This window comes from Simochromis diagramma, unplaced genomic scaffold (assembly GCF_900408965.1).
Source record: "Simochromis diagramma unplaced genomic scaffold, fSimDia1.1 OVJJ01000705.1, whole genome shotgun sequence".
Classification (NCBI taxonomy): Eukaryota; Metazoa; Chordata; class Actinopteri; order Cichliformes; family Cichlidae; genus Simochromis; species Simochromis diagramma.
Window position 1 is genome coordinate 2603493 of NW_024387448.1, and position 230544 is coordinate 2834036.

The 230544-nt window shown below is 40.0% G+C and overlaps 3 protein-coding genes and 1 pseudogene across 5 annotated transcripts; 2 read left to right on the forward strand and 2 right to left on the reverse strand.

Moving 5' to 3' along the window:
• Positions 1-15991: 15991 nt before the first annotated feature.
• LOC120722654 (Krueppel-like factor 15) lies at positions 15992-29686 on the reverse strand. 2 transcript variants are annotated; one of them, XM_040013712.1, is made up of 4 exons: positions 29511-29686; positions 28726-28832; positions 26148-27720; positions 15992-19270 (listed from the first exon to the last, which is right to left on the reverse strand). In XM_040013712.1, exons 3-4 carry the CDS (start codon positions 27632-27634, stop codon positions 19093-19095), a joined length of 1665 nt encoding a protein of 554 aa, XP_039869646.1. In that variant the 5' UTR covers positions 27635-27720; positions 28726-28832; positions 29511-29686; the 3' UTR covers positions 15992-19092. The 2 variants fall into 2 exon arrangements, with proteins under 2 accessions (XP_039869646.1, XP_039869645.1); XM_040013711.1 differs by lacking the exon at positions 28726-28832 and having other exon boundaries at positions 29511-29685.
• A 12694-nt stretch (positions 29687-42380) lies between these two features.
• Positions 42381-152085, reverse strand: cpne9 (copine family member IX). 2 transcript variants are annotated; one of them, XM_040013709.1, is made up of 20 exons: positions 151420-152083; positions 148388-148428; positions 118703-118749; positions 111486-111589; positions 109705-109744; positions 107410-107489; positions 81115-81178; positions 79230-79333; positions 74518-74622; positions 71982-72023; positions 71585-71660; positions 69340-69393; positions 69050-69111; positions 68572-68618; positions 64851-65032; positions 62736-62863; positions 59609-59711; positions 58976-59033; positions 52555-52628; positions 42381-44922 (listed from the first exon to the last, which is right to left on the reverse strand). In XM_040013709.1, the coding sequence occupies exons 1-20, from the start codon at positions 151497-151499 to the stop codon at positions 44740-44742; spliced, it is 1674 nt and encodes a 557-aa protein (XP_039869643.1). In that variant the 5' UTR covers positions 151500-152083; the 3' UTR covers positions 42381-44739. The 2 variants fall into 2 exon arrangements, with proteins under 2 accessions (XP_039869643.1, XP_039869642.1); XM_040013708.1 differs by lacking the exon at positions 42381-44922 and having other exon boundaries at positions 51780-52628; positions 151420-152085.
• A 3810-nt stretch (positions 152086-155895) lies between these two features.
• LOC120722641 lies at positions 155896-160134 on the forward strand (annotated as a pseudogene).
• Positions 160135-177310: 17176 nt separating this feature from the next.
• Positions 177311-217573, forward strand: LOC120722742 (LHFPL tetraspan subfamily member 4 protein-like). Its single transcript, XM_040013866.1, has 4 exons — positions 177311-178718; positions 205889-206125; positions 211067-211083; positions 212937-217573. Exons 1-4 carry the CDS (start codon positions 178310-178312, stop codon positions 212988-212990), a joined length of 717 nt encoding a protein of 238 aa, XP_039869800.1. The 5' UTR covers positions 177311-178309; the 3' UTR covers positions 212991-217573.
• Positions 217574-230544: the final 12971 nt, after the last annotated feature.

Here is a 230544-nt window from a genome sequence, read left to right on the forward strand (position 1 = left end):
TTGGCTCAGTAGTCTTGGGTCTTGTGTTTTATTTTTTTTTGTTTCATGGTCTGCCAAATGTTTGCAGTTGGTGAAAAGTCTGGACTGGAGGCAGATCAGTTCAGCACCTGGATTCGTCTACTGGGGGAGCCATGCTGTTGTAATAAATGCAGTAAGTTGTTTAGCATTTTCATGCAGAAATATGTGAGGCCTTCCCTGAAAAAGACTTTATCTGGAACTGAACAAATATAAAAGCTGGATATACTTTTCAGCATTAATGGTGCCTTTCCAGATGTGGGAGTCTACCCCATAGCATTTTGATTGAGCTTTGGCCCGGTGAAGAGTGAGGTTTCGGGTTCATGTTCACATGACTTGGCTTCGCCTTCTCAGGACAGAGCCTTATTAACCTGCATTTGTGTTTAGCAGGATAAACTGTGTTCACAGACAGTGTTTTCTGGAAGTGTTATGCCTGTTCTTAGAGCATTGCCTGCGGAGGCATCCATTATTGATATTCATCCTTGTCCCTTACACAGAGATTTTTTGTGTTTGAGATATAAAGTCTTCACAATTTTGCATTTTACAAAAAATGTCTGAAAATTGTTCCACAATTTGTAGACCGAGTTTTTTGGGGGAGATTTGTGAACTGCTTCCCAGCTTTAATTCTGAGAAATGCTAATTCTTTTAATACCCAGTCATGTTACTGATCTGTTATCAGTTAACCTGAGTAGTTGTTCCTCCAGCTAGTTCTTTTTAGTACTACCTACTTTTTCATCCTTTTGTTACTCCCGTCTAAACCTTTTGGGGAAGTATTGCTGAGAATAAGCTGAAATAAGCTATTTCTTAAAATAGTACATTTTTTCAGTTTAAATATTTGATATATTTACTATCATTTACTGTGAACAAAAAGTTATGGGATTTTTAAATGATTGCCTTCTGTTTGTATATACATTTAACACAGCGTCCCTTCTTTTTTGGAATTGGGGTTGTAATATGGCGATATTTCCAGGGGTTACAGCAATGGAACAGTCTTATTGGTAGAAATATTGGATGGTTTTACAAATCCACACATTATAAAATTCATTATAGACAATTTAAAGTGAGCCATCTTACATACATTCCCATCCATTCTCTTCGGCTTATCCTTTTCAGGGTTATGGGGAGGACTGGAGCCTATCCCAGCTGTCTTAGGCCGAGAGGCAGGGTGCACCCTGGACAGGTTGCCAGTCTGTCGCAAGGCTAACACATAGACACAGACAACCACTCGCCCTCACATTCACACCTATGGGAAATTAACCTAACCCATACATTCCACTTTGTAAAATTATGTTACTTATAAAGTTTGATGAAGAACTTTCAGTAAGCAACCTCTGGAATTGAGAATTAGTCAAAAATGCCCATCCAACATCTTAACACCTTCCCCACGGTTTTGTTTTTTTTCTTCTGTAAATAAAAACAGGATACACTACACTCGCACTGAACCAGGTTGCCAGACTGAGCATTAGTGCTTTCGATTTTTAACCCACAATTACTTTTTTGTCACGTATCCCACACTGGCACGTCAAAACATTTGAAACACGTCAAAACTTTTGGAACTTCTGTTTTTTGAAACCCCAGGGGTGCCTCTGTGAACTGCTCTGTAATACTTGGCTGTTTGTTCCAAAGAGGCAGTGTATGAATAAATGGAATAAATGGAAACGCAGCAGAGAGACATTGTAAATAACACACTGGATTAAAAACACATTAAAAAGTGTCAGTGCTAAAGTGCCAATTGCAGCTTAATTACTGCAAACACATGCGTAATGTTTGTAATGGGGTTCAGACTGGAGGTGATTTTTGCTCCGACGGTGACAGTAATGCTTTGTGTAATGTTACACAAGAGCTGATAGTACTATACAGGCGTGCTGGCACACTAGCAAATCTGTGCATGTACATATACACATTGTACAGCACATACCCCACCCACGCTAGTGCACAAACACAGACCCACATTGCTTTGAGACAGAGTGAGTGTCTTTGCAGATGCTGTCAAGGATAGATTGTGGTCATCACGGCCTTCCCTCAGGGGATATGACTCATTAGACAAACACATGAAGAAACCAGACCTCACATTGGCACTGTTATGCATTTTTTCCCACAGTGGATAGTACAGTGCTCACAGATAATGATTCTGTGACCAGCACACCAGTCTCCTTAAAAGTCCCTTTAACTACTCCTTTACTAGGAGTAATACTTTTGATCGCATAAAATAACCTGAAATCAAAGGTTTCAACCTCCCAGACAGCCAGAAATAAAGAGAAAATCTGATGGTTTGAAAACATTAATAAACTAATAAACAAATGTGTATTCTCTAAATAAGTAGAAGCACAGTCTTTGTTTAGCCACTAAAAAATGATCTATTAATCATTTTTGACAGAACACATTTGTTCAGTCTCAAATCAACAGCCGGGTTTATGTAAATCAACATTACACCAGCTGTGTACAAAACGACTGACAGTGAAGGATGATCACGGCTAATTAAATCCGTTCACAATAATTTTCTGTAGTCAGCCCATTCTCCTTATGTATATGATCCAAAGTGTTCCTCAACAATGTATAAATCCTTAACCATTGTTCTCTGTCACTCTGCCGTTCATCCCAATCATTGGAGAAAAACCTTAAAGTGTATTATCCTCACAACTGCTTGTTGAAGATATTCTGTGTCTTAAATATCCAGCGTTCACCCCCTGTGGGCTTAAAAAGGTGGCTTTTTAAAGTTTATAGATGTCTCTTTCACAGAAAACAGCAGCTGGTACTGGCTTTATTCACAGCAGGTACAGTGGATTCCAACTGCGGCCAGCATTAATGGCAGGAAAAAAAAAAAGTGTCAAAACGTCAACAGTACCCACTCAACCCACTCTGGCTGCATAATAAGGCTTTTTCACTGCAGACATTTTGACATGTCGCAGTAGGAAAAGCACACATGTAAATTAGTATATATAGATTGATGGCTTTCTGATGCATTTAGTTGCTTTGGTATCAGGGTCATGGTATGCACATGGCTCACTGCCATACTGGCGTGTCCAACAGTGACACTGAAATAGAGACATTAGCTAAACTGAACTCAAATTCCAGACAACTGTTCAATTAAAATTAGCAATTAATGCATGTCTCAGTCCTACTGTACTCACCTACTATAAGGCTCAACAATTAATTTTAGTGTTTATTTGTTTAAAATCGATACACAGTCAAAGCTCATTCCTTGAATGTGGGTGCAAGTTGAGACAACGAGGCAGTGGGGTATCAAAGAAGGCCATTACTTATTTAAATGACTGCCCCCACCCCCACCCTTACCATAGAAAATATTTATATGTATCCAAAATTATTTAAACATTATTTCAATTATTTTTACAGTAGACATTTTTCTTAGTGCAAGAAAAGTGTCATATTTCCATTCTTTCTTCAAGTTCAGTTACCAATATAATTTATAAAAATCCAAATTATTTTAACTTTGTCACTACTGTTTGCGTTTATTTTAGCACTTTAATAATGTCACACATAATTCATCATTTATAGTTCCCTATCATATCATATTAACTCTGGTGGCTTAGAAATCAGAGGATTAAACTCCTCATATTCTGCCTTAAAGACCTGAGGTCTGACTGCTGAAACAGCTTTAACCATGCCTAAATGTTTCTAGGCTATGCCATACAAAATTACATTAGACTCACCTCTTTAATTTCAGTTATAAAGTAATAAACTAACCAACTTTTCTATGAATACAGGCAGAAGCACTTACAGTCATTGTTTGGCATGCACCACCAGTGACGGTGCAAAGACGTTGGTAGGATGAGCAGATAAATGTGGAGGCAACAGATTATTTGTGAATCTTGTTATCTTGAACAAATATTTGTAGAAAACCTATTTTCCATCTTATATTTGTTTGAAAAGTAAAGTAACAAAAATCAAATGAGTCTCCGAATTATGATATTTCTGTATCTGAGACATTAAGGTATAGCTAGCCAGCTAACTGCTGGCTGATGTAACTGTAAGTGTGTTTATCATCCAGCTGGAGAACCACTGAGGCTAAAGACATTGTTAGAGGAAGGGTCTAAGTGGTGCTAGGTATGGCTCCAGTGAGTCGTCAGACCATGACTTCTTGCCCTCCCAAATAATCCTAAACACAGAAATGAGGAAAAATTGCTCGCTGGCCCTACATCATTTCCAGTCGTTTACATGTTTTCACTAATTATTTTCTGACATGTGCAATATTTATTTAGAAATTCATAAATTTCCTTTCCAAAGATTTTCATATTTTCTTTTCCCAGTTGCCAAGCGGATAAATAGCTTTGTGTTAGCTTTCGAAACTACAATTTATGCTCAGCAGTGATGCCACCATAATATGCAACACCAGTTAAAAATGCTTTGAAAGTCTTTTGCCTGGGTCTGGCGGTCACGCTCCAATCCCAACCTCATGAGCCCCTGGCCTTTTTGGCCCTTTGCCCAACTCTTTGACAGCAAGAGGTGATTTTAATGGAGCAGAACAAACTGGCAAAGAGAGACATAGGAAAGGAAGGGCAGAGGGAAAAATGGCTGGTTTCTCCCCTCTACTCTGCCTTCACTCTGAGTCACTACAAATGCCCACAATATAAAACATATGCTGATGTTGACAGATAGGAAAAAGAAGGAGAATAAAATATAAAGAGATTGTGACAGGTGTTGTCTCTAAAAATTAGCATCATATTGTGTAGAGACAGTGGTACACTGTGTCTACACAATATGATGCTAATTTTTATGCTTTGATTTGATGCTACTAGTTTACCATCTAGTAGATCGGGGTCGATCTTTGCCGATGACTCTTCCTGAAAGGTTTACAACATATATTATATACATCCAAACACATATAATCCTAAAAAGAAAAAAAAGGCCAAACGGATGTGTGCGAGCTCCTTGGTTTGCCAACCATGTTGAATGCCAGTGACAGCCCACTCCTTTTGCACTTCTGTTCTACTACTTTTCAATGAAATTTCATTGACTTCACTTCTCTTCCAGTCTGTGGGTGTCAGTCAACTCTGAGAAAAAAGTGGCGTCAATGTTCAGCTACTTCTGTGTTGGATCAGCAGGACAAAACAAGCGTTTGCACAGACTTCTTTTTCATTTTTTTTAACTTCTTTGTCAAGCCCAGAGAATTACAGCATGATGAGAAGAAAGAAAAAATGAAAATGAGATCTGAGGAAAAAGATAACATCCTCTCCTCCCTTTCTATGTAATTTAGGCACAGACACTCAGAGCTGGATGGAAATAATAATTCATGCTGGGAACTTCACTCCATGCCATGTCACTCACTGCAGGCTAACATTAACAGAGTTTCTCAATATTAGTATTATGAGCAATAATATCACTTTGATAATATCATTTAGTATGGACTTTTTGGACACTATTTTAAATGAGAATATTTTATCACTCATACTCAAATGTCATATGTGTGTTTCCCCTCTGTATCCATAACTCTACAAAACCTGTACAAAAAGGTTTATTTCACAGCAAACATTTTTCTGGCACAACTTCACGTGCTTCCAAGGTGTGTGGAGAGGATGAAAAAAATCACAATGCAGGGACTCCAGCAACACTTAAGAGGAAGAGGAACAATTTTATTGACTGAGCAACATGTTTGGGCTTGTGGCCTTCATCAGGGTCAAAAAGGTTTATTTAACATTCTACACATGTTATTATCATGATGTCACATGATGTCTTCATTCTCTCGCCCCAACCAGTTGTGACAGATGGCCGCCCCTCCCGGAGCTTGGTTCTGCCCGAGGTTTCTTCCTGTTAAAAGGGAGTTTTTCCTTCCTAATGTCGCCAAAGTGCTTGCTCATAGGGGGTCATATGATTGTTAGGTTTTTCTCTGTATATATTATTGTAGGCTGTCAAATTGTATTGTGTGACTGCAGTTGTGAATTGGCGCTGTATAAAAAAATGGAATTAAATTGAATTGATCCCAGTATGTCACTTGTATGTGGTGGCACTTGTACAGCTGAAATGTATCCACTACGTCCACCAGGGAAGAAAGTAATCAGAATACAGATGCAAATAATGTGGGACTAATGGGACCTAACAGATCCTTGGGTTTAGCCAAAGCTATGGATGCACCTCACATCTAGGAGTATGAATCAAAGCATAGCATAAGCGCAAACCTGGATGCTGTCATACACTTATCATTATTATTATTACCTTTTATTATTATTACTCAATAAAAGGCACGTAAAATGTTGTAGAGGAGAGGCAGGCCATCTTGACTCCAACACCAGAGACCCAGGTTCATATCATACATGTCACTGCTTTTGTCATACATCATTTGCATGATTTTAAAATATGTTCTTAACAACTACAAAATTTTACTGTGATTAGGTTTAAACATTAAAAACTACCAGGTTAGGTTAAGACACTTCGCATGGCTTGGGTTAAAATCCAGTGGTTGTCATATCTTTTAAAACTTGGTTTTCTTGGTTGCTATGTTGACAACTCCCTGCTTTTTGTAAAGAAAACAGGTAGTTGGACATGAGATATATTTGTTATTGCAATCAATTACTAACAAATTCCTGTTCACTCACATTTAAAAGAAGAATTTGGTGTTTCATAAACTGTTGTGAGACCGAACTGTCCATGAACAGTGCAGCATGAGCGTAGCATCTACAGCTGTGAGAGAGACCTGCACCCTGCCTGATGTGTGGTTTCTGACAGGACTGCCAACTCACGCTTGTTTGCTGCAATATCACTGCTCAACTTGAGTGCTGAGCAGTCATATTATAGCAGCACAGGGCATGAGGACCCTCAGGTCACAAAAAAATGTCCTGGTTCTCCTGATGGAAGTCAAGTAGGACAGTACCTCAGTGGTTAGTGCTCACAGCCTTATCTTACAGAAAGAGATTCATGGATTCAGCCAAGGTCCTTATTAGTGCAGTTTTATGTTTTCTCCAGGAACAATAAAGCTAAATTATGATTTAAATAAAGGTTAAACAACAAAAGAATGCTTTAACTAGAATGCTTTGATGCTAAAGTGTAGTAATGATTCTCAAAAGCATTATTTCATCTCTAGCACCATCGAGCCATAAAGACACGTGTTGTTGATTTATAGGTAGCAGTGTGACCGAGATATTGCTGCACAAAGGGCACAATGGCGTTGATGCTACTGCTGGACATGAAATGTTGTTTTCTTTGAAACATTCCTGGATTCCTTATGTTTGTGTGGCTCCTGAAAATAATTGGAACACTCTACCCTCAGGAAATTTCCATGTCTTTACTGCATGAAGTGCAGTGCTTTAACACAGTGGTATGTTTTTGATGTTTTTGATCATTATGTACACAAACAAACCCATAATTCTTGATAAGCCATGTCAGGCTCCATGCTGAAATGACTTACCTCAAATTAGAGTCAAAAATATGTGAATAAAAAGCGTGTGTATTACCACCGGAGTCAAACCCGTGTGCAGTAAATCTTTCCTTTGGTGTAAAAGATAGTGACGAGGTGTATAAATGCCAGCAATACCTGGGCACATATAGTCACACATAGTCATCTTCTTCATGAAAAGGGAATGGCAGACCTGAAGTCAGTTGTGATTTAAAAAAGCACTCAGATTCCTGACTGCTGCTTGCTTCAATACTTAGGATGGTATTTTGCGTCCACCCACCGCATAGTGTCCTGTGGGGGTTTTCTTTGTACCCTATAAATAACCAAATTACTATTAACATGTAAAAGATTCTCCACTCCTGCATATGTGTGCATCTGTCACACACTTAGTGACCTAAGTGTGTGACACCTGTGTGTGTTTTCACCAATTAAACAGAACTAAGATCACATTAACTACTTACTTTCAGAGTCCAGCCAGAACCTCATGCATTTAGCAGTTTGACTGCAAAATGTTATGTCAAGTCCTGTAATGCAAAGAGACTCATGACTGATGCAGATGAGTTTCCCTCATCAGTGCCATTCCAACTGCGAGCAGTCTGAGTTAAACCCCAACTGTTTGGAGAGAGGATGCCTTCCACCAGGCAACCTGTGCAACCGCCTTGTGATTGAAAGAGGCTGTCAGGTGACACAGCTATTTGCGGTCTCCAACAGCAAAACAATTCAGCACAATCAATGAGCAACCACTGATTGCTATCCTATTTTTTTCTCTACTGTGACTGAACCATTAGATAATTATTGGATTTACATCAAAAATGAGTTGGCTGGACCATGACTTTCCATTAAACCATTCAAAAGTTATTGATATGCTTCAGTTTGGATCAAAGTGTTGGACTGACTGATATAGCACCATACTAGCACTTCAGCATGACTAAATATGTGTAACATCGCATGCAAAGCTACAGTTTTGAGCATACTACTGTCAAGGAAATGAGGAGTAAGGGCGTGGAGAAATAATTTGTTCCAAACTGGACAGCTGCATCACAAAGAATGTTCTACATGATCAAAAAGATCCAACACAAAAACAATAATTCACCATGATCAGGAAATCAAGAGAAAGTTAGCACAACTTCTAAAGGCTCTTAAATAAATCCACTAGGACACTAAGAAACGCAACCTGCATGTGAGTCTCCACTGTTGCCATGAATGAAGACACGTACAGTTTGATGAGAATCAGATTTCACTGATATTGCAACATGCATGTGACACGTGCTGCTCTGTTTTATTAGTGTTTTATTTAGTCCATACACTGGGCCTGAACTTGGCAGAGTCGTACACAGTTGCATAACAGTTATCATCTGATCCCACATGTCAAATCAGCACATGGGCTGTAGTTTGCTGTGGGGTAACTTGCCTCTGACCTTCAGATGTGTGTACAGTATCTATTTCACAAGCTCCCTCAACATGATGAGACAGTGTGACACAAACACACAATCGCTGGCAACTTTTTTTTGATGAATGCATTTATACTGTAAAATATTCTTTATTTTAATCAACTGATGCTTACCAAAAAATTAAACACAATGCTAAGTTATTATTACATTTTCATCCTTACTTCAATTATTAAAAATATAAATGTAAAAAATTTATTAGACATTAATGCAGCATCAATTTCCGTCCACGAGGGGGCAGAATACAAAGCCATGATTCCATCCCAAGATACTGTTACAGCTAACGAAGGATTTATGATCAGGCAAACGTGTCTGTCTGCAGACACAATTACGGTCGGACAGAGATCTGGGAGAGGAGTTTTCACTGACCACAGACGTGCTCCCATTGAGTCCTCCAAGATCCTGACTTCCCATTGCTGCATGTGGATGATGTAAGCATCTGCTGATTGGTTGGCAAGTGGGCCACAATAGAACAGTGAGTGACAGCAGAGTTCACAATTTAAACACATTTAGATGACCACTACTGTATTGTGATCACATTCCACAATAATTATCTAACACACCAAAACACACCTTTCAGCTTTCCATGTATTTTGGGTTTTTGCTTTTGGAGTGCCTGGATCTCTAAAGCACTTTGGGTCAATAAAATAGAGGTAATATTCAACATAAAGACTAAAAACCATTTCCAGAAGCATTCTTTAACACAATTCAGTGAGCTACATACCGAACTTAAGGGAACTATAGTGCTAGTGCTGATCTGATGCCAGTACCACCATCTGTATTGATACTATCAGTATTTAGATCCAACTGGCTAACTGACCAAAAACACTTGCGAGAGTGGCTTAAAAACTGGTTGTACTACATACTTGGAACACTGAACCTATCTGACAACAGAACTCACTGCAGGACTACCTCTGCTGGACCATAAATCTGGCTTAGCATGTACAATTTAACTCAACTCAACTGAAATGTATTTATAAAGTGCATTTAAAAACAACTCACTATGACAAAGGTGCTGTTCACAAGACAGAATCGATAACAGTAAACAAAAGAATAGATCAGATAAAAGCTAATTTTAAGTCTAGTTTAAAAAAAAGAAAACTCAAGTTAGACTGTGAGGGCAGTGACAGAGAATTCACATCTCATCTGAGTATAAATCTAGAGTGGGGCACAGTCACAAGAGTCCGATCAGCTGACTTGGAAGCCAAGTAGGGGTGTAAGACATTAGAGATGTAAGAAGGAGCAACACCAAACAGGAGGATCCACTTTAATTCTAAGCCTCACTGGCAACCAATGAGGAGAAGCTAAAAGATGTAATATGATCTCCTTTTCAGGTGCCTGTGAGAAACCTAGCAGCAGCATTTGCCAGACGGTTGGTTATTACAGTTGTGCGTCTCAGGCCATGATGGATGCTAGTGAAATATTGGCTGTTGTGTCAGCTCTCCTGGTGGGGTTTTTACACTGTCTAAACAGAGATAGCTGAGTATTCAGCAACCAGATGCACCAGCCACATATTCAGTTTTAGGATGAGTGTAAACCATTGTTCAGTCAGCTGATCACTTAAACCAGTGGTCCCCAACCCCCGGGCCAAAGACCCATTTGGTACCGGGCCGTGAGAGTTGAAGCTCGGGTGTGAAATTTATGGTTTTCAAGGTTTTTATCATTATTTTTTTAATCGTTTTTATCGTTAACTCGGTTTCCCTGGGTCTTTCCCTGTGTGTTATGAATAAATCTTCTTTTTTTTTGGTACTGGTTTTATTTTTTTGTACTTATCCGCGACACCTTAAAGGCCGGTCAGACATAAACCGGCCCGTGGCACAAAAAAGGTTGTGGACTGCAGACTTAAACCATCCAGAGGCACTATTTAATCTTTACCTGTGGTTTAGTTTGAATCTCTTTCTATTTGGGACGTGCCCGATAATGCACTGCCGCATGGCCCATGCCAAAAGGTGTCCCAGTAACAAAGATGTCACCAAAACAAATGATCGCCAAACCAGTTCCAACACCAGTGATAAATGTTTCACTGTAAACTAAGCTGTAATAATTTGCAAAAGGTCAACAATGTAGATTTGACTGACATATTTAAGACAATATTATTTTATTTGCTACCACATAAATATTGTTCCAATGGTTTATGCATGTCCAATTCATTAAACATGGCCAAAGGTTAAAATAATCAGGTCAACTATGTACAAGCAACCCTTATGAGTCAAACAGTTTTTCTACTGTTGGCTCTGTGTGATGACAATAAGAGCACACAGCTCTTGTTGTCATGTTATTTTTCCATAATCTGGATCGAGGAATGTGCCCTTGCAGGAAATTTACTGTAAACACATGTAATTTATTAAAAGTGACATATAATGAAACATAGGGGACAAGTCGGTCAGCATGACTGGCACTGGATGCAGTGCATGACTGAGTGGATGATGGGGGTGCTGAATGTGCAAACTAACAGATAGCAAAGTGGAAATAATTTAATGGACTGAGTACATGGACTAGCTTGCCCATAGACTAGACCAGACCACTAGATGAGCTGACAACCCTCTACTACCAATTGTCTGCTGTACTGGACCAGAACAGCCCAATAAACAAACCACACCAGCCATAAAGAGGACACTCATTCAGATCATGCAACATCAAATGTAGTTTTTCTTCACTTTGTTGGTACTTCCATGACTACAACACAAACAGGAGTGGAAGTAGCTAATGTGTGCCCCTCAGCTAACTCAGAGACTACACATGTTGTGTATATGGTGCTAACTGTACACATGAATCACAAATGAAAGTACCATAATGGAAAATGCAGTGAGCCAATCTGTGAATAATTTATTTGTACGTTTGTTGACTTTACTCAGAGCATCTCATGCATATTGATAGCAGCTGGAAGACTAAAATATGAATTTCCAAGTAGTCCAGCTTGTGTGGATAATAACAATATATGACATGCATAAGCCTGTAATTGAAGGAAATGGAAACCTAAAGGCGGTCTGAGGTTCAAAGGGTTAATCTGGGCTATAAGGTTTTATGAAAGGGACTCAACCACAAGGCCGCATTCCTGTTGCTCTTTAGAAATTGTGCTTAAATTTGATTTTCAGCCCTGAAATTTTCATGTGGCTAAGTCCTGTGGGAAAAAAAGAATGACAAAGCACAAAATTTCAACTCACACATGTGGACTCATATAATTTAGAATATTTGAGGGTCTTTAACTAGGCAAATGTTCTTTTATTAATGGATTTTCATTAGTATTCTTTCAAATTCGACATGGCTTAATTAGCTGTAGTAAATTTATTTCGCCTAAAAGCTTATGCTGAGAGGAATCATGTGGAAATATTTTCCAGATTTGATTGATTTCATATGGGATGAGCCTTGGTCATCTTCACTGACTGCCTGGTCCGCTTTCTTTGTAAACTTACTCGTTTATGTTCCTTCCTTTGCTCATCTGAGCTCTGAAGTGATTTGTGTCTAAAATGAGTTAATAATGGGGAACCCTTGAAGAAAGCTACATTCAGTAAATGTAAGAAATCCAAATTCTCAGAGTCCACGATCGAGTGCAGCTGTGTGTTTTTATTCTGCTTGTATGTGCTGTTTTAATACCATACACTGTATTCATCTTTTTCTTTAGTTACATGCTCAGAGTAACATTTTAAAGCAATCAGCCTTAGCTGTATGTTCAGTATACCTGACATGCAGTAACTTAACTAACCTTCAATTTTTTTCTCTTCTTTCAGAAAAATGTTGGAGCCATCAACAGAAAAAGGAGCCCCAGTGCTAAATCTCAGACGAGCAGCCAGGGTCTAGTTCAGCTCCAGATGTGTTGAATTAAATCCTCCTGCTGCATCCCAGAATGCCTCGGAGACTGCGCTAGCTCATAAATCAACGCGATCTATATCTAGAACAGACACGACACAGACACAGCTTGTTTTGCTACCTTTTTTTTAGCACCTATATCTCCGCTTTTACACAGTGACTCAGCAAACATGCCAGAAAACATCTATTCTATAAAGTGTTGTGAAAAACAGGGGGGGTTATGTGGTAGGGAGTAAAGGAAAGGCTCTGGCTATAACAGCAGTGGATGGGGGTATAATTTCCATGTAAATTTGCCATGTGGTACAAATCTTAAACTGACATACCTCACGTCTCCCAGCTTTAGGTTTTTTACGCAACTTTCCGGGAAGCTTCTCTTTTTTTTCTTTCTTGGATCTCTCTTTCTGAGCTACATGTGGTTAAAAAACATGTCTATAAACTATATATGTGAATAAGTTACCCTTATATAGCACTTGAAACGATGTTAAGGCATGTCATTAAACATTTGTGAATTTTATCCTGGCTATGTGGGATTCTATTTTGACTTTTGAAAACAAAAAAGACTTGTAGCAGTCTCGCACTTTCCAGACAGTAAGGGAGAGACGTGTACAGAGGTAAAAAAAAAAAGGAAATAGAGTATAATATTTGAGCTTCACAGCAGCTCAACAATGTTTCAGGTGCAAACAGAACACATTTTATTATGACATTAGCCTGCTAATTTGATATAGATAACCATAACCATAACTGCTCTTGCTCTTGACGAAGGCGGTCGCACTTTTCTCCTCTCCTCCTCTCCCTTAGCTTCCCTGCTTAGCCTCTTATGTCCTTGTCTAGTCTCGTGTTTTTTGTATTACTTTTCCCTGGAACACTCTTTCACAGTCTGTTCTCTAAAACCTAAAAGAGGAATTATGGATTTGATCAACTGGTCCCTAAATGCAATTGACACCCTTTTCTCAACGAGAAGTTTGGGCTTGGGTGAGCCTGAGTGCTGAAGATATCTACCTATTCGGAACCATGGTAACACGGTTCTTGCTGATCGGAGCTGGCTTGGCCCCGGCTTATCGAAGAATTAAGAAAGCGGAACCGGCTGCTCAAACCCCCACAAGGCTGCCCGCTGGGATTGAAACGATGGGAAGAGGCGTGAGTTTCTCAAAATGGGCTCATTGAGTACAGCACAGATAAGATCTTGGAGAGGCTTACGGCTGCCGTGAATACTCAGAATAAGGCCTCTGAGCGCAATGTGGATTACATCTCGGAAGGGCTAGCTCGGAATAACATCTCTGAGCGCAAATTGGATGACATCTTGGGGAGGCTCACTGTGGTCGTGAGTTCTCAGAATCGGCTCTTTGAGCACAAGAATGACAATATCACAGAGCGCAAGTTTGATAACATCATGGAGAAGCTCACGGCTCTCCAACGGGAGATTGAGAGACTAGTGTTGGACTGTTAGAACTGCTTTGAAATTCATATGAGCTGTTCGTACTAAAGTAAAAAGCACCATCACTTCATGCAGATACCCTTTCGGCGCCAGCTGCGGTCGCAAAGGCTGGAGCTGAACAAAAACACCCTGATAACGACTGTGTTTAGTCTGTTACTTCCCATTCCATGCAAGGCCACCTGAGTTGGCTGGAAGACTGTTTACTTAGCCTAACAGGGCGAAGGACACTGTCTCAGCTGAACTCTGGACACGCACACACATACATATACACTGATGCACACACTCATCCCCCTTCCCTTTCCAAACGCCTTTGATGCTTGTTCCCTCCTGGGAACACGGCGGGTCTGAGCCCGCGCTGGAATGGTAGCGCTGGGCAGGATGGCTGCTGTGTTTGCTTCGGATTACTCCTCACCCCTCACCCGACCCTGTGGCTTGTCACGTGTTCCATAATGTTGTGCTGTGGACATTTGTGTGCTTTTTTGTGCAGAGGAGTTTTTTTGTTTCCTGTTCTCCCAGGAGCCCAGCATTAGTAGAGGTCTCTTTTTTTCCTCTTGTACTTTCCCATTGTAATGTACATTTCAGTGTTTGTTTTCTGTAACACTACCGATCTCCGACCTGTATCCCCATGTGATGTCTGTGTTGATTGATTGATTGATTGATTAACCAGTGAGGCCGGCGGGACAAAATCTCATTTCACACACATAATAACTCCAGTCAAAAGCAGTCAAATTTTACATTGCTGAAATGGTGATTAACGGCCAGAAACTGTCAGTCAAATGTATTTGTGTCAAAACATTAGTGATGCAAAAATGCATCTTAAGCACCTTAATCAATTAAAGAATGTAAAGATCACATCTGCATAAAAAATAAAATGCATACATCTGTTACATACGATCTGTTGCTTATTTATATGGACTTTGGCAAACATAATGCTGTAAATTATTAGCTTTGTAGTTGCTAGATACTTCACACTTATTTAACACTTAGCTCACTGTCTGTACCTATCATTTGGTTTTGGGCACATTAGCACAGGTTTTTATATGTGAATCACCTGTTGTCAGTAAAACCAAAAATTGAAGAGCGCAATGATTCGGAACCAAAACAGTTGATCTCAAGTTCTATAAATCAGTACTGTATTGTAACCATTGTACAGAAATGTGCACAAGAAAGTATGAGACAAATATAGGGCACTGGCTATTTTTGGATGTATGTGGTTTTGTGCGTTTGTTCAGAGCCAGACATGTTTGACTGAGTTTTCAAGCTCTGTCCAATATATACAGAATATTTCTGTTAATATGCACCACTTTGTCCTTTTTAAGTATGAGATATTTTTAACAGGGTTAACTGTAGCTTAGGAGGAAGACCAGATTATATATTAATTGGTAGTTTGATTCCTGGGGCGCTTCAGTATTCTTGGGCACACTGTCCATTTAAAGATGATTACTTATACACTCTTGTAAATCTAACTCATGCTTAATTGCTCTATTATGCTCTATCTATTAGAAGTAGTTATCTTGCTGTATTCTGACATTGTAGTAGTAATTTACTACAGTAACATTTAATTAATTAATTAATTTACTCAAGTCAGCAAGCCTAGGTTTGGTAAATCACTTACAGCTAATATTAGATGGCATAAGCAAACCTTAGCTAGAGACTATATCAATCTTATAACTAAATAACAACTATAGATATTGATAGTGTCAACACTTTTTACTCTTTACTCTTAAAAGCACTTAAAAATAAATGCACACATGCAGTCAGAAATAAATTCATTTTGTCATTCCCAAATAATGTGGCCCAAATCTGACATTTTTACTGTATCATGTGACTGAAAGTCTCTCAGCGAAAACATCAGGAAAGCAATATATAAAAAAATCTAATGAAACACTTATTGGCTGTTTAAACAGTAAAAACAAGTCGTGTTTGTTTGTTTTTTTATTTATTGTAAATGTTTTACATTGTAGAACAAAAGCAAAAAATAACATTTTTAGCTTTTTTGTTGTAGGTATGTACAGAACACATCTGAAAATGACTTCAGTGTTTCATAACACACGGACAATTTTATTTCCAACTCAGGTGTAATTTCAATTTGTTTTATTTTCAATGTTAAACCAAGTGCATGTAAATAAACTGTTGCTGACATCCATTTTTTTGACTTCTTACAAAGAATGCATCATGAAACATGTAATAAGTCTATTGTATGTGTTGTGTACAGACCTCACAAACACTAAGTTAACTAATTTTAAAACAATATATTTGAATTATCATGTTATGTACACTTTCTTTACAGTTTTAAAAATCTTTCACAATCACAGAAATCACTAGAAGAATATTTCAATTCTCTTTTAGATGAATATAAAGTATTTACATACATTCACGGGATCACGTACGACACCCTTTCAGAAAAGTGTTTCTTCTAATTGCATGGAAGGAATGGCTGACTGAGTTAACATACTTCCTTTATATAGCGTCACTGGTGGCAAACCAAAGACTAAAAAGGGTTTGACAATCACTGCAGGTTTCAGCAAATCATCAATTTCTAAAACCACAAAAGTCTTTCTTAAAACCATATTTTAAATCTGTTTCAAATCTGTGAATTTTGTCAAATAATTCTCAACTTTATGGCACAGAAATTTCCTCTGAGCTCGTCCTATGCTATTTGGTTTAATTCAAAGGAAATTCAGAATAAGAGATTAAAGCAATCTACTCAGTTAAGTGAGATATGAAAAAAAAAAAGCTTAACAGTCACTGCTTCCTTACAGTACAATACCTCTTTTAGAAGAATTGATATGTTCAAGACCAGCAATAGTGTTTCTTGAATGCTTTTAAAAATGGTATATATTTTGAAAAATGTGCTGTAAATTCATGTTTGGGCACAACCAAAGTAAGAAAACTTACTCATGAAGATTTCCCTTTAGATGTGGCATTTGATGTTGCAATGACACTAATTTTCCACTCTCAATGGAAAGTTAACTGAGCTCTTTTAAGTTTTAATCTGTGGAGAAAAGTGGGACAATATCTATTTGATGCCTCTTTAAGAAAGATCCAAAATATTTCATACATTAATTAATTAACAATTTATTCTCTTACAAATTAAGTCTTCAGTGATAAAGCACTGATTTTAAAAATGCAATACGTACTTGGGTATTTTGCCTCCGTTGCAGTTGGTCACTATTAGCTAATACAAGTTAGCTAACACTAGCTGATGTTAGCTAACATTTTATAATGCTAGTTACTGTTTTGTAATTGTACATCATTTACGCTATGCACTATGATAAACGATTGAAGGTACTTATAATTTTCATATGTACTGTGATCCTGTCATTGCAACATGTGACAGCATTGGCCAGTTCTTTAGCAAAAACAACATAGCTTATCTTTAATCTTTTTACTTTGGTGTCCTTGGTGCTAGCCTTAATAACTGGCTACCAAATAGACAAACTCAATTTGACAGGTAACGATTTCATTTAATTTCAGATGTTCAAAAAATCTGGGGCAAGACAAAAGATTCACATTGATGCCAGCAGATTTACCATCTTGTATCATATGACAGCAGTGACATAAAGTAAAGAAAGTCACATTAAGTAATAACTGATATGGTATAACAAAATCATTAAACAGAAGTTGTGACATTTCATGAGATGAACAAAGACAGAGTTTTAAAGCTTGGCTTTAGGGTCATCAGCTTTGATCCAATAAAGGCCATTAAATTTACAATTATTACGATAAGTAATTTTTTGACAAGATGAATCAAAAAGAGTCAGACCGCAGTAAGATAACACAAAATTCTCAGAATTCTCACTATGGGCAGACAACCAAAAATGTCATGAGTATCAGTGCAAATTACATGATATTTGTTGGTGAGCAGTAATTCAACATCAACTTGAGCTTTGTTCTTGTGTTTGAGGTCGTAACAGACTCTAAGGCAACAAAGAGACTTATTCAAAGCTAATGGAATGTTGGTGTATCTTTTTATCTACTGAGAAAGAATTAAACCAAGACCTTAATAGTCCCCATTACTTCCTAATAGTATGCCCAGTAAGCTCTTGTTGCCGTGCAACAAACAAAATTCAAGCCATTAAGCAGTAAGTTTTTGCTAGTATTACTTTTCAAAACATTTGGCTCCAGGAAGAGTATAAAAAGTGGAGGTTTTAAACAGGGATGCATGTGACTAGTCAACTAGATGTTTAAATCCTACTGCTATTGCTAGTCAGCACCAGAAATACTAGTCAGTTACACAGACTGGTACACCTGGTAGCAAGATGGAAAATAAGCAGATTACCACTAACCAGCTTGGTTCAGCAGTATTTTGACGCAGAAAATGAATGGTTGTATGTCACCTGTGCTAGCATGCAAGCTAATGGCAAACTAATCATTGTATCTGTGTGCAACATTACATACAGCTCAGAGTTCCACACATGTCAGAGACATTTAAAATGCAATCTGATCACGGAGGAACGCGATTGAAAGTTTCACATAGCTCTTAGATACAGCCAATGTTTAACCTCGTCCATTAAGTTTTCATTGTTTTCTACCTTTTAGACAAGTCAGCTAACCTGATTCCTTTTTTTTTTGTTTAAACAACTAGCAAATTAGTCGCTATAGCATCCCTAGTTTTAAATAGTAGCCAACCCACCAGTGTTATACCTTTTATTGATATAAGGCTTTTGATTGAACATAGCAATAACACACACCCCAACATGTAAAAAATAGCAGATCTTTCTCCAAATTAGGTTAGCTAAAATATCTGAGAATAAAGTTGTAATATACAAGAAGCTTATTCCACCTGTGAGGGTGCTTTGTCAAGTAACAGTTTTCTGTTTTAGTTCGTTACAGTCTTTTCCTCGTCACCCAATAAATTATCACAGTACCATGAGTGTACGTCACGCACACGTATTTGAACATAAACACACTTGGGCAAAAAGGAGTCCGGCGCAAACTCCTTTAAAGGGCATCTGGACTATCACCCCACCACCCTCCTCTGTCTTTCGTCACATTCCCTCCCCTTCCCTCATATCTGTCAGGCTGCCAGAGCAGGGTCAGAGGGGTCCATTTGCAGAGCGTCCTGTCCTGCTGCTTCGTGGAAAGCGGTGGACTTTGAGGTGTTTCGACAGGTGATCACTGCGAGCAAACTTCTTCTCACAGACTATACACTGGTATGGTTTCACTCCTGAGTGGGAGCGGCGGTGTCGGGATAGCTCGTCTGATCGAGAAAACCTGTTGGAAGGAACCCCAGCATGTGGTTAACAAATTAATCAAATTTTACTGTACATTAAAAACATTTGGCTATAATAATTCCCCATTATTGCTTCCAAATGTTCTATTTTATTATTACTATCAGTAATGTGATCTGTTTGTACACAGCTATTGTTATATATATATATATATTAAAAACAAACTAAAAACAAAATGATGTAGTCACGCTTTAAGCTGCCAAATGATATAAAAGCCATGCCAGCCTTTTTTATTTCAGGGTAATCTGATAGGTGTGAGTATTGCCCTGCGACTTGAAGTTAAAGAGCCATCCCATATTTAGCTTAACACATGAGCACTGTAAATCCAAACCCAGTCTATTCCTGGCCTGCTCCGCTGTGGTTTCTATGGGCTTCGGCCAGCTTGGGTATCAAGCCAGTGAAGGGTTAAGTGGATGACAGAGCAGTGCCTTTATACCTTGATTTGGTTCCGTATATATTAGTAAAGCTGTTAAGATCTGAACAATCTGCAACACAGATTGATTTTCTAGCACATTTCCAGGAGCAGAGGCAGGCTGTAGACATGAAAGCGATAATTCAGAGATGTAAAGATGTCACTCACAGTTATTTCAAACCATTTCCACTGTAGACATGTATTACACAACTGGCCTATTCATCATTTTAATAGGCCAGTCATAAAAAGAAGGTAAATGACAGAGCTTACAAAGCTAAGCAGTGGCATCTGAGACAGCAAGAATCTTAAAACAAATCAAGACGACTCATGTTGTTGATATGGAGCTCTTTCTCTATTGCAAGTCCCACATAATCTCATATAATACTCCAAAAAGTACAGATAATCAGTCCCCAGTGTAACAAAAGAGTCTGCAGCCATAATAGCTATTATGTGAGACACAATGAGCCAATATGCTCAAAGGTGGCAATGCTAACATGTTTGTCCTGAGCAGGTAGAATATTTGCCAAGTACACCCTTACAGCTTTCAGAGACTTTAAGATGGTAAGTAGGAGGCAGGTGCCAAGGTGACACAATAGCGAGAAATGTTTTAGCTAACCTGTCTGCAATGATCTTTAAAAAAGCAACTGTTGCTGCCAGTGAATCTAGAAAGTGTTGGCCATTTGTGGCCATTTTCCAAACAATCTGAATCCTACCACTCTAAAAAGAGAAAGACTGGTCACAAGTGAAAACATTCAGGACAGGTGCCAATCTTCCCAGGAATGGACTTCCCAGCAAATTCACTGCAAGGTCAGATCATCCAGTGCTCAGAGTACCTGCAAAAAGCCTAAAAGCTACAGCTCAGACTTTACAGGCCTTGGTTAGCATGTTTAATGTTAAACTTCATGACACTACAATTGGAAAGGTTGCCAGGAGAAAGCCTTTTCTCTATAAAGCTGCATTTGAGTAAACCACAAGACTTTTGAAACAATATCCTTTGCACAGATGAAACCACAGTGGAGATGTCAGGCCATAATGCACATCACTGTGTCTGGGAAAAAATGCAAAAAATGCAACCAAACAACTAGAAAAACAACATTTCAGCAAACACAGCTTATACCAACTGCCGAGCTGGAGGTTTGGACTTCTAGTATTCCAGAGTCAAATGTAAGGCCATCAGTCTGACAGCTAAAGCTTGGCCTAAACTGGATCATGGATCAGGACAATGATCCTTTTGTTGTAAAGGAAAAGAATCAAGGTGCTACAATGGCCCAGTCATGTGTGGATCTCAACATGACTGACATGCTGACCTTAAGAGAGCTGTGCATGAACGAACGCCTGCAAACCTCAATGAACTGAAGCAACGAAGAGTCAGACCAGATTCCCCCACAGTAACAATAATAATGATGAAGTCACACATTATCATACATTGCTGTTAAAGGTGTTTGTGCACGCTAGTGAATACTGGGGTGTACTTTCTTTTTTGTGACTGTATTCAGTAAAACTGCACCATATAACTATTTGCTTTATGGTCTGTTGGGGGCAGCACATCGGGCTGACACTAAAAGTTATGACATTCACCAGTTATTGTCTAACCATGTTACAAAGGACCTTTAGGTAAAACAAAACGCAGTTACTGATATCAAGTTGCAAAGCTCTCCAAATGTGTGAAAAACACTTTTTGTTGCAGGCTGTTTGAAAAGTTAACTGAGCGACAGAAAAGAGGCAAATGAAAGGTGTCTTTCTAGCTCTCTTACACAAACACAATGTTTACTACAGTATATACTACAGCTAGGGATGATTTGCTCATCTCCCTGTAGCCCTGAATGCAGTTATAAAATGCCATTTTATAAAGCTAACAAGCTCATCTGTTTGTTGCACAACTACAGTAGAAGACACAGCAGAGCAAAATAAGGAAAGAGTTGTAGTTTGGATAACGAGCCAATGGAAACTTCTATGACAGGTTTCTTTTCATTTGACACCCTCATGTACCTCTTTACATTTCACACAGTCATTCAGTTTTGTTAACAGACAGTTATGGCTTATTGGAGCCTTGAATAACATTAATTTTGTGATAGACTGTCTACTGAAGTCTTTTACCTTTGTGTTGAAGGGATTAGTGGGATTTTTTTTAACCTAGTTCTCCCTACCTCAAGAACATGTCAAGTAAACAGAAATAAATACTGATCCATGTCTTTACGTTCTCTTCTTTATGCGACTACACTCTTGGTAATTGCTGGATGATGTGAATGCAAGCATTAAACCCTAAAGCATTACTATATCAGCTACAAGCTTGGGCACGGTAGAACCCATACATGTGTACTCTACGACTAAATTTGGGCTGAGCCTATAAGAACTATAACATAATGTACTGTAGCCAGAAAGATCTTTCAAGAGAACATTCATGCAGGAGTTATGCAATTACATAACCTCACTCTCTTCACATGTATGTTCTTTGGCGTAACACCTGTTCTCTTTTGTCACCCCACCTTCTCTCTCTCACCACCTCATGCCCATTCTTGCTTTAGTTCTTTGTCTACAATTTTAGCGATGTCACTTTTTCTCAGCTTACATGTCACAGATTGTGGACAGAGAGAGAGAGTGTCCTCAAGCTCAGTGAGTTCAGCGAGTTCATAAGTGCTACAGGTTGGGATTAGGGGCAATTTTCTTGTACGTGAGTTTGTGCTTTTCACTGAGGATTGTGGCTTTTGCGCCTCAAGTCCTTGGGGCAGCTTGGCGTGGAGCTGCACAACACATAGTATACATAACAGCGTGGGCCCTGTGGGAAACACACGCAGGTCTTGTTCTAACTTGTCCCTGAACTTAGATCTTCCGCCAAAGCAGCATTCAAAGAAAACAGCCTAAAAGGTGTGGCGGTAACAAACAGTAACACAGATGCTGGCATATATATAGGTATAGGTATGCCTACTACATGTTAACCAACACAAAGGCCATGAAACTCTTCTGAAGGATTTTTGCAAAATAGATATTATCTTTTTATCTAGCTGAATAGCAGCAACTTTCCATCCACGGTGGTCCCCGCCAGATCAACAACCCTTCGTGAGTGATGGATCATAAACTAAGCACCCTCTCTTCCTTTCCCTTTGTCTCTCTTTTGAGCTCTAAGTGTCCAAATCTGAGGCTAAGTTTGACTGTGACAGCCCCGTCACCACCCAACATTGTTTTGTTGTAATGATGAATGCATCAGCTGACAAAGACAACAAGCCACAGCCCTGATGACAGATGCCGAGCACGCACACGCTGGAGTGTTTTTACAGCAAACTTTGGGTTCCAGCCCAGATTCTCAACACAATCCTCACATGAGAGCCTCAGTGCAGGCCGGAGATGAAAATGCTCCATGTTTGTGTGCATGTATGGGTGTGTGTGCGTGTATGGGTGTGTGTGCGTGTGTTGCTTGTATGTATGTGCTAATTTAAGTGTTTACATGTGACCAGATGGTCACAAGAGGGGAAAAAAATTCCAAAAAGCTTTAAAAAGGAAAACCGTTTGGCAAAGGAAGGAATATAATGTTGACTGAGTTATATGTGGGAATCCAGCCAATGAAATCCTGTCTACTTCAGAGGAGCCAACACATGGATCTGCTCTAAGGTTACAGAGGGTACAGGGAGCCTGACTTCTTACTTCACGTCCATTTCCTGACTCAGAGGGAGAGGAGTGTGGAAGAGGTAACTTTATAATATAGTAAATTACTGCTGCTGTCACGTAAAGACAATGGAGATGAAGTTTTGAAAGAACATTTAGGATCACTTAAAGAAACATGTAGTTCTCAGTGTTTGCATTTCCTGACAACACAGATTAAATCCAGTCATAAATGAAAGCGAGTGCACCATTAAACCTGACCAATCGAAAAACATGGGTAATCTTGCCACACTCTGTCAAAACACACTCGTAATCCAAACAAAAAGATCTAAAGTTTAAATAAGCATCAGCAGAGTTTTCTCCACCACATAACAAGCTCATTAATTTCCCTGAAATGAGAACTCCATCTGACACCTAGCTGGTTTCTGAGCTGTAGCACCTGCATCTTTCTCCTCTTCGGTGGACCTCACTGCCACTAGCATAGTCGTGGTGAGTGCTTAGCTTGCATGTCCTACTTTAACATGCACTCAGCTGCCTTAGCACCTGATCACGCTCACTGAATCAACAGTATGATTGGAAACATTCCTGAGATTTTCTTTTTAGTCACAAGGAGCAAAAATGTGAAGAAATTTTAACAGCATCACATTGATTATTGTAAAGAGTAACTAAATAACCGATTACTTGAACTACAAAACTAACACGTTGGTATCCCCAGTTTCAAGTGATCTGCAAACTGATTACATGCATTACGTCCATATGTCTGCCACTGATAACAATAACACAGCAATGCAGCAAAACAAAGCTCCGATACAAATTCATTTTGGGCTTCAGATCAGAAGTTAGCTTAGCTTAGCATTAAAATTTGAAAAGGAGGGCAGAGCTAGCCAAGAGCACCTTTTCAAGCTCACTAATAAAAGTGTTTTTGATCTCATCTGTTTGGTCTGAGGAAAAAGCAGAAAACTAACATCCACAAGCTGTAACGGTTGCTTTCCAGTGAGTGCTCGGGTCCAGTGACCTCATCAAGTTTCCCCTGGATGCCTTAAAACCTCCCTATAAAGCCAAGACATGAGAGTCGTATCACTCATCTCATCTGTCCTTCATCAGCAAGCTTGATGGAATGATACAGGTTACCAAAGGACAAGTGCCTATAGCACTTTATTTCTCATGAAAAACATGGAAAAAGTATGTCTTAGACTCCAAAAAAAGAGATCATTACATGCATAACAAGTGACAGATCACAATAACTTGATATAGAAATACCTGGATGTTTGTCCATCCATAATGTTGTTAAAAAATGTCTGACATGTTTTTTTAATGGTTATAGTTGTAGCACAGCCTCCTCACAGTGTGTGCTGATTGCAGGTGTAACTCTGCACCGGACAACTGCTGAGCTGGACCACCATACGTATTGATATCCAACATATCACTCCATGACAAAAACACATTAACTTTTTCACTCTAACTTTAACCTAAATTTAAATTTACCCTTTACTTCAAATCCTTAGCAGAGTTATTTTAATGTTACCAATGCTTGCCCTAATGTAGGCTGGCCTATGTCCATATGTACAAAAACACACACACAAACACACAGGGACATGTCTATAAGGCTCTATATGCACACTCTTGGGCAACAACTGAAATAAATGACCACTGCACCAATGATCAAAGAGTTCAAGTAAGGATTTCTTATTCAAATCTAGTCCATGATTTAAACATGGAAAAGCTACTCAATTTGCAGCAAATTAGACTTTTACCTTGTATCCTACACTGATAACTTTAAACTTGATTCTGTACTAATGCTCTGCTGCGAGGAAAGGAGTAAAGTGGTTGCAGACAGTGAGCAAACAAATGGAATAACTAACGGGGGACAAAGTCTGCATGCAGACAGCTTCAAAAGGCACTCTATCTAATCTGCAATTTTACCACGGTAGAAAAACACACAGATAGCCGGGATACAACCAACATGTAGAAAAGAACAAATTGTAACCTTCTAAAAAAGCCTTGAGTGCAGCTTCCCTGACGATGACCCATTCCTCCGTTCACTCCCATCCATAAACTAATCAAACAGAGGTTCCTGAATCCTCTCTCTGTGCATTTAACATACATTTATACCCTTGTTAAAGTTTTCACTCTCTTGTAAAATGATATCTTTGGTTCTTTCAGATGACGTGGGGACATCAAAGATGCCTCAAAGACAGATAAAGGATGTGGAACAATTTGCTCTTCCTCCAAGAAGCAAAAAAACCCTTCTAGCATATTTCAGAAGTCAAAAAGGACAATAAGACAGCTTAATGCTGCTGCACTCGATGGATTACATTTCCTAGAGTATCACTTCTTATCAGTATTAACCTGACAATAGAGTATTCTTCATTACATGACACATTAATGTGTAGCACTGTGGTACCTCATTAAAGTCTGTACACAGTATTCAAGTATCCTATAGAGTGGAAGTCGATAATCCTGGTTATTGTAATCTCTGTAGTGTAGATACGGATTTATATGCAACATTAAACCTCTTAGTATCCACCATGTAACTGGTTAACCACATGCTAAATAGGAAATTTTACAAATGAACTTTAATACATTCATTTTGACATTACATGATTTCTTTTCCATTTGGGTGATCCAAATAGCACCCCCCCCCCCCCCTAAAATTTTTTAAGGGGGGGGGGGGGGGGGGGGGGCATGACCTAACTCACTCCCTACTCTTAACCCTAGGTGGGTTGCTGGTTACCTGGTGGATGTTATAAGAGGCTAAAGCAATTGAATGTGTGTCATGTGAAGCTGGCTTGCTCTTGACTTCATTTGAAGTCATACCAGCTTTACTATAAAAACATTTGGTCCCGCTCACCTCCATCCACAGCCAGGCCATGTGCAGGCGAATGGCTTCTCCCCCGTGTGCCTCCTCAGATGGGCTTTAAGGTGGCTGCTCTTGGAGTACATCTTATTACAGCCAGGAAAAGAGCACTTGTGCATCTTAATAAGGTCTGCGACTGCATTCTTCTGGTACCTCTGACCTCCAGAAAGCACCCCTGTAGCCGAACTGCCACCTAACCCACCTTCCACAAGCCCTGTGGGTTTAGCTGCGATGGGCACCGGCGCGATCCGGACAAATTTGGACGAAGTGGTGATCCCAGCTTTGCTTGAGCTCGCGACGTTAGCTGAAGAAAGCAGCTGAGGCACTAAGGCAAAAGTCTGCCCCTGAATGTTAACCAGGAGCTGAGCTATTTTGATGTCAGTTGGGGCCAGGGTTTGTTGGGACTGGGATTTCTCAGGATTCTGTGTGTCAGATTCTGAAATGGCGCTGGAGTTTGGTTCCTGTTTGATCTGTATAGGCTGGATTTGTAGGATGACAGGCACAGGAGAAGCAGAGCTGGAACTTTCGGATGAGGAAGGCAGTGATCCAGAGTCCTCCTGTTTGATCCCTTCTGCATGGCTGGTGGCAGAGCTAGTTACACAGCTAGCATCTACCGATGATGATGAGCTGTCCATGTCTGATGCACATGGTGCATGTTTGGTCTCTGTGTGGGAGGAGAGTGGAGAATGAGCCACAGGCACAGTTTGATCCGAGTTCTGCGACACTAGTTCTCCTGCTAATGTCCTTGAATTTTCTGCATCTACATCCTCTGATGTTGGGGACATCACCTCATCGCACCTTTCCTCTTCTTTTTCCACTGCCACAACCATGTTTTCCTCTAGGAACTCCTCAATCTCCTCTAGAGTGGGCTGGAACAGGAATGCCGCAGGATCCTGCAACTCATCGAGGAAGACTGGGAACTCATAAGAATCCTCTTTGGCCTGCTGCTGCAGAACACTCAGCTGTTGCTCCCAAGCCAGCCCCGTAGGTAAAATGGGAACAGTAGGAGAAGAAGATGTGGAGGAAGGTGGAGAGGACAGGCACAGAGAGGATGAAAGAGTGTTGCTGCTGTTGCTGGTGTTAGAACTTAATGAGGTGGTGTGGGAGGCCTGAGACAGCAGGAGGTCTAGCAGGCTGTCTTGACTCTCTCCTCCCGAGGAGCTGCAGCTCCCACTGCTCCTGCTGCTCCTGCTTTTGTAGCTGGAGCTGAGGACATGTCGTGACACCGGGGACGAGGACTCGGGACTGGAGCAGAGGGACGAACGAGGGCTGGAGGAGTCACTGAGGTCGTCCTCAGAGAGCCGAGGAGAGGAGGAGAGAGTCACTCCTTGGTACAGGTGGTGGTGGTGGTGGTGGTAGGTACACGCGTCAGTCACCATGATGCCACCATTAGTGTGGCAATAGAGGCAGCTATAGTCAGACTTTGGGGAGCCGGTGTAATACAGGAAGGTCTCCTCACCAAATGGTAAGTGATCAACCATTCCTGTGCGGATGAATGGCAACTGGCTTTGCTTCTCTCTGCTCTGAAGATCGGGCTGTTGTGAACGTTCAAGCGTGTTTCTTGTTCCTACAAAACACAAATGATTAAGGTTATTAGGTATGAAATTGAAAGAGATTCTCCACAATCCTCATTTAGTGGCAGCTGCTCAGACTGTGTTCAATTTTAATGAAATGGAACTTTTAACAGGCTTATGTTCCTGGGTGATGGTTATTCCTAAAAAGTTCCAGCGTGACACAAACACAGCAATGTTGTCTATGAGGTTAATTTTTTAACAAGAAAAAATAACAAATAAGTAAACCAGCACTAACAGACTGAGAATGATCTCCTATTCTTTGTGGTTTCTACCTGCTGCCTGTTCAAGAGGTTTGCAGCTGATGGCACTTCAAAAGGAAAGTCAATCATGTGTGAAGGAAGTGGAATTTAAAGACTGTGCATGTGTGCGGGAGCGTGGATGGTGCAGCTGCTGGTTCAGACTTCAAGTTGACCATGTGGAGTTTGGGTTTCCGGTTTCTTCTAACATTAAAGCCATATGGTCATTAAACGTGTTTTTCTACCTGTGGTCCTTTGCAGAGCTTTTGTCTCAAAGAGGACACCAATTGAAATTTTGTATCAATAAGATTTTCAATACGGCAGATATTCGACATTAAATCAGAATCAGAATACTTTATTGATCCCTAGGGGAAATTATTTTGGTTACAGTGCTCCAGTATAAACATTAACAAGACAGACAATGCACTAAGTAAGAAATAGACACAATATATATAATATATACATGACTTATATATATATATAAGTCACTTATTGATAAATAGCTGAATAAGAGGAAGAGCGTGTGCTAAAGGGTGTAGCTATTGCAGTATACAGTGTGTTAAGTGGATGAGTTAACACACTGTGTAATGTAAAGCTAGAGCCCAAAAGCTTTCTGCAGTTTTGGAGTCAATCGGTGCCACTGCAGGAAGAGTGAGGGATTTAGTGTCTATTTTTATGCCAGAAAAACAATGCACCACATCTACATTTACATGGATAAAAAAAAAACAAAAAAACACACACACTAGACACAAATCCACTTACATGCAGTGAGTGGCTTATGATGATTAAACGCAACTCTGAAATCCCCCTTTAAAACCTCAAAAGGCTGCATGAAAACGGGAAGAGACAAAATGATAGTGCGCCCTCTTCTGTAAAAGAATAAAAAAAAATTTTAAAAAAGTTTTCAAGTGCAGAGATCCTAAGAAAAAAAATAAAACAAAAAAATGTTTTTGTTGTGCACACACACACACACACACACACACACACACACACACACACACACACACACACACACACACGAACTTTTATCTAATGTATGATCTCAGGCCAGAATAAGGTAACATCATATGACATTGAGGGTCTGGTGTTCTGCAGCTGCTGCTTCTACGTGATACCTTATGGGAGGGGGGAGAAAAAGGGGTTTGGAAGAGAGTTCGGGATAGGTTTGGCCACGTCTAAGCGATCTGCCCTGGAGTAACCCTGCAGCCATTAAACATCAAACAAGAATTTTGACAGCATGGTGCTCTCCTGCTCTTAACCACGCTGCGTGCTTAGTTAGGTGTGGAGGTTACTTCGGAATTCACGGCATGTTTAACGCTGCAGGCTGACAGCTCCTCCGATCACAGGCACGGGATTACTTTTTTTTTTTTCTTTTTTTGTAATACTGCGCCAATTCGCTAAATATTTCTACGTATCATCCGGTAACAGCTTTGCGTGCATGCATGTCTTTCATCAGAGCCACGCTTCACTGCACACCACACGGATCAACAGAAGACACACAGTCACATATAAACAAGTATCTTTTAACAAATCGCCTACACACTCACCTGTATATGCAAGCAATCCAAACCCCGCTCCTTTAAAGCTGAGCGCTTCTCTCCTGGAAGTCCGTGCGTAATAGTGCGTAATGGCAATAGAACTCCACCGCACTGTCTTCGCACACTCTCTCTCTCATACAGCTCTCACAAGATCTCTCTCCCCCTCTCTCTCTCTCTAGAGTAGTCGTTGGTTCGTTTAACCGTCACGTGATCGAAGTTCGGCATGTTATACCAGTGAAATCAGGGCTCACGAAGGCTCGTCTGCTCGTCGCACGGTAATTGGCCTTCGATGACGGGAGGCCGGCCTTAGGGCTTGGCGTCAGTGGAAAGAAAGTGCGAGTAAAGGAAAGAGAGAACATGTGTGCCAATGAGGCTCGATCATAAAATCACTTTCATATCTTAGCAACTGCTCTTGAGGCTATTGAAGGCGCAAGTCATTTTCAACATTGTGTTGATGTGCTTCATTTGCATTTGGCAACTGGTAATATTTCCATTGCCCTTCCAGGGAGTGTGCCATGTGTGTTCACTGAAACCCTGCAACAAGAAGTGTCTATAATATTCTCAGTCAGAGCTGCATGTATTTTCTTTCCTGTATCACTTATTGTGTAGAAATAAATAGCTTTTACACGACATTACCATAGAGACTGTGTTTGAGGCTGACACATGATAAATCATAAATTAGGGTATTAAAGCTGCTAAAAAGTAACAGCCCAATTTTCCTGAAGGGAAAAGCATCAGCAGCTGCTGCCTAGAAAGCAAGCTGAGATTTTCGCTTTTTACAGATGACCATGTCTGGATAAGTGGCCAAGTGACTGAGTGAATGAGGGAGCTATTGAGCAGGCAAGTGAGCATGTTTACATGCTGCCTAATGACATCAGTAAGAGACGTTTTGCTTTCACTCCAGCTGAGCAGACCTCATATAAACACCTCCGCAGGGCTGAAGGAACTTTACTGGCTACAGCCTAATTTGATTTGCCTGCGTAGGTTAGATTACCGTTCAGTGTTTGGATAAATGATCCACTTTCAGCCTGCTTGTAAACATTAGAAGTGTTTCAGTGTGTACTTGCATGCAGCACAGTCACTGGCTATTATGATGTATAAAAACACACACAATGCCACACTGAGGAGGTTCGTTGTGTGCATGACTCCCGTTGAGCACTTCCAGTGCCACTGCTGCTGCTGAAACTGCTACTGACACTCGTGGCACTGTTATTTTGTTCTAGTACAAAATTGTTATTGTTTAGTTAAATGTTCTAGTTTGTTTCCCAGGCACCAGGTGCAACACAACTGTTGAATTAGAGTTTGCCATGGAGCTAATTTGCATCTACAGTCTCAGTGCAGGAAATCATTAGAAACAATACAGTGCAGTACAATTATTAAAGTTAGGCTGACATCATATAAATATCATATGTTTGTCATATTTATTATTATTATTATTGTTGTTGTTGTTGTAGAGTTTTTACTGTTGTGATTTGGTGCGACATAAATACAACTGAATAGAACTGATCTGAACCATTATTACTGCTGCTGTTACTAGTGTGACAACTAGCACTGCTTTTAAGCTACTATGACTACTAATATTGGAACTAGTATAATTATGATTGCTACTACCTGAACTATGCCTCGTACCATCGCTAGACTGCTATTCTCATTACTAATATTATGACTACAGAGGGTTGGTGAGATAGAAGAGGATGCTAGGAACAGGATGAGATGGAAGCAGATAGCCCGTATAAGAAGAAGGCTTTCATTGCTAATGTCATTACTAATGTTACAGCCTCCAGTAATGGTAGCCAATGGTAAAGATGAGGTTGGAGTGATCAATTTAGATCATAAAGCCATAAAAAAAAAGTTGACTGAGATGATAGTGAGCGGTCAGCTTGTTTGGTGATAGACTTCTGTATAAATGCAGATTTATCAGAGAAGTTTTCCTCACTGGCCATAGAGAGGATACAGGTTCAATACTCCTTGGCGATGCTAATGCTACACCTTTGTCTTTGCTGTATTTCTACTGCTAACGCTGCTATTATTGCCTTTGTTACTTCAAATGGTACAGCAGCACAGGGACCAATCAATGAATCAATCAACCAATCAATCTATTTATTCATAAGCAAACAACACAGGTTGACCAAAGTGCTGTACAAAGAGAAAAAGTAAATAATAAATAAACAAACACACAAATAGAAGATAAGACAAGAAGCTAAACAACTCCGTCACAATTAAAAGCTAGCAAGTAAAGATGCATCTTCAGGCGGGTTTTAAAAATGCTGAGTGTTGGAGAGGTCCTCATTTGAAGAGGCAAACTGTTCTGAGGTTTAGGCGCAACAATTGCAAAGGCCCAGTCTCCTATGTGTTTTAGTCTGCTTCTAGGAACGATCAGAAGAAAGTTATCAGCTGACCTTAGAGTTCTGTTTGGAGTATGTTTAGCTAAAAGATCAGAGAGGTAAGAGAGAGCTAATCCATTTAGAGACTTAAAAGCAAGCAATAAAATCTTAAAATCAATTCTAGAATGTACTGGAAGCCAATGTAAACGAGCCAACACCGGGGTAATATGGTCATGTTTGCGTGTGCCTGTCAAGAGTTGGGCTGCAGCATTCTGAACAAGGTGATGACGAGAGAGCAGAGCCTGGCTGATACCTAATTACAGACTAATCCAGTAGTCAAGCCTGGTGTAATAAATGCATGAATTACTTTCCTGCAGCAGGCGACAAAACATTCTTAAGCTGTGCAAGTGCCCTGAGCTGGAAGAAGCTGCCATCAAAGAACACCCCCAGATTGGGACAACTGGGATTACTGTTCTTATGGCTGTTTTCACAAATACAACTACCGGTGCTGCTATTACTGCTTTTGCTTATACTTACTAATTCTACTACCAGGCTACATCTATCAGCATGAAAGTTGTTGTAGTGTTTTTACTGCTGCAACTACTGATGCTGCTGTTACTACAATTATTGCCACAACAGCACCAAAGCATTGAAGTGTAATTATAAATGATGTCATGAATGATTATTCAATTCCATTTAGCTGCTTCACTTTCACATTATTGACTTAATGGGACACTTGAGTGGAATCGGGCCTGTTATTAGTAGTTTTTTGCTCTGAAACACGAGAATCTGTTCATTGAAAGGTATTCTGTTTCCTACCACTGCTGCTGGATACAGTAAATACCTAACGTGAGGTTGACCGGGATCACAGTTTGAGTTTAAACATTCTTTCCCTGCTAATTGAATGGATCATGGCTCATTTACCAGAGTTTCAGCCTCTCTCAGTTGACACATACCTGAGTCAGAGAGAATTCCTGTAATGAAAGGAGAAAAAACAAGGAGATGAAGGACAAAGTCTGTACACTGCACCCTGTAAAGACTGTTTCCTCATGTAGATTACATCTTTGCTCATATCAATAGACAGCTTGTTAAAAATGTCAGGAAGCCCTGGTATCTTCATGAGCTAGAAGTTACTGGAGTTTGTGACTAACTGCAGGTCCCAAGATATTTTTCAAGCAAAATTTTGCTGGAAATTGTACTGCAAGAACTGTAGTGCTGCTAGTATTTGAAGAAATGCAGAGCTCAGAGCAGTCACTGCAACAGTCACATGAAGCCTACAGAGGTTCTTTTCTTTGCCCCACATACTAATTGGTTTCGGCTGCTCCATTCAAACTCACAAACACCTACACATATGCATATTATGTAAGCCCCAGATGGACTTAATTAATCAAATTGATTTATTTCCTCTGGTAACGCTAGCAATCTGCCAAAACTGAAATGGGTAAAATGTGTGCTTCTTTGATCACAGGCAATACCCTCAAAAGAGCTGGCATTCTCGCCGAAGAACCACTGGCTGGGAGATAGATAAATACTTCCTTTGTATGACAAGTTTCTTGCATATGGAAGAACACAAAATAAAAATCATAAGTACTCACATGTAAATGTAAACAGTTTGAGACTTTGGTCTTAGGTGGGTATCAGTTGGATCTTTGGTATGCTAAATGCATATGTTAGATGCAGTGTTTGTACCCTTTCTAAAGTGTTATCACGGGTTGGGTGCTCATGCTGTAACTGGATTTAGCACCACCAGCTGACCAGCAGACCCCTGGAGAGTTTAATCCTGCCATGTAAACAGTCCACTGTGTGATCTGAACAGGTTTATTTCCCTTCACACACACACACACACACACACACACACACACACACACACACACACACACACACACACACACACACACACACACACACAATTAATTCAACTGCGACCTGTTTTGTTTTTGGAAATGTTGGGAATGCACTTCCAAGAACAGTTTTCACGAGCAGCTGACCCTTCACAAACACACACACACTGAAAAACTACTACTCTTGTAAACTTAGCCTTTACTCTAAACTTTGTCTAGCCTGAACCTTACATAAACCTTAACCAGATTTACATACATTGAGTTGAACGTGCGTGGGTCCCTCAATATAAGCATATAATCATGTCCCCGCAATGTGAGTAATACAAGTATAGACGCACTCACTTCTATTATTAGACGCTCTCTTGAGATACTAACAATACTAACAGTAACTCATATTTGTTTTTTAAAAAGTGTATTTGGGAACAAAGATGCCTTCTGAGAATTGTGCAATGGGGCTTTAATAAAACTGCAAAGAACCTCAGCTCTTCCAACTCCCATCCAGTCATGCTGCTACCACCAACACAAACAGTCACACTGGTACAAACACCCTTCTCGACTCTAATGCACTTCTTAGACAGCTTAGTTGGCTTTTAGTTAACCTGGCAAGTCTCATCCTATTTGATGGATTAACTGCTTTGCCTTATGCCTCGTACTGACTCTCACTCAAAGCCATACAGATACTTGGCAAACAAACTGCTTTGTATGCTGATTTTTTTTTTAACACACTGTGGTTGGAATTGACCCTAACCCTACTTTCAAACATTAACCTTAACCTTATTTTTTTGTGAAAGTCAAGCAGAATCTTTTTGTTTTTAAATTAGACAATTTTTAATCCATGTCAGCTACAGGTAGAATGATTATTTCTTAGCTTCCAGAATCCTGCTAAGATCTGGCATTTAAAAATTTAATATTCTGATAGCAAAGGATTAGGGTTAAAGTCATCACCATGGATGACTTAGTCCTCACAAGGTTAAAGATAGTTAATTGTATGCATAGCTGTCAGTTAGGGCCTATTCACTAGACCATTTAGTTTATTGCAAACATACAACACATGTTGGCTGACAAGTGTCAAGACTGGAGGTCAGGAATGTCAGAGTTAGCCAACCATTTATTTCTTGCTACTTACCACAGACACATCCTGTCTCTTCCTGGAGGATTTGTAGTCCAGATGGAATATAAAATCCCACCAGAGCACTGTGCCCAAAACAAATGTGAGTGGCAATACTAATTTAGTTTTGACTGATGTCAGAGCCTTCTTTGAAAGCCATGTCCAGTTCTTCTTAATGTGTCTGCTTACAATGTATCCATAGAGGAAGGTGCCCTAGGGACATTAAAATGAGACTTTTTAAACATTAAGTGACCTTGTTAATGTTTCCATTTTCAAACAGCAGGATACATATACAGTATGTGTAATCCTATGCACAGTGTAGTAGGAGTCTTAGCATGTGACATGATGACATCGAAAAATTTACTTTGTATAGATTATTAAAGAAGACTGTGACATTATAGCTTTGTCATATAATTTACATTTTTTAAAACATTTATGTCATCATTTTAGCTTCTGTACTTTCATTCTAAGATCACGAAAAAAGAAAGACAGTCTGACCTAAATCCCCCAGGGTCCATACATCCTGCTGATGTTTGCTCTTCTTCCTTTGTTATTTGTTTAACCAATCAAAACATGATCGGGACAGAGTGCATAACCCGCCTTTCAAGGTCGTCAACCAATTCTGTTGTCAACAGACGTCACGGGTCAATCTTTTATCTGCCTACGTTTGCCTACACACATTTGTTTACAGGAGGGAATTATGTGAAACATTGGCCGTATATACGTATACCCTCAGTTAGCTCTTATTTTTTCACTCATTAGAGCTCATTTTACTAACAGTTTGTTTCCTGAAGCCTCTAACAGGCTGTTGCACAAACAGTTTAGTCATATTATAGTCTTATAGTCATATAAGCCTTATTTTTGAAATCAAGTATCCCATTTCAGGAGCTAATGGAAAGCCGTTATCTTGCTATGTGAGTGGGTGTTTAATAAATACATGCTGTTAATGTGGAAGAAAGACGGTATATCAGACCCAAGCACATTCATGGCATCGCGTTATGCAAAATGCCTGCTGTGAGATTTATGTCTCCATTCTGTTGAATTTCCTGATGTTTTATACAGTATAGTGACAGAGTAGATCAAGTGCTTATAATATTGCTTTCATTTTTTATTTGATTAAATAAACAAGTATGATTTAGGCTTTTCCATTAATGGTACTGCATTCTAACTTTAAAACAGCAGTTTACTTTCCTGTTTTATGAGCAGTAGTTTGATTATTCCCCTTTTGAAGAAGACCAGAAAAAAAGACACAAGAACATTTTGTGGCGGTGTAAAGGATAGGAATAAATGGGATTGCACAAACCTGTAGATAACAGAGAGTCACCATCGTCATCATCAGGAGTGGAAGAAGGAAAAACAATATTTAGTCAACGACAGCAACACTGCTGTCATAGTTTCTGGTAGCAGCTGAGATATTTTAATGTTTTAATGCACACATAGACACACAAGAATTTACCTTTGTGCTTTTTTTGTACACAAATTAATTTTTTTTAACTCTTTAACTTCTGAAGCCTAAAGACACATACACCGAATAAAAAAACAAGTGATTGGGGCCGATGGGACAAATAATGTAAAGCATCTTACAGATCAGGAAAAAAACACAAAAACTTTAATATCAATATTTTATAACTTTAAAAACACAAATATTTACACTGTGTAGATACTTGTGGGTCACCTGAGTCTCATATGCTCTTAAAGCAGCATATGAGAACCTCTCTGTGTTCAAATAGAGTACTCTTCAAGACATGTATGTGTATGACACCAAACTGTCCAATTAAATTCTTAAACAAGGCAGGTAGCCCAATGTGACTGAAAAACTCACAAATGGAATTTGGTCAGTGCCTGCAGGCAACAACACATGTTATATGAGGAAACTGTACGTATGTATTTAATGTATGTTGTTTTAGATTTTGTTCCTGGTAATATTTTTACGGCCCTAGCACCCTCTGTTGACGAACCGCCACTGCTGACAGTTGTTGAATCTGTTATTTTAAGAAAATAAGTACAAGTCCATAGTTCAATTCCACCATCAGGCCGGGATCTTTCTGTGTGAAGTTTGCATGTTCTCCCCGTGTTTGCGTTGGTTCTCTCCGGGTACTCCGGCTTTCTCCTACAGTCCAAAGACATGCACTTAGTGGGGATAAGTTAATTGGAAACTCTAAATTGCCCAAAGCTGTGAATGTGAGTGTTGAATGCGAGTGCAAATGGTTGTCTACGTGTTAGCCCTGCGGCAGACTGATGACTTGTCCAGAGTGTACCCTGCCTCTCGCCCTAAGACAGCTGGGATAAGCCCCAGCCCCCCGCGACCCTGAAAAGGATAAGCGGTAAAGAATGGATGGATGGATGGAAGCACAAGCAAATATTAGATTCATTGTTGTCATAGTAGAACTTTACGGCCTCTTCAGTGAAATGTGCAATGATCATCAATCTTTAAGAAATGGTACAGGTCGTATTTTCATAAAAGACAGAGCTTGGACTTGATACCATGGAGGAAGACGTCAACGGGTTATTTTTCAGATGCATTTAAAATGGATCTGAAAGGTTAACACTGAGCATAAATGGTGTCACAAATCTGGCCGACACAATGAAAATCTTTGGGGCTTTACCTTAAAGGTCTGACATTTTGCTTGTGGGATGTGCTATACTCTAAAAGGTACTAAATAAAGTCATCTGCAACATTGTTTTCCAAGACTCCTCAGCTCCCAGATACTGTTTTTCCAGGACAGAGGCTGCAGTGTTTAACGCTGCTCTCATGGCTATTGCCATGCTCCGCTGAGAATATTATGCCTCCAAGTCTTGCATCTGTAGTCCTAATCCAAACCGTTTACAGACACAGAGAACAAAGCATTGCCTTTATTCAAAGTCCAAAACAGGGGTATTATGTATCCCTCTTCTTCCTCAGTCTCTTCTGATCTAAAAAATGGTTAGCTTCAGTATGTAGTGGCCAAATCATGATTTAATAGCTTTAAATTATGTCTCAGCCTATTCACAGAATCCAGTGATGGGAAAAGATGCAAAGATTATATGATGAGGAAGAGAAGTATTGTCAGGTACTTTTGGACATCTTGCACTGAGATCATCAATTTTGATTGGATTTAACAGAACTGACTGTAATGAGAATAAATGCAATAAGTAGCAAGCAGTGTCTTCCAAGTATGCTGTTAACATAATTGTCATGGCAAAATATACCAGGGATTTAGTGGATAATTTGATCCAAAATAGCAGTTCACATTATAGCGGGTTGCCTCAGAAGCCCCAGGCTAAGCTGGATCCTTTTTCCTTAGTGTGAAAAAGTTCATGCAGATCATTAAAATTACAGATGAGTTTACATTTTATATATACAACTGGTTAGCTTAGATTAGCGTAAACAACAAACAGCTAGTCTGGCTAAGTAACAAAATCCACATTCAAAGATTGTTTCTTCACAAAGTAGAAACTGTAGTGAAGCATTGACATATCTCTTTGACTCATCAGAAATAAAGCACAACCAAAAGGTCAACGTAAAAGTTGGGTGGAAAACTATATCTGACTGGAGATCTCTCAGTTAGATATAGTTATGTCCTAAAGATTTTCCCAATTTTTGTATGGATTAAATAACAAAAGTCTTTTAGTTATCACTATTTATCTATTTAATAAATTTTGAAGTGCTTATAGGAGGAGAGCTAGCTCTTCTTGCCAATACGGTTCAACCCAGTTAGCATAAACACTGGTCCAGCATAGCCGGTTAGCATAGGTTTACAAACTATGCTAACTGGCTTCGTATGAGAGTAGTGTTCAAATTATCATCTGATTAAATTTCAAAGTGTTTCTTTAAAGGTATTTGAGTCATCCCCTCAAGAGAGACATTACGTGCATTTACGCAGCATGAGATTTTGCCAGCTTGCTCTTTATTTCTCTTTGGTTTTTACCTTCATCTGCAGCACCTCTCGGCTATGACAGCATGGCAACAACAAAAAAGCTGTTTTATAAAGCAGCTTGGTGGTGAGGTAAGTGGAAAAACAGAAAGGCTGCATTGTTGTTATAGGTAATACTACTGGTGCTTTTATGGAGTCTTTTAAAATCTGACACGATTTATTTCTCCTTGATTATTTATTCTGCTTTAATTTGCAGCTTATATGATGGATTCTGACACTTTGAATTAGGCACAGACATCGTAGAATCTCATAAGTATTCTTAAAGTCTTGCTGAGCTGTACCCTACCTTGGTCCTAGTTAACATTTAAGCAAACCACTCTGGATCAAACTCAAAAACTCTACTGCTTTTGTCTTTAACCAGTAATTAAAGCAATTTTCTTGAAAAGTGTTACGCACATTCTGACCGTAGTCTGCCCAACCCCGCTAGCCCTAAAGCAGCTTCCTGAAAATTTCACGTGTGCCTCCAGTTTCTTGCTTTTTTTTTCTCTCAGGGCTTGAAAGCTTCATTTATATTTACCCAAAGTTTCCCTGAGCTAAGCCTCTCTGACCTATTACCCAAAGTCCCACAAAACCAGGTTTGTTCAAGTCCCTTTAAAAACACACGTTTTTGCCAGATGTTGTTCCTTGTTTCTTTCCACATACTCATAAAATATTATGTTTAGAAAGGAGGGGGGGAAAAGAAGAGCGTTGTAATGACATCAGGATCTGCTTGTTGTCCAGAAGTGTAGCACACTGAGGTGCTTTGGATTACTGAAAATGAAAAGATGTTTGGGTGACTGCTACATGAAAAGCAGTTTATCTGCAGTAACATTACACTTTGCTCAGAGGTAATTTCCTGACCTGTTTTCAGTCTGTCTGAATGAACTCTTACTTTCCTTGACTCTGGCCTGCTTCAAAACACCTCTTTTAGAAACACCTTTACATCCAGTCAGAGTTACTCCTCTGTCTCTTTGGGTGACTGTGTTCAATTGGCCGTCACAGCATATCTGGCACCAACGGGTCCACTGTTGTCATAGTTCAAAGAATGGTGCATCTGGGTGACCTGGGATCAAACACTGTATGATTCTTTCAAACTGGAACTAAAATATGTACCTAAACTGCAGGTACTCAAATACATTATATTGCTGGATTGTATTAACTGATTTATTAATATGTATACATTGTTAATGTTGCATCTTGAGATTATTTTAATTACTTATATATGCTGCTGGGTAGCTTTATCTATAATAATATAATATAATAATAGGTTTAAATTTCAAAGTCTGTAAACTAAAAATTGTATAGAGTACAAAGCATCATAGTCGATTTCCAGAGGGGGACATACAATACAAAGTTTTTTTTAAAGTTATTTCAAGTAGCCATTTTCAGTTTGAAAATGTAGAATAGTTATACCAAAAAGTCTGTTTTGTTTTAAATGTGTATTACCTACCTAAACTTTAAATCAGTCATAAAGGGTAACTAAAGAGTTAAGATGAAAAGTATCTTTATTTCAGTATTGATGCACACACTGTTTGTGAGAGCTTCCAGGGTTGATATGGAGAGGGCAAACAGGGTGATTGCAATGGCAAGAGTTTCAGAGATGATTTGATAGAAAGCTGAACTAAAGTCCATAAATGGTGTCTTTGCGTAGCTTTCAGGAGGTCTAGGTTTGGCAAATATGATGTAATCTGATTTTGATTGCATCTTCCACAGACCTGTTTGTCTGGTAAATTAAACTGAAAGGATCCAACAGATTTGCCAGACCAAGTCTTTTATGAAACAAACACAGTAACTGTTTCAAAATCAGGATATCAGAGGAAAATATTTATCTACCTTTTTTAAATGTTTTTTAATGAAGACGTGAAGAACTATGATGGAAATAATGTTGTCAGTCCTGCTGTGGAGAGACTCCTCGAAGTTTCAATACTGAAAGTTCAATTACTCAGAATAAACACTTAAAGACTTTTAGGTTTACATCAAAATTACAACTGAATAGTGTTGGCACTGTGGATACTTGAGAGTAATTTGAACAGTAAGGTTTTTTTTTTCTTCTGTTATTCTCTTATTTCCACTTTAGACAAATTTACCATAATCTCTCAAAACAGATATTTGTATATTCACAAAGGAAAGGGGCTTTGGCACCAGACGCTTTCTGCTTTGTAGACCCAGTTCTACTGACAAATCAGTTTAACTGTGTCTGCAAGAATGCTGTTTGTCTGACAATAATTTATCTTTTTAAAAATCATCTGTTTTTTCAAAGAAACTGTTCGATAAAACTGGAAGCCTTGAATTGGATATCTGTTATCTGTATCTTAAAACCACTGGATTCCTAAGTCATCCACTGGGTTTCTAAATTATTCTTACCACAAATGAGTGGTAATAGTCAGTACTTGCTCTGGGCACCCAAAACTAAACCTAAATTTGTAATATTAATTAAATTACTTATGTAACACATAGATACATGTTAGCAAAGCTGGTCAAATACACAGTGAACGTATTAGAATTTTAATTAAAAAAAATGTTTTCTGATTTTTGGTGGTGGGCGGGTCAAAACGATTCAGTTCTGTCTACACTGACAATTTGTCACTAATAGTAGAAAAGACATAATGGCAGGATGTGCTAGAAAAAGTTCAGAGACTTCAAAGAACATTTTTGAATGCACAGCAGGTAAGAATTTGTAGTTCACAAAAATGTTCCTGAAACTGAGATTCAGTTGCAGGTTTTCGAGACGGTTTGTATCAGGCAGGCCATTTCTTCCAGCCAGACCCCTCAAGGTATCACTGGTTTTGGCCAAGTGAGCGTTAAAGTCTCCCACTAGGAAAATGGAGTGACCAGTTAGGGCACCCTCTAGCACCACACCAAGTGAATTTAGTGCAAATGACAGTCAGGACCTATTTCCTGACCTGAAGGCGCAGGGATGCAGCCCTCTGATCCACTTAGGCAAACCCCAACATATAGACAGTGAACCAGTGAGGATACAAGGATACACGCCAAGGCCCAACCACTAGGTGCTTCTTCCCTGGGCCTGGTTGCAGGGTGGGGCCCCAGTAGCCCTATCCTGGGCAAGCTAAACTGGTCCCTGGGTTTTCTTCTTTTTCTTTTTTGTGGCCCCTTACCCAGGGAAATTTGCCCTGTGAAACAACATAGCCAAACATGGGATCACTGAGCCGCCCAAACCCTCCACTGTGATAAGGTGGAGATTCACTGAGGAGCTCTGTTAAGTACTGTATTTATTTTCACGACAAGATGAAAACAGATATAGGGCAATGAATCCAAATCGGTAATGAAGCAAATGCACCCCCATTATGTATTAAAGCTCTTTAATCTTTTTAATGAACCAACAATTTAAAGCTGGAACTCATTCTTAGTGATCTCTATAGTGCTGCTGAATGAATTACTACATACAACATACAACCAGCAAGAGTGTGTTGCTTTATGTTTGGATATATTGTACTGCAGATCATCACCTTCAGGTGATATGCGTAAACACAGACATAGTCAAACCTCATATTGAAACACGACAAGATATTTGTCAGAACAGTTAAGGTTTTCTAGGTCAAACATCTACATTCCCCTTATATGGACATTCTAAAAAATGTCAACATACAATTTAGCTGTTTGAAATACAGATGTAAAAGTTTCTTGAAGCTTTACTGTAAGCAAAAAGAACATTTATATACAATAAAACTTTAACCATCTTGTTTTGTTTTTTTAAAGGGCACCTATTATGCTTTTCCTTATACTCACATGACCAAAGGTTCAGCTAATGAGCTCAGGGTAGGTGTCAGTTATCCCTGCAAGCTAAAACTCAGGGTTCAAGCTGCTTTGAAAACTCTCTTTTCAGTTTGTTTTTTCTAACCATGGCTCTGTATGATGTCTCACAGAGCAGATATCACTGATACGGTCAACCGAGAGCCACAGCGCAGTCAGCAAGCACAAAGCTCCACCAATCTGCTGTTTAAGTCAGATTTTTATGTTGGGTAGCCAATCAATGGAAATGCATAAAACAGCTTGGTTTAGACAGGTTACAAACTGATGCGCTGCACCAAGCCCCAGTATAAGATAAATAAGGATTATGTTTGAGCTGTGACTCATGCAAAGCAACTTTAGTAGAGTACCTGAATAAAAATATGAAGTTAGAAATAAGCATAATAGGTTGCCTTTAAGTTCATACAGCCATAGGACAACAGTAGGGGATAGACAAAAATCACAGCAGGGCTTTAAATAAGTTCAGAAAACGTTCTAATACCACTGGCATCTTGCAGAGTCTTTGCATTTCTGTTTTTCATGACCCTGCCAAAATATCAAAAATACATGTAATTTCACATGTTTCTGCAGGACACAAGGCATACAAGTTAGTTCCAAAATCTGCAAATGAAAATGTACAGTACAGATTATTTTGGACAATCACTTTGTGTGATGACAATTATCTAAACACTGCAACACTTCTGCTTCCCCGACATGCAATAAACATGACGTTGAAACGGATTATTTTAGAAAAAGTCTATATGGTCACACAGTAAATAAAACATCCCATATAAACCACGATTGTCACACTTGACATTAACTCTGAAGAGTGACACGTTTCACATAGATGCTTGTAGTTCTTTACACGGGCCTCTGTTGTTTGTTGGAATGCCTGTCTTGAATTAAGATAGTAAGATGAGCTGCATCTGTTCATGCGTGGGTACTGTTTGAGTTAATATAGAAATGTACAGTAGGCATGCATAATAAAGATACCCTGCTATACAAGGGGTGAACACTAGGTGGCAGGCTTTGCCAACTTTGCACACAGCTCCAGTCTTCTGGGGAATAAAATGTCAAGTCATGGCAGGGGAGAGGAAGGGACATGCATAGGGCAAACATTACACTGGAAGTCAGGTATATTGCTTTTCATAGAATGTGCGTTTATCCCTCATTGAGATTGTTCCACACCTTGTAAATATGCATACAAAGGCTTCTCCAACTAAAGATGGCACTGAGCTACAGCCTTCTCTGCTGCTGTCTCCAACCCAGCTCACATCTGCCTCATTGTTCTTTCCCTTCAAACAAAACAGATCTCCCGATGCTTTGTTCTTCCTCGCTTCTTTGTGCATCTCTTTTCTCCTCACTTTTTTTTCTTTCTCTGCTCATTCTCTTGCCCATTCCTCCCCTCTGTTCCCTTTACTCCCACCTACAATTTCTCCTTCCTTCCTTCCTTCCTCCCTCTTCCTCCTCTCTGCAGGGCAGCCGGAGAGTCTGGCATTTCTCTAACAGCAGGAGGGGAATCTGCACCCAGCCTCGGCCCATGCTGGGCAAAGAGAGTGTGGGTGTGGCATGTCTGACAGAGGCGAGTGTGTGTCTAAGTCTGTGACAGGCCACATGTGACTGGATTCCCCATATTAGCTCTAACAACACTTATTTCCTACCTTAAAAAGGAGAAACCCAAGGACTCTATTTTCTCTGAATGGATTATACTAAAGTAGTTTGCATTCTCGATTACAGTTTCAGATTTGGCTCAGCAACAATAAGAGATCATAAAACAGCTGGGTGAAAATAGAATTTATTGTTGTGATCGGTCACTGCAAAGAATCAGTCGAAGTAACCCCACAGCACCTGATACGAGCTGGAGTCTATTCCTCATCAAGAGATTTGAATGTATTTAGCTTCAGCACTCCTGCCAAATGTGATGAGTGGCAACACTGGCCGAAGACCAACAGCAAAACCTTTTGTTCCAAATGTGTCTGGAGAGGGGAATCAGACAATTAAGAACAAACAAACAAAAAAAGCCAGGCTCTGAACGGTCTGGTATCAGAGGGGAGGAATGGTCACGGTTCAGTTGCAAACAGTAAGTGAAAGCAATAAGAGGGCGATTTAGAGCTACAGCAGTGGGCGGGTCAGGGATGACACCCGCTGTGTAGCTACGATGTGCCTGTTTATCCCCACGGGTGATGAGAGAGGAAGAAGGGTGAGTGGCGGGTCGATTTTTCTCTCACTATTGTTTTTAAAGTGAAAAACAAGAGTGAGGGACGTGAGCCGAGGTAAGCAAGGAGGGAGAAGCAGAAACAAGAAAGGCAGAGACTGTGTCGGGGGTCAGATGTGTCTGTGTAGCTGCGGTAGTGGGGAGGAGGACAGGGCTGGTCGCGGTTCGATTCCTCGGCTCTTCATGAAAGACAGCAGCTGGTCGGGGATCTCGGCAAGGACGTCCTTCGCTAGTCGAGCCATGCTGAGGACCTGGTTGCCAGATCTGTCAATGTAGTCTCTGAATGGAACGAACTAAAAGCAGAAATCATTATATACATCCTGTTTATTTAGTACAGATAAAAAAGTAGCATACCAGTATAGACAACTTAAAAATCTTTTTTTTTCTGAAGATCTCCCAAAAGATTAAAAAGCCTGGAATAGTGCAATGTTTTGCGAGAGTGATGAAAACTGCCAATATCTCACATAAACTGAAGAAATCATCAAACCGTGAAAAGATTAGCGAGTGACTCAGAGTACGGATGAATTCAGTCAGATAAAGGCTCATTAAGGAAAGTTTCCCTTAGACAAATAACACTGAAAGGCAGCTATAAAAAGCCACTGATATTCAAAGCTGACGGTGTCTCCGGAGTACCAAAATCCTCAAGTGGATGCTGGATGCTCCCAAGCCTGGCAGTTGTGCAAAAGGTTCCATCTGACCAACTCTCACAAGGAGAAACAGTGGGCTCAAGACCGCGGATGCCATGTTTGCATCACCGCCACACTAGCAATGATGCAGGGAGGCCAGTGATGATGGGTATAGGGTCCCTGGGGGTACAAAGTAATATGTGGATCTTCTAACTGGCCATTTCATGCCATGTAAAAGGTAGAATCAAACCTTCTTGGACAGAATTATTCCCACGCAGGACAATACGTGGTATTACAGCATTACAATCATGCTGGGCAAAACATCACTGGCTGGTAATAAAAAGACATGGACCATCAGCCCTGGACCTCGGTGTCATTAGGATAATATATAGCAGCATATGTGGAAACAGCAGCTCTGAGATACAGTACTTATAACTCTCTAAGTTTACTGCATGAGACAGCAGCTAAGGTGTCAAAGAATACCTCTTAGCATATCTAGGAAGCTACATTTGTAGGCTTTTCATGGCTGGCTGCAGAGTTTTCAAGATTCATTGTCCATTCTGATTTCAAACAATGTGGATCATGTCCTTTTTTAACAAAAAACTGATAAACCAGCTTCTAATTTCACATTTGACAAACAGGTGACGCCACATTTGTTAAATAATGAGAAAGAGTGCTTGATTTGGGTATTATGTTTTTTGCCCAATTCCACATCAGGAGGTTAATGTAGCCATTCACTGGAGGTCTTGTCCAAAAGACAAAACTTCCAGAAGTTCTCTGTCATCTTAATGTTTGCAGAGATCTTTTCAGACATGAAAAATGGAAACACAGCTGGCTTCATCTGTCTCCTGAAGACATACCACTTGCATTTTGTACATTTGTCATGTGATATTTGGCACCAGGTGCTGCGAGACAAGGGAGGGGAAAATAATGATACGAAGTAAGACAGCGCTTTGGTTGCATCAGTGATGGATTTTAAAGCTGTTCATGCCTCCGAAGCCTTACTTAAGGACCACTGTGAGCATGAGGGAAACCTTTGCCCCCCTCACAGTGAATGCTCTCAGACGCTGTCTCATCGATTACAGCTTTTATTAGATAATGTTTTCAGCAGCATACTTTAAAGTACTTTAAAAGTAGAAAATACATGCAGAGGATGTTGCAATGGTCATAGAAATTTCTGTGTTTACCCCAACTGCCATATGGCTCACTTGCTGTTTTTCTACATTCATTATCTTAAATTTGTGCCATTTTTTGTGCTTTCATGGCTTCAACCACCATTTATTTGACTTTTTTTTCACACATTAAAAGTTCTGAAAAAGAAACAGGACTCCCCAAGATACTTCGCATTAGCTCAACCTACTGACTTCTTTCAAATCAGGGTGTGGTTGTGGTGCTGACATGGAGAACTGTTATAGACTGTATGTGAAAGCTGGACATAATCAACATGCTAACATTACACTCTGCCTCAGCCACTTTAACTCAGCTGGAAAAGTGGCTGAGGGCAGCAGCAGCTCAGGTCAGCTGATTACAGTCCGAACAGAAGGAAAATCTGCTGGAGCTCTCAATAGAAATTTTAGTTAGTTTTGTACAATAGCTGGTAACAAAAAAAAAAAAAGAAAAAAAAAGAAGAAAAAAGAAGAAGAAAAAAGATATCTTTCAAAGAGCTACTTTTTTACTTTCTTTCTTTTAACTTTTAGCATTATTAACACAAATAGCTGTATTTAGCATCATGTACATCATGTACGCGAGCATCTCAGGTGCACAGCCATAGCTGTGAGCACCAAAGCTCCACAAACTTGTGTTGAAACATTTTGTTTACGAGGACCACCCAATCAGAATAAAGCTAAATGGAGGGAAGGTAAAATGATTGTTTCAAACAGAGTATGGAATTGAAAGAAACATATTCGAGTTGCAGAATGAAACTATAACGCTGGAGATTCGACAAAAGGTACCCTAATATTCTTTTTTTTTTTTAATTTATGCTCTTTTATGTGTTTTTTTGTCTGAGATTTTCCCTGGTTATGTTGCCAATGTGACTTTTAAGTGGACATAAAACACTACATGTGTGAAGGCTAGTTTGCGCCATGGAGCCCTACTCTACTCAGGGGCTTAATTTCCAGGGGGGTTATGACCCCCACCCAATAATCATACCCAACCAATATAAACCCCCCCCCCAATAAAATTATGAATTATCTTGCATAAATAGGCTGCTCATTTTCTTTACTCATTTCAGTTATTACCAGCAAAATAGTAGCATGTTTAATCATCTAGGAATTTACCCAGATTTATTTATTTATTTAGACAGAGATCTTGACCCCCCCAATGTTCAGCACAAAGTTACGCCGATGACTCTACTACCCTATTCAGTCTGTGAAGCTAGAGAAATAACTGTCTCCTCCATACCTGCTTCATGCCCAGGAGGACGGGGCTTTGGCTGTCCACACCCACTAGTAGATCATTACATGAAAGAACCTTTTAAATACAAGCGCACTCATGCTCACAGGTATACACACGGGTGCTCAGTGATGGCAGTACACATATTGAATCAATAACAACAAAAAAGCGTGAAATGTAGAGTGAGTGAATATTTTTCCTGCTAAGTGTAACAATCCTGATTGAATTATTGTGGTAATAAGGTTAAAGGCAATCAAAGGATTACTGTGTGCATGCAAATGTGATTACTGCTGCAAGTAAAACAGACTCAAAGACAATATAAGCTATACAAAAACAGCTTTAGAACAAGCGCATAAATTATATGGCTATTAACCTTGTGAGGGGTCAATTTTGTTTTTCATTAGTGCAATGCTTTACGGTGAGAAGTTAAAAATAGCTGCAGTAAAGTGTGTGAAGATTTGTGGATGTGCTCAACAGAAAAGACATAAAATGAAGCTCTTGGCTTGACTGCAGCACTTTCACCTATGTTCTACGAAGAGCAAAAAAGGAGATTTAAGACGGATTATGAAAAAAAAAAATTGAAAGTATCCTGTGGCGGTCCATTGCAATCAAGTGGGACACAGAGCCCTGCTTCCATAAAAGCAGCTGCCCTTGAAGCGGTGCCTAACGAGAAACATTTTTTACTGTCACGATTCAGACCACGAAAAATCCAGAATTGAAAAATGAGATGGACTCCCTGCTATTTCTATAATAGCCTGTGATTAATTTGTTTACTTGGTTTCCGAGCAGTTGGAAGCTACTGTGACATTTTACATTTGTAAAATATAACTTTGAAGAGGCAGAATCAGACACGCTGGGCCACTTCTTGAACATCTTAATTAAGACTCACGATAAACTTAAGTGCTGTTTCTATAGGTTCATAGTGTTTCTTTTCCTCAAGTATTACGATCTTCCCGATTTGTTAGTTTATATGAGTTTTATAATCCACCACAGGTGTTGGCTACCTATGGCTGGTATTAATTTCAGGGTGATGATGTGTTTGTCAGACCCTAATGGAGATTTTCAGGAGAGTCAACTTACATTTATTTTGTTTTCTCACAATATACTTGAAGGAGAAACTTCAATTATCACTTGCCTTTATGACACAGTTCATTGATTTTAACTTGTGATACATATGCACATATCTATAGCGCCTGCACTGCTGAGGAGCATCAGCTGAATGAGCCATTAGAGTCATACAGCTCTTCCTTCCTTCTTTATAAACTTACAAAATAGCTATTGTCTCTGTGCTGGCTCAAACAAGATTAGGATGTGTGTTTTATTGCCATAAAATGTGACAATGTTGAAATTAATGCTAAATCACATGGAACAATAAAAAGCAAGACCAACTTTGATGAAGTGAAGTAATATTTAGTTTTTCTAAACATGAATGCATTTTTTTCCTCTCGGCTTTTAGACGCCATACATATATCTCTTCAAGTGCTCATTTATCATCTTACCCTTTGCTGACTCTTCTTCACTGTTATCCGGAACTTCAATAGTACATTGTTATCAGAGGCCCTTGTATTTACCCATTTATGTTCTCATATCTCTAAAAGGCTGTCTAAAATAACTGTTTAGTGTTGCCAGACCATTCTCCAGTGGGATCACTGCTTATTCTTCACCATACTCTCTCTTGTTGAGTTTGGAATTGGGAATGTTATAAGTGTGTCTTTTGAAAGATGAGGATCTTTTCATCAACCTTTTGCATAAATAAATATAAATGTTCTTGCATTTATAAAGTAAAAAATCTTGGTGTCCGAAAAATCTTATTAATATTAGTATTTGGTATGATCACCTTTATTCTACAATACAGTCTGAACTCTCTTAGGTAAGCCGTGTTTTACAGATGGCTGTAGAAACTAATTGGATTACCTGTCTCTTAACCTCATATTGAAGATGATTTAAGCCAAACCTGTTGCTTCTGATTTTCAGTCCAGCTCTTGTGTAATCTGGCATACCTCAGCCTTTTCTCACTGTTTCCATTCCTTAAGAATGGCTTCTTGACAGCCACCCTTCCCCTGTGCCCATTTCTGATGAGGCTTCAGTGAACAACAGATGGATCAGCTGAAAGGCCAGATGCATCTCTCACGTCCTGTGTCAGGTCTCTGCTGTTTCTCAAGCACATGACTTTAAGATACCGTTCATCTACTGTTGACAATTTTTAGACCTATCACATCTTTTTTGTCCTCCACGTGTCTAGTTTTCTGTGGTATCGCAAGAAATTAGTGGTTATATAAATATATGAGTATGCATAATAGTTATTATTCATAGATACCTACATCCTAAGTTCATGTTATTCTTCTGAAAGAAACAGAATGAATGTGTTGTTATAATGGTAATGCCAGGAGAGGCAGTATTAGTTCTGTGTTACATTAATGTGTAAGGAAGTGGAAGAAGAGCGTGTCCTGTAGGAGGCAGTAGTAGAAAATGGACGCTCATGTTCTGTACATGCCCTGAAAGAAAGGTTCAGTAAACCAGTTGCAACGATACTTCATTGTAAGTTTCAGTTATTGTATTTTTATTTTTTGAAGATGCAACATTTTCAAAAAGATTTTTACAGGACACATTGCACACCATGCTGAGATATGCCAATTTTCTGGCTAATAGCTCTTCAGGAAATGACCTTGTCTCTCAAACTGTTATCTTTGGCATCTCTCAGAGATTCAACTACAGAAATGGGAACTAATAATATTTTTCTTTGCATAGACAGTAAAAATATAGATGCAGCTTCCTGTTCAGAAAACTAAGCCATTGTGCCCTACACCTGCATTCTATCAAAAGGCCACCAGGTGGCGAGAGCTGTGGTTGCAAAAAGACTTCTGGTCCTATAAAAAAAGGAAAAAAAGTATTTCTCCCCTGACCCCTATAAACACTTTGCTTTTGAATTCATTTCTTAGTAATTCATTTTGTCATTTGTTTTGTAAAGTCTTAGCGGTGTTAACCCTACCTTAACACCGCTAAGACTTATCAATTAAGAAAAAAACAGCTGTTGTTCAGTGAGCAAGCGGTTCCAAAGTCAGACGTGTATCTTGTTAGTTCTTGGAACTAAGACCAGAAAAATTCTTTACAGGGTTTCAAAGGAGTTCAGAAAATAACGGGAGGCATCACTGTAGCTACGTCCATCTGTTATACTGTCTATGCTATTCTTCCAACAGCCTGCCAGTAACAAAGTGTCTAAAGATATAGTTTAACACGGGTTCTATGATATTTTTCTGTTATGTGCAGACATAACAGAAAAAAATAAAACAGTTAAAAAGTTAAAAATCACTGAGACAAGGCAAACTACAGAGGGAGAGGTCAAAGAGACCAGACAGCAGACACGAGAACACGACCAGGATCACAAAATGGAGCTATTTAAACTATAGTCAACAAAATCTGGGCAAAGGACTAAAGCACAGAATAACAAAATCACAAGTAGAAAGAAACAATTGATCAGATCGCTAACAGCAGACTATAAAGCAAGAATATAAAACCTTTCTTAAAATGAACACAAACTATGAACTCACAAACAACTGAAAAACCCTGGGTCACACACCCGGGTGCATCCTTTTGCTTTACATAAGTAAATATCCAAACAGATTTAATACTGAGGCACATGCCTTTTATAAGTTACGACTATTTAACACATCAACACATATATTAATATCACCACTTCATAAACGTCATTTTAACATCATTTTCATACATAACATTGATTAAAATGTTCATTTATTTCTTTATTTCTTCCTTCTTTTTGCTGCACCCTTTAGGTTTACCCCATGTGTCAGTCTTACTGCACGCCTCACCACTGGCTCACTGTAACACACTTCTCTGCCACTCCTGACTTCCACCATTCTTTTGTCAGCACCCTATCATACGTTTTCTTTAGATCCACAAAGACTTACTCGATGTCCTCCATCCATCCTCCTCGCTCTCATTTTCTTCAGTCATGGTTCTTAAAACACTCCTTCCATCTTTTCAACACACTTTCTTCACTTGTTAGCAAATTTCCTTCCGTATCCTTAATCACTCTAGCTTCCTGCACATCCTTTCAATGTCTCTGCCGAGCCAATCAATAGAACCCAGTTTAAGCCTTTTCCTTTGCCACTTCTCTCTTTGCTGTACATCTACCCTCTACCCTTTCTTCATCTCACTAACTATCCCAATTTTTATTTGCTATTTTCCTGTGCTTCTTCATTTGAACACTGAGCCTCCCTGTCCTCTATTTTTTGTCTCATTGTAGCATCTTTACCTTACAATATAAAGTGTCCTGAGGTATCAGTTGTTGCTATGAAAATTTGATTGACAGGAAAGAAAGGACGAGCCATTCAAACCTTTTATGGCTTTAAGTCACTTTTTAATGTTTAAATTGAGAGTTTAGAATAACCACTGTTAATAAATGGTGAATTACAAGATAATTTAAATGTTGCTAATTTTTTTACAGTGAAAAAGAATGATTGATATATATATATTAATATAAACCAGTCATTAGCAAAATTACATTTATAATTTATCCTTATGACATTAGTCTGTGTGATGAAATGTACCATAGCTGATGAGAAACAGTAACAATTACAGTAATGCCTTTGAGCTTTGTAATCTATCTGTTAAAGGTTACCAAATGTTGTTTTTAGTCGAGGTTTTGCACTGACTGATCAGTGATAAGCAAAAGGCATGGATGAGAAACGTTGGCATTGTTATACAGTAAACTTGTGTAATACATATGGATACTGCATACTGTATGAGGCAGTCCCCAGTGAGTGTCTGAGTGTGTGCTATAAATGCAAGCCGTCCTCCACCGGGGGACATAAACCCCACGCTGATGTTGTTGACAGAAACATGCTCAAGTCTAACCCGAGGACTTAACCGAATTTCGAGGCGTACCTGAACAATGTCTCTCTCAGCAAGACGTCCTCTTGAGGATACTCTCACCTCATCTCCATCCAGCTCCTCCATAGCTAAAAGGAGAGAAAGAGGCAGAGCGTACATGACTCAACCAAAGGGGGAGAATATAAAGAAGGCACAAGACGTTCTTTTGTATTTCACTGTATAATTGCTGAAGCAGAACAAAGCACAGAGGCTAAGAACGGGTACTCAGCGCAGAACTGTTAGAATATTTTATACAGCAAAAACCTCGAGCCAAATATGGAAATGAAAATAATAACTGAAACTAATTCCAGCCACTCAAGAGCGGGACTGAGTAGCTTAAGAATACAGAGCAGTGTTTAGAAGGCAAGTTCAATTACAACCAAACACAGAAGGAAATTTGGAAAAACTTTACAGTACAGCCCATGACTAAGGGCGTAATTCCCCAGTAATTAAATGGAATTGTAATGTGTTTTATATGAAATTACAACATTATCATATGTATGCATGTAATTTACAAGCATGCCTAAAGTCACTAGAATAAGGGGTGACAAGTCATGTTTTACACGAAAGATGAGTACTTACAAATACAGTAAACACATTTAAGTAGTACATAAGTCATATTAAATATTGCATAGGTTCTTTTTGTTGGCACCCTATCATACGTTTTCTTTAGATCCACAAAGGCTCGCTGTCCTCCATCCATCCTCCTCGCTCTCATTTTCTTCAGTCATGCTCCTTAAAACACTCCTTCCATCTTTTCAACACACTTTCTTCACTTGTTAGCAAATTTCCTTCTGCATCCTTAATCACTCTAGCTTCCTGCACATGCTTTCAATGTCTCTGCTGAGCCAATCAATAGAACCCAGTTTAAGCCTTTTCCTTTGCCACCTCTCTCTTTGCTGTACATCTACTAAACTATGCTGTAACTGTAAGTACAGCATCATTTCCTGGTCATTTAATGGGAAACAAAATGTGTCAGGACACAGGTTGTATTATGGAGTGACTTAACTTAGCCCAACGTCTGGATATTTTTACAGGAAATGAGACTGTAAGTATTTTTAAGTATAGCATAAATAAAAAAAGGCACAACTGAATAATAGAAAATCAATCATGAATATCAACATAAAGAATATGGGGGCTTATACTCTTAGTCATGAGCCTTATTATAAAGTGCTACCTACTTTGCGCCAGGCTGGAGGTGCGACTCTTAAAGGTAATGAAAAATAGCACCTGCATAAAACTCCATATCTTCTATCTGACCAAGACAAAAAGGTAAGGTCGCTACGCACAACTTGAGGGTGCAAATACATTTATACAGAATCTTAGGTAATAGGGGGCAAAACCTCCTGGCAAACAATGAAAGATCCTTGGCTGACCATTTTTTAAAAATACATAATTCTGATTTTAAAAATTGTTTCCAAATGGACGCTGTGCCAGTATCGGAGACATAACCTCACCGCCTGCTGGATGCCCTTTTTAAACATCCCCTCGATGTCACTGTTAGACTTTGAAGCAAAATGAAGCCTGTGCTTGAGAATTGCTTTACGATATCCTTTCATTCAATTCAATTTCAGTTGAGTTTTATTTCTATACTGACAGTTCACAACAACAATTGTGTAAAGGTGCCAATAACAGAGAATGCTAGTGATTAGACAGTCCCTTTTGAACGGCTCTTGTTGGGAGCATAGAAATCCCTCTGAACAGGAAAAGACTTCCACCACAATCAAACCATCTGCTGCAACCACTTAGCAGGCAAAAAATATTGACATGCAATGAAAACACATGTAAGTGAAAGGAGGGCATTGAAGGAGAAAAGTTCAATGTATTACGTGTCTACCAGGAGCCTGAAGAAACTATTGGAGCCACAATTACCCCGCACTCTAAGAGCCAAATGCTCCATTGGGCTAAGATGATGATATGAGGACTTCGACACATGACGAATCAGGAATTTGTACGTGAGGAGAAGCATTTTAAAATACTCATTGAACATTATCAACAAATGAAACCTTCTCACCTGTGAGATTTAAAAAAACTAAAACGCACCACTCATTTTGGAGAATAATTATTAACCTATTGGGATAACTGCAGAAGGGACTTGACAGCCAAAATAACAAAGTTCAGGTCAATCCATTAATGACGTAACTAAAAATAATGGAAACATCAAAACTGGTTGTGCTACAATGATATAAAACGCACATTAGACAGAGAGTCGCTGTTGTTGTTGCATTTCCAGATAGGTTTGGGTGTAATATTACTAGAAAGAATTAGTTAATTTCAGGGATAGTCAAAGCAACACAGCAAACACTAACTTAAAATAAAACCTTGATTAATTGATTGACTTAGGCATCAGAAACCTCCCTATAAACCAATGAAAAACAGGAGAATATCAACAGAAAATGGCAGCTCTCCTTTAAAAGCGTTTTCTGTTCACTGTAATCGAAGGCACAGTAACAAAAGATGAATCGGGTTCAATCAGGATGAACAAAACAGAAAGAGAAACTTAAGAAACTTAACAAAAACTGGCAAGCAAAGCAAAGGCTAAAGGCACACACTCATTAACACACCGTGCTCTGACAACCAAAATGGCCAAAGGCCTTGAAGTGCAACTTCAGTCAACTTATACAGGCTACCATCCACTGCAGGACTAAGATCTCAGCCAATGACATGAAAATCAGGACCTGGAAGTAGCATGATAAATGGTAAAAGGGCTGGGTCTTATATAATAATAATGGACTGGATTTATATAGCACTTTTCAAGGCACCCAAAGCGCTTTACAATGCCACTATTCATTCACTCTCACATTCACACACTGGTGGAGGCAAGCTACAGTTGTAGCCACAGCTGCCCTGGGGCAGACTGACAGAAGCGAGGCTGCCATATCACGCCATCGGCCCCTCTGGCTAACACCAGTAGGGTAAAGTGTCTTGCCCAAGGACACAACGACCAGGACAGAGAGCCCGGGGATCGAACCGGCGACCTTCCGGTTACAGATACGCTTCCCAACCCCCTGAGCCACGGTCGCCCATATAGTGCTTTTCTACTTTACCTGAGCAATCAAAGAACTTTACACAACGTGTCTCATTCACACATTCACTTTTTTCTATGTTTAAGTTTCTTCTATCTAACATTCACACACATTCACTGCAATGGATGGATCAGAGAACAACCTGGGGTTAGTGTCTCACTCAAGGATATTTAGCATGCAGACTGGAGCAGCCAGGAGTCAAATTAGCAGCCTTACAATTAGTAGATAACCTGCTCTACCTCTGGAGCTACAGCTACCAAAGCATTGTAAACATTAACCATCTATGTGCTCCTTACTTTCTTTTAAGGGAATATAACAGGAACTATAGTGATGTTGTCTCTATATAAATAAGAACAAACCAAGAAAATATTCACTGTATTACAATTAAGAACTTGATATCAACATTTCTAGTTGCTAAGTGGTTGTCATCGTGCAGCCAAATAACACCGTGTTCATAGCGTGTGCAGCAGCTAGCACATCCACACTCTGAGGTTCTATTAAACCAGTTTGACCTCGCGACCTCCCAGCACGCCTGAGTACTTTCACCACCAATCCCAGCATTTGATTCCTTAAACAAGTAGAAAATGATGGGCCGTCCAACATAATGAGGAGACTTTATGTTGTCACACCCTGTCGAGCAGTAACACACTCACACACGCAAACAGTTCCCACTGAAAAGTCATTCATTGATTTGTGGGCTGTAAGCTGCTTGCACACTTGAGTCCATTGACTTTCCTCAGCTATTTTCTCAGGAGGGGGCAGAAAGAGCTGGTGTACATAAAGAACCAATTATGACACAGCTGCTTTTCCTGTTCGAGTTCCATCAAGACAAGCAAAATTCAAGTGCTGTTTGTCCGATAAAACACCACATCTTGTGGGAAGATCTTGCTCAGCTATATATACATATGCATACACATTTACACACTGCATACACATGCGCACATATGTACACATACAAAAACGTGCTCAAACAAAATAAACAAAATCTCAGTGACTCAATCAACTTTTCCTACTCTGTTTTTTATGTGCATTTTGGTGATAAATATTAACGTTTAACTCAATAAATGCCTTCTTTGGAGTAAAGCCAAAGGTAAATATTATTTTCTCACTATTGGATACTTTGTTTTTGACATTACATATAAACAGAAAAACTGAAAAAATGGAGGCTGACATTACAAAGTCTGACTGTTTTGTTGTTTTGTTTCAAGAAAACCTAATCTAGTGTTATTAGTGGGGTTTTTTTTGGTTTTTTTTAATTTTGCTTGTTTTGTGGAGACGCTCATAGGGCACGCACACAAAACACTGTTAAATATAATTAAATATAATTAGAGATTTGATCCTTACCTAGTGTTCTGGACAAATTTGACCTGTTTTGACATTTGACACCAGCAAAAATACAGAGCATTTTATTTCCCAACGCCTAACATACCTACGATTTGTCACGGCCCAAGGTGTCTCATAGTAATGCTATGTAATGATTGTCCAATAGAATGCTGCTTGCAGTGGTAACACGCTTAAAAGAAATCTGTATCTGAGTGACTTCTAACCCCTAAGTGTTTGATTCAGATGTATTTCAATGTCTATTTATACACCCACATACAATTTACAAGCATACGTCATTCAAGCTGCAGCTCTACTGAACACAAGCTGCTATGGGTGCATCATAAAAAAGAGAGAGGAAGAAAAACACTGTGCATTGTCTTTTGTAGCTGAGGGTAAAAAGTTATTTTTCCAAGAGAGAGAAGGTAGAGAAAGAGTTATTTCCTGTTGCTGTAGCAGCAAATGTGTCAGAAAATGAGGGCTGCCAGTACCTTATCTTCAAGCTCAGGTCTGTGAAGGTAAGGGCTCTTTAGCTCATTATAAATGAGACCAAAGCTTGATTTGTAGTTCTCTTTTGAATCCTGCATTGAAATGCAGAATTGCTCTAGTATCACTAGTAAAACTGAGCTTATCATGTTGGACTTGGAGCTAACTAATATTGGACAATCGTTACTTTTACTAATGCAAGAGTTAGAGAGAGACGACTTGAGAACTGCCTAAATCTATACACAGACTAAGACTGAGAATAATAGGTTAAATCTTTGTATATGCTTTTTCTTTTTCAAAGTTACACTACAGCAGAGAGGAGACCAGAAATAGAGACACAGACACATGACACACAGTAATAGCTACTGGAGAGATGTAGAAGAGGAACTGTTGAGGTCTAACTCCCCAGTGTTTCAACAGCCATGATCCCATACATTATGTATGTGTTAGTGAGTGTGCTGGTGCTTTCGGGATGTGTGCATATGAGGCTGAGAAGAAACAGCACCACCACTAGAATTAGCAGGACAACAAAAAAGACTGGGTGAAAGACTTTTAAAAGACAATGTGATTTCATAGGTGCAGGTCTTGCATCACGAACAGCTCTTCTAATCTCTTCAGATACCTACAGAATGGAGTCTTGTGTGTACTACCAGGCATCGTATCATTCAGCAGACCAAAACAATGACTGTTATGCCTTTATCTGTAAGAAATGCTCAAAACAATAGCAGCACATAGAGTGCATGGAGTAAAGACAGCTCTATCAAACATGTTAAATAAAGCTGCTGTGGCTATCGCGAGTGCTATTTCTTTCACATGAGGCTTATATTATGTAACGTTCCACACAGTGGCGAGGCCACTGATGATGTAGCTGATTACCAGTTGATGCAGATGATGGCATTATTAACAGTAAGGTCTTAAAAACATGACAATGCAAAATTTGCAAATTAGTGTATGAGCGTAATGACGTTAGCACTGAGATTTGGGACGCACAGGAGGCTAAACAGCTTTCTCAAGAAAATGCTGTCCAAAAGAAATGATAGAGTAACTGAAGTCCTTTGTCACATTATCTAACAAGTAACCCTCCCAAAAAACAACAAAAAAAAACCTATGAAATATTGGTCGGTAGGTAGAGCTTGCTGGCTGCCTCTCATTTTTTCACAATCTCTCAAATGTCATGGGGCTTTTATGGTGAGTCTGAAGCAATCGCACAAAAAGATAGGTGAGGAGCAAAGAGACAGGTTGATACAGATTTCAGTCACAGGCTTATAACTGGTTGGGTTTTGCTTCTTTTTTCAGGCATCTTATAGTAAAGACAGACAGGAACTGTTGAGGAAGAGGAGAGGGGGAACGACATGAAGCAAATTGCCAGGGCTCAGCTGCTGAGGGGCTGGTCATCTGTCACATAATGAGTCAGCATTCATCCACCTCTATGAGGCAAAAAAACTTCTTTGCAATTTTTATGGGCAAATTGAAAATGTGCATAAAAACATGGATGGAAAATCATCTACTGTGACATGGAAACAGGCAGGACAGGCCTTTTTTTCCACCTTCACATTTAGCCATAAAATAAATAACAGACCCTGTTAGTATACCCAAACACTTACCATCAAACTCAGCCGGCCCAACACCTACGATGATAATGGAAAGAGGGAGTGATGCCGCCTGTTCAGACAAAAGGAAAGATGATCCACATTAACTCATTCGATTTTTAAAGCCACGGGTGAGAAGCAGGAAATTAAATGTTGATTCACACTTGTTAAACGTTTTATCTTGTTTTGGGCGAGGCTATTAACCTGATGCAGCAGCCTACATTTTGTGATTTAAAGTAATGACCTGAGAAATTTACTTTGCACTGCGTGATGGGTAATTAGGATGAAGACAATAACAGAGAGCTTGCTTTTAATGCTCTACACTGTGTGCTTTGAGAAAGCTCAGAACCCAACCAAACACTGCTTAAAAATTAATTTGATGGGTTACTGAAATTACTGACCTCTTCAAACACTAAGTCAATAAAGATGAAAAAAACTCCCCTCTGTTCAAGAAAAGCTTCACTTAGAGGCTCTTACCAAAGAATGCTAATCGTTTTTATCCAAACAATGTAAAAACATTATCCTCACCCCACACGCAGGAGAGTCAGTGGGGTCACAGAGGGCTGTTATTCATCAGTACGCCTGCAGCTTTAATTTTTAACACATGCATGCAAGGGAGTTGTATACATGTGGTGTTTGTTTACTCACATTGACCACAGCCTCTTTGGTCTGGACCATGTCAGATATCACTCCATCTGTGATCATCAACAGGACAAAGTACTGAGAGCCATCTGTAATCTCTGCTGCACAGCTGGGGAATGTGCATAGACAGACACACGGACACCCACGCACACACATAGACACACACATAGAAATACACAGGTTAAAGCTAATAATCTGTGCAAAGAAAACATAGGAAGGCCTGTCTGTTTTCGGGGCAATGAGCTGCAGATGAAACTGATTCAAGCTTTGTCAAAAAACACAAAACGAAATTTATTGAGAGCTTATATAGAATTGTTAATGCTCCTGTAGAACATTAATAAATAATAATCAAATAGTCAAATGCAAAAACAGACAATTATAAAGTATCAGAGTGAAAGTGATCGTTCTGTCATAAAACGTGTCATCCATTCTTTAAATTACTGCCATGTTGACTATTGCTGTTGGATACATGCTTGCCTTAGTCCCATAGGAAACTGCAGTTTCAAAATATAAATGCAAAATATAAATTATTTTGAATTGAAATCATGAATTACACTAAACTTGAAAATGTCAGCTTCAGAAATTTCTTTTTACACATTTTGAACTGATAATAGATTTGAAAATTTCAAACAGCTTGCCTGGACACAAAGACCACTTAAATGGCCCGTTTTCTACTTTCTGTTGTAGATGGTAAATGAACTGGTTTGGACTGATTTAGCACTTTTCTATCTGAGCACTCAAAGCGCTTTACACAACTTGTATATTCACCCATTCTAAGCTGTTTCTAACTGCTTCCTATCTAACATCCTCTTTCCTCACACATTCATACTCCGATGGATGCAATGGAGAGAAACATGGGGGTCCTTTCCCAGGGATACTTTCCATAAAGACTGGAGCACACTGTGATCGAACCATCAACCTTCCAGTTAGTAGCTGACCTGCTCTACCAGCTGAGAAACAGAAAAAAGATTAATTTATATTATCCTGAGCCTCAATTCATCCTCTGTGTGAAATAAGGCATTTTAGCTCCTATTTTAATCTCTACTTTATTTATGTTAAAGTAGATGCTAATGTGGGACTAGGCTCTGTAGCGCTTACAAAGGGATACACTAATAAATGACTTTTTTTAATAACAAAAAAATAAATAAATGCTAAAGTTTTGCCTAATATGACCGATGTTTATGGTGGATAATGTTAGCAAAATATGCTTGACAATGACTACTATTTCTCTTACACAATCCTGCCTTGCTATAACGCAATACAGACTTAAACTATATATAGTTACTGCAACAAAAAGTGGACTTCATATCTTTCACCCAGCATAGCGACCCATCCACTCACACCCTGAGCCAGAAACCTTTTAATAATAACAAACACCCCAAAGATAAAATCCTGCAACCGCGCTTCTCATTTTTCCACTGCTCTTCATTCCCTGTCCATCATGGGGAATGATAAGAAAACAAGAGTATGTACTCACATCGCTAAAGATCAACTTTAACTCGATATGAAGCCAAATGAGTTTCAAACTGGATGTGTCTGCGTGTGTTTTTTACCTGCTGCTTGTGAATTTACTGTCAGAGGGAAGAATCTGTCACCACTGACTTCCCTGTTTTGTGTTGATGAAAACAGTATAAATCTGTGTCAGTCGGTGTTTCTGTGCTTTTGTGTGTAATTGTGTGTGGGTGTGGTGTTAATAAATGGGATTGTAGCATACTGCTAGGATGATTTTGTGAGTATGTGAGTTTTTTATTTATATTCTCTTAGCACCACTTTAATGCCTTCTGCTGCTTGGCAGGTGGCGTTCCAACACAGGGTGGGATATATAAATGACAACTGATCATTCAGTGCACGTAAGTTTTAACGTCCAACATTCTGTTCTGCTCGAACAACCAGAGCAAAAACATGCAATTTACTGTGGCAGCAAAATCTTTTTCTTTCCCGTTTTTTTGTAACACATCTAGGAACCACTTCAGAAATAACGATGCAGGATATATATAATGGCTATTTGCACAAAGAATCTTAACCTTGAAATTCTGAAATACTAAAAAAAAAAGATTTAAACATTTCCTGTGTCTCCAGTGCTTTTACTTTTTGAATGTGTTTAAGTGTCAAAGTCATAAAAAATATCGATACAAAGTGACAATATGTTTTTTTTGTCATTTGTTTAGTCTTTGACTCTGCTGTTATTGCCTTCATCAGATTTCAGATAACACCAGGATGATGCACAAACATCAGATTGATCAGTACTGGTACTTACTGAGAACATCAGAATATCAGATTTTCTTAATTCTCCTGCTCATTTCAACTTTATAAAATGCCATGCTGCGCAAATTATACATACGATGAACCAAATAGGTGTCCATAGAGCTACAAAGCCCAGGAGCCTAGACTTACTGTTTTTTGCAACTTAATATAAGAGATTATAAAGAGTTTTTTAATTATTATATATCCCTGTATAAAAAAATGATATTTAACTCCTCATCACAGCTGTCTCCTGTCTAAACTTCTGACCTCCAAACTTTCACAAACAGCATTGCACATATATATATAATCTTAATGCTACTCAAATTCATAGCTTTCTCCAGGATTTACAGTCTGTGCACAGTATAGGTTACAAGAAAGGTAAGTGTATGTGTAAACTATGTTTATCTCTGTGTTAGCTGGAAGTTTAATTTTTACTGTTAAAAAAATTGATCAACCACTTTTCATTTTTTAACACAGACAATCCACAATTTTCATAGAGTAGCCGAGCTTCTGAAATTGGCAAACTGACAATTTTGGATTATACAATTTTGTCTAGAAATAATTTATAAGAGAAGCTTGGAAAATATTGGATGGTAAATGAAATGAAAGGACTTCTCTGGATTTAACATAGCTGCTTACACCTGAAGTTTTTTTTTTGCAGTGGTCTCAACAAAAACTCAATATTTTAAATATTCTTTAAAATATTATTTTCTGGTGCCACAGAATGATTAGCTGATGGGAGGCTGTAACCTTATATCAGTAATATAAGGCAGTCACAAAGCCTATAAATGATCAGCACACAATTATTAAAAACTAATTTGATGTAACTACGTACACCTACTACTTAAAAATATAATATTTTACCGCATACATCCATCTTCAAACTTACTTTGCTACTTTGTTGATAACAGGTGCAAAGTTAGTAGGTCCATACAGCTGCACCGCCCTCAGGCTCTGAAAATAAGTCTCCAGGACTCCCTCGATGCCCACACAGTTTGGATTATCATTGTCACCATTCTGCAACAAACAGCAGACATTGCCCTTATGAAGTATGCAGTGCACATATAGTGTATATTAAATATTATACACAGGCTGGATATGCTGCTGTCAGCTTTGATAAAATCAAATCTCTCTACATTTAACTGATTATAATCTGATTAGATTCATCACTGGGTGATCACTGGGTGATGAATCTCATTTAAAAAGAGAGTACACAGATTTACAACCTGAGTCAGTTTCACTCTTTAAACTAAAAAACTGGCTACTTTCTCACATAGCTGCCCAGCTCCGGCACAAACAGCAAGTATCCAGTTTTAAAGGTTTCAAAAACACATACAAATGTTAGGAAATGCACTTTCTTCCTCTGTCCTTGAAGCATTCATCAACATGAAACATGAGCACAGATAGATATTTTCTATTCAAAGTTTCCACATCATGTCACATTTTTAAAGAAACCAGAAGGACAAAAGAAACTTTTTTTTTTTTTTACTACCTGCAAGTCATGACCAGATTTGATGCCTGAGACTTGTGAAACTGGAGTCATGGCACTGCGTGTTATATTCTGCACATTCACCCTTTTTATCAGTGATGGGATATTTTAGCTAACACTGGAGATGAGTTACATGTTATGTGGACATCAAAATACTACTCCTTTGTCACTACTACTTCACAACACTAACTTTAATCACCCTGAAACCAACAGCAGATGGACCAGTGTTAATAAAGAGCTAGCAAATGTTAGCTAATCCGCTCTCATCATTTTTTGTAAATGTTTAAATGCTAACTACTTTCTTGTCCTTTTCCTTCCAAACAGTAATATTACACAGGAACATTCCAACCAGTAACATAGTAAATAATACATACAACAATCTGCACTTTTCTCCCATCCTGGCATATATGTAAACATCACCAGCGTGCTGCTGTTTCAGTGGTTACAAGGTCCAAGAACTTCAGTTGTTCTTTTAGCTTTTTGACATATGATGTATATCTGTATATCTCAGATTCTGTAAAGTTATTTATTTCATATTCTGTATAGTTTTTCATATTTATATCCTGTTCATAGCCTGTACATACTTATAGTTATAGAATATTCACAACATACTTCATACCGTGTACATTATAACATACCATAATAGACCCATTTCTGTAATATACTCACATATCTATATTATTGCTAATATATATTGTAATATATCTATATCACTAAAGCACTTCTGGATGGATGCAAACTGCATTTCGTTGCCCTGTACCTGTGCATGTGCAATGACAATAAAGTTGAATTCTATTCTATTCTATTCTATTCTATATGATCCAAAAATGCATGGTTGGAAACAGATGGGAAACTGTCAGGTCTATGTTCCCGTTATTAACCAGTTTTAACCAGCGTGACGAAAGGCATATGGATAAAAATGCCAAATGTTAAATCACTTTGATCAGCCAGATTCCCCTTGCCAACTTTTTATATGCGGTGATTGCATTCACTGCAGTGTCTTTGGGGGAAAAAAACATTTTTTAATGGAAAGGACTGTTGCCCTTGTGGACTTCAAACTGAAAGAGCTAAAACACTCTGGATCATAAGAAGTGAGATCAGTTAAATGCAAAAAACATTGTTACAGAAAGAAAACAATAGAACCAAAGAAAAATGAATGCATTTTTTTTAAGTAGTAGTTATTTCTAAGAAGTTTTCCTATTTTTTAAAAAAAATCCTGCAGTTGTCCTGTCTGTTGAAGCACTTCTGTAAGACCGCAGCAATCAATACTTTCACAGCACAGGTAGGTACTTCAGCTTCATAGCCACTGATTTTTTATTGGTTTGTCCCGCCGGGAGGGAGCCGGGAGGAAGTGGAGCGGATCCTGAGAGATTCCTGCTGGCAGGCAGATGAGCCAACTTCTCAACTTGTACAAACAGCTGGTGTCACGGCCGCATCTTCTAGTCCAGCACACCCTGCCACAGATGAACTGTGCATATTTGCCTTCTACATTTAAACCGTGCGTGTGTTTCTTACCAGCGGGAACGCGTGGGAGATTTTGCCATCGGGGGGCAGCTTAGCACCGAAGCCATAGGCAGGAAAGAGCTTATCGCTGTCGTAGTCCTGGATAATTTCTCCCACTGCTTTCAGTGCCATGGCATATGCATTCATTTGGTACGGACTCATATAATGGAGGGAGGTGGGCTGGGATGGGTTACCTTAGAAAAGGAAACACACATGCACACACAGCACAATGTGAAGTGAACAGTGCCTCCTTCTCTCTGGTTTGTTTTCATCTGTAAAATACAAGCAACACTAAATCACCAGTGGAAAACTATGAGATGATCAATGCCAAGAAAATACCATATGTTTCATCTCCTTCTTTCAGGTTTTCCCGATGCAGCAAACAGAGACAGGCTATGGCTGTGATGAATTATGTAAAGACTTGTGGGTGTACCAGTAAAATCTGATAGTTGCAGGGAAAGAAGACACTTTTTATCTCTGGAAAATCAAAGACTCACGGAAACAGGATTTTGTATGGGGAATTAAGGAGTTTATGCAATCATGCTAAATGTCTTAAGAAATTGCATTGGTATTGCTAGCGCTGTAATTATTGCACACATATAAAGATCGCAGAATGTGACTAAAAGACAGCTCTCTCTTTGCCCCCTTGGGATAAGGTGGTTTGGACTCTCTTCCATTCTAAAAAGAGTGCCCTGCTTTTAAAGGGGATGAAGGGGAGGGGTATGGGGGGGTGATTTGATTATCCACGACAGATGCCTGCTCCCCACACACCCACTGATAATGTATTCCCCCTAATCCCATCAAGCTCCCAACTGCGCTGCAGGTGCACCTCTGGCCATGAAAATACCAGACACATTCACCATTCCCTGTGCACGTTGCACGGTTGACTGCACGTTCCATCATGTGAAAATAAGAGCCTTAATGTAACAATCTATCCAGCACCCACCATCAAGAAGTTGAGTATACCTGCCAATGAAAGGTGAAGGGTCAAATTATATTAGGGACGGGAAAAGAAATACCTTTGCTGTGTCTAACAGCAGAAAGCACAGTTTCAGACAGAGGAGACTGCAGTTAGGAGAAAACACGAGGTGATATAACTGAATAGCATGCTAATTAAGTAGCATAAAGGCACATTTCTCATATATCATTTCCCCAGCAAGAGCCAATCAAGCTTCGTGCTGAATCCAGACTTCTGTTAAATACAGCTGATTTGCACATTTACCACCACTTCCAGCTTAATGCTTTTAAACTAAACTGTTTTAAGCTTGTACAGTTTTGTCAAGAGCACCTGGAGTAGAATATATTTTTGATTGAAGCATGGGAATCTCCACAATGCTCACACCAAAAGAACAGACAGTGTAAAAATGCTTTTTAACATCGTCACAAATAAATCCACGTATGTCTGTTTGTCTGTTCTTCTCATCTTTTTACCTGTCCATCTGATCTACCTCAAACTTGGCAGCTCAATTGCGAGGGACTACATAGTTTGATTAAAAGTACCGTAATAGTGAGTCTTCGGAAGGTTACTTTTATAATGTATTCCACTACAGATTACAGAATACATGCCCCAAAATGTATTTTGTAACATATTCCGTTACGTTACTCAATGACAGTAACATATTCTGAATACTTTGGATTACTTAATATGTTATCAAGCTTTTTATAACTACATGAATGTACTATTGCTGTGTGATTTATTACTATTACTGACGGTTACTCGCCATACCAATACCAACTAGATTTTTAACTCTTAATATAATATTAATATTAATATTAATATAATATTAATATAATCTTAACATAAATGAGTAACAGTAGGTATATAAAACAGGTCCGCGGCTGTGAACCGTAGTAAAGGGACCCCTGGCGGGTTCCGTGTCGGCTTGTAGCCGAAAACTAGCTTTACTTTGTTGTCTGGGTCAACTTTGCTAGCGAGAGACAGAGAGAGGCATTGAAAGGCTGCTCCAACTGAACTTATTGTTTTGGAGGAAAACACGAACACAGTGTACAGTCGAGTCTTAATAGCTTACTTACAACTGGACTATACTGCCCACGAGGCTAAATTCTTTAGGGCTATGCCTGTAACACTCTGCTTATTGCCTTCATATTAAATCATTTTTTGAACAATAATTAAAAAAAATATTTTGTCACCTCATTATGCGGGCCGCAAGTAGAGGTGACATGGGCCGCAAGGTTGAGCATTAAAGCCTCTTAATGTATGTTTTGTTTGGGTTTCCACCGGCGTGGAATTACCAAAAAAAGAGAGAGGACAGCCTAACATATGAAACAGGAAAAGACCGCCGTGTAATCCCTGTATTTCAAGAAAGTAACTGTATTCTGAGTACCACCTTTTTAAACGGCAACTGTAACGGAATACAGTTACTCATATTTTGTATTTTAAACACGTAACAGCGGTACACGTATTCTGTTACTCCCCAACACTGGTAATAGTTTTATATTTTGATAACATGAGCCCCTATAGGACAGCACTTAATGACAGTGGGAAGAAAGACCTCTGTCAGAAGACTTATGGAGGGTTAGCCATCTGCCACAAGTGATGGGGAGGAAGGGAAAGAGAAGCATAAAGAGCACAAACAGAACAAAAACAAGTTTAAGACATGCAAAGGTAATATATATAAGTGTATGGGGAGTGAATGGAGGGGGAATGGATGCTTACTGGATTGTGGGAAGCCTCCATTCAGCTTTAGCCTGTAGCAGCAGGACCATCATTAAGGGATGGTTAACGGTCACCTGATCCAGCCCTCACTATAAACTTGATTAACAAGTACAGTTTAAAGCCTTATTGCTGTCTCCTAAACCCAAACTGGAAGCTGTTTCCACTCGACTTCTGGAAACTCCAGGAATCGCAAGTCTGTACTCAGAGAGTGCGCGTTGTCCCACCTAGAGTACCAAATGCTTTCTTAGCATCTGTTTAAGACAGGATGCTTCTCATTTTGACGATATTGTGCAGATAAAAGAAGGCAGTCATAGTTCTTTGTTAAATATGGAAGTTAAAGGACATGTCCTAGCCAAAACGGACTCCAAGGTTCCTGGGAGTAGTGCTGGAGGTGAAGGTAATACCATACAATATAAGTAAGTTCATATTATTATTAAAAAACAATAATAATGCTATTATGCAGTAATATTTGCAGTTAGGAAGCTAAATCGAGTGGGTGATTAGATTTGGTTAATGTAAGGAATCGAATCCAGTAGAAACAGCTGACCTGCGCCAAACTACAGATTAGCAGCACATCATAACCAAAGCAAAACAGACTGTAGTCACAACATACTGTGAAGTATTGCTTTGCAAATGCTCACAGGAGCTTTTTAGCATACCAACAAGGGCAAAACCAAAATATTAAGAATAGGTTCATACCATGTACCCTACATTAGTTTTTCTTGCTAGCATGCTAATAGGTGCTATTTAATAGGTGTAAGTGCAGAGGAGTATTTTCCTGGGAAAACCAAAGAATGGCACAAACTTTTTTCACCTCCTGAAGGTGCTGAGATGTCAAAGGTCAAGTCAAGCTCTTGCTGTTAGTTCACAACAATCTACCTAGTGAGACATTTGATTTAGAACCAACTGTCAGCCTCACTGTAGAAGAAACACGGGATCATAACACAAAAACAGCTTCTAAAATCAACATTGTATTTTAATTTTTTGGAAGGTCAAAAAAAAGTAATATGTGCACACATCACAATAAAGCAAAATGGTTGTGAGGCAGTGACTTACCATTAGACGCGGTGAAGTCTATCGCCACAGTGAAATTGAGTTGTGTTCTGTGGTAAATAAAATAAAAAGAAACATGAAAGAGTAACACGCACTTTAGCCCACTTGACAAACACTATAAACCCTTCGAACACACAACTCTACCAACACGACGAGCTGTAACTCGGTCTCGGCAACGAGCTAATTAGAATGGAAGGACAATATTCCCTTCACCATCTTGAAGCGCTAATTAGATAAAACAAATAGAGCTGCTAATTAAAAGTGAATGAACTGAATAAATTAGTTATTTACAAATAAGATTTACAAACACCGACTTCCTCAAAGCTTCACCCTTTCAAAGCCAATATGAGCTCAGTGTGGTGCTCAGCATGATGCTTTTGGGAAACGTAATCTTGAGAGATACTCGCACAAAGACACAAACCCTCAAAATGGTGGCTGTTGACACTCACTGTGAGCGCGGGCTAATTATTATTCTACTCACCCTCCTCGGATGAAATCCACAAAGGTATACTCAGACTCCACTTTGAAGGACAGCAGTGTTACCTGGCAAACACACACATACCAAAACACATACAGAGCGATAAACAGAACAGGACGGTGGGAGAGGGACCAGGGCCAGGCAAAAAAAACTAAACAGGTGGCCAGCCAGTGAAAAGAAGCAGATGTAAGAGGTGATGATACCTATACTATACTATATGATTCTATAAGACATCAGTAAATAGCAATACAGAGGAAATGACAGGCAGTTATGGGTGACGTGGGTGCACTCACAGTTCCAGAATTGATGTATTTCTTTTTTTTGCCTTTCTTCTTGGGATTTAAAACCTGCCCGTGACAGAAAGAGCACATTAGTGATGATGAGTGCCTCCATAAAACCACCTTATAGCTTAAAATGAAGTGCAAAAATGAACATGAATAATTCAGCAGATTGCTGATAATGGTGGCAGCCTACAAATCGATCTGATGTGTGTATAGAGAATTGAGAGAACATCCGTGTGCACGTCCGTCACTATAAAGCTCATCAAAGAACTTTCTGGTTTTTTCTCTCCTTCAGACCACATGGTTTTCCAGTAATTATGTTGCAACATTACTATTAATTTGTTTGGCTGGAACAAAGTACATCTTTACTGAGGAGATTTGAATAAGCTGGGGGCAATAATAGATTTGTCAGTTCAGTGTGCGCTTGTAGATTTTTCCAGCAAAATAATGCAACACATTTATTGGTTTCTATTTTATTTGTGAGTGTGTGCGTGTGTGTGTGTGTGTGTGTGTGTGTGTAATGACTGATATTATTTATTTCATGGCGTATACTGATGTAATGTTAACAGTGCATCCCATGGCTGATTAAAATCTGCTTGTCTGGACTTCATCACCTTTGACAGGAGCCACAGAGTCTCCACTGTGTTTTACAGTCAGCTACAGACACTCAGTGCTGTATATCTCTGCTGACCTCTTTCATGAATATTCACAACAACTTGAAGTGAAACTTTTAAATTTGGATGGTGTTACCACTGATTTTCAGCCCAGTTCTTGTGTAACTTGGCATACCTCAGCCCTTTCTCCCTTTTTCCCTTTCTTAGTTTCCTGGCATCCATCCTTCCACTGAGACCATTTCTGATGAGGATTTGGTGAAGAGAAGACGGATCTATGACGTGCCAGATGTATCTCTTAAATCTTTGCTGGATTTTTTTCCTGTTTCTTAAGGACATGACTTTGTGATGCAGATATATTTTTTAGGTATGTCACTTCTTCTTTTGTCCAGCTTCCTCAACATTTTTAAGGACACACTGCACACCATGTCGAGGTATACCACAAATAGCATATCAGCCAATTTTTCACTAACAGCTCATTGTGAATCACCTTGTTGGCGCAAAAATACTATGTGTCAGGCTGTGCAATAGGGGAGTTTGTAGTGTAGTGCACTTGCTTCTATCATGAAGACTCAAATGGCACTAAATACTAGGAATGACCCAGGTGCATTTTTTGTGCTTGAATGATTCATAGGTCAGTGTTAAGTAGCTTAACAAACAAACAAAAAACTTTCTCTGAAAATAGTCAGGCAGGATTAAAGGATTAAAGGACTGGACTAAAAATGAGTGAAAAAGCTTCCAATGGACCACCAAGATGGTTCAGTTTGTTGAGAAAGGGACTCATATGTTAAAGGGCTAATATAAGGGCCCTGGTTTGATTCTACCTCAGGCAACTACCTGTATCATTGTGTGACAATCATATTATATTATAAATACCAATTCTTTTGTGTTTCAAATGCATTGTGGCCCTTGCAAATGTGATGATACATTCTCTGTGCGTTTATTCCCCGCAGAACCTTTGCTCAATAGCATAAAACTATAAGGAAGTCTAGCTCCTACAGTAATCTAGAAGTCTAGAAACAAAACACAGTTGTGCAGTAGTACGTGTCCCTGTTACATACTCTGGAAATCAGTGCTGTTTATGCTAGCTGAACCCCCTCCTCTCTGTGATACTCTAAAATCAATGTACAAATGTGATGGAACTTGTTATACTGTATATATGAAAAGTGTCCTTTAGTGGGAATCAGTGCTAACCCCCTAGCTAGGAAGCTCTCTCTTTCAGGTAGGAATACAAAGTTAGCACAATGCAACCTTATAAATGTGAAAACTCTTTTTAAATTATGGACAATAAATCATTACTGCATATGCTAAATCCATATATTATTGTGACAATGCCAAAGTCATAACAAGGTATGTAAAAATACACGACTTTGTATTTCCAATTACCTGTCTGTTTATATGTTCCGGAAATTATCCTTTCAGCTGAAGGTTTCATAACCTTCAGCTTCATTCTTTTACATTTTTTATTTCATTTTATTTGTTTTTACATTCATCACTTGAAATCCAATCTTTCAGTTTAGAAAAAAATTGTGCCATTGTGAGGGTTCGAGGTTGTTAGAGATTAAAATCACCTAAATTGGATTTGCGAGGTCTTTATATGATGACGGTGGTATGAAATAACAAGCCATCTCCATGTTGTGTCTCACCTCATAGACATTGAACTGGTTCTGCCCCCGAGACAGCTCTCTGTAACTGGTGGTGAACTCGCCGATGAAGTCATGGCTACAGCAGACAGCACCCACACAGAAAAGCAAGCAGGAACACAATTTTTTTTACATAAACTGTTTTTTTCATCTGAGCTACAGAGCTATATATTTTTTTCTTTCTTAATAACTGTCAAATATGGATCTTGTTCCTATTAATCTCCAAATCAGGCCTATCTGTCCTTGCAGCATAAGTTTTGTAGCACATTGTGTCAAAACCCTTCAAGCTCTTCACCACCAAGTTTGTCTCACAGACTGTAAACAAGACGTTTCACTCCCTTCTAACACGAGGGATCAGTGTGTGAAGGTGTAGTGAGTGCTTATCTGCGAATGCTCTTACCTTCCATCTCGATCCCAGTCATAGACGTCTACCTTCACAGTTCTGAAACAGACAAGCACATATTATTTTTGAAGGCCGTGGGTTTTTTTTGTGAGAAACTTGAACCTCAAATTATGTTTGATTGAATAAAAAAATACTTTTTATGCCATCATATCAGGAGCAGATAGAGCTGATTTCAATTTCAGATTCCAGAGAAAAAATGAATAGAAATTTCCACATATAACATTGGAAGCATCATCTCAGCTTCATGAACAGCCAAATGTGCTGCATGTTGTTTGGCACCACAGCTAGCAGAGAGCTGCTTATTTATGATCTGCATGGAGCCAATGACATTTTCCATTCAGTTGGTTGTTATGGCACCCTCCTTTTCACAACTAGGACAAATAGTCAGTTCCCAGTAAATTGCAGTGATTTTTTTTTCACATTCAGTGAATGATTAAAACTAGTTGTGGTGACCAACTGGTCGTCCAGAAGTTGTTGGTTTCCATTACGAGGTAACTGCACAGGTCTCCCTGTCTCCAAACAACAGCAGTGTCATTTATAACCTCAGATTATTCACACATTTCAAACTGTCTCAGTAAGTCTGCACCAATGAATGAAACTCAACTGGTTGCCGACCTTTTGTATCCTTGTTATAGCCCTATAGAAAAGCAAGTGCCTGTGTCATTCTTCTTAAGTGCCTTGCTGAATGGTGTTGGTGGCCATGGTCCTCCAAGGTGCTCTCTCAGTCAAACAGTGCAGGAACATATTCGAGGTTTTCTTTTTCCAGTCTGGGTTTCTCTTCTTCTGCCTTTGCTTCTCTTGCCTTAGATTTTTCCACATGTACAAAGTCATAGTCAAAGTCGCTTCTCATTATGTGTCCAAAGAATCTTGCTTTCTGACATTTTTACATAGACATTTTCTGGTCTTTGCTCTTTTTGAAAAGCTCTTCAATAGTCAGTCTTTCCATGTATGACATTCTCATCATCTGCTGACGAACCACTTCTCTGCTGCCTTAACCTCCTATGACCTGGCGTCCACATATGTGGACATCACATTTTGGGTTGTCTAGACCAAAATACACAATTGTGCTCTACAAGGGCCTGATATCCACTTACGAGGACATTCCACTGTCCTATCGAAATTTAAAACAAATGTCCTCATATGTGGATCTAATTTTTCTGAGAAACAAAAATCAGGTAAAACAAATCAGGTAATTCTTTGTTTTTACATTCATCAGGTCCCAATCAGCCCAAATAGCAAAGAGAAGTTAAAAATGCATGCCATGAAAGAGTTCAGGTCTTAGGAGGTTAATGGTGTCTACAGTTTTCTTATTTATTGTCCCAGCTCCATTTCCATACATGAAGATATGTATATAGTCATCAAGGAATCACTTTGACTTGAAGGAAATTTATCAATCATTTAAAATCTTTGCTAAGTCAAAGAAAGCTTTTTTTGACTTTGCAATCCAAATAATTTGAACTTATCAACTTGTTGTAATATGGAATTCTTCACTCTGATTTTAAATGTGGAAATGTTGATTCTTGAGTTTTCCTTGTAGTCACGAACAGTCCCACTTTTACGACCATTCATTTACGTCTATGACTGTTTTCTGGAGGTTTTCTTCAGATGTTGAAATGTTTATAGAATCAGTTACTAATATGTTGCACTTAAATTGCAGTCTTGCAATAAATATATAACTATTTGGAATTTCTGTTTTAAATCTATGAAGTCCTGGCTGGACTGTTTAATGTGAATTTCCGTGTTTTTGACATACTGTCACAAACAGCTATGTAACTGCCAATTTCACCCCATTAAGTCACAAATTGTTAAAAGACTGATAGCCAATGACTCCATCTAATTCCAGTTTTATCTCCGTCCTAACAAAGCAAAGTCCCTTTGAAGACTGCAAATGACTGCAAATGGTCTCAGATCTGTTCTCTGTCTTTGAAGAAAAAGATTTTAAAGGCAATAAGATTGAAAGTTTGTTGCACATGATCACAACAATTTTGTTTGTGCTGTGGTCTCCAACCAGCCTTTCCTCAATAGCATTAGCTGTAGCATTAGCATTACAGCAATAGCTGTAGCATTACATACAGCTAGAAAGTCTCAAATATTGATAAACATCACAAAACGTTATATATAAATCCACCGGCTTAAAGTGGTTCAAATATAAAATGTGATGAATTCACAAAAATCTGTCAGATTTATGACAGGAGTCCTTGTTATAGCAACGGTGGCACTGTGCATTTCTGCAGTCAGTGGCTTAACAAATGCTCAGCATGGTCCAGCCTGACTGAATATGTAACACAGGGCTGTGTTCAAACTAGGTCAGTCTCAATAACACCAGTGCTGGTCCCTGGGACACCACGACCGACTGCTGGCATTATTCTGACCGCCCCAGCAACAGGCGATGTCATCCACTTAAAAGTCTATCTGTGCCCGATTGTTCTTACTTTACCCAGAGAAAACAAATAGCTTACAACATGGAAGATCTCTGAAGGTTTCTAAATAGTCATAAAATACCTCGATATTAAATTTGATCATGTTTTCTGACCTGTCATAGTCACCATTGCAGAGAGCTCTAACAGGAATGGTGAAGGACTGCCACACTGGGTTCAGTGTGTTCTTGATCACCTCTGTCTTGTGGCAGATGGTGAACCTGCAAGCAAAAAAAATCAGCCATGAGGAACAAAAAGGGAAAGAACATTTATACTACTCCTTTTGTACCAGTGAAGATCCCCCCACTAATCTCCCATTCCTTCCTCTGCAATTGAGCAAAAGGCATTGTAAGCTTTTATATTTTTTCTGTCTGCTTAAGTATATCCAGAGGATATAACAGAAGAGTTTTATTTTCTTCTCCTTCCTGTTTTTTTTTATTACTACAAAAATCTCTCCAAGGCACAGCAGTCGAAGTGATCTAAAAACGTAAACAAATGTGACTTCTGGTGGAACTCGAGTCAGAAGTGTACGTGCAGCAAAGTTGATTTGTATGGAAAATAAGTGTGTGAACCAGATGTGACAATGGGTATTATTAAATGTGGTCTTCATATGAAACACCTTCACAGAACACCTTCCATAACCTTTCTTCTACTAATAATGTGTTTGTGTGCTGTTTCACAGTTGAAAGTAGCACTTATTGAGTGCTTTCTGCTACACAGCACCACTTGGGAATAAGTACTGGAAGTGGTTTGGAGCAACAGTCATTATTTCGCAGCCCCACAGGCTGAAGAGTGTTAAATTTTGCAAATGAAATGATGTCAGATCATTGCTGATGTCTTTCCTCCTTACCAGTGCATTAACACACACTTGAAAACTCCAGAGCTCCAAAATGACAAAACTTCTGCTTTTATATGGTTGCTCACGCTCACGTAACCACGTTGCCACCACCTGGCTACTTAGACTCTTAATTCTTATGGAAACACTAAGGGTGTAGTTAGTTTTTTACACACTACTTCCATATTTTGAATTCAGTTCAATTCAATTTTATTTATATAGCTCCAAATCACAACAACAGTTGCCTGATGGCACTTTATATTTTAAGGCAGACACTACAATAGTACATACAGAAAAAAACCCATGACCCCCTATGAGCAAGCACTTTGGCGACAGTGGGAAGGAAAAACTCCCTTTTAACAGGAAGAAAGGGAGGGGCAGCCATCTGCAATGACCTGTTGGGGTGAGAGAAGGAAGACGGTAAAAGTCATGCTGTGGAATAGAGCCAGAGATTTTGGCGTAGAATTGTTAAGAATAACATCACGGTATAAGATGCCATGTATTACTGTTTATTACTGAGGTTGTATATACGTAATAATAATATGTCCTGGAATTTAAAACTTTACAATCTCAAATAGGATGTGATTTTTTTGCTAATCAGAGATTTGTACCCCTATACATACATACATATTAGGGGTGCAACGATACTCGTATCGATATTGAACCGTTCGATACAGTGCTTTTGATTCGGTACGCATATGTATCGAACAATACAAAATTTTTAATTTATTTTATCAACTTTCCTTCTGACGATGCTGTCTGTGTTGAGCGCTCAGTGGATCTGCACTCGACAGTGCAGCCTAGGTGGAGTAGTCGAACGCAGATTCACTGAGAGCAGGGCAAGCTAGCGAGACAGAAGTTAAGCTCTCCTTGCAACATGGCAAATTGAACCTCCCCCACCCTCATTCAGATGTGGTGTTTGGAACTATTTTGGTTTTCATGTGAAGTATGACCCTGAAGGTAAGCGCGTCATGGACTAAAGTAAAACAGTATGTCAGATGTGCCACGCAATGCTCAATTACATTGGTGCGAACTAGTGCGTTAGCGCAGTTAGCTCGTTAACGTATTGGCTCGTTAACGTATTGGCCGTCCAGCCCCATGCACGGGGCGATCCGCGGTAGCTCGTTAACGGAGATTTGCCGTGTTGTGGCGTTAACGTCATTTCAATGTGATTAACGCTGACAACACTAGTGGGAACACAATGAATATGACTGCACATTTATGCTGACATGCAAAGACAAGGGGAAGCAGACAAAAACAACAAGCACGCATGCTACAAACTTTACCCGAGTCATTTAGACAGCCGTTAGCACATGATTCTCCTTATGGGGACCTGATATGTTTAATATCCTGCTGAGAATATACCCCAGAAGAAGCGCATAGTATAGCTTTTATTTTGGAAAGAGCCATTTCTCTGTAATAAACTCTCTTTTCCAAAGATGAGTGATTTCTCAATCAGATAGATTTTTTTTATTTTATTACTTTGTTATTTCAGCAACATTAAATTTAAAAACTGTACTTTTGAGTTAAAATATATATTTATAATTTTAATAAATGACAAATTAAAAAGGCATGAACATTTTTTTGTATCGAAAAAATATCGAACCGTGACACCAAAGTATCGAACCGAACCGTGAATTTTGTGTATCGTTGCACGCCTAATACATATATATATATATATATATATATATTAGCGGTGCAACGATATTCGTATCGATATTGAACCGTTCGATACAGTGCTTTCGGTTCGGTACGCATATGTATCGAACAATACAACATTTGTAATTTATTTTATCAATTTTCCTTCTGACGATGCTGTCTGTGTTGAGCGCTCAGTGAATCTGTGTTCGACTACTCCGCCTAGGCTGCACTGTCGAGCGCAGATCCACTGAGCGCTCAACACAGACAGCATAGTCAGAAGGAAGAGCGCAGGGCAAGCTAGCGAGACAGAAGTTAAGCTCTACTTGCAACATTCAGATCTGGCGTTTGGAATTATTTTGGTTTTCATGTGACGTATGACCCTGAAGGTAAGCGAGTCATGGACTAAAGTAAAACAGTATGTTGGATGTGCCATGCAATGCTCAATTACATTGGTGGGAACTAGTGTGTTAGCGCAGTTAGCTCGTTAACGTGTTGGCCGTCTAGCCCCATGCACGGAGCGATCGGCGGTAGCTCGTTAACGGAGATTTGCCGTGTTGTGGCGTTAAGGTCATTTCAACGAGATTAACCTGAAAGCACTAGTGGGAACACAACGAATATGACTGCACATTTACGCCGACATCATCCTAGTGCAAAGACAAGTGGAAGCAGACAAAAAAAAGCAAGCATGCTACTAACTTTAGCAGAGTCATTTAGACAGCTGTTAGCACATGATTCTCCTTATGCTGCTGAGAATATAGCCCAGAAGAAGCGGATAGTATAGCTTTTATTTTGGAAAGAGCCATTTCTCTGTAATAAACTCTCTTTTCCAAAGATGAGTGATTCCTCAATCAGATACAGGGCTTGCAATATCGCTAGCCCGACGTCCCGGAGCTAGCGATTTTTTCAGTCGGGCTACCAAAATCTATCTCTTCCCTGCCCGTCGGGCTATTGTAGGAAAAATATATGTCAATGCTTTTGCATTCTTTCAGAAATGTAGCTGGGTAATTATGTCATTGGCATCGGTGAGCCACTGTCAATATGTGACATATTGAAATCGCGTTTGAATTTGCGCTTGTTTTTTTGCTTTCACTTTGCAATCGTGCGAAGTGTGTATAGAGAGCGACAGCACTGATCTGTGAGTGATGATAATTTGTGCACCAATTCCTCTGACATCGTCTTATTAATCGTTAGCTTACTATGCAAACATGACAAGTGAAATCTCCCGCAGCAAGCTTAAACATGTGAGAGGTTGATCGCGCAGAGAATCGCTGAGCTTATGTGAGTGAGCGTGTAAAAGCATTTCAGTTCTGCTGAGCCAAATAAGACAGGTCAGGGTGAAGAAGTGACAGCCAAAGAAAAGCTTACCACAAAACGGAGAAGTTATGACAAATCAGACTATAAGGCAAAAAGAAAGTGCAGCTTTATGGTTTCATGGACAAAAGAATTTCTGTGGCTGCAATATGATGAGCTAAATAACCAGGGCTGCACATAAGTGGTCCGCAGGTGCGCATTCGCTGTCAAAATAAAAAACACGCACAAGGGTTAGGGTTAAATTTAAAAACTGTACTTTTGAGTTAAAATATATATTTATAATTTTAATAAATGACAAATTAAAAATGCATGAACATTTTTTGTATCGAAAAAATATCGAACCGTGACACCAAAGTATTGAACCGAACCGAACCGTGAATTTTGTGTATCGTTGCACCCCTAATATATATATATATATATATATATATATATATTAGGGGTGTTGGTGGCTAACCAACCGGACATAGTGGTGGTAGACAAACAGAAGAAGATGGCCGTAGTGATCGATGTAGCGGTTCCGAATGACAGCAATATCAGGAAGAAGGAACACGAGAAGCTGGAGAAATACCAAGGGCTCAGAGAAGAGCTCGAGAGGATGTGGAGGGTGAAGGTAACGGTGGTCCCCGTGGTAATCGGAGCACTAGGTGCGGTGACTCCCAAGCTAGGCGAGTGGCTCCACCAGATCCCGGGAATAACATCGGAGATCTCTGTCCAGAAGAGCGCAGTCCTGGGAACAGCTAAGATACTGCGCAGGACCCTCAAGCTCCCAGGCCTCTGGTAGAGGACCCGAGCTTGAAGGATAAACCGCCCGCAGGGGCGTGCTGGGTGTTTATATATATATATATATATATATGTATATATATATATATATATATATATATATATATATATATATATATATATATATGTATATATATATATATATATATATATATATATATATATATACATATATGCAGAGAGAGACAGAGAGAGAGAGAGAGAGAGGTGTGTGTGTGTGTGTGTCTGAGGTCTGAGCCCACCCCAAATGTCAACACTCACGTTCCATCCTCATTACTGCGGTAGAAAACCAGGAAGGGGTCAGACTTGCCAAAAAAGTCTTTTTTATCCAGCTTGTTGGCACACAGCTGCATGGTAGCGATATCCTGACAGAGAGGAAGAGCAGGTGTCAATATAATTCAGAAGCAATTACAGTTTTTAAGTCAGCAACTTTGTTTCCTTCAACAACTCCTTTCTTGGTCACAAAGGTGAAGGTTTTTGTGGGACTTTGTATGTGTGTGCTCACAATAGTTTTCAAAACAGAGCTTCGCACAGAATACAAAATACCTGGTGAGGTAAAAATCCGTGCATAATGTTGAAGCAAATAGGAACAGAATCTGAACCAGCAGCACACCAATGGTTTTTATGCTTTAATAACTGAATGCATGCACTGATTACAGTGGTTATAATCCATTTTTTTTATTAAAATTACAAATTTTATTAGGAAAAGAAACTTATTTTATTATGGGATGGCTGCAATATTGCAAGCAGGAGCAGAGGGAATGCTTCATAAATATGTATACACCGTTATAGCAGTTAATAAGGAGCAGTATTATTTCTGCTTCTGGTTAGACAGACAGACAGACAGACAGATAGATAGATAGATAGAATGGCCTTTTAGCTATTTTCTCCTAAAGGAAGGCATTAGGGGAAACTGAAGCTTGTCATTGGCAGCTAGGGGTTGTCAGCTTGCGCACGCGCACACACACACACACACACTTCTCAAAATTTCTGAAAAACATTTGGAGCTTGTCAGGGGCGATATGTCCCAGAGTAGCAATAGTAAATATTTCCGAGATAAGCCTGTTCACATAATGTTATCTGGAGCACACAAACACACACATCGAAATTCTGTTAGCGTCTGACTGCCTGTTTGGTATTAATATATTGCTGTGGCAAGGGGTTGGCAAAAATAAAGGAGAAAATCCCATAGTTCATAGCAGGAAACCACCTTGACAGTTAATCTTAAATATATTTAGAGAACTGTGGAGAAGAGTGGCCAGCAAAATATCAAATGGCTATTGGCACTCTATTTACAAAACTCAGTATAAAGGTGGGTGGATTTAAAGTGATTTAGTGGACAAACTCAAACATTCATTACCAGGGATGATGATGTGATTAGCTGATTATACATTTGCTTTACACGGTAGTTAAACAGGTGTACTTAATGAGGTGGTCAAGATTGTAGAATGAAAACAGTGGCCTGAAAATCAAATCCTGAGGGACTCCACATGTCCCAGTTGTCATAATACACTGTGCGAAGGCAGGTTAGGACAGAAATATACAGAAGTAATAGGTAAATAAAATAAAAGGTAAAAAAAAAACTGTTTTATTGAGAACTTAGGTGCAAAAACAGAATACAAAACTACAAAACTCTGACTAGATGCGAACTGAGAACTTCCTGAGAACTTCCTGAGAACTTCCTGAGAACTGTGGAACCAATACAGACACATGGAGTCCACAACATGAGAACAAATGAAGACGAAACAATGAATATATGCACAGGACAACGAGAAGCTATGAAGCTATGAAGGTGGGGAAAAAGAAAGATGGCTACACTCAAGGAAGATGAGACAAGGTAAGCAAAACTAAAGCATAATACACACAAGACAAAGACTAAAAAATAAAACAGGAAGTGGCAAAACTCCAGACACAGTGATGGAGGCTTGACAAGACACAGGCGAGGCAGGATTTCTGTCTATTATTGTTTACCTTATGATATAAAACATGTTGAGGTGATTGTTATTGTGAGTTGGTGCTATATAAAAAAACTTAAATAGACTAATGTGACTGCAAACTCCTACAACACAAAAATTAACAGTGCAATATTGTTCAGTGACATGTAGGTTGTGTGTGTGCATGTGTTTGTGCACGTGTGTATACTGACCCTGCAGTTACTGAGCTCCTCTGCAGTTAAGATAATGACTCCACACTTCTTCCCAGGAATCCCGCTGAGAGCGTAAATAGATGGAGCGAGAAACAGAAGAAAAAATTGCAAAAGAGGGTAATTGTAGCCTGCCATAAATAATAGAAGTGCCAAGCAGATGTCATTCATAGCTTTAAACTGCTGTTATAGAAACGCTCACACAGTGACTTACTTTCCGATGGGCAAGCCATTTCTAAAAATAAGTGGCAATTACAACGAAAAAAACTTTTTAACAACTGTAGTGTATTGAAAACAACATTTTTTGCAATATATGTGTGAACAAATCCATCCACTTGATCTGTCCCTTTTCTTTTCTACAACGTGTTCAAGGTTAAAGATGGCAATGATTGTTTTATCCCGTTCCTTTGTCTCCTTCCTCCTTTTAATCTTAAATTAAATGCGAAGCCTTGAGAATGAACTGCTTGCAGTATTTCTTATGTGACAAATGAACCGTTCCAAAAGAGGATATAACAGGAAAAAAGTGGATGTCTTTGGAAGAAGAAAAAGAGAATGGAGGAACAGATTGGGAAAACGAGCAGAAAAATGAGGGGTAACTTTGTGATCACAAAGGGGGCCAAGCCTGACTGCTGTTTCATTATAATTTTTAAAAGAGTTGAAAATGAGGAGAGAGAAAATTGGCTGGGGTCCGCATGAAGTTGGGAAGTCTGAGTTGAAAGAAAAATGAGAGACCCATTTTCGTGTCAATTTGTGCAGGGTAAATTCAACTCTAATATGCTCATCCTGTAACCACCATGTAGCCTGCAGTGACACACACACATTTTAATACATTTGATATTCCTGATATGCCACATATTGGATGGGTTATCATTTGTACCCGGTCTCAGAAACTGACTGTCATCATTACCAGGGTGAAGCGGAACGCAGCGGAAGCCTGCTCTGCGCTTGTTTCTGACATGCAGTCCTTTCATGTGCTGGCAGGAAGCTCTGACATCCGAGATCTGAGCAACATGCATCTAAGAGCGGGGCTGTTGATTGTGACTCATAATTAAATTCACAGCATACAACTCAAAGCTACCTTTGGTAACTGTATCAGTTTAGCTTAACATTTCTTTGTGACCAGACAAAAGACATTGTGAAAGAATCGGCTGGTTTAATTTACCGACCTCACCCTGTTCTCATTCATACATCATGTTAACACAGCTTTGTCAAAGGTGCTGTCTTATTTATATGCACTGGATTATGACAACGGTGAGATGGTCTGTCATTCCCAGGCTTTTGATAAGAAGAAGCTTTTTCAAAACACAAACATCCCAACTGATCCTTAACTAAAGTCCCCTGGCTCACAAATCTGTGATTTAAATAAGTGCCACCTGTTCAGGTACCCGGTGTGGATTTTGTCAGTCTATAAAATAGGACTGTTAACTGTTAATCTGAGCTGATGATACAGACATAGCAGGTGTATAAAGGGACACGTTTGTAAAACAGGGAGATGCAAAAATGACATTATATTACACCCTGAGATGAAATGCCAGTAACTATCAAAACAACCGAATTCATTTAATTTGTATTTGGAGCAGGGTAAAATTGAACTGTCAAGAATGACGCAGTAAGCATGGAAACAGCTGTCCCGCTACAATGTTCTGTTTTAATGACGTATTATTGGTATGCACTGGTAGGTCTAATTCCTCCTCGGTGACCTTTAACTCTAACACTAATGCTAGGCAATCAGAATTTGTTATTTTATCTTTATTAAATTATTTTCTCTATTAGGTCTTGGAAATCAGGCAACAAAGAAAATAATCATTCTAATTAGCAAATATAAAAAATACACTGCTCAAAAATATCAACAGAACACTATGAAAAAAGGTCAGATCTCAATGGGGAAAAAAATCATGCTGGAAATCTATACTGATATAGACCCGGTAATGTGTGAGCCACAAATGATGCAACCAGCTAGTCCATTTTGCCAAAATGTCATTGCAGCAACTCAAAATAGCACTTAGCCCCCACATGCTTCTATGCGTGCCTGGCAATATTGGGGCGTGCTGCTAATGAGGCGATAGATGGTGTCCTTGGGATAGATCTGGACCAGGGCATCACTGAGCTCGTGTAGTCTAGTAAAAACTGTCATGAACGATAAGGAGGGAAAAATGTGTGAGACCTCCAGCTGTAACAGCGTTCCTGTTTTGGGTCCCCAAAAGTTTGATTCTGTTCATCTGGATGTAGCGTTTTCAGTCGGAGAAACGTTTCCCTCCCAGCCCATTGTTCCTACAGTAGTGCTGGTTTCATTCATTATGCAATTACACTGTTTATAAGATTGGGGAAACCTGCAGTCAGCTGAGACTGATGAAGTCACTTGGATGTGTGACGAAACGTTTCTCCCACTGAAAACGTTACATCCAGATGAACAGAATCAACCTTTTGGGATTTACTTAACTGGATGCTTGAGCATGCATCAAGAAATACTGTTTTGAGGGTTTGTCTCATTGTTGTCCCTCCAGTGCAGCGGTTGTTAATTTCATTAACACTAAAGCAGCTGAAACTGATTAACAACCCCCTCTGCTACTTAACTGAGCAGATCAATATCAAGTTTAACTGACTCAATGCTATACTCTGATTAAGTGTTCCCTCATTGTTTGTCTCTTTGACCTTTCACCAAAATGTATGCTTATAGGGTTAGAATCTAAAGGGACATCATTACAATCACTTTTAAAATGTTGTTCTGGGTAGACTTTGGTGCACAGTCAGTACCGACTGTAGCAGTCAAACTATGGCGGTCTGATTATAGAGACCCAGAGAGCACCAAAATGACATTTCTCCACACCACCACAGCGAGACTGGCCTGGACAAAGAAGGTTTTATGGATTCATTCTGTTTAGCCCAAAGTCTGACCATCTGCACGCTCAGCAGAAACAAAGACTCATCAGACCAGGCTACACTCTTTTCCAGTGTGCACCTTCATGATAATGGAAAACCTACTGCACTACTGCATCAGAGCTCTATTTATTTTGGCCCAGAGCAGGAAAACTCAGCCAACTTTGGATATGTTACAGATGACGTTTGTGCAAAGTTGCAAAGCCTTATGTAGCCTTAGTGTGAATGTAGCTGCAACTTAGCAGAAGGTTTTCCAAAGATTCATAAAAAACTCTGTGCAGCACCGTAAATGCTGCTGTCAAAATCACTGATATTTGATCTGAGCATTAAGTGAAAGCTCTAGATTTCACTTTGATTGGTTGATTGAATAACTGAACACATTAACAGGTGCACAGATGCTCTGTGAGTGTATATATGTAGTTGTAGGTAATAGGTACATTTGAGCAAATTACATATTTTTGGAGAAAGAATATCTGTGCAACAAAGCACAGAAGAACGGCCTGGTTTTGTTTATACTTTGTACCAAAGAGACAAAAAACATTGTAATTTGAGGACTGGGATGTAACGTCTACATATCTGTAGCCATGCAAGTTCCAGTTCTACAAACCATCTTTTCCCACAAGTCTACAATGATTTTTCTGGTTGCATATAATTTCATTTACTTTTCAGCCTTTCAAGTGCTTTCAGTACTTTATGTTGTAAGTTTGTAGTTTCTGTGACTGAACTTTCTCACTTTCCATCAGCCCTGGTTTAATTCAGTGGTCGAGTGTAGCTTGAAGCAGAAAAGAAAAAACAATGAACTAGAAAAATTTGAGAAAAAGTATATTGAGAGACATCCATTGTTTCCACAGCTGTCGGCTTCGCTGACAGCAAATTTAAATTGGGTGGCACAGTCACAAGGTGTTTGCATTGATATCGAGACACCCTTTTCAAATCCTTTTCCTTTCCACACACACACACAATTCACACTTTTGTGAGACATACAAATGTTATTCATGTGTGTAGAAATGGTGCTAAAGACGCAGCTATAACCTTGATTTGTGATTCATTTCAGCTCAATTTGAATCATGGTTTTGTTGTGAAAGTAAGAATGAATATGCTCAGTCTCTGCAATATTCATCAAAAGTCATTATCCCATTTTTAGATGCCTTTCATTTATTTATGTATCAATTTATTTATTTATTTATGGCGGGACTGTGATTTTAATGCATTTTCATCTGCTGCCATGTGCCAAACTGGAGCCCAAATCCAACTTGTTGGAAACCGAGGGCCTGAATCCAAAGCCATGAGTGCTGTCCACTGACCCTGAATATTTCAGCTGTGTCCCAGTTCAGTGTGACGATAAAGCAGAATGTGGAATAACAGCCACATCGAGACACAGATGACACAGACTTATTGAAAGAAAACGCTCTGAGATGATAAGTGAGAAGAGAAAAATACGTTATCATATGACACAAGTTCATTTAAAGATTTATAGATGAAAGCTCTCACCTTGGCTCGTAAACCCAGAGCCTGTTCTGACATAGTTTTCAAGTCGGTGGATTCTCTAGCTTGTTCTGCCTGCCAGCTGTAGTGAGCAGCTATACAATGAGAGAATTATTTATGAATTTATCTACGCAGTGTGTCCAACTGTACGCCCGCCAGCTAGCCCGCCAGATGCAAGAGCTGCCTGGACTCTAGAGTATCTGTCCAAGCCTTAATAGCTCTCTAACTCCAGAATAACAGTGCTGCTCTCCGTATCTGTCTGAGATTATACACGTATTCACCTGATTTGTTTCTCTTCATGAGATGCATTCATTACCACAGAGACTTGCAAGACGTCAGCATGGTGTGGAGTGCTGCAAGCTTGAGGTGCATGATTGCAAAATAACAACAACCCCCAGTTTATGTGTATTGATTTAGAATTTCTACAGTTTTCCACGGCACCCACTCAGAGTAAGTCAGCTGTGAGCTATTTCATAAGAAGTGCACAGCTCAAAGGCAACAAAACAGGCTAGGCTCCCATCTGCTGTTAATATAGAGATGTCAAGTAAAGATTCTTGACAAAGCGCCTTTAACCTCGGGATCATGTTTGCCATTTTAAGAGTACACAGAGTGGCATGCAAAGGGGAGTGGGTTTGGTTTTTGTTTTTTCATTATTCTTTGAAACAGAATTCCCTACAATAATTCAGGCCAGATAGAATTTTCAAACATGGACGCCTTAGTGTAGAAAACCTCCGTTCTACTTAAATATTACCAGATTGTGTTGATTTTACTGATTTGCTTGTTGCAGCATGTCTCCAACTTTTGAATCATACTACATATTGTATGTTCATTGATACAACATGTGATTTCAAAATCGTCTCGTAACACCTGCGACACAGGCAGCCATAATGGGCCTACAGCGGCTTGCAAAAGTATTCAGCCCCCTTGAACTTTTCCACATTTTGTCACATTACAGCCACAAACATGAATCAATTTTATTGGAATTCCACGTTAAAGGCCAATACAAAGTGGTGTACGCGTGAGAAGTGGAACGAAAATCATACATGTTTCCAAACATTTTTTACATATAAATAACTGAAAAGTGGGGTGTGCGAGCAAAGGGTCTTGGTCTGAGTGCAGTCAGTTGCCCAAAGACATTGCCTGATGAGTGCTAATGACTAAATAGAGTGCACCTGTGTGTAATCTAATATCAGTACAAATACAGCTGCTCTGTGACGGACTCAGAGGTTGTCTAAGAGAATACTGGGAGCAACAACAACAACATGAAGTCCAAAGAACACAAAAGACAGGTCAGGGATAAAGTTATTGAGAAATTTAAAGCAGGCTTAGGCTACAAAAATATTTCCCAAGCCTTGAACATCCCACGGAGCACTGTTCAAGCGATCATTCAGAAATGGAAGGAGTATGGCACAACTGTAAACCTACCAAGACAAGGCCGTCCACCTAAACTCACAGGCCGAACAAGGAGAGCGCTGATCAGAAATGCAGCCAAGAGGCCCATGGTGACTCTGGACGAGCTGCAGAGATCTACAGCTCAGGTGGGGGAATCTGTCCATAGGACAACTATTAGTCGTGCACTGCACAAAGTTGGCCTTTATGGAAGAGTGGCAAGAAGAAAGCCATTGTTAACAGAAAACCATAAGAAGTCCCGTTTGCAGTTTGCCACAAGCCATGTGGGGCACACAGCAAACATGTGGAAGAAGGTGCTCTGGTCAGATGAGACCAAAATGGAACTTTTTGGCCAAAATGCAAAACGCTGTGTGGCAGAAAACTAACACTGCACATCACTCTGAACACACCATCCCCACTGTCAAACATGGTGGTGGCAGCATCATGCTCTGGGGGTGCTTCTCTTCAGCAGGGACAGGGAAGCTGGTCAGAGTAGATATTTTGTGAAAAGGGTTGGCATAATAAGCAAATGCTTCAGCCAATACCTTTTGATTAGCCTTGTCTCATGCTTTCTTTCTTTCTGGTAGATTTTTGTTCTGTTTTCACTGTTTGTTTTTTTGTTTTTTTCACTGTTTTCACTGAGATTTGAATTTGAATGCTAATCAATAAAAATCAAATCAAATAATGTTTGATTGATTGATTTGATTTGATAATGTTTGATTTGATTGAACCGAGTTGATGGGAAGATGGATGGAGCCAAATACAGGGCAATCTTGGAAGAAAACCTCTTGGAGTCTGCAAAAGACTAGAGACTGGGTGCGGAGGTTCACCTTCCAGCAGGACAACGACCCTAAACATAAAGCCAGGGCAACATTCGAATGGTTTAAAACAAAACATATTCATGTGTTAGAACGGCCCAGTCAAAGTCCAGATCTAAATCCAATCGAGAATCTGTGGCAAGATCTGAAAACTGCTGTTCACAAACGCTGTCCATCTAATCTGACTGAGCTGGAGCTGTTTTGCAAAGAAGAATGGGCAAGGATTTCAGTCTGTAGATGTGTAAATCTGGTAGAAACATACCCTAAAAGACTGGCAGCTGTAATTGCAGCAAAAGGTGGTTCTGCAAAGTATTGACTCAGGGGGCTGAATAATTACGCACACCCCACTTTTCAGTTATTTATTTGTAAAAAATGTTTGGAATCATGTATGATTTTCGTTCCACTTCTCACGCGTACACCACTTTGTATTGGCCTTTCACGTGGAATTCCAATAAAATTGATTCATGTTTGTGGCTGTAATGTGGAAAAGTTCAAGGGGGCCGAATACTTTTGCAAGCCACTGTACATCTCTGAAGTGTGCTTAAAGTGCATTGACTGAGTGTACGGACAGTTGGTGCCTTGCAATATAACTTATCAGCTGAAGAGTCATAAAAAATGTCCAGGACACATGGATGCTTGAATTTACTGATGGAATTTACATCACAGAGACTCTAGTACAGTCATGGTAATGGAAAGCATAAAACCCATTTAACACATACTTCAGTGTTTGCTTTGCCATAATATACCCTATAGCTGCATACAGAATCATACAGTCTGTGTACTTTTGCACCTTATTTCCATATCATTAATAATATACAGCACCATACAAATTGGCATGGATTAAAGTCAGTCTATATCATGTGTAGTGGGTGTAACAGGACATTCTCTGTTACATAACAGAGAATCCAAATTTTAATTTGATTGGTCAGCTGTGTGTATTAGAGAGTAAGGTGATTTTCACAGAGGTGAAGTTACATTGTGCTTACAACAGTTGTGTTTTCAAAAATAGACATTGGAAAGCAAAGGATTTACATATAAGGACCGGCAAGACATTTCCAATGTACCCACATGTTGTGAGTTATTAATAATGTGCTGTTTAAACTTATTCTATGAGTTTCATTTGTTACTGTTCGTTTTGCTGCTCGGCAAAGTTTCAGCAATAATGATACAGAGCAGGAGGGTTCCTGAGGACAGGTACAAACATCATTAACGGATTTACATTCAAAAAATAAAAGCAAATAGGTTGTATTCCTTTTTTTTTGCTCTAGTATGACTTTCAAACCTCAGCAAAGAATTACAAACATAAAAAACAAACGTTTAAATACAAGAGCCAAACGTTAAGTTTGTGTACCTATGCCTCTTCCATGTAGGAAGCTGCATCTTCCTACATGGAATTGTTTGTTGTTTCAACAAGTGGTGCTGCTAACAGATTAGACATGTTGTCCGTATCGCACACTGTCACATTATTTGCCAAGATGCTCAAAGCTGGCAAGCATAAAACTAGCTCAGAACGAATTTATGCCTGCTCAAACACAGCCATGTACAAACATGTCTCTGGTTTACAAGATAAAATAGCAACTAATTCTTGCCAGTTGGAAGATAACACGGTTGTAAATCTGTGTTGATTCATCTGTCGGTGATGGTGCGGCAGATTTCTTTTTTTTCAATGAGAAGTCAGAGCTTATACAAACAATTCTGCCACATGTCTAATCGCACAGCATGTGTCACAGGTGATAGGTGATATTTGGTTTGCTGAGCTTCAACTTCGACACCAAAAAAGGATGTTTTTTTTTCCCGTCACATCTGGAGCGTAGGGAGAATTCATTTCATTTCAAGCCTAATAAAGTTAATATTGTCTACAGAAGAAGAGCAGCAGCTGAAGTGTTTTGTCTTGTCACAGCAGAGGAGGCCAGATGAGGCCTGAACCGCCATGCCAGATGGCAGGTGACGGCGCTGTAGAATGAGGAGAACCACGGGGTGGTGGTGTGTGTGTGTTTGTTTATGTGTATGAGGAAGACAGAGAGAAATACAAAACAGAGATTAAAATGGGAAGTGTTGCTCAGATTGATATTTTAAGTAGACTCTTTTGCTGGTTTCATGGCAAATGTTTAGCAAATAAAAACTGGACTAAAACTATAGCATCTTAACACTTATATTAACAGGTTAAAATATGTATAGTCGACCTGTGACACACTTGAATTAAGACTAAATTTGGATTGGTCTGTTGATACCATTACACATTACATAAGCAGATTCTCCACATGGAGCGGACATACCCGGACTCTCTCATCATTGCTCTTGGGGACTTTAACAAAGCCAATCTGAGCCATGAGCTTCCCAAATACAAGCAGTATATTAAATGCCCGACCAGAGAGGAGAGGACATTAGACCACTGCTACAGCACGATCAGCGGGGCCTATCGCGCGGTGCCGCATGCTTCACTCGGACTCTCTGACCACGCCATGATCCACCTAATCCCCGCGTACAGACAGAGGCTGAAGCTCTCCAAACCTGTCGTGAGGACAAAAAAACTGTGGAGCAACGAGGCTGTGGAGGAGCTTCGCACGTGTTTGGAGACCACAGACTGGGACACAATGAAGGCTGCTTCTAACAGCTTGGACGAGTTTACGGACACTGTCACCTCCTATATCCACTTCTGTGAGGACAGCATTGTGCCATCACGCACCAGGGTGAGTTATAACAATGACAAACCCTGGTTTACTCCTAAACTCAAAAAGCTGTGGCTGGAAAAGAGAAAGGCGTTCAGAAGCGGAGACAGGGACTGCTACAGAGAGGCCAAGTACAGGTTCACTAAAGAAGTGGACATTGCTAAACATCAGCACTCTGAGAAGATGCAGCAGCAGATCTCAGAGAATGACTCGGCCTCTGTGTGGAAAGGTTTTAGGAATATCACCAACTACAAGCCTAAAACCCCCCACTTCACTGACGACTTGCTCTTAGCCAACACCCTAAACGACTTCTACTGCCGTTTTGACGAGCCATCAGGCAGCCTTCACACCTCCAACGGCCCCAACAATAGAGACACTTTGGACACTAATTCCCCCACCTCTCCCCCCTCCATAGAGCCATCACCACCTTCAAACCGTTCACCTACAACACCCCCCTCCTCACCCCACACAAAAGAGGATTTCACACCACCTCCTCCCACCACAACTCTTCATATTCATGAAGCAGATGTGAGGAAGCAGTTTAAGAACCTGAATGCTCGGAAAGCTCCCGGCCCAGACGGCGTGTCTCCTGCCACCCTCAGACACTGTGCAAACGAGCTGGCCCCAGTGTTTTCTGGCATTTTCAACTCTTCACTGCAGGCATGTCATGTGCCTGCCTGCTTCAAGTCCTCTACCATAATCCCTGTCCCCAAGAAACCTAGGATCACTGGACTAAATGACTACAGACCCGTGGCTCTGACATCTGTGGTCATGAAGTCATTTGAGCGCCTAGTTCTCTCCCATCTCAAGACCCTCACGGCCCCCCTCCTGGATCCCCTACAGTTTGCATATAGAACCAACAGGTCTGTAGACGACGCCATCAACATGGCCCTACACTTCATCCTTCAGCATCTGGACTCCCCAGGAACCTACGCCAGGATCCTGTTTGTGGACTTCAGCTCTGCCTTCAACACCATCCTTCCAGACCATCTCCGAGGCAAGCTTTCCCAGATGAATGTGCCTGATCCCATCTGCCGGTGGATCACTGACTTCCTGACGGACAGGAAGCAGCATGTGAGGCTGGGAAAGAATGTCTCGGACTCCCGGACCATCAGCACCGGCTCCCCTCAGGGCTGTGTTCTTTCTCCTCTGCTCTTCTCCCTGTACACCAACTGCTGCACCTCCACCCACCAGTCTGTCAAGCTAATCAAGTTTGCAGATGACACCACCGTTATTGGGCTCATCTCGGACGGGGATGAGTCTGCCTACAGGAGGGAGGTTGAACGCCTGGTGTCCTGGTGCAGCCACAACAACCTGGTGCTGAATGCCCAGAAGACAGTGGAGATTATTGTGGACTTCAGGAAGCACACAGCCCCACTCCCCCCCATCATCCTGACTGACACCCCCATCACCTCTGTGGACTCATTCCGCTTCCTGGGTACCACCATCACCCAGGACCTGAAGTGGGAGCCCACCATCACCTCCGTCATCAAGAAAGCCCAGCAGAGGATGTACTTCCTGAGGCAGCTGAAGAAATTCAACCTGCCAACACGGACGATGATGCAATTCTACACTGCTATCATCGAGTCCATCCTCACCTCCTCCATCACCGTGTGGTACGCTGGAGCCACTATCAGGGACAAACAGAGACTGCAGCGTGTTGTGCGCTCTGCTGAGAAGGTGATTGGCTGCAGACTCCCATCCCTGCAGGACCTGTACACCTCCAGGACATTGCGGCGTGCAGCTCGGATCTCAGCTGACCCTTCTCACCCTGGATACAGTCTGTTTGACCTGCTCCCCTCAGGCAGGAGGCTCCGGTCCATTCGCACCAGAACCTCTCGCCATAAGAACAGTTTCTTCCCCTCTGCTGTTGGACACATGAACAATAACCATATGACTGTCCCCGCCACTATCACATGACCCTACGCTGTGTCACTGCATCATTCCATGTTTGGCACTGATCACCACCTGCACTCATGTATATATCTTTCTACGTAGCACTCTTAATTCTTATTCCCATGTATATATCTCATGTATATCTCATGCACATATCTTTCTATGTAGCACTTTTAATTCTTATTCTTATTTTTATATATTATGACACTATGTTTGCACTGAAGCACCGCAGCAATTTCCTAATGTTGTAAACCTGCTCAACATTTGGCAATAAACCCCTTTCTGATTCTGATTCTGATTCTGATTCTGATAATTGTGTCACAGGTATTTCCTACACGATATAACTGGTAACAAGGCTTATGAGTTTAGATAGAATTCCCATCATTTCTACATGTTTTAGGAGGCACTTAACACATTTTGTATGACTTTAGGGTCTGTTAAACTACAGTTACATCTGTTAGCATCCTGACATTGATAATGCTAACATGCTAAGGTTAACCTGGCCTTTTGGCCTTCTAAGATTTTTTTTCAAATGAACATTTATTATACAGGGTGGGCCATTTATATGGATACACCGTAATAACATGGGAATGGTTGGTGATATTAAAGTCCTGTTTGTGGCACATTAGTATATGTGAGGGGGCAAACTCCTCAAGATGGGTGGTGACCATGGTGGCCAATCAGAAGTCGGACATTTTGGATACAACTTTTGTTTTTTCAATAGGAAGAGGGCCATGTGACATATCAAACTTATTGGTAATGTCACAAGAAAAACAATGGTGTGCTTGGTTTCAACGTAACTTTATTCTTTCATGAGTTATTTACAAGTTTCTCTTTGCTCACAGCCATTGACATGTCGAAGAGGTTAACACGTGAGGAGCGGATCGAAATTGTGTTGATATCTGGTGAACGCAGTAACCGGGTCATTGCAGCAGATTTCAATGCAAGACTCCCTACGAGACCACCCATCTCCCATGCTACAGTCAGCAAACTGCTTGCTAAGTTTCGTGAAACTGGTTCAGTGTTGGATTTGCCAAAATGTGGACGCAAGAAAATTGTCACTAATGAAGAAACAAGAGCCCAGAGCGTAGCACTCTCCGCATGTCACTGGAGAGTGGCATTAGTCGAACATCCCTTCGGCGGATATTAGCTACTCACAAATGGCACCCTTACAAACTCCAGCTACTGCAGCATCTCAACGAGGATGACCCAGATCGGCGCACAGAATTTGCAGAATGGGCAAAACAAAAATTGGAACAGGACCCTCAGTTCACACAGAAGATTTTGTTCAGTGATGAGGCAAACTTTTATGTGAATGGTGAAGTTAACAAACAATACCACTGCTATTGGTCTGACACTAACCCACATTGGATGGATCCCTCCAAGACTGTTGGAACAACAAAAGTGATGGTTTGGTGTGGTATATGGGGTACAACGATAGTGGGTCCATTCTTCATCAATGGAAACCTCAAGGCCACTGGATATTTGAAATTGCTACATGATGTTGCTACATGATGATGTGTTTCCCTCTTTATGCACTGAAGCTGGCACGTTCCCTGAGTTTTTCAAGCAAGATGGTGCACCACCACATTATGGGTGCCAGGTCCGAGCATTCCTAGATGAACAGTTTCCTGGAAAGTGGATTGGTCGTCGTGGGCCAGTTAAATGGCCCCCAAGGTCTCCCGATCTGACCCCCTTAGACTTTTGTCTTTGGGGTCATCTGAAGGCAGTTGTCTATGGTGTGAAGATACGAGATGTGCAGCACCTGAAACTACGGATACTGGATGCTTGTGCTGGCATTTCTCCTGCAGTGTTATCAGTGTGTGAAGAGTGGGAGAAGAGGGTTGCATTGACAATCCAACACAATGGGCAGCGCATTGAACACATGTTATAAGTGGTCAGAAACTTGTAAATAACTCATGAAAGAATAAAGTTACGTTGAAACCAAGCAAACCATTGTTTTGTGACATTACCAGTAAGTTTGATGTGTCACATGGCCCTCTTCCTATTGAAAAAACAAAAGTTGTATCCAAGATGGCCGACTTCTAAATGGCCACCATGGTCACCACCCATCTTGAGGAGTTTGCCCCCTCACATATACTAATGTGCCACAAACAGGACTTCAATATCACCAACCATTCCCATTTCATTACGGTGTATCCATATAAATGGCCCACCCTGTATATTTATACATTTATCAGTTTAGATGTTTTGAAGTATTACATAAAAAGAACAGTAGCATAGTAAAACTGCTTTGAATTTATTTAGAGCCCAGCCTACCAGGCCAGGTCAAGCTGTTTGGTATAGGTGCGAAGTCACATGGAGAAAAGTCAGTTTTATTAATCACCCAGTATAATGTATGCTGGTTTTAAAGGATATATGCATCTCAATGTTGCAAATTCTGTGAGTCACATTTCCTTCAACTGTATATTGTTAAAAAACTTTAAAAAGTCTATTTTACTTTGTAGCATTACAGAGTTCCTGCTATAAGGAGGGTCAAATGTGAGGTCAAATTAGACAATTGTATTTCAGACTTCCTATTCATATGTGCAGAACTCCAGGAGAATTAGATGACCTGATGAAAATGATCTGCTACCCCCATTTGGGTCAGTTTAGTTCAAAATCAGGGTACAAAATTTATTTTAGTGATTTCTGGTTTCAGTTAAGAGTTTCTGGTGTTAGAACTGACCAAGTAACCAACCAATAATTTTCACTTTCAATTACCCGAGGTAGTAAAGTTTAAGAAGCATTTTGCCTATAGACTGGTGACATCAGCATGCAACCAAATCTCTGATTAGTACATATTAATAATAATGGAATAGACACCTAGTCTGTGTTAATCAGCAAATCTGGGCCCTGTCCTTACTCTCAGTAATTTCCAACAATGTATCCCCACCTGTCTGTCTGTATTCCACTGTGGTGTAGCAGTATTAGGAAATCTGCAGATGTCTTCTCCACCAGCAGCATTTCAGTAACAATCACATAATACTGCCTGCAATCTGTCACTGTTTGCTACCACACACAGAGCAGAAAATGTGTTATTTTGTCTGCCTGACAATGTATTTTTTGCCAAAACTTTGTGGCACTGTGTGTATATGTGTATGTGTTGGCTTTTGCCTGCGTAACATCAGCCACAGAGCAGAAGGCGTCCCACCAACTGCCCCCAATTACCCACCATGAACTCTGACACACTGCAGCGACAGACTGACCACTGTCTCGCAGAAAGAAAAAAAAAGGTGAAATTTCATGACACTGGCTGTTTTGCTGTCCTAAACACATCTGCTAAACCGTCCCTCTGGACAGCTTATTTAGTCCACTATCCACCTCATCAATCTACATCTGGGCGGGTGACAGCGTGTGGGATTGTTAATAGATCCACCTCATTTTTTCTGATTATGTTCACAAATGGGTAATTTGTCTGCTTGCTTTCTTGCTCGTCAGCCAGGAAGGGTGATGATATGGTAAAAAAAAAAAAACTTTTCTGCTTCGTATACGGATGAATTCATATGTTAGTTATTGCATGTGGGTGTGTGGGGTTATGCTGGTCTTGACTAACATCAGTTCCAGTTTAAAAATACCTCTAGTATGTGGTCATGCTGTATGGGTGTCCATATAACACATGCTGCTGAGCTCCCCATTTATTTGTTCAAAAGGGTGTATTTTGGATCATTGTTATACTTTTACCGCCTCGGCTAATAGCCCCCTCGGTTACCATGGCAACAAACAGGTAAGTGGAAAGGAGTGCTTAGTTCGCCACGCAGCGTGAAGCCCGTTTCTAAAACTGTTGACCTATAAAAATGTACACCCACCAACACAAGGAGGCTCCCACAATCATATATATGTCCTGGAGTTGTTCTGGATTTGCGTGAGCGTTTGATGACAGCGATTGGAGAAAAAGCAAAAATAAAAATCAATAACCTATGTACACTTTGATGCTTTTCATATACAGCAACTGTGCATTTGTCTTTGTCCAAGCTTAGTGTGTGTGTAGTTTCCCAGCCTGCTCCACAAGTGCAGCGAATCTCCTAAATGACAGCACATATAGAGAGGACTCTGCAGTTTGGAAAGTAAACACAAATCTGTCTCTTTCTGCCTCTCGAAGGAAATTTACACTGCCCTACATCTATCTTGCTCTTTCTACCAGCCCAACTCCTCCATCCCAGCTTTATTATTTCTTCCCTCTCTTCATTTCTTCTTTCCTGTCTCTTGCACCTTCTCAGTCGCCTCTACCCATTTTATTTGTTTTTTACCTTTCGCTGTATTCCCTTCTCTCCCTCCCTTCCACCTGTCTCCCCGCTCTACTGAGTTGTCTGTCACCCTTCACATACCTCTTTTCTATCACCCCTTCAACTCCCTCTCCCCCTTCATCTTTCCCGTTTCACCCCCTGGGCTTTGGTTGTGTCTGATCTATCAGAAGCTCCAGACACCTGTCTATTCCCTGCAGGCAGCCATCAGAGACACTGACCATATGGGAGGAATTGTGATTGCGCTCCTCTGGTCTCTTTTTGTTTTATATCCCCTTTTCCAGGGTAGTCTTTTCTTCCCAAAATGCTTCTCGTATTGCCATTTCCCTTTGGTTCCTTTCAGATTTTTTTCTCACTAAATCTTTCACGCTGTCAAGACTGGCTTGTGGTGTAGTGTGGGAGTGGTGTTGAGGTAGAGCAGGCATTGGACAAGAGGTGTTTCAAGGGATCATTAGGGAATAATTTGACAGGTGTGGATGTTTGCTGTGTTGCTTTAGTTGTTTTAAGCAGTTTTTAAAATTCAAAACATTCGTCTTTAAAGGGAATTGAGGCCACCGGGTATTTTTGTCTCAGGTATTTTAGGATTTTGTATTCATGGCATAAAACAACCGAGATAAAAAAGACTAAAAGTATTTGTTGGGATTATGGGAAATAAAATGCCAACCTTGGTTAGATATTTGTCACTGTACAGTTAAGCATAGTTCAACACTGATACGATGCATGTCACAATATATTATGATTGCTGTTACTGAAAACTTTGCACAATGCAAAATGGGTCACGCATAGTGATGAACCCACATTATCCACCTGCTTTGTAGTTGCCCTCAGCACAGAAAAGTTTTGATTAACTCCGCAGTATGCAACTAATTTTAGTTAACTTATCAGCCAAAAGTAATAATTTTTATTAGAGAGTGTGGTAGAGACCACAGAAGCTCTAAAATGCAAGATCTCAACTGCATTACAAAACCTAATTACTAAGAATCAACTAAAACATGACAAGGGCAGAAGTCAGCCACTGTATGTGGTATTCATTTCCCATTATAAACTATTATTAATGAATAATTAGCTAGTACTGATATATTTCAACTCAAAATATTAAGGTTTTAATACAAAAGTTAGCAAAACATCCTAAATGGTGCCACCTGAAGCCCATTATTTCCTGTGGCTTGTGGTTTTCAGCTGCACCAAGCAAAGCGTAGCACAAGTACAAACAGTTAAAGTTAAACATAGATGAACTATGTAGGACCTTTGGCATAGCTGTATAAATGCATTGCCACCATTTACAACCATTTAAACTCTTTTGATAGTGAACAAAACAATCACAGTCTTTGTGGACAATGTTGATGCAAAGTGTTGTTACATTCATAGGAAGATGCTACCACATACTATGGTGTAGGACAGGCCTGGCCAACTCCAGGCCTTGAGGGCCGGTGTCCTGCAGGTTTTAGATATCACGCTGGGTCAACACACCGGAATCAGATGATTAGTTCATTACCAGGCCTCTGGAGAACTTCAAGACATGTTAAGGAGGGAATTTAGCCATTTAAATCTGCTGTGATGATCAAGGACACATCTAAAACCTGCAGGACACCGGCCCTCGAGGCCTGGGTTTGGACACCACTGGTGTAGGATTTCAGGGTTTCGGGTTTAAGGTTATAGGATACCTCACAGAGCATAAACCCAATCAATCTCATGGTGTGGATAATAATGTTGAATAAGAAAGCTGAAGTTAGTCACAAAGAGCAAAGAAAATATGAAGTATGGAGCATGACAAAATATTTCCCCCAGCAATATATCATAACACTTCCTCCTGTGATAGAATTAGCAATGTTAGCATGAAATATCCACACTTTTAGTAAAATATGCTGACACTAAAGATGAATTTCACTCAAACTTCTGAAGGTTTAAGGCTCATAATACTGGCATTTATCAAATGACTGAGGGTAAAGTATACAATAAATTGTAGTAAAAAACAAACTGGCAAACGCTGGGGAGAATGCAAATCAGAAACACAGAAAAACTAATTGAAGATGAATTGCTGTAATGTGCACATAGTAACACTGACATGAAGCAATTATGTGCATTATTCTTGTTTGTAACCATTATAGTGGTATTATCATGCTCTTGTATCAGATATTGCAGGAGTGCTATACTGTAACACCACTGTTATTGTGGGAATTTTGCTAATCCACTACTTATTTAATTTTAATAATCATTTAACTGCTAAATATGAATGTTGAAAGTCAGTCACTGGTGCAGGTTGAGAATGTCATGTACTTAGCCTTTTCTGAATAAGAAAGAAATCCTGTGTTTAATTAGTGTTTAATAGGAAAAACAATCAAAGCAAACTGAAGATGAGTTGGAGCGTGGCGCACATAAAATTGTGCCATCTGCAAAGAAATGGCCACTGAAGAACTGAGCAAGATGAATAAAGTTGTTTAATGAAATCAGTAATGGACCAGAAATAAAGACCTGTGGAAATCCATTACTGATGCTAAGAGGGCTTGAGTGATCAACGGTATGACATGCCTATGAGAGGTCATTGAAAAAAGGAGCACTGAACTGTTTTTATCCACAGTGGAGGAAAAATGTTACCAATTAGTGAAAATGCAGTTGTTATTGTGCTGTGACCCAGGGGAAAACCAGACTGTTGTGGCTCCACATTTAGTGAGTTGTTCAAAGTGGACCTATTATGCTTTTCCTTATTTGCTGTCATACACATATACATATACTGTATATTACAGTGGTGGATGCTCATATTAAACATAGCCTAATATTTAAAACTGTGGCTAAGTGTATGTACAAATAATCCCTGATTAGAAGCTTAGGCTTCAGACTGTATTTCTACTATTGGCAACATAATCCTGCTGGGATTATGTTTACAAAAAGCAACCAATCTGAAGGAAGATGGTTTAAAAAGGAGGTAGTCTTAAAGACAGAAGATGAACCGAGGAGCTCAGAGTCCAAGGATGAAAAGGTTTATGCTGGAAATTACTATTAAAGGTCTCATTTAAATGTTACACTTAGGGTTCTTTTACACTAGTATCTACTCGGGTCGGCTCAGCATGGCTCAAGGTGGTTTTTAGAGTTTTCCATTAGGTAGTAGTATCTGATACCAGGTACCTTTTTAGTACCTACTCGGCCAGGGTTCCAAGCAATGTGATGCAACCTGAAAATGTGACGTCAGCAGACTGCATGCCATCGATTGGCTAGTCAGTGGCATCACTCGATGAGTCATGAGAGCGTCTCCTTCATGAAAGTAAAAACCAAGTTTTTAGTGGAAACTAAACTAAAAAAGCTCCACATCCACACTGTCATTTTCAATCATTTCAGAACAGCTGTTCATCCAAACTGAAACGACTGAAAACGCTTACGTTCCTGTATTGCACATGCGTGAAATGTTAGATGATTCAACCTGCGTCATTTCTGTCTGCCATTTATTTACTGTCCGGCTCTTTGAAACGTCGCACCAAAATGTTGAGGAAAAGCACCGGGTTTTTTAAATGGACTAACAATGAGGTGAAGTTGTTGCTGCGAGTAACACAAACGTACAAAGTTGCAAAAGTGAGTGAGAATTAAAGAATTTAAAGAGAAGCTATCTAAAGCATGTACAAACCGATATTAATCTTTAATAGGGCTGTCAAAATTGATAGCAAACAAAACAACTGCAGTATAATGCCCTCCGCCATCTTAGTTCAATTGGTCACTGGACTGCATCATATCATTTTCGTCATCATTTATTTTATTTATTTGTATAGCACAATTTACGAAAGCCTGCAGTTACGCTGTCCACACTGCGACGTGAAAACAGTGTTTTCAAATGTATCCGCTTTTCCTTGATCGAAAACACAGTCTCAGTGTAGACTTAAGGCCAAAACACAGAGAAAAAGCTGTGTTTTCATATGAAAACATATTAGTGTGGACATGGCAAAAAAGCCATACAGCGAGGAGCCAGTATATCATCGCCTTGACATCCTCCGTTTTTGTGGCATTTGTGTCACATGCAAATGACATTGCTGGACCTCCACATCACTATAACCAGTACTAGGTACATTAGGCGGTACTCGATTGTAATGTAAAATGACAGAACCCAAGGTTAGTCGAGTCAAACCAAGTAAATACTAGCGGAAAATTATTCTAAGGTTCCATGGAAATTTACACCAGTCACCAAACTCAAAGAAAATAGAAGAAGATCAAGGCTTTAGTGACTCTCTCTACTAAATAAAAAACAATGGTTAAGAACTGACAGTTGAAACACTGAGCGCTGGTCGGGCTGTTAGAATTGTGACCACATTCTACTATGAGTTGCAGCAGGAGACGTGACCTTTCATATTCTCACAAGATGATATTTCCATTATCACATGAGGACCGTAATGACTGGTAGTAATTTGATTTAGCCTTCTTAATCAAGTGGGTGCAGATGTTTCTTTATTGCAGAAAGGACAGGCAGTCCCCTGGAGTGGCACCAGATGAACCATTGGACCAAGCTTTGTCTCTATTGTTGATGGCATACAACAATTCCTGAGGCACTCGGGAGTTTTGTATGTTTTTAATTGTGTTTTGTTTGGAATGTCAGCAGTTCTAGTGTTAAGGGGCATCCACACAGGAAGCAACTAGGAAGCTTATTTCTGCCACTTGTTCTTTCAGTCACTACCCATAGCTCGGAATAAGTGAGGGCAGGAAATTAGAGTGACCTGTCAATTGCCACCTTCACTTTCACACCCAGGTCTCTATTCAGTGCAATATACAGGTATAACATCTGTACAGAAGACATGGCACCAATCTACCTGCCATTGGCCTCTGCTCTCACCTTACTTATGAACAAAACCAGAGTGAGCACTCCAACCTTTTCTGGCTGAGAAGCAGGGTGACAGACTTGGAGGTGCCCATACTCATTCCTGATGCTTCATGCTCAGCTGCAAACCACCTCCGGGCATGCTGGAGGTTACTGCCTGATGAAGGGTTAAGCAGAATTGTGGTACAGCAGAGGCACCACATTCATTGTCCGCTGGGAGTCCAAGTATGGTCTGTCTGCTTATAGAGTTATGCTTGCAAAGTTTATGCAGTAAAATCAATCTGTAGGTCACTCTTGCTTGTATTGTTGTTGGTCAGTTAGCCAGCCACGGAGAAGACTGAGTAATAACATACAAAGGGCTGAAGTGAAACTGTGTGCTAAAAACAATAAAAGTGTTAAAAACAGTTATGTTGCATATGTCATCTGCTTCCAGGAGACAGGATGTTGGAGAACTGCATGGGAGCGTGTGTGGGGTGGGTGAAAACCCCTTTCATGCCCTCTTTGAGCGGAAAAATCCAAATATTGTATGCAATCATTTGCAGAACCATAAATCACACTTTAAGAAGAGAGAGTGAGAACGAGAGACAACCACATCATCTGCAAAAAGCAGAGATGAGATCCTGAGATCACCCCTCAGCTGCATCTGTAAATTCTGTCCATAGATGTTAACAGAATTTTTGACAAAGGTAGTAGAGACCCCACGCCCACAGGAACGCTTCTGATTTATTGCCGGCAATATGAACCAAGCTCTTCAGGGACAAGAAATAATTAAAAATGGCTAATGCTAAACACACACTACATAACACTGTAGCACACAATTTGAGGGAGATCGTGGCTCAAGAGCTGGCAGTTCATCTTGTAATCGGAAAGTTGCCGGTTTGAGCCTCGGCTCAGATAGTCTCGGTCGTTGTGTCCTTGGGCAAGACACTTCACCTACTGCCTCCACCAGTGTGTGAATGTGAGAGTGAATGAATAGTGGAATTGTAAAGCACTTTGAGGGTCTCGAAAAGCGCTATATAAATGCAATCCATTATTATTATATTATTATTATTATATTGCCTCATGCTATGCTCAGGGCATGCTGCCAAAAGGTTTCAATATTCCTGTCGGTGATTTAGGAGCAAAGGTAACACCTTTTTCAAGCAGATTTCCAGCTGTGCATTAGACAGTCAGCAGGTGGAGTTTTCCCTCACTCCCAGGAGGGTTACTGCTGCTTGGATTAGAGCTTGAAGTGTAGCACCACTCCTTTTCATGTGTGGCATGGCCAGGGTATGGCCCAGCTGTCACAAGTAGATTCAGTGACATCTGATAAGTTCCCCACGTAGAATGAATGAATGTAGAATGAAGTATTTCTAATTTAAAGTGACTGCCAGAGTGCCCCTAATCCCATTGATGCTGTATGACACTTTAATTTAGAGCCTATAGTTAACATTAACTGAATAAACAGTTCCAGTTCTTAAACATGCAATAGGCAGAATTGGGTGCATTTAATTGGGGTCCGCTGGGAGCCCAAAACATTTATAATTTTAAAAAGCATTAATTAAAGAAAATTTAAAAAATTATGTCAAGTTATGAGAAATATATATACATAACTGGGGAGTCCATGCAAACCCTAGAGATATATTTTCCCCACAACCTTTGTAAAAATGGCTCACACACTTGTCTTTCCAGTGGCAGAGTGTGCATTCTTCTCTGTATCTTAGCCAGTCTGAAACCTTTGCTCCATGAAAATGGAAGAACCTGCAATTTCAAATCCCTCCCTCCCCTATATCTGATGGAAATAACTAGAAGGCAAAAGATGAAAAAACATCCCAAAGATGCACAAAGAACACTAAGTGAATACAGTATACTATACAGTACTGTAGTGAATACAGATGCAATAACCATGGCAAAGGCATACCACTGTATTCCACTTTAAGCCACAAGTTCTTAAAAACAACAGCAGTCTCTTATAGAGACTAAATAGAAAAGAAACATAATTTCAGAAGCACGCTCAAGTGATTCTGGGGCCTCTGCCCTTGACTGCCCAGTTCACATGGTTAGCGCAGTTTCAGGCGGTCCTAATGGGACCAGGCCCTGGGGTATGATCTCTCGCCTGACTTGAGAAGATCTAGGCTTCCTCTCTGGAACAGTTGGAGGAGGTGGCCCAGGAAAATGAGGTTTGGACTTTTCCTGCTTGTTGCCATAGTGGATAGATGGGTGGAGGGATGATCTTATATCGTTTAAAATGTTTATCCAGTCTTAAGATTTTCCTTTGCTGACATTTACAAGTTTTACTGAACATTTAATACAATTCAATTAAAAGCTAAGCTATAAAATATATACCCCATTGAAGGCATGAGAACAAAAAGGAATTCTTCCACAATCATACCTTCAGTTGTCGGATAGTGTTGGAAAATCCCCCAGTGATTGTCTCCAAGTGCTGTTATCCCCCATCAATCACAGAATCAGTCATTAATAAAAATTCCTCTGTCAGGGGTCTTATTGCATGTAACCTTTCACTTATGTCACTTTTGTAATTTCTCTCCTCAAGGTGAATTGCAATAATGGATACAGTGAAAAGATGATTAATGGCATGGCACTTCCGACAGGTTTGTGATGAGTTTGAGTAATTGTCCCCATCGTTAAAAGCCAATTTCATTTAAAAGAAAAGTAGGGGGTGGTGAGTGCGTGTTCCATAGTTAAGAGAAGACAAATCAAAAGCAGTAAAATTAAATGTATTTTATTATAATCTCGCATCTAATGGCTCCTTTTTGTATTCGTGCCTGCTATTTAAGCACTGGCAGCACATCGACTTTACATTCCAAAGAAGCAAAAATGAAAATATAGATATCTTTCACCACTTTCTTTGTTTTTCCTCTTCATCCCTCACTCACACAGTACCATGGCATTTGGGCAGAAAGTGGACAATAGCAGGCGCATTGTTTGGTCTGTCTGAGCATGATAAGCTTTCTAAAACATGTCAATAAGGCTTCTGGCAAGGGACAGCTGAGGGGGACATAAGCTAGCCTCTAGCCGACTTGACTCACCACATCAAGCCAAAGTCAGAAGCAGTGATTCACACACTGTACTACCATTCCAGTCAGGACAAACCCACACAGACTTGCTATCAATAGACTGGAAATTGTATTTGTTTAGAAGCTGAACTGTTGCTGTTTGTTGAGCTAAACCACCATGAGCAACGTCAAAGAGGCATTTGGGAGTGCAAAAGAACTAACTGGCAAACGTAGACAACAACAAGAAATTCTACAGAGAAGATGAAAAATGTTTGAATTTGACTTGTTTGGTTTTGTTTACTTTCCTTTCCTTAATTAAAGGTCCACTTTCTTCCAGTGGTCTCTGTATCTGTCATGCTAAAAAAACAGAGACCACTAATTAGTCAAAATGTTAGGTTGGTCTGGCCACCGTTAGTCTGGTCATCTTTGATCTACGTTTCATTAATAATTAATTACATAGCATAACATCTTTTTTTTGAAAGTTTCATGGTCCCAAAATGTGGATTCTGTTTATTATGACAAGCCCCTGATTTTTGTACCACCACTAGGCAGTTTTTTTTATTGGTTCTATGAATTATCTCAGTGTTTCTTTGGTGTAATATTTATCCTTTAAACATTTTGTGTTCTGGAACGGTTCACAGCCGAGTGTGAAGCAGCGGGAATGAGGATCAGCACCTCCAAATCTGAGGCCATGGTTCTCAGCCGGAAAAGGGTGGAGTGCCCACTACTGGTCAGGGAAGAGTTCCTGCCCCAAGTGGAGGAGTTCAAGTATCTCGGGGTCTTGTTTGTGAGTGATGGGAGAAGGGAGCCGGAGATCGACAGACGGATTGGTGATGCGGACGCTGCACCGGTCCATCGTGGTGAAGAGGAAGCTGAGTGTAAAAGCGAAGTTCTCAATTTACCGGTCGATCTACGTCTCTACCCTCACCTATGGCCGCAAGCTGTGGGTAGTGACCGAAAGAACGAAATCGCGGATACAAGTGGCAGAAATGAGCTTCCTCCGAAGGGTGGCTGGCCTCTCCCTTAGAGATAGGGTGAGAAGTTCAGCCATCTGGGAGGGGCTCAGAGTAGAGCCGCTGCTCCTCCACATCGAAAGGAGCCAGCTGACGTGATTCGGGCATCTGACAAGGATGCCTCCTGGGCGCCTCCTGGGTGAGGTGTTCCGGGCATGTTCCACCGGGAGGAGGCCCCGGGGCAGACCGGGGACACGCTGGAGAGATTATATCTCTCGGCTGATTCATGAGTTATTGTGAACTTTTAAGCGCTCTACATCATCATGTGATTGTTTTCACACAAAAAAATCGTAAAACAAAATGTATTATTAATATTTAATATTTTTTTAAGTAAAACTTTGTTATATAATGCACAACAATAGTGGATATAGCAAAAATAATACAAATTAAAACTCATAGATACAAAACAGTTTTAGATTTGTTGTTTTAAAATTTGTCAGCAGGTTCAATAAACACTTTTTCTAGAAAGTATTTCATGGTTTAGGGAAACCAACCCTAACCAACACTAGCATTAGATGACACCTCTGCACTCTTGCCCAAATATTGTAATGTTTGGTAAAAAAAAAAAAAAAAAAAAAATCTCATAAATTGTTGGTTAAAATGACAAACTTGAGTTTTTGATTGATATCACAATGTCTGCATCCATCTGTTATATACAGTCTGTGGTACCAACCTCCAATGTTTTTTTTCTGTTTGATGTTATCATAAACTAAATCCAGCTTTGGACTATTGGTTGGATAAAACAAGGCTTAAGTACATCCCTTTGGATTCTGGGTAAAGACTGGACAACTGTCCCATTTTTTAACAAACTTTAAACACATTAGAATCATGAAAAGACATCCACGCAGTGCTACAAGGTGAGGTGTAGTCAGAATCGCACAGTTCTGAGTCAGATACTTTTTGAACTCAGATTCGTTTCATTGCATGGTTTTAAATTGTGGTTATTACCTGGTGGCGTACATGTCAGTACCTTACAATGTTTTGAAGGAAAGCAAAGTTTTTGAGTTTTGAACGTATCTATTTTAAAGGGACAGATCAATGTAAACATGCCAGAGATAGCCAAAAGGCTACTTTTTTATCTATACCAGTAGTCTGTGGCAGATCAGAGAAAAATGAGCGAGAAATGTGGAGTCTAAAAATGTTATTTTCTTTTGTCAAACTTCGACAAGTGTGACTACCTTCATCACAGGATTTAACCTCCAGTCACGTGTATATCATTCCCAGTCAGTGACAGTTTATCATAAAGTGAGTCCACTGATCATTTACATCAAGGAAATTTAAGTCAAAATTTAAGACAATAAAGCAGCAGTGACACTCACAGAGCTCATATAATCCAGCTTCTAATTTATGTGCTGCTCCACAAAGGGCTATTGTGAGGGCCACTGAGAAGAAGAATTGTTTCCTTGCACCCTTTAAGATGAACTCTGAACTGTATAGGCAGAGAAAAAGCGAGATGCCTCGTCCTTGCAATAAAATGGGTTCAAATCTGGCCGGTTACTACTCTGACCTCACATCTCTCTCTGTCTCCCAGCAGTTTGTTCACTCCTCAGAACACTGGGTGTTATCTGACACTGCAGGGATGCAGTGTGAAAAAAATAGGGGGGGTTGAGCTCACAAAGAGTGCACACTAATCCACCTTTTATTATCTGAAAAGAAAAGCATTGGTTTCTACTATCAACATGCTGCCTTGCAGAAAATATGAGCGCATTCTGTATATCTGTCAGCATCCAACGTTATATTGACTTCAACTGCACATCCCACTTTTGTTCAACACAGTAAAACTCAATACTACTTCAGGAGCAACAGCTCAGAGTGCAGTGATACAGCAGGCTTGCCTGGTCTCGCTTACTCTGATCTAACGCTGTAATAGATGAGGCTATTTAGCCGAGCGAGTCTGTGCACACTGCATCAGTGAGATGTTGTTTTCCCCAGCAGCCATCGATAAAAATGAAACAAAAGATGGAGGGGGGACTCGTTTCATTCTGCCCAGCTGAAGAAATTATTTATGTGCATAATTTCTATTTATGATTCACCGCTTAAACAAAATAAATAAATAAACAGAAAAGCAGGGAAGTCATTTCACAATGAGACAATAGAAAGGGTGTGAGGGACTTACGAGAGGGTCCTCTCCAGCCTTCCTCCTGTGGAGCCGATAATTTCTCCGAGTGTGCAGAAGGTCTGGCCCAGAAAGTCCTTCGAGGGGGAAAGGGTAGAAAGAAGACAATTAATTGCAAGACAGTACTAATCAATAACCTAGGCCTCAAAACAGGCTCAAAAACACTACAGTAGAAATATAAATATATGCCTGCAGATAATTATAATGGAGCCATTGTTAACTTTAGACCCTACAGGATAGTTATTATTATGTTATTTTAAATAACATAGTTACATATACAGGGATGCACTGTGTGCAACAATGGCTTTTTCCCACCAAAAGGGTACTGTGATTCTTTTTCCCCTGAAATCGTTCACACATAGTTGTTTGATAAACTAATACTACTGCTATTACTAATATGACATTTAAACGCCTTTAAAAACAGAGTACGGGGTGTTTTGACACGCAAGTATGAGTAAAATACAAAAACCAGGACAGAAATAAAATGGAGCCAAGTTAAAGAGACATTGGGATATAGGATATATTGATATTAAATTCAAAAATACACAAAACAGTTAAAAAATATACACACAATAGCATTTAAGGTCTAAAATGAGAGTGACAAACGAGATAGACATTAGATAAAAGCAAATTTATAAAAATGGGTTTGTCCAAGTGATTTCAAAGAAGTCACAGATTTCCTGAGACTCGTCTATTTGTAATCCAAAGCTGAGGGGCCCTGATGGACAAGCTGTGGTCACCTTTGGAATAAGCCTTGATTTTTTTTAGTTTTGTTAAATGGAGGGCAGTACTCATTGCAATATGTGACAACACAATGTTAGGGGATCAGCGCCACCCCATGCCTCCCTTTTAGCTTCACCTTTGCTCTGGTATCACTTATTTTGGCGTTTGCTTGGACTCATGATGTGGATCACTGCGAGTCTTGCCCTGTCCTGTAGGCCTGGGTTGTGACAGCACATGCTCGTTTCATTTTGCAGCTCCTCAATTTTATCCACTAGAGTTATAAAAGTTGGCAACGAGGGAACCAGCCCATTAAACTCTATGAAACATCTGACTAGACACCTCTGGCTCTTCAGTGTTTTAACGTTAAAGGGTTAACACTAAAGATAATGGGCTCTATAACAGTTGAGAAAGACTATAAAATCAATAGGGATATTATCAAAGATATTAAAGTTATTAAAGTTCCATTAAAGTTTAATCTCATCTTACTGAAGTGCCATTTTAAATTAAACATTAACTTCAGAGTTTGAGTCCGTGATTTACATAAGCATTCATTATTCCAACTAGGTCAAGCCCAGGAAGTCCTGGAGGACTGCATTATTCAGCTGCTTGTTGACCGATTGATTATTCTTAAAAGGGCCGACACTGTGTGTGGGGCAAATGTCCTATTAGTAGAAATAAAGGTTTCCCCTTCGTTCAGCATTTTTATTGACAACAACAGATTTGGAAGTTTACAACCTTCCCAACCACTACAGAGAAAACCATATGGCAACATTAAAAAAAGAGGCGATGACACAACATAATGAAACTCCTGCACAGCAACGAGGGCAGAGCGTTGATGTTTGCGGTGTGTGGGTGCGAGCAGGTGTAGGTGCAAGTCCTGCAAAGCGGGTATGCGTGTAGCTCCTGTAAATGCCCTGACATGCACAATCTGCTGTAGTATAGTGCCTGGAACAACAACGACAGCTGCTTTCACTTTGAAGTGGAGTTGTGAAAGTTGCTTTTACCTGAGTTAATGATAAAATGCAGACAGACAAAATGAGGAACAACACTACGGGGAGGGGGGCTTTCCAGGTGGGAGCTGCTGCTGTTTGTCCTTGATGAAATGAGATGAAAGAATGGGAGAAAAAATATGATGAAATTAAAGGGAATGAATCACACACACACACACACACACACACACACACACACACACACACACAGAAAAATCACAAGATTCTTCTGGGAATGCTGAAATATACTGGAACATAAAAAAAATGAAATGAATAAAGGACATAATAATACAAGGACTCATGAGACCAACACTCTTCAGCTGAAACCACTCACCTTCTGTTCTCCAGTGTGATTTATTTTAGTGGGGAAGAAGAAGAATAAAAGACATTGTCATGGGATGGAATTCCACTTATTAAACAGGAATTTTCTTCACGCTGATTCATTGTCAGCTGCTGCACTCATTGACTGTAAATTAGCATTTACAGCGTGAGTAATGCTGAATAACATGATACATTTGAATGCTGCCAGGAGCCTTCAGCTCTGAGTCAAAACTGTCGTTTGAGGTTGACATACTGTACTTACGTGTTTGGATATGTTACAGCTTCTGGAGTCCACATTGTACCTGTGAGAAACAAATAGATGGCACAAGAGGAAGAACTTGTGAGTTTATATTGGAGGAGATTTTGGACAAGTGCATAAATGGGCTTCCTTGTTATTAGTCTGGGAACAATGAGGGTGTTTACTCAGAAAGCAGCAGTTCTAACTTAGAGAAATTTTGTTAACCCTGGAGTTGAAACACACAGGTTTGAACAGTCAGAGTAATAAGCTCTTAAACTGATTTTTCTTTTCACATGGGAACCAAAAGGTGTGATAACAAAAAAAGAGTCTGCTTACTTAATGTTAGAGTATAGTCCAAAAGTTGGATAAAAAGCCACACATAGGTCTTGAATATTTGTTTCAAATTAGTCCAAAACCTTCCACAACTGCCCTGCTTATTACAGTTTTGAAAAGTGCAGTAGAGTAACTCTGGTCAGAGGAGAGAAGCATGATTTTTCTGTTGCTTGTTTTCTTCACAGCAGTGATCAGCCACATTACTGTGATGCCATGACTTTGCAACTTAGCAGAAAAGTCTGATTATAGGACCAATTGCAGAGTTTTATCTTCTGGGTTATCTAGCAGGAAGACATTTTTAAGCATGTGAATAACGCTTCCAGGTCTGAATGTACCCTAAACAAACATTATTTATCGCTGCCAGCAGGGGGCGACTCTTTGATAAAATAGGCTTTTGTTTGCATAGTGTGAAAGTGTGAAATGTGCTCTTAAACACTGGCAACACTAAAATATCCTCAGCTTCACAGCAGGACTTCACTAACCAGTTGATGTCATCTACATCCATCTTTTATACACAGTCTATGATTTTATAATCTCCAATAACCTAAATTCTATTTAATAAACCAAACTAAATAATAATAATAATAATAATAATAATAATAATAATATTTCTTAAGAATTCTCACATTTTTTTATTTTTTCAAAATTAATGAATAACAACATTAATGATATTTTAGGATCTTTCCTCTGAAATGCATCACATCAACGTGATTGTATTTATCAGCAAACAATTTGTTTTTAAGTAAATAATAAGCAGTATAAATTAATAAATTATGGAAATGCAGTAATATACACTGCTTAAACGCATTATAGTAGTTTAACATATTTACATCCCCCTGGCAGATCAAACATTGAGTATCCTTTGCTGCCACTCAGTTGCCTGCCTAAAAGTAAAAAAAAACAAAACTTTACAGTGGGACCCCATGTGCACCCACTTTGTGTCTGCTAGCATCTCATAGTCTCTGGTTTCTATGTTAATGCTAGTCTCTTTCCATGTGGATGCCCCTTAAGTATGGGTATATATACATGTATATGATACTGAAAAGTGCTGGGGGAAGAGGAAGTAGCCTATTCCAGCTGTCGCTGGGCCGCCAGTTCATCAGAGGCCTGACAATCATTCACACCTACAGCTAATTTTGAACCACCAGCTAAACTGAAACCCACACGTACAGGGAGACCATGTGACCTCACCACAGAAAGACTGGCCAGCAGATTCAAACCAATAACGTTCTTGCTGTGAGGTGACAGTGCTAACCACTTCACTATTCTGTGAACAGTCGAGTGTTTGACTTTGGTCTGTTACTTAGTAAAGTCAATAAACTGAGGATCTACAGAGAAAATAAATTATTGAAGTGTAATCAAAGGCATTACTAGGTTAATTATCTCTGCCTCCCCATTTCAGTTTTTCCACAGTGTGCTCATGTTTAAATTACTTTAGATTTATTAAGAGCAAGCAAAGTCAGGCTACTTACACATCAAACCTTAGATTCTGTTTCTCTTCAAAGAAGAAATCCAGGACAAACTTCCTGACGAAATCAGGATTCCGAGTGTTATCGATAACCTCTGTCCTGCCAAACTACAGAAAAAAAGAAGTGATAATTGGCGGTAACAGTAGCATCGATTTTTTTTATATATGCTATAAAACTTGTTTTAAGAAAAAATACACCAGAGATACAACCGAGTAAAATTCATGAGGTTTAGCAACAAGTCATTAATAAATTTATACACAGAACTGGAATCCATAGACACAAATTCACCTTTGCAAAACTCAGTATGACACTGAGCTGCATTGTGTTTTGCTGAACCTCGTTTCCCTAGAGAAATCAGAGTGTTACTCTGGAGGAGGCTCTCCACATTGCGAGCCCACAGAGACTCAGTCCCAGCCTCTCTCCTGGGCCAGACTGTCTCTCCATCATACTGACAATCACGCCAGTAATCCCCCGGTGGACTGCCGGCCGCGGGGCTGTGGCATGGCCTGACAGCACCGTGTAATGAGCTATTGATCTTAGCACTGCCTCGCCACAGCCACAATACCTCGACTCATGTCCTTAGTGCCCAGCGCACATAATCCGCGCTATCAACCGTGTCCCCAGCCTATCCATTACCAAGGGCTCGCAGGTTACTATATTAGACCTCAGAACTGACCTGCCGTATCGACCCGCAGGGAAAAGCCCGTGATATTTTCTTGCGGTGTTACTATTTCCAGGGATGGAGGCCTTTGGTTTATAATCTGACTCTGACATGATTGGTTAATAGATGTTAGAGCATTGTGGGCAAAGGTTAGGAATGGCTTTGTCAGTGATTTTTTTTCTTATTCTTGGGTAAGTAAGGAGTTTTAAAGGCAGCATCGGCATAGGCGCTAAGACTGTAAAATGAGTTGGTTACAGATGTAATCCTATTACACATACATGCTTTTTGTCAACATTCCACTCCTTTCATCTATTGTTTTTCACTAAAGTACTGCCAGGGAACATTTATTCACTGTCAGAAATACACTGGGTCACAGAAAAACTGACTCAAGGCTAAAAAACTGTTAAATAACAACAACATTGGTGCACAGAAGAAAGACCTGCTCTTCAATTTGTTTTCCGTGTATGTCGTTATGGGAGCGTTTTTTGCGTTTATTGGGTAAGCTAAATGGAGTTCATAGAGACTGTAATACAAAAGCTGCATAAGGGATCTTTGAACCATTTGTTGCAGAGGGTTTAAAGAGATTTGTTTCCTTGGAAATCTGCAGTTCTCAGCCTGGTAAGTAGACATGTCTGAAAGCATATTTGACAGGTATTAGAATAAGAATTCAGCACTACCACATATATTGTAATTGGTGTAATTCAATAGTATCTTCCTTAGCACAACATGGATGCATATTTGCCGGAGAGTAAACTGATCTTGGTTTTATCACTCAGAACCCAAATTAACATGTATACAAGCAACAATTCAAACAGCTTATAGGAAGAGGCGATAATTGCCATCTTAAATGTGATCTTAAAGCCTTTCAAATCCAAAAGTTGTTTCAAATTAAAGTGTTCTTTTTCTGTAGCATTGAATAGTCATGATTAAATAACCCGAAATCAGATTTAAAGGTAGGAGTTCAACTAGCTATCAAGCTAATCTGCTTCACCAGGACTGTGTGGGTGTGTTTTGAACAAATTTAATGAGCAGAGGCTTGACATCTTAAGAAAACAACCCCATAATTGTCATCATATCTTGATTCAAAGGTTGCAAAATCCTGATTGCTGCAGGGAATGAACTCCCACCCACTTCAAGCAAGTGAGAGAAACTCTCATTAAAGACGAACACAGAAATGTTTCAAGTGAATCAACAGAAGTAACGCCCCGAAATCCATAGTAGGATAGCAATCTTGCTGTGTCTGTGTCCTATAATGCAAACAACCAAGTGAATTTAGTCAAAGTGTACAGTAGCATTGCTGACAGCAGGCTACAGAGTGTGTCCATATTTGTTTTTGTTTGTTTGGTTTAATTTCAATCAGAAATACCAAATAAAAAAATTGAAACTTGAAAAGTGGTTAAAATTCATGGGGTTTAGTAATTTTAATGGGGACAGACTGCAGACAAACTAGATGATTACTTCATGGGAACCCATGTTTTCATTTTCAAGATGCCGACTCATCTGCAAACACTTTTCAACTGATCACCACTGAAACAATTATATTTCAAACGATGAAACGTGGAAAATGAATTAGGGTTTAGCACTCATTTTCACAGTGGCTGCCAAGTTTAGGTAATATACAATAAACAGTGAAGACCTCTCCTGGCCCAGCACAGTCTATAAGTTTTTGGACAGTGGCAATTTTTTGTTTGGGTTTTTTTTTTTGCCTCTGCACGCCACCACCGTGGATTTTAAATCAAATAGTCAAGATGGGATTAAAATGCAAATGTTCACCATTAATTAACCATTAATTAGTTAACCCCTGTTAACTGTAGTCACTTTTAGAAGTTCACTTCTTAAATTTTTGTTGTATTACGAAAAAAAAAAGAAGAAGATAAAAAGGCCTGAAGAAAGATCTGAAAAAGATGAGCGTAGATGGAAGATAAAAATGTTTGTATTTGGTATCTGTACACTGGAATTCATAATATGAGGCCCAAAGACATTGGTAGAAGTGAAGGAGGCCATCATTAGGCTGAGAAAAGTGTCCTGATGCATGCTCAATCATCCAGGTAAGTAAATCCCAAAAGGTTGATTCTGTTCATCTGGACGTAGCGTTTTCAGTGGGAGAAATGTTTCCTCACTCATCCAAGTGATTTCTTCAGTCTCAGCTGACTGCAGGCTTCCCCAACCTTATAAACAGTACATTTGCGCAATAGCTGAAACTAGCACCACTGAAGGAACAATGGCCTGGGAGGTCACCCCTACCATAATTATGCAAATTATCTTGACCACTGATCAAAGCCCACTGATCAATGTCCATGAGTACCATTCACAGAGAGCTGGGGAATGGCTGCAATCACAGGATTGCAAGATGGCGAAAGATGTACCCTTAGGCCCCCTCCTCGATTCAGAGATGGTCTTTCCCTTTTCACGTAAATGGCCTCCTTGACTCCGCGCTCAAACCAGCGTTCCTCCCTGTCCAGGATGTGTACATCCTCATCATTGAAAGAGTGTCCACTGCCCTGTAGGTGTAAATAGACTGCAGAGTCCTGGCCTGACGAGGTAGCTCTTCTGTGTTGTGTCATCCGCTTCGCCAGAGGTTGTTTGGTTTCCCCGATGTATAAATCCTGGCAATCCTCCTGGCACTTAACGGCATATACTATGTTACTCTGTTTGTGGTGTGATCCTTGGGGTGGACCAATTTTTGGAGCAGCATGTTTTATGGTTTAAAAGCCACAGATATGCGGTGTTTAGAGAGAATGCGATTCAACCGTTCCGATATTCCTGACACATACAGGATCACTACAGGTTTTCACTTAGGCAGCAGCTGTCCTTCTCTCCTGGATCGGCTGGAGCTGTCTTTAGGTGCCTTCCCAGCTTTGACAAATGTCCAGCTGGGGTAATCACATTTACTGCAAATGTACTGTTTATAAGGTTGGGGAAGCCTGCAGTCAGCTGAGACTGAAGAAATCACTTGGATCAGTAACGAAACATTTCTCCCACTGAAAACGCAACATCCAGATGAACAGAATCAACCTTTTGGGATAGGCTGAGAAAACAAAATCAATCTATGATAGTAAAAAAACACAGAATATTGAAGTGCATGATGCCAGAATTATTTCCATGGTGAGAAAAAATTAATTCACAAAATCTAGACATACCCATGAATGTCCATGACATATCCATAAAACTTTTGAGGAGGCAGGTGTATCACTGTCAAAGTCTACCATCAGGTGGCAACATCATCAGTGGACATATAGGTTTACAAGAAGGTGCAAACCACTGGTTACACTCAAGAACAAGAAGACAAAATTAAACCTCGGCAGGAAACGTCTAAAAGAATCTGCACAGTTCTAATAAAAGTTCTTTGGACACGTGAAACACAGATTAACTTGTACAAGATTTATGGGAAGAGAACATATAGATGATTACAGTTGCAGAAACACAATCTGGGACTTGTTTAACTCTTAGGATTGTTTTCTGGTGATTTTCCTTGGTTTAATTCTATAAAGACTTTCATTAGAGACAGAAAAAAAATCCACATGCTTTCTGTCCGTTAACAAGACAATAAGATTCCTTTGTTGTGGGGAGGATGATAAATAAAAGTACCAGCTTAATAACCTACTATAGCTTCCTAGAGTTTAGTCTGTTCAGTGAATGCAATTATAACACTGATTTGATGAAATACAGTTTGTATCACCACAAAATTCCATTGCCAGTGTAGCTCTACCTTCATTTCTGGCTTAAGGGCATGTAATCACACAGACAGAGCTGAGACAGAGTAGTCTGCAGTCATCTATGGGGTACTACTGCTGATTTGTTGACCTTTCATAGCTGGAGGATCATAGCTGTTCACAGAGGAAAACTGAACCGCTTGTGATCATAAAACAAATGAGTAAACTGTCATGGCCTGGGTCTAGGGACCCAGGGCTCATGTATTTTAGTGTATGTTTATATTTATATTTTCCTATCACGGGACAAGAGGTAGGCCACTTGAACTCTTTTGTTGTAGTGATGGGCCGCCTGAGACTGTTTTGTGGGTTTTTTCCTTTTTTTTGCACTGCTGCGGGATGCGCGGTTTGACTTTGGGACTGTGACCTGGGAGGGTTTGTTACTTTGTTGTTTTTGCTTGTTTTGGTTCTGGCCCTCCGTCCTCCGTCAATGCTATAAACATGGCTCTACACTTCATCCTGCAGCATCTGGACTCCCCAGGAACCTATGCCAGGATCCTGTTTGTGGACTTCAGCTCTGCCTTCAATACCATCCTTCCAGACCATCTCCAAGGCAAGCTTTCCCAGATGAATGTGCCTGATCCCATCTGCCGGTGGATCACTGACTTCTTGATGGACAGGAAGCAACATGTGAGGCTAGGAAAGAATGTCTCGGACTCCCGGACCATCAGCACCGGCTCCCCTCAGGGCTGTGTTCTTTGTCCTCTGCTCTTCTCCCTGTACACCAACTGCTGCACCTCCACCCACCAGTCTGTCAAGCTAATCAAGTTTGCAGATGACACCACCGTTATTGGACTCATCTCGGACGGGGATGAGTCTGCCTACAGGAGGGAGGTTGAACGTCTGGTGTCCTGGTGCAGCCACAACAACCTGGTGCTTAATGCCCAGAAGACAGTGGAAATTATTGTGGACTTCAGGAAGCACACAGCCCCACTCCCCCCCATCATCCTGACTGACACCCTCATCACCTCTGTGGACTCATTCCGCTTCCTGGGTACCACCATCACCCAGGACCTGAAGTGGGAGCTCACCATCATCTCTGTCATAAAGAAAGCCCAGCAGAGGATGTACTTCCTGAGGCAGCTGAAGAAATTCAACCTGCCAACACGGACGATGATGCAATTCTACACTGCAATCATCGAGTCCATCCTCACCTCCTCCATCACCGTGTGGTACGCTGGAGCCACTATCAGGGACAAACAGAGACTGCAGCGTGTTGTGCTCTCTGCTGAGAAGGTGATTGGCTGCAGACCCCCATCCCTGCAGGACCTGTACACCCCAGGACACTGGGGCGTGCAGCTCGGATCTCAGCTGACCCTTCTCACCCTGGACACAGTCTGTTTGACCTGCTCCCCTCAGGCAGGAGGCTCCGGTCCATTCGCACCAGAACCTCTCGCCATAAGAACAGTTTCTTCCCCTCTGCTGTTGAACACATGAACAATAACCGTATGACTGTTCCCACCACTAACACATGACCCTACGCTGTGTTCACTGCATCATTCCATGTTTGGCACTGATCACCACCTGCACTCATGTATATATCTATCTACTTAGCACTTTTAATTTTTATTTTTATGTTTATTTACAGAATGTTTTGCACTAAGTACCGCAGCAATTTCCTAATGTTGTAAACCTGCTCAACATTTGGCAATAAAACCCTTTCTGATTCTGATTCTGATTGCTTTGTTTTGCATAACAAATATGGCCTATAAGTAAGATGATACAGTGTCAAGATGATTCTTCATTTGCTGAGTCCTTCCCATCACATGGTTACTGCGTGCATTTGAAATATTATACAAATTTATTGCACCTTATTTTGATGGACAAGGTTTCTATACTGCGCACACATAATAAACAAAACAGTCACACAATACAAAAAAATCCATCATGCTCACAGGACGTTTGCATGTAAGTGTAACTGAATGTTAATGAATAATTTCTGCATGAATTGCACTTACAAATGACATATAGATTATTTACATAATGCATAATGATGTCAAAAGCACACAAAGGATTTCCAGGTTTCCATCCATGTGCAATTATCTCCTCGAGGTGTCAATATGTAAGGCTGGCAGAGAGATATTTACTCTGCTGATTGTGCTGCAATTCATGCAGTGCTTTTTGATTAAGCCCCACCACATGGAAAGCAAAGGTGTGAGGTGCGTTAAAATGAGGGGATCAACGGTAGCCAAATAGTGTGACTAAAGTACACAAAGTGACTAGAGGCAACGTGTAGGCAAACTAGATGAGGGAATGTAGGGCCAAGATGTGAGACATGAACTGTGTGAGGGACCTAATAGATCAAAATGTATTCAAAATGTTAATGAGCAATGGAATGTCACGTGACCTTGCCTTTAAAACAGTGACAGTGGATGAGACAGCAAGATGTCAAGGGGAGCAGATGGTGCATTTTTGATGAGGTGGAAAAAGAACTGACCTTCTTCCTCTCACTGCCCTGAGTCATGACAAGAATCCATTTCATTCAACATCATAAAATTATGAGTCTTTTAATTTATTTATTCCATCACCTCCAACATGAATTCACCAGTTTGGGTCTGATATGTGGGGCTTTTTTGCCCCCGGTGTTCAAGATGTGGTTTCACTTTCTGGGCAAGTGAAGAGGCTCACACTTCCAATTTTCTACAAAATGTTCTCAGGGGTTTTTGTGAGTTGCCTCTGGACTTCAGCTTAATAACCCCCATTTTAAGTTCTGATTGAAAATCACTAACACTGAAGACAACTCATTTATTTCATTCCCTATAAAAAAAATAAAAATAAAAAAATCTGGCAGATATGTAGACAAAAATATTGGATATTGTTATTGGGAATAGAAAGGTTGCTTAACTTACCTCCCTCCATTCTTTGGTTCCCACAGCCTGCAGATACAACACAACAACTGGAAGGGAAAGTGGAGGAGTAGAGGCCAAAAAGGAAGCATGAAGAAAAGAAAAAACACACTTTTTAATCTTAGTCACTAGTGTAATGGTTTCTGCATGTTGCCACCTACATATCAACACACTCACATCCACATATATTTCAGTTAGATCTGATGTAGCCGCAAGCAGAGTAAACAATTTCTTCTTAAACGCAATGAAAGACCATTTAAAAAATGTGGAATTTTCAATATCCAGTGGTGATATTTACACTCTATTAATAAAACAGCTGTCCATTAGAACAATAACAACTCATTGTACATTTCTCTCATTTTCACACTTTTCATCGTGATCTCACTGCGTAACTGTAAGGGAGTAATCATTCTCTACATTTTCTGCCTCACAGATATGTTGTCACCACCTTCAGCCAGGCCTCTCTCTGGCTATTAATATGCATGAATATTACAAAAAAAATGCAGAAGTGCTACAAGGCATGGATCTAAAGACCAAATAGGTAGAGTGCCATTGCAAACCCCCCTCTCACAGAAAATAACAGAATCAGTTGTGAGCAAACACATACAAATTTAATGATATCTCATCAGCCTCAACTGTACTTAGTGTTCAGTGTTGCATGTTAGCATATCCTTGTTCAAACAGGCTTGGCTAAAATACTGTAATGTATTACATGAAAAATACTATTCTTCCATGTAAACAAAAAAGGTTTCCACGGAAACCTTTCATCCATGTTTTTAAAATCTTTCTGATCATATGTCTTTACTGACATAACTGAAAATGTTACCTCTTGCTATAACCCTGCAAGTGCGATCCAAGATACTTATATGCATGTAACTGGAGTGGTTATGTAGTGAGCAGTGAGCGCTTCCAAAGCTCACATCTAATAATGAACAGAAACTATAAATATCAGATGAACAACTGCAATCCTGAAGTTCTTTTAGTTGAAAAAAAAGAAGAAGTAAACAGAAGTGTATGGGGAAATGACCCCTCATTTATCATCCTAATCACTTATTGTGAGTCTTATATTTCACATAGTGTTCATAGTAGCCTGTCCCCTGTTTTCCTTCAAGCCAAATCTTTGCTTTATGAAAAATGTAAAGCACCAGCAAACACAGATTTGGGCTTTAAAATGGTTAAAATGTTTTATATATGCAGTCTGTGACAGTGCACCTGAAGCACCACAGCTGCCCTGGCTCTGTTAATGCATTGCTCCTGCCATGCAGTGCTCTGAGCTAAATTATGAAAGCCTCGCAATTACAGTACTAACATGCTGACATTTAGCAGGTATGAAGGTCTAACTGTTACCACAGTCTAATCAGTCTAGCTTCCTAGTATTTCTTTGGATAATAATAATAATAATAACCATGATGTCATTAGATTTGTCATTGTGTTTGTTCATAAAACACATTACAGAAAGACAGTCATTCTGAGCAGAGGACAGTGCAATGACCAAACTGATAAGCAGCGTATTTGTCTTTACATGTCTACAAATGCAAATGACCAAACCAACAAAGGTTTAACTTCAGTTTAATACTTGACTTAGTTCTTCCACAATATTTCTGATAAAGATTTGAACAAAAATGCATCAGATTTATTACATTTTGATTATAATTCACCAACAGGTTGTTGAGGCAACCAAGTCACCAAGCATATTCCAATTTATAAGTGGATTGTGTATCTGCTATTTTCATTGGACAAAGTACAAAAATATCAGCCTCCCAGTGATGCTAGAGGACAACTCTGTCAGGGTCCTGGGTCTCCTGACCCAGCATTTGTAGTTCTTTGTGATTTTTGTATTATTGTACTTGTGTGAGTTATTCTACGGTTTCTAGTTTTGATCCCTTGCCCTTCATGTCTCTCTGTGTCCCCTCTGTTCTGTGCAAGTCTGTGTCTGCATGTTGAGTTTCCCTCTGTGTCTTTTGGTTCATCGAGTCCTCTGCCTTACTGGTTATGTCTCTGTGTTTCTTAGTTTCTGTCTCCACCGTGTCAAGTTCGCGTCTCTGTGTCATACTTCCTGTTTTACTTTGAAGGTCCGTGTCTTATGTGAATGTGTTCAGGTTACGCGTCCTTGTCTCGTCAGTTCTGATTTCTCCCAGCTGTGCCCTCCTTCTGTGTCTCATTCCCCTCGTTACTTCCCAGTGTATTTAAACCCTGTGTTTCTCTGAGTCAGTGTCGCGTCGTCCCTCAAGCTGTGTGTTTCCTCGTGTGCCGCGCTGCAAAGTGTGAGTTTATATTTTCCCAGTTTAGTTTTGTATGCTTGTTTTCTGTGACCAGCAAATAAAGCTGTGATTTTGAGTTCATCCCCTGAGTCTGTGAGTCCTGCATTTTGGGTCCAACTCCTGCCTGCCGCACAGCGATTCATGACAGAACGACGCGACACTGACTCAGAGAAACACAGGGTTTAAATACACTGGGAAGTAACGAGGGGAATGAGACACAGGAGGGCACAGCTGGGAGAAATCAGAACTGACGAGACAAGGAAGCGTAATCTGAACACATTCACATAAGACACGGACCTTCAAAGTAAAACAGGAAGTATGACACAGAGACGCGAACTTGACACGGTGGAGACAGAAACTAAGAAACACAGAGACATAACCAGTAAGGCAGAGGACTCGATGAACCAGCAGACACAGACTTACACAGAACAGAGAGACATGAAGGGCAAGGGATCAAAACTAGAAACCATAGAATAAATCACACACAAGTACAATAATACAAAAATCACAAAGAACTAAAAACACTGGGTCAGGAGACCCAGGACCCTAACAAACTCAGGAAATGACCAAAGTTTTTTTGATCCATTCTATGGGGACCCAGAATTTCACAGCATTCAGTAATTGCTGGGATAGTTCATTTACCAAAACCCTTAGAGACCGCCTTTTTAAACTTAGCATGGCTAAAGCGTTTTAGCCTAGAAAGGCTAAGGCAGAAAGGGTTTATTTTAAAAGACTTAATATGACACTTTTTGTTGTAAGCAAAGAATTTACCTTTACTTAATAATCAATAGCAATGCCACTGTAATCTGGCTTATTTTTACAGTAACTCATTAAGTCTCAAAAAAAATTCTAGATTAGTCAAATTGTTTTCTTTCACAGACAAGCATTACAGCCTTTACAAATTCGCTTTTTCGTGACTACGGTATAAATTCTTGAATTGTTAAAATAAAATGGGCCTAAGTAAGTTCTCCAACTGGTTACAATTTTTAGTGTAATGTTTATCGTGTCCTGTGGTGCTTTGTTTAACATTATGTCAGTCTTTTGAGGGCAAAAGTTACTTTAAAACAGCATAAATATGCAAAAACACAGAGCCAGACCAATTATAACCCACAGATTTATTATGTTTATCATGTTAATCTCAAACACAAACATGTTCATGCCTAAGCTAACAAGTAACACTCACGAAAGGCCCTTATGAGGTGTATTAATAATTGGCCAAGTGTTGCTGTTTGTGTCTAGACAGGCACCATCAGCCACTTTGTGCCTCTGTGAAGTTTGGACATTAGCTCTAATGAACTTCAGACTGTCTGGACCGACAGACGATTAAAACCACATTTTCCCTCCTAATGAGCAATTAAGAGAGGCGAGATAAGACAGAAAGAAGAGCAGACAGCAAGCGGTTTGGGCAGAGGGTTTGAAATAAAACAATCTTTTCTTTGTCTGACTATTAGCAGGAATATTGCTGCTTAAATGAGGTTTATAAATCTGATTAATCCAAGTTAATCAGTTAGTGAATTAGCCCTCAATTGAATAACAGAAAATAAAAAATTGAAGGCAAATGAACATCAGGGGTTCAATCTGTTTGTCTCAAAGTCATACCTCTTAACTGCAATAATGATGTTTGAGAGAGAGCACGGTGCTTTGACCGAGATCAGAGTCTTGGGACCTTAATGTTCCCCGAAGGTTGCAGAGTTAGAGCAGCACAGACTCTAACTAATCCCCGGTAAAGCCATTTGAGTGTCGTCCGTCTCGGAAGAACCTGACTGATTGCCTGCTTTATGGAAAGTGACTGACAAAGGAAGGAGCCCATCTGGTCAACTGCACAGCGGCCAAATCACAAGGCAATTCCATATCCCTCCTCCCATGACTCCTGACAACAGTCTGGCTGCAGGCTGGCCACACAGGGGACACTAAACATGAATGATTCAGAATTGAGCACAAATCATATCAAGTTCTAATCTGAATGGACATTTTAGCAGTGTACAGGTCATTCTACAGAAATAGAATATCTCCAGCAAACAGGAATCTGCATATTAGGATGTTAACACATTCATACCAGAATCTTTTGTCCAAACACACAAATGATTATTATACCATTACTATTCTTCTAAAGCAAATGAATCCAGGATTTCAGATCATTTGGCCACCTGATGTTTTGAAATCTGGTTTCCAAAGAACAATGTTGCTTTGCTTTTATCTTGGCTCCCTGTGTCTGTCACGGAGAGACAAAGAGCCAATCAGATAAAAGAGAAAAGAGCATTTTACTTCACTACCAGCTTTTTTTTTTTTCAGGTAAATATCAAATAGCTCAGCCACATGAGCCAGATCATACAGATCCACATCCACATAAACACAGTTTACTAGCTAGCACTGACAAAAACATTTTCAGATGTTGCTGCACTGCAGGCCTTCTCGGCCAGCAGGGTTGGAAAAATTTCCAGATACAGTTACAGTATCCAGTTACATAGAAATATATAGGAAAAAAGCTGCCGACTGCCTTTCCTCGTGGACTCAGTCAGTTTTGAATCATACTGAATATAAAAAAGTTTATGTCAAAAAGGAGGATAAAGAAGAATGCTATTTATCATGTGATTGGGTTTTTTTTTTTAGCGTGTAGGGATATTCATCCTGAAAATTTCACTCCATATTCTAGACCCGGGTTTGTATGGAAGCCCGTTTCCGCCACTAAAAAAAAAAAAAAAGCTAGTATCCATAACTCGAAATTTCGAGTTATTTTCTCGAAATTTCGAGTTATTATCTCGAAATTTCGAGAAATATAACTCGAAATTTCGAGTTACTTTTCTCAAAATTTCGAGTTAGCTCTGCCAATCAAAAATATACGTGAATGAGGTCGCTTTCTTGTTACCCGGAAGCATATGGCGCAGGACCGCGCACTCAAAAACGGATCCCAACAAATTAAAGTATGTTTGCTGATAGTAACACCATGTGATTCAGCTAATAACACAGGGCTTTCATCATTTGTGAAGCCAGGCTGAAAACACTCAGCAATCTGTGCATTCACGACTGGATGTAATACCGGTAGCTTAGCTGTAGCATTTGTAGCTGAGGGCTTCAGCTTCCGGGTAACATGGAAATGACGTCATTCACGTAGATTACTGATTGGCAGCGCTAACTCGAAATTTCGAGTTGCTTTTCTCAAAATTTTGAGTTAATATGTCGAAATTTCGAGAAAATAACTCGAAATTTCGAGAAAATAACTCGAAATTTCGAGATAATAACTCGAAATTTCGAGAAAATAACTCGAAATTTTGAGTTATGGATCCTTTTTTTTTTTTTTAGTGGCGGAAACGGGCTTCCATAGGTTTGAGAGTTTTTTACTGCTGTATGTACCATAGAAATCATATGGTTCCAGCTATACAAGATAATACAACAACATCTTAAACACTGATGGCCAGTGCAGGTGCACCAGCATGTATTTATGGATATATTTGCCATGTGAGTCGGACGATCAGAGAAAACTTAGACCACTAAAACAGAGAATGTCACAGAGAACTTTGAAAGAAACGCCTCATATTTACCTAAACAAACAGGCATCTATTTCACACAAAACAAGGTGACTGAATTTTAGCCATTAAAGTCATATTAACAGTATATTGCCAGAATTTTCATCATGATTCAATTGCTATTGTGAGCCTTAACATGTTTAATATCCCAAAAACTTTGTGCACCTGCAAAGGATGCAGTGCACACTAATATGGCTGATTTAATATTTAGAGCTTGGCGCTCACACTGCACACCCTACATGTCATTTTCTTGGGTTCTTCCTCCATGAATATTTTCTGCAGCACATCAAAGGTGCATTTGAGCTCACTTGGAGAGCTCAGGTTTCAAGCTAGATGAGGGCAAATTTGTGAGGTGGCTCCTTGTTCCCCTCTGATAACAATTCCCAGTCTGCATTTCAATTTCAGTGTCTTCTTATCTAAACTGTCACTAAATATGGAAACACAGGATACTTGTGCAACAGTCCTACAACAGTACACATCGTTAATGATGAGTAGCTTTGCTACTTTCTTTGAGGGAAATCATGTTTCGGCCTTTGTTTTGATGTAATGAACAGTTCTAAATAAAACAGCAGAAATCAGCAGAAGCAGGAACAGTAGATGTATTATTAACAACTGCTACAAATATTATGTTTAGCAAAGGGAATGAGGGGAAGTGGCTTGAACTATTTACACTATGTGTCCTGCACCCTCCAGCACTGATTTTCATCACATCTAAACTGCTGTGCATTTTATTTTGTCTACAGATTTCTTAAAGAGATACCCATCAGATAACTTCCAGGACACGCTTGTACAAAATATGACAAATCTGCCCTTCAATATCAACATGTCTGTCCCACAAGTATGTTGAGAGTAGCTGAAAATGCCAGAGCATACTCTCGGTTGAGCAACAGTTACATCAACAGTCACCTGTGTGAAGGTTTTATTTGTCTGCTGGGGATTTCTTGCTGCCTGCCTCCAAGATTTGCACTGAAGGAGAATTTCATAAGAGTGAAGGCAGACACAAATAAGATTCCACAGACTTAGTTACGGGCTGAGGATACAAGCTGCTCACTGTGAGGTGAAAGAGAAAAGTGGTCAGGTAGATGGAATGTAGGGCTGTGGGGGGATGGCGCTAGAAAGGGGTGACTGATAGAAATCTAGCTAAAAGGTGAGGACAGGGAGGGAACGTGGAGTAAGAATATTAGACAGGCTGGGTGGGAGTAGGAAAACAGAGGAGATAAAGACAGAGAGATGAGATGGATAGATGATTGTTTGGCAAAGAGAAGTGGAGTGCAAATCTGATTCCAGCACAGTGAGGCAGTGTAAAATTTTAGCTAGGAAAAGAAGGAGTAGGTTTAAGACCTCGGCTGATAAAAATCCTTCACAGATACACAAACTGTCCTATAAGACTGTCATATGAGTTAGCTAGGTTAGCAGCACTTCCTCACAAATCTGCTGATCTAATGTTTGGAGACTAAATTCTCGAACCTCATTGATTCTTTCATTCATCAATATCAACCACTGAGGACAATATGCAAAGTCATTATTAGAAAAATGGGCAGATGCCGGTGGCACAAGCTGCCAGTTTATCAAGTCTATCATCATGATTCCAGTCCAGTTGGAAGTGTTGTTTTTTTTTAAAATTTTATAAGACTAAGCCTTACAAACTTTACGTTCAGCTAAGGTGACCACATTCTAGCTACATTTCCGGACTTATTGTGCTGATGTTAAGCTCCTTGCCATTGTTCTTGGACTCTAATAGAGTAGCTTTGTATGATTTGCAAATTAATAATCCCTATGAACAACTTTTACTGGGCCTTAAAATCAGTCATTTTACTTCCCTCTTATGTAGCTTTACACCAGCTTTCTTCTGACTGGCTGTAGCTTGTAAACGTTTCTTACATTTCCCAGAAGAACACTGACCAAAATATCACACTGCCTTCCCTGCCTTGCATTCTTCCCATACTGCATCCCAGTGCCAGGTGTTCTCCAGCTAAGCCACACACAAGTACCCGGTCATCTACGTGTTGTAAAAGAAAATGTGATTCATCAGAACTGGCCGATAAACTACGATCCACTAAATCACAGGTGTCGAACTCCAGGCCTCGAGGGCCGGTGTCCTGCAGGTTTTAGATGTGTCCTTGATCCAACACAGCTGATTTAAATGGATAAATTGCCTCCTCAACATGTCTTGCAGTTCTCCAGAGGCCTGGTAATGAACTAATCATTTGATTAAGGTGTGTTGACCCAGAGTGAGATCAAAAACCTGCAGGACACCGGCCCTCGAGGCCTGGAGTTCGACACCACTGCACTAAATCCACCTACAGTAGTCGCCCATTTGATCGGACCACACATGCCACCCTTCGCTCTCCATATGCATCAGTGAGCCTTAGCTGCTTTGACTGATGTATTTTACAACAGAAAAAAATACAGTTAAAATTATTATTTAGTCTAATCCCTGAGGTTTTCATTTACACAAGAAATTACTTATACATACACTGACCTAATTATTTCTAACTTTGGCCATGTAACAGGGAGAAGCATAACAGGTCCCCTTGGTGCACGTGTGAGGTTTAGATGCTCAGTGAATGGCTACATACAGCATCTGATTATTAGCATCAGGCATCAAGGTCATTTATTTAGCATTCAGTTATCACTCAGTGTATAATAAATATGAAGGACATATTCATAGTGTAGTGCTGAACACATTCAAATAACATGCAAAAGGTCTCCAGTTCAAAACACAAAACCCTGAGAGGGTTGCATGTGAAATAGTATCAAATCAAATATTTGGATCCATGTGCTATAGTGACCTGGAAGACGAAGAATGTCCAGACTCACTAGGAAAGCTAAAGCTAAACCCTGTAATAATAGCATGCCTAATGCTCTGTTTATACTTCCTGATTTTTTTTTTAAAGTGCTCTTTTCAGGTAGGTCGTGGTTAATGGATGTTGTGGGTGTGGAATGGACGACCCTCGATGTCTGAATCAACAGGGGCTGCTCACTCTTTCCTCAGAACTCATTAGGAGACCTTGGGGGTAATTAGAGACCAGTGACCTTTAGTTTCAAGGTATGACTCAGGCCTTGCATTTACTCACCCCACTGAGCCTTTATTGAAATATAATTGACCAAGTGAAGGAAAGAAAACTTCCCATGTTAATGTGTAAACAATGGATGACAAAAAATAGTAAAATTCTGCCATCCTTTATTTTGCAAGAGGCATTCGGCCTCACATGTCCCTGCTGTTTACACACAAGTATATATATCATTCTCTCTCTCTCTCTCTCTCTCTCCCTCTCTCTCTCCATATATATATATATAAACTCATCCATATACAATGAATATAACGGTGAGATCTTTAGGAGACGTGGACAAGCTCTCCAAACTATAACCACACCTTCTGTGTTACAACAAAACATTAACTCCTACCTGCTGATGAGTCACAATCCTCGAGCAGCTACAGCTAAATGAATGCAAAAGAAATACCATATAATGTGATGAATTTGATAAACATGACTCACCAACTTGCAATGAGAGACTACAAAGAGTAATCATAATTGATACAATAATTGATTTTACTTTTATATACTCCTGGACCGACGGTCAGCTGGGGGGTTGCCTCTCCTACAGATTTTAATGGAGCGAAACACCCATGCATGTGGATGGAAACTGTCAGTACTCCACCAGCAAATGATGTTACATAAGAGAAGTGGGATGTTTTCATATGGGAGCCTGAGAGCAGTTTAGATGGTGGTGGATAGAAATAAAAGACTCAGATAATTCCTGAGCTAGTAGCTTCGGGAGCTGCTGGATGACAGCATGAAGCAGCTGAATGAGATTGCTTCTACTTTTAAAGTGTCTTCTCTTAAACTTTCAAAGTTGTAGCAATCCGATGTCATCAGTAATTTTCTGTGTAATAGAGCTCCACCACCAGTGAAATATCACATCTGGATAGGAATTAAAGTTGTAAATTATGCTCTTTGAAGTTTAAAAAGGTCACTTCAGTGCTGTGCCCAAAAGCGCAAAGAGGTACAGTCAAAGTTATTGGGAATGAGAAGAAAAATATCTCATGAATTTCATTATTTTGTATCCGGGACCACAGCAATCTATCAGACAGATATATTTGTCTATTTCACTAAAAGACTGAAATTTCTTCTATTTCTCCCAGCCCCTAATCTCTTCAGGGAGCCGTACTTGGAGAGAAATTTTACTCTGAAACGCACAAGACCTGTTTGCATCTGTCCAAGGGCAAAGTCTGTGTGGTCGGGGTCACGCATGCCTGGAATTCATTAAAATCTGGTTGAGACAAGGCTGAAAAAATGCATATCCAGCTGCCTAACAGCATTGCAGAGCATGTAATATTAATAATGAAAGGAGTTATGTTTCAAAATTAAACATCTATCATCATTTTAAAAAAGTGACACCTCCTTTAAAACGCTGGCTGACAGGTTGGTACACAGCACGCCAGAGTTCTTTTCAAAGGGACTTACATAACTTCATTCCTTGGTGGAGAAAATAGTAGTGTAGTATACTGCTGAGTGACGGATTTGATTTTTGCATATGGCCCAAACTCAAACAGTTCCCATGACTGTGCAACCTGCTTTCACACCAAGTAATATGAGTGAGGGATTTAAACAAAAAAAGGGTTACATTTTTTATACTGGTCTGTCTGTTTTCATGTAAAAAAAACATCTGTGATTTTGTTACTGTGACTTAGCATAATATGGTACAATCTAGCAAGCAAACTAACATCTATTAACAGACAGACTTGTACATAAACCCGCATGTGTGGATGCTTTCTATAATAAGAATTACTGGGAGTAGCCAGTTGGAGATTAAAAGGAGGCTAGAGCCAGTGGGGAGCTGCCTAGACCAGAAGACCCACAGAGAGTCTTCTGGTCTAGCCAGCTCGACACTTCCTGACCCATCCAATGGCCATTGATACGATTTATTGTCAAAAGTATTGTAGGTGCCAGAGGTCTGCTTTAAATTTTAATTTACAATTAAGTTCATGTTTGTTTTATAATTCATAGATTCGTTGCATAATTCATCTTTTCAGGATTTCCAGTGGAAATTTACGGTGGCCCCTAGAGACAAAGCATGTATAAACTCCAAAACACTTACAAATTCCAAATAGCACGCACAAACTCCTCAACACGTACAAAATCCAAAACACATGCAAACTCCAAAACACGTACAAACTCCAAAACACGTACAAAATCCAAAACACGTACAAAATCCAAGACACGTGCAAACACCGAGACAGGTACAAAATCCAAAACAGGTACAAAATCCAAAACACACGCAAAATCCAAAACACGTGCAAACACCAAGACAGGTACAAAATCCAAAACATCTACAAAATCCAAAACACCTTGCAAAATCCAAAACACATGCAAAATCCAAAACACGTGCAAACTCCGAAACACATGCAAACTCCAAAACACATACAAAATCCAAAACACGTATAAAATCCAAAACACGTACAAAATCCAAAACACATGCAAAATACAAAACACGTGCAAACTCCAAAACACGTGCAAACTCCAAAACACGTGCAAAATCCAAAACACGTACAAAATCCAAAACACATGCAAAATCCAAAACACGTGCAAAATCCAAAACACATGCAAAATACAAAACACGTACAAAATCCAAAACACATGCAAACTCCAAAACACGTACAAAATCCAAAACACATGCAAACTCCAAAACACATACAAACTCCAAAACACATGCAAAATCCAAAACACATACAAACTCCAAAACACATACAAACTCCAAAACACATACAAACTCCAAAACACATGCAAACTCCAAATCACAACGGAAGTGCTCCAGGACGCTAGGGGCAGTGTTGAGCTCGATTTGCAAAATAAACGGCAAGTTTGTTGCAAACACATGGGCTCTAGTCTCCGTCGCGCTTCCCAGGTTGCCTAGCAACCATGATACTAACAGCTGGAAACGTGTCATACAACTTTTTTTGACAGAAATGAAGGAGAACATATTTTTTTCATTTGTTTGTTTGTTTCTACAAGAGCTTTGTGTGATTTGATAAGTATCTGAGGCTGAGACCACAGGACAGTAAAACATGAATTTTGGGCTTCATTTCTGTACTGAATAGTCATTTAAGATTAGCTAGTAAATAACAATTAGCTAATGTTGTTCATAAGACTAAAGTCATATCACTTTGGTAATGTAAATATAATATGGCCAATATTATGGTTATTATATTAGTCATTATTAGCTATTACAGCAGTGAACATGAACTCTGTCAAATACTGAGCTTCAGTACAGATTCAAGTTGCAGTTATTTACATGTCTTACCACCTTAAATCTTCACTCAAAGACAAGTATATAGGAATGACTGCCAAATTTATTTGCCACTGAAGCAGAAGGATGGCATCTGAATAAAACCTCTCTTGACATGCCTAGATGACATTAAAGCTTGGTTGGCTCTAAACTTTTTAAATTTGAATGAAAAGAAAACAGATTTGTTGGTGTTTGGACCCAGTGGCCCCTGTGAGTCCTCTTCTTTTCATTTGGAACCCCTGGAGGTATATTTTAAACCTGTTGTTACTGCCCAAGGTTTTAAGTTGGACCAATCCATTTTTATCATTTAAGGCGACTGGCAAGAGTGAAATCTTTTCTTTCTAGGCAGCACTTTGAAACCGTGATCCATGCTTTTATTTCTTCCCCTGTGGACTACTGCAACGCACTTTATGTGGGGGTCAGTCAGTTGTTACTCTGACATCTGCAGCTGGTTCAAAATGTATATTGACAGTGAATATATAGGTGTATCATATATAAGAGACAAATGTTGTTCCTTCAGTATGTTGGCATTACTAAATTTGGCTCAATGCTTACATACATGTGTAAAAAGAAAATGTACAAGCTGTGATAACCGTTTCTGATAAAATGAAGAGTAGACTGATGTATTAAATATTCCTTTATTGGGTGAGAAAATCAGACCATGTCATAACTGCTTTAAGTCATACAGAATAGATATCAGAGCCTTAAACAGGCTGACTTCTGCTAAATGGGTCAAACTGGGCAGAAAGTATACAAACACATAACATCCTTATAGAATATGATGTAACACTATAGATCAACTTACCTCAGAATATATAAAGCATATAAACAATTACAGCAATATGATGCAACAAACACAGCAGTGCTACTAATCCAAAATACTCAAAGCTTCATAGAACTGAAACAAACATTTATTTTTAGCTCCATTCTGCTGCTGATACATACTTTAGGTTTCTGAACATTAAACTTGTTGCTGCCTTTCATAGTGTGTAACCTGAATGCCCTGAGTACTTTCTCCCACACTGAAAACACGGGAATGATAAAAATTATTTGAACATTACCTAATAAGACTAATTCAGGACAGACAATTAGTTATTTTAAACTTTTCTAGCAGTCCTTCACAAACAGGGAACAGTCTGTCTATTCTCTCCATCTGTCAGCCGCTGCTGGCTCTTCCTCCTCCTCTTCCTCACATACTGCTGAGATTGTCCTGGTGGATCATCAGGGGTGCAAAGCCTCACAGATGATGTGCAGCAGTGGGTCCCTCAGTCTGTCCTCACTCTGGACACTTGCACGTGTCACACATAGAAATCAAATGTGTGATAAGCTGCAGGATTCAAACACAAGTGTGACTTATAAATACATGTTCATACTTTTATTCCACAATCAGAGAGAAAGAAACAGAGAGAGAGTGCAGGACAGACAGACAGGTGACAGTCTCAGGTGTACACACTGCTACAAAACAGCACCAGAGAAGGAGGATTTAGTGTTTGTGTCATTACGAGTGCTAAACAAGAAGAGTTCCCAGATGGTACAGTGGACACATGTGTGACTCCTGTGATTAAAGCATCTTTCTTTCAGCTTAACGAGTGAACCGTCAGCTGACTGACATGACTGACTTTAATTACGCATAAAATCATCACATTCTCTGTAAGATTAAAGTCAGCTATTGAACGGCGAATATTTTGAAGTAAAGGCTTTAAAACCAAGTTAGTACAAACGTCGCTAATGTCACATAACTTTCCCGACATGTTGCCAACAGTAATGTTTTAATGTTCTTCATTATAAAAACATTTGCGCATAAATAAGTGACATAATATTCAGTACTTACTTCTGAAAGTTTACTCTTCGTCCGCTCCGCTTCCGCCGTTTTTTTTCGGCAAAATTATCCACACCACCGCCGCGCTATGAAGTCTGGGATATGTTGGGCCATGAAGGCTACACCGACCCATCCTTAAAATTCAGGGAAATTAAGGACGCATTTGAGGGCCGCATTTCGAGCAGCCTTTGAATTGGGACAGTCTTCGTCGTGTCGCTGTGACATAATCGGCCTTAAAATGCGGCCTTTAAGGCTGCAGACCCCAAATCCGGTCATTGGTACTTCCTGTCTTGTGTAGTTACTAGGTAACAAAAGCTCAACACTGCCCCTAGCGTCCTGGAGCACTTCCGTTGTGTTTTGGAATTTGCATGTGTTTTGGGGTATGCGTGTGTTTTGGATTTTGCATGTGTTTTGGAGTTTGCGCGTGTTTTGGGGTTTGCACGTGTTTTGGATTTTGTACGTGTTTTGGATTTTGCACGTGTTTTGGATTTTGTACGTGTTTTGGATTTTGCACGTGTTTTGGATTTTGTACGTGTTTTGGAGTTTGCACGTGTTTTGGATTTTGTACGTGTTTTGGAGTTTGCACGTGTTTTGGATTTTGTAAGTGTTTTGGAGTTTGCACGTGTTTTGGATTTTGCACGTGTTTTGTATTTTGTACGTGTTTTGGATTTTGCATGTGTTTTGTATTTTGCATGTGTTTTGTATTTTGTAAGTGTTTTGGAGCTTGCATGTGTTTTGGAGTTTGTAAGTGTTTTGGATTTTGCAAGTGTTTTGGAGTTTGTACGTGCTTTGTCTCTAGGGGCCACCGTAGAAATTGGCCGACATATCCTCAGCATAACCATGTATAATATCCACAAAACTTAAAAAAGAGGTTATACACACACAATACGGTAATATTATGTTGAAGCACAGTACGTATCACTCCGCCAGGCTCCTGACTACGGTAGCCGTAATGCTCCGACAATCCATCAGGCAGTTTGGGTTCGTAGCTTAGCAAAGTAGTACTAAAACATTTGACAGATTTTCGAGCGCCGTGTACGACATAAAATCGTTTCGAGGTCAGTAAACACAACCAGAATTCATACATAAGGCTCACGGGATTATAAGGGGCACTGTCGATTTTCAGAAAAACCAAAGGATTGATTTTAAGTGTGCCGTATTTTCCAAAAAACACGGTAATAACGACGGCCCGCTAGCATGCTCTACCAAAAATAGTGCTTTGTTGTGTGTCTGACGGATGAAAGCTAAACCAGTTCCACATCACTGAAGTTGCAGCATTTTTACAAACTAATTCTGGTTCATCCGATTCATTCAACGATTTGCTTTCGCCGCCATGCTTTTTCCGACGTGTGCGTATGAAACCAAAGGCACTGCGCATGCGCGTTTTACTCGTATTCTATCGCGATATTTCATTTTTCTATCGTTGCCCAAAATTATACTGGTATTACCGTTAACGTTATGATATGGCCCAGCCCTAGTGTATACAAACAAGTACCTAGGGATGCAGACTGCTTTACAAACATTTTAGAAAGAATGGGAGCTCAGTGAATTCCAGTGATAGGATGCCACCTGTGCAACCCATCCAGTTGTGAATTTTTTCTGACTACTAAATATTCCACAGTGAACTGTTAGAAGTATTATAACATTGTGGAAGTGATTGGGATCAACAGCATCTCAGCCAAGAAAGTCATAAGCCAAATAAAATCACAGCAGAGTTAATGGGTCAACGTTCTGCAGTGTCAATCACTACAGATCTCCAAACATCATATGGCCTTCAGATTAGTTCATTAACAGTGCACAGAGAGCTTCATGGAATGGGTTTGGATGGCTGAACAGCTGTGTCCAACCTCACATCACCAAGCACAATGCAAAGCATCTGATGCAGTGATGGAAAGCATACCACCACTGGACTCTAGAACAGCGGTGGACGCTAGAGAACATGTTCTCATGCTTCTCGATCCGGCAATCCGATAGACGAGTCTGGGTTTGGCAGTTGCCAGAAAAACGGTAGTTGTGTTACTGCATTGTACCAGGTGTAAAGATTGGCGGAGGGGGAATCGTGGTGTGGGTTTGAGGTCAGGACTCTGAGCAGGCCAGTCAAGTTCTTCTACACCACATCACCAATTCATTCCAAACATATTTGGAATGAATTAGAGTGGAGACTGCAAGCTCCAAAATCAGTGTCTGACCTCATACATGACATCTGACAGAATGGTAGAAAAAAAAAGAAATCTTCATATCTTCATAAATCTTATGAAAGGTCTTCCCAGAAGAGGCTGCTATAGCTGCAAAAGGTGGGCAGACACCATATTAAACCCTAAAAATGGGATGTCACTCAGGTTTATATGAGTGTATAGACAGATGTGAAAATAGTTTCAGCAAAATCGTGTATATAGATATAGATTTAATAAGAAATGGAGTGGTTACCTCTAGGAAATGAAAACCTTTCAAAGATGATTGATCAATAGAACTAGAAAAGGTGAAAAATAGAGAAACCTTAAAGATACCTTAAAGATAACCTTCAAATCAAAATTTATACCTGCAATTTTTTTTTCTGACCCAAATTAGTTTTTAATGGTTTAATGGTTGCTACAGACTCAGCTCAAGACCTGCAACAAATATGAAAGTAAACACATTAATGAAATGCAAAAACGAAGGTCAGGCATCAGTGGTGTAAAGCATGTCAGGATGAGCAAAGTGTAGAGGCCAGGTGCCGCTAGTCAAATGCACTTCATTAATTGATCACCAGCATGTGTGAGCACCTCCATAAAAACTGAATCTTTGCCAATTTGTAGTCTGGAGCATTCAGGTGTGTTAACACAGTGCCACAGTCTTCACAGCGCTCTATGCCCAGCAAAGTCACCTCAAGGTCAGACCATGCAATCAGGGAAACTGCAACAAAACCAAAGAGCTACACACAAGCTCACACCAGTACAATTAGAGAAAGAATGTACAAGTATGGCCTTTTTGGAAGGGTTGAAGATGCATAATCATAGCGCACAGTGTCACATTTAGCCGAAAGCAAACATGCAAATACCTGGTCTTCCTAAATCGCTTTACATTTAAGCACAAAAGTAAAAGAACAACAAAATCTTCAATATATTCTTTGTAAAAACCTACTGGTTAGCCTACTGCTTTCAAAGCGTCATGTTTATTCATGTCCATCTAAATGGGAAAAAAAGCTATTTGCAAGCCAACTTAACAGTCCTGTACTTTACACAGATGAGCACATGAACAGTGCAGGTATACAGTACATCCTCCATCCCTGTGTGGGCGGTGAGAGAGAGGCATCAGCTAATTTGATGGTGGAGTAAGAGAAACTCAAATTAAATTTACACAACGACCAGGCAACGTGACACAACATCTCCAAGGACAAATGCTGAGTCATCAATAAATTAGATAAGAAGAAGTGCCTGAAGAGATGAGTGTTTGGCATCTAACACATTCTTGTAGAAAGCTGTGACAGACAAGTTCATGAGCAGGAGACAGATACGCAGACAGACAGATGCAAACAAGCACAACCTCTTAGCTCAAAGCTGTTGACAAGAACAGCTGAAATTCTCAGAATGTGAATGCAGGAGAAAAGAGATCACATATTTATTGTTGTGTTCTTGAGAAAAAAATCCAATCATTACCAAAGTCCAAAGCTGTAGCTACCTAGGTATGAAAAAAGAGACTCACTACAGCACTGAAATAGCGAATATCAACAACCGGATCACTGGGTTTCGTCGAGTACCTCTTGATATGAAGTGCCATCAAAGTTCAGAAGCACTGGGGTCTATCTGTAATTTGGTCTGCCTAATTTTAAACCAAAGATGCAGCCATGTGCTTTCGTATTTGTTTTGTGCCGTACCACTGATCCCCGAATTTGAAACATATGTTTTTTGAAAAACTGTTTTGCAGACTGTAACTGTAGTCAATTCATTCAAAAACGGTTTCACAGACCAGTCTGGCTATTATCTTTAACCTCCTAAGACCCAAACTTTTCAATGGCATGCATTTTTAATTTCTCTTTGCTATTTGGGCTGACTGGGACCTGATGAATGTAAAAACAAAGAATTACCTGATTTTTTTTTTTTTTTTTTTTACCTGATTTTTGTTACTGAGAAGAATGAGATCCACATATGAGGACATTTGTTTTAAATTTCGACACCATAGTGGCAACAGTGGCAGTATAATGTCCTTGTAAGTGGATATCAGGCCCTTGTAGAGCAAAATTAAGTATTTTGGCCTAGACAACCCAAAATATGACGTCCACATATGTGGACATCAGGCCCTAGGAGGTTAACTAAATTTGTAAAATCTGGAGGTCATTATGACAAAATAATAAATCTATTATCAAAATACTGTAGCGTATAAAAGTCTCAAACTAAGCCACAGTCTACACTTCAGACTGTGTGGCCACCCATGTGAAGTTTGCTGACGACACAATGGTGTTGGGTGCCATCTCCAACAACGATGAGGCAGCCTACATGGATGAAGTGAAGAATCTGGCATCGTGGTGCCAGGACAACCACCTCCAGCTGAACGTCAGCAAGACCAAGGAGCTGGTGGTGGACTTCAGAAGGGGTCAGCACAGAGACTACAAGCCCATTATCATCAATGGAGCTCCAGTGGAGAGGGTGCAGTCCTTCAAGTATCTTGGTGTCCACATCTCCTCAGATCTGACATGGGCTGCCCACATTCAGGTCCAGACCAAAAAGGCTAGGCAGCGCCTGTATCACCTACGACAACTGAGGAAGTTCAGGGTCTCTCCAAAGATCCTCAGGATTTTCTATACAGGCGCTGTGGAGAGCATCCTCACACAGAACATGACATCGTGGTTTGGGAACAGCTGTGTGAAGGACCAAAAAGCTCTCCAGAGAATGATCCGTACAGCAGAACGCTGCTGCAGGATTGCTCTCCCCCCGCTTCAGGACACCTACACCAGGAGATGCCGGACTAGAGCAGCGCAGATACTGAAGGACCCGTCCCATCCAGGCAACAAACTGTTCCAACTTCTGCAATCTGGTAGAAGGTTCCGCATCTTCCGGGCAAGGACAGAGAGACTCAAGAGGAGCTTCTATCCCCAAGCCATCCGTGCCCTAAATACACACACCCGCCCTCTCACATCATCTATAATTGACTGAGACAGGACTCTCTTCCAGACACTAAACCAAGGCACAATGTACATTTCAATTCCTTTAATTTTAAATATGTTTATATTGTCTATCCTGTAAAATAGTCAGACATCTATTCATATTAATGTACAGAATTCACCTGCTTGCTGCTACTACTGCACATTCACCCAGTGTATATACTATATGTATATATATATATATATATATATATATATATATATATATATACATATACATATGATGTTTTTCCTCTACACCCCCCCCCCATTTTTGCACATGTCGAGGAGCGTGTCAGGCTACATTTCACTGTGTGTTATACTTGTATAACTATGCATGTGACAAATAATAAAGAACCTTGAACCTTGAACCTTGATTTCTTTATATTTTGTTTTTGTGTAATTTGTCATACCTCAGCCTTCTTTCCTTTCTTACTCTTTTGTTTTAAGAATGCTGTCTTGAGAGACACCTTTCCACTGACACCATTTCTGATGAGGCTTCGTCAAATAGTAGATGAATCAACTCAAGCAGATCAACTCAACTCAACTTTATGATACTGTCACACTATTCAACATTAGTAAGCTATTAGCAAGTGCTTAATTCAGCATTTATACATCATTATTCTTCCTTAGTATGTCATTTATAAATACAGATATGTTTATCCATCTGTTACTGTTACACCATGTGCATCACTGCTGTACATGGTTTATCTATGTACAGCTATCACTGCTAGTAATAATCAGAATCATAGTCATAACAGTATATTTGCATTTATAAATGGCATACCAAGGAGCAGTAATGAATTAAGCACCTTCTAATACCTTATTAATAGCTTAATAGTGTGACATCATTTCTTTTTCTTAAGGACATGACTTTCAGAAGTTGCTCATCCGGTGTAGATTTTTTAGGCATGCCACTTCTTCCCGTTGTCCTTCACTTGTCCAGTTTCCTTCAATTTCTTCGAGCACACACCACACACCATGCTAAGATTTCCTGAGTTTTCAGCTAATAGCTCTTTGGGAATCACCTTGTTGATGCAAAAATACCATCATATGCCAGTCAAATTGTGTTATCTTTGTCTTTTTCTAATGAGTTAACTAAAGAAATGGGATCCAGTCATGACTCATGACCTTTGCATAGTAATGTAGGGGGAATATTGGCAGAGACCACATCACTAGCTTGGTTTATTGCGGTGAGCTCGGTAACATCAAAAGGCCTGTATTTACACAGAAGACAACAGTGGCTGGTGGTCTGCTCAATGCCAGGAATACTGGCATTGAGCAGAAACCCCTTGTCACTACATTCAGCCAAGACCAGCACAGACCAGGATGCAGGGATATCATTATCCAAGTCAATCACTGAGAGAAGAGAAGTGAGCAAATACAGAGCTTTTAACACAAGGTACCACCAGAGGTTGCATTTCATTGTCCATCATTTTGACAGACAAGGCTGTAAAAAGTGAACTGGTCTGTCACAACGTAATTTTACCTGCCATTTTAATCTCTTTCTACTTTTCAGTGAAACTGAGTCATATCTAATAGTGCTGCATTTTCAAAAACAACTCAATCACAATATCTAATGTAAAGGACAGAGCATGCATTTAGGAGAGCATGAAGAGAAAACAGAAACACTAAAAAAGCAGATAAATGAGCCTAAACAGGCACATATGAATTAAATGTATTTGAAATGAATTTGAATGTAATCAAATTGAATCATTACATCTCCCTCAACAGACAAGTTTTTGTATCATATTTTATTTTATCCTAAAGACCCTTCCTATGCTGCAACAATAATTCAATACTGAAATCATGAGGAATGTCATCAGTTCCCAAACATTTCTGTGAATAACCATGAACCTGAAAATCCAGACTATAGAACTCCGTTAGTTCTTTTTAAGCCACTCTGTAAGTTAAACAAAAACTATTGTGGTATTGTGGAACGTAAATAAATGACAAAGTTGTGACTGATATTATTAGAAACATTTTTTTATTGCATTTGTTTCCAAGTTTGTACATAAATGAGGAGCTTGTCTTTCTGTCATGGTGCAAAAAAACAGTGGTATGGAATATATGGTATTTACAGTATATATAATATATAGATCTCTATATAAATATTAATTAGCAAAATACTCAGTTTACAATTGTATAAAAAACAGAGTGCTCCAAAACACAGAGGCAGTCATTGCCTAACACATAGCTAGGATTTGATTTTGAACACAGATGGTACGTACGATTTCTAACAGTCGCACAATCCTTTGGCATTATTTTTGTTTATCTAGCTAACAGCATTTAACTTGTCTATACTGTGGAAGTGTCCCTAAATCTACATCCTTTTTAAATTCCAGTAGAGGGCGACTCGTCTGATTGCAAAGCTTACAGTTACAGTGGGGCAAAAAAGTATTTAGTCAGCCACCGATTGTGCAAGTTCCCCCACTTAAAATGATGACAGAGGTCAGTAATTTGCACCAGAGGTACACTTCAACTGTGAGAGACAGAATGTGAAAAAAAAATCCATGAATCCACATGGTAGGATTTGTAAAGAATTTATTCGTAAATTAGGGTGGAAAATAAGTATTTGGTCACCTCAAACAAGGAACATCTCTGGCTCTCACAGACCTGTAACGTCTTCTGTAAGAAGCTTTTCTGTCCCCCACTCGTTACCTGTATGAATGGCACCTGTTTGAACTCATCATCTGTATAAAAGACACCTGTCCACAGCCTCAAACAGTCAGACTCCAAACTCCGCCATGGCCAAGACCAAAGAGCTTTCGAAGGACACCAGGAAAAGTATTGTAGACCTGCACCAGACTGGGAAGAGTGAATCTACAATAGGCAAGCAGCTTGGTGTGAAAAAATCAACTGTGGGAGCAATCATCAGAAAATGGAAGACATACAAGACCACTGATAATCTCCCTCGATCTGGGGCTCCACGCAAGATCTCATCCCGTGGGGTCAAAATGATCATGAGAACGGTGAGCAAAGATCCCAGAACCACACAGGGGGACCTGGTGAATGACCTGCAGAGAGCTGGGACCAAAGTAACAAAGGTCACCATCAGTAACACACTACAACGGCAGGGAATCAAATCCCGCAGTGCCAGACGTGTTCCGCTGCTGAAGCCAGTGCATGTCCAGGCCCGTCTGAAGTTTGCCAGAGAGCACATGGATGATACAGCAGAGGATTGGGAGAATGTCATGTGGTCAGATGAAACCAAAGTAGAACTTTTTGGTATAAACTCAACTCGTCGTGTTTGGAGGAAGACGAATACTGAGTTGCATCCCAAGAACACCATACCTACTGTGAAGCATGGGGGTGGAAATATCATGCTATGGGGCTGTTTTTCTGCCAAGGGGACAGGACGACTGATCCGTGTTAAGGACAGAATGAATGGGGCCATGTATCGTGAGATTTTGAGCCAAAACCTCCTTCCATCAGTGAGAACTTTGAAGATGAAACGAGGCTGGGTCTTCCAACATGACAATGATCCAAAACACACTGCCCGGGCAACAAAGGAGTGGCTCCGTAAGAAGCATTTGAAAGTCCTGGAGTGGCCTAGCCAGTCTCCAGACCTCAACCCCATAGAAAATCTGTGGCGGGAGTTGAAAGTCCGTGTTGCTCAGCGACAGCCCCAAAACATCACCGCTCTCGAGAAGATCTGCATGGAGGAATGGGCCAAAATACCAGCTACTGTGTGTGCAAACCTGGTAAAGACCTATAGTAAACGTTTGACCTCTGTTATTGCCAACAAAGGTTATGTTACAAAGTATTGAGTTGTATTTTTGTTATTGACCAAATACTTATTTTCCACCCTAATTTACGAATAAATTCTTTACAAATCCTACCATGTGGATTCATGGATTTTTTTTTCACATTCTGTCTCTCACAGTTGAAGTGTACCTCTGGTGCAAATTACTGACCTCTGTCATCATTTTAGGTGGGGGAACTTGCACAATCGGTGGCTGACTAAATACTTTTTTGCCCCACTGTATATTGTGTCTGTGGTTCTATGACCTGAGAAAACACTTTCCTAGTGATGTTATGGTCTCACTATGAAAGTATTTACTAACTTGAGGTCACACTGAGTAAAACACAAAGTTTATGACTGCCCATCTTTTAAATACAGGTGACTTGTTTGTAAAAATATGATAAGTGGCGTGTATACAGATACATGGAGACATGATCCATCTCTGTCTGGAAGCATAGTGATCTAACACTGGATTACTTTGATACTAAAAACAGGTTTTCGTGAGTCTGGGGTAATTCTAAGTGGATTTATGTCAGTTTCACAACCTTCAAATAAGTCCTGTAATTGTGCAAGGTTTAAAATCTGATCTGAAACACGGAGCTGAATCACCGGGGAACAGAAAGCATCTCTCCCTCATCCGTCCATTATGTTAATGAAACCCAAGAGGGCTATAGTGATCAAACAATTTAAATTTTCACTGATCATTGCCTTACTTGAATTGAGTAATTTAGGCACTTTAATGCATTTTTGATGAAGACAGCAGTTTATGATGTCTGTGTAAATGTATGCCTTGCTTTAGTCAGTCTCATCTTCTGTGAAATGACTGTAATAAGTTAAGCTATGCGGTGAAAAATGGACAACAGTATTAAAAAACATCTTCCTGACTCCTCACACACCTCCGTGAAAGTGGAAGTGACCCATTTAATGAGTACCATCTACTAAATTATCTCTGAACGATATTAAAAGTAATTAAATCGCCTGCAGTTTTATGAGGCCAAGATGCTCTTTTTGACCTGATTGCATATTGTGTTATTTTTGCTATCTCATCTAAAGTTCCTATATTTAGCAATCACAGAAGCTTCAATGATGCAGTGCACGCAGCCCTGATTGGGCGAAAATACTTTGATTAAAATATTCACATGTGAAGTGGAAAAAGAACGTCTGATTGATTGAACGGGCCGGTATCCTCTTGTTACACAGCCACGTTCTTTAGTCCTTTTTTTAAGCTTCCTTCCTGTCATACGCTGCAGCCTTATTACTGCCATAGCATTTATTCCTGTAACTGCCCAACATCCAACAGCTAACTCTCTACAGTCATAAAGCCCGGATGCATGCATCAGGGAGCATCTGTCAACAGAAACTAAATCAGTGAACTGGTCTGACTTACGAAAATACCTGTAGACAAGTGTATACAGATGCATGCCTGTATAACAGCTCTCTGCATATTAAAATGGATTGAGAATGACAGGGTGGAGGTATTGTTAGATTGTGATCAGTACAGTAGCTGCAATTTCCTGGAGATTACAGAACATGTTTTCAAATAAGAGGTTATTAAGCCTGTCAGTCATTTTTGCTTCCTTTGACAATGATCTCCTCCAAGTAGGATTGATTGGCAAGCAATGAGGAGTTGTTTTTCTACCTTGTTAGATGAGGGGGAGTTACAGAGCATTCAGACCACAGCACTCTAGCGTTGCAAAGGTTGGCGCTGGTGTTCTGTGTTTTTCCAGGTACCAGTGAGATATTACCTAGGAAAACTGTGCATTTGCAGGCTTATCTGATGCCAGAACTCACAGGCAGCTTTTTAGTCAAGCAATTTCACAACTTAGCTAACACAGCAGGAATCGTTTTATCGTTTCTTCTGACAATTGTGAATTGAACTGTAAAAGTGCACCATTCACACAAAATTCTTGGGCGTGCAAAATTAGCCAGCAGAATTTCCTGGATGGCAGACGTATCCAGATGATTGGTTCCTATTAAAGATCAAAGTATGTAGTTCCTGTGAGCCATGCTAAACCTTCCTGCCACTATAAACACAGAAAGACCACTAAGACAGTACATATACTATATCACAGAAATCCATAAGGAACACAGGCACTCTTGATAATTACAGAATAAGAAAGGTATTTCAGCTGCTGAGGACTGATAAAATCTTGCTGCGGTAAAAATACATTTTACTTTAGCCAGATGTGGAGGTGCTAATTGGCAGCTGTGGATGTCTATGTTGCCAGAGGGAAATGCTTCCTTAAAAATATTTTAAAAATGGTATTCTCATTAATCATTTGAACATGCATGTGTGTTTTAAAGATATAATGCACTTCTTAGAGACTATGGATATGGGCACCCACACATTTCATCTAGTTTCAGAGCTAAATGTGGAAATGTTCAAATGAAAACTAAAATGTCAAGAGCCAAGAATATTTTATGGTTACATAAAGAAAAAAAGGGACTACTAAAAATTCCTGGTGATTGCATTGATTATATTTTTTGCATTATGTAAATGCAAGCAGTTGTACTAACAAACTTCTCACTCAGAGGTCGACTGTGCACATCAGCAACTACTGGGCGACCATATTAAGGCAATCTATATTAAGGTCACGTGATTGGAGGCAACCTGTCTCCAAAAATTGCAGTGTGACTTACACTGCTTGCAGTCACACTCAGACAGACTTGATTAAGGTTTGCAAATAACTGCTGTCTAATTTATATATGGTTTCTAATACATTACAATTAATCTGAGTCAATGTGTACAAGTACAACTTTTCTGAAATGCATCTCTTTGCACTACAAGACTCGACTTAAATGGTTGCCAACTGTTTGTGTTCTGGTTATCTTCCTATACAAAAAAGAGTCTTTGAAGCACCTCATTCATTGTGCAGTCAAATCTCGGTCCAGCAAAAACTACATCACTACTTGCGGAATCTATGAGGTTCTGGCTCGACTCTGAATGTAATTAGGCAATTTTAGCAAATTTATCACAAATTTATCACAAACAGAATGCATGTAATTGCTTCCTTGACACCATTCAATTGCAACCCGATAGCAGACTAATTCGTCTTATGGCCGTTTTGTCAACGTCTTGACACCAAAGTCACTTTAAAGTAAGAAACTGCTACAAGTTGCAGACAAAGTCCCTGTCTGTGAAGCAGCCATTTCAAAGGCAATGAAATCCCAAATTTATTCCACACGTTTGAAATTATTTTGTTCATGTCATGGTCTCTGACCACTGCTTTCCCTAATGTGACTGTAGCATTATTGAGGTGAATATGTTGCTGCTGATGCATCACACTATGTAATTCTTCTTTCAAGCTAAAACTAACGGATGACTGAGAGTCCTGATAAAGCTGATATATTAAGTAAGGCAAACTTTCAGTGAAGAGAAAGCAAAAAAAAAGCTTTACATTCCAATCAAACATTTAGCCGATGTGTTTTTATTCAGTTAAAGAAAACTGATTTTACAGATGTGATGTATTTTTCTCTGTGTGTGAATATTAAGTAAAATCCACTTGAGCACAGAAAAAAAGTAAATGGGTGAATGAGTCATGTTGTGTAAAGCTCTTCAGGTAGTGCATTTACCATCTCTTACATCAAAATAATAATAAATTCGTTTGTCACAAACCTTCGAGCTAGAAAATGAACTGAAAATTAATGTGGGTTTTCTATCATGCAAGTATGCGTAATTTTAGAAGAATGTCATGGTTGGAAGCTGTATGGAACCACTGTGGTATCTACATATATTACACCTAAACTTTATAATTGGAGAAAAACAAATCAAGCAAAGACCACTAACTCTAATGCTTAGACAGTTAGCTGACTAGCTAAGTAGCCGTAAACATAAAAGCTAAGTTTGGTAGCACATATTGGGCTTGCTAGCTTAAAAGAAGTATAAAAGTTGACATTGTGAAATAAAATGTCCTTATCAAAATAGCTAAAAGAAAATGTGTCACTGCAAAACAAAAAGGTTATTTTTAGTGCTGTCAGAGTTAATCTTGTTAAAATGACGTTAACGCCATAACCGCATTAACACGGCAAATCTCCGTTAGTGAGTTAGCGTGGATCGCCCTGTGCCTGGGGCTGCACGGCGCTAATGCATTAAGAGCTAAACGAACTAACGCGTTGACGCCATGCAGGTCATGCAAGGGGCGATCCGCGCTAACTCGCTAACAGAGATTTGCTGCATTAATGCGGTTATGGCGTTAACGTCATTTTAACAAGATTAACTCTGACAACAATAGTTATTTTATAATATTAAGGTAATCTAAAAGATGATTAATAACATTTCATAACAACATTGAATGATCTGATTTCATAATGATAACTGACTGTATATTAAATGGCCTTTTTTCATTTTTTCATGTCAAGCTGTATCTCAGTTTTTGATATCATGTATTTTGGTTAAAGGGCTGATGTACAGCAAGCTGCTGCTTTTCACATCAGCAATAAGTGTGGTAAATGTAATACTGTTTACATATACCCCTAATTAGTGTGCCACATGAGTGCACTGAATCTTCTTAGAATTACTATTGATGTACATCATAAGATTTGCATTTCTTCTGAAGTGAATCAAGAACATTTGCCTTGTTAACAAAAGTTTTAATCCTCTTTAACATGACTTTTTATCTTGCACACTCTGCACATCAAATAGCTCCTCCTAAATACTGTACTACCGATGCACATCAGAGTTATGGAAGTCTTTAACATAAGCTTTGCACTTTTTGTTACTGCTGCATGTTAAACGTTTATTGTGCAAGTTCAATTTTCTGTGGATCCGAGAGAGAGCACAAAAAATAAACAGCGTAATGATAAAATCCAACCTCTACTCTTTGCTTGAAATATTATTTTTTAAATAGTTTTAAATCTTGAATCTTCCCTCTTGCCTCTGTTTCTTGATTAATAATAGCATCTCCGCTAATTACATCTTCCAGCTGCAGTGCATGTAGCAACAGGCGGCTCAGAGCTCTTCTCCAACATCTGCTTGTGTGTGCTGGACTGAAGACGAACCTCACGCACTACTTCACCCTGTCTGTACTGGTTGGAGCCCAGTCGCTCCTCAGGCAGCCCTCACATCTGTGATCAGTCATCATCGCCCAAGCCTGAAGACTGGTGGTTGGACAGCTGTGCTCTCAAGCTGTGATTTGAGTAACTCATTTAAAGCCCAACTGTCAGGCTTTCTTAAGGTATCATTTCTTGTCTGAGATAGTTAAGCCCTGTGGCCTCTCAAGCTTACCACACTGCTCTACTTAGACTGCAAAAAGCTTTGGTGCCAGGAGGGCAAATGAGGGGAAACACCAAAAAACTGTTACAGAGCAGTCAGATTATCAGATGCAATGCCTGACACTTTTTTTCCTATGATTGTATTCTCTAGTCTATTCTAGTGGAGATAACTGATATCTAAATGCACCAATTGCATTTAATTTCACTGACTACATCACATGAACCTCTCCTGTTGAACTCAAGCTGTTATGCTCTTTTTTGTTGACTTCCTTTCACTCTGAAGATTGCTAATTTCTCCTTTTCTGAAAATCATGTTTTCTTTTAACTGCCATTTTTGGACAGCATGTCTTAGTCCTTTTTTTAATCACTTGTGCTTTGAAAATAAAATGAACACGAGGTGATGGAGAGACAGCCAGACTTGCTGCTGTGGAGGTGAGTGGCTGTGAAATGTTCTCAGTATGACTTGGCTATTGACAGCTCAGAATCAACCCCCCACCCCCCAAAAAAGGGAAAAAATTGAGATATCACCTTAATTTATACATGGGTTTGTAAAATCAAGATGTGTGAGTGCAGCAGTGGGGGTGGAAAACATCCTGCCACGGAGGCGTAATTATGGACAATTTTGGTCTTTAGAAATGTAGCAGTTTGATGGAAACCACTCAAAAATAGTGTTTGAAGGTACATCTGTATGCAACACTTGTATTCTCTGAACTTTTTAGCTCCGGCTGGTGCATTCAAATCCACTGTGACCAACAGCTATCGTGCCAATGGCATTATGAGGGGAACAGTAGGAGAAAGTAAGTGCATGAACTCCTTTATCAAAACTTTCTGTCACAATTTTCCCCAGCTGTCTAACAACTCTGAGGCTATTTTGAACCATATAAAATGTATGATCTGTCAAAGCTGCTGGATCTGACTGATCGTGTTTACATACACAGAGACATGTGCATCCACACACCGGTCTAATAAGAACCTGACACATGCACACTGCTAGAAAAACTAACAAGCCCTAACACCTTAATCAGACTGTCACCCTGAATGTGACTGAGAACATGGTTGTGTCCACACGTACACGGGTCATTCTGTAAACTTGATAAACATTTTATCCTCAAGTCAGCAGTGTTTTTTCTGAATATGAGGTATTTTATATAAAATGAGATGTTTTTTTTAAATGAATTCATGGAAAAAACTGTTTTAATAAAGATCCCTGCACAGATGGATATTATGTAACTCATACGGTAGCTGTTTTCCATGCAAATGTGTTTTAGGTCTCAAAAAAACAAAATAGTTGAAAAACTGTGAAAGTTATGTTTTGTTGTGTAAACTAATTAACAGTGGAACGTAAAAAAGTCATTTGGTGCTCATTAAAATGTATTCACATTTAGCATTTGGAAGATGTATTCACTTCATAAATCATTACACTGCACACAATGTACCGGTAGCTGTACTTTCAGTACTTGGTATTATCAATACTGATCTTGTATTTACTTTGTTTCAGATCAATACTACATCTTGCAGTATTGTGTACTAATAAATAAGTTAAATATGAGTAATTTATCTGTGGTGTGCCTTATTTTTTTTTATTATTTTTAATGTATTTAACTTCATTTTAGGTAACACAAACTAACAAAAAAATAACCCAAATCCATCCCCAGCAAACAGTTTTATTTAAACTTAATCATCAGTACCAGCACTTCAGACTCTAAATGGTTCATACATACCAGGATCTGACTTGGAGAATGTGTCCACATCCAGTAGACTCCTGTGGAAACAATAAAAAAGATGTATTCATTCATTAACATTCGCTCCATCCTATTTTTATCTCTTTTGTTCTTAACTCTCCTGCATGTTTACAAAGGTTTTCATCTAAACCCTGAAAGTTAGGTCATGGGCAAATTTAAACTGCTCCCCAAGTTATTCTGTGAAAACAAACATCACGAGAAGCCTTTCTGAGTAACGCTAAGCCAAAATGAAAGAAAAAATTAAAAAACAAAACACTGAATGATTAGTGAAGGACTGATCAGCAAGATAAATAGGTAGCTGGTGACTTAGTTACTCTGGCACATTTTGTGAAATATCTTTCAGAACCAAAGATTAATTTCCCAAAACATGAGCAGAGAAACACTACATGACTGTAGCTCGCCAAAGGTTTTTACATTAATGTGTCAAAAAGTTTTAATATCAATTAATGAGTCCTACAAAAATGAAAAACTCAAACCCTTTGATACTGTGTGAAACAGGCTGGTGATTTCCAGTCATTTCCACAATGACTTCTAAATTTTCCTGTCTTGTCATACATACATATTTCTCTGCCAGTGATGACTTGATGTGTCAGACTGTTAGTTTTCTGAAGGTACCTGCTATTATGCATCACAGTGAATACGCTTGAGATGATGATTTCAAGAGCACAAGGTTTTGCAGTTACTTTGTGGAATAATAGCACTTACATTTGCATCTAATGTGAGGAAAAATAACTGTATTTTTTCTTCAATCTTCACACAAGTGCTAGTACATACAGAAACTGAATATTTCTACTGTGTGCAGTTGTACTCTAAAAGAACAAACTAATACTGGGAGTCTGTCGTGGTAATCCTTCTGCTTTCTTTAGCGACAGGTTGTCATTAGCGTCACACCTGAAAGATGTATGTAAAAATAACAGTTGTTCAACTTGTAGGCAGTAATGACAAGTTACCAAACGGAATGAAGAAGGTGCTTTCTGTTGTCCATATATTACAAAATCAAGTGAAAGACTTCACATATTTATTTGGACAACTGTCACCTGAGAAATGAACCAAAGTAACAGACAAATCATATATTATCACATACTCTATGGGCTTTACACTTTTTATAGTCCAAAACATTATGTAACATGATTCTGCCTTTACATTGTATGTCCACAGAATTTATGATTTGGTTGCATTTCAACATCCGCAAACAGCGTGATTGTATATCATGTAAAACCACTCTGAGCCATGAAGTGTAAAGCCAAAAAAAAGGAAAGCACACACCTTTGCTTACATATCAGCAAATAATGCAAATCATGTGGTCCTTAGCAAGTCTTGAAACTAGACAAATATAACCACAAAACATGACATTTTACACCATGTTATTATTTAATAACAGAAATTAAGCCAAAATGCAGAAACAGTGAGTGAAATAGTGCATTCGTATTTCTTCTATGAGGGTAAAACACTCCATAGCATAGCTGTAAAAGTCTTTATAATCATTTCTAACAAAAGTTCATGTCATGACTTTCATACATTTGTAAAGTACTGATTTAATTACTCCACTGGTTAATCCACAAGTAAACTAATATTCAGAGAAGCCTTATGTGTGATGTAATCCCAAAGATTTCCCTTGATTTGTGTACATGGATCTTTCTACTGTATCCTTTCAACCCTACTTTTGTTAGGTTTAGTCAACAAAACTACTTGGTTAGGGCCATGATTTGGCTTCAGATTTCACATGCTTTAAAGCCCCAAGGGTTGTCTCGTGTCAGTCTGAAAAAAAGAAAAAGTATTTCTCACTGAAATGTACAGTATCAGTATATCAAGCTGTTGCTCAAAAAAAATCCAGAAACAGTGTGCAGGATAACTCTATCTTTGGGAGAAGAGGGATCATAAAAATGAAATGCAATAGTGCAATTTTGCCAATCAGTTGCCCGTCTCTACATGCTTACCAGAACCTCCAACATCATTAAAGAGAGTTATATAGAGGTCTGTTCAGTCTGGTTAATACCCTGATGTATTACTTCATGTTTTGTCCTGCACACAGTGCCCAGAAACTCACATTATGCTGGTTTTTAAACTTTTAAACAGAGCTAGACATACTGTTTCCTCCTGCTTCCAGTCTTTATATTAAGTGGTCAGCTGTTCCATTTGTCATTGTATCAAACAGAAATTCAGTAATTCAAGGCATAGATAAGGTCATGCATTCAGTGTGCAAACCCAAGGTAAAAAACAAACAAACAATCAAACAAAAAAACACAAAGAACTTTATCATTTATCTCTTCATCTGAGCTCACCTTTAGCTCACACTGCTGTCAGGTGTCTAGCCACTTCAAGTCTGTCTGATCTTAGAAGGGACAGCACAGGAGCAACAGCTATTCATTATTCAGGAGTGAATTGGAAAGACCGTCAGCAGACCCAGGTAGGCAGGGTGACTGACAGTCTGGAAAAGCCCTGGGTGAGCTTCTCCGCTTGGTCTGTTAGTCACTCAGTCAACTGTTCAGCTAAGGCGTCCATCCAAACTGTAAATCCAGCTGTAGAAGTTCTCTTTTGTTCCAGGGTTACAAATTAAACAGGACAAATTAAATGGCTGTTATCAGTGTATTTATTTGCAGCATTTTAACACTCTGTAACTGCACGTGCTATTGCACTGTGCCTAACACACAGCTCACCATCAAGGCATGTCTATGAATATCAGTGGCACGCTAGGGCACTGGCCAGACTTGATGCCATATGAAAATATTTTCCACGATTTTTAAACCGCTTTAATACATATGGAGGCAACCATGAGAGCAAAGGGCATCTGAAAGCATAAGGTCATCTATAGATAGATAGATAGATAGATAGATAGATAGATAGATAGATAGAAAACATCAGTGTTACATGAAAGAACAAAACATCCCTCACGCACATCTGATGAACTAATTTTTCAGCATATTTTACCCACAGTGGGTGAAATAATAGACTCTAGATCAGGGTTTAAACTGAAAAGCATCTACAGTACGTGTACGGGAGTTTGCCCTTACCTGCAGGACACGGTAACTTCTATTTTAGTTGCGGGGACTCTGGTGTTGAGAGGATCGAATTCCCCTATTGATGCCATCATCTCGACTCACGAAGCTAATGAGCATCCGCAAAGAAATAAGGAAAAGAGGGTGAGAGGGGAAAAATCTATTTAATCACTACTGGATCGTGATTGCGGTAAATCCATTGTAGAGATATTCCTCTCTAGGGGTTTCGTTCCTGGAACAGCGAGCGGCGGGGGAGGGGGGAAAAACTGTCAGGTAGAGAGAGAGAGAGGGAAAGTTGTGAGGCAAATTTAAAGTTCATTCATCCTTCGTGCGTTCACCGTGCGCTCCCGGTATCTGTCCGGTGCTGAGGAAGAGAGGAGGGAGGAGAGCGCAGCCAACCGGAGGCACCGGCAACAGCAAGGTGCCTTCTCCACCTCTCTATCTCCCTCTCTCTCTTTTCATCGTCCTCTTCCTTTGTAAAATATTTTCTGGAGCATACGTGCTTTTAAAATAAATTAAAGTGAGTAAAATTCCTCAGATCTTTTCCTCTCGTCCTTTGCCTGTCTGTCACCAGCGGGCAGAATATTTCCACGTGTGACAAAAAATAACGCCTTTTCTGTTCTGTGGCGCCAGAGACGCACCCAAATTATCCGTTTAAGTTGTGTAAGACACCACTGAGGAAAACGTGTGTCTGTGTGTGTGTGGTGGTGGTGAGGGGGCAGCGTCTTTTGTAAAAAAAAAAAAAAAAAAAAAAAAAAAGATTCAAGAGATTGAAGTCTGAATTTATACCTCAAAATTCATTTATGAAAATCCAAGATGCCTCTATTTTTCTTTTTCTGTGTGTATGTTTGTTTTTGCCAGTGGCCCTAATCCTCTTCCACACAAGTGTATGGTTTGAATTAAATGATATGCAACAAGAGGGTGATGCAAGCTCCGTTTTTGTCTTTCTTGGGTCAGCTGTACACTAAAAATAGAATGCATAAATGCTTTTTTAGGGCTATTTATGTAGGTAAGAATAACAACTGCATGGTGATTAAATATGTGAATTAATGTATCATGAATTCCTGTTATATAAATGATCAACTCATGATTTATGAGATTAGTTAAAAGGTCATGTATTAGTCATCTTGAATATTGCTGCGTGACCCAGTGTTCCTCTCCTCGCCTTTCCAATCTGGGGGATGTAACAGGAGAATATTAGGTTGTTGTAGTGTAGTGAGAGAATGGACAGGCATGTTTTGGTTGGCAGAAGCAGTGTATCTACTGAGTGCAGGTACAGTAAGTGTCTATCTTTTTTTTACCATCATTATCAGATATTATTTAAAGTCTATGTTGTTCACATAAATACGATATGTGATAACATTCAAAGTCACAAAAAAAGTGACTCCACACAGTGAATAGTGACTCCCACACCTGTTCTTTGGTACTTTTTTGACCATTTTCTTTTGGCTGCTGTGACACATACAGACACAAACACAGTTTTCCATTTGCTGAGGACATCACTGTGCAGTAGTGGGTTAATATTTCTTTGGAAAAAGTGTAGCTTGTGTTTTTATAGCATTTTACTAGTCTTCCCGATGACTCAAAGCATCCAGTAGTAGTTTCCATTTACAGGTATTTCTTTGGCTTTGAACGGTGGAAGGAAGTGACAGCACCCGAAGCAATGTACAGGGCATCATGGTCCTGGGTTTTCGACTCAGAGTTCAAGTTCAAGTTCGCCATATTATGCAATGTAGTCTATTCAGTTTCATCTATATATTGCCAAATCCACAATAAGGTGCTTTATAACGGAATGGTAAGGACCCTATTATAATACAGAGAAAACCCCATTAATCAGACAACACCCTATGAGCAAGCACTTGGGACAGTGGGAAGAAAAAACTCAGCTTTAACAGGAAGAAAGCTCCAGCACAACCAGGTTCAGGGACGGGCAGCCATTTGTCATGATCAGTTGGGAATAAAGCGTGGGAGAAAGGACAAAACAGGACACTGTGGACAAGAGCTAGAGATTAATAATCACTAACGATTAAATGCAAAGTGGTGTGCAAACACACAGTGAGTGAAAAAAAAGTGAGTGAAGAAGCATTAATGGGAAGTCCCCAGCAGCCTGGGCCTACTGAAGCAGAACTAAGGGAGAATTCAGGGTCACCTGATCCAACCCTAACTATAAGCTTAATCAAAAAGAAAAGTTTTAACCTAATTTTAAGAGAGAGTGTCTGTCTCCTGAATCCAAACTGGGAGCTGGTTCAACAGAGGAGGGGCCTGGAGGCTGAAGGCTCTAGCTCCCGTTCTACTTTCAAATATCCTAGGAACCACAACAAGCCTGCAGTCTGTGAGTGAAGTGCTCTAATATGAGGTATACATGAGGTCTTTAGGATAAGATGGGGCCTGATTATTCAAGAGTTTGTGCGTGAAAATGTAGAATCAATTCTGGATTTAACAGGGAGGCAATGAAGAGAAGCCAAGCGAGAGAAATATGGTCGCTCTTTCTAGCCCCTGTCAGTACTCTTACTGCAGCATTTTGGATCAACTACAGGCTGTTAATAATTTAGACACAATGTATCTAATTTTAGAAATATAGCACAAATCCAAGAACGTAGCCTGACATATTAGTTTAATATGCACAAATCCTGTTTAGAAATGACCCCAAGATTCCTCACAGTGTTACCTGACGCCAAGGAAATGCCATCCAGAGTAATTATCTGGTTAAACACCAATTATCTTATCACAAATGATCTAATTCTATATGAATCGTAGTTTGTTCATAGTCATGGTGTTTGAGCTGTGTTTTCCAGTTTGTTTATTTTTTTCCTGTTTGTCTTTGCCTTGTTTATATTCTGAGGTTCAGTTAGTTTTATTTACTTATCAGTTTAGTCATTGTCAGTTTTTGTCAGTCACTGTTCTTCATTTCCTGTTTTATTTTGGTAGTTAGGTGTTTCCTGTGTTCCTCCACTCTTCTGCTGATTGTGTGAAGCTGTGTGTCATTCCTTCCATCTGTGTCTGATTCCCATTATCCGTCAGTGAGTGTGCATATTAGCCCACTCAGTCCTTTGTCAGTGCATTTGTTTGTCCTCCTGAACTGCTTGCAGTCTGCTTTTACTGTTTACTGTCTGTTTGTAGTGTTTCTTGTCATTTTTGGTTTTAGTTTTTCCTTACAGAGTCTTTTGTGACAGTTCTATTATGTCTTCCTTGAATTTTTGTTCCCCTTTTCAACTTGTTTTCAGTTGGACTGTTACAGCTGCTATTCATTTAAGGTATGCTGTAAGTGTCATTTCACCTGCCTATATTATAGTCTGCATTTGGGGTTCTCATCCAGAATTCATGACGCAGGGAGAACATACAAACTCTTATAGCTAATATAGTCTTACCATCAGGAACTGATACCCCTTACCCTTTAGCAGAAAATCCTTCTTGGAAGCATTTTGTATAACTGTGCCACAGTCTGCCATTGGGTTTGCCTAAATGTTTGACCTAAATTTGTTCCATATAAAATTTCCTCTGCTGAAAAATATTAATTCAGAAGGTTTAAAATCTAGGCTTTTTTTTCACCAGAGCACGCCATAATCCTCCATTTTTTCTTTCTAGGCCATTCCTTAGTGGATTTGCAAGCTAACTTATTTTGTTACCCTACTGAAAAGTCCTATCCTAGTTCAAAATGAAAATTTTAGAAAGATGGCCTTACATTACCTTCTAAGCGCATGATGTGGAATCCATAGTTAAATCAGTGACTTTAGGCTTCTCAGTTCCCGAAGGAGCAAAGTAACCCCAAACTGAAATATTTCCACCAACATGAGCTGCAGTGAATGTGAGATTTTTTTTCTTCTACTTTTGGATACGGATCCCATGCTATTCAGATTTGTGAAATCACTCTCCTTTGACACCAGCTGTTGCAAGAGTTGCCTGCAGATGATGTAATGAAATTTGGGGTTTATTGGAGACTTCTTTCACATCAAACAGTCTGCTCCTGGGCTGACTGTTATGTATGATGTATTTCAAATAATTTAGAGATCTCTTTTTTAAATTCCTTGCCAGACTCTTTGGAATCATATACATAAGAAATTTCTAAAGCCTGTAAATAGTTCTTAACATCTTGGCTTAATTACTCCACACACTTTATTAGCAAAAAGAACATGAGAGTTTAGATCAGGGGTCCCCAATCCCAGTCCATGAGGGCCAGTGTCCCTGCAGGTTTTAGATCTCACTCTGGGTCAACACACCTGAATCACATGATTAGTTCATTACCAGGCCTCTGGAGAACTTCAAGACATGTTGAGGAGGTCATTTAGCCATTTAAATCAGCTGTGATGGATCAAGGAAACATCTAAAACCTGCAGGGACACTGGCCCTCGTGGACTGGGATTGGGGACCCCTGGTTTAAATGGTAAAGGTTTAAATTAGACCCTGCTGCTCTCAAAGAAAGTTACCAGGAAAGTTGGTTGAAAGATTGATGTTATTTTCCAAGTGTGATGCCAAAAAGTCTACTGTAGATGGGCCAATCTTAATGATGATTTCTGTTATAGACAGTGTTGTTGTTAATGTATGTTTGGGGGCGTTGCACCCCGGAACCTTCAGAGGTTTTTCAGGGTTCTCCCTGTCGGAATGTTATGTGTGGGACAGTTTCCTGTATGTGTGCGACTAGCTGTGGTTGTTTCTAAAAGTGGTCAGTAAACGTCCTAAAACTGGCACTTGAGTTTCCGAGCATTTTTATCCTGAGGTTATAACACCTTTTTGGCGACGAGGATAAAAGCCGAACGCGGACAGTTTTGAGTTTTTGCTACGGATTTTGCAGTTGGACTACCGCTTCGTATCTATGGCTACGATCGGATCGCTCACGGAGTTCGCCGAGGGAGACGGCGACTGGATTGAATATGTCGAGAGGCTGGAACACTTTTTCTTGGCAAACGACATTTCGGACGAAGGAAAAAAAAGGTCAGTTCTTCTCAGTGCGTGTGGAGCGAGGACCTACAAGTTGATACGTAACCTGACGACGCCTCGGAAACCCGGGGACTTCAGTTTCAAAGAACTGGTGACGTTGGTGCAAAATCATCACTGCCCGAAACCCTCCGTGATTGTTCAGCGGTTCAAATTCCACACTCATTCATGCAAGCCGGGAGTTTCGGTGGCTGCGTATATGACGGAGCTGAGACAGCTATCGGAGCACTGTGAGTTTGGAGGCGTGCTGGATGACATGCTCTGTGACAGGTTGGTGTGTGGTATAAATGATGATGGCATGCAGCGTCGGTTGTTGGGGGAGCCCACACTGGACTTTAAGAAAGCTTTGGAAATTGCTCAGGCAATAGAAACGGCAGCTAATAACACTAAAGACATTCGGAAAGCTAACAACAATATGCACTCAACCGAGGTGCATCATGTATCTCGGAGTGTGAGGGGCAAACCGAGGGAGCTTTTGGAGTGTTACCGGTGTGGGGGAGCACACTTTGCCAAGGACTGTGTTTTCAAAGACAGTACCTGCCATAACTGCAAGAAAAAGGGGCACTTAGCCAAGAAATGCAGGGGCACTAAGGAGAAATCAAAGAAGGAATGGAAGACAAAACACAAACTAAACACGCATCACCTGCAGGGCATGGCGCCTGAGGAGGATGAGTGTGTTTTCAACATGTTTAATCTGGTTGGCTTTAATAAGTGCTGTGCGGAGCCCATCTATGCCACTATCCAGGTAAATGGGAAGGAGCTACAAATGGAGGTGGATACAGGGGCTTCAGCTTCGGTGATCAGCCAAGCCACCTACCACAGCTTGTGGCACTCGGGCAGGGCACCAGCTCTCCAAGCGACTGAGATAAGCCTTAGACAGTACACGGGTGAATGCATTCCCCTGCTTGGTGTTATAGAGGTGCATGCAGCATATCAGGGTCAAGAAGCTGCAGCAACACTACTGGTCGTGAATGGGAAGGGGCCTAGTCTGCTGGGTCGTGACCTTCTGCAGAAGATCCGCCTGAACTGGAGGGAAATCAGGTATGTAACGGTAATAGCAGAGTTACTGGGAAAGTATCCAGATGTGTTCAAGAATGAATTGGGCACTCTCCGGGGCACCACTGTGAAGCTGTGTGTGGACCCTTTTGCCCGGCCACGCTTTTTCAAACCACGCACTGTACCATACGCCATGAAGGCCAAGGTGGAAGCAGAGTTGGAGAGACTACAACAGATAGGGGTCATTGAGCCAATAGAGTTCTCGGACTGGGCAGCCCCGATTGTACCAGTGTTGAAAGGGGTGCGTATATGCGGTGATTACAAACTGACAGTAAACCAAGCCTCTCAGCTCGACGCCTACCCTCTGCCTCGAGTGGATGACCTGTTTGCCACACTGGCGGATGGTCGGACATTCACAAAGTTGGATATGAGTCATGCTTACCAGCAGTTGCTGCTGGATGAGGAATCAAAACAATATGTGACAATAAACACACACAAGGGGTTGTTCAAGTACAACCGCCTGGTGTTTGGCGTTGCATCCAGTCCGGCTATCTTTCAGCGCACCATGGACAATCTTCTGCAAAACATTCCTGGTGTTGCTGTTTACTTGGATGACATTTTAGTTACAGGTAAAACAGAAGAGGAGCATCTGCGTAACCTTGAGCAGGTGTTGAAGAAGCTCTCAGAAGCTGGGTTGCGTTTGAAGCGCAGTAAGTGTGTTTTCCAAGCCCCTAGTGTGACATACCTGGGTCATCGCATCTCTGCACAGGGCCTGTCCCCACTGGAAGAGAAAGTGAGGGCAGTAAAAGAAGCCCCGAGTCCAAAGAATGTAGCTGAACTAAGATCATTCTTGGGCTTAGTGAACTATTATGGGAAGTTTTTGCCTGACCTCTTCAGCATGCTTGCTCCCCTGTATGGGCTACTGCACAAAGACAGTCAGTGGAGGTGGTCCCAAGCACAGGAGAAGGCCTTCAGACAGGTAAAAGAACTGTTACAATCGGCACCGCTCCTGGTGCATTTTGATCCGGAGAAGGAGGTGGTCCTGTCCTGTGATGCCTCCCCGTATGGCATAGGAGCTGTTCTTTCCCATCGCATGGAAGAGGGGGAAGAGAAACCGGTCGGATATGCGTCACGCACGCTCACAGCAGCAGAAAAGGGCTATTCACAGCTTGAGAAGGAAGGCTTAGCAATAGTTTTTGCTGTGAAACGATTTCATCAGTACCTGTATGGCCGCCCATTTACTGTTGTTACAGACCATAAGCCCCTCCTGAGTCTCTTTAGTGAAACAAAAGGCATCCCACCCATGGCTTCAGCCCGGGTTCAGCGCTGGGCATTAACACTGTCGGCATACCAGTATCGCATTGTTTATAAGGCGGGACCTGAAAATGCGAATGCAGATGCTGTCAGCCGCCTCCCCCTCCCGGAGGTCCCCGACCAGTCGAACTTGCCCCCAGAAACTGTGTTTTTGCTGGACAGGTTGGCGAACTCTCCGGTCTGTGCTAAAAACATCAAAGCATGGACTGAACGGGATCCAGAGTTATCTCAGGTTAAACAGTGGCTGTTGCAGGGCTGGCCAGCAACAGTGGAGCAGGATCAGCTCAAACCGTATGCCAAGCGTCAGCAGGAGCTCAGTGTTCAAGATGGCTGCATCCTGTGGGGTTCCCGAGTCATTGTTCCGCCTCCAGGTCGGTCACAGATCATTGAAGTGTTGCATGAGGCTCATCCAGGGATTTCTCGAATGAAAAGTCTGGCAAGGTCATTCGTGTGGTGGCCGGGAATGGACAGTGCCTTGGAAGACAAGGTAAAAGCCTGTTCTCAATGTCAGTCAAACCAAAAAATGCCACCACCTGCCCCACTCCACCCATGGGAGTGGCCTGGCCGTCCATGGTCCAGGCTTCATCTAGATTTTGCCGGCCCCTTTTTGGGCCACATGTTCCTGGTGTTGGTGGATGCGCATTCAAAATGGTTGGATGCCCACATAATGCCGACCATCACAGCCCCAGTCGTCACAGACACACTCCGGAGAATCTTTGCAACACATGGATTACCTGAGGCAGTGGTCACGGACAATGGGCCCACGTTCACAAGTGGGGTTTTCCAAGAATTTATGGAGAGAAATGGGATCCGACATATCCGCAAAGCACCCTACCACCCTGCCTCCAATGGCTTAGCGGAGCGCGCCGTGGAGACACTGAAAAACGGTCTAAAAAAAATGGCAGGTCTTTCCATAGAGGAGGCTCTGCCGTTTCCTGTTTCAGTATCGCATCACGCCTCATACAACCACAAGCTTGTCCCCAGCGGAGTTGCTGATGGGGAGGAAGCCCAGATCTCATCTGGACCTTCTTCGCCCAGATGTGGGAGCCAGAGTCACCCAGTCACAGGGTGGGCAGAAGGTGAGACATGATCTACATGCCAGAGGCTGTGTTTTCAAGCAGGGAGACTGTGTGTATATCAAAAACTTTACGGGTGGCTCACGGTGGCTGCCTGCCTGGCGTCATTCACCACAGTTCAGGGCCAGTATCTTTTGTGGTGGAGTTGTTGGATGGCAGACAAGTTCGCAGGCACAAGGATCATGTGAGAGCCCGCACGGATGGAGCTGAGAAGAGGGCTCAGAGTGGTTCGCACGCACATGGTGGAGACAGGGCTGTGGACATTGTGGGGCCTCAGAGTGGTTCACCCGAAGAGGAAGTCATGTCAGCAGCCCCTGAGATCGGGATTGGTTCTTCAGTATCACCAGAAGGGCTGGTGGAGCAATCTAAGTCACCTGAGCCGAACCCATACCCTAAAGCAGATGACTCGTAATCTGGAGAGGAAATGGCGTGTCACAAATTTAGAGGATCATCATTTAGCCTGGAGAAATAGTTTGCTGCTTTATAAGAAAGCCCTCCGCAAAGCCAGAACATCTTACTATTCATCACTGATTGAAGAAAATAAGAACAACCCCAGGTTTCTCTTCAGCACTGTAGCCAGGCTGACAAAAAGTCAGAGCTCTTTTGAGCCAACAATCCCTTTAACGTTAACTAGTAATGACTTCATGAACTTCTTCACAAATAAAATTTTTATCATTAGAGAAAAAATTACCAGTAATCATCCCACAGATGTAATATTATTTACAGCTACTCTTAGTACCATTGTTGTTAAGTTAGACTCTTTTTCTCTAATTGATCTTTCTGAGTTAACTTCAATAATTACTTCCTCCAAACCATCAACGTGTCTTTTAGACCCCATTCCTACAAAACTGCTCAAAGAAGTCCTGCCATTAATTAATTCTTCGACCTTAAATATGATCAACCTATCTCTAATGATCGGCTATGTACCACAGGCCTTCAAGCTAGCTGTAGTTAAACCTTTACTCAAAAAGCCATCTCTAGACCCAGCAGTCTTAGCTAATTATAGGCCAATCTCCAACCTTCCTTTCATATCAAAAATCTTTGAAAGAGTAGTTGTCAAACAGCTAACAGATCATCTGCAGAGGAATGGTTTATTTGAAGAGTTTCAGTCAGGTTTCAGAGCTCATCACAGCACAGAAACAGCTTTAGTGAAGGTTACAAATGATCTTCTTATGGCCTCTGACAGTGGACTCATCTCTGTGCTTGTCCTGCTAGACCTTAGTGCAGCATTCGATACTGTCGACCATAATATCCTATTAGAGCGATTAGAACATGCTGTAGGTATTACAGGTACTGCACTGCAGTGGTTTGTATCATATCTATCTAATAGACTCCAGTTTGTGCGTGTAAATGGAGAGTCCTCTTCACACACTGAGGTTAATTATGGAGTTCCACAGGGTTCAGTGCTAGGATCAATTCTGTTTACACTATACATGCTTCCCTTAGGCAGTATCATTAGAAGACATAGCATACATTTTCACTGCTATGCAGATGACACCCTGCTCTATCTGTCCATGAAGCCAGATAACACACACCAATTAGTTAAACTGCAGGAATGTCTTAAAGACATAAAGACCTGGATGGCCGCTAACTTTCTGCTTCTTAATTCAGATAAAACTGAGGTTATTGTACTCAGCCCTGAAAAGCTTAGAAATATGGTATCTAAGCAGATTCTTACTCTGGATGGCATTACCTTGGCCTCCAGTAACGCTGTGAGGAACCTTGGAGTCATTTTTGACCAGGACATGTCCTTCAACGCACATATTAAACAAATATGTAAGACTGCGTTCTTCCATTTGCGCAACATCTCTAAAATTAGAAATATCCTGTCTCAGAGTGACGCTGAAAAACTAGTTCATGCATTTATTACTTCCAGGCTGGACTACTGTAATTCATTATTATCAGGATGTCCAAAAAACTCACTGAAAAGCCTTCAGCTAATCCAAAATGCTGCAGCAAGAGTCCTGACAGGGACTAGAAAGAGGGAGCAGATTTCTCCTGTTTTGGCTTCCCTTCATTGGCTTCCTGTTAAATCCAGAATTGAATTCAAAATCCTGCTCCTCACATACAAGGTCTTAAATAATCAGGCCCCATCTTATCTTAATGACCTTGTAGTACCATATCACCCTATTAGAGCACTTCGCTCTCGCTCTGCAGGCCTACTTGTTGTTCCTAGAGTATTTAAAAGTAGAATGGGAGGGAGAGCCTTCAGTTTTCAGGCCCCTCTTCTGTGGAACCAGCTTCCAGTTTGGATTCGGGAGACAGACACTATCTCTACTTTTAAGATTAGGCTTAAAACTTTCCTTTTTGCTAAAGCATATAGTTAGGGCTGGACCAGGTGACCCTGAATCCTCCCTTAGTTATGCTGCAATAGACATAGGCTGCCGGGGGATTCCCATGATGCATTGAGTTTTTCCTTTCCAGTCACCTTTCTCACTCACTATGTATTAACAGACCTCTCTGCATTGAATCATATCTGTTATTAACCTCTGTCTCTCTTCCACAGCATGTCTTTTATCCTGTCTTCCTCCTCTCACCCCAACCGGTCGCAGCAGGTGGCCCCGCCCCTCCCTGAGCCTGGTTCTGCCGGAGGTTTCTTCCTGTTAAAAGGGAGTTTTTCCTTCCCACTGTTGCCAAAGTGCTTGCTCATAGGGGGTCATATGATTGTTGGGTTTTTCTCTGTATCTATGAAGCGCCTTGAGGCGACTTATGTTGTGATTTGGCGCTATATAAATAAAATTGAATTGAATTGAATTGAATTGAATTGAATTGAATTGAATTGAATTGAATTGAACCCGGCCACAGGAGCTCAGCAGGCTCCTAGCCTGGAGAACCCAGCAGCAGGACTGAAAAGGTCAAAGAGGCAGCACAAGCCCCCTGATAGACTGAATTGTTAAAATAATGTGGTGTTGAATTCTCCCTCTCTTTTTGTACTTATGCATAATTGCTATGTTGTGGGTTTTTGCTTAAGGGGGGGGGAAGTGTTATAGACAGTGTTGTTGTTAATGTATGTTTGGGGGCGTTGCACCCCGGAACCTTCAGAGGTTTTTCAGGGTTCTCCCTGTCGGAATGTTATGTGTGGGACAGTTTCCTGTATGTGTGCGACTAGCTGTGGTTGTTTCTAAAAGTGGTCAGTAAACGTCCTAAAACTGGCACTTGAGTTTCCGAGCATTTTTATCCTGAGGTTATAACAATTTCCATTGGTGACCCAGCTGGAACCTCTGTTATGAAGCACAACATTTTTGCAAAAAAAGAGAACAAACGCTCATGTGCTACTCGTTAGCAGCTTTCTTAGTTCTGAATTGGTTGTGATGGTGCCAACATTCACTCTACATACACAGATTTCTATGACTATATGCCCTGTAAAATAAAATAAAAAAGAAAACAAAAAAGAAACACTTTATTAAAAAAAATAATTCCCAAACTTTAATTATTTTTCAAACACTAGACCCTGAGGAAGATGAAATATTTGCTGGATTTTCATGACTTGTACCTAATCTGTAACTTTTAAAACTGCATTTATGGAATAGTAGGTAAAGTTGATGGAATTAAATTTTTTTGTGATTAGTTTGAGTAAATAATCTTTATAAGCAGGCTCTGTTAGAGGAAACTTCTGTCCCAACAGATATAATGTAAAAGCATCCACTCTTCCACTGAGACCATTTCTGATGAAGCAGGCAAAGAGCAGACGGATCAACTGAAGGGCTAAAAGCATCTCTCAGGTCTTGTGTCAGACATTGGCTGACATGATCATATTTCTTAAGGACATCACTTTCAGATATTGTTTATCTATTACAGTCTTTTAGGTCTGACACGTCTTCATTTGTCCTCTACTTGTTCAGTTAACCCAAATTTCTAAGGACACACTGTGGTAAAATATAGTTTTAAGCTAATAGAGCTTTCAGAATCTCACTAAAGAATCTTCAACTAAAGAAATGGGAACAAATGTCTTCTTGAAACACACTGCTAGTAACAGAATGCCTACGGAAGCAACTTGAAATTCTTTGCAAAGTTGTCTATTATGTGTAGACACAACTGGTCCCTCAAGTTAGGCATCTTTCTTTGCTTGAATAATTAATTGTAGCTAAGACAAAACATTACTGTGACTTAAGTGGCTGAACAAACATTCCTCTGAAAATGGTCAGGTACAAAGACTGGACCGGCCATCAGTTCATGTCCTGATGCTCCAGTGTACCTGGGTTATGCAGCAAAACAATGACCCAAGACACACCAGCAAGGCCACCATTGAATGAATAAAATAAAAACTACACTTCAGTAAGACTGAGATGCATAAAGGGCACTAATCTAATGTAATGTATGGGTCCCTCTCTCACAACTGCACTCACAGGTACAGTTGCATCATATAAAGCATGCATTCACTGGAGCCGGTAATCAAAAAGTTGAGCACGTACACCCATGCCCAATTAGGGTAACAGAAGAAACAAGCGACCGTCTTCTAATGAGATCTCTGCACTTCTAAATCTAGAGGGGCTTCTTAATCATTTATCCATTTCAGTTCTCCTGAAAGCAATATGACACACTCTTTGAAGCTTCCCACTGTGACCTCATCATCCCCTCTTTTGCAAAACAAAGAGCCATATTTCTGAAAGACAGTATTTTTGGAAAACAAAGCAACAAAGGTCTTAGAGAATCGCTCTGAGGACAAAAGGAACAAAGGTGTATTTGAATTTGTAGTATATACAAAAAGAAACAGACTACAAATAAAAGAAAATGTAAACATTTATATAAGATTAAAGGTGGTGGAAGGGCTCGCATTATAAAGGGTGTCATCAAATTCACTAAAGCGAGTCAGTGGAAGTGCAGCCTCATGTAGGAACATACAGTCTGAGTCATTATCTGTCCGACATCGACTCATCTATGGATTGGTTCACAGTTAATGGACAGTGAGTGTGACAGTATCAGTGTATCATTCTCCACTGGCATTGTCACAGACAGGTAATGACAAATAGAGGTTATTTTCAGCTATGTCTCCATGCGTGTGCATGTGCGTCTGCAGATCCACTCAATTTTGCAGCTGATCAGGCAGAAATTGAAATTTTTCATGGGCTGAAGAAAATGGCGTTGAGGAAAAAATGGAGAGAAATGAAAAAAGGATGGGAGGGGGTAGAATGGCAGTAGGATGATGAGTAGAGAGAGAAAAAGTCTAGTTATTTACCCAATTTCCACTCTCATGTCTCTGGATGATCTCTACCAGGAGGTGTATTCAGACGTCAAAGGGGTTATTGGCCCGAGGGGTGTGTGTTTGTGTGTGTGGAATTGAAGCTAATTATCCGAGGAGGAGAAATCCTGCTTAGTTTCCATTTCATTGTGCAGAGCAAAGCAGGTGTCTGACAAACAGTGAAAGCATGATGCAATAATATAAACAGAGAAAGAGAGCCATTTTCTTCATTTGTTGGTGCTTGAATGTGTCGGTGTGCTTTCATTTCTGAGTAAATCTGCTGGACAGCCTTAGGTCGCAGTGCTCTTTAGCTTTCAGGGTAGTTCTTTTCTGAGAAAGCAGGTGATAAATAGCTCCAACAGCTAGAGTTTGCAGTATGTGGTTACTTGGGGATTGACTATGGTTTTATGCTTGGATTTGTTGTTGTCATGCTCCAGAAGGAATTGGGGACCCAATCAGATGCGTCCCAAGTCTATTGACTTTTCAGACTCCCACTGTAGAGTAACCAGCAGGTTGACATTTTGGATTAAAATGTCTCCACAGCTATTAGATGGGCCATGATATCCTTAAATCTAATTTCAACAACTGCTTGATAAATAATGAGCTTGAACATTGTGATTTCTATATGATTCTCAATATTTAGATTTTCTGTGATCTACTGAAATAAATCATTCTTTTTGTTTGCTCTGTTGTTTGAATATGAATCAAGAATTTACATTAGATTAAGTTTTGTTTGTAACATCAGTCAGTTATTGAATGAATTATTTGACACAATAAATAACACTTCCTATTGTTCTGAGATTGTACAGTGCAGCTTTGTGTTCTGTATTTGTCATCTGTTAGTACTGATTTGTGACATCATCTGTCAAATGTCTTTTTGTTTGAAATACTGTTGCAACTTTAACATTAGGGCAACTACAAGGCAGTTGCAGTTGCCTGAAGAAAGGCAACCGTCAAATACTGTTTAACTGACTGCAATCACTTTCAGACAGACTGGCGCAGATTTGCAAATTATTGCTAATATTTTGTAGTCAATCTTAGATTCAGAAAGAACCCTTCAGAGTGATAGCAGACTGATCCATTTTAAATGTAGTCTGATCGCTTATGTGTGGAACAAAGTTGCTTTGAAGCTGGTTACTGATTGGTTGCAGACCTGGTCCCCATCTTGGAAATGACCATTTCATAGGCAGTAAAATTGCAAGTTCATTGCACAAAGCTATGGGAATTTTGGTCATGATCTTCAACCATTGTTTTTCCCTAGCTGATTACAGCACTACAAAAAGCTCCAGCTGACCAATTTGTTTGTTTCATGTTTGACATTTTTATATGTTTGTCCCTTTTTACTTCATATTTCACGTCCTAACTATTAAACACATTGGGACACTCAGTCTCATAATCTTGAGTAGAAATGATCATTATCAGCTCTCTTCTGGATTATGGGAGCATATGCATTTTTCCTACATCTCTAAGGAATCTGTACAGTGCAATAGCTGCACATTACACTACAACCCATTTGGTCTTAAAAAGCCATTTGGCTTTGTACAGTAACAGAGGTGATTTTAGATATTTTAGTCTATGTTTAGGGACATTTCTCTAACTTGTAGCAATTGAAATCAAGCTAGTCCAATATATTGCGGTACTTCATCAACCAGCATTAAGAAATCTTGTGAATCACAGCCCGCCTCATTCCATCTACAGTCACAATTCTCTCTGATTAGGACATGATAAGCCTGTCGAAGGATGCTAAATAAGATGCTACTTGCTTCCACCGTATATCTACTCATGAATACACACAAGGCCTGCTGATTATAGCGAGGCGAGCAGTTCCACGTACTGTGTGACTCAGTTATCGCTAAAATATATAAAAAGCTGTAACATTAAAAGAAGTGTATAGCCATAGTGACAGGGGGAGAAAAAGTAGACAAGTGAAAGAACCTCTGATTTGGCTTTTAAAAAAACTTTTATTTATTCAGTTTTGCTTGTATCTTGCATTTTAAAATACAATCATTTCCCATTTCTGGTTCAAATCACAGTTTGAAACGCCTTTTGATGATGTGACAGCATATTTGATTTGCAAAGCCTTTTTTCCCCAGTGTCCCAAACTCAGCACAGGCACTGCCAGCAAGCACACTGTGATCATCTGGACCAGCCTTGTGTAGAGGAGACAAGAGAAACAACAGCCTGTGCTGGATGTTCAATAAACCATCTGAAACGAACACACAAACAGAATCATCTAGCTTAGGAGATGGCATATTCATGACCCGTTCTTAGATGTGTTTCGGTGTCAAGGCTCAGTGAACTGTGAACCTTAATGATCTTGTTTCAAAGTTTTCCACACACAGATGAATATTGTGAAGCACAGATGCTTTATTTGTGGAATATCTCTTGATATCAAAAAGAAGGGGTAAACACACAAGTTATAACAGGCATGGTCATCCAATTCTGAAGTTCTAAGAATTAAAAAAAATAAAAGGTATAAAAGTATAAGAATTACCTAAGGTCATCATACTCCTAAATGCTCCCCTATACCTTTGTTTAGGCCTCCACAAATAGTTAAACCTCATTAAATAAAATGGTTAAACCCCAAAACTCCACTACTAACCAAAATGATTTCCTGGGAATAAAAAAAGTAATTGGTAAAAATGTTTATTATTACACCCAGTTACCATTATTTGAAGAACAGTTTGCAGAAGTTACACACTGTGAAAACACTGGGGTTAGATACTCGCCACTGATGATCACTTAGACCTCACGGGGTAATTGTTGGAAAATCAGAGTTCAACTTTCAGTGTGTCTTTCCATTTTCAGGTGTAAAGACCTGGAATAGTAAAGTGCATGGTGTAGGAGTGGTGAAGAGTTCATTTACTCAATTTCCTGCATTTGAGAGAGTTTACAGTATATGCATTGATTTGCACCAGGTGGCAGCATAAACTGGAATGTAATGCAGGGAGGCTGTCTCTGTAAGGCATCCTCAAGTGCTTATATAAAAATAATTATTTTCTCATTTAATATAATTACTGCTAAATCAACACACATAAAATCACACTTTATTTGTCTACACTCTTTTGTGTCTGCGTCGGTCCAGAAAGACAGTTGACAATGCTTTCTCACACCAGGCTGATTTGAGTGTCCTTTCTTTGGAGAGCTTACCTGTTTAAATATGCATGTGCCACCTGTTCATGTCAAGAATCAATTCATTTGTTTTTATTTAAAAGCGTCTGAATTTAAATTACTGTCAAAATCTCATATTCATGTCTGATTTTAAGAAATAATGTTTTGCTACTGAGTCTGACCAAAAACCACAAAGAAACAAAAAACAGATCACAAGACTGTCTCTGCTTTTGTGCGGTGTTCATTTCAATTTAAGGTTATCACAAACGATTCAGTGCAGGTATGAATTCATAATATTCATATTTTAGAAACACTTGTTGAATGACAAGAAGATGCTTCCATCTCAGAAGCATTTACTAAGTATAGAGGATTTTCTAAGTGTTTGAAATCTATACAACCTATGGGCTCATGTTACTTTATTTGTATCTGTAGGTAGGCTCAGGTTACAGTAGGGTAGGTAGTCATCCATTCACACCTACACATTTTTCAAAACGACCCTAACAGCAGATAAGCATAATATAACACAGTGTCAAAAATTGCCTGCATTTCATCCAAGTAATAAAAGATTTCTTTTATCTAAGTGATGCTGCTGGAGCAAAGCTATTTTTAAACAATACTATTCAGTTTCTTCCTTCTGGGTGAAACTGAAAGTTCAAACTGTCTGACGTACAGGGATGCTGGTTTCAGCCGTGGCTCACCAATCAGCCTGCCAGACTATTTAACAATTCGAGTGAGTTTCTAATTTTCACAAATATGTATCCAAACCATGACACCAAGGGCCAAAACAGACCCATTAAACACACAATAATAAGACGTCATCGTGGTTTCTCAGTCAATAATTGTTCTGTGCTATTTATAGGATTGCACACAGTCTGACTCTTAATCATCTTGTGTGGATGAGGGTGTCTTCTAAAATCAATAATCATTTCTTTCGTCTTGAATAAATGAAGATGGGACTCATCACATCACTTCACAAAAAGACTGTGCCATGTTTGATTTAATTGTCGTGGAGCTGACTAACAATAACAGTCATCTTTAAAATGGTCCTGCTTTCCAGAGTTTAATCTTATTGGTTACAAATTTCACCCACAAGGCCAAAAAAAACAATGATTAAAATATGACTTCTGTTAAAAGCAGGGGGATAAAAACATCAGTCGGGTATTACGTATTTCCCTCCTGTTTAATGAGTTAAAGTTGCTGCCGGCGTCTCCACTTCCACCCATGCAGTCAGGCACATGCTCAATTTCATCATAACTGATGTTACATTAACTGGTGTGAAATCTTCAGCATTTTGGGATAAACAGAATCTAAAGTTGTTGGCTGTTTTTTTATATATGAAAAAGGAAAGAAAAGTGATACACAAAGAAAAGCATTCTGTAACAGTAGCATTACTTTTATGTAATGTTTGATAGAATGCTCCCATCTTGTGTTCAGTATGTGACATTGCAGTTCAAAGACATTAATTCTATTATCATGGATTTTTAAAATAGTGTGGAAAAAACTAAAACTAACTTGAGTTAGCATATTGGAAGTAAATTAAAGTGTTTCATATAAAAACCAATAAATCCGTGGAGTTAGTTATGAATCAGGACAACATAAGAGAATAAATGTATTGCATCTATTGTGTGTTGTCTACAGTTTAGGGGAATAACTGGGAGGAACTTCCTATTGAATTGCACATACAGTACTGTAAAGTTTTAGGCAGGTGTGAAAAAATGCTGCAGACAAAAAATGCTTTCAGAAATATAAATGATTGTTTATTGGCCCCAAATGTGTTCTGCAGCAGGACAACGACCCCAAACATACAGCCAAAGTCATTAAGAACTCTCTTCAGCATAAAGAAGAACAAGAAGTACTGGAAGTGATCGTATGGCCCCCACAGAGCCCTGATATCAACATCATCAAGTGTGTCTGGGTTTACATGAAGAGACAGAAGCATGTGAGGAAGCCTACATCCACAAAAGATCTGTGGTTAGTTCTCCAAGATGTTTGGAACAACCTAACAGCCGAGTTCCTTCAAAAACTGTGTGTAAGTGTACCTAGAAGAAGGCAAAGGGTGGTCATACCAAATATTGATTTGATTTCGATTTCTCTTTCGTTCATTCACTGGATTTTGTTGATTGATGAAAATAAATGTTTTACCATTTTTAAAAGCATTCTTTGTTTACAGCATTTTTCTTATCTGTCTAAAACTTTTGCACAGCACTGTATATAATGATACGAGAACAGATGTGTCTTTCAAAGGTTCACAGCCTGAGCACGGATATATGGATGGAAAATTTGGGTTCATCAAATTTGTAGTGGTATGTTGTTCACTTGTCTTCTTCTCTCCTCAGACATGTGTGGAAAGTTGCTCTTGTTTACTAGTCATAGCCAGTGAACCTTGTAAGGGTGTGATGTAAACTAATATTAATGAGATGCGCTGGAGGAGTTGTGGGACTCATTAAGAGCTTGTAAGTGAGCGTGTTGAGGAGACTTCCATCATGCTTGGTCATGACTGAAGATGAGTTCAGTCCTTAGATTGGATACTAGTACTGAAATTCATGTGAATGTAATCATAATTATGAGTATTTTTCCACATCACTACAGGCTGTATGTACACAATTTAAAGCTTTAGTAAACCAATAAACCAAGTACAGAATTAGTTTAATTTGTCATAACTTTGCTGTCTTCTGAATGACTTAATTATTTAATTTGATACGGATTTCGATGAATTATTCTGTATTTTATATATGTTAAAAAAAATAAAATAAAAATATCCCTCTTGTCCTGTGGGCGCACTTTGTTCTTTAAGCTCCGGTCCTCTACCAGAGGCCTGCGAGCTTGAGGGTTCTGCGCAGTATCTTTGATTTTCCTAAGACTGCTGTCCTCTCTCATACTCAGCACAGATGTTCCTGTACACTATAGTGTTCCATGTATGCCCTGCCTGCCAGCATCTTGCACCCTACCCATATGTGCTGGATTGTCTGAGAGCAATCTTTGCACAGCCTGCAAATGTGCAGACTGTGCACAGCCGGTGCAGCCAGTGCTACATCCCATGCAGGTGTCTGTCCTTCCATGATGGTTCCTTTCCTTGCTCCTCTTCCTTCTAGGGTTTCCTTGCCTGAGGTATTCACTTGGCACATGATTAGTAGTGGCCATCTTCCTAACTCATGGATGCTTGTTGTTTCATCCTGGATAGTGGTTCTGACCCTCACTAGTTCTCAGTCTCCAGTCTCAGCCAGTCTCTTGTGGTTGCGGCTCTTCTAGTGGCCTCTTCATGGTTCGCATTTGCCTGTGGGATACTGAGGTACTCGTAGCTATCTTCCTTCTGGTAGTGCAATCCCCTCAGTTCTGACTTTCCCTGTCTTTGTTGCCATCCAACTACACTTCTCCAGTACGAATGACATTCTAATATCATTACTGTGGATCATAGTGGTATGGATCAGTCCAAGATTTTAATGTACATGACCCCTCCATGTAGTGAAGTCATCTAATACCCTCAGCATGTTTCCACCGACATGCTTGACTGGTGTTCTTTGGGTCATATTCACCATTTAAACACTCCATTTGCTGTCCTGTTTCAGCCAGGACATCCTGTATAATGAGCAAAATTGGTCTGTCCCTTATTCTAACTTAAATGTCATGTATATTGACCATTACCTGCAATGTCACATACACTCCATATTTACACTATGCCCAGCTGGTTGAGTCTCCCAGAGTCTCCCTTATTTGATAGTTGAAAGGTTGCCAACCCTACTATGGTCCCAACTGCCTTCAGTTCTTCAACATGCTCTTAGGGCTGATTCTAGATCTTTCTCATGATGATCCTGTGATTTTCTTTTTGGTTTTGTTTTCATCATATTATCGTATTATATTTTCACCCTACATAATCTGATCTGAGTTTAATATAATCTCATTAAGTTCATGAAAATACATCATTTATTAGCATATGGCTGAAATGCTAATTTGTGAAATTTTGTTTCTATCTACACATTTTCCCATCTTAATGGAGGAAGCCTTGCAAAGCTTTGTAGCTCTCTTTTCAGTATGTCAGAAAACAAATGGAAGCTTTGTGGTGTCAAACAGCAGGTACAGCGACATCTGGTGGCTCCCACATCTTAGAGCAAACCTGCAACAGTTGAATCAAAGTGTCAAGACTTTAAATTATATATATAGTTTAAAGTCTTGACACTTTGGACTTCAGCAGGTACATCCATTTAAAATACAAATGTAATCATAGTGCTGCCTTATACTTTAACTTCCTATTCGAGAAAAAGGGTAATTGGTTATGCTACACTGAATAAAAATAATTATCAAATAAATTGTATGAATAAACTGAAATGATTGGAGAATTGTATACATTACTTTTGTTTTTATAGCTTGGCATCAGGAGAAAATTGTATAGTTATAATTATGTATAGTATTATATTTCATATATAATATATTTCGTTCTTCTATGCGTTATTTTACCAACCTATGGCAGAGAGTGCCAGCAGAACCAGGCTCAGGATATATAGGCAGTATAGAGATCATGAACAACAAGCAGAACAAAATGAAAAGTACTGTAGACACTCAATAAGAAAAATGAAATGAAAGAGTGGCAATTAAATGGGACAACACAGTTTAAAGTAGGTCCAAAGCAGGAAAGTGATGTGATGGACAGAGAGTTTATAGCTGTTGCTAACTTGTCAAACCCTAAGAACCAAAAGTAAGCCTGCTGACTGAGAGAAAGTAAGTTCTGTGTTAGGATGATCTGGTACTATGGGACCTGATTATTAAAGATTTTATATGTGAAAAGAATTTTATATTCAATTAGGGACTTGATGGGGTCGCAGTAAAGAGAAGCTAATATGGGAGAAATATGATCTCTTTCTCTCTGTTTCACCTGTCAGTATTCTCATCGCAGCACTGGATCAGAGGAAGGCTTTTCAAGGAGCTTTTAGAGCAACCTGACAATAATGAATTACAATAGTCCAGGCTAGAATTAATAAATGTATGGATTAGCTTTTCAACATTGCTCTCAGACAGGATGTTTCTAATTTTAGTGATGTGGTGCAGCTCAAAGAAAGACGTCCTGCATATTTATTTAATGTGCACGCTGAAGAACCTGTCCTTTCCGTCAAGGGTAAAGGCCATTCAGAACATCATGTTTCTAAGCCCTTTAGGGTTGAGTACAGTAAGTGAGGTTTGTGTTTTTGTGTGTTCAAGACACACCTGTAGTTTCATTGATTTGTGCCATATGGATAAAAATGAAAATGTATATTATGTCTTCTAATAACATTTCTTACAAGAAGCATGTGTATTAAGTGATTGTCCAGGTACAGAAACCTGTGGAACTCATACAATAATTTATATGTGAAGAAGTCCCTCTCATTATATGAATGCTGTACTGACGGTTAGCAGTAACAAGTAGATTACTGCCATGAAATGAACAAGATCTGGGCTTGAAAGCAGAAACCAAGAATAAATGTTCAACAGATGTTTTGTTTCACAGGCAATAAACACTGAACTGCAACAAGAGAACTGTTTGAATGTCTTCTTTCTGGGCAAGCAGATGGACAGCTTTCCTTCTCACATCTCTTCCTCTCCTCAACTCTTTCTCAGCAGGTTTCCTTTTCTTGCAGACAGGTGTATCTCTGCAGACCCATGATGTCTGGAAGCATCTGTGCAGAACATATTCAGGTTAGTCTAAAAAAACAACAACAACAAAAAAAAAAACATACTACACAAGGAGCCAAATAACACCACCACAGTCGGTGAAACAATCTGGCAGCAGCTGAGGGAACTCTTTAGCCTTAGGTAGTGGGTGAGTAATCATCAAATTGCACACAGGTGAGTGATTATTGAACCGCTTCCAGGTACGCAGGCAGGAGAAGTGCATGAGCCGGGACAAGGCTCCACTTCCAAAACGCACAAGCAGAATTATAAACACACACACACATAGACAAAGGAAAGAAAAAGAAGACCATGACAAGTCCACAATCAGAGGCCATAAAAAGAAATAGATGAAGTGTGGGGGACCAGAATGAGATATGTGAAAGACTTCATGGGGCGATCGTGGCTCAAGAGTTGGCAGGTCGTCTTGTAATCGGAAGGTTGCCGGTTCGAGCCTCGGCTCAGACAGTCTCGGTCATTGTGTCCTTGGGCAAGACACTTCACCCGTTGCCTACTGGTGGTGGTCAGAGGGCCGGGCAGCCTCGCCTCTGTCAGTGCGCCCCAGGGTGGCTTTGGCTACAATGTAGCTTGCCATCACCAGTGTGTGGATGACTGGATGTGTAAAGTGCTTTGGGGTCCTTAGGGACTAGTAAAGCCCTATACAAATACAGGCCATTTACCATTGATGTATTTAAATTTACTTGGCAGCATTTTATGGAGTCGTCGTGCTAGTGACTCTGTTACTTTGTTATTGTTGGACATATCTAGAAAGAAGAGAGGAGCTCGACTGTTTACAGATCTGCAGGCTAATTTAAGAAAACACAAAGAAATTAAACTCTTGCAGCTGAGTGAGACGTTAACAAGTAAGTAAAACATTTAGCTACAGACATTTTCTTACTTCCCTCAACTTTGTCATTTACTCAATAAATTAATGAATTAATTAAAAAATTAAGCCATGCACTGACATGCATTTGGACTTACTTTTACATTGCCCACTTGCACTTCACTATAATTGCAACAGATGGCACCCTAATACAAGATCATGTGCTGTGATGGAGTACTGCACAATGACATGGAGGCACGGATGAGAGAGCTCTGTGTTAAAGATATCTTTGCTGATGCGTTATGCATAGTTATAATGATATTGTTACAAGATATAGCAAAAACACAGATAAAGATAGAAGTTGGTCTTCTTCTTCTACAGTGGTGTTTTACTGCTGTGTGAGGCCGACACACACGCAGCCTTACAAAGATTTAGATGTAAAATTCACAAACCCTCTGCTGCCCTCCATGAAAACTCCTCTCATTCCTCAAGAGGCATCCCCTATCTGTGTACAAGTCTATTTCCTTCCACTCACATGTCCTCACTTCAGTAGTTACACTGCACCTTTTGCACTCACTCTGCCAGTGTTAGCACACAAGCACACATGCTAGTGGCGCGCACAAACACACACAGCTTGTCAACTCCCCGCTGCTGCTAACAGATGACAGGAAGCCTCAGGATGAAGAAAGACAGTCAGTGCTGTGCTGTGGAAGCACAGGGCAAAAATACATGTTTGTTTAGACAGCATCCAGATGTGCTATGTGTGTTCTGAGCATAAAGTGCAGCCAGAAGATGTTGAAAGGTGCACTGGTAATCCAGTTGCTATGAAAATTATAAGCCATGCCTAAACATGAAGCAGTGCACTTTTGTTTCTCCTGGTTTCTCTTTGTGGGTTTATTTTATAACGCTATGCTAATTCAAATGCAACTTCCTTGAAGGCTTTATTCTGGCCTTAACACCAGTCACTGTATGCAACAGTCTTTGTCTGCTCCCTCCTCTAAAGCATGATCTCACAGACCTCTGTCTTGACCTAGTTTTACATGAATGTGAAAGCTTGAGGGTAGATGCATCTCCCCCCCTCCCGGTGAATAACGGAGCTTTTTATGGACAGAGAATGAAGGCTTCAATAGTTAAGGCAACATCTGGCTCTGGAGAAGCTGGAAGCCTGAATAAAGAAAATGCAACAAATGACTGTTAATGTGGGTGATTCTGTTGTGCAGGAGCAATATTGTGCTTTCTTATGTGGAGATATATGGCAGTGATAATTTGTTACGTCTCTTAGGATGAACACTACATGTGCGATTAGAGGAAGAGAGTTATTTAGTTTGCCAGATGTTTTATGGTAGTCTGGTGCATTCGCAGACATTTCATCACCATCTTGATGAAATGCCTTTTTTTTTTATAATTTATAGTTCCCTAAAGCTAAAATAGATTTCTTTCAGAGACACTAATCAAACTTTGCTTCAGTTCTTACTGAAATAGTTCACTATGTGGCTTTTATCAGTTGTTATGAAGCAGCAACTCCTGGCTCTGAAAAACGCAGCAGTTCCCTGGAGTCGCCACTTGAGGCTGGCTCCCAAAGCGAGTCAGTCCCCATAGACTCCCTGCTAAAATGCCCAAGTTAAAAGTATTAAAATCCTGTTTTTTTAAATCCTGTTTTTTCCATTACCCCATTTGCATACTGCTGAGGCTAGCGAAGTAGTCGCTGATGGCTTGCTATGTGGTTCAAACCCTCCAAGATGTTTATAATACAGTTCTGTAAAATCGATATTTTATTGATCGGTTATTTAGCAATAATTAGCACATATTTCAATCTGTGTGTTATATCCTTACCATTTACAGATGCTAACCGACTGTGCTTAGTATTCCAACCTTTCCAACACTTCTGTCTCAATGAATAAATGAATAAATCAACATCACAGTTTTTGATGGCTGCTTAAAGGCTAATGCGGAAGTTTTAAAAAAGGAAACAGTCTAGAAACCAGTGGGTGACAGCAAGGTTGTTGTGTCCATCTTTTAGGTACAGTTTATAGTTGTTCTCACTCCCATGTATGTGTCACTACTTGGCCTTACCAATTGCCTGATAACACTCAAACGGGTTAAAATGCTAGAGTTCACATTTCTAGCTGGTTAGTCAGATAGAACAGACCAAAAAACAGCAGATTAACAGACAAAAACTAACAAAACAATAAATAATAAAACCAACAAACAAACATCAATCTACTACAAGCTTTTCAAATATGCATAGCTACTATTGCCATGCATGCATTTGAGAGATGTATCTTATATAGCGCTTTTCTTTTTAAACAGCATGCCTCTTTCACCCAAACACTTGTTGTTCTACGTTTAACTGATTTCTATCTAACATTCACACACAGTCACGTGAACGCATCGGCAGTAACTAAGGGTTCAGTATCTTGCCCAAGGATACGTGGACACGGAGACCCTGGCAGTAGGCTAAGGGGTCGAACCAACAACCTCCCCGTTAGTAGATGACCTGCTTTGCCTCCTGAAACACCCCAAGAGCACAAAAACGGGGGGGGGAATGCTATGTAACATGAAAAAAAGTCTGTATTTCATATTTAGATTTTGCAAATTAGCCCGATCATGATAGAACTGGAATGGTTTGAATCCGTAGGTGACACCATCGTGGTGGTCACTGTGGGTCCGGAATATTTGTTGGTGTGATTTCAAATTTAAGGTGAAGAAAGGCTGAGACGCGCTCTGATGCAAATCCGCCCCCCACGCCTCTCCACCCCTTATGCTGCTGCTGCGCCCGCTTACGTGAACGCGCTCCAGCGCTGTCATCAGTACAACATCAGCATCTTTCGGGGGGCGCGCAGAGAGAGAGGGAGAGCGAGAGAGAGAGACGGGAGGAGGAGGAGGAGGACGGAGAAAGCGAGAGAGAGAGAGGTCTGAGACACACTGGATAAAGGCGACAAAAAGCACGATGATAATGGAGTCGAGGCGGTGGAGGATGTCGGATTTACGAGAAAGGACTGTTGAAATTTGACAGAGGGCTCGTGTTAAAGGCTGGTCTCCATCTTTTTTTTTTTTTTTTTTTTTTTTTTTGGTTTTCCCTTTTTCGTTTCACCGCGTTTGATTTTTTTTGCCCCCCTCCCTCCCCCCACATGCTGCGTGGACAGTAGAGGCGAGCAGAGGAAGGGGAGCACCCCGCGGATCCCTGGGAAGCTAAAAACGGGGGTCCACCGCTGGCGCTACAGGCATCTCATCTCACGGATGGTAATAAAAGGACATCCTGATGAAGACAGCTCTGGACTGATGGATGAGGATGGAAAAGCAGCTTTAACCCCCTCCACCCAGCGACTGTGAAATAAAGGGGGGGGGAATCCTATTGTGATTTTTTTAATTGTTAATCATTTATAGTGTAGCCCTGAGGAAACGAGCCTTAGACAGCAATGTTGAATCACTGGTGTTGGTAAATTATTCATTAGGAGTATAGGTAGGCTATGATTTTTGTATTGCTTCAATGTAGCATTCCCATTATTCTTTCCCCCCCCCCACTATGTGTAGTCTTGTAAGATCACACACATATGTGCAGGTCTGGTTTTATCGTGTGCTTATGTAGGCCCTTTTAACAGCCAAGAAACAGCCAAAGCGAGGGAAACATTAGCTTTCGTGTAGAAGAGAAGAGATTATCTGAATAGTGAGGTGTGTCGAGCTGTGCGGGGGCTTTTACATCTTTTACATCTTTTTAAAATATATATATATATATATATATATAAATATATATATATGAGAGTGTAAAGAAGAAGCGGGACGGGGGTGTAAAAAAAGATCTAAGAAGAAGGAGAGGGGAGAAAAAAACGACCAAACATGTTGCCTTCCCAAGAAGCCTCCAAGATCTACCATGACAATTATATGCGCAACTCCCGAGCCATCGGGGTGCTGTGGGCCATCTTCACCATCTGCTTCGCCATCGTCAATGTGGTGGTGTTCATCCAGCCCTACTGGATCGGCGACAGCGTCAACACGCCGCAGGCCGGCTACTTCGGCCTCTTCCACTACTGCGTGGGTACCGGGCCGTCGCCCAGCCGGGAGCTCACCTGCGTGGGCAGCTTCTCCGACTTCAGCTCCATCCCGTCCGGAGCCTTCAAGGCGGCTTCAGTGTTCGTGCTGCTGTCCATGGTGCTGATCCTCAGCTGCATCGCCTGCATGGCGCTCTTCTTCTTCTGCAACACCTCCACCGTTTACAAGACCTGCGCCTGGATGCAGCTGCTGTGCGGTAGGCATCCCTCCAATGTTTGTGCCATGTGTCGCTTAGAATGGAAAGTGTGTTTGGAGTCGCGGAGAACCAAAGAAACGTAATCAGGTGAAAAACACCCCCAAACCAATCTGGCAGTTCTGCTTTATTTGCAGCAACCACTGATGTTGGTGTTGCTGTGTGCAAGGATGGATTCACCAAGGGTCTGGTCTTTAAAATAATAATAATGTTCACGTAAAAATGGATAGCCACTTAAAATCCGCTGGGCTATCTTAGATAACAGAAGGTATCGTAACAATGCAACCTTATAGGAAAATGTTCAAAACGATTACAAAACAAGGGAGACGTGTGAGGTCAGAGTGCTGAGAGTCAGCGGCTCAAGCCTCCGTAGACTCGGGAAAATCTCCTGACTTCTCGAATGAGAAAGGTGAAAGGTGTAGTCTTTAGGGGTGTATAGGCTATGTCTCATTTTGCATCTTATTAGAGGTGAAATACAGATTTTATTCCAATATATTTATTTGTTTATTTTTAAACTCCTGCAATGACAGCCGGGAGACAGTAGGAATACATTTTAGCGAAGCGCACTGGAAGCAATAAGGCAGGCAGCTGGAGCTCCCCAGAACGTAAGCATTGATATTCTGAGGATACACCACTGCATCTGTAAGGAAAGCGGCAGGATCACTGCTTTATGCCGATGTAATGCAAATGCCATTCATTCACTCACTCCACCCGTTTGTAGAGGATACGATGCGGGCGGGTGTGATATGTGCGATGCGACGGAGATGTGAATTGCTGTGACTGAGGGCTTATAACAGGCCCTGTTGCTATTTTCAGGGATGATACCAGGTCGATTGGATTACTGTGTTCAGGGGAGAGATGCTTTGTCCCTTCTTTGTGGTTAGATTGTTAGATTACACTTTTTAGAAATGATTAGGGAATGGTGGCTTTTCCAAACACATGGACACACTGAGTTCCTGCTGTCTTCTTGGGATGTGGAAGAACAGACGTAGCTTCAACGGTTCAGTTTAGATCTGTGTGGCTGCCACAACTGTAGATGTTTACTGAGATGGTGCTGTAGTAGAAACAAGGGATTTTTTTTTCTTTTTTTGGAATCGCTTAAATATCACCCGTCACTGGAAGGAAGATCAGGATGTCTGCGATTACCAGAGGTTCATCTCCAGGCGTTACTGCATGTTTCCTGACATTTAATGGCATTAGCCATTAGCCTATGGAAGGGTTTTTAAATGAGCAAACAACAAAAGACGCACGATTACAAGAGACCAGTGGCAATCCAAATTAAATACTTATTTGAGAAGCTGGAATAAAAAATAAATCAAAATAAAATAAAGGAATAAAGGAAACCACAGCCTCTTATCTAACGTGAATTTGTTACTATTTGTGGTGTTTTAGCGAACATAACACAGACCCTTCATTGTGTTTTGGGTCACATTTTTAATTTTGTTCCCATTTGTTGTGTTTTGGCTAACAATATACACTTAGAAAATTTGTATTCTGTGTTGTTTCTTTTGTTTGTGACTGTTGTGTAAGAAAAACTGTCAGCACATTTATGATGAGATGACCACGTTAGCAAGATTGGAGCAATGAGTAAAGTGAACTCGGTGCAGTGTATCTCAGAGGGTGCTAAAAAAAAAAGAAGAAAAATTCATGATCCGTCTCATATAAGCAGTTCTCCTAGCGAGCCTCCAGTGTATATCTGATTTCTTTATAAGCTGATCAATGTGATAAATAGGCCAGGCAGAATAGCGTGGGAGTCAGTTTTCTGTACAGAAACAGTCAGCATACTGAATGAGAGGGAGGGAGGATGACGGGGAGGCAGAGAGAAAGAGATCAGCACTTTTTTTCCTCCTGTATTGTTCTTTTCCTCATCCTCATCTGCCCACTCTGTCCTCTGTTGTGCCGAGTGTGTCGAAATCAGCAGGAATCAGACACAACAGCAGAGGTACAGATTTTGCTTTCTTTATCAAAACCCATATGGCTTAATAGAAATTGAACCTCGGTCTTCCCGCACACAATTAATCAAGCAAAACAACAGCAAGGAGCTTTTTATGAGGAAAGATTCTAATGTTTTACATAAGAATGTGGGTAAAAGGAAATCTGCCTTTCTTAGTTGTTGTCTTGTAAAAGTTTAATCACGGATCAGTGAACACTGTTGTTCAGTCAGAGCTGCTGGTGTCTCATGTACATGTGGTCTGGTGACACACATGTGGTGGTAGGGTGGCCTTACTCTTAAGTCATGACATTTTAAAATAAACCACAACCTTTTCCTGAATTTAAGCTCTATGAACAAAAGTGCTGGGCCACACACACCTACAGGAGGTGCTAAGCTGTGAAGCTCCTGGTGCGCAGGTTTTGTGCAGATGTTAATGCCAGAGGATGTTTGGAAGTCTGCAGTTATTGAGTCAGCAGAGCTTTCGTGGCTAATATGAATAATGTAACTCAGCAGTCTGCAACCCTGCTCTGTAACTTCACGTGGTTGGCTCATTCATGGCTCACTTGCTATGGTTTCCACTTTGTAATAATACAAGAAACCTCATAAACTTGCTTGTTGCAATAGTGGTATCTCATTCCAATGAGCTTGTTAGAACGACTTGTTCTTTCACACTTTTGTAAAAACAGACAGCATGAATAGGTGCTTGATTTTACTGAAAACACCTCAATTGAAAGATCACAGAGTGTAATACATCTAATACAGTTTATGTGCTCTTCAGATACAACTTTATAATAGCAAGTCAGTTCATTTTAATCCAACAGGGTGCCTGTTTTCTAAACATTTGCATAGTTTCATCAGTATCAGTTACAGATTTATCATCCAAATACTGTTAATAGATGGATTAAAGACCAGCTGCTAACCAATTAGCAAACACTAATACTCAGTTCTTTGTGGTTTTGATTCAACATGGTGCTGGAAATATTCTTTAGAGATTTTAGTCCATAGTTATGTGATAGCATCATACAGTCAAAGGAGCTTGCAAAGAAAAGCGTCTGGACTTCTTTAAGTTGCTTGAAGACGTTTCACCTCTCATCCGAGAAGCTTCTTCAGTTCTAAGGTCAAATGGTGGAGAGTCCCAGATTTAAACCTAGTGGGAGTATCCCCCCAAAGAGGGACAAAAGGACCCCCTGATGATCCTCTAATCGCCTGAGCCAAGGTGTGAAACTGGGTGTGGGTCCCAATCTCCAGATGCTTTTCTTTGCAAGCTCCTTTGACTATGATGACCTGGATGACTGAGAACCTTCACAGACATAGCATCATACAGTTACTGTAGATTTGTCGGTTGATGTGAATCTCCTCTCAGTTATTGTTCTCAGCTGACAGCAGCTGCACCCAGTTGGTCATCTGCTGCTGTAGCCCATCTGCATCAAGGTTTAACATGTTATCCATTTAGAGATGCTCTTCTGCATACTTGGTTGTAGCTACTAGTTATTTGAGTTCCTGTTGCCTTCAGCTTGAAGCAGTCTGGCCATTCTTGTGTGATTTCTGACTCCAACAGTGCATTTTTGCCTACAAACTGTCGCTCTCTGTATATTTTACCTTTTAGACCATTCTCTGTAAAACTCTAGAAATGGTTGAGTGAGAAAATCTCTGCAGATGAGCAGTTTTGCAGTTCTCAGACCACGTGTCTGGTCCCAACAAACATGGCACATTAAACCCACTTTAAACATTCTTCGTTCTGGTGCTCAATTTGAACTTCAGCGAGTCATCAGCATGTCTGAATGCATTGAGTCGCTACCATGTGATTGTCTAAATAGAAAGTTGCATTAATAAACAGTTGAACACATGTATCCGATACAGTGGCTGATGAGTGTACACTTAGTGGTTCCTTTTAAAGTTCAGAAGTTGTGTTCTGTGGCTGTCATGTTATGAACGGGGGATTGTAAAAAAAAAATAGGTTTGTGGAGCTATTAAGAAAATCTGAATGTGAGGCAGATATAAATGTTTTTATTAGAGATGATTGGGTAAATACATTTTATAAACTGAAATGAGACTGGTTGATTTTCCTAAAAACACCTCAAACTATGTTTCTTAACTCGGTGAGATATAAGTTGTCATTGTTGATGACCCTAATCTTAACCCTACTAAACCCTTGTTTTAGAGAAAGGCAAAAAACACTTAGGAAAAAGTGTAAAGTTTTTTATGCGTCAGAATTTTTGCTTTCTTTGTCTCCTGATTGCAAGACATGGCCGCATGATTTGAAAATTAAATATTCCCATTTAATAGGGTTTGGGTTTGTAATATCACCAGTGGCATTTCTAAAAAAAAAAAAAAGACCTAAAAAAGCAGAAGTATAAATTAACAAAAAAATTGAATTACAGAGGCAAAGTACTACAAAATTCACATTTCTATAGCATTCGCTCTAAGTTAGCTGAAACAGGTAGGCCACCTCCTCCAGGAGGTCCATAACCCATCAGAGGACCAGTGTCTGCCCCTTCGTGCAAGGTGGGTGGAACAGGCTGAGCACTGCCAAAGCTACAAAATGACCTCCAGGAGGACACTCGTGTCAATGTCACTGACCAAACAATCTGAAACAGATTTTATGAGGCTGGCCTGAGGACCCCACATCCTCTAGTGGGCCCTATTCACAGGCCCATGAAATCCTTGGACTCATTGTCAGATCCTCCCCTGGTTCCTGGTGGTGCACAACAGTGCACTTCCTCATTTGGCAAGAGTATGCAGACAGTTCCTGGAGGATGAAGGAATGAAGGAACTGATACCACTGACTGGTCCCCATACACACCTGACATAAATCCAACAGAATACTTCTGGGACATTATGTTTCGCTCCATCTGACACCACCGGGTTGCACTTCAGACTGTCCAGGAGCTCAGTGATGCCCTGGTCCAGATCTGGAGATCAGATCCCCAGGACTCCATCTATTGTCTCATGTTATCAACATAAGTCACTTTCAGAAAATCACTTTAATGTTTGGGGTGTCTTTGAATTCAGCCCTCTGTAGGTTGATCATTTTCATTTCCATCAAATGATGCGGCATCCTTTTTTCCCCTAACACATTACCCAGTTCATATCAGTATATAGATCCAGCATGATTTTTCCCTAGTTGACATCCAATGTGTTTTCAAAGTGTTCCTTTAATTTTTTGAGCAGTGTACATAAGAATTAAGCAGTATGAGGAATCAAGTGCATCAAATCAATGTAGCAGTCCTGAGTCTACTGAAACAACAGATAAACGCCCCTTCATGTCCACCATCCAATGCCCTCAGGCGTCCTGATGATTTAGAAATCTTTGTTGAACAAAATTAACAAAAACTGAAGATTTGCTACATAAAGGTTCTTTTTTATGGCGAAAGGGTTGTATGTCCCTCTCTAAAGATCCAAATACATTAGTTTTGTAAGTCGTATAAAAAAAGGATGGAAGATTAGATCCAGAATTTATTGCTTACCATATAAGATAGCTAATCTTATATGGTAAAATTATAAAATATGGTTATATATAGTTATAAAATGTCAGTTTTATTTCCTCTTTGATATTCTGCTTTTAATTTGTGAGCACAGATCAAAGTTACTGAGTGGGGTTTTTTTTTATCCTTTCTGTGGACTCATATGATTTGTGGCGAATGTAAGTCATCTAGAAGGCTGGCCGAATGCCACTCACCACCTTGGAAATGATCATTTAATCATCCCCTCTGCCCTGCTGGTTGCAGCAGCAGGTCTGCTGGCACAGAACAGTGACAGACTGTACCACAGCAAATACAGTAAGAGCCAATCTGAACCGCTGGTGGCTCAGATTGGCCTAAATGAACCAAAAGGTATCAGTTTGAGCCAGAATATTGCTGGTCACTTAGAGTGTGCTATAGGAACAAGAAGATTAAATAGAAACATCTCCTCGTGTTTCCATCAGCTGAAACTGCAGACACATTCACACATCTACACAGGTCAGCGATTTTCTCACTGCAGTTTTGTCCTATATTCTGGGTAAGTGTTTAGTCCAGTCAGGAAACTAGTGGGACCTACTGGTTAAGTATTGGTAAAACTGAAGATAAAAGGAGAAACTGGAACATGGTTCAAAACACTGAGATGTGGGAGTCTTGGCAGAGCACGCTGACACAGTGTGTACTGGCACCTATAAGCTAAAAATAGGCCAGAGTTGTCTTTTACGTACACTCAACTGGAATCACAAAATCCTGCTGTGCTAAAACAGGGGCCTGGATCGCGAAGCAAAACTATGTCACAGTAGCTTGTTATTCAGTTATCTTTGGGCTTAATTCTGTATTACAAAGCTTGCCCACTTAATTATGTTATATTGTGTATGTAATCATGCATATTAACTATCCTGACTATATCAAGTATGTCCACATCCTGCTGATGGTCTTGTATGCTTCAAGAGATGGCCGAACAACAAAACCCTCATCCACTGCAAAGCTCATCAATGTTAGCATGAAAAGCATTTAGGCTAGTGGTTGATCAGCCGAATGCAAAGTATTGAAAAAGTGCTCCATAGCTGTATGAGAACAATTCCAAGAACTTTAAGTATTTACAGAAATGTGACTGTATTTTTTTTTCTTAAAGAACTTTAGTTTTCTCTATGGCCTAATCTACAATACAGTGTGTGATACTATCATGTGAGTATGGACTAAAATGTCTAAAGAATGTTTCCAGCACCGTGTTGAATCAATGCCATCAAGAATTAAGAATTGACACGAGCCAAAGAAACAGCCTTAATTGGCTTCTGTTTAGGAATTTATTTATCATGTACCAACTAAGACTACTATGCAATAAGAATATGTAATTAGTGAAGAATCATGTGCTATATATATAAATTAAAGAAATCATGGATGTAGTCTCAGGGTGTGAAAAGTCAAATCAGTGCAGGGACTTAAATGTGTGTTCTGTAATCTATCGCCAGCAGGTGGCAGTACATGATCTATGACCTCAGTGAACACTTTTCTAATTAATTTATGGTGTCAGTCATAGATTTGAGGTCTTATCTAATGCAGCATCATGTTCATTTAATAATATATGGTTTTTAGGGTGGTGTGGTGGTTAGCACTTTTGCCTCAAAACAAGATGTCCCTGGGTTCAAATCCATCATCTATTGGAGGCTTGTCTATGTGGAGTTTGCATGTGTGGACACCTTCTACCAGAGGCCAAAGAAATTTGGACCACTTCTCTCCAAGGATAAGGGTTTGGGATGGTATGACGACATCTAGACCAGAAGACAAGACTATTAGAGAATCACTGAGGGCAAATTAAAAGCAAAGAGGCTCGGGTGGGGAAATCAGGCAGAGCCGAGACCGCTGGGAGAGCCAGCAATGGCCTGTGCTCCTTTTGAAGCTTGAAGTGTCTCGATTTCATATTCAAACCCTTCCCTCACTCGTCATAGTTTGTGAAAAAAGTCTACAACCCAATAGGTAACATCACAATAATTTAGATTCAACAAGCTGCTGGAAACAACCCTTGAGATGGTTGCAAGGGAAAATCCCAGTGAATCAGCAGTTTCTGCAATACTCAGATCAACCCCCGGGACTAACAGCCACACCACATCCAAAGTTACTTAAATTACCTTTCCTAATCATTCTGATGCTTGGGTTGAGCTTCATCAGGGTGCTAAGGGGAGAAGTGGGGTATAAAATATTTCCATATTTGGTCAGTTAACTCACCAGAATTTAAAGTTGGCTTAAAAAATGTAGGTGAATTTTAGATGTAATTACAAGTATTACTGACAGCGACACGTGCTTCAGACTAGTCTGAAAACATGCACCATCACAAATAATAAAAAGTCAAATCGCCAAATTTCCCCTAGAGAGACAAATCACATCCAAATGCCATCTCAGTTCCACTTTTCTTGTTGCACAGACCCTATTGATAATTGATCAGGGACTGCACTTAAACAAAGAAATGTTCAGTTTACAATCCAAACCAAAAGCTCCAAAAGTGGGTTAGGGCCAATAGAGAATCAACAGCCACATGCTAATAGGTGATTTTCCTCCCATCTTCCCCCAGTTGTGTCACACCGGGATGGGAATGTGAATAATGGGATCATTTTACACTTAGAATCTAGACTAAACTGCAGTTTTTTTCCTTCTTCACACAAAGGAACAAGTGGAGGGCTAGATTTCCCTAAAGCACTGTAGGTCTGTGAATAGCTTCTCTGCTCACACCTTTGCTTGGATTTAGATTAATTCAGTGGAAAATGCTCCTGGGAAAATGGCTAGCACTTTAGTTTTAATTCACCTTACTTGAACAAAGATGAATTTAGTCTAAGAACCTCAGAGGAAATTCAAATAGGATTTCAGCATTTACTTCTCACAGAGATGGCGAGGTCGCTTCACCCATCAACTACCTTCTCACTCCACCCTCCTCCTGTTTTCCTGCATCCCTCTGGCAATGAGAGGTGGAGGAACAGGAAAGTACCAAGTTAATCGTACAGCTCAACTGCTCCCTTTCTCACTCCCATCTCCATCAGTTCAATCCACTATCCTTCTTTCACATCTGACCTTGGCTGTTGCAATATTAAACAGAACTAAGCAGGACATGGGCTGTGGCACAGGGGAGGAGCCGTGTAGGGAGAAACAACCTGTCAGGGACTGTTCAGCATAACTCTGTGTGTGTGTGTGTGTGTGTGTGTGTGTGTGTGTGTGTGTGTGTGTGTGTGTGTGTGTTTGTGTTTGTGTGGGCTCTGTGGTAAAGTTAAGATCTTGTTATGGGGGTATAGTTTTGCTTCCAGTCAGCTTCCAGTCTGAATGTCATGGAAATAAATGACCTGTAGAATTAGTCTAACAGATACTGAGGCAAAAAGCAGAGGTGTTTGGAGGAAGGGTGAAGAAAAGCTCATCTACAGATGTGGAACCACTGAGTAACCACAGTGCAAATAATCTAAAAAAAATGGTCATAGGAGATATACTTTTATATAAATAATCTTGAGTAATTACATTCACTGCTCACTGCAGTGCTTCTGCATTGGGTTTAAATTTTCCAATATTCATTCGCTCTTACTGTTTAGATTAATAATGGAAATTCATTCAGCTCCTCCAGACTTTTTTCTAACTGCTCTTATAATAAGAAAAAACTGTTAGGAAACATGTCCAGGCTCAACTTTTTAAAAACAAAAACTGTGTCAAATTAATCTACATTCACAATGAGAATAAACATCTATTCATCCATTTTGTTAATGTCTCGTCCAATTCAGAGAAGGGAGGAGGCGGAGCCTATCTCAGCTGACTCTGGACGAAAGCTGGAGTACACCAAGGTTAGGTCTCCAGAGCAAAATAAGAACATACTGTTCAAAATGTAAACTTAATTTCATTTTCTTTTCTTTTTTAACATGTTTACAATTTTGAAAGGAAATCGTGCTGTGTGTGCTTTTTTTCACTCAAAGTTAGTCTTTCCATATGATTGCGTTCTCTTTTTACTCAGCTATTTTGGAAAGACTGTTATAAATTTGAGGTTCACTGATAGTTTCTCCACATCTACAATAGAAAAATGCAGTTTTGAACTCCAGTCATGCAGAAGAAGAATTTCCTTGCTTATTATGTTGCAACTACTTAATACAGCTACACGTGTTGATAATAATATCCACAGTGAATATAATACTTACAAGAACATAATGTAATGTGCTGCTGGAGGAGATCCAGTCCTTGGGGACTTGCAGAATTAGGCAGATGATGACCTTTCCATCTCATGGGCTGTCACAGATGCAGGAACAATCAATTTTGACGTCACTACAAGTAAAGAACACCGAGCACTGCAAATGATTTTGGTACTAGACCCTACTAGAGTTAGTACTAGAGTTCTAGTAACGTCACCCTACATATGTTGTTGGTCCTGACAGACAGCAGTTGTAATTTGCACAGCTATGAGATGTCTCTGAAAGGGAAAATGTTGTTTTTTTCCTTCTTGTACAAACAGTGAACACAGTTGTTTTTCTGGTGAAGCAGCTTGAGTTTTCTCGGTTTCTCTCTGTTCTTCCTTGTTGTCCGTTTTTGTTCTTACAAGGATTCTGAAGGAAAGCAAGAGAGCAGCAGAAAGAGTGCGTAACAGTGTGTGCATGTGATGGAAGGAGAGGCAGAACGCGAGGGAGCAAAACACAGCAAATTCATTTGCATGTGTGTGCTGATGGTATGCTTTGTGTGTATCTTGCCCCCCCCCCCACACACACACACATCTGTTCTCGCAACTGTGTGAGACAACGGGTAAATGTGTACATGATGGTGTGAGAGCTGAATGATTAATGAGAACGTTTTCTCTTTTCTTCTCTTGAGGCAGTGTGGTGTTTTTTTTATGTATTTATTTTTTCTTTCTTTTCTTTTTTTGTTTTTGCTGCTGCAGTTAATGTGGCTGTGTGCATCCATGCAGCATGTGTGCACATGCACAGTAGATTTAAATAAATGCTGCAGTGGTCGAGTTTTTTTACATATATATATATATATATATGTATATATACATATATATATATATATATATGTATATATAGAGATGTATATGTGTCTGTGTGTGTATGTAAGACAGAGAGAGATGTAGCGAGAAAAAGTCTCCCTGCCTCTTGCTCACTCTTTCCTTCTCTGTGTCTTTCACTCTCTGAGATTTCTGGTTGGCTTTCCCAACCAAACGTACATGTTTTAATTATCAGGCACTTAATAAATAATTCCAAAGTCACTGGGGTGTTTCTAAAAATATCCTGACAGCTGAATAATGGATTCCTTTGACCCGTCTCATCATTGTCGCTCTCTGTGTATGTGTGTGTGTCTGTGCAGGAGTGAGAAACAAAGTCTTACATCTCATTGATGTGTAGTTAGTAGCAACAACGTCGGCTTGGCCCAAAAAAGGAGGGAAATTTGTGTTTGGCTGATTATTTGTTTGTTGTAACAATGCTTTTTGGTAATAAATGTTATACTGTTGAAAAATCTCATCGTATCCTCCTAAATGGTTCCACATTTACAAGGAAAAGCATTTGTGGGTTGAGCAGCATAGTCATCAAGACATGGACTAGTCTGCCACACAATCTTTTCACTTCCCCTTTGAGATCTGATTATTTTGAAAAAAATCCTTTAATTTTTTGGAGTATCAATATCAATATCAACCTAAGCATTGTTTAGTCCAACCACACAGATTATAACAACAAAACTAAGGCTTCTCTAAGCCCTACCAACCCACAAAATCTGCTCAGGAGCAGTTCAAGGTACACATCCAAAAGCTTAAACTCTCCACATCCATGCTTTATATGGCTGAACAAGCCTGATCCACAGAACCCAAAGGATCCCCTGCCAACATTGCTGATGTCAGACACACTGGCAAGGGTACATGCCCAATGAGGCAGAGCAACAGTGGGATTTTAATGTTGTGACTGATATGAAATTTCACATTCATTTTAAATTCATATTGTTCCTGCTGTTTATTTAAGACATTTCTGACACCCCACAGCAAACAAGTTCCTTACACTTTTTCAAAATAACTTTTGCTTTTCAGACTAAATTTCAAAATCCACAAACTGCACCATAATAAATCATACTAGGTCATCTTTCCCAACAAAAGAAAATCTCCTAAAAGGTACTCCCAAAACTTCTCAAAAAGACAAATACACTTTATCAGATTCATACTGGCACCAAGGATGCCAGCCTTATACAAAGCATCAAAGATGTAAGATTTTTTTTTCCATATAACTCTTGGGTGTCTTTATGTGATACTTGCTACAAGACAAACTTGTAGCCGATAAACAGGATAAGCTTGTAGCAGAATGATGGGAAGAGAAAAGTATGGAGAAGCAGAGAAACAGCTAATGATCCAAAGAATACCACCATCTGTTAAACATGGTCGAGGCAATATTACAGCATGGATATGTATGGCTGACAGTAGAAGTGGGTCACTGCTATTTATTGATGATGTGACTGCTGATAGAAGTAGCAGGATGAATTGTAAAATGTACATGGCTTTACTTAAATGTTCAGCCAAATTCTGAAAACATGAAGCATACTGTAAGAGCTAACTAGGAGTTTTTCCATCTGAGTTGGAAGAAGTAGATGATGTGGCCACAGTAGAGAATTTCCTTCTTACATGCATCACTATTTGCAGTGTTTTCATTTGCAGCTTTAAAGTACTTGTAAAGTACTACATGAAGCTACGCTTGGTATTTACAAAGGGATGCAGTGACAAAATTGCATGTAGGGAGGTGGAATTTCACAGATTTTTGTGACTGCTCCTGCTGCATGTGCATATTTAAGGGAGTTCCTTTCTCAAAACGCAAAATACAGGGAAGAGAATGTTTAAATCGAGCACACAAACTGATATTGGTGCTAATATTTAACACAGAAAAAAGCATGTCTTATTTTTTTTTGCACTTGATATTGAAATGGGTCAACTGCGCTTGTGTTAGAAAACAGCTTTAGTAAATCACCTATGAACTAACCACACCTATGAGCTAGGGCTGCCACGATTAGTCGACTAGTCACAATTACGTCGACTATCAAAATCGTTGACGACTAATTTAATAGTCGACGTGTCATTTGAAGCTTTGTAAGATCCTGAAAGATGCAGGAATTAGTAGTAGGATTTATGAGTGTAATAATGGACTGAAACAGAAGATTGCAGCACTGCATGAACAAGGATGCCAGCTGCCGTTAAACCCCAAAGAAGAAGACGCAATCTCCGGTATCTAGCTGTGTCCAAATTCATGGACTGCATCCTCCTGAGGCCACATTTGTAGGCCGATTATGTTACAGCGATGCAACGGAGACTGTCCAAATTCGAAGACTCTGACAAATGCAGCTGACAAATTTGTCCTTCATTTCCCAAGATTTGAAGGATGGGTCGGGTTCATCCTTTGTGGCCCAGCCTATCCCAGAATTCATAGTGCGGCCCAGCCAATTAAAGTTTCCAACAATGGCGGCAGCTAGTTAGTTGAGATATTACTGTTATTACTCTTTCTGGGTCACAAAATAAACTTTTAAGATATTTTCAGGTGAGAATGTAACTGTGTAAACTTCAAATATCTGCTTGGTTTATCAAGACACCACATATTTGCAAAAGTGCTTGTTTTCAGAGACGTCTGTTACCCACCAGCTCAATAGTTCACTAGAGCTGGCGAGAACAACAAACTCCTGGCAAATCGTTTTCAGATCCCCGCCATCTTTCGCTACTCAGGTTAAACATGATATATAAGTCACTTAGATAACTTAAAAATTTTATTGTTTGGCTTTTTTCAATGTTTTATTTGTTCCTGAGTAAATCAGTTTGGCTGAGATTAAAGTTATAGTTTTCACACAGCTGAATAAACGTCACACAGAAAACTGATTAAACAGAATTGTGAGATGGTAGAAGTGTCCTGTTATATTTTAGATAGCAAGGAGCAGACAGCTGAGTTTATTGATCTTCACTGAAACAATCTGCAAATTTCATTAAAATGAAAATGAAAAACTATCATCTTGTCTTTATTTTTAGTTAGCACATACCTTAAACACTTCAAGCTGTAAGCTAATGATAGTAATATAAGAGCAGATGCATGCTGGTGCAAAAAGCTGTACGTTTTATGTCCATAATCTGATTAGTAGACTAATCAACTATCAAAATCATTGTTTGTGGCAGCTCTACTATGAGGGCTACTTGGGCATTGTGCTCACACATTGTTTTGCTCTGCTCAGTAAACACTAATCTTTAAGACAAAGTCTACAGTTTTGTAAAATGTGTACATTTCTACGTACACGGTACCGTATAACCATATGCAGCGTACATACAGCAAGTACATTAATAAGCAACAACTTTTAATTTAAAACAGAGAAAACTTACAGTGAACAACCAAACTGAAAGAAATAAAAAAGAAAAGCTCTGTGCCAAATGGGCCAGTGAACCCTGGCGGCAGCAACATCTTGCAAAGTGCCCCCTCAGCAGTCCACATACTAACACTGAAGTCTCTCTCTCTCTCTCTCTGTCACACACACACACACACACACACACACACACACACACACACACACACACACACACACACACACACACACACACACACACACACAAAGCAGGCTTGGTCTCAGCACTAATAAAAGCTCTGTATATCAGCAAGCCAGGCCGTCCATTATATAGGAGGACAGCAGGCCAAGGTTTAGACACAGTAGCAGAGAAAAGGGCAGACCTCAAACAGCTTTATTACATTATAGACAGGACATGGTGATCTCTCAGTGCATTCATGTTCACACCTTTCCACTCCGCTGCTCTGCGTTGGACTGAAAACTGCAGGGGTTTGCTTCCACATGGATGCCAGGAGTTAGAAATATTTATGGGGGGTTTTAGTATCTCGCCTCAAACGGTTTCTGCACCATCAGGATGTCGAAATGGCTAAATTGTTATATTGCAACATTATGTACTAATACTAATTTAATAATAGTACATGTAATGCTAATTTCCAGTTCTGATCAACAATAACTGATGGATATTGTTTTTTAAATATCAGTTATCCATATCAACTAATTCTACACCATTATATAGCTCACTGGTAACATTTTACACTGTTTAAAGTGACAGCAACATGCAGTCTTAATCCAGTACCATAATGGTTATGCCGCCATATTTAAATTGACCCTGTTATGTGATTCTTTAGTTCAGGCCTCTCACTGCTCTGAATGCCATGTTTCAGACAGCTTTCTACTGTTGGCACTGTGTGATGTCAGAGAGAGAGGACCTCTATAATATGGTCATCTCCGGCACACGGAAGAAGCTCCAGCCTCCTGTCTTTTAAACCTTCTAGCCACAAGGGTCAACCAATTGGAAGGATGCTGGCTTAAAGTGAGAGAGTTTAATTCATATAGAGTGGAACTGTCACGGTCCTGGGTCAGTGACCCAGTGTTTTGAGTTTCTTGTGCCTCTGAGTTTTCTGTATTATGTTCTTAGTTCTCTTTGTTGTCCCAGCTTGTTCTTTAGTGTAGTATCTTAGTTTGGTGTTCTTGTATTCTGTTTAGTTCTCTGAGTATTTAGTAGCTGCCCTCTGTGTTTCTTAGTTGCTCTGTCTCCCCTAGTCTAGTTTGCATCTGTGCTAATTCCTGTTTTACTTTGAAGGTCCGTGTCTCATGTGAGTGTATCCTACTTTGCTCCCTTGTCTCGTCAGTTCTGATTTCTCCCAGCTGTGCTCTCCTTCTGTGTCTCATTCCCCTCGTTACTTCCCATTGTATTTAAACCCTGTGTTTCTCTGAGTCAGTGTCGTGTTGTCCCTCATGCTGTGTAGATCTCCCTGTGGCTCTCTGTGAGTTTTTAGTTTGTTGTTTCCCAGTTTAGTTTGTATTTTTTTTTCTCTCTTTCCCCTCCTCCTCCTCCCCCCTGCCAGCTAATAAAGCTGTGACTTTGAGTTAACACCTTAAGTCTGAGCGCCTGCATTTTGGGTCCACGTTTCCTGCCTGCCACACAGCGTTTCATGACAGTACGACGCGACCAGACATTGACTCAGCAGGCTCCTCCCGGGAAAGCGATTTGGCCCGCATCTTCAGCCTGTGGGAGCGAGTTTCCCACTCCTCGGACACTAAAACAATGTCCATTGGGATAAATGCCATCAAGGCAATTCTCAAGGGGAATCCCCATCTTCGCGAGCTCTCAGGATTTTCGGGCCTACTGTCCAATCTGCATAAAGCCAAGGAGGCAGTACGAGCTCGCGAGCTCGTCATACCGCAACAGCGACCGCCACATTCGGGAAACATTTCCACGCCGCTGCCACTGAACTCCTCTCCATCCACCCTCCGCTCTGACTGTCACTCACCCGCTGCTTTTCTCGCAGCAATGTGGTCTGAGGATGAGGAGCCGGCCGTGACCTCTCCGTCGTTGCCAGCTTCCTCCATCCCCGCAACTCCGGCTTCCCGAAGAAAACGGCGTTCACGCCGCCGACACCCACCGCCACAGCCAGACCCCGAGACTTCTGAGTTGCCAGCTGTGGTGAGTGGACGGGACAATCAGGAGTTTCCTGACTCTGGGACTGTTCATTCCGGGGCTGTTTTTTCACTTAGCTGCCCAGCCAGAAGTGCTAGCTCCGTCTCCTGTGTCCCCGCTAGCACAGTCGTTAACTCCACCACAAGCTCCATTTTCACCCCTGCCATTACTTCAGTCTCCCTCAGTTCAGTCTGCCACTCAGTTTCCTCCTCAGTTGACCTTAGCTCAGTCGTCTACTCAACCACCAACTCCACTCTCACCACAACCGTCACTGCTGTCTCCTGTTCAGTCTCCAGTGTCTCCTGTTCAGTCTCCCCTAGCACAGTCATCCACTCAACCACCAGCTCCACTTTTTCCCCAACCATCACTACTACCTCTTGCTCAGTCTCCTGTGCAGTCATCAACTCCACCACCTACTCCACTCTCACCACCACAGTTACTACAGACATCAGTTCAGTTCCCTGTGCCAGTGCAGATGCTCTCAGTTCAGTCTCCTGTGCAGTCATCTACTTCACCACCATTAGTAGCTCCGCTCCCACTCTCACCTGTGTCTCCAGTAGCTCAGCTAGCTGCCCAGCAGCCACTCTCTGCTCATTCACTCCATGCAGGGAGGTAACTTAATTTCTACTCAGGGTACTTTTCATGGTTTAGCCGCCATTGGCACAGTTTGCCACTCCAGGGCTTCCCCAGAGGCTAGGTCTCAGTCCCCAGCTGATTCGGGACCCCTGAAGTTTAAGCAGCCCCCTAAGAACTGCACCATGTTAGCATTGCCTGGGCAGAGTCAGTGCTCGGTGCAGCGCCAGTTGTCCTCATGTCAGCCAAAGGACTTCATGCCTGTTGGCTTTGTTTTGGCCTCTGCTGGAGGGTCCGAGGGACCGCTCCAGCCTTTGCCACCTGCCTCCGCTGGAGGGTCCGAGGGGCCCGTGCAGCCTCCTGCCTCGTCAGCTGGGGGTCCGGGAGGACCCAGCCAGCACATCCTAATGTCTGCGGACGATTCTGGCGAGACCGTTCAGCCACCACCGGCTCCACCACCTGCAACCTCAACATCCACGCCGCCTGCAGCATCAGCTTCTGCTTCATCCCCGTCTGGTCCAGCCTCGTCCGAGCCTTCGTCCTCTGCCACGCCCGGTCCGGGCCTTCGTCCTCTGCCTCGCCCGGTCCGGGCCTTCGTCCTCTGCCTCGCCCGGTCCGGGCCTTCGTCCTCTGCCTCGCCCGGTTCTCTGAGTATTTAGTAGCTGCCCTCTGTGTTTCTTAGTTGCTGTCTCCCCTAGTCTAGTTTGCATCTGTGCTAATTCCTGTTTTACTTTGAAGGTCTGTGTCTCATGTGAGTGTATCCTACTTTGCTCCCTTGTCTCGTCAGTTCTGATTTCTCCCAGCTGTGCTCTCCTTCTGTGTCTCATTTCCCTCGTTACTTCCCATTGTATTTAAACCCTGTGTTTCTGAGTCAGTGTCGCGTTGTCCCTCATGCTGTGTGGATCTCCCTGTGTCTCTCTGAGTTTTTAGTTTGTTGTTTCCCAGTTTAGTTTAGTTTGTATGGTGTGTGTGGGGTTTTTTTTTTTTTTTTTTTGTTTTGTTTTTTCTTCCCCTGCCAGCCAATAAAGCTGTGACTTTGCGTTAACACCTTGAGTGTGAGCGCCTGCATTTTGGGTCCACATCTCCTGCCTGCCACACAGCGTTTCATGACAGGAACCATGTTTTAGTGAGATCTCCCAAAAGCAGGGAACAAAGCTGAGGACCAAAACCTGTAGTTTCCCCAATACCCACTCAAGGGTTCCTCTAAAAGAGAGACAATCTCCATAGACTATGCTATATGGCATGGTTTTCCATGGCTGAGGAGTTCCTCATGATGTTATGTGCAGGTGATCAGGATTTTTGTCCATACAGGATATGTTAAAATGGCCAACTAAACAGCGTTTTTAAACCTGGTCCGAAAAAATGTTGTTTTGGCCTCGATGGACAGTTTTCCCTTCATAACGACACATTCATTTCGGCCTAGGTGTCAAACATAAGGCCTGGGGCCCAGAAACAGCCCGGCAAAGACTTCAGTCTGGCCCACTGGATGGCTTTGGAAAATACACTTTGAACTTTTAACTAACTTTTATGTATTTTACAGCTTGTCACACTGACAAAGACCTCCCCCACAGCCATTCACACTACACCAGAGTAATGTAGCAATAGATAAACAGTTATCTGACAGAATAGTTCCTGTTTCTTCATTACCATATAATTTTTTTTTTTTTTTTAACGTGTTACAAAATCTTTCCGCTTTATAATTACAGGACAGTTTGGCTATTAGAAGTTTTTCCATAATTTAAATTCAGTTCTTTCAGTTTAAGGCCAAAGAGTTGTGCTGACAGATTTCTTTCATTAACTCCAAAAGGATTTCTTCATTATTAAGAGAAAACTGAGACATACTGTTGAAACTTCTTCTTCTTATAGTGAGATATCTCAGAGATTAAATGTGCAGTTAAACTACTGACAGAAACAGGAGTTTCACTGGTCTGGCCCACTTAAGACCAAAGTGCCACACATGTGGCCCATGGAGTAAAAGGAGTTTGACATCCCTGATTTAAACACTTTTTTCCTATGCCTAAGTACACTCTCTCTCTCTCTCTCACTCACACACACACACACACACACACACACACACACTCCAACAGATGCACTGGGAACAAATCAGGGTTCAGTATTTTACCCATGTAAAATGTAGAGTGCTGTAGCTGGGTAATCGTCCACTGACCTTCCCATTGGTAGGGCTACTGGTTCAAATATGAATCACTGAATTCATCCAATATGACATGCAGAAACCAATGGGTGATGTCACTTGTTTAACTACAAGTTGTGGTTATCCACTGCCTCTACTGTAAACTCAAAACATGGACCACTGGCCACCCATAAGCCAAACTACCAGAAAATAGCAAACACATTCTCACCTTTTCTTGGCCCCAGTGTGTGTGGTAACTTGTGAAACAAATGTGAAACAAAACAAGCTTGTAATCGCCCTCTCATCTAGCTAGCACCACATTCTCATTAAGATTTAACAGCATTTCTAGTAGATAATGGCAGTTGGAGTAAGTATGAGTCCCATGTACTAATGAGAAGGGAATGAATTTTAGAAGGGAGGGAGGGTGGGGCAACAAAAAGAGAACAAACCGCTTGCAGTGAAGGGGTGTATAGATGGAGAACTGGAAAAGGAGTGTATGAGGTGTGGTCACGCTCTTAACATTCAGATAAATTATCTCCAATTAAACACATCAGCTGTACCTTCCAATTTCCTTATAAAGCAATGCTTAAGAATAAAAAAAATTTAAAAATACTGGTGACCGCCAGTTCTACCCCTCAGGATCCTAGCAGATACACCTATGGTATCAATTTCAAAATCCTACGTCACCTACATGGCAAGTTATCGCATTCCCCACCCTGAGTGTCCATGCCGCCCTCCCACCCGCTCTGTGGGGTGACGACAATACCTCATCAGCCTTGTATGGCTAAGGAGTAAAAGGGTGTTGGATGATGTCACAACCATGTGATGGTGGTGTTTAGCCTATAACTACTCAAGTCAAAATTACTTCACACACACATTTATATTTAGCACACTCATGGTATTTTTAGAGGACTTATATAATCATTTTGGGCTGTCGAGAATGAAGAAAGAATCCGTGAAGATTGTAGATAAGACAGTCTGACAAAACTATTACGTACAAGCCTATAAATATCTTTAGACACTAAAAATAAAAATGATTCACGGTCTTTTTAATGAGCTGGATCACAATCATATCCAGGTGGTGCATTTCCAATTGTTTTCCCTGCTTTGATCTGCTTTGATGCCTCCTAACAGCTGATTGGCTGTGAATGCTGAGCTGAAAAGAAGTGTCAGGAGGTGATGAACTGAGATGAGTGGGGGGGGGATGACATAAGACATGGAGTGAAGCTTCAGTAGCCATGCGACTTGATTTTTTTTTATTCTTTCACTCATCAGCTCTGTTCTTCTCGCCTCCTTCCCATCCGCCTTCTCTGTTCGATCCCTCCGCTTGTTGCCTTTGAAGTTCCTTCCTTCCAAGTTCAGAATGCAGTGTCTTGAGAGAGTGGAGGGGAGGAAGGAAGAGGAAAAACCCCAACAACTTCAAAGGGCTTTTCTTGGGTTGTGGGAAGGTGGGGGTTATTTTTAGCCTGCTGGTGCCCACTTAACGGCTTGAGTTGAAGATGAAAGAAAAAGGGGAGATAGAGGAGAGTGCACAGAGAGTACATGCCACATGATCGTTGCTGTCATACTAGAATGCTATTCACAAAGAAATGTTTTTTTTTTTTTTTTATGCAGCGTGTACTGTGCTGAACACTTTGCTGCAGAGTTCCTGATGCTTTAAAACGGGGTCCCCAACTCCAGGCCTCGAGGGCCAGTGTCCTGCAGTTTTTAGATGTGTCCGTGATCCATCACATCTGATTCAAATGGTTAAATTACCTCCTCAACATGTCTTGCAGTTCTCCAGAGGCCTGGTAATGAAATAATCATTTGATTCAGGTGTGTTGACCCAGGGTGAGATCTAAAACCTGCAGGACAACGACCCTCGAGGCCTGGAGTTGGGGACCCCTGCTTTAAATGGTGCATGCGCTTGCATGTTTTGCTGAACTCAACTACCAACTACATCTGAGTATGTTAACAACACAAGTTACTAAATACATTCGAATAGAGGCTTGATTTAGAAAGAAAATGCATTACATGATGAGAGGTTACATATTTTAGGTGAAACTGAACTAAATCTCATCTATGCCGCTAACCTTCAGTCTATTAAAAACCAAACCAAAGAAAAAACATTATTAAGTGCTAAACAAATGTGGGTCCGTCTCCATCATAGGTAGTATGCTAGATGGGGCATCCTCCATAATTTATTTGTAAAGTCCTGTTATTAAGGCTCAAGCTTGGTGTTTTTCACTTTTGTCTTTGTGCTCTTTAGAAACCAGATGGTACAGATCACACCATGATGCCGCACAGCCATTGGCTAACAAACTCAATCACAAGTCAGCCAGTCAGCATACACTGAATGCATAAAAATGTACAAATGTATAATAAACTCATCAGAAACATGAATTCACTGAGATCAGTAGGTTTTGCCCTTGTAGACATTAAAAAGAATGCATATTTAGGGCACTTTTGCAGTGGCGTCACTTGTCAAATCCGGGAGCTACATCAATCTTTTATGGAGGTTCATTACAGCCACAGAAAAAAAAAACTCATCTAAAATTTCGAGTTAACTCTACCAGTCAGCTCTGTGAAAGTATATAATTTCCTTGTGACAACGAAGCTGAAGCAGAAGGCGGAAGGCATCAGCTGTCCAACAGTTCCACATAAACACATTGACACCTTTTTTGCAGTTATCATCGCATTCAAAGCTGAAGAACCTGGCACCAATGTGTTCACTTTTGCAATACATTGGTAACTCACTGATATTGTTACTACCCAAATGTGTCTGCGCCAACAGCTACTGGTTAACAAGGAAATCACATCCTTCACAGAGATTCTTGTTTGGGAGAGCTAACTCAAAAACTTTGAAAATAAAATTTTTAGGGATTTCAAAATTTCAGAGACTAAATTTCAAGTTATGGATATCCGTTTTTTCAACAAGCTTCGATAATCTTTCACATTGTCTGTACGAAGAATTCCTGATTCTGGAGAGTGTTTGCAGACAAACTCATGTCTTCCATGCAAACTACTGGTGAGTACAGCAATCTGCTAGTGCATAAAAGTAATCACAATGCAGTGAAATAGCTTTAGCTCCCCCAAATCTGATCTAACTGAAAGCATAATGCTACATTTGTTTTGTTAGTAATAGCCTGGTCCCAGCATCAAAGAGTTAAACACGCCAAAAAGATGTTGCAAGTCACAGCATGCAGTCATTCTTGTGCATGCTCACAAAAGCAATTTGTGAGCATTTGTTATGTAAGTTGGAAATTGTGAATCAGTTCACAACTTTTAGTCCTCTGTTGTGCTCTTGCATGGGTTGGAAACATAGCATCTCATTGTAATGCAAAAGAAAAATGAGCACAGAGATTATCTCATGTTGTAATTCTCAGAGTTCATGTTGCAACTTTGATGAAATGTGCACAGTCACTTGAATTCAAATGGAGAAAGCAAGCCGCAGAGTTAAAGGAAAACAACTGTTTGCTCTGCAAACAGGGTTCAACCAAAATGGCTAATGGATGGGACTTTAATACACTAAGTACATTACATTACTCAGCCATCTATGTCCAGAACACAGTATAATCAAGGCCTTACTAAACATTTAGTAAGGCAAAGGTAAACTCAAGGCAACAATGAGAACCAATCAAGGAAACAAATGTAAAATCCACAGACAGAATAAAAGATATACATTTTAGCAGGTTTGTTTTGTACTTTGGGTCTGAAAAGTGAAGCCAAAGCAAAAATCTTTTAAACCTACATTGTTTTTAATAGCCAGCAGGGGGCGACTCCTCTTGCTGTAAAAAGACTTGTGGTTGTATTGAAGTCTATGGCAGTGGTGTCCAAACCCAGGCCTCAAGGGCCAGTGTCCTGCAGGTTTTAGATGTGTCCCTGTTCATCACAGCCATTTAAATGGCTAAATTACCTCCTCAACATGTTTTGAAGTTCTCCAGAGGCCTGGTAATGAACTAATCATTTGATTCAGGTGTGTAGACCCAGGGTGATATCTAAAACCTGCAGGACACCGGCCCTACAGGCCTGGAGTTGGCCAAGCCTGCTCAATGGGGAAACGGCCCTCGGCTTCATTGACCTGTTACCTTAGTAAACACTGTCCTGATGAGTTTATGGTCTCAGCTGGTAGTTTCAGATCTTACTGAACAAACAAAACAAACAAAAAAGGTCATTATTAGTTGGACAGAAGGATTATCCGCCCTCACTGGCTAACGATTGTCAATCATAAGTCAGTAGCCAATGAGAATGCAGTGTCCTCGTTGTCACAGTTAGTAAAGCAAAGGTGGATGCTCTCCTGCTGGAGCATTTCCTACATTTATGTTGCATGGTTATTAGGACTCAAAGCAATAACTTTGGCTACTGTAGATTTAAAATTACTGACCAAGCAATGATTGTAAACGCTGAGGCATAACACGAGATGAGATAATATTTAATTTCCTGCCAAAATATTAGATTAAAAAAAGTTTTGATAATTGCTTACAGCACAAATAAACTTTAAGTGGTAAACAAATAACATGTATTACAGAGGGAAATGGGCTAGTTAATGAGTTGCCATGAGGCTCAAGTATGGTGCCCGTCAGGCTCTCCAAGCCATGTTTCTAAAAAGCCCACACTCAATAACTTCAAAGGTGTTTCCAACCAGATGGGGAACATTCATCAAAAATCCATAAAACATGTTACCTGACACTCATTACTCAGTTAATGATTTTACCATTCCTCATCTATGTTAATATTTTGCATAAAGGCCATAAAAGAAGCTAATAACGTGGTGATTTCCCACGATGATTACTTCCTTTGCTCTTCAATTCTCTCATTACTTACTGTGTTATCCTCATTATATTCTTTCTCATTACATTCCCCCATTACGCCTGCAATCATTCTGTCAGAGGAGCGGTCACATTTTTAAATGGCGTAAATTTCAGCTCAAAATAGGACTCCTTGTGTTTGTATGTTTACACAGAGAGGTGGTGACTAATCTCATATCATCCCTCATCTGTTGCTGTGAGTTCACCACCCACCATATTCTCATGATGGATTGCCAGTATATAAAAAGCAGGATCTTCAGAGGGAATCCCTAATGTGACAGGGTTCAACCAAATGACTAATGGATGTGGCTTTAATATACTCAGATCAATCACCTTCAGGACATTTTAGAAAACCACATCTTTTGGTGGAATTCATTTGTTTTAGAACCCTCTAAGTTGTATTGTTTTACCAAACTGAATATTTTATATTTACCCTTTCCCATTAGAAAAACTTCAACATTTTAGTCTGAGACCCGTGTTTTCCTGACCATTTTTATACACTAAGCTGTCTCAAAAAAGATGGAAAAGCTCATTGTGTTGCTTGTATGTAGTCTAAGGAGCTTGGAAAGAAAAGTGTCTGGATTTCTTTAAGTTGCTTGAAGACATTTCACCTCTCATCCGAGAAGCTTCTTCAGTTCTAACGTCAAATGGTGGAGCGTCCCAGATTTAAGCCCTATGGGAGTGTCCCCCCAAGAGGGACAATGAACCCCCTAATGATCCTCTACCTAATCACACGAGCCAAGGTGTAAAAACGGGTGTAGGTCACAATCAGTTTCAGGTGAACTCATTGTGAAACCTAGCCCCACCCTATCATGTGATTTCCTGAGGTCATAAGGCCCAGGATGTGAGTGGGCGCTGTAGGTAGTGCTTCCAGGAAATAGCCACACTTTTGCTAAAAGGTCTTACCTTCTTCCACCTACCTACCAACATTGAACAGTGCACCAAACTGTACTGGGTGAGTTTAGCTTGCTTTAAGTACGTACGATGCATCAGTTCTTTTTTTTAAAAACATGCTGTATATTCTCTTCATTCAGATTACTTAGAGCCCGACACATATAGGCTCCTTAAGATTAGCCGGTATTTGCTTTGCTATTTCAAAATCTGATCAATTGGCCGATATTTTTTCTTTCAGACACAGAAAAACACAAGGGTTCCCTAAAAATGTGTGGTGTGCAGTACTTATATATTAATTTTTTGTATTATGACAATAGAGTTTAAAAATAATTTGGTTTTACTGTCCCAAGAAGTAGTGGATTACTTGTTTATGCTCTAATCAGAACAGCTGATTGTGTTTTTGCTGTTGCCACCAGCAAACATGCAGAGTCCTTTGGTAGAGTTTTTTCATCCCACTGTCACCAAGTGCTTGCTCATAAGGCATCGTCTGATTGTTGGGGTTTCTCTTGAATGCTTTAGGGTCTTTACGTTACAGTGTATAGGGCTGAGGCGCTGTAGAAATGCAAGTGAACTGTGCAAGTGAAACTATGTGGCATCAGTAATCACTTCATGGTTGAAGGGTGTTTCTTCAGTCTATTTTTTACTTTGCACACACTGAATTGTGGCCTTTCCGAACCAACAATACTAAAAAGAAGTCAGCAAACAGACAAATATGTGAGGTCTCCTTAGCAGTTATCAGCCCTTCACACGATCCTGGTTGACTGCAGACTAGATGGTACAGTTTGGATCCTATAAGCATGTATTTTGATTCAAGTAGTTTTTTTTTAATTGCCATAGTACAAAGTTGACACCCATGCTACTCAAAAACCTGATAAGAACCACTCCAACCTCTCAGCACAAAGTAAAAGGTGTGGACTGACTAATATCTGAAAGCTTGAAAAACTTTTAGTACATATTTAGATTCCAAAACTCCAGCTCACAAACTTACCAGCATTATGTACCGCACTTTGTATTACTGTGCAGGTTACTAAGCAAATGTCCACATTCAGAAAGGTGCATTGACCTTTATGAGTGTGGACAACTTGATGCCAAGAAGCAAAGACTGGGTCTTACATATTGAGAAGCACAATCTGGTGCTATTATCCTCTATGATCTGTGTGTGACTGTGTGCACAGATTTGACTGGGTACCATTCAAACACAGCAGCCACAGTGCTTGAACGGTGCCCAGCATCCTTCAGTGGTGTACACGAGGCACACACAGATATTCACAGTAATAAAATATTCAAATATGCACACCAATTGAGCTCCAGATGCTAAATCGTTTCAACATGTATTGGAACGAAGCATAATAATCACAGACTCAGCCGGATTTGTCTGACTTTTCGTGTGTATCACAAGTGATGTTGCCCGTGGAAAAGACACGTCTGGTCTGAAATGAAGATCCAGTGTGACGTCTGCCATGTATGTTCCCCATCTCCCAGTGGACCCCAGTGCTTTACTTACAGCCCCTCGGGCACAGACTGACTGCTATTTAAACAGTGCTGGTGAGCAAGAAATATGGCACAATCAGCTCCCTCAGTGATACTCACTTTGATGAATGAGCTGAGGTGTAAAGTATAGATTACCATTTTTGTTGTAGCACTGAAGATATATATGTGTGTCTTTCGCTAGAGGGCTTGGTATTATGTGTGTGCATCTGAGTGCGTGTGCATTGCATATTCTCCCTTGTGTCTGGGCTTTCAGATTTTCTGGAGTGATTGTACATTTTAAAGTCCTCCCCTCTCTCAATTGTCTCATGGTGAATGTACACAGGCTATGGACTCCATTTTTCCACTCTCTCAGTGCCAGCCAGCCCCCCCCTTCCCTCCCCTCCCCAGCTCGTCACACAACCCCAGAGCAATTTACGTTTCCTCCCAGGAACCAGGAACCTTTTGCTCGTTAAACAAATGTGCTAACCAATACACTGTGAAGCCACTCTCTGTCATTAACGGATTCTTTTGTAATGTATGCAGAAATAAAACTACATTTAAATGACAAATATTGTTTTACTGATAAGCAGTGATCAATGGCTGCTGACTGGCTGACTGAGTACGCTATGAATGCTTACCCATTAAGGAAGAATAGTTCATGAAAGGTGGAACAGTTAATGAAAGTCCAAAAATGTGTGTAAAAGTTTAGTGGAAAGCTTTTTTTTTAAGTCCCATGTGGTCTTAAAAGTAATTAAATCTAGTGCTGTAACCAGGTACGGGAGATGACATTTCCATGATTATCCCACCCACCAAACTGGTCCAGCTGGATGAAACAGGCATCAGTGAGCGTAATAACACTATTAGGCACACTAAACACATCAGGGATGTGGGTGGTGATTAACCACATTATTGCATCATTTGATCTCCCAATTTGCTCGTAGGCAGAAAGTTGTGTCTTAAAATTACATTTTAACATAAGACTGCTATTGATGGAGCACAACTCAAATGAGGCTTTAACATGAATTCATTTCAAACCTTATGATGTTCTTTAAGATGCCTGCAGACGGTCAGATTTTAGTAATCTTATACTTTTATCACAACACATGTGAAATATGGATCTAACAAATGGAACTTCAATTTCTTCTTTGTTGGACTTGCAAACATTTTGTTTTGCAAGTTTGCAAGTTCAGGATCTCGGAAGTGCACAAAATGATATTCCAGATCAGTCTCCAAGCAAAAGTTTCACATGCTCTTTTGCATGTATGCACATGTGGCACACCAACATTTCAACAAACTCTTAGGATGCAAACACACGGTGATACCACTTACTTCTAGATCCAGACATGAGAGAGTTAGTATAGGTTGGGAGTATCTTTTTCTCCTGCTTTTTCATCTCTTTGTAAACTTACCAAATCGATCCATGTTGCCATTTAAAGTCTGTTAACCTCTTTGTCCTCTGCAGGAGTGTGCCTCGTGCTGGGTTGCATGATCTTCCCCGATGGATGGGACGCCGAGGTGATCCGTGACATGTGCGGGGAGCAGACAGGAAAATACTCCCTGGGCGACTGCTCTGTACGCTGGGCTTACATGCTGGCCATCATGGGAATCCTGGATGCCCTCATTCTCTCCTTCTTGGCCTTTGTCCTGGGCAACCGGCAGACGGATTTCTATCTTGATGATCTGCAAACAGACAACAAGGGTAAGTAAAGGAATAATGAAGAGCAGTGCTTTAAAAAGGATTCATTTGAACTAAAGACAACATGTCTTTCACTAAATTATTTCATTTATTTTCTAAACTCTCTTAGGCAAGCTTTCTTCTCATTCCTTTAAGTAGACTTTAAGAAACAGTCTTCAGGATGGCTACTTAAAGAACATTCAAAGCTCTTTTTAGATGTTGGCTGCCTTTTCTTCCAATCTCAGTCAAGATGAGCCCAAACTGCTTCAATAGTATTGACTTTCGGACTCCAAGAAAGCCAATCCTTGACTAATAATGATCCATTGTGTGTATTTCTATCCAGGTATTCTTTTACTGCATTTACTGAATTTAGAAATGGTTAAAAAATCTATCGTAATCCTGACTTTGAGAAAATAGTAATAATGAATAACTATGGGGTAAAACTGGAAACATGTCTGAGCTGAATGCATCAAATCTGGTAGTGCTAACCGTCCACCCAGTAGGCTTGCTGCAAGAGAGACCTTTTATAAAAAGATGGCCTCTGAAATTGAAGCCAGTGCAAAAGCGTATTAAACTTCCATTTGTTCTAATAGCCATCAGTGGGGGCTCCTATAGTTGTAAACATAAAGCTTATTTCTAGTCTTATTTAACACACCGCCTGCAGACTTCTTTTTGAAATTCATTATACCATATTACATGGTGACTCAAAGAAAATTCCACTGCAGGTACAAATATTTGTGACTGTTTAATTACATGCAGGTGACGCAAACGGAGAACCTAACAGTGGATTCACAGGGGGGTGATGAATAGGAAAATCAAAGGAATTCGGAATTATAATTACAGTTTTTAAAATAAATATTGATACTAATAATTATATTATCATAACATGTGATTATAATCACATTATTATAATCGTATATGTTCCGATGCCGGTACATATGGATATATATATACATGCATAGGCTATTATCAGTATAGTAAGACAATGTTTGTTCTTTAAATTATAGTCTGGTTCAGAATAAAATAGATAATAAAGCAGGGTATAATTTAAGTATCACTCATATGATTAACAACTTGCTTTCAAATTGGTATTCATTGCCTTTGTTTTCTTAGTCAGCTTCTACACCAGTAAGTAATTATTAGTAATTATTCTTAAAAAACAAAACAAAAATGAATATAGCGATGGCCACAAGCCAATTATGTACAATACAGTCCATACAGTTAACTTAGTAAGATCCTGTTAGGAGTAATGGGAGTTTTCTAGCTAACTTGTTAGCCCGTTATGCTAATATTTAAATCTTATTATAAAATGAAGAAAACCACTGTTTAATTAATTCCATCAACCGAAGGCAAAAGTCACTCTCCTAACACTTAAACACAGAGTATCATTGTTACTGTAACTCAAAGCGCACTTTTCATTTTAAACCTGCTGATCTTTGATAACTACTTTTCCAAGTTTAATCAAAAAATGTAATTTATTTCACTGTAATACAGTTATTAGCTGATTTTATCCAATCTTTCTTCTCCTGTTGCAACTCTTTAAACCCCATTACTGTAAAACCTACAAAGAAAAACAAACAGATACATGTAGCGTAGTTCATAAAAGTAAATCAACTCAAAAGGTGAGTTAGGAAAGGCAGTTGTTTTTTCTCCAAATCTCATTTTTAAGGGCTTTTTTTACCCATTAACATGAAATTTGTCCTGCTGAAAAATGAGTACACTCCAACCTGACCTAAGTATCTTCAGCCAAATTGCATTCAGTGCTAAATTTAAGAGTGGGAGCAAGTCCTCCAGAGGATTTCTGACAGTTTGCATGATGTTGCATCAGGACAGTCAAATCGCATTGTTTCAGCTGTATGAAAAGAGAGGAAGAGGAGGGAAGGAACAGCAGAAGGCAGAAATGAAGGGGGGAAGAGTAAAAGATATTGTAAAACATTTTATTAAATGTCCTTAAATAAGGTTTACGTGTTTGATTCGATCCCACACACAGAAAATAGAGAGACAGGCAGAAAGAAGACGATCTGTAACGGTGGACGAGAGTATGAGCAACGCAGAGACAGGGAGCACGAGTAAAGGAGTAAAGGAGAGAGGAGGAGGGGAGAGGAAGAGACTGAGAGATAAAGAGAGAGAATAGTGACATAAGATGTCTTGGTTCTCTGATGATCTATCTCCATGATGGTTTCCATGGTAACTGGAGATATTCCAGTGCGTGGGCGTGTCTTTCTCTTCTTATCTGATTAACCTCACTGACAGTTTTATTGATTTTACCCATTTAATGCTTCTAATGCTTCACCAGCAGAGTAAAGTTTCTCTTGTCACGCACATTCTTTCATAAAAGAAAAAAATGTCCCTGTAGATTATAGCCTGGGAACAGACCATGGGACTCTTTGTTGGCTATACACGTGACAAAATAAATTGAGTTGTACAACGGGAAAACTGGATCAATAATAAGCCTATTTAAGGGTTATGTTTACATATACAGTGCACACTTTGAAAATGATTTACTGGCATAAATATGACTTACAGTTTGCTTGGGTGTTAGAAGCTTCTCCAGTATCTCCAGGTCTGATAACTTTGAATCTCAATCTTGGTTTAATACAAAGCCTCCGCTGGCTTAATGAAGATGAAAATATTATCATATGCTGTGAAAAACTATTTGTCCCCTTCCTGGTTTCTTATTTTTGGTCTGTTTTTTTTTTTTTTGTTTGTTTGTTTTACATATTTGTCAAACAAATTTAGTATTAGACAAAGATAACCTGAATAACTACATCAAAGTCAAAGTACTACCATATGAAGTATTTAAATGACAATTTCATTAATTAAAGGGAAAAGTTATCCAAACCTCGTCGTGACCGTTCCTTCAAAGTAGCTGAATTAAAACAAAGAGTCGGTGCTGCAGAGAGTGGGTCACGGCCAGTGTTGGTCAAGTTACTTGAAAAAGTAATCAGTAACTAATTACTGATTACTTCCCCAAAAAAGTAATCCCGTTACTTTACTGATTACTTATTTTCAAGAGTAATTAATTACTTAGTTACTTAGTTACTTTTTAAAAACACGATTTACAACCTGAATAGGTGATAAAGAGATAGATCTTTCAGCCCAATTCTACTTTTTCTACATAATCCATCATACAAAATGTAATCAAATGGAAAAGTCTCTTTTTTTAACTTGTTTTATCAGTTTTAATCTTTTAACTTTATGCATCAAGCAAAAATTTAATTATATGCAACATTCTCTGACTTGAATAAATTAGTTTAACATTTAAACCTATTTTCTACACATTCCAGCACATAAAATAAAATATTTTTTGTGTTTACACTCACTCTTTCAAATAGATGCAAGTAAAACACAGCAGAAAATAAATAAAGTCAAAGACTCAGCGGTCCTGTTGCTCTATTTTCACCTGTAAAGCGGGACTGAGGTAGGCGGAGGTTTACCCTGGTGCAGGTGTGCCGCGGTCAGTTGAAGAATCCGCGAGTTTCTCTGTGAATTTCCCATTACGTCGTTGCGCACTCGATGCTTGCTTGGAAGTTTAGGGGTTTTTTTCACTGTAAAAAGAAGTTTTCTTCCCATGCACAACGGCACTAATGTTTTTGTCACTTTTTATGGAATCAAACTCAAAGTAAGGTCAGTACTTCCACGCTTTAAACGCTGCACGCTCATACTCTCTCCCACAATCGATATGTGATCCATTGTTGATCTGCACACAGCTGTTGTCACTAACGGCGCACTTGCTTACGTCACTGTTGCGAGACATTCTCGCAAAAAATCACGGTTTTAGTAACGCAGTAACGCAGTAACGCAGCGTTCCTACGGGAAAGTAACAGTAATCTAATTACCATTTTTGCAATAGTAATCCCTTACTTTACTCGTTACTTGAAAAAAGTAATCAGATTACAGTAACGCGTTACTGCCCATCTCTGGTCACGGCACTGTGAAAGACTCACTGCCAGAGGTCACATTCCCAAGTTTACTTTTTCACATAGGATCAGGTAGATTTAGATATTTCTTTTTTTTTTCCTTAAGTAAAATCATCATTTAAAAACTGCATTTTGTATTTACTCTGGCTATCACTGCTGATGTTCTGAAATATGCAAATAAAAAAAACTGAATAGAAGTCAAGAAGGAGGAATTAAAAACAAAAATCCCCCTGCAGCCTGCACTTCAGTTTGTGAATTATTGGCTGATTCACTTGTTTTCTCAGAATTCCCTGTTTCTGAGAAACCATTGGGGCGCTCGCCATTGGAGGGGAGTAGATCTGTATCTATGTTGTTCATATTTTTTGTTCTCTCTTGAGTAAAGCACTTCGTACCATGTTGTGGTATTCCTGGAGTTAGGGTTAGTAAATAAAGAGAAACTAACTTTTTATTTTCAAGGAAATACAGAACACAGAGTTGAGTTACCAAATTTAGAGCTGGATACAATTCTTAACTTTAAATGAAATAAGCTTTCTTGTTTGATCATTATAGAAGCCCTATTATCCTTCAACATTAACCCAACCATCGGGTTTCTTAACTGCATATTAAAGTGAGTAAAATTACCCACAAAGCTCTTTTTACACAAAAAGAGTAAAATGAATAAGAATTAAAGTGCCTTAAAGCAGCTTGTTTCAGACAGAGGATGAACTGAGCATCTCCATACTAACAATCATGCAAAGCTACTTTTGTAGAGTCCAAGAGTAAGTTTAGGTTTTTGTTTTGAAACATTTAGTTTAAAACCTGCTCAGTTTACCGCATCACAATATCTCAGTCGTTTAATAACAGTTTCATAAAAAGAAAACGTGGACGTGGCACAGACGTCGATAGTAAATGAATGACCTTCTGTTTGTACCCTTTTTGTTTGTTTGTAAGTGGTGACCTTAGCTTAGCTCATACTTACATAAGCATATTCACTCAATGCACAAATGCACTTTTTCCTGCCCCACTGTGTTTATGCCAACACTATTGTTCTTTTCTGTCCTTGCAGATTTTGCAGTGTCAAGGGTAAGTTGAGTTTCTTTATACATTAATGTGCGTTATGTCTGAAGAATATATCTCCTAATAAAGAATTGTCACTGGTAATATTTGAGAAAACAGTTCATTTTTAAAAATTACTTTTATTATTTCACTATAAATATTTGTTTTTAGTTGATCGAGCAGCAGAGCTTATGTCAGTTCAAGTTTAGGTTAGGTATTCTAAGTTTGAATCATTTAAATATTAAACTCTGTTGGATATTTCTCACAGGAATATTTAAAAAGTTCAGCACAGTTTCTTTTTGTGTAGGTAGCTGATTCATAGTTATACACCAGAATCTCCTGATGCTCTTCGCCTTGACAAACTTCGACCTACACAAACTGAACCAAACACATTTTTTCAACAGAAGCTCAAAACCATTTCACTTTGCTTTTACCAGATTAACCAGTAAAAAAAAAGTACTCCCAGTTTATATACTGTTCATTTTGCTGTCCAGTTTCTAAACAAAAACCTCCCTGCTAACCTCAAGCTGATTTTGGAGTGAAAAACACCATAAATATCTTAAAAAGCTGTGAAATGTTCAAAATGTGTAAAACACAAAGTAGGATTAAATCTAACCTTAAATTGAATCTAATTAGACTTATTTAGCAGATTTGGGCACAGTTGAAACAATCCAGTGCTTATTCTCCAAAAAACAAGGAATCATGTGGTTTACAACTCTGTGGGCTTATTCAAAACAGTTTTAAACCAAAGGTAAAAGATTCAAACGGCTTCTGACTCTTTCTTTTTATCATCTGAACTCAGAGAAGCTCCACGTAAAAATGTGAGACAGGTCGAGGTTTTCCTGGGAATTTAGTGGCAACTACACAGTACACTACTACTGCAATGTAAAGAAATGGTACATTTAGACACAAATAATTTTATAATAATAATCTTTAGTATTTATTACTATTATTATTATTATTGATGACATTGTTTTCTGTGAATATAGGTTTACCACGATAGCCCTAAAAGCCCACAGGTCTAGTTTTAGTGTTTCCAAAATTACCTTAAAGGTTTATTTAACCCTTTAACGCCTAGTGCAGCGGTCCCCAACCCCCGGGCCTCGGACCGGTACCGGTCCGTGAGTCGTTTGGTACCGGGCCGCGAGAATTGAGGCTCAGGTGTGAAATGTATGGTTTTCACGGTTTTTATCGGTTTTCAGCTTTATTTTGTTATCGTTTTTATCGTTAACTCGGTTTTCCTGGGTCTTTTCACGTGTGTTATGAATAAATCTTCTTTTTTTCGGTACCGGTACTAGTTTTATTTTGTTGCGGTCCGTGGCGCAAAAAAGGTTGGGGACCGCTTGCCTAATGTATCATATATGATACATACAGTTTTTTGCCAGTTTTGGGGACATCAACATCATCAGTGTAAAAAGAATTAAGCAAAAGAAGGTTAAATAAACACTATTTTCAACAATTTGAATTTTGGGGCAATTATTTCATGATTCAGGCTTTAAAGGGTTAAAAATTAAAATAAATCTTGTAAGAACTTTTGCTCAACCCCATATATAATATTATTGTTCAACAAAGTTGATCGGCTGTTGCAATAGATGAAAGGTTAAAAGAGAAGCTTTCCACAATGTTGCTCAGTAGTAGTAGTATGCTTTTAGTGCTGTTAAACATTACTGCATTTAATACATCAAGACTCTCAATTTTAACAAGTCTTTGCTTAAACTCCAAGCCACAAAACTGTTTCACAAAGGTTATTTTCTGCTTTATGTTTTTTTTACACTCCTGCCCACCCCGGGAATAACTTTGATTGATTTCACCTATAAATCTCACCCATAGCTTCATTCCTTTTGAGCACAGTAATGAAGCCTCTGTGTTGTTTCCTTCAGATTGAGGTGCGGGACAGAAGAGAGCCACGATACGGAGTACAGCGTCTTCACTGAGGGCACTGGAACACTTCTCTTTCTCTGTTCTTCTCTTTCTGCCCTTCTCTTCTTCTCTTCTCTTGTCTCTCCTCTCCAATGATCAGGATATCACCCAATCTCAATGCAGACACCAAGTGTACAGGATTCTGTAAGATAAAAAACAACAACAACAACAACAAACCACACTGGGATAAACTATATTTTGGAAAAAAAAAATTATACAAGGTTGTACAGTGCATTTAACACTTTCTCAATGAATACCTTTATGATGTAAAAAAGAAAAAAAAAGAAAAAAACTTTACTGTATTTAAAGTCTTGATTTTTTGGTGAAAAGTTCAATCCTTAAGATGAAGAACCATAATGCCCATTTATGATTTTACTGTGGTTAATTTGACTTATCTCTATTTACCAATGTTGAGTTTGTGTGTTGTGTCCATTCATAGCTTTCAGAGAGCAGATTCTCAATACTCCTCACACACTGGTAGAGTGGAGACTCGCAATATGGCAGCAAGTCCATTATTAAATATTTAAAACACTTCAACAGGGACTCGTATGGCTCTTCATCTAAGGACTTTAAAATGTGAGAAATTTAAAGGAGTACCCCATTGCAGCTTTACAGAACCTAACATCTCTGGGAGATTCTCTACTGTACATAGTTAACAATGTATATAACATTACTGCTGACAACAACAGCCGACAACAAAACCTCATCTGACTCTAATGCATTCGCGTATAGTATTTCTACCCTTGGTTTCAGTGTTCCTCGTGCTGGAAGAGCATCAGAGTATGTGCAAATTCATTGTTTCTTTGACTCCTCCCTTCTGAAGCTACAGATGGGCTTAAAAAATGGATTCCTGAGCTAAATATTCACCAGAGAAGCAGAGCAACGTGAATCAAAGTGATCATGTATGGTCACTTTGATTTCTTTTTTAATGGCACAGGAAATGAGACACATCCCTTGCATTAGCATGGGCTCAACAGAAGCCCCTTGTTGTAGTATGTCCCCATTGAGTATGGTGTACATTTTAAGCTGTTTAACTTAACAGCAGCTGTCTATTCAGAGTTAATCTTTTTTTTTTCTCCTCACACTATCCCACGATCCCCTTCTCCAGTGTGCAGTTTACTCCAGTTTATGGCTCCAGCATACAGTGATGAGTTTACTCTACAGATGTCTTAAGGCTGCATGAATATGACTGTAGGACTGCTGGCCCCATGTGGTGCAATGTTAAAAAGGTGATGTCACTTATATGCCTCTTTTAATAAACAACACTGTTTTGTAGTAGCCATAGGACCGATAGGAGGGTCACAATCCCAGCAAAAAAAATAAACAAATGAATAAAAGAAAAAGACTTTAAAGAGTACTAAAACACTTCAGACCATTAAGTCTTAACAGGGCTGTTAGACAGCAAAGATTTAAAACTCTTGTCATTCTGGGAAGGGCTGCATCCAGGATTTTCGTAGTAGAGAGTTTAAGATTAAAATCCCACCAAGGCACTTCCTGTTCTTCCATAAAATATTGGCCAAATTCAAACATAACATATGTTTGTCCATGCATCTGAGAAAATATGGAGAGCTTATCTTATGAGAGAGAAAATCATCTACAGTTAAATCTTACTTTGATATGGCAGCAACAATTTAGAACTGGCAAGAAAATCATCAAGATTTCTTAAATAATTCTAATAAATCGTAATTCTGCTAAGCAAAAAAAAGGCTAATTTGGCTTTTTTGAAAAAACAAATATCGATATTTAAGCATATGTTGGTCAGATGTTGCCTTTGCCCTGTTCTCTGAAGTAGAATGATGACTGCTTGAGACAGTAGATCACATTTATAAGATGAAAGCTCCAGTTTTTGTTTTTTGTTTTTTATGGATGCTGTGCCCTTCTGTAATAACGGCCCTCACGCAGGGAACTTTTATAGTAGAGTCCCTGTGGTCTCTAAGAAGAATCTGTGCGGGTCCCTGTGGGCAGGTGTAAGACAAGCAAACTAATACCATGTTTGTAAATTTAATAACAAGATGTGTGTTCAATCTGCTGTCTATAAATGATTCTTGCTGAGGCCCTTTGAGAACAGTCGTATTGGGATCAGCATATTAGTTACAATGTTACAATGATCACTATTCCGAGCTCCACTGTCCAAAAAGAAAGTATTGTCCATGTAACATTGTTACCGTGACGTGTCACCAACCCCACCCTGATTTTGTCCCTCCAACAGAGTAACTTGATGTAGCACTAGACACGCAAGTGTCATTGGTTGTTATCCATGGTAACACATGTATGACAGTGATCATTGCTACTCCAGCAACTTAAAAACTATCATGTGTATAGCGATGAATCCTTTGCCAATTTTTGTGATAACCGAGGAAATCTGTAGTCTCCTGATTTTAAAGACATGAATCTGTTTCATCTGCAAGAGCATTCAGTACTCGGGTTTGAGCTGTTGAGTTGTGACTCACAACTGTACCCGTGTGTGCTGTTATAGCTTCCACAAGCTATAGCCAATTGATTTGTCTGCATCAGTGACACCGATTGTCATGATACCAGCGACAAGTGGGATTCTAGCGTGACAAGCTGCTGTTGCAACGAATGATAAAGCAAGCTGCTGTAATCCATGGCACCATGGGGCTCTTATCCCTCTCAGAGCAGCACTTGAGGCTGACATACTGTAAATGAACCTCGTAAAGCCTGGCTCAAGTCACGACAAGAATAGAATTAGCTCTGCACATGGGTAATTGTTTCAGATGAGATATTGGCACGCTTTGCCCTTTTAAGATCATAATGTAAACCCTACGAAGTAACTGATTCTATTTGAGGGAGCAATTCATCCACCACAAGGCCAAAGTACAGCCTAGTGAGGGGCACATTATACTGCATTATAGTTGATTAGAATTCATGTTATGCTCTGTTAGGGATGCAGTGCTAACACAATCACTGTGGACCAGTAAAAGAATGTGATTCAATAATCAGACTATGCCATTACAGCTAAGAATTTTAATTAAACTATCACAATTGTGGAATGGGTTACGGGAAGATGCCCAATATGGGTTTGAGATCAGCTCAATAGGTTATCCTGGGTATGTTATCACTATATAATGAGCAGATAGCTAGACTGTAGTGTTTTTTGTTAGAATGGTAGCTAGCTAACTCTCAGGAAGCTGTGTACACAGTACTGTATTAAAGGCTCAAGTGGAAACGATCAAACACAAGCAAGTCAAATATGCGATTAAAGTCTTTTCATTGATGGACTTAAGATGAGGTCAAAGTTTAAATGACGCATTGCTCAGCTGCATCCCTTGTTAGTAGAGTTTAAAGTAGAATAGTGCCGGTTTTCCAAGCTGGGCCTTTAAGACAATATGACAACAGCCCTTATGCTGATTCTAATGATGCTGTCCATGCAGGCTCTGCACAGACCCTTTGGCCTATATTGATCACCCACCCGGGCTAGAAGTGCTGGGCCCTCATTCAAGAAACGTTTCTTTCACTTTAACCATGAAGTAACTGTACGAGAAAAAGAAAAAAAAAAACAATGCAAATGATTGAAAGAGATCTCATTCATTTGGTATAGCAAAACATATGTGTTTGCTTTTTATATGTGTGTGATCATTTGAGAGAACCAGAATGCTTTTTTTGTATCTAAAGTTTGCATAAAGCAGGCAGTAATGTCTCTCATGCAGTATATATTGGGATTTAAATATCTCCTATAGCGTGCATCTCTCATTTGGGAGTACTTTCACAGGCCCAGGATGTATGTAACGACAAATCTACATAAAGAAAAAGAGCACGGGAAGAAAAAAAAACCCTGAGGCCTAAATGGTCAAGTCAGGCTTCCAAGCATCATTACCTGCGTGATCAATGGTCTGGTCTCTTCTCCGGATACTCTGTTCCTGAGAACTTGACGATGAACTGAAAATATACCTTAACAAGGAACTGACAATACCTTAACCTTGATGAGCACATATTTGTACCACTTCAGGTGCCTCTAAGAACTCTTGATTTAATTCAGATGTGGTGCAGAACCAGCAAAACAAGTAGTGACACTGTAGTTTTTTCTACTGAAGACTACATACTCAGACTGAGCTCTGAAGTTAGGTGGGTTTTATTGCAGATTTGAGATCAATTCAGTTTCAAGTCAAAGAGTTATAGCTAAAATAATATTGGCTAGTTTTCCCCAGTTATTTACCTTGCTTTGGGGAAACATTTTGATATTTAAAAATTTGTTGTTGTTTTTTTGTTTTGTTTTGTTTGGTAGGTTGGTTTTTTCCAATGTGCAATTGGACTGAATTCACCTCAGTCTTCGATTACATCATCTAAAGACATGAAAAAGAATGAAAAGCTAATAAAAGAGTCAATGAGAAGTCATTTCCAATCTCTGGCCACAAATGAAAGCTTTGTGGATTATGTAAATGCCATTTATATGTCAATGATTTCATCATCTTTTTATCATGTAACACCATGTATAAAGACATCGTGTTTGGGGGTGGGATGGGACAGGGGCAAAGATGAGTAATGTCCAGTGACTTATGTTATGATAATAGTTCTGTTAACTCCTGAAATGCAGATGTTGCCAAAATACCATCAATGATCATGTGTTACCATGAAAATGGAAAAAAAAAAAGAGAAACACTTGATTTTGGTTTTGTATAACAAATGAATGATATACTGATATTTGTCAAGTATTTCTGAAGAGATCTTTGTTTTATGTGTTAACTACAGACTCTTTCCTTTCTGTTATGCTTTAATTTCAGTGTATTTCAGTATGATGTATGATGATTGTTGTTTGGTCACATCAGGCTTAACATCTCAGACTCAGTTTCGTGTTACTAACAGATGACTGCTTGTTGAAATTTCAACACCCAAACATGTACAAAAATCTGTTTATAGGGTTGCTTGATGGTGGCCAAGTGGGCAGACTGTGAAAGAGGCTGTTGTTTTCTTGGATTATGATGACATGCTGATTTTGATTTAAAAAATTATAATGTTGAATGAATTCCTATTTGTGAATAGTATTCCAACTCACCATGATGACAATTTCTGTTATTGAAACACATTTTGAGAAGGTCGAATAAAAATATTTTACATTCAAAAAATACTGTCCCAGCTGGATCAGTGGACTGTTTTTTAGCGTACGGATGTAAAGCAAAGCAGTAAACACTGTTCTTCCGCGTACAGCCTCACACACCTCCCAGACAGAGTCCTGAGGCCTAGATCCATCACTGTGCATAAAGTTCTGGCTGAAATAGGACTATTTATGTAATTAACAGCCACACGCTAGTGCACCCGGCTTTGCTGTAGTTTTCAGGGTGAGTCACACAACCAATAATATCACACACAGCTACTGCACACACATGCACACGAAGAGGGTGGCATAGCCTGAGACTGCCTGTGACTGGAGAACCCACAACCTGTCACAGTAAGTACCTGTAATTCATCAGTGGCTTCCTTCTCTGTGTGGTCTGCTTTTAGCAGCTACCACATCGGTCACCCACAGTGTTATGTATTGAATTCTGTGCTGAATGTGTATGCACCCTTGGATACTGCATGGCTCGATCCACCACAATACAGTTATACTTTTAGAAACCTCAAATGTTTCACTGGCATTTAGGACTGCTTGGCCATAACTCAGAGAAATAATTAACATTGTGAAGACATTTAAAAATAAAAAGTCCACTGACTGTTTTGGTATTGACATGATATTAGTTAAAAGTATTATAGAATATATAGTGCAACCTTTCGCATACATTTGTAATCTGTCCTTTCAAACTGGTGTATTTCCCTCACAAATGAAAATAGCAAAAGTTATTCCAATCCATAAAAACGGAGAGAGATGTCAGTTTACCAATTATAGGCCAATATCACTGAGTTCTCAAAAATTTTAGAAAAGTTATTTGTTAATAGACTTGATAAATATATTGAGAAGCATAATCTTCTAAGTGATAACCAATATGGCTTGGTTATCACTTGTATGATGTATGATGTATAAAACATACACACACACACACACACACACACACACATATGTGTATATATATATACATATACACACACACACATATATATATATATATATATATATATATATATATATATATATATATATATATATATATATATATATTAGGGGTGCAACGATATTCGTATCGATATTGAACCGTTCGATACAGTGCTTTCGGTTCGGTACGCATATGTATCGAACAATACAACATTTGTAATTTATTTTATCAATTTTCCTTCTGACGATGCTGTCTGTGTTGAGCGCTCAGTGAATCTGTGTTCGACTACTCCGCCTAGGCTGCACTGTCGAGCGCAGATTCACTGAGCGCTCAACACAGACAGCATAGTCAGAAGGAAGAGCGCAGGGCAAGCTAGCGAGACAGAAGTTAAGCTCTACTTGCAACATTCAGATCTGGCGTTTGGAATTATTTTGGTTTTCATGTGACGTATGACCCTGAAGGTAAGCGAGTCATGGACTAAAGTAAAACAGTATGTTGGATGTGCCATGCAATGCTCAATTACATTGGTGTGAACTAGTGTGTTAGCGCAGTTAGCTCGTTAACGTGTTTGCCGTCTAGCCCCATGCACGGAGCGATCGGCGGTAGCTCGTTAACGGAGATTTGCCATGTTGTGGCGTTAAGGTCATTTCAACGAGATTAACCTGAAAGCACTAGTGGGAACACAACGAATATGACTGCACATTTACGCCGACATCATCCTAGTGCAAAGACAAAAACAACAAGCATGCTACTAACTTTAGCCGAGTCATTTAGACAGCTGTTAGCACATGATTCTCCTTATGCTGCTGAGAATATAGCCCAGAAGAAGCGGATAGTATAGCTTTTATTTTGGAAAGAGCCATTTCTCTGTAATAAACTCTCTTTTCCAAAGATGAGTGATTCCTCAATCAGATACAGGGCTTGCAATATCGCTAGCCCGACGTCCCGGAGCTAGCGATTTTTTCAGTCGGGCTACCAAAATCTATCTCTTCCCTGCCCGTCGGGCTATTGTAGGAAAAATATATGTCAATGCTTTTGCATTCTTTCAGAAATGTAGCTGGGTAATTATGTCATTGGCATCGGTGAGCCACTGTCAATATGTGACATATTGAAGTCGCGTTTGAATTTGCGCTTGTTTTTTTGCTTTCACTTTGCAATCGCGTGAACTGTGTATAGAGAGCGACAGCACTGATCTGTGAGTGATGATAATTTGTGCACCAATTCCTCTGACATCGTCTTATTAATTGTTAGCTTACTATGCAAACATGACAAGTGAAATCTCCCGCAGCTTAAACATGTGAGAGGTTGATCGCGCAGAGAATCGCTGAGCTTATGTGAGTGAGTGTGTAAAAGCATTTCAGTTCTGCTGAGCCAAATAAGACAGGTCAGGGTGAAGAAGTGACAGCCAAAGAAAAGCTTACCACAAAACGGAGAAGTTATGACAAATCAGACTATAAGGCAAAAAGAAAGTGCAGCTTTATGGTTTCATGGACAAAAGAATTTCTGTGGCTGCAATATGATGAGCTAAATAACCAGGGCTGCACATAAGTGGTCTGCAGGTGCGCATTCGCTGTCAAAATAAAAAACACGCACAAGGGTTAGGGTTAAATTTAAAAACTGTACTTTTGAGTTAAAATATATATTTATAATTTTAATAAATGACAAATTAAAAATGCATGAACATTTTTTGTATCGAAAAAATATCGAACCGTGACACCAAAGTATCGAACCGAACCGAACCGTGAATTTTGTATATCGTTGCACCCCTAATATATATATACATATATACATATACATATATATACATATATATATACACACATATATTAGGGGTGCAACGATATTCGTATCGATATTGAACCGTTCGATACAGTGCTTTCGGTTCGGTACGCATATGTATCGAACAATACAACATTTGTAATTTATTTTATCAATTTTCCTTCTGACGATGCTGTCTGTGTTGAGCGCTCAGTGAATCTGTGTTCGACTACTCCGCCTAGGCTGCACTGTCGAGCGCAGATCCACTGAGCGCTCAACACAGACAGCATAGTCAGAAGGAAGAGCGCAGGGCAAGCTAGCGAGACAGAAGTTAAGCTCTACTTGCAACATTCAGATCTGTCGTTTGGAATTATTTTGGTTTTCATGTGACGTATGACCCTGAAGGTAAGCGAGTCATGGACTAAAGTAAAACAGTATGTTGGATGTGCCACGCAATGCTCAATTACATTGGTGTGAACTAGTGTGTTAGCGCAGTTAGCTCGTTAACGTGTTTGCCGTCTAGCCCCATGCACGGAGCGATCGGCGGTAGCTCGTTAACGGAGATTTGCCGTGTTGTGGCGTTAAGGTCATTTCAACGAGATTAACCTGAAAGCACTAGTGGGAACACAACGAATATGACTGCACATTTACGCCGACATCATCCTAGTGCAAAGACAAAAACAACAAGCATGCTACTAACTTTAGCCGAGTCATTTAGACAGCTGTTAGCACATGATTCTCCTTATGCTGCTGAGAATATAGCCCAGAAGAAGCGGATAGTATAGCTTTTATTTTGGAAAGAGCCATTTCTCTGTAATAAACTCTCTTTTCCAAAGATGAGTGATTCCTCAATCAGATACAGGGCTTGCAATATCGCTAGCCCGACGTCCGGAGCTAGCGATTTTTTCAGTCGGGCTACCAAAATCTATCTCTTCCCTGCCCGTCGGGCTATTGTAGGAAAAATATATGTCAATGCTTTTGCATTCTTTCAGAAATGTAGCTGGGTAATTATGTCATTGGCATCGGTGAGCCACTGTCAATATGTGACATATTGAAGTCGCGTTTGAATTTGCGCTTGTTTTTTTGCTTTCACTTTGCAATCGCGTGAACTGTGTATAGAGAGCGACAGCACTGATCTGTGAGTGATGATAATTTGTGCACCAATTCCTCTGACATCGTCTTATTAATCGTTAGCTTACTATGCAAACATGACAAGTGAAATCTCCCGCAGCTTAAACATGTGAGAGGTTGATCGCGCAGAGAATCGCTGAGCTTATGTGAGTGAGTGTGTAAAAGCATTTCAGTTCTGCTGAGCCAAATAAGACAGGTCAGGGTGAAGAAGTGACAGCCAAAGAAAAGCTTACCACAAAACGGAGAAGTTATGACAAATCAGACTATAAGGCAAAAAGAAAGTGCAGCTTTATGGTTTCATGGACAAAAGAATTTCTGTGGCTGCAATATGATGAGCTAAATAACCAGGGCTGCACATAAGTGGTCTGCAGGTGCGCATTCGCTGTCAAAATAAAAAACACGCACAAGGGTTAGGGTTAAATTTAAAAACTGTACTTTTGAGTTAAAATATATATTTATAATTTTAATAAATGACAAATTAAAAATGCGTGAACATTTTTTTGTATCGAAAAAATATCGAACCGTGACACCAAAGTATCGAACCGAACCGAACCGTGAATTTTGTATATCGTTGCACCCCTAATATATATATACATATATACATATACATATATATACATATATATATACACACATATATATTAGGGGTGCAACGATATTCGTATCGATATTGAACCGTTCGATACAGTGCTTTCGGTTCGGTACGCATATGTATCGAACAATACAACATTTGTAATTTATTTTATCAATTTTCCTTCTGACGATGCTGTCTGTGTTGAGCGCTCAGTGAATCTGTGTTCGACTACTCCGCCTAGGCTGCACTGTCGAGCGCAGATCCACTGAGCGCTCAACACAGACAGCATAGTCAGAAGGAAGAGCGCAGGGCAAGCTAGCGAGACAGAAGTTAAGCTCTACTTGCAACATTCAGATCTGTCGTTTGGAATTATTTTGGTTTTCATGTGACGTATGACCCTGAAGGTAAGCGAGTCATGGACTAAAGTAAAACAGTATGTTGGATGTGCCACGCAATGCTCAATTACATTGGTGTGAACTAGTGTGTTAGCGCAGTTAGCTCGTTAACGTGTTTGCCGTCTAGCCCCATGCACGGAGCGATCGGCGGTAGCTCGTTAACGGAGATTTGCCGTGTTGTGGCGTTAAGGTCATTTCAACGAGATTAACCTGAAAGCACTAGTGGGAACACAACGAATATGACTGCACATTTACGCCGACATCATCCTAGTGCAAAGACAAAAACAACAAGCATGCTACTAACTTTAGCCGAGTCATTTAGACAGCTGTTAGCACATGATTCTCCTTATGCTGCTGAGAATATAGCCCAGAAGAAGCGGATAGTATAGCTTTTATTTTGGAAAGAGCCATTTCTCTGTAATAAACTCTCTTTTCCAAAGATGAGTGATTCCTCAATCAGATACAGGGCTTGCAATATCGCTAGCCCGACGTCCCGGAGCTAGCGATTTTTTCAGTCGGGCTACCAAAATCTATCTCTTCCCTGCCCGTCGGGCTATTGTAGGAAAAATATATGTCAATGCTTTTGCATTCTTTCAGAAATGTAGCTGGGTAATTATGTCATTGGCATCGGTGAGCCACTGTCAATATGTGACATATTGAAGTCGCGTTTGAATTTGCGCTTGTTTTTTTGCTTTCACTTTGCAATCGTGCGAACTGTGTATAGAGAGCGACAGCACTGATCTGTGAGTGATGATAATTTGTGCACCAATTCCTCTGACATCGTCTTATTAATCGTTAGCTTACTATGCAAACATGACAAGTGAAATCTCCCGCAGCAAGCTTAAACATGTGAGAGGTTGATCGCGCAGAGAATCGCTGAGCTTATGTGAGTGAGCGTGTAAAAGCATTTCAGTTCTGCTGAGCCAAATAAGACAGGTCAAGGTGAAGAAGTGACAGCCAAAGAAAAGCTTACCACAAAACGGAGAAGTTATGACAAATCAGACTATAAGGCAAAAAGAAAGTGCAGCTTTATGGTTTCATGGACAAAAGAATTTCTGTGGCTGCAATATGATGAGCTAAATAACCAGGGCTGCACATAAGTGGTCTGCAGGTGCGCATTCGCTGTCAAAATAAAAAACACGCACAAGGGTTAGGGTTAAATTTAAAAACTGTACTTTTGAGTTAAAATATATATTTATAATTTTAATAAATGACAAATTAAAAAGGCATGAACATTTTTTTTGTATCGAAAAAATATCGAACCGTGACACCAAAGTATCGAACCGAACCGAACCGTGAATTTTGTGTATCGTTGCACCCCTAATATATATATATATATATATATATATATATATATATATATATATATATAGATATAGACACACACACACACACACACACACACACACATATATATATACACACATATACATACATACATACATACATACAGGCATTTACGGCTGGAACAGGAGAAAGTAATGAAGAGTGACATGCATCAAAGATGTCATCCAGACACTATGTAGACAGTGCAGTTCATGGGTGTCATGTTATTCTGTAGGCCAACGAGGTGTCCCATTCTGTGACCCTGAGGTTTCAACTGAATGATGGAGAGCTGGAATACAGATGTTCCTGGAATCCTTTTCAGGAATCTTTAGCTCTTTCACATTGTGTCAATAAAGACCCATCTAACAGAGAGAAATCTCTGAAAACAATTAAGTGGTTGATTCAGATGTTGGAAGATTTGTATTGCAGCTAATAGAAAAATTAATATGGCGCAGATCGTGTGTCATTTGGATTTCTGTGTGGTCTTTCTGCCAAGGCTTTGCTTCTGACAGCAGCCTGTGGACTTACCACAGTCCAGATGCAAATACTTCTTCACATACTAGAATCCAACCTACCACAGTCAGCCCCACTTAAGCTCAATCTGCTGACCTCAGCCTGCCACACAGTCTGATGGCACGCCAGACACATAAGGAAAAATTATGTCATTCTGAGATCAATGGTTATGTTTCTGCCAAACAATCAGACATTGTGTGCTGTGCATACTGCAGCAAACTGCTCCAAGTTGTTCTAACATTTACTGATCCAATAGTAAATGTACATATAAAGACAACTTACCAATATTTAACTATTACAGTACCATCAAGGATTTAATGCATTGCTTTAAGAAATTATAATAATATTTAATAATTATTATTATATGAATTATAACTATAAATACATAAATATAAAGGTATGTAATTGTTTTTTTAAACAAATCTAATTTGACATTTATAATTATACAACTGCAAGAAGCCGAGGAACATCAATTAAATGTGTGAATGTGTGTGTGAATGACTGAATGTAGTGTAAAGCGCTTTGGGGTCCTCAGGGACTAAGTAAAGCGCTATACAAATGCAGGCCATTTGCCATCTAAGATTTAGGGTTTTTGCAGTGTAACCGTTTTCCTGACTTCTATCACATTATTATACATTACCAGAAAAGAAAAGTAATAAGAAGAAGCCCAACAGCAAAAGTCCAACATAGCTAACACACTCAGTTGCCCTAGTTTGAAATCTTCAATTCTGCACCACTGAAATTGACTGACTGTGATTGGTATTGTTCCTGGTGCCTGCATTGCGCATGTCACCATGCATTGTGCGTGAAACAGAGTTCTTGGTCATTTCACGTGTATTTACTGAATCGTGCTAACATTTGCATCGCCACAGTGATATCTACAGGGAAGAAAATAAAAAGAGCAAACTGCAACCATGCAAAAACTACAGCGCAAAAACATTCAGAGTCAACAAGACACTGAATATGATTAACACAGTAATCAAGAAATGACAGAAGAAACAGGGCAAGGATGTGGAACAGGTTTATGAGTGGGCGGGAAAGATCAGGAAATCAGGGGTTACTGCAGAGCTAGTGGGTGTGGAAGGGCTGGGCAGAAAAAAAACAACAACTAGAGCCGAAATCATGACACACAATGACAAATCTGAGTGGCTAAGATTTGGCTGGTCACATATTTCATGTTTGCCTTCCTATTTGTGATGTAGGAGCTTCGTAAAACTTATTGCAATGTTGTCAGTTTTACACATCTTCGGGCATACACAAAATATTGGACATAGTTAAACCTACAGCAGCTGCCATGAAGCTCCTGGCACACAGTTTTGTGCTGATGTTAATGCCTGATGACGTTTGGAACTCTGCAGTTATGGAGTCAGCAGAGCGTTGGAGACTTTTATGTAATACTGTGTGCCTCAGCGCTCTGTGAAACCGCTCTGTAACTGTACGTGGTCTGACATTTTGTGGCTGTGTTGCTTTGGGTTCCTAAACACTTCTGCTTTGTTATAACACCACTTAGAATAGAATAGAATAGAATTCAACTTTATTGTCATTGCACATGCACAGGTACAGGGCAACGAAATGCAGTTTGCATCCATCCAGAAGTGCTTTAGTGATATAGCTATATTACAATATATATTAGCAATAATATAGATATGCAAGTATATTACAGAAATGGGTCTATTATGGTATGTTATAATGTACACGGTATGAAGTATGTTGTGAATATTCTATAACTATAAGTATGTACAGGCTGTAGTGAGTACAAGCTATGTACAGGCTATGAACAGGATATAAATATGAAGTTAAAAAAATTTAAAAAAAAAACTATACAGAAATCTGAGATATACAGTTATACAGAAATGTGAACTATGCAAGTTATAAACAGTTGTAGGATTAAAAATTATCGTATGTACAGAATGATTATTTACACAGAACTATACAGTAGTGCAGTTAAGATAAGTGAGATATGTGGATAATTTCTACAGAGGCTATATAAAGTGCTAGTGGTTGCGAGTGGTGTTTCAGTCCATGTTATTATTGTGTGTTTGAGGGTACGGTTGTCCATTGTGTGTGTGTGTAGCAAGGTTATTATCGTTAACGAAAACTAACGAAATAACAAAAACTAGAAGTGAAAAAACATTTTCGTTAACTGAAATAAAAATAAAAACAAAAAAAGGAAAACTAACTAAAACTCTAATGAGTGTTCACAAAACTAACTAAAATTAACTGAATTTATAGCAAAAATGTGTTTAGTTTTCATTGATGTGTGCATGTCATACAATAGTCAAGGGCGAAAATGAAGTTTAGTTTCCAGATTTTTTTTCTTGCTGTCTCATTATGCCAGCAGGTGGCAAGTACGTTAGTCGAGTCTTCTGTGTTGCTGCTCCGTCCACGCGCAGAATCATGTCAGGAAAGGTCGGGAGAATGCGCCAGAGTACAATTTGGGATTACTTTGAATATGACTGTGTTTTGGATAAAGCAAGTGTCTTGTAGTGGCAAGAGACAAATTATGAGGGACATTTCTAAAGGGATAAAATCCAACAAACTTTAAAGTGCACTTTAAAAGCTCACACAAGAAGGCTAACCTAGCTTACCTTGAGAAGGGAGCACACTCAACCCTCATCCCCAGAAAACAGAAGCTAACCCCAGGCAAGGCAGCGTGATGCATCCCGAGACAATAGGACGGGGATATCTACATAACTGTGAGAGTCAATTGCCTTCAAAAAGTTTATCAATTCACTTGAACCAAAATTACGAACACCCAGTGCTGCAAGAGTTAATAGTCTCAATGGGGCCAAGATATACATTTTATAGTTGCCTGGTATCAGTGGTTGTTCATCTACCTTTATGTATTTATTTATTTATTTAAAGAACCCATAGGTGGAAATGTGAGTTGTCTGTCTCTGCGTGTTAGCCCTGCGACAGACAGGCGACCTGTCCAGGGTGCAGGGTATGGTAGCTGGAATAGCAACATACCCAAGGATAAGCAGAAGAGAATGACTGATATGATGAAACTAGGATTTTGTTACACTTAATTTTTGCAAACACAACTAAAACTATAACTGAAACTAATCAAAACTAAACTGAAACTAAGGATTTTCAAAAAAATAAAAACTAAACTAAACTAGCAAACAATTGGTGAAAACTAATTAAAACTGATATAAAATTGAAAATCTGAAGTCAAAACTAAATAAAAATAAAAACTAATGAAAATTGCAAAACTATTAAAACCCTGGTGTGTAGGTGGTTGTGGGTGTGTGTATGTCCAGTTCATGAGTTTAGTGTGGGTCAGATGTCAGGAGGCAGAGTTCAGGAGTCTGACAGCTGTGGAGAAGAAGCTGTTCCGTTACCTGGTGGTCCTCGGAGATGTGGACTCCCAGGAACTTGAAGCTGCTCACACGCTCCACAGCCGTCCCCTTAATGTGGATGGGTGGATGTGGGTCAGCATTCCTCCTGTAGTCCACGATGAGCTCCTTAGTCTTCTCGGTGTTAAGCAGCAGGTTGTTTCTGTCGCACCACTCAGCCAGACGATCCACCTCCTCCCTGTAGGCGGCCTCATCGTTGTCACTGATGAGGCCAATCACCGTGGTGTCATCTGCAAACTTAATGATGGTGTTGGAACCATCAGCAGGTCTGCAGTCGTGGGTGAAGAGGGAGTAGAGGAAAGGGCTCATCACACAGCCTTGTGGTACACCACTGTTCATCGTGATTGTAGATGAACAGTGGTTATCCAGCCGGACATGTTGGGGGCGGTTGGTCAGGAAGTCCAGTAACCATTTGCAGATGAGGGAACTGATGCCCAGGTCTGTCAGTTTCCTGATGAGTTGTGAGGGGTGGGTTGTATTGAATGCTGAACTGAAGTCTATAAACAGCATTCTGGCGTAGGTGTTGTTGTTGTCCAGGTGTGAGAGGACAGAGTGCAGTGCGATGGAGACTGCATCCTCTGTGCTCCTGTTCTGGCGGTATGCGAATTGGTGGGGGTCCAGGGTTGGGGGGAGACAGGATTTGAAGTGTGCTAGGACCAGCTGCTCTAAGCACTTAGTGATGATGGGGGTGAGTGCTACTGGGCGGTAGTCATTAAGGCAAGATGGGTTGGAGTTTTTGGGTATCGGGACGATGGAGGTGGATTTGAAGCAGGCCGGTACCACAGCGTGGACCAAGGACAGATTGAATATGTCTGTGAGCACTCCTGCAAGCTCCCCAGAACACGCTCTGAGAACACGCCTGGGGATGCCATCAGGACCTGCAGCCTTGTGGACATTGATCCTGTTCAGCACCGCTCCTACGTCGGTGGGGGAGAGAGTCAGAGGTTGGTGGTCTGGCGTCAAGTCTGCTTTGGTTGTGGGGTTCCCTCGCTCAAAACGAGCATAAAGGTTGTTGAGCTCGTTGAGGAAGGAGACATCAGAGGATGAGGGGGAGGGTTTGGTGGTCCTGTAGTCTGTAATGGTCTGGAGTCCTTGCCACATGCGTCGGGGGTTGGAGTTGAAGAAGTGTTCTTCTACCTTCTTTTTGTAATGGTGTTTGGCTTTTTTGATGCCCTTCTTTAGATTAGCCCTGGCTGTACTGTAGGCGTGTGCATCTCCTGACCTAAAGGCGATGTTGCGGGCCTTCAGGAGGAGACGAACATCCCGGTTCATCCAAGGCTTCTTGCAGTTTATCGTGGAATACCTAGGGGGGGAGAAATTTCCCCCGCTGATGCAACAGTGCATCTCATTGCAGTATATCTGGCTAATTGAATGGCACTGGATGAAGAGTGGTGCAGGAGTATTTCAAGAGCTTTTTTAATAGAAATCACCTAGAACTGTCTCCAGTGAAGCAGATAAATTAGTTAGAATGAGGTTGAGCCCTTGTTTACTTATTCTAAACATTTGTCCGTATAACATATAGCTAAAAGCACTGTGTTATCTGTCCAAAAGGATCAAACTGAGTTATGGAGACAGCAAATACAGCTGGACATGGCTATTTTATACAGAAAAACAATTACGTACAGGTTCACAGAGATCAAAAGCTTATCCCAGCACCCAGCAATGAACATGTTATTACCCTGAAGTCCGTCCAAAACCAACATTTTTCTGACTTGTTGCTTTTTTTGCAAATATCTGTGCATGACAAATAGGTCATGGCGAAGGTTAAAGAAATTATGGTTTTGGCAAATTATTTATGGTTCAGGTTTTATGGGAATAAGGCCCAACAAAAAAGCTGGATGTGGTTAGAGAAGTGGTTAATGTTAAACGCAACACTTTAATTATACATCTGTGGCAGGACTGAAACTATCCTACATGGAATTTAAACAATAAACAATAGTATGTCTATGAGCCAAGCTGACCTCCACTTCAATTTCAACAGTGTATTCAACGCTGGCTATGGACACCAACGAAGATGGACTGTATAATCCAAAATTCATTGGATGCCGCCAACACCTACAGCAGGGTTAACATCTCCATTTCACCCTATTGTGGTGTCTCACCAGGCCACAGCTCTCAGAATGTTCCGGTGTGACTAAAGGGGTTTATGTGGAAGCTAGCAGTGGCGCCCTAGGATACCACAAGTTCTTTCTAGTCCCTTGATGTTGTAGTTTGTTTTGTTTTTGCCTTCTGTCAGAGCGTGGTGTGTTGACTGGCTATTGGCCCGAGGCTGTCAGGAAGGAAGAAACTGGCCACAAGCTGTCCTTTGGTTGCTCAAACATCCAGCCATATCCATCTGTGTGTGTGTGTCAAATCAACATCGAGGATATGACTCTTTTTCTCTGTTGGTCCATTTTCATACATGACACTCACATATGGCAATTTTCTGATCTTTGCCTTAAATTAAGGGGTCTTTCCCCCAGACATCAGACAGTTTAAGTTATATGTGACATACATTTCTGGCAATACTGCAGTCTTTACATCATGCT

Bases quoted from the DNA above. Each gene is read 5' to 3' on its own strand.
- cpne9 (XM_040013708.1), bottom strand. From the start codon at position 151,499: ATGATGGCATCAATAGGGGAATTCGATCCTCTCAACACCAGAGTCCCC. The intron at 79,334-81,114 runs GTCAGTATACAC...CCTCTCTGTCAG, and splicing joins AGGAGCTCAGTAACTGCAGG to GATATCGCTACCATGCAGCT. The intron at 69,112-69,339 runs GTGAGTGCACCC...TGTGTTTGCCAG, and splicing joins AATACATCAATTCTGGAACT to GTAACACTGCTGTCCTTCAA.
- LOC120722654 (XM_040013712.1), bottom strand. From the start codon at position 27,634: ATGGTTGATCACTTACCATTTGGTGAGGAGACCTTCCTGTATTACACC. The intron at 19,271-26,147 runs GTGAGCGGGACC...TCCTTCCAACAG, and splicing joins TGGCCTGGCTGTGGATGGAG to GTTTTCTCGATCAGACGAGC.
- LOC120722742 (XM_040013866.1), top strand. From the start codon at position 178,310: ATGTTGCCTTCCCAAGAAGCCTCCAAGATCTACCATGACAATTATATG. The intron at 178,719-205,888 runs GTAGGCATCCCT...TGTCCTCTGCAG, and splicing joins CTGGATGCAGCTGCTGTGCG to GAGTGTGCCTCGTGCTGGGT.